This window comes from Dicentrarchus labrax, unplaced genomic scaffold (assembly GCF_905237075.1).
Source record: "Dicentrarchus labrax unplaced genomic scaffold, dlabrax2021, whole genome shotgun sequence".
NCBI classification, from domain to species: domain Eukaryota; kingdom Metazoa; phylum Chordata; class Actinopteri; family Moronidae; genus Dicentrarchus; species Dicentrarchus labrax.
The window spans coordinates 31,472,026-31,760,383 of NW_026136704.1; the positions used below are offsets into that span (position 1 = coordinate 31,472,026).

General features: G+C 40.7%; 2 protein-coding genes across 4 annotated transcripts in view; one reads left to right on the forward strand and one right to left on the reverse strand.

The window, feature by feature from the left end:
- Positions 1–6,057: 6,057 nt before the first annotated feature.
- Positions 6,058–126,674, reverse strand: LOC127362060 (uncharacterized). Its single transcript, XM_051397329.1, has 3 exons — positions 126,616–126,674; positions 6,998–7,423; positions 6,058–6,590 (listed from the first exon to the last, which is right to left on the reverse strand). Exons 1-3 carry the CDS (start codon positions 126,672–126,674, stop codon positions 6,332–6,334), a joined length of 744 nt encoding a protein of 247 aa, XP_051253289.1. The 3' UTR covers positions 6,058–6,331.
- A 114,193-nt stretch (positions 126,675–240,867) lies between these two features.
- si:cabz01090165.1 (uncharacterized protein LOC100333421 homolog) overlaps positions 240,868–288,358 on the forward strand; it is a 357,316-nt gene continuing 309,825 nt past the window's right edge. For all 3 annotated transcript variants that reach the window (XM_051399643.1, XM_051399645.1, XM_051399646.1), the window contains exon 1: positions 240,868–242,343. The gene's annotated coding sequence lies outside the window, so the exon portion shown is untranslated. The remainder of the gene's footprint in view (positions 242,344–288,358) is intronic.

The following is a 288,358-nucleotide window of genomic DNA, read 5'->3' on the forward strand; positions in this document are numbered from 1 at the left end:
GTGGAAGTCCGACATGCGGCTATACATGTCATCACTGGTCACATTGGGCATGGGTCCAGAGAAAACTACGGAGTCCCACATAGTTTTAGCATAGTTACACACCGACTCCACATTAATTTTGGTGACCTCCGATTGGTGTAAACGGGTGTCATTACCGCCGACGTGGATAACAATCTTATTATATTTAAGTTTATCTTTAGCCAGCAGTTTTAAATAGGAGTCAATGTCGCCCGCTCTGGCCCCAGGGATACATTTAACTATGGCCGCTGGCTTCGCTAACTTCACGTTTCTGACTATGGAGCTGCCAATAACCAGAGTTGGTTCCTCAGCGGGTGTGTCGCTGAGTGGGGAAAATGTATTAGAAACGTGAATGGGTTGGTGGTGAGCTGTGGGCTTCGGCGTTTTATTCTTCCTCCGAACATTCACCCACTGTCCCTGTTTTCCCGGCTGCTCGGGAACTACCGGAGGAACTACCGGGGGATCTACAGATCTAACAGAAGCTACCTTCGGTCGGACCGCACCGGCTACTGGGGGCTGGCTAACTATAGCGGCTAAAGATATCTCTGTGGTGCGGTACCGTTCCTCTAACTCACTAAGCCTCGCCTCCAGCGCAGTAAATAAGCTACATTGTACTAATACATGTACTATTATCATTAAAGGAGGCAGAGGAATAACTGAACATCTGACACACTGAGCAGGACAGAGGAGAGGGAGAGGGAGAAGCCATAGCTAACTGCTAATGTTAAGGAAGCTAGCATGTATGAAAAACTTTTGAAAAGTAAAAAGGTTTTTTTTTTTTTTTAAAAAATTAATTTTTTTATTTTTTATAGGGAAAAAAAAAACTTTTTATTAAAAAAAAAAAATTTTTTTTTTTTTTTTATTGGAAAAAACTACACCACAAAAAAATATAAAAAAAAGAGGAAAAAAAAAACGGAAATGGTTTAATACCTTACCGTAGCCAGCCAGTCAGTATCTTGCAACAAGATCCTACAAGCTGGACATATACATACATCCAGCTTGGCAAGAACTCCCTTGAGGTGATGGATCTGGGGTCCCGGGAAGCTCTCGACCTGGACTGATGGGTATCTGTGGTCAGGGATCCTGGATAAATTAGAATGCCCCAGGACGACCACCGGATCAGTGACCTCGAATGACCAAATCCGTTGGTCTTCTAAGCGGTCCCTGTGGAGCAGGTTCTGGGGTGGGAGGAGACTCTGGTTCGGCACGGCTAGTGAGAGTAGTCTCCCTTCCAGGAGGATCCTCCCCCCCGCCTATAGTTCTTCCTGAGAGCCCCTCCTCAATCCCACAAGATGCAAGTACCGCCACATTAGACAGCATATTCATATTAGCAGTAACCATCTCCATCTCCAGAAATCGATCAGTATCATCCAGTGTACCCAAATCAAATGTCGGACATGAAAAGGGATCCTCCATATCCTCGACCCTAAATATGGGCTCCAATTGGTCCTGGTCCCCGTACCGGGGAAGAGGGTCACCCCTAGGGGACGATGATGAACTCAAATCCCTCCCCACCTCCTCCCCCCCAAGTCCCCAGCACACCCCACATGAACCTCAGGCAGGCTGAGGCACCCCCACCACAACCCCAGCCCCAGCCTGCGGGGAGGTGGCCAGATCCGGGGGGGCGGCGGAATTATGGTGATAGTCAGGAGCAGAGGCAAGATCAGGGAGACGGTTAGGGATAGGGGAGGATGGTGGGGGACAGTCACCTGAGAGGGACAGGATGGGTTCAGGCACCAGAAAGTGGGGGTGGTTAGGGTTAGGCGTAGCGGAGGAGGAGTGGTTAAGGTCAGGGACCATAGTCTGGGCAGGGCCTCGACTCAATCTAGTGCATGGAAAACGCTGTGAGAGTCCCAATTGTAAGCCACTAGAGGTGAGACAGGACCGCACATCCCCAGGTGGATATGTTGGGTTTCCCAAGTTTGGCCAATCCTTTAAACCACTCTCAGACTCCAAAATGGGTGGCCTTTGTGTCTCTGTGTGAGGAGTTTTGTGTCAGTGAGGTCAGTGTTTTGATGGATGATTGAGTCAATTTTTGTCTATATCTTATTCTCCCATAAGCGATGGCTTTTTGCAATGCTTGTGGCTCGTAAGGAGGCAGAGTTTGAAGGATTTTGGCAATCACACAATCATAATACTCTTCCAATATTTTCATGTTCATTTGCATCCACTGAGTGTTTTGCTTCACTTTTTCCACATGTCTCCTCACTCGGAGAAGAGGGTTTGATGAACACTGTCAATTTTGTGATATGTCGTGACATACCGATGGGGAAGTCAACAGTTCGTTGTGTTTGTTCAACAATTTCCGAGTGATGCACGGCCTGTAATAGCTAAATCGATTTTTTCCAATTTATTGGTGTTCATGTTTTGATCAGGAGCAGGTGCTCGGTTTTCATAGAGAGCCATCCTGTTTCCTTTATATGTCCTTCTCTTTTTAGGAGTCATATTTTATAAGTTACAAAATCAAAATATAGATGAGACAAGTTAAAGATAGATAAAAAGCAAAGTTTCACAAGTTGTGTGCACAAAGTCAAAAGAGCAAATTGTTGGAGATACTGATACATTTTTATATTTTCTGATTAATCCCACCCGTATTTTCTAATTGGGGAAGTGGTTTTAAAAAAAACCTTTTTCCAAATTGACTTTAAAAAAAATTGTCAAGAAAGATGTATATAAAGTTCCCCAAGTAAAACACCTTATACTCGATAAACAATTTTCAGGTCGGGACCAAAGATAGCTGTTTAGTTCCTACAAGAAGAGCACAGATTACTCCAAAAAGGAGACAAAATACTTCAAACTCCACTCTTGAGTTGCATGCAAAAACCCACTACAAAGCAAAGGGAAAATGAAGGCACACAGTAAGTTTTGAAGCAACGTTTCACCAAATTTTTGGCTTCTTCAGAGGAGAATAGTCAGTAGTAAGTGCACACATCTCACCTAATATAGAAAAAAATACCCGCCCCAAATCTATGTCATCCAATCAAAAGAAGGGTACCCGTCTCCACAGCACCTGATCCCGATCTGCAATCAGCATCCTACTTGGCTGTTCAGAATTGTCAATCATTTGCAGCTGGTATAAAAGCCCTTTGCTGAATGTGTTTTTGTTGTTTGTTCAACAATTTCAGAGTGATGCACGGCCTGTAATTTTTTCGTTGTGTTTGTTCAACAGGTTGGGTTTAGGGTTCAGTTTAGGGTTCAGGATTGGGGTCATGTAAGGGAATGGGATTAGGGGTAGGAAATTAATTATTTTTCTTGTTCAATCCAAATGGTTCCATGGTCCCCAGTGTAAAAATCCAAAACCATTCCCTCTTTTTTCATTCCCCTTCCATCCAATCAACATTTATTTCTAATCCCGCCATCTTCATTGAAACAAAGCCATGTAATAAAAAATGTTTATCCAAAAGCATGCCCAATTCTTTTTTGTTTGTCACATTGTATCTGTGTGGTGACATATGCGCGGACAGAGTATTCCTCGTCTCACCAACATATTGAATTCCACATTTTGCACAATAAATCACATAGACACAATTAACTGATCTGGGGCTAAATCCCTGTTGAATCCTAATAACACTTTTGTTTTTTGTGTTTTTTTTATAAATTTTAATCTAGAAAACTGAACTTCCAACATAAGTGGCCTTTCCCGGGTTAGGGTTAGGGCTGGGGGGGGGGGTTAGTGTTAGAGTCTAGGTGGCAACACAAAATGTGTATGCTTTAGAAAATGTGTAGAATAAAATAGGTCTGTGCTGTTAATCACATCAGCTTTCAGTGTATTAGGCACAGGGCCACATCACCCAGCCTGCACCTCCACAGGCTGACCTGCTGGACCTGCCCGGTCACATTCGCTGCCCGTTGGCCTGTTGGTGCATGGGTGTGAGGAAATGGCTAATAAAGGTACTGGGAGCTTGTGCAGGAGGGGTTATATTTCAGTGACCCCACACAGCTGCTCTGTCAGCTCCTGAAGTAACAGCCTGGTCGCTCACTCTCTGGGTTGGTTGTGAAGGTGGATGCTGTTTAATGCAGCAATGCCAGTCTGAGTCTGGGTCCAGCTTATATTGTTTTGAGGTGCACACTGTAGAACTGTATGAGCTGGTTGGACAGATCTACACCTGTGTGACTCCTTCTGTCATTACTATTCACTAACATTTACTCGTTCCGAATGTGATATTTTAATATAATGTTAACTGAAATTTATATTGTATTTTTATTTTTATTTTTATGTGTGGAGCCAATATATTTTATTTGCATCTGTATGGGATGTTTTGTTCACTGTAATATTTTATATTTTGTAATGTGGCCTATTATATTGTGTATAGTCATGTTTTTGAATGGTGTATCTGCTTGTTGATGATCAGTACAGTGAATGTAAAATTAGAAACCACCTCTCTTCTTTATCTTCAAGGCTGGTAGTGACAAAGGGCTTACTGTATCATAAAGTTTAAAATATTATAGATATATAATAAGGTTATATTAAATTAATAGTTGTTAAATGATAATTGTTGGCCGATTAAGACAATACGGGAATTTTAAGAGTTGGAATAAAAAGGTTCTTTTTAAAAGGTTCTATATAAAACTATTTTGTTTAGCAGCAAAGAACGCTAAGGGTTCTTTTAAATGAACCCTCTGAAATGTTTCTATATAGGAACTTTTGAAGGTGCCAAATATGTCCCAAACTATAGAACCTTTTTAAAGGTTTTATATACAACCACTTATTTGTTATGTGTATATCATTTTTGTATAACCTTTTTTATATTTGAGTTTTTATGAGTCAAAACCCTGCATTGCAAAATTATAATTACACAACCTTGTATCCTTGTACTGAACAAGCCTTAACCTTTATTAAGGACAGTGATATATAATATCTTGCGAGACACAACAATTACCATAGAATACACACACACAAACCTACCCAGCCACAGACATGTTCACATATTCAGAGCAAACACTGGTTCTTTGATGTTGCAATGTGATAAACTGCTAGACCTGAGGCAAGCGCTTGAAGAACACTTCACAGCAGACAGGCTGCACACACACAGTTGTACTCTATTTATGAGGACCCTCATTGACATAATGCACTCCCCAACCACAACCCCTACATTCCTAATCTCAACCCCATAACATGATCTTAAACTAAACCCCATTTTATCCTTATACCAAGTCTTAAACCTCAAAGAAAGAAGTGATAAAATGCACACTGGCCCTCACAGAGATAGAAGTACAAGAACACATACGCACAGAAAGAGGTACAGCTGGCAATGTCTAAGTGCTGACTTTGGAAGCTATTGTTAAACCTCTGCAGGTTCCACAAAATGAAAAAAATATGGCATTTTTTGTAATCTTCTGTCCCTGGACTGGTTGTTCTCATAACTACCATCTATTGTTATATGCCACAAATAAAAAATGAAGTTTTGTCAGGGGCCACATAAATACAGCATCCATGGTTCGTTTCTGACAAGGATGCTTTTTGTTCCATTTCACACCCCCTCTCTCTGCATGTCCCCTGTCTCTCTCTATGCTGATGGTATGAATATGATTTTTAGTGTAAATGTCTAATTAATCAAAATTCCATCTTTTTCTACACATTTGGAACAACCAGTTCCCTCTGGACTGCAGGCAGGCGTGTTCTCCGTCTAAGATGACCACCAATCAGTATCGGCAAAATATGTGACCAGCCACGAGAAAACCAGCAACAAGTCTCCCGAGAGGCATTTTGAGTTATTTACAGATTCTGAAAGTGTAGTTTCTAAGCTTTCCAATGATGTCTAACACATGGAGATGTGATAATGTTTGAAGAAGTTGTGGCCATTTGAATGTATGCACATCTCAAAACCCTTTAGGGAGAAAACAGCCTGAGAACATTTGCAATTCTTACCCCCTCCCTAGTCAACACAATGGTGCTCATTTGCATCTCATTAAGATAAGCCCTACCCCCTGCACTCAGTGACATCTGGTATCTGTTAGCCAACAATGGTTATCAAAAGCAGTTATCACGTAGTTAATGTTGATGTAGTGTTATTTTCCTTAAGCACTTTAGTGGACTGATCAGAATTAGAAGGTACTTTATTGAAATGGAAATGCTTTTATTACAAAAAGCCCCTGAATATCATTCATTAACACACAGGATAAGATGTTACAATCCCTTGTGCCATAATCCAAGGTATAAACCACATCTACACATCTACAACCAACACTCTGTAAAGCGTCATGAGACATGTGTATTGTTTTGGTGCTCTATAAGTGAAATTAAATTGATATTGAAATCTAGAAGTGCAGTGTAGATGGATCAGTCTGTTGCTGAATGAGCTCCTGTGGCTGATCAGCACATTGTGGAGAGGGTGTGAAGGAGAGTCAAATTATTTAGTGATATCACATCCACATCCTCTTCTGTATCCTCTTCCGCATCCTCTTCCGCATCCTCTTCTGCATCCTCTTCTGTGGACTCTTCTGCATCCTCTTCTGTGGACTCTTCTGCATCCTCTTCTGTGGACTCTTCTGCGGACTCTTCTGCGGACTCTTCTGCTGTGACCCTTGGCGCTGGGCATGTGATGTCTCTTGCCTCGTCAGCACAGAAAGGCCTGATTTTTTCATAAAGATAGATCTGCCTGTCAATGTTCAGTCCAGGTGGGGCCAGGACAGGAAGACTGTCACCATGTCACCTGACTCTGGGTGTATACATCCAAACTGTTCCTCAAGTAGGCTAGTTGCTAAAGCATTAGCATCACAGTCAATTCAAGCAATTCAAGCATTATTCAAATTAACAGCAGATGCTCACATTACTAGCCAAAACCTCCCATTACAGCTTAGTTTCGATGTGCATATCATTTTAAAACAGCCTACATTGTTATTAGCTAGCTCAGTACTAAGGTATAAACATGAAAACAGAAAACATGAGATAACAGTTTGTAATCCCTGCGACTTTGACTGCGACTTTGAATGAACACATACAGCAAAGTAGATAACTTGGATGTTAATGGAAACTCACCCCATAAGAAACTGAAAAGTATTCCTGCAGACTTCATTGCCTCCGATGGAATAAGTGGTCCGGGGGCGCTTTCTCTTCGTCTGGCTGTACATAAGCTCTGGAGAAAGTTTGTCGCTGCACGAATGTGTTCCAATGAGAGAGTTCTCCTCTCTTCTTCCGTAGCATCTGCAGTCAAAGTTACAGATTTTCTCCATTTCGCTGTCTTTATCCCCTTCACATGTTACCGTAGATATAGCGTCTGATATCTTACGCTCCAGCTCCTCTGGTGCGAGGCCAAGAGATTCTTCCTCGTCTTCATCTTCGGCTAAGGTCAGCTGTAGAGTAGGGATGTTCTCCAGTGTAATACAGTCGCTTTCATCGTCAGTGCACTCATCAGAATCAGAAGTGAAATCGGCGTCGGAATAACCAGAAGTATCCGGCGTCTCGCTAAAGTACAGCCACGATTTAGTAGCAGAATTTATGCGGGGGGCTGCATAAGTAGCCAATGCGGTTCGCTACTAACGTGCCCCTGATTGGCCGAAAAAAATAACAAAAGCACGTGAATGGTCACAGGTAGCCAGTATGGAAATTACCTGTATCGCCAGACACGCCCAACGAAGCGCCAGCCTTTCCTGAAACTATACCCGATTTCAAACACAAAATGTATACTTTTAATGCAACCAATACTGTTATCTGAAACATGGAGTGGCTTCTTCATGATCTCAACTTGCACATTCTGTAAAAAAAAAACGAAAATCACTGATTGTGAAAAAAACGATAGTTTCTTTGTTTATGTGAATTCTTCCCAGCCGACTTGTTGCTGGTTTTTCCGTGGCACGTCACATATGTTAATGCAGATCTCGGTGTACCCAGAATGCACTGCAATCAGAACGTGATTGGATCATACAGACCACATCTGGAGGAGGTCTGGCTCACATTGTGATCATATCCCAGCAAGGTGTAAATGACATCTGTGCTGTCTGGTCACGTTGAAAGGTCATCTCAGGCCAGATGCTGCAGGTGGGAGCTGTGTCTCAAATCCATACGACACCCTGATCCTGGGCAGGCTTTTAGTTTGCTCTGTTTTAGTTTTGTATGTAGTGTGTGTGTGTGTGTGTGTGTGTGTGTGTGTGTGTGTGTGTGTGTGTGTGTGTGTGTGTGTGTGTTCATTAACATATTTATAATATACCATCAATATGCAGAGAGGCTTTTTTAGGGTTCTGTTGATACAGGAAATAAAAAAGCTGCTCACAGCTGCAAAAACTAAAGGTAATTAAGGATTGGAGGCAGTGTCTGAAATTAACTTCTTGACTCACCGGCCAAGGTGATAAATTAAAAAATCCACCGGCCAAAATAATAAATTGCTTTTCACATATCCGTTTCAGTACATTTCATAGAGATGAGGTAATGTGGTCAATCCAAATTTAAAGAGGCCTAAGCAAAGTTTTAAGCAAATTTTTAAATTTATTCATCAAGGGTTAATTAATTAAAGCCTGAATACAATCTCAAAATTCTACTTAACTCTACTCTTCATGCGTATTCATTTTAACTAACTTAAACCTACTCATCAGTCTTTACCAAGTCTGGCCACCTGGTCCTGACAGAGTCCTGGTGCCACAGCATCACAGCTTTCGTGGCACCCAAACATAAATGCATACATAACGAACATTACTGAATTAGTGGAGTAGTTTAGCTTTTGTCCTCTATGCTAAACAGAAGCACAAAAGGAGCACTTTTGCAGCACTGCCTAGACACGTGTAAAATTTTCAGCATAGTTTTGATTTGGTACATTTACCTGCCAGTGTAGCCTTCCAAGGTTTACTTGCCAAACAGAAAATCTATCCATTTGGCGCTTGTCGGGTTTTAATTTCGGACCCTGATTGTAAGTAAAAAAGCATTCTGCTGTTTCTTTGCCAAGTTTTTTTTTTGGCAGTGGCATTTTAAAGTTGCAGTTTATGTAGACCAGGCCAACCATTTGGAGATGTAAATTGGAGGTAGCTGCACCTCCAACACCATCCTCTCAAGTCAAACAGGGATGTGATATCAGTAAGTGGACCACTAGGGCCTGTGTTTGCGCACTTGATTAAATGTGTAGCTACCACTGACAGCATATTGACAGTTTCTGGGTCTGCATTAAAACCTGCATTCTTTCTAATGATCAGCAGGGGGCAGCTCCACAGGTTGCAAAGATAGAACTGAGTCTTATGGAGAAATGACCCAACTACTGACTTGATTTATGAGCTAAGTAAACAGTTAGGGTTAGGGTTAGTGAGTTTATGGTCTCACTTTCTAGTTTCAGACTTCTTCCATACAGCATGATGTTCATTTAGTAAATGATGGTCCCATTTAAAGTAAAATAGACCATACCACCGGTATACTCTAGGGCGGGCTACCTTGTGATTGACAGGTCATTCTCAGTGAGTCCGTCCAGCTCAACACACCAAACTCAGATCAAACTGTCAAACTAGGCAGTGCTGATCAGATATGGATCCAGATTCTGTTGACTATTTCTCTTCTCATATCTGTTCACAAACATATTTTACTGTTTATCTGGAATATGAGATTGTTTGTGACCAGGCAAGCCGCCATTGTTTCCTGCTATGGACGAGTCAAAACTGCTGCTGCTGGCTGCAAAAGAACAACATGCCAATGGCCATAATGTGAAACTCAAAGATTCAAAACGGTATTTCCAAAAACCAATGGATTGCAGCATGATAGCTACACATTGAAGCCCCTCTATTTAGCATTTTCATGTGATTATGGCATCTTTCAAAGTATTCTGATGACATTAATGTTTAGTTTGTTGAAATATAAAATAAACCTGGCAAAAATCCGGGCCCTTGTGTACAGCTTTGATGCTCTGTATTCCAGTGATTTTACTGGTGGAATAAAGGCAGAATGACCAAATTAAGTACTTTTAACTCCTACACTTCAGAGCTTTAAATAACCAACACTTGTCCACGGTGTGTATTTCAGTGTGGGTAGTTGTGCACCAAATGACCCCTTATTGGTAAGCATGTGTTATCATGTCTCTGTGTAATAGCATGGGTTTGCAGCGACATGTTAACTGTCTGACCAGAGGTTTCTTTATTGCGTGTTCACTCTCCCATTAGCCTGATGATGCTGTTAATGTAGCCTCTGCTGCTTCACGTTGAATTACACACACATTCCCATTAGTTCTGGATGAAGTGGTGCAGAAACTGATGGTAATTCCATCAACACACTCCATTATTCTATCATTGTCTTCACTAAATTCTCTTCCCATCTGTATTTAACATCACATCCCCAGATTCAGTTCTCTCACTCATAAATAAACATCCCCCTCTCTTTTTAATTCTTGCTACGTTGGATATCCCTCACATTTGATTTTGATTGCAATCATTAAGTAATAGAAGAGTACCATTTTTGCATAAGTTTAGTTTTAAAAACAAAAGAAATGGCATCAAGATAAAGGCGTTATGAGGTGAAGGTTTACAGAAAAAAGACATAAGAAGGGAGACAGATGTCACACTACAGCACAGCATCCTCGGCCAATACAAACCAGAATATTTGCATTTCCTGAAGAAAATGCATGTTATTGTTGCATCTGCTGCTCTCGCCTGGTTGCTGCCCCAGCTTCTGAAAGAAGTCTTCATGATTCACATCTGAAGATACCAGCCAAAAATACTGCGTTCAAGAGATATGTTGGAATTTTACTAATGGCCACAAGGTGGAGCTATTGTTGGTAGAATCGTATAAAATGCTACACACTACGATGTGGCTTTGTGCACAACATTCCTAAATTTGTTTGCAATACAGTTCAGCATTGTAGAGTTATGGCACTTTAAGTGCATTGTGTACTGATTTTGGTTAAGATTTGTAAAAATGTTCCAAAAGAAGCAAGAAAAGTCTTCCAAAATGGCAGAATGTTTTTAAGGCGCAAATGGGCGTGGATGACTGGACTGCAAGCAGCAATCACACAATGAGCAAGTGCTACAGCCCACCAGACTCCATTAACAAAAACACTCATTTTACATTGCAGATCGTGAAACAAACAAACCCAACAGAAACAAAATAAAACTCACTAAAACAGTCTTTGGTAGAGTTCCGTTATCCCAACAATAATCACCTAGTCTGGTTTGGTCTAAATTAACCCTTTATTCACCGAGGTGACATGATAAAAACAGCGTTTCAATCGCTCTTCTCAAAGACAACAAACTCACAAGCACTGACATGCAGCCGGACCAGAGACGTAAACAATGCTCACAAATCATCATGGGGAAGGGGGAGTGTTACATCAGGACGCTGTCACTTCACTATATATTTACATAGAAAATTGTTGTTTGCTGCTATATTTATGTTGTAAATCTTATAATTAACTACATTAAAATTCTATAGCCATGCTACAGACAATTATTGGTTATCAAGTAACAACAACGCAGACGAGCGACAAACAAACAATAAAACAAACTGTGAATTTAGCAATTTCCTTCCAGAGTCATTTAGGTCTGAAAAGTGCTGCCCTCTCTGGTTTGAAGTTTCAAGTCTGTTTGTCATTCAGTTAGAACAGTAACTTTGTTTTCTTCTGTCTTCGTGCTCTGAAAAGCAGAAACCTCTGTGCATGTTGTTGCGTCAACTTGCATTTATTCATCAAGTGTTAACAGCCTCTCTGACTCTGTCTCTCTGCTGCTGCAGGCATCCCAGAAAATCACACTGCCTATAAATATGAAAATATCACACCTGTGTTAGCCCAGTGGTTGGGTATTTCACCTCCAGAGAGTTTTAATGTTCATTTTAATGACCTGCTTTCTGCTTTACATTTTAATGCATCACTCTCTTCTATTCCCAGCTCTGTGTTTTCCACTGGATTTCTGTGTGTTTTCAGTTGTGGTTTTGGGACACACATGACCCAGTAATTCTGTTGTGTGTGCTGTATGTGCTGTATGTTCGTTTTGCATTTTTTACAGAGATTTTGGACCATTTCTTTCTCTGCTGGGCTAATTATTCCAAAAATCAAATTCATGTTTTGCATTGTTCTTGTATGTTCTTTGAAAGTTACAGACAGCTTAACCTTCATCACACCTCAGTGTCATGAAGCTTACTCAGCATCTGAATGGACATTTGTTGCGTTAAACTGAAATCAATAAAAGTGCTGTTTTACTTGCCAGTTGTGCTGATTGATTTCAGTACTTTCTGTTTTACATAACAAAGCATCTGCTCGTTCTGACATTAATTTATGTAAATTTTAAGAAGCCTTAATTGGTTTTTGTTTTGTTTTTTGGTCACTTGGGAGCAGAAAAACAAGCTTCAAACACAACACTGCTTCCTAACACGTTGACCAGAATAACTTCATATGGTGATAATGGCAGTTGCTAAAGAGCCAGATACTACTCTAACTGTTTCTGCCTGCTGTTTGGTGCTGAGCAGGTAGAGTACAGTGGTATAGTGCACTAAAAGCATGTTGTATTTCTAAAAATAATGTTTTGGCTAAAAAAAGTGTTGTAGCAACTTCTAATGAAATTATGTTCACATGTACTACATTGAGTTAGGAGAATTATATTTTCCTCTACGATTAAATGTGTTTTAAATTACCGATTACTTAATAATGGGTAGCATAAACACACATTCTTGAGATGATTAGGTTACTCATAAAAAGTCAACACAACTCATTAAAATAATGTTTGCAACTTAAAAGGGTTTTTTGCTTTAAATTCATTTAATTTCTTCCAACTCAACTATCTTATTATAAGGCAGTTTTATTTATTTATTTGGTCTTGAGACCCCAGGTTAACAACTACTGTTTAAAGACATTAAATCTGGTTGAGATGACCTGCCTTGCTCCCCTACTATTACTAATTTAAACATTTATTACTTTCATTTCAGATTTTTACTCTCACTTTCATTGCACCATGGGAACATTTTCAGTTTCATGGTGACAAGACTCAATCCCATGATATCAAAGGTCCATGTAAATTAAAAGCTCAACTACAGCTGGTAATGGAATTAATCTGTCCTCCGGCATTATCTGCTCCAATATCTGCTCACCCCTCCAATCTGTGTTTTTTTTCTGGCAGGAAAATGATTTTAAATGCATTCTGGGAACATGCAGTATATGGAATGTGTATACGTGTGCATGTATATTTCATTTTCAGCCTGTATTTCATCTCCAGCGTGTTGATGTGTTTATTTTGGGTCTAATGACATGTTCTCTCCTGTGTCCTCATTAGTAGTTATCACAGCGTTGTCATGTCAAGCAGCGACAGCTTCCAACCTAGAAAACTCCCACCGGCTCTGCAAGCACATGCATACAGACAGACAGACACACACACAGACACACACACAGAATTATATCCATATACCTGTGCACACAAAGATCTCCTGGCTTTGTTTCTTTGTCCTCCATATGCAGATACATCAAATATACACATACACACACATACTGTATCTAATCCATCAACTTTCTACTTTTATACGACACAGTGGTGTTTGTGACGGTTGATTTGAACCAGTATGAAAACAAGAATTCAACCCTCCACTTTTAACAGCACAACACAGACTTACAGATCACATTTAGCCCTAATTAATCCTTCAGACAGACATCAAGAGGATCAAGAGATGCGGTTATGCAGTTTGTAGTTTGTAGTTATCGCTCGAGATATTTCTTTCCAGTAGTCCCTAATCGGAAATAAACGATTTCTGTTGCAAAAAGGATATCAACAGCTCAATTGTTTACAGTGACTAACAAACATTAACAGATTGTAAAAGATTTAAAATCTTAACTCTGTATGTGTTTAAAGGTCCACTGTGTAAGATCTAGGAGAAATTATTGAATTATAATATTCATTAGTGTATAGTTAACCTGAAAAAATAATCATTGTGTTTTCATTTCTTTGAGCTGTTTTATTTATTGAACTGCCATGTTTCTACAGCAGCCCAGAGCAGACCACTATCTATCCTCTAGATAGGGCCTTTTAGTGTGTAATTTAACCCTTTGGTTTGTCTCTGAACAATGAACCCTGTTCAATATCTCAGTTCTTTTGACTTTCCAACCTGTGGCACTCACCTCCAAGCTTATCGGTTCTGACAGAAGATGTTAATCTTTGGAATTTTTCTGACCCAGCACAGAGTGCACAGTAGTGATGGCCAGAAACAGACATTTTTAATTCAATATGACACTGATACTGAGAAAATACATCATTATACACTTAAAGGCAAATCACATGACACATACCGGCCATTAATAACACATTTATTACAAAAACAATTAGCCCTGCAATTAAATAAAAAAAGCACAAAGAGGTGGAAACTGAACCACGTCTGTCTGCTGCATAAAGAAATGAGAAAATGAGTTAAAGTAATGTTTTAAATGTAAATAATTTAAAATTTAACTAAACCCTCTAAACCACAAGATCCATTTAAATCAGCTTAAAAAAGATGAAAACGTTTGATGTGGTTAAAGCAGGATTGTTAGGGAATCAATCTGCATTTATCTCTAATTAATGAATACAAGTGATTCTTACAGTATCTGTTGCCCACAGCTCCTTCATACTTTATGCAAAGTTTCTCCTTCGTCCACTGTGTTTACCTTGTAAAAACACATGCAGTGACACCGGCTGCTACAAATGAACCACAGAGCACTACACACAAAAGACTATATAACTAATTCTGCCCATTTATGTGGGAGATTACTGGAGCTTTATTTAATTCATCCCACACTTCATAACCTCCTTTCCAACTTCAGTTTTATTCCTGAAATGCATTACGGTGCAAGTGCTGCTGTACTTTAAGAAGTTTTCCAATGGGAAATAGAGTAGATTGTGATGGAGGGACTGATGTGATCATTCAAATGGCATTTTTTTTTAATCATAATTTATTTCTATCTAATTAACTGTTAAAAACAACAGACCATCTGCCTCTGGCTGCAGATTTGTGGTGCTGTGTGGTCACACTGTGCCGCTCTGCAACATCCAGACAACAACATGATTTCCTGGAGAAGCCGTTTCTTTATTTGTTGAGCTGTTGTTGTCATGGATTACTGTGATTGGCTCAGTTGTTTTAGGGCGATTACAGCTGTGATGTGATTAGCTTACAGTGTATTTGTTAATCCCCACACCCTCTGATCCAATTCCACTCCGCCCAGCCTTTTTGCACTTTGCGCTGCACCTACATGAACCGGAGTAGCAGGTGAGCATGGACATGCCCGCACAATGTGTGCGCCCAAGACCTTCCACTTTACACTGGTCATAATGCTTGTGTTATTAAAATAGGGCCTATAGTGTTAGTAATTAAAACAGCTGATAAATGTTTCTTTAACAGAAGGAAATGTGCAGTTGTTGGACTATTTTCAGTAGTGGATTAATCCACACTTGCTGCTCTAGTGCGTATATAGACATTTTATGTGGGATTCAATTAAAATACAGTGTAGATCATTTGTGTGTTTAATAGTTTTTGGACAGCAATGGATTTCTATATGACAGAGAGGAGGAAGATATAACGCTTTGGACACACACAAAGACACATAAGTCATTCTTGGTCTGTAACAAGATTTACTGACAGTAAGAAAAATATAGAATATCCGCAGACATCCTTCAGTGTTGAGTACTGTGAGTACTGTGCATCAGGCCTTTATCTAATCGCACATTCAGTCTGTTACAAGAAGCACACATGTAGGTTATAATGCTGTAAAACATTTGACATTGTTGAACAAAAGGTCAAAGTGAATGTTACAGGAGTCAAATCTAAATGATGTAAAAATACAGGCTCAGTCATCTGCATATGACACAAAAAAAACATGCCCTTTTATTGTATGAGGCACATGATCTGCACATGGTGTCACACTATGTGATTGCCTGTATGTGCACATGCTTGTTCAACATGTATAGCTGTCAGTCTGCTTGCAGATACTATACATCATCTGTATTTTTTTTATACACATGCATCATCTGCTGCTAGAATCAACCTACAGTAATGTCAGCTCACTTATGTATTCAAGACAAGGCAAGGCAGCTTTATTCATAGACCTTAACAAAGACACTCAATGTATGGATAAAAAACATCAAGCATATGCAACACAGTGTTTTACAATAAAAATAGTTTTGTAGGTCACAACATACTGATTTAAAGGCCTGAGGAACAGCAAGGTTTTGAGCTTAACTTTAAATGTAGATACATAGATAGTAACAGTCCACAGTAACTGAAAGCACCTTTACCATCTCCTGATCTTATTCTGCGTACAACCTGAAAGACCTGCTAACAAGCAGCTGTCAAAGCAGCAGTCAATAGCAGCAAAGCCCACAGACTCATTTTAGAGTCAGGTAAAATGTCTGCCATGTTAGTTGACATGCAGTTTGTGGTGGGTTGCAATGCCTGTTTAATGGCATGTTGGATGATCGAATGGATTTCTGGCGGGTCACGGATTTTGGTTGGCTGTTTGAACAGTTCCACGGTCCGATTTCCCACATGAGATGTAACATGTTAATTAGGGAGCTTTAGAGGGGTTGGTTGGTTGATTTTGTTACCTTTGGACGGAGCCAGGCTAGCAGTTTCCTCCTATTTCCAGTCTTTGCTGGCCAACTAGACAATAAACATTTCTGTCACAACTCGGATTCCAAACCTATTTAACAGACTGCATCGTGAATACATGTCTATAGAACTATTTACATAAGGCATACAGAATATGACAGCTGCTCAGAAGCCAGCCGTAGAAACCAGTGGTTGTGCTGGCAGGTCATCCACAATCATACATGTGTGATACTGAATGAATATGAAGCAGGGCAGTTCTGAAAAAGAGCATCAAGCTCAGCAAAAAAACCCTCATTAATTTAGGCTGACAGTGAGCTGATCCCGCCACGAGCAACACACGACACATGCATATATAAAACTGCAAACATGCCACCAAGGTATAGTGTATACGTCCTTACAGTGAAGACGGCAGAAAAGCATGGCAGCTGAGAGCGTTTATCCTCAAATACAGTTGATTGTATGTGACATGTATGTCTGGTTCCTGTATACGCCTGAGGCCCAGCCTTGGGACACTCAGCATGTGTAGCTTTAGTAGTGCTGTCCCATGATATCCCTGCATGAACCGCTGTGACTTCACATGCTACACGCTAGAGGCGCATACAGTATAACCGAGCTTCAGTGGTCAAATATGTTATTCCTGTTCTGCATGAGAGTTCAGTTTGAGTAGATTTAGTGTTCATTCCCCCGTGGCTACACAATTTGTGTCGTCATCTTACCTTATGATGTAACACATGGAGATATTCTGCTCTTCAGAGGGAGAAATGATTGTACGTCTCCCTGTGGAGATGATTCCATTTAAAAATGTTTTAGCATTTTTACATTATTTACTGTGTTAGTTCAGTAGTTAGACAGTTTATCTGTGTTTTATTAAGCTAGGCACCGACTTTAAGACAAATGAAACCTACACAGTCTAGACACTTCATGCATTACTTATTTCCACCAAAATACACGGATCATTTATAATCTTGACAGTCAGCAGGGAGCAAACATTGATTCACTGAGGACAAACACGATTACAAACATGTCAACCCTTAAAACCCCAGGAAAATGTAGGACCTCTCATGAATTTGCTCATGTCACTGCACCAGTAAGAACAAACAAACAAAATACTTGCTAATATATGACTGTACCCTCTACAGAGAGCTGGAGGTGAGTGAAACCTCAATGAACTGATACAAACTACACAAATAATCTCTGTGGCAAACCTAATTTCTAGGAGACAGAGTTGTGTTACGGCTTGCCATAAACCCCCCCTCTCCCCTCGTTTTCTGTCACCTCTACTGTCAACCTTTGAATAAAGTCCAAAATGCCCCCAAAATACCCCATTCCACTCTTCCACTCTGGACTGTTTTCAGAGGCTGCGTTTTAAATCCAACCCTAAGCTAACATGTTGGGGAGGGGGCTGAATAATAATAAGGGATCCCTTGACTTCTGATCTCAAGATATCTGAATGAAAATTGGTTCTATGGGTACCCACGAGTATCCCCTTAGCAGAAATGCCTACTTTATGCCTATCCCATGCAGTTTCAGGCAAAAACCATCACGTGTTATAAATGTGTATTTGAATGTTTCTGCGTACTGAGCTCCATAAACAGTGTTGCAATTGCATAAATTGGGAATGACTGACTTATGAAGCGGTGGCATCAAGTATGTGACTCAGCTTTCCAGTGCTCTACTTGTGCCTCCCCAGCCAAAAAAGTCTAGACACACGCCCCTGGTTATATGATTTAGAACAATGTTTTTCCTGCCAATGGAACTTCATTATTACAGTAACTAAATCCATCACTATATCCATATTACATTCTTACTGGATACATTATATACAAATCTTTATAGTGTACTGTTAGTATACAAGGAATCAACATACACTACAGTACTGTTATATACTAACAAAACTATATAAATTATGATATAATTATATAATACCAATGTGATACACACTGTGACTTACATCACTGCCAATTCAACTTAAAGATTTTTCCAAACCTGTTTCTCCTCTACTCAATAGCTTTAATGTTTTGTAGCTATGAGTAGTTCCTCCATTACCTTTGTTAATTTCATTGTGGGAAACCAAAAACGCGCTCAAAGGTCAAGAGTCTTTTAGTCTGCGTACTGGTCGCTTTCAGTATACTTGTCAATTTCCCAATGTGAACACACATTATATTATATTCAAAACAGGCTTACAAACAGGGGGTAGTATGGAACTTGGACACAGCTAGAGAAAGAAGAAAGTGTGAGAGTCATCAAAACAAGGCGGAGTTAACACAGGAAGGAAAGACCGAGGGAGAAGGGAGAAGATGGCTGTCAACTCCGCTTGGCCCAAAACACAATCTGACGCGTGTGCATGAGAGAGAGCGAGAAAGAGCATACGAGGCGCAGATAGAAAGCAAAAAGACATTTAGATAAAGTGACAGAAAGGGCGAGCGTGAGGATACCTGTCCACTGTGGTCGATGCACCTTCATGTGGAGAGTGTGTAAAAGAAAGTGTGTGTGTGAACAAGAGAGAGAGACAGAGAGACAAATACGTCTCCTGGTGTTAGCAATACTTACATTTAACACATACGTTGTTGTGTTTGAAACAAAACCCGTTCACTGTTTGTGACACTCAGGTCTGTTCTGGTTGGATTTGGATATTTTGGTGTGTGTGTGTGTGTGTGTGTGTGTGTGTGTGTGTGTGTGTGTGTGTGTGTGTGTGTGTGTGTGTGTGTGTGTGTGTGTGTGTGTGTGTGTGTGTGTGTGTGTGTGTGTGTGTGTGTGTCAGAGTGCGAGTTAAAAAGGGTAGCTGTCCACAGGAGTTGGCAGTGCTGTCGCCTGATGTCTGTGTGTGAGAGAGTGAGTGTGCAGAGAAAGTGAGTAGGAGTTTAAAAGGGCTACCTGTCCACTGTAGTTAGAGGTGCTTTTACCTGATGTGAATGTGAGAGCAAAACAAACTGTGTGTGTGTGTGTGTGTGTGTGTGTGTGTGTGTGTGTGCGCGTGCGTGTGTGCATGCGTGTTTGTGTGTGCGCGCGCATGTGTGTAGGAGTACTTGTCAGCAATAGTTGAGGACACACACGTCTAATGTCCCCTCTTTCCTTTCAGCTTCCGGTTATCAGCTGCTACACTGTCACACAACAAGATAATCACACACACACTCACACTCTCAAAATAATATCGTGATTAAATGGCGTTCTTTCACGATTTAGCAATTCTGTTGGGTCAACTTAATTTACTAGAGTAACTAAATCTAAATTAACCTTATTAAATTACGTTGACTCAGACCAAGTAAATGAAGTTGACCAAACAGAATTGCTTAATCGTGAAAGGAAGCCATTTAATCACATGAAAATACTTTCTATGATTCAGAAAGTTCATTCAAAGAATAACGTATATATATATATATATATATATATATATATATATATATATATATATATATATATATATATATATATATATATATATAACGTATATATATATATATAGTTTATATATTTACTTCATGTCAGCATGATAACCAAAGAAGCAGTAGAAGCAGTTTAATATATTAGGGTTAATAAAGTAATAAAGGCCACATAATTGGACTAATGCCTCACTCTGATTACTGTCCATAATGGGATTATTATGTGCACGTAAATGTAGGCAGTGAGTTAAGGTAGCAAAGCATATATTCAATTATATAAACATTTCATGGATGATTACTTGAAGTAATAGGTGGTATGTCTGTGTTTGTGAGTCACAGGTCTATCGTATCTGCAGAGAAAAGTGTGTGTGATATTCTCTATTCCTGTCTTCTTAGGTGTTAAAACCCTCTCGTCAACAGGGGACAGTTGTTTCCCAGATGTAGCTGTGGATAAAGTCCTTACTGTAATTGAAGTCTAATAATTGCAAGACTTTGAAAACTTTGTGTCCCTTTGAGGTTCCTCGCAAGTGTGAATGGACCATAATGAAGGGCGACCCTTTCTCCAGGAGGCTTATCTGTGCTTCTGACAAGTGTTTAAGATTTAGGTTTAATACATTAGGAGTGAGTAGAGATGGACTGTTATTGCTTTATGAAGTTCAGTCAGAGGAGAAAGTTTTTATTACCCACTAAATCTCTCTGATAGTTTATTATACATGAAGAGGACAAGGGATTAGGTTTGTCGTCTTTATAAATGCAGTCGTTTGTACCAATTTCCAGAACTGTCCCTTCTTGTATTGCTGGTCCTGTGGATCATATTTGGTTCTGTGAAGTAACATTTCTAGTAAAGACAAGAAGTGATAAACCTGTGAGCCAAAATCATCATAGGGTATTTTACTGCAGCAAACTAAGATTTGCTGAGACGGTTTTATGTTTGCTTGGGAGTAATAAACTTCCAGCAAGTCCTCATACTTTAACAAAGAAACTGGTCATTTCTCTGTGCCTTCCAAAAAATCCAATATTAGAATACTGCTCACCAGATGGCTTTATCAGCAAGACATAGACACACCAAAGTGCTTGCTTAAAGTTTGGGAAAGATCACGGTCATGGCAAACACATCAAGGTCTGGTTAGCAACTTAGTACTTTGTTAAGGTTTGTAAAAGATGGGATGCTTTTTAAAAGAAACCGCCGCTGACACTTGGCAGGAGACACAAACCACAGTGGCTGAGGGTGAAGTTACCTCCCTAATGACAACCACCAGGGGTTTGGCTATCATCCATCAGAGGCTGCTTTTAGGTAACGGTATTTTCATCTTTCTGCATGAGAGGACAGTCTTTATTCCCAAGGCCACAATTCCTAAGTCCCACCCCCTTTTGCTCTGTCAAAGCGTCAGCAAGCCTGTTAAGAACCGGAACTCCCTTCCACTGCCAGGCTAGTGTTGGAAAGACAATCACATTTGAGATGGTAAAAGATGGAAGTGACAAATATAGCAATATAGTCACATCTTAAGTTAGCTAGCTAATATTAACAAAATGCTTGCTATCTAGCAAGCTAATTCACTTCAATTGATGGCTAGTTAGTTAGCTAGCTAGCTGTTAACAAAAGTTAGTTTTTAGTAAGGTTCCAATTGAGGCTCATCAACTGTTATTGGAGGACAGAAAAAAAACCCCAAAACCCCCAAAAACAGGTTTTAAGAAGGGTCAGTTGTTTAGATTAGATACGTTTATTCCCCCAGCTTGTTGTAGTGGGTTAGGGCCCCATCAAAATACCAAAACCACTCAGTTCGTGGGAGTGGAAATAAACTACAACATGTGTTCACGGTAATGAAGGAACATGTCACAGAGTGCAGTTTTGGACAACAATGGAGCTCTATGGCACAGAGGAAGAAGATATGTCCGGTTACTGTAGGATACCTTCATTGGGTGGCAATAATCAGATCAAAGAGTGCCCATAATGGAATAATGACAGTGTTGGTGATTTGTTTAAACGAAGCCCACTGATGGACAAACTGTTTGCCGCAGTGGAGCTGGGCCTCAGCCAAACTGGTGATTAAATAGTAAAGCGTTACCCTCAGGTCAGGCTTGAGTTCATTTCTGTAAAGATTGAAATCCTCCAACACAATGGAAACTAAAAAACCCTCAGTATTCACACAGCACTTAACTTTGAAATACAGCTGTTTAAATGTTGTTTGAAGTGTAGGAGGGTTAGAATGAGAGGTTCTGAAGCATCCAGTGGGTGGTTTACATTGGACAAGCACTGTCAATATCAGTATTATTCATGTTTTAACATTGTCTTTTCAGTTCTTGTAAACTTAATATTGCCATATTTTATTGGAAAGCGAAACTAACAAACCTGTGCATGTAGGAGTAGGACACAACACAGACTCTCTTCCTTAAACCAACCTCCGTTATGCAGGCTTTCTCTCTTCCACTGGCCAGACAGAATATTGAGCGCATATATATTTTTGTGTTGGCTCCACATTGAACTGCCTGAAGGTACACGTGGAACAATGATGTGCAGATGGCTGACCTACAGTAGGAGACACATGTTTAAATGTCCAGAGGGTACACTTCTCTTTACTGCAGACTCTAAAATCTGTTTTAGACAAAGAGAAAAGAGAAAAAATAACCAAAGAAAATAGATGAGAAGATAGATATTGGACTGTGATGAATTTGGCTTCAGGTGTTAATCTCAACAAGCGACAACAGTGTCTTTGTGTTCAGATACTGGAACTGAGAGGTGAATGTAAGGTAGTGGTGCCTTTGGCTTTTGATGAAATGGCCTGTTGGTAATTACTGGAATAAACAGTTTCTTGCTTTAGATGGCACAACTGAGATATTTTCATGCGAAATGACTGCAGGGAAATGACTGTGTTTCATTATCTTACGCTTTATGTGTGCTGTGCTGAGAAGAATATGCTTTTCTTTATGTTTGTTGGCGTACAGAGAGACGACTGGAGGGTAATCACTGGATTGAAGAGTCTCTTAAGACGGTTGAGATGAGAGTACAAGTTGTGTTTTGATATGTTTGGCATCCGATGCTGCCTCCAGAAGGCCCATATTGGATTGTGATGACTTTGGCCCTGGATGGTGCAGCTGGGAGGTAGATTCTGGATGGAGATGTCACACTGCAGCAGCCTGTGGTCTGTGGCTATGTCATCCAAAGCCAAGACACTTCACCATCTTTGCACACGGGATTAGCTTAGTCATGCATAGACACACACACACCCATACATGCACACACTGGATGGCCTCCAAACCCATGTGTCTGTCATTCTGTCTTCTCCTCTAAGCTCTATTATACTGGGCTGGCTTCCACCTCTCGGGCTGCATCCTTACACTGATCCATTACCAGACACCCCTGATGTGAAAACTGCTCTCCTCCTCAGAGCTGGAAGGCACAACTGATTAAATTGGTTTATTCTAAGGGTAACATTTTTTTCAACTGTTTCAACACATATTTAAATGTTCTGAGCTACTTAAGAAAAATATATGTCCACCATGCAGGATTACAGCTTTGTTCATTTAAAAGGTTCTAGATCAGTACTTAATTTGGATTTTTATGGCTTGTTTTGTAGTAAACCTATTTGGATTATAAACCCTCATGTAGTGTAGTAAAAGAATATCCAGACTAAAGAAAACTTAAGAAAGACCACCAACCTAAAAGACATGGATGTTGGTGGTGAACATTAATGCTGTATTAGATTAAAAGATAAAGATGCAACCTTGCTCTAAATATTACTACAAAAACCAATAAAAAAAAGATCAAAACTGACAATAATGGTATCTGGCTAATGAGTATTGTCTGGCTACAGCCACAGAAACAGAACTCTAGTCTTGCAACTATTAAAAACACACAAAACACAGTATGTTACATAGTCCTTCATCATGATGAACATGCCCAGCAGAGTTTAATTCTCCCAGCTTGTCTAACTAACAAAAAATTGTAAAAGGGCACTGCATCCCCAGAGCACACTCATTGATGTCAAGTTGACATAAAAGTGTAGTCGTGGCCAGAGCATGTGAGCGGAGTGGAGCAGTGAGTTTCAGCTCCTCGCTCACAAAGTATTCGTTCCCTCGGCTCCCCGATACAAAGCGGCCCGGAGTCGCTCTGCTCAATATTGCTCTGTACTCAACTCAGATTTCACCCCACTCCTCTAAAATGACTCACCGCTCGCTACAAATAAATATAGCTTAAAGGGACAGTGTCAAAGATGTAGTGGCATCTATTGGTGTAGTTGCAGATTGCAACTCACTTGCTTCCAAGCGCGAGTGAGAAACGTGAAATGTGCAAAAAAAATCCCTATCTAGAGTCACTGTTTGGTTTGTCCATTCTGGGCTACTGTAGAAAAGTTGCGGTTCAACATGGTGGCCTTGTGAAATATAATACCTACTTAAATGCATTAATTGCATTTGATTCTGAGATGAGACCCAAAAAGTGAGACCATGATCAGTCTTGAGTAATACAACACTGCCTGTTGACACATCAGTGGAAAATGACAGTGGGCAAACAGTCTACTGCCTGATATAATGCGGATAAGAACAGAGTGCCTGACTTATCTGTATTCAGTTCTGATCGATAAGGAACTGGCACAAATTTAAGGCTGGTCCTCAGTACCCATCTCTACAGACTCTTTCTAAGTAACTCTGGAAAGGTTATTCTGTTATGCCTTACAACTGAAAGTGTAAAAGATCCCTCTTATAGCCTGAACTTTATGCATTAAACTCTTTTAAACTGCTATTCACTGAGGACATGACCCAGATTGAGGGCAACCTTTTAGCAACTGTCCAAACTCAGTAAGGACAGTAAGAACAAAGGTTGTTTGTGAATGGCCAACTGGGATCTCACACTGACAATGAGGAGAGACAGGATGAAGAAGAAGAGAACGGATGCTACACAACAACCTTTGATTGCAGCGTGGCAAAGCACTACAAGAGAAAATGAACAGAGAACAAATTGCTAAATAGTTGTAAGTGGGAAATCCTTCAAATAATTTTACTTGAAGAATGAGAAGAATTCAGTGATGAAGTTAGAGGAGAGAGGCTGTGTTGTACCTTAACACAATTAGTGATGATGAATTATAAAGACGTAAGATTGGTGGATGGTTTTAAATTCTGTATAGTGTGTCTCGAAACTGTCAAGACACAAATAAGAGTTAGAGTGCTGAGGACAAAAAGAGGTCAAAGACAAACAGGAGCAGAGGGAACAGGATGATGAAAGAGTGCTGAGAGACGGGTCACATATTGTCTCCACAGGGACCAGGAACTGTCTGTGTATATTTAGACAGTCTGAAGAAAACAGAAATTTAGAGGCAGAAGTTGAGGTTGGGAGAGAGGAAGAGGAGGAGGTTGTGTCAGGGGAACTTGGAGTAAAGGGGGTAGAGGTAACCTCGGTGGAGTTGGGACTGTTGTTGGTGTGTGTGAGCTGATAATGACCCAACTGTGGGGGTGAATGGAGGAGACAGAAAAGAGCGGTGTGTCAGTAGAAACAGCAGTGACCAGCTCTGTCCCCAGAGCCTCTAAAACAACTTTACACTACCTGCTGTCTGTCCGAGTCCATTTACACTGGAACATCACACCCTTTACAGAGTGCCATTAAGTACCACTGAAACCACCACAAGTCTGTCAAGGCTGCTGGCACTTAGGTCCCAGTCAGTGTTGGAGACTAACACGTTACAATAATGTTTTGATATAGAGTGCTGCCGGACATTACAATTTGACATTCAGTATTTAATTAACAGTTACAAATCCCAACAATGCCTAATTACTAGAGGCTACAATAAGATTCAGGGACGATGCATTTTAATACGCAACAATTCTGTGTGATTCGATTTGATGAGATACGTTGCAATCTGATACAGTTCTTAACAAATGTTTAATTTTATTTTCCATCCTAAATTTACATAAGCCAATTCTATAAAAGTTACATTGCTTACCTTCTAATACATTTTATACAATACAAGGGAATCCAGGGAATTCTTTCTTAATGGGAAAAAACTGGAAGACAAATCAATTCAGAATTGACATGTCATCGTGTTTATTGCTTTTCCAATAGACCGAGACTAAAAAGACAGGTGAGTGTTAAGATTTGTTGAGCAATCGCTGTCCAATACAAATGTCTTCCAAATATTACGTTTAAGATTTGATGGCACACTGTAAATTGCGTCGGCGTTGTTGGACCTGTTTGTTTAAGTACCGACCTCGGGAACCAAGCTGTGCCAATGTTACTCTTGTCGCTCTTGTTGTGAGACACCAGTGTTGACCTTTTATCTTTCACAAGAGTGAAGACGCTGTTCGCAGCAAAGCTTCAGTCAACCAATTCATAACTTTGGAACAGGACCATCGACCGGTTGATGGTCGATTTTGATCGGTCCAGGGGTCTGTGTACCGATGCAGTTGCATCTATAATGTTAAAAACGTTTTCCAACTCATATCGGTAAATACCTCTACTAATTACATTTTAGGAGAGGTAATTCTGGCGGTCGCTTTGTTTTAAGTTGTAAAATCACACTCCAGTGATGGGTAGTATCGCATTACAAGTAACGAGTACACTAAACTGTACTACTCTTACTTGAGTACATTTTTGAGTCCGTCTACCATCCAAGAGGCAGCATCCAGCGTCAATCACTGTCCACATCTGGCCACTTTTTACACCAAAATCTAAGAAAGACAACAGTTACATGATGAAGCACTTGCTATTCCTTCTGAGATCTCAACCTTTAAAAAACTTACTCTCTTACAAGCACATTGAAGGACATGAGCTACACATATGTACTGTAGGTGAAAATGTAGTTAGCTGGCAAACATGAGCTAATTAATTCATTTTTCATGTGTAATGTTAATTTTATATATAATTAATTTGTTATGATAATGACAAACTTATCTAGGTCTGCTGGGCATTTAAATTGGTGTGCTCCAGACTGCAGTCAACCAATTGTAATGAGAAGAAGAGCGGAGTAAAGAGGAAAAGATGTAGAAAGAGCGGGAGATTGTTAACCCTAAATTAAAGTACTTTTCTCAAATGGTAACTTTCACTTTTACCTTAATCATTTTTAATGGGTGTATGTGTACTTTTACTTTAGTAGATTTCAGTAATCCACAGCAAATTGCTCCAGTGTTTAGTTGCTGCTCTTAAAGCCACAATGCTTTTTTTTCTTTTTCTACACAGCCTGGATATAGAAGATGCAATAAGTACATAAAATCAAGTAAGTACAATTTTGTATATATAGTATAATATTATTATAAAACGGGCCATTCTGCATAATAATGTTGTTACTTTAAGCATATTTTACTGCTAAGACTTTAACGCTGCTTATGTTTAACACATGGTTAACCAGTTTTGTAGTTTATTATCATATTTGATATTGGAGAGGAGGTACTGTGAGCAAATCATGAACCTGAACGACTGTGAATCTCAGGCTCCAGGGTTTAAATTTGGGCTAGAGAGGGAGAGCAGAGGTGCCAGAGGGAGAGTGAGATGAGGATCAGCTACAGTTGAAAACAGATGCAACGACATTATCCAACACCCTTAGGGAGGGGGTGGAGTTCATTATAAGTTCAGGGTCATGCGGCGGTCAGAGCTCAGGCTGAGATTCAACATTTTACAGTAATGGTTGTGCATGAAGGAGGAGTAGCGCACATTTCACATCCCTGTGGCCATGAATTCCTCTGGAAACACTAAATAAATGATCACAAATGTATGGTTGTTTGCCTATGAATTTATTCTTTTTAGCCTGCTAGCAAAAGTGCCTGAGGATGCTAATGTAGTTCTTCAATGACTACTTGAAACATTGCATTGTTATATTCACAGAACACTTTGAATGATTCGGTGACTCCCTGACCTTTTTGTATGGCGTCACCATCAGGTCAAATTACCCACAGAGCCTTTTTAAAATCAAAGTGATGTAATCCAATTGTTTGCATACTTTGGGTGTCTCATTTTGGAACTTTGCTGCTCTTTAAATGTTAAAATTTAAATTCACACGCCTGGCTTGCGGCACACGCTTTCTCTTTGCAGATGCATGCTGGAACGCATCTTGCATTTCATTTCCTGTAGCACTTTTCAGCTCTTTTCAGCAGCATCCTGCTTCACATTAACACGGCCAAACATTCACACCTGCTGCCCAGCATTGTTGGCCGCTGGAAGCTGCCCCAGTATAACCAGACCACTGTTGGCTCCTAAACAGGCCTGTAATGACAACTGGGGTTCATTGTTTTGGTTCAGGGCAGGATTAAATTGGGCGGAATTGATTTCCAAATCTAAGTTTAAAAGATACCAAAAGAAGCCACACAAATAAAGAACAATGTTAATGAAATTGGAAGCATAACTGTGCTAATACCCACACTGGAAAATAAGCAGAAAATTACCTTGTTCATTTTTGACCTGGGGGACAGAATGTCTGACAAAGTGATCTCAACTCAAAAGTCCACTTTTCAAGTTGTTCATTAGTGAAGGAAACTGCCTCAGGTGTCACCCTGTGAGTGGGGTCTAAAAGTAGTGGGTAAATTGTTGGCTGTAGCGGGTAAAATTGTCAGGCCATCCAACACTTTCTCAGTCCCAACCCACTTGGTCAGTAGCCCTTCACTTCAAAACATGACACTATAGGTATCCCACTAGTGTAATTCTTGGATGCACGGGGCTCTGCGGTCAAGTAATTGATCATAAATATGCAACATCTGGTTACACTTTGAAAATAAAACTTTTAACCACAAAAGCTCAAGTTACCTCAGGTTTGACCCAACCCTCTCGTGATAAAGTCCTGTGTTTCTTATAGCCATCCATCCACTCAAACACCTTCATACCTCCATATGCACACATTCTCGCTCTTTATCCGCACCGGACTTTGTGGTGGGTGCGTCCAAAAATTACACTAGAGGGATACTGACAGTGTCATATTTTAAAGAGGAGGGCCATTGACCAAGCTGCAGTATTTAACGACTTGAGAATGAATCTGTGTTAGGCCATCTGCCACTTTGGTGGACAGGGAAAACACACAGAAAGACACACTTAGTAAGGATAGAGCTACACATCTGAAAGTCACTTGCAACTCTTATATAAAAGCAATGCTATTGGCTTGAGAACCATATTCAATTTGACTGACAGTCGAAGTTCACCGAATTCTATCCAATAACCATTTGTAATAAGACATTCACATGTGGCGGCGTGGAGGCTCTCAATGTGAATCTTAGGTTGCTCGACAATGCCACCTTGGGAATTGCACTCAAGGAATTATTATATATTATTTTACATTGATCAAAAACACAGGTTCGTTCCACTTGACGCACAGAGCAGCAAGGAATAAGTGGTTGCCGGAGACAAAGCAGGGGACAACGTCGTATATAGCAGCAGAGACAAACTGTGCGATTAGCAGCAGAGACAAAGCAGCAGACAAAGCAGCAGCGGCCCCAATCAGCTGGCGGTGGAGTCACGTGAATCGCCACCTGTAGATTTCGGCCAGCTGTTGAGCGTTCCCTGTCAATCAACATAAAATTAGCATGGCTAAGCTACTTTTATCAAGGCTTTTGGGAGCTGGATTTGAGGTAGCATACCTGTTTTCAAAGTCAAACCTGCACAGGGAGAGGGAGGGAGAGAGAGACCCACACGGCAGCGGACATCTACCTGTGACCACACTAGCATTAGCTACAGGATAGCATTTGGTGTAACACAGAGAGAGAGGACACTTACCACCGGAGCACGGGGCACGCAGTCGCTGCTCTGCAGTGAAAACACACCGGCTTTAAGCATGAGGACACACTGATAAATGAAACGAAGCAGTAGCCGCAGCAGGGGCGCGGAGCATTACCTGCACGGGCAAACACCTGACCCGGAAATGATGCATCAGTGAGAGCGCCAGAAGGAGGGCCGTACCAGAGAATGTCTAATAAGGGCAGAACTTCCACTCTCGGTAAACTTCCGGCTTCTGAACTGTTGCAGTTCCACTCTGGCTCCATATGAGGGCGCTCACAGGATGAGTGCAGAATGAATGGAGCTCTATGGAGCTATACCCTCAAAATCCACTTTTCTCAGGATATAATTTTTTGTCTAGTAATTTGAATGTTGCATTCGAAAGGGGATGCAAAGAAATGACACATTGCTGGGTGTTAGATTTTTTAGAGTCACTTATTTGCTTTAAAAAGTCTTTTAAAATGTCAGTGACGTCACACACATCGTACGGCCAGAGATACCGCTTTACGGCAAGCCTCGAGTCACTTTGTGCTTCCGTGCTCTGCACTTCCTTTTCTCTCGAGGCATCGACAACAATCAGTAATCAGTCCTTCACTGACCAATCAGCGTTCATTAGCAGAATGCTAGCGTGTTATGGGCAACAACAACTCAACCTGTAAGAAATGGAAAGGACATAAGAACTCGTTCATTCAACTTTCGACCTATAACCCATGTTGAACTTCAAAACTACAATCAAATCTGAGATTTCTCAACCACAATCAGGTGAAAGAGACAAATTTAGCCGTCTAGCTCAATAGACTCGCATTCATTTTGCACTCATGGGCGATTGCCCCCAGTGGAACTCTGGTGGAACTGCAACCAAAATTCGGTACAATGGGACTTAATAGAGAGTAGCCAGGCTCTCTGTAGACGGGCTCTGGCCGTACTGATGTTCTGCCACCCTAGTGATCAGCTGGCGCAATTAACTGCAGCAAGACAACCCTATTTCTATGCTGCTACACACACACACACACACACACACACACACACACACACACACACACACACACACACACACAGCCTTTTTTTAGTGTATCCACTTCACTTGCTGCCTCACGTCAATGTCGTCTGACAGCTTGATTGATTAGCTGACTGTCCAGTTGAGCTCTCGGCCCATCAAGGACTTTGACCCAACTTCAGCCATTGAACTGTGGGACCTGGACAATGTATGGTCACTCAGACCATGCTTCACGGTCAGGGCGAAAGGAAGCAGGACTGAGGACTATTCTGACTGATTTCTGTCTCTCTGAGACGGAAGTCAAAAGCATATATGATTTCAAGTGTGTTGTGTAATTCACAGCACAAATGAATAATGTCCCATTTTACTATGAAGGTAAAACCAGTTTATAATTAGTTTATGTGTCTTGCATTTGGATTAAGATCAAGACACTGTAATAACAAATGGTAAGGAAGGAGGGAATAAACTAAAGAAAAAGCAAGTTACACAAGAGATCTGACAGATTTTTCCGTCTGAAGGTTTCCGCCTGAGGACTGTCACACACAGGCTCATACAGAATTAAAACATTCTTCAGCTCATGTCTTCTCTTCTGTTAATGTCAACCCCCCCAACCAAGGCTATCTGTTCCTGTAACACATCCTTATCTGGTTCTGTTCCCATCCGGCACTGTGGCAATTTACTACCGTCATATGAACTATCAGCTTCGGCCTTCCCGGCTGTTACCAGGTAGCAACCCTCTGCCAGTAGACTATTCCCACACGTCCACATCCCCACAGGACCACTTCTCTCAGAGGCGCCTTTATTTCTAGCTTTAGCCCAAACAGACCATTTGTCATGTACATCCTATGAACCCTTCTGTTATCTTGGAGACTATAGTTCCCTCGGGTAAAGGTTACATAGTACAAGATTCGGAGTGATCAAACATAGTAGAAATTAAATGTGATTACATTTGCAACAGAGATATTCAAACACGACTCTACAGGCAGTACGTGTCCCAAACAGAACCTCTAAGATGCTTTGATGAAGGGAGGTAAAAAGAGCACTACAGTGGTCAGGTGAGAACCCTGATGACCTTCTCCATAGTTATATTAAACTAACAGAAGAATCCAGGAAAGATGATTGATCACTGGGTCCTTGATCAGTACAGCTGAAAATACAAAAACACTGATTTTATCTGAAAAAGAGTTCACGCCTGCCCTGGTAAACAGGCTGCATTACATAATAGTCCACATCAGGGCAGAAGCAGGGCTAATAGCATGTGTAATGAGGGCAACTGTGCATTAACTCAGACAGTGAAAATGTCTTTGCAGCACAGCATGTTTCTCCAACTTAAAAGAAGATATTTCCCCCAGTTCACAAACGCGTAGATTGAAGCCTGGAGAGATGGATTCTCATGTGATCTTGTGATTTTGTGATCCAGCTGCTTCACAAGGTTATTTCAACCCTATTCCAGTCAAATACAATGTTGTTTTATATCCCTGTTTCTGTATCAAAATGAAAAAGAATATTAACAGTTCAAGAGCTAATAGCCATAGTAATATTAACTTTACTATATGCACAAATCTATGCTGATCAAACTGTCAGAGCTGTCTCTAATTTTCATTGAATCATCTTTTTTCTGAGCAACTTTGTCCCACTTTACGTTCAGCTTAGGTGAGTCGACACAGACAGTCCCATGGTAGGTAGCATAACAACCCTCTGAACTCTTTCTGTCTCTGTTAGTTATGACGTTCAGCCCTGCTTTGTGTCTTCTCTGAGCAGGAAAAATGTGCCTGTGATCTTTAGTCTTGAGCTGTTGCTGGTTCGGTCTCTGAATGGTCTGCCCATCAAAGGAGCATTCATTAAGATATTTTAACAGTTGCATCATGCCCTCTGTGGCTCTGGAGGAGTTTTCTTAAGTCTGATGAAATAAACCTGGAATGTATGTTTCCAATGTGCGTGTTTGTTTATTTGCTTTTGGCCTCTAAATAGTATCAAAGATGATTGTAGGCATACTTTAAAATGTTGATGGATAGTCAAATAAAAAATGCTTACTATGGCCAAAAAATAACACAAGTTGCAAGTAAAGTGTCCCTTGAGTTTAAATATAATTAGAACAAAATCTCTATTACTTCCCTCTTCCTTTTATTTTGACCATTGCTAATGATGTGGGAGTATCACAGATTCAAATGAAACATTTACAAACATGCTCTGATTATTTGTGCATTGGCAGGCTATAAACTAACCCTTAGCTATAAAAGAACAAATGCATACATGTCATGGCAATCAGAAACTTATAATACTAAACAAGATCTTGATCATTAGAAAATAAGCTTACAAGCTCAGAGTTAATTAAGTAGCTCCAGTATTCCACTGGGCTCAGCTTTATGATGTTACGTCTGCGATGAAGTTCGGCTCAGTGATCCACGCGTTTTTAAATCCCACTGAGAGTGTCTTCAGAGCGCGTTGCCTGCCCGACATTGTTTACTTGTGTGTTTTGTGTGTTTCTCCACTTCAGATCTCCTCTGACTGATTGACTTCTGGCCTGGTGTCACAATGTTGATGTAGCCTTAGAGTTAGAAATTTGATCCGTTGCCGTTTCTGTGTCTTCCTGCCAATGCGATCTGCTCTGTATTGTCTGTAACGGGCGTAATCAGCACCGGTGGCTGCGACACAGCCTGAACACATCTCGGCCTTATTCGGTGGAATTTGGGGGTTAGTAAGTTAGCTAAACTGTAATAATACCAAATGTTAGTCTGTTACTAACCTCAATCACATAGGCATAAGAAGCTCCAGTCTGTTATAAATTCAGCAATACATAATAATACAATAAATAATTGAATTAACATACAGATCTCACAATATCTCCAGTGCCTGTGGAGGGGAGAGATGGAATTGTCTGCCATCCCACCAACTGATGTACACCGCCTCACTCTTTATACACAGATGCTGAATTGGCTCTGTTACTACCTGCACTGCTGCTGCCCATTCTGTCTTTGTACCATAGATTACTATTATAGTTATTATTATAGATGGTAATAGAGAACAATGATTTCCTACAGTTCGAGAAAAGTTTTGGCTCTTTAGCTGTAGGCTCTACACTTTTTTTCTTAACAATTCTGGGGACTTGTTCTTAAATTCCCTCTGCATTTGGATGGAAAAATCTCCAACCCTGGAAGTTGTACTTTCTAGTGACACTGTTGTATTTTCTAGACATTCAAATCTTGAAGATTCTTAGACTGTTTGAGCCAGGGGCCCAAACACAGCCAGCATACTAACTCTGCTGTTATTGAGCGGACTCACCAGAGACAGGCCACTCCGTTACAGTAGCGGTGTCGGGCTTAGGCGGCGGGTTCATCCCGGGCGAGGCTTGTGGCTGCAAGGAAGAGAAAAGTTGAAGAGCCACAAACAGTTTTTTTTTCATAAATATCCTTCACAGCGCTCTGAGGCCGTGAGCCGGTTGGGAGTTGGGACAAAGAAAGAAAAGAACATTAACTGTAACAGCCTGAGAGTGAGTTCATATAAGGCTGCATTATACTGTATATCTGCAGATATTTATAGCCTGAGGGCGGCATATGGCTTCATCTAAACAATGTGGAGCCAGCAGGGTTAGCTGATTGTTGCTGCCTTCAAATTGTTTGTCTATCAATAAACATATGCATCCTTAGATAGAAAGATATACTGCTTAAATTATATTGTACCTCAAATATACTTCACTACATTGTGACATATACACATAGATATGTAAAATGTATTCTTTTGAAAAAATATCTGTTATGTAAAATCAAAGAAAAGTTAGTCAAGCTTTGTCAGCATTTAGCCTGAAGGCAAAAGTCTGCTTCAACACAAAGAAAGGAGACTAAATTAGCTCAGCTTTCTATTTCCATGAAAAAAATCCATTGGAAGTTTTTTAAAGAGAAATGTAAGCCAACAAACGCCCGTTAGGAAAGGAAACTTAAAAAATGAAGTTACCAAGTCACAATTCTGATGTGATTACAGATAGGCATAATCACTTTTAAAGTCATAATTATGGAATATTTAGTCTAAATTATGTTTTTTATTGCAGAAAAACAACATGTCACACTTTTGATAAATGCTTCATTATGATTAAGTCAACATTTTCATAATTATCACTTATCATAGTTTTTCCTTATAAAAATAGTTACATTTAATAAACTGAAAACTAACAATAAAGAACTTGTATTTAGTGTATTTAGTGTTAGTGTTTAGTGATTTTCACTTACAGTGAGTTTTTGTGACTGAATTTGACTTCTACTTCTACACAACACAGCTTTTTCATGCTGTGCATTATTCCTTATTCAGTAAGTGTATTCATGCTGCAGTAGGTAACTTGCCATTATTTTCCATTATTATTGAAATTTCCACTGTGTTGTGGCAGTAGTACATGAGACAGATATAGACTGTGAAACAATCAGCTTCCTCTGGCTCTAGCGATCCGAATGACATTTAAAAGAATCCACCGGGCCTGTTTTGTTTTGTTTTTCTTCCAGGCCCAGCAAGAATCCACCGGGAAAACGAACAATCAGGGCCAAGAAACATAGAAAGTTGGAAGTGTAAAGATGGTTGATTGCTGAGTCTCATTCCGAGGGTCCCAAAGCATCTATATCTGACGACCTGGGAATGAGATTCAACAATCAACTATCTTTCTCGGCTCTGATTGGTTGTTTTCGTTCTGGCACGGTGGGTTCTTGCAAATGCCATTAGGAGCACTAGAACAAGCGAGAGGAAACTGATTTTTTCACAGATTATCTGTCTCATGTACTGCTGTCAGGATATAGTGGAAGGTTCAGCAAATATGACAAAAAAAATTGTCTTAAATATTAGGGGAGAGTGGGGTAAGATGAGCCATTTTTCATATTTAGGATCACTACATCAAGGCAATCATAGTTTTGTCGCTAACTAATATATATATATATCTGCATATATTTCAGGATGTTGTGCATCCCTTCAAACAAACAGAATGAGTGTAAACATAACTGTTTCCATAATATAGCATGTCCAAAAAATGGTCTCGTGGCTCAACTTACCCCGTGTGTGGGGTAAGTTGAGGATAGGAGTGGGGTAAGTTGAGCCACGAGACCATTTTTCGGACATGCTATATTATGGAAACAGTTATGTTTACACTCATTCTGTTTGTTGGCTCAACTTACCCCAGAGCTACCATTTTCACTTTATTAGTCCCCACAGCTAAAATGGTGCACTTTTATGCTAGGTTTATGAGCTCATGTTGTAGCTCATAGATACCACAACTGATGTATAAAACAAATTTAAAATGATTTATTTTGGTCTAAACACAATTCTCATGAAACTTATGATAGACTAAAATCACTTTCAAGAGTGAAATAAATATCTAACCTCTTTACCCATGTGGTTCTTACATTCACAGACTCCATGAAGTGATGCCTTCCTCCTAAATATTTGGTCACATGATCAATGTTTTTTACCATTTACTAGCAACAAGGGGTGGCTCAACTTACCCTTTGGCTCAACTTACCCCACTCTCCCCTACCTACTACAGTTTAAAATCCTTTTCTTTCTGCCCCACAGTACAAAAGTGAGTTTCTACTGAAAGGATCAAAATATTATATATTTCATATATAAAGCCAAAAACAAATGAAACCCATGCATTTAGTCCAATATTAATGCATTAGTCTGATGTGACATAGGATAAGATATACTTTATTGATCCCACACTGTGGAACTTCAGTTATTACAACAGCAACAGATAGAACATTGCAGATAAGAAAAAAAGAAATACACATTAAATACCAAAGTAAAACAGAAAAATACAAGTTATCAAGAAAAAAATGTAATTCGGGTTGTGTGTACACTGTCACTTAAATCACTTCTGTATAAAATACTGTATAAAGTAGAATATTGCACAGGTTACAGATGGAAGAAGTGGCATGTTGAAAAATTAAATAATTGCACCAGACAAATATAAAGAATATAGGCTAGACAGGGCTATGACTATACAGTACAGGTGTAAAGACTAATGTGCATGTAAGAAATATGTACCACCTCTTCATATAAGACATGCAGCTGGGTCTCAGGCCTAAAAAGCCCCAGATATACCAGAAAACATGACAAACTGACTTCACAAGGAGTCTCTCGACTGTGCAGACTGGGATAACGTCGTTTAATAAAGCCTTATATTTTGTATTTTGCATAATGACGGCTTTATTTGTCTCCTCTGGGCTGGTTGCGTTACTTCTTCTGGTCGCGTCTTAAGTGTAATGTGGCAGCTCACATTAAGACTTGCCATACATGTCAGTTAACACGTAAACCAAATCAGTTGATCAAGCCTGCCCCACTTTGTCTAATCCCTGCAGTGAACAACCCGTTTGAACATCTGATCATCGTCTGTGTTGGTCATTTGTGTTGGTGCTTTAGAACGATTTCACCAAACTCTAAAGCCTTTGTTTTGAGCATATTGCACAGGAATGCACAGAGGCATGCCAATATTCAGTTCATAGTTATAGCGCCCCCCTACTGGCAACAGGAAGTAAGTCTTCTGATTTACTTGTAATTTTCAGTGTGGTCTACACTTTACATGTTGGTGCATGAGGTAACCGCAGCACACCCCGACACGCACAGACTGCGAGCGCCGGATCATCGCTGCTTGCAGCTTTAATTCCTTTTAATGCTGGCTGAGCGCTTTCTTAATTATTCCCAATGTAAAAAGTGTGTTTTTTTTGAATAATTAACTTAATGAAAGAGCTGTAAAAGAAACCACGTATTGGTTTTAAATATTTAACTCACTATAAGTGTGATACAATCCGGATGAAGCATTCCCTCAATGTGCAGCTCGCACATTCAAACACACAGAAAAGTTTCAGGAGAAGGAACGAGAGAATAATAATAGCTAAGCCGAACAGAGGAAGTGATTCATATTCTAATGTCAGACTGGAATTTATTTCAGTGAAGAGAGGAAGATATGGGAGAGGAGTGTGTGAGATCTCTCCTTTTTCTCTTTGTCCTTTCTTTCTCTCATTGCCTCTCTCTCTCTGTCACTATCTGCCTTCCTCTACCACCTCTTTCATCACTACTTCCCCACTCTTCCTCTAATGTTGGTTTTATTTCACACCCTCGGGTGCAGCCCCCCCCCATCTCTGGTGGTCCGTTGGATCATAATCACAGGATCATACAGAAGACAGATGACTGCAATATGCTGTGTGGATTTATGCATGCACTCACACACACTTCCTAATATATCTCTACACGGTCGGGTGACATTCACACATACATATAAAGAGAGAGCAGCCTTCATTGGATCAATTTATGATGGAGAAAAAAAGTCAAGAAAGAAGTGAAGGAAAGTCAGGAGAGAAATACTTTCACTGTAAAACCAGATCAGTTCATGTAACTCAAAAATTGGTGAAACATGATATAAAAAATGTAAGGAGCACAAACTAAACTTTATTGGTTACAGATCACATGCAATAATATTAATCATAGTAAATATAAATTAAATAGACACTTTATAGTTACTCATTTAATTTGAGTTGAGAGAAAACAAAATAATTAATTAAAACGTAAACAAAAAAAAAAATAAGTTGATGTGAACATTTTTTAAAATAGTACTAACACAAATGAATTACAATGTACATATCCATGATATATAATTGAGTATAATCACCTTCATTATACATTAATTGATAAGAAGTTATTCAGTGCAGTTAATGACACATGACTGACACAAGCTCCCCTACTGCATGTGCTCGGAGGAGGGACGGTAAAGAGCCGACAACCACACTCACCACGCCACTGCAAGTGCAACTTAAGTCCCGCCAACAACAAGCCAGTAAAAGTAATTAATGAATAAGAGATGCACAAAAAATGCGGAGAGGATGGATATAAACAGATGACTCAGGTAAAGGCTGCACTGAAGCACCAAACAGATTACAGAGGGTTTGTTTTTTTATTCTTATTGTAGAAAGAAAAGCATTTTGTTTCCTAATGCAATACAGATTAGGATTGTTGAACATATACACTGGATCCATTTTACTAACTTTAATGTACTTGAAGTGTGCACTGGGCACTGTATTACCTAAAAAAAACTACAAGTATCAGATCGATACTCAGCATTAAATGACTCGGATCGGGGGCTAAAAGAACTGGATCGGGACGTCCATAGTTGAAATTAATTGTAAAAACAGACAAATGGACAAAGAGACTTTACGCTATTCAACTGGCGGTGATGTATCATGGCAAGCTAGCTGGCTAGTGTTTGGCTTAGGGATTTAATTCAAAATGCCAAAAAGTTAAAACAAAGCTCTCTGGCTACATTTCCTTGCATTGAAAAAGAGGAACAGCCATATATGTAAATCTCTGGCGCTGCCACCGGGGATGCTCTGCCACCTGCCAGCTCCTCTAGCCAAAAGATGAGCTCTGCAGGAACGGCCCCAGGACACTCACACACTGCTGTAACTGTTACTGATCACATAATGATTATTATTTCAATGTTAAAGACCAAACCCTGACGTAGCCTGCTATTGATACAATGTATACAACTACAGTCAAATACTAGTCTGAATAATGTTCCAATGATATTTCTGGCTACAGCTTCAATAAAACCATACGATTGTACAGTTTAAGGAACAGTTTCCTTACATTAGTCAACAGCTACATTTGTAAGATGAGCAACATGGTAGAAGATCACGTCATCACCATCACACTTTCTTTAAATGTATTGTGTAGCTAGATAACCTGCTGCAGGCAAGATGCTTTCATATTTGACAGGAAGTGGGCTTCAATTTAAAAACTGCATAATTCGATTACGTTGGATTTACTCAATAGCCTCTGTCTTTGTAATTAAATAAACATAATGCTTATGTTTTATCTAACTAGAATCAGTGAATTTTATTCCAAACATTTTTATTTGATTTTTACTTAAATAATTGCCACAAAACCAAAAACTCATTATATTGACTAGACTTGACCTAATTCAGTATTTAAAATCTACATGACCAAAGAATGATTTAATACAGTGTATAGAGAAGGTCTAGACCACTGTATTATACCAGTGCAGAGTAACTGGAGCTGTTTCCAGCAGGAATAATACAACAAATAGATATCAGAGTCTGAGATCTTTGGCTGTTCGGGGTTAATTGTCCATGTTTCTGTAATGGAGCAATAATACTCAAAATCACATCCAAGACACAGTGCAGGAAGAACAATTAACTGTCCAGACCCTCAACTGTTTGCAGGAACTGTTCATTATCTTTGTATCAGAGGTCTTCACCCACACAAACCCAACGCAGAGAGCAGCGTCAAAACAGATCCAAACAGAGAGCGTTTCACATCTCAGTCCATCTTTTAAGCATTGTGTTGATTTGTGGGATAAAAAGCTTAACAAGGTGTTTAGTGTAAAGACAGAATGAGGTAGAGGAGGAGGTAAGAGTGTGTTGGAGCAGGAGAGAAGACTGCAGGGCAGAGTGGAGGGTGAGCGAGGGGAGATGGCTCTGCTAGGGCGAGATAACCACACATACACACACACATACACACACACATATACACACACACACACACACACACACACACACACACACACACACACACACACACACCCTTCAAACACAACACATACTCACTTTATCTGGAAGATGAAGGAAAAATCTGACTTCTCTCTCTCTCTTTCCCTCTCTCTCTCTCTCTCTCTCACGCACGCACGCACGCACGCACGCACACACACACACACACACACACACACACACACACACACACACACACACACACACACACTTGCACGCTGTTAAAGAAATGACATAACTGGCCTTTGACCCAGTGCTTTGGTGGCAGCACAACAACCAGTTTGAGCATTGCTGCACACTTTTGTATTCTCTTGACCTTGAATTTTTCTTTTAGTTTGTGAGGTTTTTGGGGGCCCAGCGCGCGGCGTGCAGGTGAGGGGAAAGACACAAACAGGTAGGAGGTTCGTTCAAATGAGGCAGTGCAAAGAGAGCTGTGTGTGTTTGGTGGAAACTGGGTCTCAGATGTTGCACTGAGAAAAGACTTCTGAGAACCACGTCTGTTTCTACACAACTCTGCTGCCACTTTGGGGTTTTATCAACAAGAGCAAAGTAAATACTTAACAGAATAATTCTAAAACTGTCAATTAATGTCAAATAAATGTGTCTGAATCGACATGAAAAGCTTTTATTGTTAGTCTTAATATCTGTTGTCCACAGCTGCTTTATTCCGTACACAGAGCTTCTCCTGCAGCTCATTAAATCCCTGCAGCCATCCGCAGGCAGAAAGACACACGTGCTGATAAATGTGCAGCCTCTGACTTGAGATGTGCCGCACCACACATCACGCACGGCCAACCGTCATTAAATCGGCAGGCTGCGACAGAATAACCACACACATCTGTACACACATCAGGCGGGTGGCTCTAACTCAAACATGAGATTACAGGAGCTCATTAATCCCACACCTCCTTTCCAATTTAACAAACAAACAAAAGTTAATATTTTCTTGAAAAGGCATTGCGCTGCATATGCAGCTGTGTCACATGGTGAGATATGAAATAGACTAGACTTGCAACTGAATCATTTTTCCTGTCTAATTAATTTTAAACAAAACCCCAACATTCTGCCTCTGGCTGCAGGTTTGTGGTCCTATGTGTTCGGTAAGACCAGCAATGTGATTAGCTGAGAGCATACTTATGGATCACCACACCACCCAGCCCTTTTGCACTTTGTACTGCTGCACCTACATGAACCAAAATAGCAGGTTGACCACACAGTCCAGGGTTAGAGTCCAGGGTTGGATGTGAAAATATTCTGGCTCTACGTGCCGTCACTGCCTCTCTGATTCCCGACCTCCCCTGCTCTTTTACTGCTTCATGCCTCTCCTGTCCCAGCCTGTCCCTCTCCTGACCCCCCACGCACAAACCCGTACCAGCCAACCTCCAGTGATGGATTTAATTCTTGACACTCTTCTGGTCAGATAAAGAGGAATTTCTCACATTACAGCGAGCCATCTTGCTAGAAGTCGAGTGTTCACACAGAGAGGTAACATTCATTGAAAGAGGAGCATGCATTACCTCCATTATGCAAACTCTCAGCTATAATTTCAGTTGAACTTCTCTCTGGCACTGTAATCATCAGTACGACTTGTTGAGAATCTTAAGGTGCTATTAGTGTTCTGACAAAAGAGCCATCTTCATTTATATTCGCTTCTGTTAAACCTCAAACACCTCATCACCAAGCACATAACACTGTCCTCAGGTCTGCCATAAACAAGCTTGTTAGGTCTCTTTATAATCTGCAGCTTGTTCCTGCTGGAGGTCTATAATATAATACAATAATATCAAAGGGTTTCTGTCAGGCATAATGTCAAGGAAGCACAAAGGATCTGGTTTCAGTGGTGGTTCTAGAGAAATAGTCATGGGGTTGCAAGAAGGTAGCATTGAGACTTTAAGGGGTGGCAGAAATATGTGCTGATTTCAATGCAAATATTCACATATCAATATTTGCTTGGCAAATATTTGAACTCAAAAACATTACTGTGGCACATTTGTAAAACACTGAATAGAAATATGTAAAGGTGACATTAAAAGGCAATCAATAGTTTTATTATATTATATTGCTTATACTAAGTCTAAAATGTGACCATAATAGATCATTAAATTATATCTGTTAAATTCCATTTTTAATATTTTATTTTTTTTTTTAAAAGATAATGTGTTAAATTTGCCCGCATTTGACACAGAACTGGGGTGGCCAGGCATTTTTTAGGGGTGGCACCCCTCTAGACATCAGATGAAAAGTTCAAAAAGTGCCTAAAAAGGTTAGAAATCTCACATATATGTAATTGTTAAAGATCCCCTCCATGGATGACATGTATTACCACATAGTCTGACTAGAACAATACTGTGTGTCACTTCCACATTACAATCCTTAAAAACTCATTAAAAATTCCACAATCAGTGAATTTGCAAATTAATTACTTAAGTGGTCCTTCTGGACACAAGGTGTCTCCTGCTACATTGTAGAGTCCACTCTCAGTGTCTGTGCACTGGAGGATCACATTGTATAAGTGGCATACTGTTTCATCCTTCTAGTGTTAAACTGTGCACATACATCATTCAAACATCCCTCTGTAGGAACAAGAAGGAACACAGATTTTTGAGTGTTTGTTTGGTTTGTACATTTGGTTTTTGTCACTGATAACTTTTACTGCCATCCTACAAGAACAGGTTGCACTGAGCGACATCTCGTACTTCAAAAAGCAGATGGCTGTCATTTAAACTAACTACATGTTGTCAAATATACAGTCAATGTTCTTACCTTCAGTAGATTTTTTTATTCTTTCCAATGGACTTTCACATTTCATGTATTGCTGGCCATATCATATTAGAAACTCTCTTATTGAATAAATAGTAGCATGGTTATATTTAGACTTAATGTCATTTTTAAGTAGAGTTTCCAGTAATGTCGTTAACAACATTTCTGGGAAACGCTCCCAGAAAAGTCTATCTACTTTATTGAGTATCTGTGTAGCTTGGCACAGACTCTGCTGTTTACAATCCATCTGCAGATTAATGAATTAGTGAATCCTGTTCTCTGTGCAGTGGTACTAACCAGCTCATTTGGCAAATAAAAGCATTCTCTTCCTGTTTTTAGGTGTATTATCTACAAAACACCTTCCACCTAGTTTCTTATTCTTTTTTCTTGTTAATTTATTCATTCATTTGATCTGGCTTTCATTCTTCCCTCCACAACACTGTTGCCATCGCAACACGATCACCAAGAGGCATCGTCAACAGTCATCAGTCAGCGGACTCTTTAATCTGCGTTCAGATGGAGGCTCCCACTTGCAATGAATAACACAATTAACAGAATTGTCCAGAGTGTAGCTAACAGCGGAGATATTCTGTCCACGTAAACCTCGCGGTACTCGATGGGCAGAGCACTTGAGTGAATTTGGTGAATGAAGCTAATAAACAGAAAATTAATAATTTCCAATTAATCTTCAGACACAAGCCGTGGATTCTCACTACACATCAGTCACAAGTACATGGCCTGTTGTCTACTGTACTCTACTGTGTATAATATACTGTATACTACATATTTCTGTTAACATAAAATGTTCATCATACTGTCATTCATAAAACGTGTTTTAACATAACCTGCAAATTCATTCATTACTTTACTATTCTACAGCAGAAGCACAGTAATTACTGTACTTGTTACATTACTCTGTTTCTCAGTGCAACTCAGTCAAATGTTCGATTTCCACAGCCACAACAGATCACATCTTCTGTATTTAACATCTGCAGCCATGAAAAAATGAGATGCTGTGGATTAACAAGCAGCTATCTTGCTGAACAAAATGTATAAAAAAATGTATCATACACCTTAGTTCTCCACAGAGCTTATTTACTGGAACAATCCAAACTCCAATGGAAAAATCCCATTGCTTTTTGTTGGGTGAGCCACGGCGATGCTAACTTCCAGGTTGTCTCGGATTAGTAACTGTATGGTGAATATATAAATTTAAGTTGGAAGTCTTTACTCGTTACTGAAAATAGTATCACATTCTTTTCAACATTAAACTGGAATATACGTAAATGTCTGTATGGCTAGAAAGGAAGGGTGTAAATTTAAGGTAACTCCCAAATCTTTGTACGTACGTTTTGCTATAAGCTGCTCGTAGAGGCCTGCTCCAGGTTAGCAATGTGTTTCTAACACATTCACCAAACATTATATAACAAATTCAAAATGGGCCCAACCATATATTTGTTACCGATAATAGTAGTGTACTGCAGTTTTATACCAAATGATAAATATTGGCAAAAACCATGATACTAAGAGTTTCGATTTTCAGAATCTGTGCAAAGTCAAAGATTTATTTTCTTATTTACCGACTTACCATTCACTTTTTAGAGATTTGATCACCGGGTTGATGTCACAAGTCATATTATCTTGTTTAAAGTACAGTGCAACTTAATTTGGCACCTCTCCTGTATCACTGCCCCGTTAGAGAACAGACGAAGGCAGTTATAACGAGCCAGCGAGCCGAGATCTCATTAAATAAACTGATAATTAATTATGTTCATGCGTCATTGCCACAAATATATCATGGGACTTTACACAATCTGCCCTCGCTTCTTCTTCTCTTTCTGCACTCTTTTGTCTCTTCATTATCATACTCTTCCTTTTTCTTTTGTCCCTTGTTCCCTTCCTCCACAAGCTGGAGTCTGCAGGGTTTATGGCTTAAGAGGTTTATTAAGACACCACAGTGTTTACATCGACTCAGGTGCGCGGGCGGTTTTTGCTGGACCCTCTGTCCTTCAACACCTCAGGGAAATCACAGAATACAGTGAGTCTCCAGGGATTTGAAAAGGTAAAATAAGTGCTAAAGGTACACTGTGTTTACAAGACAGCATACAACTCCCTCTTCTCTCTATTTTAGGTACAAGGACTCTACATAATCTTTCTTATTCATGAACAACTGAAACCGCTTTTAGCAGCACTTGTACTGTACAGCCTCAGTTAGTGCAGCCTCTCAGGGAAGGAGGAGATATGCAGACTACAGTGATAATCTTCTTACTATTGACTGATTATTGATTTTGAGTGAACCACCATTTGACACTCTGAGCGGTCTAGAATAGGGTACTATTCAAGAAGAGAAAAGGGAAGGAAGGAAGGAAGCTCCTGTCTGTATCATTCTTTCAGTCACTCCGAGCTCATGACCCAGGGTTTGACGTAGATCAGAGGGTTTTCCTACTGTGAGGCACGCCTCCCCACGGGGTTGTGGCAGAGTTGCATGGGGGGAGACATGAGGCATAGATACTGCGTGAGATGAAAGAGACAGGTGTATGCCAGTGTCCTAAAAATAACAGTAAAGTTAGTTATTGTTCCCCTGCCCGCTGCTCTGGCCCACTTACCAACAGAAAACAGTTGCATCAGCGACTGTGACACCCAGATTACAGGCAATTAAAGTATTTAATTTGGTGCCCGATTGCAGAAATTTGCTTGAAAAACTCTTACATTAAGTCATTTCTAAGTCAAATCTTAATGCATGGACATGGTGCACGTATTGTATTTAGAGTCAGAGTGTCAATAAATCCACTTAGAAATAATTTTTAAAAAATTGGCTGAGAATCAACATGTTTTTAAGTTATCTTCATTATCAAAGTCATCCAGTGATAGTTGTCTGTGCATTCAAGTCATGTCAATTTCATTTGCATAGCCCAATAGGGTGCTTTACAATCTGTACAGCATAGGACACCCTCTTTTCTTAGACCCTTTGTTCGAAGTAGGTCCTCTTCTTTGAGTCTGGCATGTTGAACCGCCATGTTTCTATTGTAGCTCAGGAAATGAAAAATAAAACTAGAGCTTTTATAGGGCCTGGAAAATCAGGCCAGACCCGAAAATATTCTGTTCGAGCCCGAACCATGGAAGCTGTTTTGGACCCCAGCCTGACCTAAACCGTTCCGCTAAAAATAAATAAATAGTTTATTATTACAAGCAAAAAATTTAAGTCTAATTCTGTCTGAGCCCGACTCGAGCCACAGCAGCAGTTTGGGGCCCAAACCTGGCAGAGAATATCTAAAGCTCTAAACCAAACATTGGCTCTGTTTTGGGCCTTTCACTATTTCTAGAGTGTCTTGCCACATTTTCTCCTACATGCTTGGAAGGGGAGAGTGAGGCAAGGGATATCTAGTTGGTTACAATCTGCAACCGAACTGCTAGATGCTGGACAAACGTCTGACATGACTCTTGTTTTGTGTTTTTGATGTTTTCTGAATCCTACAAGGTATTAATATATGTTGTATTGGTCCCATGTAGAAAACAAATAGTGGCTAAAAAATGAAAAAAGTAGTTGTAGCCCACAGCATAACTCACTGACTCCATAACGGATGTGCCAGACTTTGAAAACCCCTGACATAGATCATCTTGTAATTTGAGAGCCTTGTCTCCAGGCTAAGCTTCTAAAAATGCATCCTTGTGGCAAAAATCAAGGGTGAAATTCTGCAGATTCTTGCATGACAGAGGACTGGACACTGCTATCTTAGAAGGTCAATAATATGAAATGTGTCTGGAATAAATCAAGTATACACTGTATTCAGTTTATGCTAGATTTAATGGGGTCATACATATTCAGAGAGCCGAGGTCTACAACTGACCTCTGACCGTTCTATGGACAGTGGCTATTAAATAAATATGCCTACAGGTATCAATCAGTGTCGGTATCATAGTATTAAAAGCTATTCGTTTTTGTCTTGTTTCCGATGTAGATTCTGTCTTCCAACGATGAGGGGCCCTCTAGCTAATCACGGATGTCACTGTCACTGACTTAATTTTGTTCAGTAACCAGTGCTGTTTAAAATTCCTCCGTGACCCAGATCTCATCTGTTCATTGCTGGTGAAACATAAGAAGAGATGAGTCACATCGGGTTGAGAATCAGATGCTCTGTTGCTGCATTAATTTTGGCAAAGAGAGAGAACAAAAAAATTACAGCAATAAAGAAATGTTTTAATCCTGCCTCTGATCTGATTGTTTGGGGTTATAAATGTAAGTTTTACTGCCACTTGCTATATCTGCTTTTACATTGCAAAATACATACCACACTTTGTACTACTTAATTGGGACTAAAGCTCAGTTTCATTTTTGGTATTGTTTACTCACTGGAGTGTTTGAATGTATAATTGACTACAGTCTATGTGGGGAGATAATTGAGAGTTAAGATTGACATCTATAATTACTGTTAGTCCTTGCATGAATTCTCTATAAAAATGAACTAAATTGAGATTGAACAATTTGTGGCTTTGTTAGGGGACCCTGGGATACAAATTTCAACAATCCCTGGGTGTCCATGCTCCCCTTTCTCACTGGTCTGCTTTTACACTACAGACAGACAAAGAAATCAAACATGAGATAAAACTAAGATCAAGTATAAGTACTTAAATAGTAAATACATAATACACTCAATTCAAGGCAGCCTTAGGCAAATAATAAATAGCAGCAAGCATCAGTGACATTTGATCTTACCTCAGATATTTCTCCTGTCGGCAGCTTTTGACAGTGCTGCTGCCTGGCTTTAAACAAACTCTCTTACAGAGACCAGAAGAAAGTGAATTACGGACACCAAGCCTCACTAGCCAAGTATAAGCCAAGGCCTTTTTTTCAGATCTTAAACTATTTATCATATTTATGTAATTTCATTATGTCTAAAGAAGCATTACGTAAGTGGAAGACAATTATGGGCCCATGATTGAACCTTGAGGATCCCACAAGAGCGAGGGGCACAAGATGAAGAAGATACCGTCTGTAACTATATAAAAACGGATCCAGATGCACTTAATGATGCTAGATGGTTGTCGGAAAATCCATGAGAGGTTCAGACACTTTTTTTTTCTTACACAATACTCTGTATATCTCTGTTGCTCAAATGCAGACTTGTGTATGTTGATTGCAAGCAACAAAATGTAAACAGCTAACCTTTCTAAGTGTGGTAAGCTTCCTGTGGACATTTGGACTTTTTTGTGCATGAAACTGAGTTGCCATTAAAAACTTGTATAACTTTTACATATTGTCATCACTCACTATAACTATTTGTCCTCTGTAGATTTCAACCGGTAAACCTTTTCTGACAAACATCCTTTGGGCCACCATCTAAATCTATTAGCAGGGTACTCCCTGTCTCGTTCTGGCAAACTCCTGATTTAATTTGGTTCAGCACCCAGCTCTGTTTAAAATTCCTGTGTGACCTAATTCTCAACAATTCACTGCAGCTTCAGGATGAAAAGAGACATAATATCTGAATCACATATAGTTTGCACATCAGATGTTCCTTCCTTTGGTCAGAATGGGGGGTTGGTGTTTGGGGTTAAGCTCACAGCCTATTGATCCCAGTTTAAAGCCCCATACCAGTATCACGGCTCTGATAAGTAACATTAGCCATATCTGAGCTCATTTAAATGCAGTAGCAGCGTTAATGCTAATCAGACAATGTGCTCTGCTAATATGTTCTCGTCCACAAAGACACTAACAGTGTAAATTGGGCGTCTTTTTCAGGTTGGGACAGCATACTGAAAGCCTCCAAGTTAACCAAACACACCACTTTGTGCTCTAAGGAAAATGTGACTGGACAGCTAAAAGATCTCTTAATTCTCCCTCATCATTTTGAGTTTTAAAATTCAACTGTTCTTTTCTGCAGGCTCTGTGTAACAAAATAATTTAAACCAACAAAATATTGAGTTTTTTTGAAGATTTCTGCAAATTTTATTAACCTAAATGAAGGTTTAAATACTGCTCTCTCCACGCTTTCAGGAAAAAACAAAAACTTAAAATATGTTTATTGGACTAAAAGTAGTGGAATAGAAATATAATGTGTCTAAAATAACGCATACATCCGACTGTAGGATACAATATCTGACCTTGTAGGTTTATTTTTGTGGAATTGGAAATCTTTGCTAAACCCCCCCAAATTCCCTGAAAAATACAAAAAGCATGACCTCAGTGTCCTCAATGGTGGTAACGTCTGTGAATTGGACCAAGTTCAAAACGAGGAACTGCAAATGCAGTGACGTCTTTGGGATCGAATATGGATAAAACAAGCAAACCTAACACCACTGGAGAACGCTAAAGTAAAAGATTAAGTAAGAGTCAAATCACACATAAGAATCACAAACACAAAACATAATTAATTAAAATCTTCATTAGCAACTGAACCACGAATAATAACTAGGGCTAAATATGATGCCTGGGAATAATCTATTGTACATTATCAGTGTAAGTCCAGTAAATGCACATATTGCAATGATGATCAAAAATGCTAATTGAAAAGGGAAAGCTGTCTTCAGTATGAGCCTGTTTTAAGTAAAGACCCAGTTCTCTGTGCAGCTAATAAAGACCCACACCATAATGTAAGAAGTTAAGGTATATTTATATTATGCAGTCTCATGGTCTTAATTTTGTTAATCAGCAGCATCCACAGTGTCACCGGAATGAGATGCTGCAGGTGTTACCAGTCACATTTGTCACAGCTAATTTGACAATGACTTACTGTTGCATAAAGCTGTTACACAGAGCACCTTTAACCAGCCACAGTCGAAAAACATTTTATCTGTTCCATTTGTATATTTCTGTAGTGTTGGATTCATTTATCTTCCATCTATTTGCTGGTGTTAATGTCACGCTGTCATGGTGGCTAAATGAATGTTTATTATCTGTCATTTGTTGTTTTTTTATGCTTTGATAATAAGTACTATTGTGTTTTTAAGCTAATGAATCACATTATAAATGAAAATTGAGACAGTGAGAACAGCGAGCGAGATTAGAAATTATTTGTGAGTGTGTGTCTGTGTGTGTCTGTGAGCCTACAGGACAGGCAGTCCTATTAGTGCTGATCCAGTGTCACCCAGTGGGCCATGCAGACTGTGATTATTCAGATGAGAGTGTTTGTTAAGGCAGCTCACTGATCAGATGTGTCAGTTGCTGTGACTGCAACACTGATAATAGACTGTGTGTGTGTGTGTGTGTGTGTGTGTGTGTGTGTGTGTGTTACATTTGCAGTTAACTTGCTGTGGAAACCAAATCTGGCTGCAAACCGCAATGCACGGTTCTTCGCAGTTGGTCTATGCTATGATTTTCCAGTTGCTACCTCTGTTTACATCTTTATACACACAGCTGCTCTTCAGGACTGACGTGGACAGCAGATGAGCACGAGGCACGACGGTTGCTGGTTTTATGCCATCGAGAGTGTTATGGTGAAGGAAAACCGACGCAGCGTCTTGGATACATAAACATTAATGTGCCTTCTCTACATGGTTACACAACTTCTACAGCATGTTCTACAGATCACTCTTCATGCCCAGCTGCAAACATGACAGAATATGGCAAGCTATGATTGATCGAGGTCCAACTTGTAGCCTGCGATGTAAGAATTTATGACTGTGATATCTCACACAATTACCATCTTCAAAACAAATATATCATGCAGTCTGATCTTGACACAAGCAGCACTGACAAACACGCTACTTTAACATTTAAATATGAAGACACAGATTTTATGCACCCATGCATCCAAAGTTTGTTCAATTTCCTGCTCTATGAAATCACAGGTTACAGTAGGCAGTATCCTACTGAATGGAAATATTATAGATAGATGCAACCCTGCCTTCTAGAAATTAGGTTTGAATATTATTAAATTGTTTTCATAATTACATTGTGGCGACAATGTAATATCTGCCTGGATTATTATCAGAGACATGTTGGAGTGGTTGGGGTGCAAGGTGTGCGTACAAACAGCAGCACTGTCACACCACAGTCCAGGGTTTGTGTCCAGATTCCTGCAACAAAAGCACTTTGGTTAAGGTTAGGTAGAGATTGTGGTTTTAGTCCCAGGCCACTGCTGACTTTTGAATAAAGTGAGTGATTAATGTCTTGCATATTGCTTATTGTACCTGGTGCATTACGTTTTTCTCACAACATATTTGCTGTTGGAAATAAGTTATATATAAAATTAATTTCTAGGAGACCAGTCTGATTAGGCTTTGTCTTTCTTGCTTCTGATCCTACCACCTGGCGGCCTGTTAAGATCTGGAGAGACTCAAGTTTTTTGATCCTCCAGGATTTCCTCTAGTTTACTGACAAGTTTGTCTTGGACGAGCCCCCAATATGTTATGACCCTGGCTCAAGGGAGGCAACATAGAGGAGTCAAAAAAACCTATGATCTGCAAAACATGGTTTATTGCAAACTAAATTCAACAAAAGACAAATTAAAATGGTGGTTGCCAGCAATGCTGCAGATTCTGGCTGCACTGTGAGAGAGAGTGGGTGGAGCTAGACAGGGGTTTTTAAAGGCCTGTCAAGAGGTGCCAGAAACTGGGGAAATGATGGGGAGGAGTTTCCAGGGAACCTGCAAAACTCACACAGAGTAGCTTTGGACATAACAATGACAAATGCTAAACAACGCTAATGAGCTTTTTCACCTTGAACCTATTAGTCGTCCAAGTTATTAAAATATGTCCCCCCCCTTATTTTAATCTTGATTTTGTTGTCCAGATTTAACATTTTATATTTAAAGATAAAAGCAAATAAAATCCCCAAATAATAATCCTGAATTCAATATAAACCTGTAAAATGCAGTGTGCCAAACACACCAGCACACAGTTAATAAACTACCTATAACACAAGATTTGATATACATATTTAGTACAAACAGGTACTTTTACACAATCACTCAAAACACACACACAGATAATAGCTGATTTGTTGTAACTTAACAAGGGTCACAGTAAGAGGCTTATTTCTCCTTCGTTCAGTCTGCAGCAGGTGGGCTGCAGAAGAGGCTGATTCTAACAAGAAACATACGACTGCTGTCAACTCCATTCACATCATCGGCCGAGAACACACACACACACACACACACACACACACACACACACACACACACACACACACACAATGTGATGATGCAGGTATAGTATTTACACACAAAAGAATCTTTCATACAGACACAAATATTCAGGCAGATAAAGGGGTGAAAAATATGAGGGTCCATGAGGGAAATTGTTCAGAATTACATGTTCTTTTCCTTTCACATACACATATGAAACTAAACTGCTATGCTATAAAACCACAAACACATAAAAAGTGAAATCCTTTTACACACACAACTGAATCACACAAAAAGCTCTCATGAAAACTACTGAAAAACGTTCACACATACCAGTAAAATGTGCTCATATGCAGCTGAAAATACCAAACCAAGCTCGTTCACATATTATACTGAAAACCTTGCGCATACAAGTGAATTCCCTTTACATACACAACTGAAAAGCTTTCATAAATTAGTGAAAGCACTAACACTTTACTAGCATGTGGGATGCTTTTTCGTAGTTTTCATGAGAGCTTGTCAGTGCTGTGTGTGTGTGTGTGTGTGTGTGTGTGTGTGTGTGTGTGTGTGTGTGTGTGTGTGTGTGTGTGTGTGTGTGTGTGTGTGTGTGTGTGTGTGTGTGTTACATTTGCAGTTAACTTGCTGTGGAAACCAAATCTGGCTGCAAACCGCAATGCACGGTTCTTCGCAGTTGGTCTATGCTATGATTTTCCAGTTGCTACCTCTGTTTACATCTTTATACACACAGCTGCTCTTCAGGACTGACGTGGACAGCAGATGAGCACGAGGCACGACGGTTGCTGGTTTTATGCCATCGAGAGTGTTATGGTGAAGGAAAACCGACGCAGCGTCTTGGATACATAAACATTAATGTGCCTTCTCTACATGGTTACACAACTTCTACAGCATGTTCTACAGATCACTCTTCATGCCCAGCTGCAAACATGACAGAATATGGCAAGCTATGATTGATCGAGGTCCAACTTGTAGCCTGCGATGTAAGAATTTATGACTGTGATATCTCACACAATTACCATCTTCAAAACAAATATATCATGCAGTCTGATCTTGACACAAGCAGCACTGACAAACACGCTACTTTAACATTTAAATATGAAGACACAGATTTTATGCACCCATGCATCCAAAGTTTGTTCAATTTCCTGCTCTATGAAATCACAGGTTACAGTAGGCAGTATCCTACTGAATGGAAATATTATAGATAGATGCAACCCTGCCTTCTAGAAATTAGGTTTGAATATTATTAAATTGTTTTCATAATTACATTGTGGCGACAATGTAATATCTGCCTGGATTATTATCAGAGACATGTTGGAGTGGTTGGGGTGCAAGGTGTGCGTACAAACAGCAGCACTGTCACACCACAGTCCAGGGTTTGTGTCCAGATTCCTGCAACAAAAGCACTTTGGTTAAGGTTAGGTAGAGATTGTGGTTTTAGTCCCAGGCCACTGCTGACTTTTGAATAAAGTGAGTGATTAATGTCTTGCATATTGCTTATTGTACCTGGTGCATTACGTTTTCTCACAACATATTTGCTGTTGGAAATAAGTTATATATAAAATTAATTTCTAGGAGACCAGTCTGATTAGGCTTTGTCTTTCTTGCTTCTGATCCTACCACCTGGCGGCCTGTTAAGATCTGGAGAGACTCAAGTTTTTTGATCCTCCAGGATTTCCTCTAGTTTACTGACAAGTTTGTCTTGGACGAGCCCCCCAATATGTTATGACCCTGGCTCAAGGGAGGCAACATAGAGGAGTCAAAAAAACCTATGATCTGCAAAACATGGTTTATTGCAAACTAAATTCAACAAAAGACAAATTAAAATGGTGGTTGCCAGCAATGCTGCAGATTCTGGCTGCACTGTGAGAGAGAGTGGGTGGAGCTAGACAGGGGTTTTTAAAGGCCTGTCAAGAGGTGCCAGAAACTGGGGAAATGATGGGGAGGAGTTTCCAGGGAACCTGCAAAACTCACACAGAGTAGCTTTGGACATAACAATGACAAATGCTAAACAACGCTAATGAGCTTTTTCACCTTGAACCTATTAGTCGTCCAAGTTATTAAAATATGTCCCCCCCTTATTTTAATCTTGATTTTGTTGTCCAGATTTAACATTTTATATTTAAAGATAAAAGCAAATAAAATCCCCAAATAATAATCCTGAATTCAATATAAACCTGTAAAATGCAGTGTGCCAAACACACCAGCACACAGTTAATAAACTACCTATAACACAAGATTTGATATACATATTTAGTACAAACAGGTACTTTTACACAATCACTCAAAACACACACACAGATAATAGCTGATTTGTTGTAACTTAACAAGGGTCACAGTAAGAGGCTTATTTCTCCTTCGTTCAGTCTGCAGCAGGTGGGCTGCAGAAGAGGCTGATTCTAACAAGAAACATACGACTGCTGTCAACTCCATTCACATCATCGGCCGAGAACACACACACACACACACACACACACACACACACACACACACACACACACACACACACACACAATGTGATGATGCAGGTATAGTATTTACACACGAAAGAATCTTTCATACAGACACAAATATTCAGGCAGATAAAGGGGTGAAAAATATGAGGGTCCATGAGGGAAATTGTTCAGAATTACATGTTCTTTTCCTTTCACATACACATATGAAACTAAACTGCTATGCTATAAAACCACAAACACATAAAAAGTGAAATCCTTTTACACACACAACTGAATCACACAAAAAGCTCTCATGAAAACTACTGAAAAACGTTCACACATACCAGTAAAATGTGCTCATATGCAGCTGAAAATACCAAACCAAGCTCGTTCACATATTATACTGAAAACCTTGCACATACAAGTGAATTCCCTTTACATACACAACTGAAAAGCTTTCATAAATTAGTGAAAGCACTAACACTTTACTAGCATGTGGGATGCTTTTTCGTAGTTTTCATGAGAGCTTGTCAGTGCTGTGTGTGTGTGTGTGTGTGTATGATTTTTCAGTAGCGTATGTAAAAACATTCACTTGTATGTGTGTGTGGTTTTCAGTATCGTATGTGAATGAATTTGGTTTCATACATGTACAGTATGTGAGAGGAAAGGTTTGTGTATAACCATTGTGTTTTTCCGGACAGCAGTGGTATATTAGGTAAATGGAGCAGGTACAGAAACACTATAAGCCCATCTGATCTTGATGCCTCGCAGGTTTTTGGGAATTTTCATACCCTGATGTCTTTTTCCTGTGACATTAATACTGAATCCGACAAAAGTTTTTTGTTACTCATTTTAAATCACACCACCTCTACTTTCACTACCAAACATGTCACAATAATTGTAGATTCAGATGTGCCTGTCAGCCACACACCTGTGCCCTCCTGCCAGGCTGTCTAGTTCTCTTGGAGATTTCCCTGGTCAGGGCCGTGGGCCACAGCAGAGCAGCGAATACTACGACTGTTTACCAGCTTCCTCCTCAGCTCCCCCTGGTGGATCTCCATGTCTCCAGCTCCTAGGCCAGCGTGGCAATATAATGCTTCTACCCTTTTATTATTATATGACTTGTGTGACTCAAGTCCACGCTGATATTATGTATCTGTAATCCCAGCCTTATTGTGTTTCGTCAAAATATTTTTCTAATGCAAAATATTTGCAAAGGAACACAGAGGAACACAGAGAGGTAGATGGTCAAGTTGCAAACTGGCCACTTGACGAGTTTATTTCCCTGCTGCTTAAATGTTGAGATAGACTGCAGTCTTATAAGCAAGACGAATAGCTGCAGAAATGGACGGATGGAGGATAGGAGAGTGTTGACAACCCAATGGATAGAGAACCTTCGTCCAAAATTCACTGTAGGCCAAAAACAGGGCTTTTAGTGCCAGGGTTTCTGGTATTTATTACCGCTGTATTACCCATCTGCAGACACACTGTGCTCATTTTGAATGCTGAAGCAGCATTAATCTAAATTATTGCCCATTTGAAAATATGAAATATGAATAGGAATGTATGTATTTTATGATTGGGCAAACAGGACAGTCATTCAAAACACACAGGATATTACAGATGTTCTGTTTATTGAATGCTTTTATCCACGTGTAGATGTTAGAGTGTGTGTCCTCCTTCCAACATGGATGAGCTTCAGACAGATGTGGATGACCTAGAAATGTGATTATTGTGCTGACTAGACGCTTTAATAAGCCAAGATATTAACATTTTTCATTATTACATTGTTATGGGAACTCCCTTAGACTCTTTTTGCCCCAGGAGTGTCACAGAGCTGTATTTTGGGAACCACTGGTGTTGATAATTTGGGAAACAGCAAGATCAGCTTCCCATTATAAACTCCACCTGGGTGCTGAAACCACTAAATAAGCATCCCTGTAATAACAAATCCAGGACAGCGGTCCCATACTACTTATTATGTAATACTGGCCTGGTTTTGTCTGCTGTTCGATAGAGGAGAATGAGCTGTTGAACAGCTAAATGCAGAGTGTAGGAGCATGAAAAATAGCACATCAAAGCATCCAGAAACTTTTCCTGAAGGACACCGTGAAAGACAAATTAGCCTGCAGAGGAAGGTCAGGGAACGCCTCTTCCCATTAGAGCCTTAATTTATTCTTTGAATGTGCAGGAACAAAATAAGATACATGTGCCCGTCATGCGCAAGTGAGTTGTCACTCAACTAATCAAGTCACAAGCTCTGGTCTGTTCCAGTCTGCTCGGCTTCTTTTCTATCATCACAGACTGGAGCAAAAATGGTTTGTCCGTCCTGTTTGAGGGACAGTCTGACTCAGTCTGTCTTTTTGTCTGTCTGTTCAGTGTATTATACTTATTGAAGTGGTGTTAATGAGTACAGAATAAGGCCTCAAAAGGACATTAACACATGGTATGTGCATTATAGTTTTAACAATCATTGCTGACACACAATATCCAACGTTTAACCTGCTGCATCTGACTGGTCAGGACCACTCCAACAGTTTTTGTCGGGCGACACAAAACATCGGTATGTAGAAGAAAAAATATTGAATTTATCTAGTTTTTGTGATTTGTTTTGTCCTGATCGGGCTTCTGTGACCTGACATCTGGCAGAACAGCCTGTTCTCATTCCCAGGGTGTCAAATACAGACGTTTTGTCACAGCCTTTGGTATCTCATATAGATGCACATGGTACTCTTTGACATCTGTGTTAGACGCACCAGGCTTTCATCTTACTCCAGTATACCCCATCTGCATCAGGCGACAAAGTGTAAAGAGCGATAAAATCTGCGTAAGGATGAGATTGATGTGGATGGATGGGTCGAGGAAACAAGAATTTCATCCAGGAGAATGGGGTTCGGGTCCTATGTGACACACAAAAGTAAATGTAGTTTTATTTTAAAGTTTTAAGATCATGTAACTTGCGTAACCCTAACCGCTAACTCTAAGTACTTGTTTGATTCCAAATCATATTTTCCTAAACCTAACCAAGTACTTTTGTTGCCTAAACCAAACTAAACTGCAACAGTTCAACATTGACAACAAAAATTGACTTTTCAGTGAAGTAGGATACATCTTGTGTCTGTAGTTAAACTTTTGAAATGAACAATATTTGCATATTCATAGACTTAATATACTATTTTCAATGAGAGAGAAGAATTTTTTTTTTTTTAAAGTTCCTGGCACAAATTATCAATAAATACTTGTTTTTATTGATAATTTGTGCCAGAAACTTTTTTTTGGTGTCATGTTATATGTATAACATGACACATATAAGGCTTCAGTGGTTTGATTTATTCAAAGTGTCAGGTATCTTAGCATTTGCCTGTAAAGGTTCCTTCTTAGTGTTTTGTTCCATTAGGATGTATACCCCCACCCACTGAAAAATGTACATATGGCACATGATAGTGTTGTATTAAAAAATAGATGGAAAAAAGGTAAACATACCCTTTAAATATACCCTTGACTAAAGCCAAATGTTCCACAGTACCACAGGAGTGACACACCTACAGCCATTAAGAGTGAACTAAGTGGAATGACCTATGCATATTTTATTTGAAACAAATGTCCTGCACACCTGGTCCTTCACGGCACACAATTGGATAACAATGAGCCGGGCAACAAGGCGTGTTAGTTATTCAAGTTTAAACTTGATAGGAATGACTTTTCATTGACGAATCACTTACCATCTGGCTGTAGCAGAACCTTTGATCCAGGCTATTTGCAGTAATGATTTGTGGGCTTCCCCGCAGCCAGTGGGTGCATTGTTTAACAAGTGGCATTTGGCATCCAGAATGACTGGTACATTGATGGAGTGGTGTTGTTTTCGGTTGAACAAATAAAAATGGATCTGGGGGAGGAAACCTTGATATGTAATCTGCTCCTCCGCTGACATTTGGAAAGCAGCAACAGCAGGAAGACGTTAATTTGCATCAGATTTCCTCTACAGTAGAAAGAAAGTAAAGGCCATGAGTTGGTTTACAGAAGCATTTATAGAGAACTCATAGAGGCAGTATAAGGGGTATAAACGTGTCTTTGACCCGTCAACCATTCATTCATTCAGCATCCTATCCTGGCATAGCTTTTTATTTTCAAGATGCGTTATCAACAGGCGAAAACCAAAATGCATCTGGATGCAATTGCATAGAACTACAACCAATCAGAGAAGTTAAACGTAGCGCTGAAGGACACATAAATTGAGGTGGTGCTTGGTCCTTTTTCACGTACTACTTCAAATTACAGATAAAATGCTGCATGAAAGTGTTTCTCTTCACCTTACAGAGTTACAAAGATTGTCGAACTGCCACCTCCCAATTCCAACATCGGACAAACAGTGTGTTTGAAGCACGTTGTGGACTTTTGAAGGAGGTTGTTTATTTGCACATTTCTGCTTCAAGAGTGGTAGTGCTAACTTAGGGAGACCATATTTACCCATTAGTATACTGCGCGCTCATGCACGCGCACATGTATGCGCATATTCATGCAGCATAGCATTTTCTTGAAGGACAATTATTTCAGCGCTTAGCACGCCTACTGAGCGCACCTTCCAACACCATGGAGGCCATGAATGCCTCATTTTTGTTGACAGGTAAAATATATAAAAGAGTAAGTCTCATGGAGCTCTTTAGAAAAGACTGACTTTCTCTGCGGCATAACGGCTAACAGTTCTGTCAGAAAGAAAGAGCAATATACCTATGATACTTTATGGCTTATAAGCTAGCAACAGCTTTGAGAACACTGATTAAATGACATGCATACAGACAAATTAAATTCAGACACATGGTGCATTGTTTATGGTGCTATATTTGGCTGGGAGTGGAACAGAATATGATAAACGTCTACGTAAGCACTAAAACAAGTATAATATTATAATTATTATTTTAATTGTGGTTTCAATTTGGTAGTGAATGTTGAAAACTTGGACATTTTCGTGTTTTACAGACTCCGGACAACTAGCTTGAACCCAAAACAAATCCCAGAAACTGGGACACGATACAGTTTGGCTTCATGATTTAATATAAATATTTCTGAGAACTTAAGTGCATAAACTGTACTTGAGAGTTACTTTGCATTTTACAGACCAATAAAATGATTTGCAATTGATGAGCTTCACAGACATTTTCAGCCCAAATCTACTGTGTGCCTCATGTCTATTCAATTTAACTGTACACTGGGAGGATGTTGGAGGTCTTTCTTCCTCTCTTTTACGTAGTGTAGAAATAAAATGATAAGTTCGATGATCTTTGAGGTTTATAAAATTTTACATTTATACAGGGAGAGAAAAGGTGGGATTGATGCAACACTAATTAATTTTAGTCTCTGAACCAGGTTTCTCCACTGTGGGAGAAAGTCCAGGGAGGTCACACATGGCTTTCAGTACAGTGTCAGCAGCTTCAGCACTACAGGCTCACATAAACAGGAAGTGACTATGCAGAAGGATATCTAGGATGTCAGATTAAAAGGTGGGTGGGTCGTGGGATGTAAAGTTGAATTAAGCCCTCATCACCTCCAGAGGGCTCAACTGAAAGTTCTGGCATCAGAACCGCCCACCTCCACATCCGCTCTCATTAGAATGAGAGAAAACGGAGTGGGCACCTTTTGGATGTATTGTGTTAATCTCCGTCAGGACCCCTCTCATCACTGACACACTGATTTAATGCCCTCTTGGAGACAAGGATGTGTTTGTTCTGTGGCCAGCAGGTCTGCAGAGTTTTTCTCTGCTTCTCTTTTAAATAACACTAATCACTCATTTTATCATGGATATGTTTGTCTGTTCCTGTCTTCTGTACAAACAGCTTATTATTATTATTATTATTATTATTATTATTATTATTATTATCTCATCAGGTATAAAATTACTGAAAACTTTCTGTATCAAGAATTAAAATATAATGGATGGAATAATGGATGTAAGTTAGTAGTGAAAGTAGTGATGGAAGATTAGGACTTGAACCTTGAATCCTTAATTATGAACATGTTAGCATTATGATGTTAGCAAAGCACCATTGTGCTAATGAACAAACTGACAGAACTGCTAGCATGGCTGCAGACTCACATAGAGGCTCAGTCTGAGAATTAGCTTTGTTTTTCTGTGTATTTTGTGTCAGCCAATCCTGTACGTTAGAATCAAACCAATAAAGTGATTTGCACAGAATGAAAGAAGAATGTTTTGAGACAGAAAACAATCCCATAAATATTTAAAGCTCAGATGGAAACAGACATGAAGGAACGGTCGAGAGTTAAGAGTTAAGTAATCAATGAGCTTTGCATTGTACCTCAGTCGGGATGGAGACCATGAGCTGCATACTGAAATGTAAAATATGAACAGGCATTTACATGTATACCCACACACACAAACACACTGCTGCTGGCTCCTATGGGGTCTGTCAGCTCTTCAGGAAATGATGCTCCTCATAAATAAGAAAATCATGAGCTCCTATAAATCTGCACATAAAGTGGGTTTTATAGAAGGGCGGACCTCTGCAGGGGGACTGCAGTCACACACAAGCACGCATGGGGACTCATTAACCTGCACTCAAATGCACAGATTTAAACATATGCACACACATGCGCGCGCACACACACAACACACACACACACACACACATTGAAGGTCTCTGTCTATTTCCATTTGTTTGGATTCATTATGTTTGTACCCTATAGCATTTATTTACTTTGCACTGAAAGAAATTTATCATTTATTGTTATTTATTTTAAAAGGAAATTCTCTGCAGTCCTCTAAGTCAGCAGAGATTTTCCCCTTGTGAAATATGTATGTATGTTCCTTACTGTGCAGACCTTTAAGGGGATGGAGACAACTGGAAGGTTCGAATTGTAGGAACCTATCATCTTTGCTGCGTCGCATCATCAATCTTAATGTAACCCTGAGCAGAAGTCTGCAGACAGTTGGGCAACAAGATTTAATACAAATACGTTCTCTTCATAAATTAAACGAGTTAACTTGCCAGCCATTAGTAGTCGTTTCCATGCTTACTACACTAGTTACTACGCTTTACTTTGACACTTCCTATTGTGACTGGATACTCCAAGCTCTAATCCTTAAGATTTCAGGCCTGGTTGATTTGGTGACACTTGTGGTAACTGGTGGTATCGACCTTTTGTGTTTTACTGCTATTGTTTGAAATCACACCTTTGACAGAACATGCCCGTTTGGATATTTTGAACCTGGATTTTCATATAACCACACTTTAACATATCCAAACTAATGCTTTAACAAGAAAGTCAATAATTCATTACATTTCCTGTTGCTGCTTCATAATAAACGTGATCTGGTTGTTTGCCAGTTGAATGCTTTAATGTGAAGCAGCAGCAGCAGATGGAAATGCTCATTTTGCATTAGCAGCAGCTTAATACAGCTCTGATACAAATGTAGTGAGCATTAAGTTAACAGAGAGGCTTCAAGCAATGCGATAAAATCACAACTGTAACATTAAAGGAAGAGGTGGAATATTAGATCATGAACACTGTTGCAGGAACTGGTCAATGAAGCGTACCTGCTCACCTCTTTGTTTGGCCCATTTTCTGAACTTCATTTATCTCCGGAGGGTTTTTGCTGAGTGTGCAACTCTGGTTCAGCAGCACCGCTCTGCTTCACCTTCACACAGCTCCACACATTCACACCTGCTGCACAACACAGCCACGATATAGGGTAACAGAGGAGGGTGATGATGAATGCAAGTGCCTTGCAAAAGTGTATCCTGGTGGTAGGGAACACAAAATGGTATTAACATCCTGGGATGCAAGCAGCTCTGTGAGGCTGTATTGATCACTGTAAAGAAAACCAAACTGTTAAATAGATAAAGATTTGATCAAACAGGAATTTTGACCAGATGGCAACTGTTGCTGATGGTTTGTTGCACAGAACTCTTTGGGAAGCTGTTATTTGAAACTGGAAAAGGGCAGGCACTTACTTAAAATACTCTGCAGGTGATTGGATGAAGTCTATCACAGTCCATCGCTGGCAAACTTCAACCGGATCAACGGACCATTTAACGTAGTCAAACACCATTGCCAGCGGGGAAAAGAGCATAAACATCTTTTCCATTGAGAAAAGCCATCAGTGCCATTCTTTGCGCTCTTCCAATCAAGAAATCTCCTGTCTGTTATAACTAGCAGCTTCTATGCTAACGTCTTTAGCAGTCGTCATTGTTGCTGTTGTTGTTGCTGGTCCTGTATGATTGTATCATGGACCACAACAACAATCCATCCAACACACCGAACCACAAATGTCAACCTGCTGCTGGTGCTACAAAGGGGGAGGGATCACCAATGTTATTAGAACATTACCATCACATTTAACTGGACAATCAAATGTAAGGCGGATTATTCTTTACAGGATGAGAAAAGAGAGGAATTTTGGCTATTATATACACTCAGTTCACATATTTAAACTTATGTAAATACTCAAAAATGAGTTATTATACATATATTTGACATATACCAAGCAATAACAGGACAACCATTGCAGAGACGAAGAGCAAAAAAGATTAATTAAGAGCTTTCTATATGGAAAAATAGTGAGCCTCTGGGGCTTCACAGTCTGTAAAACATTCAACACCCTCTGTCCTAAGACCCTCAATTCTGGTATGGAAAAACTCACATTCTTTTTAACAGGGACCTCAGGAAGAGAGAGAGGATGGATCCCTCTCCCAGGGCAGACATGCAATAAATGAGTATGCAGAACAAAGTAATGGCAACATTTCTGGTTTCTGGATTTTATGTTAAGAATGTGGATCTACAGGATTTGTCCTCAACCTCAACCCTGGAGACCTGTAAAAGGACATCCACAAAAAATCACAATATATACACATTTAAATAAATATACAGATACATATAGATTGTAAAACACAAGTGAAGAGCATGGACACTGAGCAGGAGGACACACAGGTAGAACCTCAGCTGCACAACCTCAAAACAATTAATCTCCAAAACATAATACTTTTTATTAAGAAAAACAGACCTGGATTCAATGTCCAGATTAACCCTTTGGTCCCAGGCTACTGATCACCCACCACCCCACACAGAAGGCCCTCTGATCATTGTGTATGCACACAGCTCACAGCTAACTACCCATGGCAGTTGTCCAGAGACCAACCCATACCCCAGTGCTGTAATAATACCAGCTGGCAGCAGAGGCCCATTTCACCAAATTTGCAACATGCAAGCTGCGATTTGCAAAATGAGATAATTTCTTATCCTGTAAATCTTGACACTTTTCATTAGTCAAAACAAACACCATATCTCCATTATATGAGCGTTTGCAAGTCCCTGTCGGATTCACAAATTAGTATCTATTGTTCTCATGTGGTGAATATTTCAGAATGTCTGCCGTCACACTTTTGATATTATTTGTGGACCACGAAGTTGTGGATTGACAATGCAACTGCATTTAAACTTGTGTTCAATGTAGTCACATTGATGTTTCCTGGCGACCTCCAGAGGTGGTTTTGGACGATCGGATCACAATCCGTCCTCAGTGCATCTTGGGAAAATTTACATTTGTATTTTCATGTGGTCAAGCACTATACCTACTGTACAATCCGATCACCCAAAATGCATTTCAATGCAAGGTGTAAAGGGGATCTTACAGACAAATGTGTTCAAGAGACAGAATCATTGTTTTTAAACTGCATAAAATGATTATATATAATTCATTAGGCCTACATTTTCTCCTCTGGACTCATTAAATCTCTCCTAGTTAGCTAAGTAGCTGTGCTGCTGTTTCTGCAAGTCATTGGGCTTAAGAGCCTCATTTCCTCTGTGTGAGACAATCTTTTTAGGTCAATGCTCTCCATCTCACTAGCAAAACAAAGCTCTTCATATCGCTGCATGGCGTCTTTTCTTCACATACAGCCATGCAAATGCATTCAGAAGCACATGCACTCATTTAGCAGCATGCACAGAGAGCATGAGCTGCAACACACATAATACATGGAAATACACACACATAAACGCACACAAATACACATAGAGCACATTCTGTTCTGTTCTCCATCCTCTCAGTCAGCCGAGCAGCTGCAGACACAAAACACTCTCTTTCCCTCCTACTCTCTCTCTCTCTCTCTCTTTTCCTCACTCTTCCCCACTCTCTCTTTCTTGTACGCCATCTCATCGCCTCTTCTTCTGTCTCCCTCTGTCCTCCTCCTCTCCTTCCTTTCTTCATCTCTCCTGCCTGTCAGTTGAGCAGTAGCGTGAAGCAGCGATCAACGCCCACGCTCTCGGTCCTTTTTTATTGCTTCGTAGAGTGGAGGTAGAGAGCGGCGCAGATAATAAAGGGAGAGCGAGAGAGGATGAGAGGGAAGAAGAGCACAAATATCGCCAGCAGGCACTAATTACATAGACGAGGTTTGACAGCAGACACAAACCATACAACATCCACATATGGAAGATAGATAGATGCATAGATAGATATCTGAATAGACTATACGCCCAAAACTATATTCCTGTTCACATATGTTCCAATTAAAGTCTGTCTCAACATGTTACTCATATACCATATAAACCTTATCAGAGCACTAGCAGTCATATTCATTAGAAGATAATATTTTTTTTTAAAACTAATTTATCACTGATTTTGTCTCTAAAATGTCAGAAGATAATGGTCATCAAAATCCAAGTGACCATGGTGACACAATAAGAACATGTTCACTTTACAATCATATAAAAATACTCAAATTTAAGAATCCAGTATCATCAGATTTTTGTCATTTTTGCTTGAAAGTCTATAAAGTTTTATAAATGTATTATTGAAATGAGATGCAGAAGGATTTTCTGTTAATCAAGGAATTGTTTCAACTCTGATTTATCCCGTCTTTTTGCACCGACCGTGAAGCACTCCTTCTGTCAGGTGTCTCCTGTTAGAAATAAAGTCCGCATTGTGTGTACAAATGCATTCTAATGTTTAGAAGAAGCTAATGAGACTTCAGCAGTTACACAAATTGAGTGGGTATCTTCCAAAGTGACAGTGTTTTCACGTGAAAATTCCCCCTGTGTGTTTCAGACAGCGACTCCTTGCTGAGCTGCGGTGGAGGGATATGTGGGTTTGTTGCCAGGACACAACACAGAAATAAATCTACATCGATTTGGCTAACTCAGTGGGAGAACTTGGCTTGACTGCACAGTGCCCTGACTTCAACCCCATCCAAAACTTTTGGAATGAAATGTAACACCAACTGTGAGCCGCACCGTATCTCCCAACAACTCACTGCAGCCAGGTTCCTCAACCTGGTGGAAATAAGCCTCAAACAGAAGAGAGGAGGCTGGTAAAGCAGCCGATTTATGCCCATGGTTTAGGAATGTCTGCAATCTCATATGTATGTGTACATGTGTTTTGTACATGTATATAGGCATACAGTGTATACAGTGGCCTTCTGCTTCATAATATGACGCTGCAGGAATCCCTCACGCATAATTTCTGGACACAGAAACATACATGGTTAATTTATCATGAATAAATATGCAGCGTCCTGTTAGACTTTCAAAATAAAGCTTGTGTGGTTAACGTTGTGAAACGGTCGCAGGTTATGGCAAACCAACTACTTGGTTACATTTAGAAAACATTTGTAAGTTACATTACGTACCTGACGTAGTTTAAGTACATTAATAAAATGGAACTTGCGTAACATACCTGATGGAACTTATGAACCTCCTGGGTTAAAGTCCTGTGTTTGTTTGAGCCGTCCATTCACCCCACCACCTCCATATGCAGACATTTTCGCTCTTTATACTACGTCACCTGACTTGGACGGAGGGTGAATCCAGAATTGGTGCTAGAGGGGAACCTACAGTGTATTATTTTGAAGCAGGGGGCCACTGACCAAGCAGCAGTATTTGATTACTTGGGACTGAGAGTGGGTTGATACAGGCGGATAAAATCATGGAAAATCATTTTTAACACTGAAGGCTGGTTTGGGTGAAAGTGTGAAACACAATATTGTATAATTGCATATTGATTTCACATACATCTATCGAGGCGAACACAACATGCTTACTTTCAAAGCAGAATTAACTGATTTTTTTGGCCACTTAGTGCCCTGGAAAAAGACTGTAAACACAACACTGACACATGTTAGCAACAGCTGCCTATCTTCATATCCAGTAAACAAGTACCAACTGTCTGGATTCATTTGGAAATGTATGTAATGTAAAGTCCTCTGTTTTTGTCCACATCAACTCCTGATGGAAATATTTAGCTCTTTAGCTAATAGATGAAGAATAGATGCTCCAGCTATTTGCTAATTTTATCTGTCTGCTATTAAGTGTTGGGCAGGTAGTCAGGGCTTTTTCACTGAAAACAGAATTTTGGGGGGTGTTGCTAAGGGAGTGTATTCTGATGATGGTTTCTTTTAAGCCTATATATGTGCTTTTTAATAATAAATAAACTATCAATACATTTGTCTCAAAACTCCACATTGGGTTGCAGTCAGTTTGAGAAACACTGGTGTAGCTGCTTTGGGAGGAGAGGACAAGTGTCCTTTACTGTAACATATGTGACATTGAGAGGAAGCAAAATGTCTACAAGCATAAAATATGTACAGATATACAGCACTCACCACACTCTAGGCTGCAAAACAGGTCAAGTGTCTTTTGTTAACTTGTTAAAAGACACAGAGATCCAGAGGGAATGCTAAGATCCTCTGCGTGGTTTCACAGTAGTGAAGTCTTTGGATAAAAGCTGATGTAATATGAGTCAGAGAGAGATGTATGTGCTGAAGACCACGCGGAGGGCGGCAAATGATGAGAGAGACACAGACAGAAGGACTGACCTGACTCTGACCTTCCCGCTGGGACGTAGAACCAGGGACAGCATCACCCATCTGGATCCAACAGTACTAAAAGGTTGACAGGCTTTTAGTGTGTAAAAAAAACAGGACACTGTTGAAGCTGGCCGTTCCAATATATAGGGCCTACGATGCACAGCCACAGATACAGTGAATGGAAAATTCTACAAGCAAACAAATGGCGGATGATGTTGATTTGTTTACTGCACATATATATATCTTTAAAGTGTCTATAAATTAGATTAAATTTAAAATGTAATAATGTAATTTAGGAGATCTGGTTGAATCAGTGAATGCAACAAAGGAAATTTGAGAAATTATTCAATATATAGGGTGAGCATAAGAACACCAACTGAACATACCCCCTTAAAAAAGACACTTAAAGGACCAGTGTGCAGCATTTCCTTGAAGTACTTGGATAAAAAGACAAAAATATGAAAACTTCCATAGAACTGTTCATGGAAGTGAAAAGTGCCAATATCCAAGTTTAGACAATGACATTTCTCTGCAAGGCTTCAAGAGAACAGTCCTCTTCAAGGATGTAGTGGAAGGAAAGTGTGAATTTAAGACGAGGCTGACAAGAGCATTTACATTTCAGACATTTCCAGAATGAAGCGAGGTTTGTCAGAATGTACCACTGGTTAACTCTTCTGTGATCTGATCCCCGTATCCTCTGGCAGATTACGGGCTTCAGTGGTCCATGCCAACCATTGAGGTTGAGTGGTAGAGTCTCGCTCTGGCTACGTTCTCATCACTTGACAGGTCAAGTCCAAGCAAAGGATAATCTCTGCTTTCACTAATACTCATACAGAGTGATTCCAGCTTCACCAAGAGGTTAAACATCAGCATTTTCCTCAAGGACTCTCTGAACGGACACGCTGATCGTCGATATTTGGAAAAATAAATTAGACATGGAAAGGTTTTTGTGCCTCTTTTCTGTGGCTGTAGGATGAATTGTGATGTGTTACTACAAGGCAGCATTTGCTTTAAAATGTTATCTGTCTTTTTTCAGTTTTCAGTTAACCGTGAAAGGGCAGCTAATGGCATGAAATAATAAGAAATTGTCTTCTACTGATACTTCTAAATTGTTGGTGCAGGGGTGCATCTTATAGTCATGGTAGATGTTCTTCCCACAGACAGCATTTTAACCTTCTCATGCACAGAAAAGGCTTGAAAAAGTGAGGGATAATTACCATTATTTAGCTATGCTTTTAATTCATTTGAGATAATATATGGAAATGTTATATTGATGATGAGCTGTGTGTCAGTAAAAGATTTACAGACACTCTGGATGTTACGTAGCTGCACACTGTGGCTGTAATGACGAAACTATGAATATATTGAACATGCAACACAAGAAAACTGTGGTTTATTACAACTTTATCGTTGTAGCTCCTGCTATCATTTTTCATAAACTAAAGCAAAAGCTGACATTTTGGAACATTAACAGCACTAATAGTAGGTTGTAGAGACGCGAGAACATGAGCAGTACAGTATCATATAGGTGGTGAACAAGCCAACCTTTTTGCCAGATCAGCTACCACTTTAGTTATTATCATATTGGATAGAACAGATGGCTGGAACTACGAAAATAAATCACACTGTAGTTTCCCTTTCAGTTGCATTTGAGTTAAGTTTGACATTGACTCCAGTCTACTTGCATATTTAGTATTATTGTTAACTTGACCACAGAAACTAAAGAAAGAAATGTGGGAAAATATGGGGGAAAGGATGAACGGCATTAGTTAAAGAAAGTCCCTTGTCAGTGATTTTCTTATGCTTACACTGTGTTATGCATTATGACAGACACACTGCTCGTCTGATTCCCATCTCCTATGAGCCCATAGCCAGACTTTGCACTACACGGTCCCTCTCTTTGTCCTTTTCTCTCACCTCTGTGCTATTAGTCAAATGTATGAATTTGCCAACTACTCATCTGGACATTAGCACTAATTGGTTTTAATGATCTTAATAACTCTCCTTTTTGTAATTCACTAATGGACATCGGTTTCTTTGTGGAGAGAGCAGCTCTCATTATTCCATAAAGGAGGTCAGTTCATTTGGATTGCAGGTGATTTTTATCCATGAGTCTCTCTCTCTCCCCCTATAATGTGTAATTGTCACCCTACCAGGCACTAATGAACAGGGAGTATGTTTTAAGTGTATGCCAGAGAGTGTTAATGTGTTCATGTGAGACAGATCACAAGTTCTATATGTGTGTTTGTGTGTGCGCAGTCAAAAGGAAAAATGAGCAAACGAGGCCGCAGCGATTTTCTCTTTAACAGTGTCATGTCAGTGCAGACGCAGCTCAGGACTGCAACTGCAGGATTAGCACTCATTAATTGGATAACAGAAGCTAATTAAGCTATTAATCATTAGCTTATGTAGACACGCTGCTCACCTCCTCCAGCTCCCTTCCTCTGTTGGCTCTGGCTTTTCTTCGCTGCTCTGTGTCAAGAGCCATGTCTTCTTCTACTTTGTACATCTACAAAGGTTCACAGTCAAAGATCTCCACCTTTCCCTCACTTCCTCTCTCATCCGGCTCTCATGCCTTTGCAGATCTCTCCTTCCTGTCACAGCCCCGTCTCTCTCCTTATTCCCCGTCTGCGTCTTTACTATCAGCTGAACAATAAAGTCAAAAATGCCCCAAAAAAGAAAGAAAGACATGATAAGACATGACAAAATCATCAGATCTTCTCATTTTCAGCTCCTAACGTTACCAGTTTAAATTTGACAGGGTGGTTGACAGCGATTGCATCACTATCTTACCGCTGCCCTGATACTGTGTGGAGAGGCAGAGAAGGGAAATCTGTCACATACAGACATTTTGGTGAGTGGTTTTAGTTGTTTAAGGTGTTGCTGCATGTTTAGTGTGGTTATGTGCTGTTTTGTACTCAGATATAGCAATAAAACTGCCACCCTGCATGTCTGATTTAGCCACTTGTTGGACTGCCTGCATGGATTTGTTTTAAAGAGTTTGCACTGTATTTTTTATTTTTATTTATTCTGATTCTGTCAGTTTGTTGTTTTACTTCACCTTTCTCCCAGCGACTGAACAGCCATGATTACACAGCAGTCTGACTACATATATAATGTGTATATATATATATATATATATATATATATATATATATATATATATAATGTGTATGTGTGTGTAAACAAGTGAAGTGAGAAATGTACTTGTTGGGTTGGAGGGGAAAGCCTTCAGGTGAGCTCTGTGCTGCAGTCTCCTTTTCCTGTTTACAGGGTGTGAAATTACCACCAGCCCATTCTGATAAAGTCTGACCACAGAGAAGAAGTCTGACTGTTGTAACATAAAGTCAGCAATGGTTTACATCAGCAACACGTCAACAACATCCAAGAACCAGTGTTTGGTTTCGGTTTGTCCGTTCTGTAGAAACATGGCTCAACGGAAGGCGACCCGCAGCGTCTGCAGATAAAAACAGGCCATTCTAAGGTCAAAAAATTTCATTAATGATTATACACTAATGAAAACGTACCTATCTATGAATATTGTATTCCATGTCTGCCAATAGATCCTCCTAAATGTTAAAAACTGAACCTTTAAATCACAAGATGTCTGTTTCAGTTGAGATGTAACATGTGGAATGCCCCATTGTTCAATACTGGGACCAATCTTATTAGCCACACTAGCAGTGTGACTGTAAGGATAGCAAAGTGGTTGGGCAGTCAGTCGGTGAAATATCTCAACAACTATTGGATAGACTGCCATGAGATAAGCTTATGAAATTCATGTTTCCCAGTAAGATGAATTGTAATACTTTGGTGATCCCTTAACTTATATTTTTGTGCTGTAGTTTCCTATTTTGTAGCGTGATGATTAAATTGGACCTCGTCTACTTTTTCAAATCCTGGTATTCAGTTTCTGTAATTATTTTGGTACGTCTAATTACGTCTCCATTACTGCATCATTTACTTCTATCAGTGCACACAGCAGGGACATAAAAGATGAGTGACATAAAGGAGTTGTATTGATCATGATCATCATGTTTCTGTGGCTGGCATTGCAAGGCCACTTGGCTTATTATCTACTCTCTTCCGCTGATGACATGAGTTCCTATGTTTTTCTCTGTTCCTCTATCCTATCCTGCAGACGAGTACATAAAGACTAAACTGCGAGTCCTGCTGAGCAGTTCAGAGGACTTTAACCACAGCTGTGCATCAGGTTTTCTGAGGCGCGCTGAGGTTCTTTATTCTTCATTACCTCTTCAATCAAGTGGAAAAAATACCTCTTCCCTTCTGAGAGCAAAGGTGGGAGGGATTGGTCTGAGATGGTGAAACTTTGCAACACCTTCTTTGTCACACTCCTCTGTCCACAGTAAACAATGATGAAAGAAATGCAGCGCTTTAAGGGACAGTTCCCAGTGGACACACAGCCTGACTTATCTTGGCCAGTTCTCCTTTGAAAAGAGCTTCTTAATCTCAGTGGAGCCCACTGGCTAAATAAGTAAATAAATGTCATTTCTCTTATCTGTCCTCTTTTCTTCTCCCCAGTCCTTTGAATCACAAAGTATGTGTACTCTATTTTCACTTTTCTTCAACTCCATTGTTACCTCTCATACCTTATCCTATTTCCTTTCTTCTTAATGAGAATTCATGTGCTGTCAGAGTAAACTTATACAATTATTTCCCAATGTGGAGTAACATTTGGGGTTTCCCCATAGGGCACAGGAGTCAGCCAAAAACAGATTTTAGAAGAAGAAGAAAAAGGCCAAAGACAACCAGTCTGACTCAGGTGACAGTAATGGGAAAGTAAAGCCGGTTTCACTTTTGGTCTAATGATCATGATGGATAGGTAGATACAGCAGCAGAATTTATTGTGCTTTGTTGAAAACATCGGTGTGCGGTGTATGTGTAAAGGTTAGATGTGTGTGTGAGAGAGACAATTATATAAAAACTGTAGCCACTGTGTTGGTGCAGGACTGAGAAGCACCATTTTAGGAGGTCCAGGACTGAGCTGGACCAGAGCATGAACCTTTTTTTTCTGTCTGGCTTGTTTTACAGATGTCTTTGAGACTGGTGATCTGAGTGAAATCACTTTCAATTTTCAATTTTTCGTTGCAGTACTGAAAAACTATAAACTTTTTTTGCAAATGCATTGTGACCGAAACATAATCCATGTCCATTAGCACCGTGTTTTCCAGTCTAGAATGACCCAGAAAGGGCAGGGAGGTTGGAGTGAATGGTGGGCTAATTAGCACGCTAACACGCTAAACTAAGTTGGTGAACATGGTAAACATGGTTGACATTAGCATGTTATCATTGTCAGTTTAAGCATGTTAGCATGCTGATGTTAGCTCAGAAGCACTGATGTGCCTGTGCAGCCTCACATAGTTGCTTGCATGGTTGTAGACTCAGTCTTGCTGCTGTGAGGAGTTTTTAAATGGGATTTCTAGGAGATAGGGGGACTCTGGCACACCACAGGGCTATGGAAAGTAAACCCAAGCTGTTTCTTAGCAACAAAGGTTGAATAGAATTCTCTCTAGAGATAAAAAAAAAAAGTGACATATTAAAGTTCAGTGTCCTTACTGTTCAGACTAGCCATTATTCATCGCTTTCATGTCTCTATGACCATGCTGACCAAGGAATGAAAAGCACAGAACAGCTTTGTGTAAGTCTTATAAACAATGACATCAAATTGAATGACACTACTAGTATATATCTGCACGCCATAGTCAATAAACTACACATCATACTTTACAATACTAGAATGCAACTTTTTTCCAAGGCATACTGCAGTGTTTTTTATGTGTTTTTCCAACCGTTTTTTAAGTGGTATCACTGATTGACAATTATATGTTGTTATGTTATGTATGTTGTTGTTATATGTTGCGTATTGTAAACTTGAGTTTCAAGTCTACAATCCATGCCTTGAAAGTAGGAAACACATTCAAAAGCAGTAATGCATGTGCTGGAAAAGATTATGTCAGTATTGACATCTGATTTGAAAATGCTGTCAGATATTTATAAGTGTCCAGAGTCTCCACTGCCTGTCCATTGTTGATGGAGCTTTGGGGGACAGGTGGAATATGCCTGAAATCACTGCACATGTTCTTTGTTTATGACGTGTTTAGCTGTAGGAACGCCTTGTCACATCAGTTAGTGTCACCCACAACAGGACCTTGACAAATTCCATTTTCGTCTCAATGACTGACAGTGAATGCCACCTCACTCTACACACAACACTCCTACTCTGAATTTCACCCCACAGAACTTTGGTTCTAAAACATGGTTTTGAAAAGAAGCCATTGCTTTTTGATCTTAACTGAGGGCTGAATTAATTGTATGCTTCATTGCTGCTGCACTGGAACTGTCAATGTCCTCATTCAGCAGTTAAGCACACCTGACACAAATGGCCATTTGTCAAGTGTGAAATGACCCATGGCAATGTGGTGTCTTCCTCCCAACCCGTTCTTATCCCAGACTGTCAAATACCGATGCTTTGTCACACACTCTTGGTGTCTCATACAGATGCACAACCCTTTACCCTTTAGCATATGCCAGAAAGCCTTTTGAACAAGTGGTTAACATTCTGAAATGGTCAAAGTTAGGTTAGGTTTAGGCACCAAAACTACGTGGTTAGGTTTAGGAAAAGATCGTAGTTTGAGATGTTGGTGTGTGATGCATGTAACGTAACTTATGTAGCCTTACTTAACGGGCTGATTTATCATGAACAAGGCAGGAAGAAGTAAGTAGCATGATGTTCCTGCACCACTTCAACTACTCTTAGAGAAGACGAAAGGCTAAATGGTTGAGTACACAAACTGAGTGACTTTGCTATGGAACTACCTGAAATGACAAGAACACATACCTATTAAATTCTATTCAATTCAATTCAATTCAATTCAATTTTATTTTATTTGTATAGCGCCAATTCATAACAGAAGTTTTCTCAGGACACTTTTCACATAGAGCAGGTCTAGACCGAACTCCTTATAACATTTACAGAGACCCAACAGTTCCCACCACGAGCAAGCACTTGGCGACGGGGGCAAGGAAAAACTTCCTTAAGAGGCAGACAAAAAAAAGAACAGAACACGTTTTTCATTAGTCCCTTTCATAAACATACCATAGAGGCATTGCTGATCAGGGCAACTCAAACTTCTTTAAGATTTTAACCCTAAGTTGGAGCTACCAAGTAATTTCAGACTTATCAGACAGTACAATTACCAATCACATTATGTCTTTATCAGGTTATATTTAACATGGGACCAAAAATGTACATGTATAGACTCTATAGACCAATTCAACCAAGATGTGGATCCCCAGCTCTGTCTCTTTGAAATTACATTTGAAAATGATTTAATTTCCTTCTTAATTGCGTAATCGCTGCCTGGCTTGTGTTCAGAGACAAAAAAACCCACTACATTTATGTACCATAATGGAGTCGCAAGTAAGTGGATGGGGAAGATGGCGGCATACAAAGTGCAGGACTGTCACACCACAGCCCAGGGTTCATATCCATACTCCTGCAACAAAAGCACTTTGGTTAAGGTTTGGGAAAGATCTTGATTTCAGTTAAATGTTAATATAAAATCTGGTGTCTCAAGTCACTGCTGACTTTTTCTGTATTAAAACACACCACAATCTTTCCCTGAAAATAACCATAAAAAAAAGTGAACATGCTCTAATCAATTGCCTATATTTACTGATACGTACATCATTATATATTATTACGTTATGTATATATTATATTATTTTCATGACTTGTCAGTTACGTAAATTAACATTTCTGTATGTTAATAGAAAATGTAATTTGGAGTTGGATTTAAATACAATTTGTAGGAGACAAGGCAGGATTTCCAGGTTGAGCCCATCAGTTATATCAATATGTACTCATCATTTAAAGCATTCACAACACAAAACACAGAGATATCAGTTCCATATCTATCATTGGGGTGAAATGTTTAACTTCTTTAAAGAAATAAATAGGGATGTAGCTATATAATTAAGGCTACATCTTACAATTTACAACTTCTGAACATATGGTACAATCGGGATAGACCTTTACCAGACCATGAGCTGTATAGGAAGAATTCTGGCATCAGGTGAATAGCTCCTACATTTTGACTTATTTTGAATATTAAAGTTCTGTTCTGAGTTTTGATTGAAATCTTGATTCCACACTTTCATTTAAATTGCTGTGCAGTTCTCAGTCCTCACAGTACAGTACAAGAACTTCAGAGTTCTCTAACCTTTTTTCAGTCTCTCTATCTTAGTTCTGTCAAGCTGTAAAAAGAGATCTGATAGCTGTTAAAAGTTAATGTATAAATGTAAGCGTTCCCAAATCAAAAGGTTCAGACTTCCATCCCGTCTCATTCGGGGAAGGATTCAGTCTTTGTAGGTTTTGGGCAGGCTGATTGTGCTCCATTCATTACCCTTCCAATAAGTCAGTGAGACAGGCCTAGTGGAGCGTCTGTACACGAATCAGCCACGAGTCAACTTCTATTCACTTGAGGCATTGAAAGTGAACTCCCTGACTGTGTGTGTGCCCTTGTGTACTTCTATCTCTGTGAGGACTCAGACTTTCAGACTTTAGGAGTGTGGACATTTTTGAATAGTGAGGAGATTTTGGTGAGTTCTTACTTCTTTCAAGGGGCGTGTGAGGTGGGAGGTTTTGAGCTGGTCTGTTTTTGGAAAGGGAGTTTTGGCAAATCTTTTCTTTTTGAAAGCCACTACATGTCATCAGTGGTAAAACGGCTCTGCGTTGCTTGTGCCACTGTTTGCCAATGGGCAGAAAGGTGACATCCAGCTAGATGGAGGCACTACCATTGCCAGGGCACATTGCTCAAAATTGCCACAGAGCACTGCACTCAGAGTTGTTGATGTTACTTTTACCTCTGTTGCCGCTGACCTTTCAAAGCCCAGCCAATGAGATAACAGCTGTATGTGACGTAGCATAACAGCGACACATGCAAGCAGGGGAGGTGGAGAGCAGAAAAAGATGGAAGATATTTAACACTTCCCGAACTCAGCATTGTAACTCAACAGTAAAAACATAAGACAATCTCACCAGGAAAACTAAAGCACGGTGAAATCATCAGTTAGCAGTCAGGTGGGGCAACTTGCGCTCAAGAAAACTACACAGTAAAATATACACAGTAGGCCTATATTGCAGCATTTAGTTCACCTCTGTGAAGAAATGTTAATGTAAAGTAAATTGTTTAATAGAACAATGTCCAAGCACCAGGGACAAGAAAACACTACATCTGTCAAAAAAAGAAGCCTATTAAGTGTCATTGTGTTTGTTAAAAATGATTAAAAGTTCACTATTTGGCTTCATTGTACAGTTTTGAATATAATATAAAATATCCATAAAATATATCACTTTGTTATGGGTCATCAGTTGATAGATTATAGAAAAGGGATCCCTTACGGAAAAAGGTTGGGAAAAGGTTGGCTTAGCATTAGTAAATGTATTCTATTAGGCTGTGACGTGGACGTTCAGATTTTCTTTTTGTAGTACAGTGCACTGTGCTCTCGCATCTGAAGGCACTATGCTGTGTGAGTGTGTGCAAAGAGCAAATCTCTTATTGTATAAAGGCAGTATAAGAGGATGTCTTAATCAGTCACAGCTTCCATAAAGGACATTTAGTCCAGCCCCCACTTCTGCAACGGATTTATGTAGGATGTATTGGTCAATTCTCATTTTCTTGGGGAAAGCAAGACAAAGTCCCCTCCTGCCTCAGCTGATCCACACCTGGTCAGTACTTTATAGGGAATGCTTTATGTCAATGTAGGTCCTCACAAGTATGGGGATACATATGGATTTGTGTTCACAAGAGAGGAAGTGTGTGTGTGTTTGCAATGCTAACTTTGGTAGGGTTAGAGGTTTCCCATATTAAAACACATATATAGCATGGTATTGCTGCACTGTGTGGCACTTTTAGATAAAAGCATCTCTGAAATGGTAGGTGGTATTTCAGAGAGGGATGGGATTGTGTGTATTTGGGTGCATGGGTGGTGATTTAAGGTTGTGTGTATTTTCAGGAAATCTTGAAAGGGCTCACTATGCCTTGCAAATAACAATCATTAAATCACAAACACGCACACAGGATGACCTTCCAGCCATGCATGATCTCCAGACTTATTCATATTTATATGTCTCTATTGGCATTGTTTAATGAGTTTATAATACTTCTATGACTTTTAACAATATTTATTCTTTGCAAAGGTCAGTCATGGGGTATGTTTTTCCTCAGGTGTGTTGATGTTATGCGTTGTGTGTGACATTCCGTGGAAGGGGTTCAAAAATACTTCTATACAGCAGCTATTTACCCCCAAAAGGACAAACAAACCACAAATCCAAACAGAGGAGGAACCGGCAGCAGCCCCGAATGGAAATATCACCAAAGATTCATGAGATATATCTCTCTCCTGGGGTAAATGCCTCCCAAATTTAGAAAACCTGGGAGTTGGAGCTCTAATCTGTGATGTTGCCAAGATGTATAGCCTGAAGGTGCTGCAGTGATGATAAATAACTTGAGACTTTCATTGTGAGTGTGCAGAGTGTGTTTTTATTTACACAGTCAACCAGACTGCTATAGGCTCTGAAGCAGAAATTGAGCCTTTATTGTAAGGGAATCATGTTGGATGCTCGCCCCATCTCCTATTTTCAGTCCTATAAACCAATTTAGATGAACTTATCCTCTATAAATAATGCAGAGATGGTTTGACTTATGAATCAGAGATACTTTATAAAGGGTTCATAAGTCGGAACTAGTTAAAAGACCATGTAATAAGGCTTTAGGACATTACTAAGAACTTTTAATAAGAATTTGGGTTGCCAGAATCTATGAGACGCCATATCATTTAGTCAAATCGTGGCTCTGCCCCCATCCTGTAATTCTTGGAATCATCATCCCCAAATGAAGACATTGGGAACAATTTCATACACTTTATCTTCTATCTATCTATCTATCTATCTATCTATCTATCTATCTATCTATCTATAAATAAATGTATACGCAAATGTCTGTCCGTGACTTACTGAGTGCGAGACGAAGTTACACTATTGGTCGAGTGTTGGAGTTTCCCCAGTGGCTGTTGCTCCTTTCAAAACAAACAGGCACTAACAAATTAACTGAATTAGGTCCTCAGGTGTTATATGTTGCAGCATTCTCCTAAACACCAGGGGGCGTACAAACAAAACTTTATGAAAAGAAGCAAGAAGCCTAAAGGCTCTTATACAGTCGTTGTTCCCGACCTGTAGCGCGACAATGTGACGTCACAGGAGCGCCGTAACTATTTATACTTGCGCGTGGTGGAGAGTGTTACTCAAGCCCCCAGGAGGAGAAGCCAGGCTTTAAAGCCAATTTGACATAGTGGTCAAATGGTGTAATTACAGCAATGGCATCAGTCACGTGATGCACACAGCTCAAAAGACTTTCCCATTAGCTAACATTGTGAAAGAAGCGGCTGTAGAACAGTCAACGCATTTTTTTGAGCCTCTCAACCTCGGAGTTTGATCCATTTGGAAAGACTAACTGAGCTGCACAATTAAATCATTTTATCTCTGTTCAAGTTAGTGGAGGACTCAGCCAGCAGAGGGCTCTAGTGCGCTTGCTCTAAGGGCCTCACAATATGGAAGATCTGGTCATTTTCTACCGCAACTTTTCAAACTTTTTTGGCTTTATGCTACATGCAGCTTCCATAAAAATGAAATCTGTGAAACATTTCCATTTATTTATCTTAATGAAAGCTTCTCTCATTACTTACAACATTATATTAAATAAGAAGTTATGATATTTGTTAATGCATCTTTAGTGTCATTCATACATACTGATGTATTTCCATCTATTCTAATAAGACCTTTGACCTTTACTATCTTATTTCTGATGTTCCTTTCTAGCAGCTTTCTGGGAGAATCTATCATAATATTAACCGAGGCTGACAGTGGCTTTTATTCAGCCCTGAATAGTGTCTGCAGGTATTCCTTCCAGGCTACTTCCAGCACCATTAAATTTTATCAATAGGATATGACAGCACTGCTGGGTGCTAACCCTTTGAGGCATAACTGAAGGGGACTCAGATGAACATATTAATATTTTTATCAACCCCTCTCTTCTCTCATGAAGATTGTGGCAGTACAGTAAAAAAGAAAATGTTCAGAGAGATGTTGGTGTAAAAACTAGTACTTCCTGAATGACAAATGGCAATAGTTCGTTAGTTAGTTAGTTAGTCAGTTAGTTTTATTAATTTGAGTCAACATATCTTCTTAGTTCTAGTTAAAATAAATTCAAATGTATCTATTTGAATGTATTCACAGAAGTTAAGTATGTATTAATGAAAAGTCATAATGCATTTGAAGTTTTTATAGAGGCCTCCTGGTGGCTCAGTTTTAATGAATCAACTTAATTATAATGACTAAATACACTTCTTTAATTTACATCAAAACTATTTTTTATATATATTTTTCATTAGACATATCCACTCAATACCCAGTGGTAATTATGGAAATCTAAATAAAATGCTAAAATAATGTTCTCTCAACGGGCCGTCACTGCCTGTCCAAGTCCCAAAAAAGTGTCTCACTAACAGTCCGCCTCATGTTGGAAAGATTTAACGGTGTTGATCTTTTGAAAACATCTTCTTGAAGGCAGTATCTTAATGAGGGTACAGCTTTTATGCACCGGGTATAAAGGAAAGCAAGAAATCCAATGTCACAGTCCAATCTTTAGCAGCATTACATTGACTATAAATGACCTGCAGCGGCGGTTTCCTTCAAAGCTGCCATCGAATTTGACTTTCTTTCCTACAATCTGCTGCTTTGCAAACGATTGCTTTAGCATGGAGATAAGATCACACCTTAATCGCTGTGCATCATTACCGCGTCCCTTAGCCAAGGCCGAGGAATGTAATCTCTTATCTCCCTGAGAGCAGGCGAGAATCAATAAAAGCACACGGTTTATCAAAAGAAGACATGACAAAGTTTATATAGAAGCCTCCTGTGGGAATGTGGTGGATCTGTAAAAACACAGACACAAGCAGCTGTTGTCTGACTTCATCTTTTTATTAAAAGAAGCCACAATCTTTTTTTGCCTGGGAGTTTTATTGTGAAATCACATATTAAGGAGAAGCCACTGCACGTCCAGGGTCAGTTCACCCAAAAAAAAAACAAAGAAAAAAGAAAATGGGTGACAAATTAAAGGAAAAACCTCAATAAATGAGAGATGCATGTCAAATGCAGATACACACAGGTCCACTGCATGGTACAGTTAAGAAATTAAATCAATCCATTGTTTAACAATAATTTGTTACAATCACTTACATCAGTACTTCTTATAAATATTTATTTTCTCTTGTTTCTATTTGCATTTAGTGTTTAAGTAATTTAGAAGTAACAGAAAGTGAAGTGACATATAATATTGTATAATTAACCCCACTTAAAGGTCCAGTGTGTAACATTCAGGAGGATCTATTGGCAGAAATGGAATATAATATCCATAGGTATGTCTTCATTAGTGTATAATCCTTGTGTTTTTGTTACCTCATAATGAGCTGTTATTTCCTACAGACTCCGCAGGGTGCCTTCCATGCAGTCCACCATGTTGAACTGCCGTGTTTCGACAGTAGCCCAGAACGGACAAACCCAAACATAGATAGTGGACTTTTATGTGAGTTTTGCGGCCACCATAGTTTTTCCTCCTCTCATTCCCAGGTCGTCCAACACAGACACAACATAGCACTAAATCCTACACACTGGTCCTTTAATTTATTGCCTATTTGATATGTTGCTGCATACTTCTGACCAGGAACGAGAGGATGAAAGTACTCATGTTCATTCAGGCGCATTTGTTTATTATTCTAATGACGGTGGAACCATTTAGTCAACCTATTACTCAGCAGCTAGTCTTTTAAAGGCACCTTTTATCTTGCAAATCACTTTGTTGGTCGTCATGGATTTCTAACTCATGTTAGACTACTCTTAATTTATTTTTTTCTTGTTTCTTTACCTTTCTCCTCTCAGCTCCCTCCCTCTGACTTCAAAGTCTCAGCATAACAGGGTCCCTGACCTTGAGCAGTGCCAGTACCAACCCTTTGAAACTGAAACTGCAAAGATCACACATTCCCGGTGTCGCTCTCTCTCGCCCAGCGCCTCTCTCTCTCGCTTCACACCCCCTACTGCTGCACCGACACTCAACTCTCATCCGCTCTGCTGTCAATCAGCAGCGTGCAGAGGCTGCTGCCTTCAGCTTCACTGGGTTACAGAGCCGCCGTTCAGACACACACACTGAGTGTCTCAAGTTTCCTGACGGTGGACAGAGTTGCTGTCACCTTCTTATTGAGACAATGACCTTGTGAGGTTTGGCCACAGCTCAGAGCTTTGTGTTTGGGTTTTGTGTGCAAAAATGCACCGTAAAGCAAGATTCATCAGGTAAGACAGTCTAGGCTAACCTCGAAATGCCACAGGACACGGCTTTATAACATCACGTCTGCAACCTGGTTTGGCTCTATAATCCACGTGTCTTCAAATCCCACCAACAGTGTTTCAGAAGTGGAGCGTCTTCTGAACGTTTTGCCTGTTGATGACAAAACGGTGTTATTCTCCACTTCATCTCCTCTGACCTGCCTCTGACTGATGGGATGCTTCTGCGATGTGCCGCAGTGCTTCTGGTGGAATCTGATGGTACGATCAGTCCCAGCGGCCGCAGTGCAGTTTGAACGCGTTGCGACTGTGCTGAGTGGAATTTGGTGTAAGCAAGCTACATTCAACCAGTATTGTTCTACATGGTCAGATTTGTGTGGAGAGAATGCCACCCTGGGGAAAGAAGAGAACTAGAATTTTGCCCACAAAGCTGATTAAACTGATAATGTCTGAGTATGTTGGCCAATTCTCTCATTTTGGGTTACTTTCATTTTTTTTAATCTATAAATGATTTGAAAAAACACTTCAGGATAAACTACAGATCCCTTAGAACATGTTAGTCAGGGTTGTTTTGGGTTCGAGCAGAGCTGTACAACTACAACTCTCAGACCATTTCTGATTGGGGGGAACTCTAGAGTAAGACTGGAGAAGTGTAGCTGACTACGCTTACATAAGACCAACATGAAGGCAGAAAAGGCAAAGAGAACTTTTGGGTATTCCATCTGTGCAGTTTGTTTCTGAGCATTAATGTCGGCAGGCAGCATCAAAGACACTGTTGTGGGTTCGCAGCACTTCCTCGAGGCTCGACCAACTTTGACTCCCTCTAGCTAGAGCAGCTAAACTTTGAGAAGATGAGTCAGCATACTCTCCAATTTCAAGCCATCACACATTAATTCACTGCAGCAGCCATCTAAATCGGTCAAGGTATTTTGCGTTTTGCTACGTCGTGCTGTAACCCGCTTCAGGAAACACCACCTGTGTAACTCTGAGACCTGCTGTTCTGCTCTGCTCTTTTGACATTTTCATTTTTAGTTGGTTTTACCTCATCAGACATGTGTCGCATTGATGTCCTGAACTTTCCCTGCAGCTGCTTATTAGCATTGATATTCCTTTTTTCATAGAAACAACTTTAGTTATGATGTGCATGTTTGACAAAGTTAACAATGCAACACTTGAATGCATACAGGAGAGCCATATACATTGTTACTGATTCTACGACAGCTACAGTGTTGCCAACCTTTTTATTTGACAATCAGTTCCTAGTTTTACCTTCTTCTCTTATTAAACTTTCATTAGTGTAAGACAGACTTACGTGCATGCCACAACGTTTCCATCACTGGGTTTACTACAGAGGTCTTCACAAGATATTGGTTCCATTCAGTCTAATCCAGTCTCTGGTCTGTTCATAAAGTCTAAAACCCAACTTGATCTAAGTGGACTCTATCAGCTGTCATCATCTTGTGTGTCATTATTGCAGGAGAGCATGTGAACTGTAAATTGCAGGAACATTGATATGTGTTGCTGCTCATTAATTGGTGGAGCATCATGCTGCCATCAGTGCTGGTGTTCTCACTCTATTTAGGTCTGTTCTGGTCCACTGCATTTTAGAGCAGGTCTAATTACCCTCTGGTCCAACTGTCTGAGGGACCCTCTCTCTGTCTTCTTTTAAATCTACTTTTAGAATAAAGTATGCCACTCAGGTTTGGGTAAGTTTCCCATGGGTCTGCAATGGATTGCGTCCAAAATTGTGGACTAGTGAAAACCTATAATCTGTAAAAAATGTGCAGCAAGAATGCTTTAGTTAAAGGACTTAGGATTTAGTGACATCCAGCAGGGAAGTTGCAGATTGCAAACAACTGAATACACCGCAAAAAACCTGCCAGTGTTTGTCCGTTCGGGGCTACTAGAAACTTGGCAGTTTAACATGGTGGAGTCTGTAGAAGACGACCTGCTTCCTCTGAAGATAAAAACAGCTCATTCTAAAGTAATGAAACCCAACAATTGTCATTTTCAGGTGACTGCACACTAGAAACTACTGTATGCCTCCATGGAAGGTGACCTGCGGCATCTGTAATACTATAATTTACCTCAGCCATGACTTGATGCAACATCACATTTTGGTCTGATGAGTTTGTGGTAGAGAAACCAGTCTGATTGTTGAGTGTATGAATAATAAAGAAGATAAAAATGTAACCTCAGTGGAAATTAATTTGTGACAATAGAAGGATAAACAAGGATTTAACCAAGTGTTGTCCAGAAGTGTGTTGTTATTGGTCCCCATCAACATGTGCAGAGAGAGCTGTTGTAGCCATTACTGAGCGCAGTGCAGATCAGCAGGAGTTTTGCTGATATCAGCTGTCTTGCAGCTTGTTTTAGCCTAACGAGAGCTGCAGCCACTGTGACTTCAAACCTGCCTTTTACCCTGGTGATACGGAGCCTCTTTACAGCTGTAAGCCTTAAGAGGCAGAACCAGTGCCAGCAACCATATCATTATAGAAGCTCTAAGACGTGCTGATTTAGCTGTCACACAGCTCCCTCTTTCATGTTGCATGGACTTTAAGGTTTCAGTGCATAATAAGTAACAATAATACAACATGAGCTGTTTAACAGACACCAACCACCCCCCTGTCGCATATACAGTACAGCATGTGTGGTCCATTAAACCTACCAAGTGCTCACTGCTTGGTTTTGGCAAGTCAACATGAGTTAAGCAGAGAGGGGGGTACTCGCCTTCTGTGTAGTTTCTGTAGGTGTCGCTATCTGTCGGTTGTTGGCTGTCTCTGCTTATAGAAACTAGCCAGTCCTTCCTATGTTAAGAATATTGTCACTGCTTTACCTCGCTGTCTGACCCTTTCCTTTGGCACTAACCGGAGAACTTCTGTATTCTTACGCATAAGCCCAACTGCACTGTGCACTGTATTAGGCTGCAGATCAGCTGTGATTACATGTGATTTACTGTATATGATATTCATAAACAACACTACAATCTACAAATGACTCACTACAGTATACAGTGAATCTGAGTTTAGTATTGTGCTAGACTTGGCGAGGATAGACACAATGGTCAGTTTGGGGACTGAATCTGTCACATTGTATCCTTGAGCAAGATACTGAACCCCAAATTGCTCCTGATGCCATGCATCGGTGAGTGCGTATGAATGTTAGTTTCTGTTCGATGGACTTTGCCATCACTGAGTGAATGTGTGTGAAAGGGTGAATGTGGCGAGTAGTGTAAAAGCGCTTTGAGTGGTCAGAAGACTAGAAAGGCACTATACAAGTACAGGTCCATTTACCATTTACCATTTCCTTGTGGTTGCAGAAGCTGCACTCTGCCCTGAAACCTACAGTGGACAGGCTTACTTTGCTTACTTTCCAGCTGAAGGGTCAGACAAGATCTTATGGGCATAAGAGCACAGGGTAGAAGAAACTGAAAAAATACAATTGCACGCTATCACAGGGACATATACACCGATCAGCCATAACATTATGACCACCTGGGCACTCTGGTGTTCATAATGTTCTGCAGCCCACGCTCAACAAACTGCGATGCACTGTGTGTTCTGACCCCTTTCTATCAAAAACCCACCTTAGCTCGTCTGTTGGATCGGACCACATGCATCAATGAGCCTTGGCCACCCATGGCCCTGTCTCCGGTTCACCGCTTTTCCTTCCTTGGAGCACTTTTCGATAGGTACTGACCACTGCAGACCAGGAACACGCCACAAGAGCTGCATGTTTGTAGATGCTCTGACCGTCGTCCATCACAATGTGGCCCTTGTCAGAGTTGCTCACACTGCCCATTTTTCCTGCTTCTGACACATCAACTTTAAGGACAACATGTTCACTTGTTACCTGATATAACCAGATAAGTGTTATTCACTTCACCTGTCAGTGGTCATAATGTTATGGCTGTTCTGTGTATATTCTCAACTCTCACAGTGAAGAACAAATTTGCATTTCTGAGGATCCACCAATACATTGGACAGTTGATTTTCTGGGTTGATATCGGCTATAACGTTTAGGGTCATACTTTAAAGGGGTCCTTATCAACTGTGCGTTTATGTAATGGTTCATGTGTACTCAGCTACAGTTCACATCAGGTGGGACAACAACTGTACTAAATGTCGTGTAGTTGACATCGCAAGTGTACTCAGCTACGGAACAACATTAGTAAAGTGAAAGCTTCAGGTACACCCCTCTCTGAGCTGTATTTGCTGTGTAAAGATTCAGAGAACCCAACAGTTCCTGCAGAAGAAGAGGTGCTGCAGGGGACAGGTGTTACGAGCTATTTGTGTGAACCAGTCAACGTCCAGTCCTCGTTAAGGCTTTCACTATGCCACCTTGTCATATAGAAAACCACTAATGCTATGCCCCTATCGCCGCCTCAGTGGCCGAGTGGAAAAGCAGCATTTAAACTGTCTTTTTTGTCTGCATGTGTGTATTTTGTTCTTGATCATTGCAGTTTTATTAGCCCCTTATCTTCGGGCCTATGTCTCCTAACTGCCAAGATAAATAAAGCAAACTAGCCTGAACACACTGCAGAGTATTCATCCAGAGCTGCAGAAGTTGTGACCTTTTCAGTAGAGTCTCTCCACGCAGTGCTGGGGCCCTGGCTCTTTAAGCTGGCTAATGATCCATAGAGAAGCCCTGTGGCTCAACCTCTGTAATTATACTCTTTCTCTCTCTGTTTCTCGAGCTTGCCCTATCACTCTCTGTCAGCCTTTTCTTTCTGTCACACATACTCACTTGTGCTGCTTTTTTTTTGCTTTCAGTTATGCTTCCCCTCCCTTCTCCTTTTTTCTGTTCCTCTCTCTGATCCACTACTTGCTTTTATCCCTCTGTTTGTCTTTGTTTCCCTCTTTTCCACTCTATCTTCTTCTCTCATCCTCCTTCCCTCCGTCACTCTCTCCATTTCCCTCCCTCCCTCATCCCTCTGTCTCCTGCAGATTAATTACACTCTAATATATGCGCAACTCTCCTCCCAGGGAACCCTCCTCCACATCTACCACCCCTACTCTTGGGCTGAATAATGGAGCTGCTTCATTCTCAGCACGGGGCAGCCCACATGGGTGGAGAAGCAGCCTCAAAGGAAGCAAACCAGAATAGATGACAATACGTCTGTCAAGTTGGGGCTTTGGACAGAGAAATTTGATATATACACGTTTTTTTTTTCTCCACTTAGATGAACAAAACTGCCTCCCCAAGAAAAACAACAGCATTTTTTTTGCTATGCCTGAAAAGACCTATGTTTGAGTTAACCTGACGAGGGCCTGTAGTGGACATATAAATTATTATTGTGTATGTCTGGAAGAAAGGTCAGCAGGTGCAGCAGCCCTTGGCATCAATAACCACAGCAGAGAGTGTCTAACAGATGCATTTATTTTATTCTTCAGGCATCATGATGAGCAACAGGACCAGCATCACTTCTGGGGAGAAAAAAATGCTGCTTATTAAGCCTTTAGGACAAAGTTGTAAACAAATCCCCTAAATTTGACATCTGTTACATTTATACACTTACACACACCTTTAATGACTTATTAAACAACACAAAAATGCAAAAACACAGACAAACATGGATAAATACAACAAATACAACAGTAATTTTAAACATGTGGGTTAATTTGTAATATTTGTCTCTATTATACATAAAACCAAATTTTACATACATTGCTCCACTTTAACAAATTTAAGACATAACCACAGCAAAAGTATGCTAACTTGATTGTGTCATGGAGGTTTCACAAGGCGAGAGAAGATCTGGTGAGGGAACTTTCCTGTTGAGCTATTCAGGTTCCTGGGCTCAGAGCTACAAAACCCCACACCTATGTGTGCTAGTGGTCATGCATTGATGAATTCATAGCATGACGTTGCTATAGCATCACAAAAGAGTTTAATTGCAGGAAATTAGATAACATTCAGTATCAGCACCTAAATGACCTAATTAGCATGTAAATAGAAAATAGTAGTGGCTTAAGGATGAAGCCTTGAGGCACCTCATGAGTCATTACTGACCTGGATAATATTGCTACAGCCTTGTCCCTCAGGTAATGGAAGGTCTTGGTTTACTTTAGTCTTCTGCTCAATCTTCACTATGGGCTAGTCACTGACTTCTGACCAACATGTTAAGTGTTTGATTTGTGCCTGTTTTTTCAGCAAAAACTCAGACTCATTGTGTCTGCGAAGATAATGATTACATCCTGTCACTACTATTGTATCCTCCTCTTCACCTGTCTTAGGAACACATTCCTGGACTGCTCACAAGTGGTCTGAAATGTTGCTGCTAAACTACCAAAGATGACCTTATTTCCTAAATGCATGTTAAGGCTAAGATTACCAAAGTTCTATTGTAGTTCTCTGGGCTAAGAACATCTTAGCCTTAAGGTGCTTTTGGAAAAAGCCTTGTGAGACTCTAAGATTTTGATTTCTTTCCACCAACTCTCCGACAAATTCAGAATTGAATTCAAGGTTCTTGTGATCACTTTTAGAGCTCTGCATGGTCAGACACCTGTTTATATTTGAGAAAAACTGCAGCCCCACATTACCAGGAGGTCTCTGATCAGGGTTTGTTGTTGTTCCTCGCTTCAGGGTTAAAACTAATAAAGACTTTTGAGGTTGTGGCTCTTAAACTGTGGAACTCCTCTCAGTCCTTTGGACCTGAGATCTGATGACACCTTTTAAAAAGCAGCTCACTTGTTTAGACTTGCCTTTGTGTAATTTGTACTGTATTCTATTCTATGTTGCTTTCTTCTTTTCTAAAGTCTATATTTCGTCTTTTGTCTCAATTTCTTTGTATTTCTTTCATTTTAAAGCGCTTTGTGGCATCCTGCTCTTGAAAGGTGCAATATCAGTACTCACTTACTTTGCCAATATTATAAGTGCTATTTGGCAGACAGGAGTAAGAGTTTTGCCTCATGCAACACCACTGCCATCTTGGCTCCTTACGGTATGTAGCTGGCTGTCATGCAGTCACCCCCCATGGCCTTTTCCACTACTATTTGCATACAAGCTCACATACATACTGTACAAGCCCTATCACCCTCATACCTGCCACATATCAACCTGTTCACACTAATGGAGAAAACAAATCTTAAATTAACAAACACTGAATACAACCACTGCTGTAACAGTAGAATCACTTGTATCCCCCTTTGTTTTCTTCACAGTATCAGTACTTTTGATAAACTTGGTTAAAATTGCATTGTTTGTGTGTTACCTTTGAGCACATTGAGAACAACATCAGACAGACAGAAGCTTCAAAGTTGGGAATGCAAATAAGACATTATTATTCACCTGTCTGGAATTTTTCACTCGCCTCTGTTCTGTTTGGAGTTCGTGGCTCAAACTGAACTGCGTGTGAACACCTGCCCCCACTTCCCTCAGCATCTATAGTATCTGCATCGGCACCGAGAGGTGCCACACAGCAAACTTCAGGTGCCCCTTTGTGCCAAACATCATCCGTCACAAAGGCCAAGCAGGGGGCCTGTTTGTTGATGTCGTTTCATGCTGTTTTATACACATTTTATTTAAAGAAGTAGAATGGTTTAAACTGATTATAAATTGAGTTTTTATTTCCACAAATCAAAGTTGTGATGTTTTTTTATGGATGAGGTTTGCTCAGGTTGCTTTTACTGTTGCTTTTTACAGGACAGTGCAATGGAGCTACCTTTTACATTTTCTTATCTTTTTATTTCTCTCTTCACTTATCTGAGTGAACTCCCCTTGCCACCACAGGACCCTGTTAAATATAGTATATTTGCACTCTAAATGGTATTCCAATAATCCAACTTTCATTTGGATCTTGACATACTTGAGTAATACAGGTGATTAGAAAGGTGAGTTGACCTAAGCCGGCACCAGAGAAGGCATTTATGGTCAATGGTTGACCTTGTATTTTGCACAGTGTCACTTACATCCACTGTAGCTCTTAGGGATGTAAAGAGTTACTGATATGAGTCGGAAATCGGTTTTAACATTATATTTGCATCTACATTAGTACGCGGACCCCTGGATCTACATGTACCATGAACCGGTCAATGGTCTGATTCTAGAGTTATGAATTGGTTGATGGAAGCTATACATGTCTATGGCTAACAGCATCTCTACTCCTGTGAAAGGTAAAAGGTCAACACGAGGGCCTTGAGATGGCATGGTGATGAGGAGTCTGTGGATGCTAATACACAAGCAAGAACACACAAGACAGAAATATTAAACACTTTTAAGCCACAACTTAGCTACAACTCTGCGCAGTCTAAGGTAATAATGATAGAAAGTATTTTTTTCTGTGTCTATTGGAAAAGCAATAAACACACTGACATACTGTATATCTAGATACGTATCAGACAGTCTTAGAAGCACACCCCTAGTAGTTATTTATAAGATTCTCACTTTGTCCACAAATGGTTATACAATAAAGATCAAAACTACAGTTAGCAGCAGGCAGCTGTGAATGACCAGGCTCTAATGATGGAGTCTATTTAAAAATTAGTGGACAGAGTTTCTAGGTCTGTGAAATGAGGCAAATGCAGACCTGCATTATTTCTAATTGCCACCAGGGGGCAGCTCCATTAGTAGCAAAGAAGTTTACCCAACTTCTCACTTGATTTATTAGCTCAGTAAACAGTTTATAGTCTCAATCGCCTTCTTGCATAGAGCATGATGTTCATTTCGTAAATTATGATCCCATATAGAGTGAAATAGACGAATAAAGCAGAGTATCCCAACTGCAGTACGTCATCGCTGCAAGCTGCAAAAAAACAACATGGCGATGGCCATAATGCCAGTAATAGGTTCACACTTGGGTCTGACTCAGGCAGCATAAAATCAGGGAGTGTATTGAGTTGTACATTTTTAGCCAATGCAGTGCTGTGACATTACTCATGTCCGTAGCAGCCATGTTTGTTCAATTGAGTTTTAAATTCCAAAGATATACTCACCCATTTTTTTTCTGGAACTACCTACTTATTCATTTCCTCCTTACATCTTTCGATTCGCATTCCTTCCAGTGTTCTGTTTCTCATTTTCCCTGTCCTCTTTTGTTCTTGTCCAGCAGTGAGATTTCCTTCCTTGACTTTTTCTTCTCATTCTTTAATTGGGAAATCTTGAGCTTCCTCTTACTCTCTCCGGGGGATTTTTTTTTTTTATTTTTTTTTTTTTTTTTATTTTTTTTTTTTTTTTTTTTTTTTTTTTTTTTTTTTTTTATTAATAAATGTTTTTTTTTTTTTTTTTGAAAGAAAATTTTTTTGGGGGTTTTGAGGGGGGGTGTTTTTTCAAAAAGAGTTTTTTAAAGGGGGGGGGTTGTTTTTGCCCCCTCCCCCTCTCCATCCCTCTTCCCCTCTCTCCATACTCCTCCTCCTATGAGACAAGAAAGAAAGCATGCACGTTTTCATCTGAACATGCAGTCTTTTTTTTTTTTTTTTTTAGCTATTTCTTATTCTTCTCTGTGTTAATAAGAAAGAACCAGACTTGAATACTGATGAATCTACCACTCTAATAATCCCATTACACTGCAAAAGATGGCAGGGCTGACATGGCTCTAGCAATTTGTCAGCAGTATAAAAACCATCTGCTCAGAATATCAGCCGCAATGAGAGAGTTGTAGTTCAGATGATGGTTTTATCTGCAAGACTGCAGAAAAGTAATGGGTGGCCGGAAGGGTACTTTGTAGTGCTGTCAGTTAAACGCGTTATTAACGGCGTTAACGCAAACCCATTTTAACGGCGTCAATGTTTTTATCGCGAGATTAACATTCTTTTTGGCCTAGCACACTTTGTAGTTTTTTTCACATGCTGTTGCAACAACTAGTAACATTAGAAAAACTACAACACCACACCGGATCTAGCTAGACCGGAAACAAAACAACAGGCACGCCGCACACACTTGTAGTAGTAGACGTTACGTTTTGAGTGGATGGCGAGCGCGAGACGCTGAAATGGATGCCAATAATATTCTGAATGGAAAGTTTACTTTTAAAAAGTTGCCAAATGGTTCCATTGGCAAGACCAAAGTGATCTGTGTGTTTTGTCGTTGTGAACTGAGCTATCATTGAAATCAAATCAAATCAAATTCTCCGCCCCCTCGTCAAAGCCAGGCGACAATGGATGACTTCAGACAGAAGCACATGGATGCCAATGTTATTTTCAATAAAAAAAACATTTGCACAAAGCAAGCCGATCCACTTTTCCATGTTGATAAGAGCATTAAAATGAGAAAAAATAATGGGACAAAAAGAAATCAAGGGACATTTAGAACAGATAAAAATGTGCGATTAAATGTGATTAATTGTGAGTTAACTATGACATTAATGCGATTAATCGCGATTAAATATTTTAATCATTTGACAGCACTAGTACTTTGTATTCAACTTTATTCAGGGATGGTCTTAATTTGCTGAAGCAAGCAGTAGGATATGTTCTAAAGCTCGTGAAAAGCTAGTAAATTAATCTTATATTATATAAAATATTTTATCACATGTATGTGTGCCCAAGTCTAGAATGAATCCCTGTGTTCATGTTTTCCTTTGGGCCTCATGGGATAACATTGTTGTGTTCCCATCCTGAACCTCTTGTTTACCTACTACTCCAATGGACCCAAACTTTTCCTTTTTATGTCATCACCATCAATCAAATGGATGTATAAGCTGCTAAAAAGTGTAATAGCTCCAGCGAGTGCCCCAAAATCCTCCCTTGTGTAAATATCTGTGATGGCAATCTATTTCATTTCCATGATAATAAGCTTACAGGTCTATAATTTGCTAAGCCTTTCATTTTTTGCAGCGTATTAACAGGCTGCACCGCTGCTGCTGCTGCTGCTGCTGCTGCTGCTGCCATGGAAATGAGCTGAAGGCAAAGACAAACAACCGACAGTGCCAAGTTACTGTTTTGTTCGGCTGTTTTGCTGATGAAGTTGGATAAGTGCTGATTTATGCTCAGCTGAGAATTCATGGTGTCTACTTGTGCCTGGAGCACTCAGGGGAGGGGCTGTGTGATATATCCAATCCTCCATAACTCAGCGCTGTGGGGGGAAAAGTTATGGAGGGAGGGAAATTTGGTGATCACCCCTCTTATTTATTTTACTTTTCAACTTGCACATTGAACCCACCTTTCATGATTCAGTATCATATTGAATATGGCTTCTTACAGTACCTGTTTGAATGTCCAGAGAATGACCAATGGACAAAACTACTTAGATACTGACGCAAATTTAAAAACACAATGATTCACAATGCTTGCATATGTTTTATTCGCTGTATCGAATGACTAAGAGACTACAGCCATGCTAGCTGCTCTGTGAAGCTCTAATAATTCTGTCAAGAAAAACCTAAATGATACCCCTAAATTCTCCCGGGACACGACTTTATGGCATCGCATATGGAATGCAGTTTGGCCTGAATCACGCCAGAGGGAAATTCAGAGGCTCGCCAAAATCATTAGGATTCATTCTGTGCTGTAAAATGAATGTCTGTACAAAAGCCACCCATCCAAATAGTTAGATTATAACAGAAAAAGTGCACCAATTTGTAAGGTTCACTTTTTGGTACATATAAATATGTGTGTGTGTGTGTGAGTGTGTGTGTAATGTGTGTCGGCAGTACAAGATGTGTGAGCCATTATTGTGTTACTTGCTGGAATTTCTGCGTACCAAAGTCAACAAGATGAATTCCTGAACATGTACTGAACTAGTCAAATAGTTATTCTGAATAATGAAAAAAAAAATCCTGACAAGGTTTTATTATGTGTGTGTTTTATTACCCATCAGACACACACAATCATATTATGATGTACAGTAAATGTGTATGCAGTATTGAGTGCGAGATGTGAGAAATCACACACACACACACACACACACACACACACATATCAGTTTATATTGCTGTGTATGTTGTGTGACTGTTAGGAGGCAGAAGCCCGACAGTACACCCACACACACACACCCTAACCTAGTTATGAAGAATAGCCTGCTGCAGTGTGTGTGTATGATTATTGAGCCGAGGCAGATAGACAGTGCACACTTTCTAACACACATTAAACTGTAGGTAATTGAGCTACAACAAAACACACACACACACACACACACTCAGTGTAACCTGGTTATGGAGGTGAGCGTGACTGTTGAGGTGGGAGACGTTGCTGGCCGGCTCCTCTCAAACTTTATTACACTGCCTCACTCATTCACACTCTATTAGAGAGAGAGAAAAAGAGAGAGGAAAGAAAGAAAGAGACACTTACAGAGAGAGAGAGAGCGAGAGCAGAGGAAGAGGAGGGGGCATTAAATTGAATTGAAAAAGGCGCAGAGAGAACAGGGATTTGGGGAATGTAGAGGGGCAGGAGAGAGAGATTAATGGTGTAGACAAAAGAGGAGAAAGTGGAGAGATGAACACAGAGATGTAGAATAGGAGATTATAGAGAAAAGAGAAGCAGTTAGATAAATATATGAATACTCCGATAATGGCAGAATGTCATTAGGAACCCCAGTATGTTCAGCACTCACAACCGACTCATTAAAGGCATACTATGCAGTTTTCCGGTTTTGTCAAACAGCTCCCCCTAGAGTCGCTGCGGAGTACTTGTATTTAACGTTAACTGTCGTAAATACCACTCACCAGAGCGTCTCTATATACGGCTCTGCGTCTCTGCACTCACAGCCTGACCCCCTCCCCCCTGTATACCGGTACATGTTCAGTAGGATGGAAGCGTCGGACATCGAACAGGCAAAGATAGACTCCGAAGATGTCTACTGACCAGGTAACGTCTGAGTGAATGCCTGCTAGTGTCTTCCATTGAGGCTGCTTCTTATGTCGCTGATGTTTGTGACGTCACGCCACAAAGCAATTTGTGATTCTCGCGAGATTTGCAAAGGCGCCACCTTTCAGACTTGCATTGCTGGTTCTGCCAGTGGCGTCCCTCTCCTGCTTTGCTATCGGGATGATTCGCTATACTACGAGTTCGTTTACCATCGAAATGACTTCGAAGCTGTTATATTAAGGTTAAAATCTTGCATAGTGAGCCTTTAAAAGAAGGCAAAAGTTGGACAACTGTGGCTATGTAGTCACAATTTGCCTCAAGGGGCTTTACAATATAGCTCTCCCTAAACCAGTGATTCCCAGCCTTCTTCCTTAAGTTTCGTATTGTATTCAAAATGGTACAATGACCACAAACAGTGAACTGCAAGGAATACATTTTAACATACATACATAATAGGCTCCTTTTTTGACAGGTTCAGCGTTTTCTTGTCCCTCATGCTTGTTGTTGTTCTATATGAAAATTTTATTTATTTTACATTTACTTTTCTTCACAGAAGTGAACCAAATGCTGAGATATAGGACGACTGTGTATATTTTTAAGATTTCTTCAAGTCAAGAAGGCCACGCAATCCCTGTGAAGCTTTGGCAACCCCTAGTGGTGACCCCAATCCCCAGGTAGGGAACCACTGATTTATACATAAATGTGCTCTTCTCACTGTGAATCGGGTCGTCATGCTTTGTCATTTCTAAAAAGTGGGTCCCCAGAAAGAAAGTTTGGGAAACACTGATCCAACACTGGCAGATACGGTATCTCAAATGGTTCCAGGTCATCTGGTGTCGATACAATCGGCTCCTGCTCTGTCCTCAACATGTGATTAACACGTGGGTTAACTCCGCTCAGATGGTAATATGATAGAACAGGTTGAAGCTCTGACTGGTGACCTTTACATCCAAACCCATTGTGGGATCTTAATTTGATTTATTTAATTAATCTCAGAGCGCTCGACAAGATACGCACATCATTAGCTGGAGACTTTGACTAATGATAGCACGCTCCGTCTCTCTCTCCCTACTCGTCTTTGTGTCTCACCATCTGTTTTATCTCTCCTCCATCATATTCTAATCCTCATTTTCCTTTTTGTGTTTGTCTTTCTTGTCTTCCACCTCTCTTATCTTCCCGTCCGTCACCTCATTTCTTGTGTCAATATTTTATCTCATATTCCCACTTTGCCTCAAACACATGCACATTATTGAAATACAGCAGATATGTGTGTGTGTGTGTGTGTGTGTGTGTGTGTGTGTGTGTGTGTGTGTATTCACTTCTGTAAAAGCCAGCATTAGGCTCATTCATTCCACTGACCTCCTCTTGTGCCAGTGTGTAGTGATCACTGGTTCAAGGACATCACCAGGAGTAAGTCCATCAAACCCCTCAGTGTGTTAGTGTGTTCATTAGCTTTAGTTGCATTGTCCCCATTGATTTCCTCTGTGGTGTCTGGAGGATGTAAGACATTTATAGACGTGCACCATAAAGATGAGAAATATGAATAGTCTTTGGTGATTAGAACCCTTTAAACTCAATAGAAATGTTCCGCCAGTGCCTCCACTGCTATTTTTGTTTATTGTCTTGAAATGATTCATATCCCAAAAATCGGTACAGCCTAAGCTAAAAGGTTATATTAGTCCATAAACCATAATAACTGAATATATTATACTGAAATGGAGTCCTAAATAAAAAGAAATACAAAAATTGAAATTCTAAAAGTTGATACATGAACAAAAGATTTCTGGACAAACGTTATTTGAACTATGTACATTTTTTGTTTTTGAGACATGTTCATTGTTCACTACGTTTTGCACCTAACGTAACCTGAAGTTGTCACCAGAGTGGAGGTCCGTTTTTACAGGGTTAGACCCCAATGTGATGGATGTGAAGAGGTGCGAGCTCCTGGTGAGTTACGGCCTGGACACTGGAAGTAAATGGGGTGGAAGAGGCCCCCAGATTGATACACATCAGGCCGCTGACTCATATTTGATAAGATGTAGTCTCAGTGAGAGTTTAAAACCACTGTTCTTGGAGCCTGGACAGCAAAAACCTCGTGACCGAGTCTTGAACTTTAAGTGAGCCACAACCAGGGGCCCTTGTTCTGATGACTTGAGAGGCTTAGTGGACCTGTGAGGGGTCTGATATATGGTGGAGCCAAATTGTGTAGTACCTTAAAAGTAATTAGAAAGATTTAAAATTAAAATCAAATAAGTGTGGATGGAGCCAGCGCCAGGGTAATATGGGAAGAGCAGTGCAGTATCATGCAGCAAAATGTAGAACTATATCTAGAGCGGCTTAAACACTGGAGGCGTAGTTATGAAGTTAATAAGTTATTTTAATTTCATGTTACTGCTCTAATTAATTCATGAGAATATAGAAAGAAAATTCCTTAAATGTTTATCTGACATTGTAGAGGAGCAGAGTTTGTATCTATAAACATAATTCTCATGCACACACCTACTGTGTTCAGGTTCAAGTCAGAAACTCCAGTTGTTGAGATTAAAATCAACCTTTTAAACATTTCAGTTAATTAAAATTATTATTATCCATTTCTGCTAGAATTTTCAGAAAAGCACTAAAACCAAATTACAAAATTTAAATTCTTGCGCTTCTGAGGTAAAAGCTGAACCTGACCTCTGTTGGTAATATTCTGCACAAACAGGGCTTTTAGCTCTTTAACCGGTTTTATAGCCAGAGGGGCAGAGAGGGTACACCAATACAGGGTGTAAATTGGATACCTTGACCTGTAACCAACTAAATTAATTTTTAAGTGCAACCCAGATTTAAGGGCATGCCCAGAAGACACGGATCAGAGAGCTGAGACTGTCCCTACGTGATTTACAGAAGACATAATCTACTCAGCTCAAGGCTCATGTATATGCATGGAGATGCACTGTACATGTGTTTATAAAAGGAAAAATCCCCAAATTCTGTTCCATTTATGAAATCTCTGATTTGATCAAACGGACTGTTAATTACAAACGTTAAGAACATACTTCATCCTGTGACAAACCACAATGTCCTATTTTTTGCCATGAAAGTGACTCAGATCCTGGTGGATATAGCTAAATATACATATACATGCATGTTCATAATATATTCAGGAGCAAATGACAGCTTTCATGGTAGCCATTATATAAAGTGTACATGACTAATGCATCAGATCTCCTTCATTTTGCTCCTTCTATTCTGTCTTTTTCATCCTGGAAGTGATCCAACTGGTGAACATTTATTTCTTTTTGCATGCATTCATTCCCAAACAGCTCTTCTGCTTGTAACTGTGCATATGTTTGTTTCTGTCTGTTTTTACGTATGCCCCAAATCAGATTGCCTTCATGGATTAATAAAGTTGAACTGAATTGGATTTGGCTCTGTTTGTATCGGTGCTGCTGTCTGTCATCCTCCTCATTCTTATTCTCAGTTTGTCTCTCTCTCTCTCTCTCTCTCTCTCTCTCTCTCTCTCTCGGGTTCCCTGCTTTTCTGTCCCCTCTTCTCTTTCATTTTACCTCAGCACTCTCTCCCTCTCTCTCCATCTCTCCTCACTCGCCTTCATCTTTCCCCGCCACTCTCAGCTTCCCTGATGACTCCTTCTCTCTCTCTGTCTCTCTATCCGTCCATCCAACACCTGTTCGCTGTGCCCATACCTCCCTCCCCTAGGTCTAATATTTCCATCTTTTTTCCTCCCTCCAGCCTGTAATTTTCTCAGGCACTTGTTTACTTTTGCTCTTTCTGTTCCTTGCTTTCTCTCCTTTCCCAGCGAGGCTTGTGGAATCACTGACATCTTTTAAATCACCTTTTCCAAACAAAAAAAAGCTTAATTGTTCATTAATTAAGCTTATTAATGCTTGCATGCTGTTTTATTTCCAACATGTCTTATCTGTTTTATTATTGTTTATCTTAAATTCCATCTTCCATCTTCTTATCTTTGTATTATTTTTAATCGTCTAATTTGTTTGCCTCATCCTGAAATGTGTAATCCTGGTTCAACCATGTAAAGCACCTTGTAACTACACAAAAAGTGCCGTATAAATTAAGTATATTCTTATTGTTATCAATCTGTTTCAGTATTAATACCTCATTCCCTCCATCCCTCCCTCTCAGACACTTTCCAGTGTATTGTTAATGCAAAGTGCCACATCCACCACTATCTCTGTTTATCTGCGGCAGCTTTTCACTACATTTACATTCGGTATTAAAATGTTATCTGCTATCGTGTTTGGATAAGGTCTAAAGGCTCACAGTGTCCACAGAGATGAAATTGGGATCAAATCTGTCAGGTAAAACCCCGGAGAGGAAGCGGATTTCTGCCAGGTTGAAATGCAATTCATGCAGTGTGCATAAGTGGGGAAGTTTGCACCCAAGTGGAAGAAACATCCATCATCACCACCAAGCCATAGCCAGAAACACATTGTGGGGCAGATGGGTGGTCCGAAAACACCGGCAAAACCTGCTGACAGGCCATAACTAAAACTATGGTTTTCAATTTGATGCCATCATGTCTTCAATTTTAAGATAATCATTACATATAGCTGAACCACACTATATAAAGCCAGTGGCTGGCAGACTGGTCTGTAGAGTTAGGCTAGTTGCTTTTAGATTGCTTAGACCAGTCTAGTTAAAGGCCCAGTGTGTAACATAGGTATGTTTTCATTAGTGTATTAACTTCTGAAAATAAGAAATGTTGTATTTTTGTTACCTTAGAATGAGAAGTCTTCTTCTACAGAGGCCGTCATGTTGAACCACCATGTTTCTACAGAAGCCCAACCGAAGACATATCAAGATGGATGACATGACAGCTCTCCAAAAGTGAAGCCAAAACATCTCGATCGACCCCTGGTGGCTGACTGCAGTATATCTCATAAAGTTTGGTTTTAATTGGTTATTTAAAGCTATTAAAAGGGGTTTGATCTTATCATTGACAGCTGAGCTTGCAATTAAGTCGGTATATTTTGGCTTCATTTTTGTACAGTCGGAGGAAATGGACATGCAATGTCCATCTTTTATGTGTCGATGCCCAGAACGGACAAACCAAACACTGTCTTCAGTTAGGGCCCTTTGGGGTTTTTGTGAATTTTGTGGCCACCGCTTTTTCCTTCATGCTTGAAAGGGGATCAGCAACTACACCACTAGATGCCACCTAATCCTACATACTGCCCCTTTAAATCAAACATCAAGAGGTATAGTAAGTGTCTATTACCCCATTATTACCCTGTTATTACCGAGCTGTAATGTAAGTTCTACCTCATGTTCTGTAAATGTATGTGTGCAAGGAAGAAACATTGGTCTGACCAGGCACAACCAAAATACAACAATCACAAATAGAATCAGTGCAATAAGAAATGAAAATATTTTATTTTATTACACATATTTGTATAGTGTTACATCATTGTACAAAAAGCACAAGTTCACTTTAAAATGTGCTACTTTTTACAGTGTAGCAGCGCAGGCCGTTTGCCAGAAAATATCTTAATCTGTGGCACTCAAACCTTGTGTTGATCTAACTCATTAGCATCATTATTACCCAGCCTGGGGCAGAGAGTTGGCACTTCTCCTCTTCTCTTCTTCTCCACCTCTACTCATCCTCCATTATCTCTGGTATCCTGTCTTCCTCCCTCTCTTCACCAGCGTCCCTCTTGGACACTTGGCAGCATCATCCTTCTTTTTCCCTCTTTCATTTGCACTTTGGCAACACGCATCCTCTCTCTTCTCATCCACTCCCTCGTTCCCGAGTTTCCAGGGAGGGGTGGAGACCGAGAAGAAGAGAGAGACTGAATGAGAGACACACAGAGAGAAAAAGAGGGAAAGAGATGAAGCAGATGTCTCTGTTCCATTAAGAGAGTAATGAGCAGAGCTAGAGGTAGCCTCGCCACACACACACACAGTGGGGATGTGCTGGAGGGTCCAGTTCTACAGAGCGAGGAGACAGCAACACCTGGCTACCTTTCTGTACAACATCATAAATGATCACTCCCTCTCCTCTCCTTTCATGTCTTCTCTGCTCTTTTATTCCTCCCTCCTTCCTGCTTCTCTTCTGTAATTCTCTCACTTCTCTTTTAACTTTTCTTTTCTCCTTCTTGCTTCACTTTTTGATCTCCAGTATTCTCACCTTCCTCCTCGTGAGTAGAAATAATATTTTGTGCAGTTCACATACAATGCACAGGCTGTTGGGTAGTAAATGTTACAAAATGGTGGTGCTACGGGGAGCTGCGTGTTTGACTATTTCTTGGAAAACAACAGAGCTTACCTGCCAACACTCCCCTTTTTCCAGGTTTTCTCCCATATTCAAGGTCATCTCCAAACATTTGTATGTGGGTCCCTTGTGGGTATTAGATGGGCTGAAAAATGGGCCCTATATGGGACTGTCCACTGGTTTCATCATGGCCCCATGTCAATTGCCCAAGTGGGATTCATGCAGGATTGCACTGGATGTTAGTTGGGGGCCAACTGGGCCATTTCCTATTAATGACCCAACTAGGACCCACATAGGGAGCCCACATGGCTTCGCCCATTAGTCGACCCATATACCCGCAAACATTAGAGACTCAGGAAGCTTTGCAGTGTTTAAAACCAGCATTAAGCTCTTACTGAAGTCAGCACAAAAACGTCACCACCAATGCTTTCCTGGTATTTACTGTCTTTATCATCATATTGATTGTATTTATTATCTCACACTTATGTGAGTTAATGTGACTTTTACATATATTTAATGTAATGTGTTTACGGTTCTGCGGTCATTTGTTGTCTGCCTGCCCAGGGACAAGAAATGAGAGAGCTGAGACAGGTCAGTTCACACCGCTGCAACTGTAGCGATTGGTTTTCAAGTTCTGGACCAAATCCAGATATACGTCTCAATGTGTCCAAACACCTCCTCCTTCAGTAGAGGAATGTGAAAACACCTCTCTAGGGACACAATTTGCACAGATAGTCAGTTCCACGGTGCAAACCTAAAAAGTATGACAGCGTGGTTCGATACAAAGGGCTGCTGAGTTTTGTTAATGTGTTTATGTGTTTGTGTGTTAGAGAGAGAGAGTGAGAAAGTGAATTAGTAGAGAAAGGAAAAGGACTGTGTGTGGTAATGTGTGTAAGAGAAAAACAGAGGGCCATTTTGTGTCTCATGCACCTACAAGACAGTGTGAATTAATGTGTGCTTCTCTTTCTCTCTCGCTGTGTGTGTGTGTGTGTGTGTGTGTGTGTGTGTGTGTGTGTGTGTGTGTGTGGTGTGTTTGTCTCTGTGAAATGTGATTGTGCAATCCCAGGTGATTCACCCTCTTTACAATTTATGTATTTCAACCGCAGTCTCGGTTAGGATCCTCCCAGATGACAGACGCTATCCTATCCAGCCAAATAATCCCATTACACACACACACACACACACACACACACACACACACACACACACACACACACACACGCACACATGCTCATATCAGACACAACAGGATGCCGTAGGGGGCATCTAAATCCTTCAGAAATGGACTGAGCTGCAAAATAGATTCCCCTTAGCCAGGAAATAATACACATTAAAATGCACAAAGATGCACACACACACTTTTATGCACACTATGTCACCATGTAAACACACATACAGTCCCTCACACCCACTTCCTCTTTCATGTCACACACTCAAACACATTTCTACCTGTGCACCCATCATTCTTCCCCCTGCCTCCTTCTCTCCATCCATCAAAGAAACACCAGTCACAGTGTCGCTGACGCTGTGTCCATTGTCAGGGTCGTCTCCTGTGAAGGTGACAGTGCGGGTAAAATGGAAGCACATGCTATCCACATAGGAAGGACCCTCATATTCCATGGGTTTTTGTAATTATCAGTGTATGGAAGTACACAGGGTCCAGTGTTTCAAACTCACAGGTTGCTAATATGAGTACTGCTCAGGCACACATAATTAGCAGTCCAGTATCGTTGTTTTCAACGCCAATGCCAACATTGTAATGCAGTGCCACTGAGAGGTACAGTACAGTACAGGTTTTCACCACCGTCCCAAAACTCAAAAGGGGAGCGCTAGCATCGTTCCACAGCCGCTATATATCTATATGTAAAATTAATATTTGCTTTTAAAAATGTATTGACATCTTTAAAGATTAAAAACAAACCATATCTGTGGAACTCAAATATTTTGTTGCGGCTGCGTCCATCATTTTTTGCATGAGGTGCAACTTTTTCAATGTTTGATTTTAAAGTGATCCAAAAGTATTCACATTATATTACAGTAGATAACTTTTTAATCCAATGGATTGCATAGTTTACAAAAATTGCCATGTAACTGAAATGTTATAGTAATCTGACCCAACACTCTGTGGTATAGCTGTTGCTGTCTCAGTCCATGTGCTCTTTCGGTCTCGTAGATAAACTTACACCAGCCGTTAATGCATCTTTCTCTGTCACTCCTTGCACAGAATGCTGCACAGAAATATTTTATGGACAAATGTATTTGCAGAGGGGGTACTTTGTTGTTGAATACCCATTCTTCTTTGGACTGTAAATAAGTTAATGTAATTGCAAAAGAAACCCTGAAACATTGGCTAATACAGTCTCAGGGACCCTTTAAATTCACACAACTGGGGGCCCATTAAAGTGTCTGCACCCACTGAGATATTAAAGTTAATTCCTGGATGTGTATGTATGTAATATTTCTTTTCCAGGATTAAACACAGCACTGAAACTACTCTCTTCATCAGCACAACACACGCTTAAATCTTCCTTAATTATTACAGAGGACATTGCCTCAGCTCAGTTTCCTTCATATTTATCTTCAGAGCAAACCACTGGAGCTTATCCTAGGGACAAATGATCATAAATGTGTCACTGTATGTTGTTTTTGTGGTCAGTTTTTTTAATGAACACTTTTAGATATGGTGGGGATCTACAGCGCCTTACAGCTGTACACCTTACATCATGTCTCAAATGGCTTTTTATGGTATTGATTTATTTGTGTACTGTAAATTCTATGTCTTTGTTGTTTTGTATCTGGATGTAACTTTAACTTCCAGCACTGGTCAATTCATTTTCGTTCACATCCAGAAGACAAATGATGCTCCTACCCTGATTTAGTTCTGCAGCTGTGACTCCTATGGTTTCATGCACAGCACAATTCAAGGCAAAACTAGTAACCAAGTTTGGAAGGTATCTCATTTGTCAGCAACATAGGATGTGATCATGTTGTTTTTAATATCTGGCTGATTTTCTCTCTGTAAAGTTAGTTTGTGGATGATAAACGGAAGTAATTTTCTGCTGCAGGTTTAATTTTAAAGTTTCTTTGAAGACTGCAAAGACAAAGTGGGGTCCTTGGTCTGAGAGGATGTAATCTGGGACTCACCCACCTGGATGAAGGCAGGGCGATGCTTTCCTCAAAATGTAAAGCTCAACCCAACTGATGTAGTAGTCCACAAAGATTACCTTTGGAACTCCATGAGAAAAGGCCAATGAAATCCACTCCAAGCATCTCACAGGGTCTCGTTGCACTAGTTGGCATGTAGTTCCTTACATCTAGTGTTGCTTTTGTCAACGAAAATTATGACTAAATATCGTCGTCAACAAACCTTTATCAAGTGACGGAAACGAGACGCAACGTAAATGGTGGTCATGTGACGAAAACTATAATCAAATATATAATGCAATATTGTTGACGAATAAAAACGGGACTAAATGTGGTTTGAAAAATAAAAACTCTGCTAAAATATCTCTTCATTATCGTTGACAAAAACGAGATGAGACGGAATGTTATAACGTTATTTCATCTCGCTATTATTATTATTATGCAAAACTTCTGTTTCCTGAGTCTCGGGGCTGCATCAGCGCACTGCGCAGACGCAGGCGGCGTCACTTCCTCAATCCCCACTCGCGGCATTATTTAGAAGATGCAGCTGCGGTGGGTTAACGTTAGTCACCGACTGTTTGGTAGGTAAAATAAATTTGTTGTAAATTCAAATCAGTGCGTCTTCCGTGTCTGGAATTGAATGTATTCTTGAGTCTATAAGGTAACAATAATATAATTATAAGATAACCTTGTTTGACTTGTGAAATGTGACTTAAAGAAAATTTTGGTTTTGTCTATACTATACTAGGTACTTGTACTATATTAACTTGGTTAAATAGAATTGCATTACTAAAAAGAGACTAAAATACAATTTTCATTGACTAAAACTAGACTAAAATGGCATCAGTTTTCGTCGACTAAAACTAGACAAAAATAGTCAAGGATAATTCTGACTAAAATAGGACTAAAATGCTCAGACTTTTAGTCGACTGAAACTTGACTAGACTAAAAAGAGTATAAATAAACGTGACTAAAACTAATAAAAACTATAATGACAGACAACACTACTTACATCCAAGCTAAATCACAACCAAGATACCAATGCATCTTACGTATCTTGTGTTTGTATCTTCCAAAAATGGCCTTGTATGGAGTCCTCATGAAATATCGTCAGGAGCTCCCAGGGACATTTTGGTAGCTAGACTTTATAGATTGTTTTATGTGGAAGCTGCTAGTTATCCCACTGGGATTAATAAAGATGTCTAATCTACTGTTGTGTAATGAGATCACATTGCACAACATGTACTGTCCCTAACATTTACTGTTTTCTGCCCAGTTTGTCTGTTGCCCACTACCATTCTCATTAATCTTTGTTCAAATAAAGCTGTTATTTTAGACTTTTAAGTTGCAAATGTGTGTGAAATGTGAACCTGAAACACCAGTAAACATTCTGAGGATCAATTAACATAAACATATTAAAGCATGGAGCTTAAAATGTAAATTAATTTGTGAAATCTCAAGGATTCAGCCGTGATCACAGAAAGTTGCCAACAAGGAAAACCAACACTAGCAGACTGTTGTTATCAGAGAAAATGAATCCCCAAAGTAAAATGTTTCCAAAGATATAAATCAGAGAAAAACAGCCTGAAGACAAAACAAGATTAGATTTAAGTTACTGATCATGATTAGATGAGGTGGACAGTTGCTGGAGGTGGACAACAGTCTAATGAGATTTCAGAAGTCCAGTCTGTGTCCATTTGTTCAGACTTATAGAAGACACACATTGTGTTTACTCACATACACATTTAGTGAGTGAGCAGTTTTTAAATTGCTGTGCTAGCCATGATCACAACAAAAATGTACCACGGTTGAAAAACTAAAGTTTGTAGGCTACTTGTTGTCCCAACTTTTACAACCATCATGGACAAAAATGCCACTCATGGATCGGTTGAATCCCTTCATCAAACAACATCCTAACCAACTGACACATCCAGCAGTTTACAGAGAAACATTATCATTTATCTGGATGTTTCTGTCCACATGATGACTGTAACTCCAATATCCACTCCCTTCCATCTTTATTTTTGATCTTCATTAACTCTTGAGGGAAATATCTGGATCTTTAGCTACTAAATGCTCCACTGTGTTTACCATACTGTTTGATGCAGGGGTGTAGGGCTATACTTACAAACCTCTATTTACTATCTATTTTTAATATGAACATATATCACACTTGTTCATGTGTAAATATGTACGCCTAACTTATGACTTGCCTTGCATTCACTCATTCACTTATATTCTACAAGACACTCCAAGGACTTCACCTTATTGTCGGACCTCCCTTAATCACTATTCACTGAAATACAGAAGACTATCTCTTTGGAACACTACAATCAATATCTACATTATCTTTATTCAAAAAACATCTCAAACTGTCTCTAATTAGCAAAGAATCAGAACACTTCATTGATCTCAATATAATGCATTTTTCTGGTAAACATTATTATGGTATAATAATTAAATAAATAAAAGGGGAGGTATCTTCATAAGCTATTTTTGGCTTCAAACTTCTGCACATTGTTAATTGCTCAATTTTGTTTAAATTATATCATCTTCCAACTTCATTTAATCTTGTTAACTGTGTAACAAAACATAGCCTGTTGTAGGGAAGGAACTACATTTACATATTTAAGCACATACTTGACTTAACTCCTAAAAGTGCTTCTGAGTATGTAGTAGTTACTGTAGTATGATCGGTACAATTCTGCAGTTTGACCCTTTTTTTATAGAAATGTATCTCAAAATTGCAGGATGTCACTAGTATTGCAGGGATTGATTGGCTTTGTGTCAATTCCTGTGGCTAAGAACTGCTGGAGGATCTGATCAATGGAGCTTCAACAATTCTTTTTTTATTCATCCTTTACATCTAATGTTGCCTCAATGTGGCATTGTGTGTGTGTGTGTGTGTGTGTGTAGTGTGTGTGACAGTCCAGACGGTGTTATTGCGCCTCCAGCACTCCTCTGTGACCCCCCCATGACTTATTTAATAGGTTCCATACTGAACCAGGTGGACACACGCTAACACGCATCGCTTCATACACACACACATTCAGGTGCATGGTTTAATTTGGTTATTGTTGACAGCAGTGAGCAGGCTTCAGTCCATCTGTCTACTCACAGCGAAAGACTATATTTATATCCAAGTGTATGTGTGTGTACGTTGTTTTTGGTATTTGATAGATGTTTTTGTTGTGTGTGTGTGTGTGTCTGTGTCTGTGTGTGACGTAGGTGGTGTGTGTGGGCGGCTAGACTGCTGTGCCTTCTGCACCCTGCGGACAGCTGAGATGAGCTACAGTGCTCTACCTGCCTACACACACACACACACACACACACACACACACACACACACACACAAAAAAGTGCAGAAATCCATTTGTGTAACATATACAATACATCCAAGCATATATAATACTTGACACACACACACACACACACAACACACACACACCACACACACACGTACACACTCATCACTACACACACTTTCACAAACCCATGTGCTTTTACAGACCGTCCTTATCATACAAATACAAACACTTGTACACTCAACATATTTACATATCTTCTCTCTTCTCTCTCCTACATCTTTCTTAAAACAGACGTTCTTTATCAGAGCTCATCTCTCTCTCTCACACACCCACACACACACACACACACACACACACACACACACACACCACAAAGAGCTGCATCACAAATGATACTGCTTCTGTTCATTGCACGGGTGATTTTTCTGCTCCTGCAGGGGCGTTCTTATTTCTCCCACACACCCCCTCCACCTTATTATATCAGAGGTCAAAGTCAACAGTCATGGACACTCAGCAGTCTAGAGCTGCATCTCAATTCATAGGCCAGATCCAGCGACACATACGGCCAACAAAGTGGATCCTGACAGTATGGAGACCTGAAGGCTGAACCTGAAGCAAAACTAGTTCCTCTGCAACTCATAAAGTCAAATATATCCAAGTTTGTCACCTATAGGCTGCCTTCAAATTGTCCTTCCAGATGTCTGAGCTCCTCACGTTATTTTTAAGAAACATGAGCTCCCCAGAAAGCCTAATTTGAGATATTTAAGGGCAGCTGTTTATACTGTATCAGAATCTTTGGTTCCACTGTCTTTCTGTTTAAATGTATTTTTTCCTGTATAGTTAGGTACCTGAAATAAAAGCTCTTGCCAAAAATGCTTCTTGCATAACAATTTCAGATAATTTGTTTCTAATAAACACAATGCTATTCATTCCTGCTGTGGCTGTTTATACAGGGGGTGAACACAACGCACCTGTCTGTCTTATGGTTTGTAGGTGGAGAACGATTTAAAAAATCATTGCAATTGTGAATACTTCTTCTGTTTCTTTGCTGTCCGAGGCTAAATATTCTCTGTATTTCTGAACTGAAATGTACTGATAGTATATTTTTGCACATAAGCGGACGCATTCACGTATTGGTATGCTTGTTTACAGTACCCTCCCAACCCTCACAAACAGGGTTATATTCAGGCGGATACACTGGTCTCTATTGATTGGTTAGGGAAAATTGAATCCCCTTTCCCCAGGGAAATCGGTGGAGGCAATGTCAGACTGATGATAGTTATTGAGTGTAACAAGTTGACAAGTTGACACAAGTTGATATCGGGCAATAACATTAACACATAACGGATCATATTTGTTGTCAGGAAATCGGATCTTTTCATCTTCTCTTGGGTTTGAGAGGCTCAAAATAGGACTGCCATTTCATGGGGAAACTGACTTGATAATTGGCATAAGCATGATGTCATTGTCTACGTAATGATAATGTCTTAATGTTTTTTGTTAATGATGTATATTGATTTATATTTAAGCTTCTTACAGTAAATATAGCAAAGTATTTTCTCATAATGTCTTAGAGATGGTATTTAATGACTCAGTATTGATATGAAATAATCCCACAGTTAAAACTCCTGTCAGAAGGCAAAATCCCTTAAAATTTGACTGGCAACCACAGTATGATTATAAAGTAACAATGATGACAGAGAGGCTAATTATTTCTAACTTTTCCAACTGTCCTGAGATGTCAAAACTCATCACAGCTCAGACAGCTTGGACCTGAAAGCTTTAGAAAAAGCAATTTGTCTGGTCTCTTCTTCCCCCACTCGTCTCTGTCTGTGTCTCTCTCAAAAACGTATTAAATACACAAGATAAATGTAGCATTTCAGGTGAGGTTTTCCAGATCAAACTCCATTACAGCACTTTTTAAAATTCCACTGAGTTTAATGTTAATCCTGTATCTCATTCAACTCATCGTTTTGTGACTAAGGCCTCTCAGAGCTACATTTACAAGATTGTCAGTATTATGTATAGCATTTACTGCAAACATCCATCTGAACGAGCTGAAGTTGTGGTATTCTTTGAAATCTTTGGATCTCTTATATGGTTTTTGTACTTACAGATTACATTTTCTCTTATTATTTTATCTAAAACAGCAGTGTCTAAACTTTCTCCCTTAGAGGGCCAAAACTGAAACTTTGTGGTGTAAAACCAATTACCTGTTCTATTGTACTGCTAGGATCCAAAGTTCCTTTAATTGACTGACTTCCTGCGCAAGGTGTCACTCTGCCTTCTGTGTTCAGATTATGTATTAAGTAATAATAATAATAATAATAATAATAATAATAATAATAATAATAATAATTAGGGATACTACATATTTCAATATATATATAGCATAATAGCATGATTATGTGATTTGAATGTTTTTAATTAATTTTAATTTGATCTATATATTCTATCTTTTTTCCGCTGTTGTTTGCACTCTCGCTTGAGCCCCTCTCAATCACACTCATCAGCATGTTTTCAAAGCCTGTTAGGTAGAGCACAAGGTACATTTATATACAGATGATTCACTGCTTTATGTATCTAACTCAATTGTAAGTATCCAGGTTATTGTAAACATAGTGGTTACAAACCTTACATAGAGGACAGTGTATCTTAGTCAACGATTCAATATTGTGTTTGAAACAACAGGAAGTGTTTTAAATTCATATGATACATTATAAAATAAGTGTCAATAAGACTTTGTGATCTTGCAAGCTTTTTCACTGCAAAACTGGTGCCAATACAATGCCAGGGTTTTAGTACTGAAGAATTTCTTCAGATAACATGCCCAGCTTCTCAGTGCATCACAGAAAATAGACTTTAGACTTAGGGCCCTATCTTGCCGATCTGAAACGCAAGTATCAAACGCAAAACGCAAGTAGCTTTGTGACCGGATCTCAGGCGCTGTTGCTATTATGCTGGCGGGATAATAGCAACAGCTATTATAAAATGGGTTGGTCTGAAGTAGCTACATTAGTCATAGGTGTGGTTTGGGCGTAACGTGCAATAAACCAATCAGAGCGTCATTTCACATTCCCTTTAAAAGCAGGCGCGCTTGTTCCATGGTGGATTGCTCTTATAACGGCGGATTGGCCAGGCGCACGCCAGGAGCGGTTCACAGTTGAGGAGACCGACGTTCTCGTCAGGGCCGTAAAATACAGAGAAGTGACATTATTGACATGAAATAAATGTAATAAATCAAAACAATGTAACGCAAGACCCTGGCCTCAGGAGCAGTGCGCACGGGCCGAGCAGTGTGCAAGGGCCAGCTGAGGAGGGAGCGGCGCACAAGGACACCAAGGAGCAGAGGATCCAGACCCACTACACGCCGGAGGACCACCCGATCCTGCAGCAAACCGGGTTTGACATGCTGGAGCGGGAGCTGTCCGGGATGCGGTAAAGTATTAATGCCCGTCCTGACCGGGTGGCGATGTTGCTGCTGCCTCTCAGGCACATTTCCTCAAGTCTACGCCCTTAAAATAGCATCTGAGTAAGCGTTTTAAGTGTTAAGTGAATAAGTGTTTTCTGAAACAGCAAAATAGCACCAGGGAACGTTTACGCCTCCTCTTTTCGCTGAACCGCCCCCCGAGCGCAAATTCATTCCCTAATTTGAGGACGTGCGTCGGTGGAGGGAAAATTCTAATGTGCGTCTAGTGCAAAATAGGAATTATACAAGTGCCAGTGTACAAAGTCAATTGCGCTGAGTGCAAGATAGAGCCCTTAGTGTTAAATTCAGATCAAGAACAATTTGAAAAAATATGTAAAACAAGACTGAATATGACCAAGTGATGCCAACATTTTATACTGTTATACTATTAACATTAACATTTGTATAATTCTATTCTTGTACTTTATTTATCGGTGATACTGTGCTTGTTGTTGGTTGTTTTTCATGTGTTTCCCTGTGTTCTCCCTCTCCCTCGTGTTTCCCCTCATTGCCTGTCTGTTTGATCATCCTTTATCCTTTATTCTCACAGCTCTTACTCTGTAATGTCATGTACAGGGATCTACACATAATATAAAAGAATACAGATACATGGTGAGATATAATGTTCCGTCACATTGTGTGTGATAAATAAGAATTTACAGGATCATTTCTTATGCAGCTATGTGCTGTATTATTGTGCAGATCACAATAATATGAGTGAATGATAATAAGTAAATAGGGAGTAATCATAACACTGATTCATGCATAAATTAGAAGATGTAAAGGGACATGAAATGATTAAAGTAAAAAAGGAACAGTAAGTCAGTTAGACAGTTATGTTAAATAATTTACATGACTAAATGAATACTGTAAGGTTTGGAAATTGTTCTGTCAGTCAGTTTGACAGAGATACAGCTGTGCAATATGTCATAAGTAAGGACGCTGTGGAAGCAAGGATTTCTCGCTTCGCAGTTTCAGCTCCTCCGTTCTCCCATCTCTTCCTCGTATCTCTCTCGCCTCCTTGTTGGGAGGAGGTAGGACACGAGGAAAGGAAGTGAGTGAGGGAAACGAGGGGACAGCCAGGGAGAAAAATGACAGAGAAATCAATATCCATAAGTATTATAACAGTCAGAAGTTACAGAACGACTGAATATTCTCTGAAGTTTTCACACTGTACGACATGTTTGGATCCTCACAGCGACACCTGGAAGTGAAACCCACTCTGTCAGCACGAGGACATTGAGAGGCTGTAAAACACTAGTTAGCATTCTGAGGAGGAGTAAAACAAGTGTCCCTGTATAAGCAGTAATCTTCTACAGAAGACTCTCACACCCATCCGTCCTCCTCTTCTGTTCTCATCCTCACTACTTTTCCTTCTTTCCTTTTTCTCATCTTCTGCTCCTCATCCTCTTCTCACTCCTTTTCCCCTTTCTTCCCTTTTACTTCCTCCTCATCTGTTTCCTTTCCCCTTGTTTTTTACCTTCCTTCCACCTTTCCTTTCTTCCTTCTGTTCCCCTGCCCTACCTGTCGTCTTCTGTTCTCTTCACCTCTCTTCACCTCTCCACTTTCGCTCCTCTTCAGAACTCCGTTTATTCACTTTTACATCCACCTTTTCTCCTCTTTTGCGTTCTTTGCTTATTTCCTTCTCTCTTTTTCCCTCTCGTCCCTTTTGTCTTTTCTTCCTTCTCTCCTCTCTCCTCCATTCTTTCCTTTTTTCTTTCTCTTATCATCCCCTGCCTCTTCCTCTTCTGCTCTCTTATCCCCCCCTTTCTCTTCACTTTCCCCCTCCTCTTCCTTTGATCCTCTCCTCTTCTCCACTCTTTGCTTCTTCTCTTTTTCTCCTAACTTCTACCCCTCCTCCTTGATCTCTCGTCTTTGCCATCAATTCCCCCTTTCTTTCTCTTCTCCTCCTGTTCCTCTCAGTTCTTTAATATGGCCCATTGTCATACTCCTCCCCTTTTTTATCTTCTCCTGTCCCCTTAAGCATGCTCCCTTTCTTCTCCTGTTCTCTCCTCTGCATCCGTCTGTCTCACCACTTCATCCTCTCCTTGCTGTTCTTGGAGGCTATGCATATATCTGTGTGTGTGTGTGTGTGTGTGTGTGTGAGAGAGAGAGAGAGAGGGGGGGGGGCAGATAGCAGCATCAGTATTCACCACAGTACTTATGTCTTTGATAGCCCACCCCCCTTCTGCCTACTGAAGTACAACTGTGTGTGTGTGTGTGTGTGTGTGTGTGTGTGTGTGTGTGTGTGAGTCTACATAGTGGGACATTAGTAGTCATCTGCCATCTTCCCTTCCTGTCCCTCCATCCTCGCTGCTCTCCCTGTCTCTCTCTCTCTCTCTCTCTCTCTGTCTTTTCATTTTTTTCTCACTTTCTCATTTCCCTCTGCAGCATGCAACACACCTCATTTTCTCTCTCTCTCTCTCTCTCTCTCTCTCTCTCTCACAAGTTTCCCTCACTTTGAGTTTCTGTTCAAGATGTGTTGTGCTGTTTCTCAGACGAAACACACAGTATTAAAGAAATGAAAAGGTTAATTGTGTCTGTTTGTTTTTGTCTACTTTTTTAAATAAAGAGATTATGGGAATACGTGTGTAGCCCAACGATTGAGGAGAGGGGATCAATCGAGAGAGAGTGTCCACCACCACCTTCAGAAATGCCTTTCTACATTTTGTTTCAGGGTTTCTGTCCATATTCTAAATTATTATGTACGTCTGTACTGGACAGCTATATCTGACCTCATCAAAGATAAAATGACAATAATTTTTTTGGCCTTATGGGAGCTGTAGTTTTTCCACGTTCACGTAGAGAAATCGAAGCATGATATAAGGTTGTCACAGATTATAATTGCTGAAGGTTTTCTCTTTTTTTAACTTAATTTTAGCTTAATCTTTTATTCCTGATCTTCAGTCTCTGATGCTGTTAGCTGCAGGCCCTGAAACATGGTTCACAACAGGGAAAACCCTGTAACACTTGTACCATGTGGGAAGCGTTCCTCTTTCAAGACTTTTCATTTGATTCTTCATGGAAAAGTCTGGTGCTGCCCAAAGGTAACAAGATTCTCCCACTGAAATCTTGCTGGCAAAGGGCTTTAGGTTGAGCTCAGACACAGCCCTGAAGCAAGGACCCATTTGTTTAATCTCTAAACTGTAAAAAGGACAAATTACCATTTTACTTCTTTGTGCTGTTCGATATCAAATATAGATTGATGTTTACAGCAGCCGATAGCACTGAGTGTCGCCCCTACCACCATGCACGGTAGCGGCCCCATTGATTGAATAACAGTCCTGTTAGCTGACTCCTACCTCACTGGGAGCTTCTAGTGAACCCGGACCGGGGCTGAACACAGGTCAGTTTCTGGGTTTGGCTGTGTGTAAACTAACTTAGCTGCCCGGCTAACCCAGCTAACGGTGTGGTGGATGTGCTCACTCTGCCACAGTTACATTTCTATCCTAAAACTCTGTAAATGACCTCAGGTGTCACGCCTCCTCCTCCGTGACTCCTGTCTTGTGGTGACTGAGTGGTTTTGGTTATTTTCAACCTTTTAGTGTGAGTAAGGTGTACTTTTGGGGTTTTGGTTTTTGTCTGTCGACTTGCTTCTCTCTCTCTCCTCTCTGCTCACCTGCTGATCCACAATCAAGCACACCTGCCTCCAGTCAAGACTTCACCTCACCACTATAAGAAGCCTGTGTGGACATCCTGTCCATGCTGATTCGTGGCAACATACATAGTATGTTATATACCTCACTTCAGCCCTCTTTACCCCGGCCAGGCTTCCCACTGCCAGCCTTCATCCCTGGATTCAAACCCCGCCTCAGCCAAAATGTCAGCCAGCCTCCGGATCACCCTTTACCCACCACATTCTAAGGAAATGAAGACTTTTTCACCACGACCAGTCTTAAGTCTGCTTCTGGGTTCAGCCTTTGAGTCGTGATATCAGGACTGTGTTCCCTGTCGGTTCGCTGCTGAGTCCCGTTCTGCTGATTAGCAACTTTAGCACTTAAAACTGTCCACTAAGAAACAGTACTTTCTATTTCTTTGTTTGTTTTTGTTTTCCAGGACATGACAAACTCAAATACTGCAAAGAGTACCTGAAAATGCCAACACAATTACTTTTTTGTCCTCATTGGTCCAGATATTGGCGTATACAGTTGGTGATGTACGGCTCTAAAAAACACTAAATACTTCTGACATTTAGGGAATTTGCTCCCCCTGCTGCTACAGCTCCAGATTTAGATTTACTGATAGTGATATTAACAGGCTCTTTTCTTTATCAGGTGCCGGGGTCAGAGGTCAGGCTAAATCATACCAAACAGCTGTGTATCGTGTCAGAGTTTCCTCTAGTAAGACCCTAAAGCCATGCCTGCTTCACTCTGGATGAGAGCTTCAGCTGAAATGTAAATCTGCGTTTGTTTCCCTCCTCTCTCATTTCCTTCTCAGAACCGTTCAGTGCTGGGGAAAAAAAACAAAAGAGATGAAACAGCATTTTCTGATGGAAATCACAGTGTTAGGGGAGATTTATGCTCACCTCTATCACTCCCACGCTGCCGTACAACCACCTACGCTGCTGATATGTTCACTCAGTGTGTTTATGTGTAATTTAAAGTCATGTTGCCTCCTGCTGCTCATAAGATAACTCATAAGTGTGAAATCCCACCAAATTGAGATTAATGGTGGTGTGTATTGATCCTTATAGCAACAAGAGACACAAATGTAATAACAGCAGAGAGTTATTAAAGGTAGAATAAAGTCACGATGCCAACACAGGGTGGAGATTGGGTCAAAAAAGGAGATCTTACAGTAATCTTAAGGTATATTGTTATACTGACTGAGTTACAGGTTGACAGATGTTTTCAGTATAAGCAATCAGTGAAGAGACTGTTTGTATTGACTAGAACAACTAATGCAAAGCCCCAACCATCAATCCTTTTAATCTATCTCAATACTACAGAGGTGGTGAGACCAGCATCCTCCATCTGTCCTATACACGTAACCATTATAGTGATTCTTTAGCTACAGAACCATTGGCTCTGTTAGATAGATGAAGTGCTGACTTTCAACTTAATTATAGGCTGTTCCATCCATATTGGGTTAACAGTATATCTATGGCCCTTTTTTTAATACACTTTCTTGGACCTTAACATTAGACTGATTTCCACTTTCACATTAGCAGACTCAGCTCATCAGTCTCAGTACATATACACCTGTGCCTGGTTGCATAACTACCTTAAGTTTCAGGCTTAAAGGTCCAGTGTGTGACATTTAGGAGTATCTACTGGCAGCAGTGGAATATAATATTCACAGCTATGTTTTCATTGTCAACTGAATAAAGGGCAGAGGCCCTTTCCGCTCGGGTCCCGGTTACCTTCCTACCTGTCTGATCCCTGTTTGGTTTATTTTCGTGTTCCCTGACTGATCACTGACCTCTGCTCTGAAAAACGACCAAGTAAAAGTCTTTAACTTTATCTGATCTACACAAGTCCTGCTTTTGAGTCTGAGACATTACAGGTGGGGCCCTTCAGTGACTGTGGCATCAAAAGTTTTTTCAGCACAGTGAGTGTGCACAAAAAGCAGTTTAAATACACGTAAAGTATTACCTCCTTTTTGACAGCTAAACTCACAGGTTTTTAACATTTTAAGAAAATACTTTTTACAACTTTCTCTCAGTTAAACACAAAACGTCCTTCACTCATCAGATATGCACTCACTCAGCTAGATGGGAAATCCCCCTAATCACACAGCAGCCTTCACAGATTTTAGGGTCCTAAATATAGAAAAGGCAACCAAAGATCTACCACACCCTGCCAGCACTTTAAACGAATAGTCACCATCTCAAATCCAATGTGCTGCAGTACAGAGACACACAGTTTAAATGCATTTAATCTCACAGCCTTAGAGCATACAAATGCAGCAATAATTCTCAGTAACATGTCCAAGTAAGTGCCTCCATAATTGCAAGTTCAGCTCCGTTTAAGCTCAGCATTCATTTGTGAACTTTTCCTGGTCAATGTTGTGACAGAAGGAGCAGTCCTGTCGTCCTTTACTCTAGCTATTCCAGGGGGATCTCCATACGCTCCCAGAACAGATGGGAGATGATTTCCACCTAGCCTGTCCTGGATTGGCACCACGGGGGGTCTCCTCCCTGTAGGGTCTAGACCAGGACATCTCCAAAGGGAGGCCAGCCAGGTGCTCAAATCACCTCAGCTGGCTTCTGCACCATTCAGCTCCTCCCTGTGCCTCACAGGGGAAGCTTGCTTAGGGTAATAAACATGCTAAGTTCGACCAATGTCATAAGTATGTCCAGAGGAGGGGCCTGGGGTGGCCACCCCTGAAATCTGATTGGCCACCAATTGTGACTATCACGCCATTATCCTTACCTAGGAGTAGGTAGTACTGGGGTTTGTTTTAGAGCTAGAGTAAAGATACACATCCATTGGTATTCTATCTGGCTCGCTTGGCAGGAAGGGTGAATAAACACAAAATAACGCTCCAAAGTTAAGCCAAATGTTGGTTGGAAAAACTGGCATGGTCATTTTTAAAGGGATCACTTGACCTCTGACCTCAAGATATCTGAACGAGAATGGGTTTTATGGGTATCCCCAAGCCTCCCCTTTGACACGTGCACTTTATACTAATCCCATGCAGTTCTGGGCAAAAACCATGCTTGTTTTTTTTCTTTTTCATATGCATTAATATTTCTGCATACTGGGGTCCATGAACAGTGTTGGAATTGCAATACATTAGGACTGACTAGAAAGCTGAGACACATACTTCATGCCACCCGTGCAAAAGTCAGTGCCGTACATGTACAGACCTGTCATTTAAAGTCAGATAAAAACAGTTTCCCCCTCTTCTCTCGAGAGAAACCATAAATATTGTGCATTTTAAACCTTCACTGACCGATAGAAGGTCATTTCTGCTTTAAGCTCATCGTATTTGGACCTAAAATGATTGAAATGTTTATCATTCTCCAGTTGTGCGTAACTCCTTGCTGGACCCACTTGCTGGATTTGTTTATATCTTGATGTAATCGGCTGACATTTTAGACAGTTTTTGATTTTTGATCACTCCAGAGCTTTGATGCAATATCTGCGAGGAGATGACAGCTAAATGTGAGACTGAAATGCATTTGGAGGATGCGTGAATTGTTTGCTTACTTTAAAAGATAGGAGGATTGTTTTATTGATCCTGCTGTGAAATAAGGTCACTGCAGCAACAAGGGCAGCAAGTCAACAGGGGAAAAAAGAGAAACACAGAGCACAGATAACAATTATTCTCCATAAGAAATCAAACATATTGTGTGTTTGTGTTTGTGTGTGTGTGTGTGTGTGTGTGTGTGTGTGTGTGTGTCCACTGTGTAAAGTTAAGGAAGGAAATCAAAAATTGAAAGGAAACAGATTTAAAGATGGCAATAAGAAACAGAGTAAAGTAATAAATGTCAAGGTTTATTTAGACTAGTATTTTTATGGATTGGGGTTTTAACCTCAGAGCTGTAGGATGTTTCACAATTTATATTCCCCACTTTCACATGTACCATGGACAAACTTCAGCACACACACAGTCACACAATAACCAGCAACATGCTGTAATGAATAGATTTATTGAAGCATATGAAGCACACAGAAGCCTGCACAAATAAACAAACACTCTAATTGAGGAATCTGGTTTGAACAGATAGCATAGAGTCATACAGATACAAACAACAGGTAGACAACACACACACACACACACACACACACACACACACACACACACACGGTCATAAAGGTTAGTGGAGGTCTTATTTTTGCACGACTGTTGCTGTGAACATGTTGTTATACAAGCTGTCGGGTCAAAGAGGTTGAAGCAACATAAACTGTCCCTGGAGAAGAATAGACTTTATGAAGTTGAGACAGAACACACAAAAACCACAGATGCAGATTTATCATGTCTATATGCATTACAAACATGTTCATGTTCATGCTGTATAATTATAGTTATACACACTTATTAAATTCCCTTTTTAAGAAATAAACAAAAACATGACAAAGGAATTGCTGTGTCAAAAATACGTGTGACAGTTAAAGTGATTTAAGCACCTGGAGAGAACAGGGAAAAAGAAGGAAGGAAACAAACACAATGGGCCCTGCTTGGCATGTAACAGCACTCCTATTCATGATGCACGTGAGAATGATCATACCACATTATAAAGCAGTTTATAATCACTTACAAGGTCAAGTAAAGTCATTTATAATTGTAGATAATTTGCTGCTTCTGCCAGGATCACAGTGATATGTGTCTCATAGTTGAACTACATTATAATAATTTTATAATGCATTATAATCCCAGTTATATTGCATTATAGTGTGATTATATGTTACTGTAAGTGGTCAGTTGGTCCTTTAAGTAATGAAAACCTGAGGTATATAATATATTACATATCATTAAATCTATACATGAAGAACCCGATTTGAAAGAACTTTTATATGATGAACAACGGAATAATGAACACTAATGTTTCCCATGAAACACTAAACTGACACAAAGTATAATCTAAGTATAGTATAATTACTACGTGAAACTATTTCTACTATAGCTGTCTATTTTACTTTTATGTAAATGTTCAATCCACAAAAGTGACTCCTTTAAAAGAAGGTGCAGACCATGCACTGGTGTTAACACGTGGTAAGTCTCACCCTTTAAAGTGAAATATCGCCAGTAAAGGTTGAGGCTTACCATGTATTAACACCAGTGCATGGTTCGCACAGGGGGCCAGATCAATAAACCATGAGTACACACGAAAAGTGTACTAACGCCACTTTCCACGTAGGTTTCCAAATATATACAAATCCACGTGCGGTGACAATGTTAACACCATGCGTGTGATGTTGCAAAAAAGGGAGAAGTGTGAATTTGGGAGGCACTTTATGCAATCTGCAATCAAATACATGATCTTTAAAGATAAACATTATTATCCTGTATTATTGAGGAATAAGAATAACCTTCAGGTGTGAGGTCATTATAACGCCACTATATAAAGGCTCTAGCTGTTTGTAATGGGAGTGCCAAATGCACAAATACAGCGGCTGCTTTGGCGCTGCTGGAAGGCGAGAACGAGTATTCACAGCCTCCGTTACGTTCTGTTGTTCACCTTCATTCTTTTGTTTAATGCCAGAGCTCAGAGGTCCACTGTTACCTCCAGTTCACATTCCGTAAAACTGCCCTTCTTCTTCTTCATTCGCTACGTCGATGTTTCTGCCATTTCAGCTCAGAACTTTTCTAAATGCTGAGCCTTTATATGTAAGTAAGAGAATTGGGGTTGTGTTTCATTTATAGTCAATTGTTGGAATGGTCAAACGTTTATAACAATAATTATACAGGGCTACGAGCAGAGTGAGAGCAGATAACTGAGAAAACTCTTTCAAGGCAACTAATATTTGGGTTTTAAGTCAAACTTTAAAATTTTGAATTAAATAATTAAAAGATAATTAATGATGATTTCCTTCTTTAGAATTTAGTATTTCAAATGTTGTTCAATGATTCACAGCTCAATAATGTTTGAAAGCCAGAATGTTTTGTTTCCAAAACTCAAAAAGTAAATTACCTCAACAACAGATAAGTTTGAATTTAAAGTTTTCCCAACTTTTCTTTTCCACAGTGTGTCAAAGAAAATGTAAGCAGAACTTTTTTATTTTGTTTTGTTAGCTTATACTTGCCCTGAAGTCCATTCTATGTCCATGTGTAAAAAATACATATTCACATACAGATTCAACAATCCGTCTTCTGTGGCTGCTTGAGCTTTGACTGAAACATAAATCACAGTACTCTCTCTATCACTGAAATGTGTCTTTTAATTGTTGGAGTTGATAAACATCTGTTACTGTCACATGTGATAACCGCCTCACTGCTGTAGAATTATTAATGGACCTGTTTGCAGCTCATAATCTTCAGCATGAGACTCATCATCGCTGTCACTGCTCACATCCAGCTGATGGAGAATATTCAGGTATCCCTTTAAGCTAGTGTGTGTGTGTCTGTGTGTGTGTGTGTGGGGGGGAAGAACAGGTGTCAGCTCTCGTTGACGTGGACACTCCTCATCATTTCCTCTCGGGAGTCTAAGCGAGCGGTAATTTTCCCCTCTAACCCTCTCTCTCTCTGTCTTTCTCTGCCAGTCATTTGCTATGTCTCTCGCTCTTTGCGGCTCTCTCTCCTGTTATATATTTTTGTCCCTCATCCTTTCACCCTCTTCACTGACTGTCTTGACTTTCGCCTACGGTCCCTCTGCAGTCAATCTGTCTTTATTCTCCGCTCTGATTGACTCTTATCAAGACCTATTAGGGTGCTTGGGGCAACACACACACACACAAGCTGATGTTTCCCAGCCAATCATAGAGCGCCTGGGGGTATACGGGATACTCAGTATACGGGAGTGAATCAACAGCAATTTGTGTGTGTGTGTGTGTGTGTGTGGGGGGGGGGTAATTGCTGATATGATCAGGGACTCCCATTGTGACTGGCAGCCTGTTGGTGAGAAAAGTGAAGTTGGATTCAACCCAGAAAGTCTTTCCTTGTGGTCAGGTCGAGTGCTGAGGGGCTGTAACATTTTATCCAAGTGTCTCACCCACAGTCTGCGGCTGTCATATAACAACACAACACCATATTAGCAATCCAATAATAACTCATGCTTTCATCGGGCTTCGAGAGGAACAGTTTTTTTAATTCATTGTTTGCTTTTCTACACACTTGCTTTGGCAGTATTACATCATACCAATAAAGCCATCTGAATTGACAGGGTTATGTAAACAAAATACAGAAAAAAATACAGAAAAAATATATATACATATTACAGTTATATTTTGTAAAAATGGGGATTATTTTAAAATACATACGTTTCTTTCTTTAAAAAACACTGAGCAGAAGGCACATCTTTGATGCTAAAATTTTGGTTTCCATGTTCATTTATAAGATTATATTGTTCTGTTGTCTTATTGAATATACTAACAGCATATTCAATACGTTTTTGAAAGGGAATACGTAATTGTATCAGATTGGCTTTTTAAAGTAACCCTCCCAACCCTGGCTTCATTAAGTGTGTCTGAATATGTTCAGAGCAATGGAAATACAAGAGTAAGAAGCTGAAAGAATCACATCCAACTCTTTTACTATAAAAAACACTAAGTATTAATGCAGTTGGGGGTTTGGCAGCCGCATTATAAATAACAAAGAGAGTAAACATAAAGGCGTGAAGGAAGAAGAAATATTGTAAAGACCTGGTTTTGCCAAAAGCATACTGAATGCATGTTTAAAGTTTATGTCGGATTGATGTACTTGACTAGTTTGAATAACTGTTTGCTAAACTCTTATCTTACCTTTATTTTGTATCTGTACAGAAAAGTGTATCTTAGCAGGACGGAAACGGTAGCGTTCCTTCCTCTGCCTCAGGCTTCAATGGAGAAGTGACAACAAATAAAAACTAACTCTGCTGTATGAACATATGTAAAAACAACAAAATACAGCCGCAAGCAATAAGTTCTGCCATTTTCCCCTCCTTCATCGATAAAAAAAATGGCATTTTAAAAAGTATATTTTCATATATAATATAGATATCTATTATTTTGGCAAAGATAATCGGGACAGGAAATGTTCATATCGTCCCATGCCTGCAGGAGGAGTACCTCCAGTACAACCCAGACCTGAATTAAACAGGATCATTATTATTCTCAGTGGGGTTTCAAAAGGAATTTTGGGAAATGTAGTACAGCATTAACTGATTGATATGCAGGCAGAAAGCGGGTAAATTAAACCACCATGCTGTGTTTGATCAAGGGCACCTTGTCTGGCTGCTGAGGGAGCACAGAGCGTTACTCATTGGCTTTTATTGAATTAGCATCCTCACCATCTCAATTTGTCTTCTTTAACCCTCTAACGTTGCCTTCAGAGACAAACTGGCACACAGCAAAGTTGCGGGATTACAGGAAAGCATGTCCTCGCTTGTAAACAGACACATTTATGGAGGTTGGAGCTTTTGGCCCACTGCGTTGTGTCCTGCTGTGTCCTCTTTGGCTAAAACTCTGTGAAAAACACAAGTTCTGAACTGCTCTTCATCCCAAATATAATGTTCCTGCTGTGCGCTCAGAGTCTTATGCCACTTACCCAGAAAACGGATTATTCCTTCTGAGAAGAAGAAAAAGAAGAAGAAAAGGTGAGAGAGAGGGACTCCGCCAGATGGGAGGGAAGGCAGAGCAACATTGACAAAAGAAAAGAATAAAAAAATAAATGAAAAACAAAGGGCAAAAAGACAAGATTTCTAAAAAGAGGTGAAAGAAGTGAGGAGAATGAAGGAGAACAAAAAAAGAGGGGAGATTAGGAGAGAAGAGGGGGAAGACGATGTGAGACAAAGAGGAAGGGAGGAGGTGAAGATGAGAGGAAGCCAGGAGAGGAGGTGAGATGAGGAGTCAGCAGAGGACAGAGGGAAGGGAGGCATTAGTGTCGTGTTGGGAGGATCAGTCTGGTGCTCCTTTGATGTCTGCAGCAAGAACACACACCTATACACACTAACACACACCTATACTGTACAGGGTAACACACACAGTTACACACTGTAAGACGTCCTGCAGAGGGAATGCAACCTGTGGATTCAAAACCAGCAGGCTGAGAAAACTACAGAGACACAAACAGGAAGTCACCCATCAGAGAGCTCAACCCCACAGAGCGAGAGAGAGAGAGAGAGAGAGAGAGAGAGAGAGCAGCACCTGTCACACACACACATTGTTGTTTTTAGCTGCAGTGGATCAGACATGAATCTACCTGCCTCCTGTTCTCTGCTATTAGCTTAAAGCCCTAACAACTGTGGTTGTATACTAATTAGCCATAAAAAATATGCACTGAACATCTCATACTGCACAGCATCTTCCAAGTGTGCTCTGAGACGAGGTGTTTTTCTCTGGAGTTCACTTTGCTCACTATACAAGTCGCGCAAGATGCTGCAAATTACACAACCCCCCTCATGTGAAAGCGGGCGTCAGTGTGTACACTGCAATGAGAGGATGAAGCAGAACTATCCTTCTGGTTACGAAAAGAGAGAAAAAAGGTAAACGTGTGTTCTCTTCTCTCCAAGTTTGATGTCAGTAATAACTGAGGTTAAGCTGATGTGCAGCTTGCAGTGCGTCTCTTTACTCTGTCTGTCTTACTAACAGCTGCACATCAGCAGCAACGTCTCTGTGGACCAAACAATATATGGCACTCCTCATAGCCACACAGTACCAAAAAAAGCTGGCAATAAGGATGCACAGCTTTCAGTATTGAGCCTAGCCATAGTATACATAAAACATTTGTGTAATATTGTATATTAAAAGGACTAAATACCAGGCAGCAGAGCCAAAGCCCAGAGTTCTATTTTATTATTTTCTACATTTCTTTATTTGTTTATGTGAATGTTAATATTCACTTATGTTAAGATTCTATACCAAAAGATTCAATAAATATTGTTTGTACCCTATTCTGTTCTGTAGAGGTGTTTTAAATAGAGGAAAGATTGTAGCACTGGGCTGTCAGGTGTGACTGCCTTACATGGCTCATGGATCAGGTAGGACCGGTCAGGGGGGGTCAGGGCCCGCTGAAGTAAAAGGAGAGTGAATTTTGGAGACAAGTGGAACTGATGATGTTGCTAAGTGTTAATGTGTAAGCTAACATTTTGATAATAATGAGACTTTAATTGTGTGTGTAATGTTCATGAATCAATGAGAGAAGACCGCCGTGCTACATGTTCCTCAAATCATCCTCGGTTTGAGTCCCACTATAACCTCCTCCGCTGCTTCTGATGAAAGAAAGCCTGACTGAAGGAGGGACGGACTGCCAGCTCGAGAACAGAGGACACGCAGACCTCTGATCCTCTTCAGCCTCTGTAGAGACTGACAAACCTTCCAGACAAAATGAGAATATTTCAATCCACAGAAAACCCCCACAAAAGAAACCCTTCCCATCCATGCGCCAGCGCTGCTGTTCCACGTTTCACACACACACACGTTGAACACAGGATCCCCTTTGTTAAGAACCTACATGCTTATCTGCTCTTCCACAAGTCACTGACACCTTCTGGACAGTCGGTCGATATGCTCTTGTCTGACCAAATTCTCACCGGCCCATGGTTCTTCCGTTTATTCCATGTCTCTGTACGACCATGAAGTGAAACCATTCAGCTTCAAGTTGAGCACAAATCTTACCTGACAACTCTTACCTGTCAGACACTTCTTGAACCCGAATCTTCCAGCCTCTTTGACTCTGTGCTGTATGTGTGAACAGTCTTCAGCCTGAAGCACTTTGAGACACCCATTGTGGCTCACTGGCTCATTGTTAGCTCATTGATCAGTTATTGAATAGTTACTAACCTTGGTGATCAGTGGACCAGTGTCTCCATCTTTGTTTCTGAGGGAAAAGCAAGCTTATAAAATCCAAATTAACATTAATATATTAATGACTTTAAGGATTAATAATAGCATCATAAACATATTTATGTATAAGACATTTATAAGCATTTATAAGAAACTTGTTAACAGTTTATAGGCTGCTTAAGAACGTTAATAAAAGTCTTATGACCTTCTTATAAATGTTTATATGTCAATCAATACAAAAACATTTATTGATTTAGACGTACCCAATAATCTCATTGTTAAAGCTTTACTAAGCTGTTTTGTTGCTTTATTTAGATTTCTTCATTCTTTATCATGCATTTATTATCAGATAATTATTGACTTATTAACAGTTAACTATGCACTAACTACAACCTTAACTGTGCTTCTGGGGGGTAATGGATCTAAAGAGGGAACAATGCTAATTAAAGTTGCATACGTAATTGTGCACTTTCACACAAGTGGTGAGGCACAAGGAGGACTTCTGGGTAGTGATGACGCCATGTGACGGTAACGGGTTGGGGTTGTATGACTGCTGTCCTGTGTTTCGTTTTCTAACCCATCAGCTTCATGGACGGGATTAAAGTATTGAATCTGAACAGAAAAGTTTTACCAATGTTACCAATTAAGGGCCTAACTAACTAACTGTCAGGGTTATTGGTTCAATTCCCCATGTAGTTCAATGGATTAGCTGCTATTTAGATTAAGGAGATGTGTGCTTCCTTTGAAGTAAAGTGTCCTCCATCTGATACATGTATGTTATGGCACATCATATAAGTTGTTTTCTGCACAGAGAATATATGTGATAAAGTTTGCACAAAGGGCTCGTGTGTGTGTCCTGAAATCGTAAGGACCCTCCTGAAAAGGTGAAGCTTTAAAGTGAGTAAGGAAATAACCAAAAGCACAGAAGGTATTAGGAGTGCAGATGACAGCATGACAGCAGTGCAGTCACCCTTCTCTGTCTCTAAGCAATAATCTTCTTTCTTCCAGAAAAACATTTTCATCTTCCCGCCTGAGCTCTTAAGTCATCAGTCAGACTCTACTGAAAGAAAGAAGCTTCTGCAGTCTTCTTCACAGTGGTGGACGTCCTACCAGGACCTCATCATCCTATTTAAACAACTGCTGTGCTTTAAAACTGCCACTGATTCTGTTTGACTCACATTCATTCTGCACAGTATCATTTTCTTTTTAAGGTCTAAGGATAGATGGTAGGATGCTGTACGGACTGTAAAGCCCCCTGAGGCACACTGATTTGTTATTTTGGGCTATATAAAAACTCTTTATGATCCAGTTTTACACCAGCAAATAAATACATTATTAATGCAAATATATACATTCAGTGGGAGTCCTGGTGGCATATTATCTTATATAATCTCACTTAGAACCCATTGTAGTCTAATAGCATGCCTCGCAGTAAATGCATATTTAGTTGTGATAGTTCTCCTTGTGATGTCGTCCTGCTGCTCAGCCTCAACTCACAACAGCTGCCATTAGCAAGTTTTCTTAGTTAGCAGCTAGCATGCAGCTAGCTGTCCCATTAGCTGACTCAAAGGGACATCAGAAGGAAATCAGTGAATAAAGTAACAAAGTTGTGTTTTTGTTTTCTAACCAGTGAGATTAGCATTTTTTCAACCTAATTTTTGTCTCATTTGTGTAGCATATTGCTTTTTTCCAAGATACTATTAGTCAGTTAGCGGTGCTCACGAGCACTGGTTGCTGCCATAGACTGTATAATTAATGTTGACGTGTCTCTGTGAAGTCACCCAGAGGTTTCTGAGGAGCCGTTGTGACGCTCAGTGTCGTCGGTTCTGGACGTCGCCATTTTGGCAATCCTGACTCGGATAATCCAAAAATGGGTAAAGAAGAAGAGAGTGTGGGTGGAACTGAGGAGGGCTGAATGAAATACTGTCACAGCACCCAACTGTCACTCAAAGCAGCCATGCCCTTAATTATGCATAACTTTAAGCCTTAATACATTTACAGTTTTTTTCAATTGTTTACACGCAATTTTGTCAAAATATAATCACAATTATCCAAACACCACACTCAATTTGCATAATTCCTAGATTGTTTGCAAAATGACACACTTCAGTCAAAACATACACATATTTGTGAAAATGCTATTAGTTTTCATTTAACCAACACAGTCCTCAATGATCAGACACTATTGCAGCCAGTTTCACACTGCTGCGATAAATAAAAAACACATTTTAGGAAATAGCATGTACTAGATTTTTGGCCAGACATTGTTATGTAAGGGATAATTTAGATGTCATAAAAAATAGTGACAAACCCACAACATTCTTCATGATTAGTTTGAGATATAGGGAGAATGTACACAAATAGGCCTACTATAAACTTACCAAGCACTGCACAACACTGATGCTGCAGACTGAATATTTCAAGTATTCATTTCAATACTTACAGTATTTCTTACCATAATCAGTTACAGTAATCAACCAACAATGAAATCAATGAAACAAATAAAATCTGTAGACAAATAAAAATTACTGCATGAAGTACACACACTTTGACTCTGAAGAAAAACTAATTGAGCATGGCGTTAGTTCAGGCAGGGCACGAAGTCAGGCTTAGCTTTCAGTTACAGCTATATCATACGAGCACAGCTAGTCATAAACATACATCAGCTGATTCCTCTAAGCTTCCCATTGGATACCATACACAGTCAGCTGACAGCTCACCTGATTTCCTCAAGCATCCAATTGGCAAACATCATGCATGGCGCCTTATTTAAGCTGCTTTAGCCTGCCTGCCTATCTCTGCTGCTCCCTCTACAAGCCTTTTGCACCCACCTCCACCCCAGCTCCTCCTTTTTATGTTGTTTCTAATTAATCAATGTCATTTTCTGATTGCCATTGATGCTTGCTCTGTTCTGTACCTTGGGGTGTGCTCTCCCTGCCTTAAGGTTTTCCACGTAGGCACGCGGAAGGACAAGGAGGTCCCAGAACAGAGCCATACCGCCAAATGTAACATTCTGCTTGGAATATAAGATATTTTGACAAAAGTGGTCCTGACTGAACTGTAAAAGCAGGTCTGGCTGAGTGCTGCGTTTTCAAATTAGCACATGTGTGCTTCCACACCTGGTGGATGTGATTATCCAATTTGTTCATTAGTGTGGTCATTGGCAGTCCGGGGCTTTGTAATGAAAGGAAGTAACCTCACAATCCTTATCTGTGTCTAAGGTGTGAAAATGTGTGTAGAGTTTTACAAATCACTGTGTGTAATGTTTAGCAAAAAGGGTGAAGCAGACATTGTGTGTAATGTTGTGCAAATCTGCGGAGGTGTTTTGCTCCTTGGAGTAGAATTTCGCAAATTATGTGGACATTTTTATTTTAGTGTGTAAACAACAACAAAAACTGTAAACAAACATTTTCTGCTGTAAAGTTGGGCATTTTAATATAGGGTCTTATGGAGATTGACTCACTGCTGGAACCCTTCCCCTGTGCAGGCCTCCAGTGGGCTTTTGGGGGGGGTTAAAGAGACAGGAGCAAAAAACGGCTTGTTTCAGACAGGGGATGAACTGAGGGCTCCATAACGGGCCAGAGTACAAGATACATTAGAACAAATACTGTGAATCATGCAAAGCTACTCTAGTATAGTCCAAAAGTAAAAATATAAAGCTAGAAGCGAGCATAATATGTCCCCTTTAAGTTAAAGGAAGACAAGTGTGTAAGGCTTAATTGCCCCGTCTGTCCTTGATTGCACTTTGCTGCTTTAATTGCCTTTTTGTGGACTTATTCCCTGAGCTGCTTTAAGTGCCCTTTGTCACTTTAAATGTCCTGTGCTGCCTTAAGTGCTCGGTGGAATAAAAAGGGCTTTTGTTAATCTCTGAGTAATATTGAATAATAGCAGGAATAGCTGTGTGTGTGTGTGTGTGTGTGTGTGTGTGTGTGTGTGTGTGGTGGTGGCAGGTTTTAGGCATCTTGCAGATTAGAACAGAGCTTGCAGGGCTGAAACAGTTTGAAGTTTGGATCCTCTGACTGCAGTTTGAAGATCAGTCCAAGGATGACTTCTTAAAGGCCCACGGCCAGTGTGCCCTTGAGCCAAGAATTAGTTCTGAAATTCTCCTTCAGAGATACTTACTTGAACCTTTCTTCCACTCTAAAGTCATGCACTTGATCTGGGGGGGGTCATTTCAGGTCATCAGAGCAGATCTTTGGGTAAAACATTCAGCACAAGAGGGAGAAACAAAAGGGAAAGAAGTCAGCCTCCCATTTAAAAAAAACCCTTTAACAATCATTCTCTGAATTTGCTAAGTGACCTATTTTCACTTTCTGGGGTGTGGTGCTCTCAACACTGAAGGAAGAATTCTCCAGTTTTTATCAGAAATATAATATGCATAACTGTGTTTTCATTAGTGTATAATGACCTGAGCCTTTTTTATCTACAGCTGGGTCGCCTTCCATGGAGTCCGCCATGTTGAACCGCCATGTTTCTGCTCCCAGAAGGGGCGGACCAAACACTGGCTGTAGATTGGAAGGAGAGGGTGAAGTGAAAGAGTTGCAATCACCTCCACATGGAAACATTGAGTGGGAAGTTCTTTTTAAGATCTTCACTTGATCTGTGTTACTGCTGACGCCTCAGTTGTGTCTTTGCACAGAATGTGAACTGATTTAGTCGACAGCAGAAGAAAATATTGATTCATTAATTTCCAAACACCACAAACCTCATCATCTGAAAGTCTCCTTCATAATTCAGACATTCTTTGACTAAGAACTTAATTTACTCCAATTTACAAAGCGCCATATGTTGTCACTAGGGATTTCTGTAAGAGCAGGTGTGTTTGTTTTTTTCCAAACATTTAAAATCTCACTTTTAGCCCAAACACTTATATTCCTCTGTGATTTGAACCCGTAGAGCAGCATTAGTTCAGGAAGCCTGCAGTAAAACGTACTGCGTCCACATCTGTGCCGCCCATTGAACAGCTTGCATCGGGCTTTTTAGACAAACACATTGCTTTCAATTCAATTCAATTCAATTTTATTTGTATAGCGCCAATTCATAACAGAAGTTATCTCAGGACACTTTTCAAATAGAGCAGGTCTAGACCGAACTCTTTAACATTAATTACAGAGACCCAACAGTACCACCATGAGCAAGCACTTGGCGACAAGGGCAAGGAAAAACTGCCTGTTAAAAAGGCAGAAACCTAGGACAGATCCTCCGGCTCTAGGTGGGTGGTCGTCTGTCTCGACCAGTTGGGGTGAGAGAGAGAGAGAGAGAGAGAGAGAGAGAGAGAGAGCGACAGACAGACAGACAGGTGCACAGCAATGTTGACTTCCCCCAGCACTGCTAACAAGCAGAGCCTGCTGTCAGTTCTCTCAACATCCAAAACAGCTGGCATGAAAAGTTTCTGTTTTGGATGTCCTGTAAAATGGAGTGGCACCATGAGCTGAGCCTCTTAAAATGAAAGAAAGAACAGAGTGGACTAAAAACAAAAGGAGAAGAACCAAGTTTGGCAGCTTCAGAGGGGTCAAGCAGAGTTTGGAGTTGTCAGTATTCAGACTGTGGGAATAATGCAGAGTAAAAAAAAAAAACGCCTGTCACAGGAAGAACACAGAAAGAGTGTGAGTGGAATTCACTTTCAAATCGTCAAATATTATTGCTTCAAATATGACACTGAAGATAACCTGCTAGTATCATGTCTGGATGACACGTCTGCGACATGGTTTGGCTTCGTCATCGCCATCTTCAGATCCCACGGAAAGTTAGAAGCGGAAGTAGTAGTCTCCTAATGGTGCTGGCCAGGGAACAGGGACCCTCTCATGTTAGCCATTCTTTGTTTGCTCTGTTTTTGTCTCAACACTGTCTCCCCATGTGTCCATCCACTTGACAAAAAGCACACAGCTGAAATCCACTTTGGAGATTCGTTGCACCCCAACTTGTCCCTCCCTGTATGTGCCATAAGCACCAAATCCCAGCTGAAAGAAGCGTCTGAAGAGGACAGGACTTGTGGAAAAGTTGTCACTATATATTGTGTATCCAGAGGCCAGGATGTCCTTGTTGACAAGAGATGTGACAGAATCAAGAGAGAGGACATTCACAGTTGCAAACTTGCTTGGCTCGATGTGTAGAGTCTGAAGTCACATGTTTTCTGTGTGATTCCCCACTTTATTGCCTTGGTCTTAGTGTACTTGTGGGGACCATCCTCTCATCACAAAGATGTTGTGTCTGCGGTGGTAGGTGGACAGGCTTTAGTGTCTTATTCTGCTCACGTCCTCAACCACCTACTAAACCCACTGCAAAAAGGAATCTCAACAAAGATTGAAAAAAAAGGACAAAATAATTCTGTCAAGCATGATTGACATTGGATTATTTTAGTTCTTTAGAAAATATATCTAACTTTGTCTTAATAAGATATTACAGCTAATACTGAACTTGATTTGACAAGTAACGGTTTGCATAATATCCCAGCAGAGGAGAAAGATTATTTACTTGTTCTCAGGCCAGCTGACAGTCTTGCCTGGGCCCAGGACGAGATAATCTTAGATGGGGCCCCCCACGCCCAGATCTTTCCTTTTCCTCTGCTCTTCCTCTCCTCTGCTCTTCCTCTCCTTCCAATAACAATGTTTGTGTGCACGGTTTCTTTCATGTTCTGGAAATCTCTCATAAAGCTTTCAGTAAATTTCTGGAATTTAGTGCACTAGTTGACTTTTTCTCTACTTCAAAGGAGAACAGCAAGCATGGTAGGCAAAATAAGGCCTTTTTTGAGCTGCTATACTATCCAGTCCCTATCGATTTTTTCCCTTCCATTGTGGGATGTGGAATATGTCAGATAGTTTGGGAATTCCCTGCCCTCTGCATCTGCTGGCAATTCCTTTGCCCTCTCTGAGAAAGGCGCCATCACACGTACGAGGTTCACTCTATCAGAGTCGGTCATTCTAGTTTGTCATAATGCAGGATCGCTGAAATTAAGTGTGTGATCTCTGATCCATTCTGCTCAGACTCTCCGACGGGGCAGCGGGCCCCTCCCACTCCACAGTGACTGTCTCACTCTCTCTGTCTCTCTGTCACCTGCCTGCAGCTGGATCTCTCTCCTCTCTGTCTCATCCTCTCTGACGGAGCTACCAAACTCATCTGTTTCTGTCGGAGATAACGTGTTCTTGACCACTGTTTCAAGGACAATTAGGAAGAACACAAATAAAAAGATGTAATGGAACTCAAATATTACACTTTTTTTTCACAAATAGGCCTATTTTAAAAAATTTAAAAAAAGTATTCCATAATTTAATGAGGGCCCAGTTCCTTTCTTTCCACACAATGCCACCAGAAATGTCCTGCCAACTGAAAACAAAAAGACCAACCACTGATGACTCCATCAAACTAAATGTGAAACCCTGCGTCCCCCGCTGCTAACTAGTGTCCTGCAGCTAAAATGCTAACGACAATCTGCCCCTCGACAGTATCTGTTTGCCTCTCTGTCTGTGTGCATCATTCTACTCATCTTCCCCTCCCTCCATCCTCCCATCCCTGCTTTCTTTCCCTCTTCCCTACCTTTCTTCTCTCCTTCATCTAATTCATTCCCATGCCCATCTGTCTTCTCTCCTTTCCCTCCTCTATTCACTTTCAGGCTCAACACTTCATCCTGCCATCTGCCCCTCCTTTACTCCTGCTATATATCTGTCACTTTAATCCTACCTGCTCTGAAGAGGCCTGTCAGTCACAAGTGACACATCACTCTCTTTTTCCCAAACACACGCGGTTTTCCTACAAATTGCTGAATTTAACACACATTGTCTCAGCCACTTCTTTCTTTAAATTTTTCCCCCCCTTTTTCTCCAATTGTTTAATTCTCCTTTTCAGTAAGTCTTCCTGTTTCTCATTCTCCTTCTTTCTTTCCTTCTTTAGGCCCCCTTCTTTCTTTCTTGGACAGAAGTCACCTTTCCTGTCAGGAGGCAGTGTGTTAGTGTGTGTGTGAACGTAATAAGCACACTTCCTCACCCTAACATTGTTATCAGTCTAGTGACAGCTCTAATTCTTTCTTCTCTCTCTCTCTCTCTCTCTCTCTCTCTCACACTCACACACACACTCACACTCACACACACACACAGGCACACACACATACAAATAGGACACACCTACTAACCATAGTGAGAGTTGAGAACAATCCATTGCTGTCTCTTTCTATCAAGTCCTCTATCTGTGACTGGGTGGGAGTGTGTGTGTATATATATATAGATGTATAATATATGTGTGTGTATACGTGTGTGTAGGTGTGTGTGTGTGTGTGTGTGTGTATGTGTGTGTGTGTTCTCTGGTGCAAAGCTGTTAAATTGCTATCTTAAAAGGTGACCTCCCCTGCAGACAGGAGATATAACACTCAACTCTAAACTACAAACTGGACACCAGAGGATAAGTGTGTGTGTGTGTGTGTGTGTGTGTGTGTGTGTGTGTGTGTCTGTGTCTGAGTGTGTGAGAGAAAGAGAGAGAGTGTGTGTGAGAGTGAATATATATATGTACTGTATGTGAAAGGAGAATGTATGTGTGTGAGAGGGCCAGAATGAATTATGTCTTGTACGGCCCCTAATAGCTGTCGCTGCAGCAGAAGCTGATGACTGGTTGATTATATACATGGACTGTTATGGATTTGGACCTTTTATATTCACGTCTACACAAAAAAGTTACAGTAAATGAATATATGCAATTGTGTTTAGGTTAATTAAATTAGTCGATTATGTCTGTTGGATATGATTCAAAGAAAATTCTGATGAAACCAACCCATGTCGGTCTAACAAGAAGTATTTTCCTGTGATTAAATGGCTTTTTTTTCCAGGTTTAAGCAATTCTGTTGGACCAACTTAGTTTACTTAGGTTGGATCAACTTTATCTACTAATATAATTTTACAGCTGTCAAATTAGTTAAATCAACCCTATTCAATTAAGTTGACCCAACCCAATTAAGCTGGACCAACATAATTGCTTAATGCTGAAATAAAGCCATTTAAACCTGTGTAAAAAGTTTCCATGGTTTAATTAAGTTCATTCAAAGAGTTGGGCAAAAATGACATTTCTGCAGCATCAGTTGAAACTACTCTGTCACAGTGTACAGTGACTATTGAAGAGACATCCTAACCATACCATACTTAAAAAACCTTAACAACTACATATAATGTTCATTTCATGGTACTCATTCACTCCATGTTATGTCTTGGTTTTCTTTGGCCAGAAATATAACAGTTTTGGCACTGCCTGTGATTCGGCAGGGCAATGTTTATATAAAATCGGTGCCACACAGATAATATGATACACATGCTTGCTTCAATTCTGCCCCTCCTGTTCTCTCCGTCATCTCAAAGGTCAGTACTGTCAAGACAATTTGCAACTGGTCAGCGGTGCAAATTTGTGCATCACTGTGAACTCTACAATTCATTTAAATTCAATCAGAATCACTGCATTTGTCAGCAATCAGCAACTGCAGTTGCTTAGTTGAACTGACACAAAACAGGATAGAAACTTTAAAGATACGTAGAAAACAAACATGGGTTTAGCAGGATGAGCAGAGGGTCAGAGATGGATAAGCGTTGGGGAGCTGGACAGCCTTTTGGACAAAGGTTGCCCTTCTCTGTGTCCCGCAGCGTCCTGGGCATCGAAGCTGGCATCCTGATGGGAGCCACTCAAATGTAGGAAACAGGACATGTGAGGGATCCTGCAAGATCCTGTGAGCTGACCTTATGCTCTGACTGGGAGTCCAATCATTTTAGAGCAGACTGCTCTGATGGCTGATGGAGAGAAACCAGCAGGTGAAGGAGAATGTCAAGATGCTCTCACTAAAGGAGTAGTAAAATGTGGTGAGGATGTCCTTGTTGACCCCAAAGGAGTTGTGCTTCCTCAGGAAGTGCTGCCACTGCTGGCATTTAATGAGGATCTCCTCTGTGTTGGAGGCAAATTTCAACAGGCTTTTAAAGATTATGGGACTCCTCAACAATCTCTACGTGAGATGATTGAGGTGGTGGTTTGAGTTCCAGACAGGAGTTGTCACACCACACCATAAACTCACAAAGGGCTGTGATCTGGTGCTGTGTCCACTAGGGTCAAAACACAACGAAGTGCCTTCTATGGTGCTAATCCTAACCCTGACTAAGCTGTTTCAATATAGATACATCACAACTTTCTACGCACTGGTTCCCTTTTTATCTTTTCCACACCTGCCACTCAAACGGCTTGAGTCTGCCACTGATACAGTGCAAATACTGCACATAGTTAGGTAGAAAAGCAGCATACAAGCAGAAAGCACAAAACAACAACAACAAATACCATGACAGCCACGACAAGCAGACCTGCAAGAGAGCAACAAAACTGACTGCAGCATAAGCAAAAAAACCCACAAACAACCCAGTATCCTTAGAAATGATGTCCATATTGGACCATTCTTCATGTTGTGACTTAAGTCCAGTGCCATTATTCAGTGCCAGTACAAGAAGTATTGTGTGCTGAGGCAGGAAGTAAAGGTGTGGTGGTAGCGGTGGATGGGTTTGTAGTGTATCCAACGTTGATGCTGAAGACTGGCGTTCCTATTCTGTCAGAGACTTGCAATCAACATACACCGTTTAATCAACCACAATCTTTCACTAACCTTAACTTTACCATAATTGCAATGTGCAGATATCTCTGAAAGCAAGGATTTTAAAATAGAGGGCGAATAGAGGCAGTACACCACTCTGATGCATCTCTTCACGGCAAAATGCTTCAGGCCTCATGAGGGCTGTTTAATTCTAATTAGTAATCCATTGCAAAAGTGGTGCTGCTCTGCACAGATGGATGGGTTACTGGCCCCATGGTGCTGCCCCAGGGTCATGCTTCATGCTTGATATTGATCTAAACAGTATGGTACTTTGGAGGCCATCACACAGGCTCATTTTGGCCACAGCCTCAATGTCTGTCTGGTGAACCAGTCTGGAGCCTTAAGGTGAGGGTATGCTCAAAAGTTCATATGATGTGTCATTTGTCTGAATGGACAAGTGTTTATATCTATACCAAGTAATTCCCATGATAATACAGGGTTTTAGACTTTATATTCTTTTGTTTTGCTACAGAAGTTTCTTTCACCATTTCCACTCTCTGTCCATCTCTCTCAGTACTGTGGCTAACAGGCTTTGTCCTAATTGTCTTTGTGAGTACGTCAGTGTTTGTTACAGTGGTGACCTGTATGTCGAACCTGCAGGGCAATGAAATAACTCAGATGCTAGGTGATGTGTCAAAGGAAGATCTCTTTAAAGAGTGTCATTAAGGGCCCATGAGATCTGACCAAACGAGGAAATTGTTTTTCAAAAAGTCTTCCATTTATGTTGAGACCACTCAGGTCTACCTAGGTGCAGATGCAGCTAGCTTGGAACAGTTCTTTCAGAACATACCCACAAGTAGACACTGAAGTGTCTTCTCAGTCAGCAAGTAGTGGAAGACCACAGACAGACAAAAATGAAGCAGATTTCAGACTCTAAGACAATGTTTTGACACATGTGATGGATGAAAAACCATCAAAGACAATGCTTTGTTAAAGCCCCCTCGTCTTTTTCAATAGTTCTGTACCAGGATTCATTTGAGGTTGCCAATCCTCTTGGATCTGGTAAAAAAAAGCAGCATAAAATACTCCACCCCGTTGCATTAGGGACTGCATTAATCTGAGTAAGTCATTAATGATTTTAGCAGCACACTTGATTTGTCTTCCTGAACTCGTTTGACTTTTGCAGACTTTGCTCCATTGGGTAACCTCCAGTAGCATATCAAGTAGTGTTTCTGCAATTGCTACCATATATAGCAGAATCAACAGTTATAATGGCGACAGCAAGATGAAAGAAATAGCACTGACAGAATAATAGACTGAACAAAGACTCGGAGCGAGTCGCTGGAGAAAACTGGAGACAGAAATAATTAATCTGCTGAAACAGTTTAATCAGTTAGAGGAGTCAAACTCCTCCTCTGATCATGTCAGACAATCCAGTTTTAGATTTTGCAATTAGTTTCACAATTCCATTAAATACATCCCGTTTCACTGGCATTAGCCACTGATCTACTGGACTGCAAATTAAATTAAACTCATTATCCTGAAATGTGAAAAATGGAATACATTTTAAAGTGCTGCATCCTCCTTCTGACCTTTTCTGTTCCCACCAACAAAATAAAATCTATTTATATTTATGTGCCATTGTAAAACTTTACTTAAAATAAAAAGGTACTGCTATTAAAACTGTTTACACTGTATTAAACTTATTTTTAATACCGTAATTTCCGGACTATTAAGCGCACATGAATATAAGCCGCACCCACTGAATTTTTAAAAAATAATTATTTTGTCCTAAGAAAGGTAAAGATTTGGATGAGTGCAAGAATTACTGTCCTATTTCATTAATGCAAATAGATGTTAAGATAATTTTGAAAATTTTAGCAAACCGATTAGACAGTGTGATTACATCATTGATCCATACTGATCAAGTGGGATTCATTCGTGGTCGTAGCTCCTCAGATAATATTAGACGCCTTGTTGATGTTATGTGGTCGGTGTCTGACGCCCAGTTGACAGTTGCAGCAATCTCTCTCGACGCCGAAAAGGCGTTCGACATGGTGGAATGGGGGTATCTATTCAAAATTTTAGAGGAGTTTGGATTTGGTATTACCTTTATAAAATGGATTCATGTACTATATAGGGACCCAGAAGCAGCAGTGCAGACTAATGGGCTGGTCTTGGAGTATTTTATGTTGGGTAGAGGAACCAGGCAGGGTTCGCCCCTGTCTCCTTTGCTCTTCTGTTTAGCAATTGAGCCTCTTGCAGCAGCTATACGTGGGGCGACTGACTTCCCGGGTGTCACTGTAGGTGGGATGGCACATAAATTGATGCTTTACGCTGATGACATTTTATTACTGGTGTCCGACCCCAGCAGATCTATACCATGTCTTCTTAGAATCATAAACTCATTTTCCAAAGTCTCTGGCTACAGGGTGAACTGGTCTAAGTCCGAGGCACTCCCTTTAACAGCTTATTGCCCCTCCACTGCCTTCCACCCAGGTGTATTTCAGTGGCCTCAGCAAGGTATCATGTATCTGGGTATCCGGTTTCCTAGACAGCTGAAAGATCTGATCAAAGTTAATTTTGATCCATTATTACAAAAAATTTCTTGTGATGTTGAGAGATGGGCAACTCTTAATTTGTCTATGGCAGGTAAAGTTAATGTCTTGAAAATGAACTGTGTTCCCAAACTTAATTATCTTATCCAGTCCCTCCCCTTAGAAATTCCCCATTATTATTTTAAAAGGTTTGACAGGATATCCAAGATATTTATTTGGAATGGTAAATGCCCTCGTTTGAACCACAGCAAGTTACAGAGACCAACTGATAGAGGAGGCTTAGGGCTGCCAAAGATGTTGTTTTATTACTATGCTTTTAATTTAAGGCACCTGGCCCATTGGTCTCTCCCTCCCGAAAGGGCCCCCCCGTGGTACTGTATGGAGCAAGTTGTAATGGCCCCGCTATCACCCATGCAAGTCTTGTCTACTAAATTAAATACAAAAGCTAGAACACATCCAATAATCTCTCATCTTAAAACAATTTGGACTAAGATTGCTAGAATATTTAAATTTGATCCCTATCTAAATGCCTCTTCAAGTATCTGGTTAAATCCCAAACTACGAATTGGTAAATACCCCATTTATTGGAAGATATGGCGGGAGAATGGTGTGGTCACATTGGGGGATCTGTATTGTGATGGTTCTTTAAAATCTTTTGGGGATTTGGTGCGGCAGTTCAATATTCCTACGTCTCACTTTTTTTGGTACTTGCAACTTCGACATATGTTGGTGGGGATTTTTGGGTCTGCTACATCGGTTCCCCAGAATGCAGAACTCCTAGATAAAATTATTCAGAGTTATGGAAAAGGCTCTTGGCAACGGGCACATTTCAGCTCTGCAGAAGACATGGGAAAGGGATCTGAACCTGACATTTAATGATGAAGATTGGAACAGAATTTGTAAAAATGTTAAAGTAGTTTCAAGGGATGCAAGAGTACGTCTTATTCAATTCAAAATTATACATCGTTTTTATTGGACTCCCTCCAGATTATTTCGATTAGGATTATTGTCCACATCAAACTGTTGGCGATGCAAATCTGAGGAAGGTAATCTAGTTAATGTCTAGTTATGGTCATGTGCTAAAGTCCAACAATACTGGACCAATATTTATGATAATTTGTGTGAGATTACAGAGATACGAATGCCATTTAGCCTCTTCAAGAGTGGGCTGTGGAGACGGCACGACGTGCAGCATTCGGAAAAATGTCATATAAAAAACTGGGTAGACTGGATCTATATGAAGCAAAGTGGGGCAAATACTTACAATTTTTAAAGGGCTCCTGAAAGAGTTCACATGGTGGAGAGATGCAAAGTTTTCAGTTATGATGGATAAATACAGAACAGTGCTTCTTATTTCTTTTTGTATTCTAATTAGCTATGTGTGTATGTATGTATGTATATATATGTGTATATATATGTATGTATGTATGTGTATATATATGTATATATATATATTTTTTTAAATCTGTTAACCAATTAGCTCTTTAATGCAGCGTTTACTTTATTTGATGTAATGACCTTGTTTGGAGTAATTTTCTGTTTTTTTTAATTATGGTTATTTTATGTTTTGTTTACATTGATGGAGTAATAGCTATATAAGACGGAGCACAATGCTTGATGTTGGTAACCAGAAAGGGATCAGCATGGATGGTGGTGGCGTGGGGGGGGGTTACTGTTGTTTTACTGTATTGTTGAAATAATAAATTAAAAAATGTTAATCATGAAAAAAAAATATATATATATATATTTTGAACATAAATAAGTCTATAAGCCACAGGTGCCTACCGGTACATTGAAACAAATGAACTTTACACAGGCTTTAACGAAACAGGGCTTGTAACAAAAATAAAATATTAGCGGTAAACAGTAGCCTACCAAGAAAGTCATTGGTCACTTTCTTCCTCCTCCTGCACTGAAACCACTGAGGTCATCTCCTTCGTTGAATAGCCTCAGAATTGCTTCATTCTATGTTGGATCATTTTCATTGTTGCTCTCGTCACTTTCATCCAGAGGCAAATTCCCCGCTGAGCTCATGCTGCCCACGCAGCAGTCCAGCCTTTTGAAACCCGTTGATGATAGTGGATTTTTTGACAATGCTCCACGCTGTCAGGACCCACTGGCAGACTTGACCATAAGTTGCTGTGAAAGAATCCTCCCGGTCGCTTGCCGTAACACTCCGTATGCCATTCATGCATTAGGTTTCCCGTCATCCATCCTTTCTTGTTGACTTTCACAACAATTTCTCTCGGGAATTTTCTTTTGGCATTGTCATGCGTTTAAAAATCACCATCGGTGGAAGCTTTTCTCCCAATGCCATGCAGCTCAGAACACAGGTGAAGTGCATTTTTTCATGCCCAGTTGTTTTCAGCGTGACGGATGATTCGCCTTTCCTGTTGACAGTCCGAGTGAGAGGCAGGTCAAACGTCAGAGGAACCTCATCCATATTTAATGGAATGCTCTGCTATCTTTGCATCAGTGAATTTGCGGAAGTTTGAAACTTTTTCCTCGTAGTCGGAAGGGAGCTGCTGACACAGACTCGTACGTACACTGATGGACAGGCCTTTAGGTCTCATAAATCTGAGACACCACGATGGTCCACCTCTAAAATCCTCAAACTTCATTGCGGTGGCGATTGTTTTGGCTTTCAGTCGGATCTGCACAGTTGAAACATCTCGGCCGTCTGCTCTCTGTGTGTTGACCCAGTCTTCGAGCTCATTTTCTAGTTCGGGCCATCTGCTTTTCTTCCCTCTGAAAGCTTTTGTTGTCTTTTTGCACTGAGTCAGTTCCTCATGCTGCTGTTTCCAACGTCTTATCATCGACTCATTAAGGCCAAGCTCCCGTGCAGCAGCTCTATTTCCTTCTCCAACAACCAGATCGATCGCCTTCAACTTGAAAGCTGCATCATATGCATTTCTTTGTGTCTTTGCCATGATGAGGGTGACGAAATGACAACGGTAATCAGAATGATGGGAAGTTTGAGCGCGCTTGATTTAATCTAAACAGTAAACTAAACAGTTACATTGTTTCACCTTAACCTGTTCGGCAATTTCATTGGTCTAATGAAAGCTTCATGCCGCCAAAAAACTGAGCACCGTCACATAATGTGTTTTTTGCTCAGTTTTTTGGCAGCATGAAGCTTGTGAAAGCGGGAAAAATCCATAAATTTGCTGCGCCATTGTTTAAGCCGAAGCGTGGGAAAAAAGTAGCGGCTTATAGTCTGGAAATTACAGTAGTTTATTTATGTAATTATGCAAATGTAATGTACTAAAAGTTTGTTAATTGAAAAATAATTACACATTTGAGAAGATTTTCAAATGCATGTATGTGAATTCATGTTCTCAAATGCACATTGTCTCACCAATACAGTGACTCAGATTTGCATATTTGTCAGCCTAATAGTCTAGCTCCACATGTGCAGTCACCAATTAAAATTAAGTTTGCTGTAGCCTAGCGGAGCAAGATAGTTACCCGCTGAATGACTTTTTAATATTGGCAAGTGGAGGTGGAGTAGGAGCCACATGAACCATGGTGAGTGCAAGATAAGAAGTGTTGAAATCAGTGTCTATGTGCCAATTACACAGAGTAATTTCTCCACAATCTTTACAGTAAAGTGCTTTCACTGACTAGAATGTGCAATTATCACACATCCCATCATACCTCATTGTACCTTATAAACGTTTTGGTCCAGGCCTGCTGGCGCAGAGAACAGTCTACAATGTAAAATGTTCATGCAGCTCTTCACAGAAAAACTCTTCAGGCCTCATGAGCGATTCATTCTGATCAGTAATCCATCTCAAAAGTGATGCTGTTCTGCACAGATGGACGGGTTACTGATGGCATGGTGCTGCCCCAGGGTCATGTTTCATGCTCGATATTGATCCAAACAATATGGTACTTTAGAGGCCAGCACATAAACTCATTTTTGCCACAGCCTCAACGTCTGTCTGGTGAACTACAGAGCCTGGAGCCGTGAGGTGAGGGTATGTACAAAAGTTCATATAATGTGTCGTTTATCTGAAGGCCCAACCGGTGTCAAGGCTTTTTAAGCTTGACACTGGGCGGTATCTTTCAACAAAAATGATCACGGTTAATATTCGATTGATTGTGCAGCCCAACGTGTGACGTGTACATTTCCTGATTAAAAGTTTACTTTTATCAGTCTAACTGTAGCTCCTTTATCTCAGCCTACCTACACAGACACAAGCTGAATGATTCATTTGAGTTTACGGTGTGGGACAGAGTTCAATAGTGACACTACCACAGGCGTTAGATATGGGCAAGGACGAAATTTTGATTTCAGAGGTGGGGGGGACACAAGTATTTTTAATAAAACTCTAACTCTTTCAGTTCACTGTGTTTTCTAGTAGTTCTTCTAGTTTTCTATTGCTACTTTTAAGTTTACTGTTCCCTTTATTGGTTTGACTGGTTGTAAAGCATGTAGCAAAACATTATCATCCAATTCTGTGTTTCACCTTGTTAGTCAACTTCACTCCAACTCAGTACCACCAATTTTTTTTTAAATATATGTTTTTGTGGCTTTTTTATTGCCTTTATTACAGTGACAGCTGAAGATAGACAGGAAAGGGGGGGCAGAGAGAGTGGATGACATGCAGCAAAGGGCCGCAGGTTGGATTGGAACCCTCGGCCGCTGCAGCAAGGACTCAGCCTCAGTACATGGGTCGCCAGCTCTACCCACTGAGCTATCCAAGCGCCCCCAGTACCCAGGCAGAACAAACGCCCAATTTACAGTGGCAGATTAATAAGGACTCCTGGGCAACTAGCAGACTGGTGTGCAAGCAAGATGGAGTGACAGCGGGGACGGCCAATCACACAAGAAACAGCAGAGCCAATCAAGGAGCTTGTGGGCGGTCTAAACTAAGGGAAACAGGCTTCAGCTTGAGCGGCCGTTTTTCGCTTGGTCCTAGTGCCTTTTGAAAAAGTGCAGGGGACATGTCCCCTATGCCCCCCCAAAATTACTTCCGTGGATATGGGCCATCATAATCTCATTTGCTTTAGGTAATTACACCAAGGTATCACAATGAATAAAAAGATAAAGTATTAATTGATGTTTGAATGTGACACACAGAAGCCTTCAATCAAAGGTTCACAGTGGATTCTTGTTATCTCCCCAACAAAAAGACCAGTCCTAACAAAGGCAAACATAGACAACAAGTCACAGGGAGCTAAGTGACAAACTGTTTGTGTGTGTGTGTGTGTGTGTGTGTGTGTGTGTGTGTGTGTGTTGTTGTTGTCAGGTGTATTGTGCGAAGGCGAAGTGATTCCTCTTCTCTCTTATCTCGTTGTTCTCTTGTCTCTGTCAGCCAGCTGTCTGCTGCAGAGCTGCTCCAACACACACACAAACACAGGACACACATATAATGTAGGCAGATCCTTTCATTCTCCCACACACACTCACTGTGATCTACTCACCTACACACACACACACACACACACACACACACACACATAAAGCACTGCAGGAAGTAGTGCTAGCACTGGGAAGTAGTAGCCGTGGAACACAATGTGTCTGTGTGTTTTTTGTGGAGGTGGATCTTCAGTTTCTTACTGTATTCTCAGAAATATCATCCTAACTGTGCTGCGTTCCTGCTGTCAGGTCTAGATTCAGGGTCTAGCTTTCAACATTACTAAGTAACTAAAGTTATAAATACCGTAAGATAAAATGATGATCTGTAATCTGCTTTTGTTGGCCAAGATGGCAGTTTTGAGTTACAGCCTAATTAATGTTCACAACCTGTAGCTGAAACCTGAAGGTGGGAAGAAAAACTTATTAAAAATGCACACGACACACCGGAAAAACAGCAGGAGCCACTGAACTTTTGCACCTTATTTCTCACTTGCTTGAAATATTCTATGCTGATTCTATTCTGACAAACAAGCTAGCTGTTAATACGAATAAAATTAAATAAAGCATCACATTGTCATCACAAAGAAAGCCTTATTCATTTACATTTATTAATCAGAGCATTTCAAATCAGCAAGGGGACCCGCTGTTTGAGGTTTACAGCTCCCTATCTCTGTCTATGTCCTTTCACTCCCCCGTCTCCCTTCTGTCTGCAGACAGCTACAATGAGGGAAGGCTGGAATTACGGCCTAAAGTAATACAACCACAAAAGCTAAGCAGCACGCAAAATGCAAAAAAAAAAGACGCCTCTCACTGTAAAAAGTGCATCCTATCAGATCGGGCCTTAGAAACTGATCTAAGTGACGGGTTCTGTCTGTCTGTCCATCTCCTCCACTCTGTTTCAGTTCTGTGGACAGCGTTGCACCTACACACGATCCTTCATTCAGCCACAGGTTACTCATTCCACAACACAAATGCACACTTCCTTAGCTGTCGGGCTTACAGTAATCACTCACCTTTACAGATTTTCATAGTGACAAAGGAAGAGCACGATCCAATCAAATGGGTGGACAGATACAGCCATGCATGTAAATCACACTCTTCACAAACGTGATTTATTTGTTCATCAACACAGCAGCTTTTCAGCGTCAGCCAAGCGTAAAAACTTTTCTGCAACATTTAGAATTTCCAGTGTTTTTCAGATTTTTATATAAAAACTGCTGGATGAAAACACGTTTCTTTGTGTGTGTGTGTGTCTTTTCCTGGGGAGGTCTTTTACTGGAGTGAGTTACATACACACACACACAGTGAGATCGATACACACTCACACACACACGCAGGGAGGAGCTGTCAGGGCTGCAGAGTGCTGATGCTGGCAGACAGCTCAGTGTGAGACAGCAGCAGTCTTTGATATTGAGATATGAGGTCACTGAAGGCGCACACACGCAAACAAAGACGTGAACACTTACCTGCACACCAGAACACACTACATCCACACAAAGAGAAATGTGAAACTTTATTTACATGCTTACACACACACACACACACACACAAGTGAGTGAGTTGGACAGGCTCCTGACAGACAGCTGACACTCTCTTCTCCACACGGATGTGATGGTTGAAATGGGCTGAGAGTTTCTGTATTTACAGACAACACCATTCTTATGAAACTCACTGTTAGCTGCAGGAGCTGCAACTGTTGCTGTGCACTGATTTCAAACCAGTGCACGGCTGAAAGTTGAAGGTTAACATGTACTTTATCTTAAACTTAAACAGAGCTGGAAGTGGAAACTGGACCCGTTAGTACCAGCAGGACAGCTGAGCCGAGGTCACACTGAACTTGTCAAATCTCACTGGTCTGTTTTAATATTAATATTATCCATCACAGTGCAAAATATGGCATCTTGAATCAGAATCAGGTTTACTGCCAAGCAGGTTTTCACATACAAGCATTTTGCCTTGAGTTGGTGTATAACAATTAAACACAGAAAAATATAAATATAAAAATAAAAACAGACCCAATAAAAGCAGACTATGTACAATATGGTCAAATACTTAAATAAGGGGAAAAGTGAGGGGGGGGGGAGGGGGGTTATTTTGAGCATAGCGTTAGTTCAGGCAGGCCACGAAGTCAGGCTCAGCTCTCAGTTACAGAGATATCATATGATCACAACTAGTCATAATCATAGTCATAGTGTTTTGCTGCTTTTATGATTTATATAAGTGTCTGAGTATTCAGGAAGCGCTTCAAATTAAATGTATTATTTATAAACATACATCAGCTGATTCCTCCTAAGCTTCCTATTGGAAACCATACACAGTCAGCTGACAGCTCAGCTGATTCCCTCAAGCATCCAATTGGCAAATATCATTCATGGCGCCTTATTTAAGCTGCTTAGCCTGCCTATCTTTGCTGCTTCCTCTACAAGCCTTTTTTTTGCAACCCACCTCCACCCCAGCTCCTCCTTTATGTTGTATCTAATTAATCAATGTCATTTTCTGATTGCCATTGATGCTTTCGGCTCTGTCTGTACCCTGGGGGTCTCTGCTGCCGCTCTCCTTGTCTTAAACCTTTCCATGTATGCACATGGAACAGGGCAAGAGGTGTGCTCTCCCTGCCTTAAGGTTTTCCACGTAGGCACGTGGAAGGACAGGGAGGTCCCAGAACAGAGCCATACCGCCAAATGTAATATTCTGCTTTTGGAATAAAAAATATATATTTTGACAAAGTGGTCCTGACTGAAATAATGATATTTGCAATGTGCAAATATAAAATGTGAGGAAATGCATTACTGTAACACTTCAGGGTGGGTGCACGTAAGAGTGAGTATCATCATCTCACTAATCAGTACTGAAGCAGTCAAGTTAACTCTGGAAAGGTTCATTTCTAGTTTTCGCCATTGGAACTAATCACAGCTCATCCAACAGCTCTGAATAACCCACTGTACACTGCAGCACTCTGCCCCATTCAGCAGTGAATAATGGACTTGCATTGATCAGTTGGATATAAACACAAGTGGGTGAAAATCTTTTAATGTAGCATTAAAGAGATGGTCTACTATAACCATTTCAAATGTTTTAAAAGTAAAACATTCTGTTAGTCGAGTGTGAGCATAAATATCTGAAAAGTGAAATCCAAAATCAGGAGCATGTGGTGAAGTATCAAAGCTGACACTCAGATGGATGATGGATCTGTGTGTGAGGTAACTTCCTTGAACAAGTGCGAGTTGTTTGTTCTGTGACAGTTCTCCGTCTGCAGCAGCTGTTTGACTCCAAAGTGAAGTTGATCCGCCGTAGAAGCAGAACCTGCTGTCGCATGCGAGCGCCGACAACCATCTGCCTTCCGCCACCAACACAAGTCACGTGACTCCCGGCGATATTTCTCTGGATGCTGCTGCATTTCGTACTCAACACTTCCTGCGCTGATGTTTCACATTAAAAGTCTTTCAGAAGCTCAAAGGGCATAAAACACCCGGTTCCTGGTAGGCTTTTCATTTTAAACCGTGTCTCCTCCTCTGAACCCCACAGCCCCTACACCGCATCCCATCCGCTACTCAACTCTTCAGTTTCCATCCGCTACTTCAGGTTGTGCCCGGCAGTACACGTCCTATCATTCATGAACCTTGATATTGATCAAGGCTCGTAGTGACATTAGTTCTCTGGCTCATAGCTGAGCCAAAGCGCTCTAGGGAACCAGAAATATCTCCCATTGTTAAGTCATAAATATGGTTTGTCCTATTTACCGGAGCAGTGAACAATGTTTCCATTGCATTAGAACCTTATAGGATGGTAATGATTCTTCCAGATATTAGGAAGGGTCTCAGGTGTTCAGTCAGGACCACTTTTATCAAAATATCTTTTATCCCAAAGCAGAATATTACATTTGGCGATATGGCTCTGTTCTGGGACCTCCTTGTCCTTCCACGTGCTTATGTGGAAAACCTTAAGGCAGGGAGAGCACACCTCCCTGCCCTTCCATGTGCATACATGGAAAGGTTTAAGACAGGGAGAGCGGCAGCAGAGCTGTAACTGAAAGCTGAGCCTGACTTCGTGGCCTGCCTGAACTAACACTATGCTCAATTTATGGCTGGTGAATTTTGATTTCAAAATCCCTTAAAATATAAAATAATGACCATATATATATTTATTTGTTTGGCAAGTGACCATGGTATGAGCTGTCTGTAATCAGGCATTAATGGAGGAAGCATGTAGGACAGTTCTGGCCTCCATGTAGTTCACCTCTAAGGGCATATGCCTTACACTGTGTGTTTTCTTTTCTTTTATCTTCTATCTTTTATTAGTCTTTTAATTAATTCATTGTTCTCTTATAATATCTTTTGTTATTTTAATATCTGTCTAATAACAGAACAGACAACAAACAAACAAATAAACAAACAAACAGTTGAAGTGTTACAAATAGTTTTACCCATGCTGTGTTGATGTCACTGTCTTTGTACATGACTGCTGTGCTGGTCTTTCAACAACACACACACACACACACACACACACACACACACACACACTAGAACAGCAAATGCTCAAAGAGCTGCTCATAGACCTCAAAGGCTGTTGCAGAACACAGCCAGCGCAGTGTTGAGACGAAACGTATCTTTCAGCCAGAAAATCACTGGAAACCGGTGCAAAACACTTTCACACTGAACGCACCCCGGCTGAACCATTACATGACTACTGGTGAAGGAAGGAAGGGGGGATTGATTGACAACCATGACTTCCCAAATGAGACACTAAAGATTTTTTTAAACACACACACACACACACTTACAGCCTGGTACCCGTCAGTGTGTGTGTTCGACCTGTATGTCTATAGGCACTACAGCTGCTTCAGTGAGAGCCTGCCTCTGGCTAATGTAGAGGGAGTCCTTTACACACACACACACACACACACACACACACACACACGTTGTACCTGCGACAGGTACATCAGGCTGCTGTAGATTTTATTGAGAATTATACAGTAGAGCTGGTGGGCGGAGACATGGAATAGTATGTTGACAACATGTTATTACTGTCGTGTTATGCTGCTGTGCTAAAAATATGTTCAGAGGTACAGTAATACACTTTATTCCCTCCAACATATAGAGGGGAAGTGACTTGAAGAAAATACGCCATGGACTACACTTACATTATTACGTATAGCGCCTTTCCAGTCTTCTGACTCGTAGCACTTTACACTGTATGTATATATTCACGCACATCCATACACAGAATGCACAGCATCAGGAGTGATTTGTGGTTCGGCATCTTGCTCAAGGACACTTTGACACACAGCAGGAGGAGCCGGTGATGGAACCACCAACCCTCTGATTAGTAGACACCTCCTCCTGAGCCACAGACTACTTATATGTGTAACTTTGTTTGTGTAGTACTGTGTATCTCCTGCCCTTAAATGTCATAAAATAAATTTGTCACCAAATATCCCCCAGAGTATTTTTTCTCATTCATTTTCCTGGTTTTAAGTTTTTAGTACAAGTTCAAACAGGAACCAACTTAATTATTGTGTTTTCTTCAGTGGGTGCAGTCTATTCTATTTGTGACACCCTGTGGAGTTTTTGCCCACTAATGACATTACTAAAGAATCTTCTTGTAAGTCCCCATGTTGTTTGTGCCTTGTGCACATGCAGATCTGCAGGGCTTCGGTTCCTGTGGGCAGACAGCTGGATTAATACAGAAATATCTTTGTTGTTGCTCATACTGTTAAAAGCTAAAGATCACTGATGCAGCGTCCCAGTTCACACGTTGAACAGCATCTTCGATTGATGAAACGGATAATTTAGAAATCGGACAGCTGTTTCCCGTGCAGGTCTTTAACAAACATCAACTCTTCATCTAACCCACAGCTTCCAGTGAATTACATCCTCCTCTCCAAACGCGGCCCTGCGATGATGTTTGATCCTTTCGGGGCCAGGAGTTAATGGAAATCTCAACCTTTTAATGCGATGAATGAACAAAGTTTCAAAGGCAATGAGGAAAGAGCGCATCGCCTTCAGAAGGATGGAGAGAAAATCGATGTGGAAAGAGATGCTGGCAGCGAGGAGCACAGCAGTGATGGCAGAATAATGTCGGTCATAATTGCTAGATGGAAGCACTTTGCAGAACAGCGGTGAAGGTGTTTGCTAAAGGGTGAACTGTGGCTTTAACTGCAGCACTTTGAGCTGCGAAGCAGACTAAAAATATAACTCAGCAGTGTGTAACAGCATGACTGCCTGTCATTGCTTTTTGTCATATCAGTGAGAGTAACGATACGAACGAATGGAAAAACACAAAAAGCTTGTGTGTGTGTGTGTGTGTGTGTGTGTGTGTGTGTGTGTGTGTGAGCCCTCTCAGCGCACAGGCACCTCTCACCTAAGATGACAGCTCCACAAAACGGGGGATAACGAGCAATTAGTCGTTTCTGTTCGTCCAATCAGATCCAAATTAGCATGAAACACGATTACCAGCTAAAAACTGCAGATAAGGCCCCGATGACTCAAATGAGAAATGATTCACTGGCATACCATGGTTCATATAAATGAATTTTAAAGGCGGAAAACAGCAGTCAGAGCAGCTCTGTGAGGCTTCCGGCAAGACGTTTATTCGCAGGGATGATTTACGCAGCTGGATTCAGGGCGAAAATGCTAAACGTGAAGCAGTGAGGGAGTGGGGGCTGTTTGGTTTATTCATCTGCTCAGCAGTGAGATTACATTATGTTCAGAGTTTTTGTCCTTTTCTATGGAAGAACTGCCGCAGATAACCATAGGAGGTATTAAAACTGGAGACTCAAAAAAATTTACAAATTTGGGCCGTTTTTCAAATAAATGACGGCAGCTTCGCAGTCAATGGAGACCAGTGTGGTAACATAGTAAAAAGAAAAACCACAGAAGGAGAAGACTTCCAGAATAAAAGCATCCTGAAAGGACTATGAAAGGGCAATATATTCCCCCCAAAACACTACAACACTATTGTTCATAAGCCACCCACTTGAATTAGAAAATGTATTTTGTGGGAACCATAATGCAGAATATTTTCACACCACAACATATCGGCTCAAAGTAGATTTGATTTGTGCATATGTGTTTGTGCATGGCAACTTGAGTAGCAATAATGTCTTAATGGTAAAAGCACTTGGTTATGGTTTGGGGAAGATCATTTTTAACTTTAACTTTGATGTTATGTTGATTCAGGCAGCCACTGTGGATGAAAGCAGTTTGTCCCTCCTCGTTTCATTGATTTCAGGAGGTATCAGACATTGAGAGTAGTTATTAGTAGAAATAGTCAATCGCCTTGTTTGTTTATGAAGGTCAGTTAGACACTGAGCATGTTTCATAACCAGGTAAAAACTCCAATCAACAGTGTCATGAAACACGAGATGCGAGGCATTCACTTCAATATTTGATGACAGCATTTCTCTAAACTTGACCACATTTAAGTCTGGCTGGCTGCAATGTCATGTCATTTACTGTCTCACTACCTGAGACTAACTCTGTTTTTCAGTCAGAAGCAAAAAACTAAAAACTATGTGTTTTATGTATTATTTGCTTATTTGAGGTTTCAAGGACTGAAGAATTTATAAATTCATATTCAAATTCCAGAGAGTGATTTTATTTGTAACTTAAGGCGGCCTTGAACTGTTTGTGCTTTTAACATTCAGTTCAAAAACTCCATCTGGCAAAGGCCACCTGTCAATCACCCAACATTTCACTTCTTATGCATCCTAATCACACATCTCTTTTGTTAATAAATCCATTCTTTTGTCACTCAAAATCAAACCGCACCGTGCTGCTCATGTATTTTTCACACTCCAAACATTAGCAAAGAGCAGCTTCCATTCATCACTGACATTCTTTGTATAAAGTCTATTTAATGATTTTTATATTCAAAAGTGAAGACCCCGTTACCAAAGAGCATCCTCCAGTCAGCGGCAATATGTTTTATTCTTAGTTTGACGCAAAGACCTTGGTGAGGTGCAATTGGAGCACATTAAGTGAAAATATTTCCAATAATAAAACAGTTTTTGTTTCTTCATGGAGCCAAAAAATACTACAGGTGGGAGAGAACAGATGGACTGCACTTGTGACTGGAGAGAAGGTTTAAATGGGAGTCTGAACACAGAAAGGAAAGGAATAATGTTCACTCTCCTAAGGTCACTGTGCAGCATGTGCTGTCGTAGATAAACCCAGCAGGGTTTGGATACAGTACGCATCTCATCTGTGTCTATTAAGCCTCGGTGTCCTGTTCCCTTTTCTAGCAAACAGATTGAAGTCATTTCCAACTCCCCCTGATTCACATCCCTTCCTTCCCTCCCTACCGTTCTGAAGCCTCGTTGTGGTCATCACCATGTAAAACAGTAAATATGTTTGTGAACAGATTTGAGGAGAGAAATAGTCAACAACAGAATCTGGATCCATATCTGATCAGCACTGTTTGACAGTTTGATCTGAGTTTGGTGCTGAGAATGAGCTGTCAATCACAAGGTAGCCCCGCCCTAAAGCATACCCTGCTTTATGGTCTGTTTTACTCTAAATGGGACCATCAGTTACTAAATGAACATCATGCTGTATGGAAGAAGACTGAAACTAGAGACTGAGGCCAGAAACTCATCAGGAAACTGTTTACTTAGCTCATACACCAGCTGAGAAGTTTATTTTCACAATGTGTTGGTACGGATGCAAAACCTTTTTAAATCCCAAAAGCAAAACTGTTCTGTTCTAAATAGTGTCATTTTCAGTGACATCTATCCAGCATTGTGATCTACTCAATGTTATGTCATTGTACTAAATGTGGTTAGTCAGATCTACTTAAATTCTTTACATAAGCTGCATTTACTCAATTCATTGTTAATAATTTACTCATAGGTTTACCAGAAAAGTCTTTTCATGCATTTGTACTCCCTCTAAAGTTAGCTTTGCATCGTATCAGAACACGTCTTTACCCTCCAGTCCAAGATACCACATGTGTGTGTCATTTCACGCCTCTGGCACACACAGGACACGCTGCGGCTCAACACATCAAGCAGGTGATGTTCAGAATATAAAGTGAAGCGCTGCCCTGGATTCAGGATCCCTTTGTGTTTCATTTCACTTCATTCCACCCCTGAAGAGTCCCCAGTCGGTGTCGTTTCTAATATTATCTGTATGAAGCAGGACTGTGGGTTGCTGAGGTCCGGATATTGTTAGACCTCCACAATGCATTTTCCTTTAGCCATTGTGACAGTGACAAGACTGCAGAGAAAAGAGAATACTTTAGTTCAAGACGTGACATGAACACACAAAACCTGTCAAATTGAAATGTTCCTGCTTTAAAGTGCTTGTTCAGAAGTTTGATGATGATACATATGTGCAGATTGTGTGATTTATGTATGAATGCTGAGTTTTGTCGAGTACAATCACAGACATGCTGTCATCTGACAGCAGAAGAATCGAGGTACGATGCTGGGATGGGTCAATGGAGGGAGTGAGTCTGACTGAAATGCTGCTATCCTGAGTGTATTGTGTCACAATGCTGGTGTGTGGGTTTACATAGAAAGTAAAGAGCAGCACACACTGAAGGAATAGCTGCGTGAAAACACCCACAGCCATTGTTTTCTGTGAAAGCCCACACACCGGCTATGTCTTCACGCAGGTTAACTCCCCAGAAATGCAGCAATTGTATCACATTTTCTCCTTAGATTGGCAAATAGGAGCCACAGTACCCCGACTGTGTCTTCTGTTTGTGTGTGTGACACGATGGTGTGTGTCTAATGAAGCAACGCTCTGCGAAGAGGTCGGTCTGTGCTGCACTGAACTTATCCCCAAAGGCATTTTATCTTTGATACTAATGTAGTAATGTTATGTTGTGCAACATTCTGAACATAGCATTATAAATTACTCTAGAATATGTGGATATAACCTTTTATTTAAAGGGGAGGCTTCAGGTTAACACTTAAATGGCTGTTTCTTTAAGTCCTAAAGTTAAAGTCCAGGTGAAATGAAAAATGGACAGTTTGACGACAGCGGTACTGAGGCGATTAATGTAGTTTCCAGATGGTCTTGATGCTAAAAGAAGCTAACTATCTCAATAGCACTAGTAGATGCCATTAGCTCATGCAGCTAACGTTGCGCTTACTCCCTGTTGCTGCATTCAGTCGCAGTCTGGACGCGCTGTCCACCGAGAGCTTCCAGTCGCAGTCAGCTAATGGGTCCGCTATAGCTGCTGAACTGTAGGGACGTAACACACGGCGCTATCGGGTACCGCTGAAGAGTCGACCTTCTGTGGACGTGTTCTGGCTCTATTGTAATAAGTAAAGTTTATGTATTCATATTCGACTATTTCTGATGAGCACTTTTACTTATTTTCATGCATAAATCTGCTAGTTAGAAAGGATTGTCGCGGCAGCTGTGTGACATGCTTGCTGTGTAGCTTGCTGTGCTAAAAGGAGAACATGATGGCTGACACAGAGCGTCTGGTGACTCTGTTCATGGTGATACATAAGCATTTTGCATATTTCTGCAAACCGAGGGAGGTTGTGCTGTTGCCATGTTTGTGCCTTGCATAAAAGGACTAAAAGACAGCACCAGGAGTTGGACACACTAGACTATGGTAGACAAAAATAATACAAAAATAAAGAATACATTGCATTTTTCATGTGCAACACAGAACAGAACAGCACAGACGGGACACGTTGATGATTGGGTAAGAATAAGAAAATAGCAGGCATTATATCCATCCCCAACCCTCACTACAGCGAAAGTATGCAAACAAACAAGGTTACAGGAAAACTTGTATGCAGAAGAAAGCTGACGGAGACAGGCTAGGCCGGTTTAAGAAACCCTTGGCATAAGGAAGAAGACAGCGTAGGTCCAATATGTTCTAAGTAAGGTTCCCAAACTTAATAGAAAGCATCGGCTGATGATGCTTCTATTGGGATTACAGTCCACTATGAGATTGTGCCACAGCTTTTTGCAGTAACATCCTTCATCCAAAAGAGCAGAATGTTCTCACTAGCAGAAAAAGTCGGTGTGTTTAATATTTATGATATGACTATCTGGAAGTCGAAGCAAGAGGCACAAACGCTGTTAAACAGCTGACTGTATATTTACAGTGAATTACTGGCTACCAGTTGCAATATTGTCCCAGCAAGTTACTGTACGTACACACAGTAAATTACTATTAACTAGGCAGTGTACTTTCACAGTAAGTTACTGTGTTTACAGTAAATCACTGTAAAATGACAGCAGTATACTGTGACTTCACCGTACTTATGCCATATTACTGTAATTGAGCGTTAAGCTGTTGGAGAAATGCAGTATTAACACTGTAAAAGTAATGGAACTGTAAATGTATGATTTTCACCATCATTATTTTCTGTTAAACAACCAATAACCTGTAATAATTCAATTTATCGGAGTATGATTTATGATTTATTTTAGGATGTGACTGCAGGATTTTACTTGCTTACTTAGTCTATTAATCTCGTAATTGTCAGCTACTCAATTTATCAACTATTTTAATTGATAATAATTCGGAGTCATGCTTTAAATGTTAACATGTTCTGCTTTCTTTAGTCCTCTACTAAAGTAGAATGAATATATTGGGTTGTGGACTCATCTGAGGACATCATCTTGGGCTTTGGGAAACAGTTCACCATTTGCTAATATTTTATAGACCAAACAACTGATCTATAAATCGAGAAAACAAGTGTCACCTACAACTTACAGTAAAGTAAGAGACACCTTGAATTCAGCAGTTCAACTTTTGAAATGAACACCTGTATTCATAGATTCTGTTTGTTTTTGTTGAATGGGTGAGAAAGAATAATAAGAAAGAATAAATTGTATGTTTAATTTTTTTTTGTTGACACAAGACATATTTCCTAATCAACACTGTTTTTCAATGTCTTCAAACATGACTGGGGGGATCTTTAAGACATTCAGACACCTCCAGGTGAACATTATGCTCGTTTATAAAACTGAAAAGTGAAATATTAAAAACACACCCATGTCACCTTTAACACTACAACAAGCTGTTTGCATGTCTTGCCCGTCACATAATATCTACACATCCACTCACAGTCCATGAGATCCTGACGAGTGGTCACACTTTCTGGTTGATGTGCCCATGTGCCTCTTTGTGCCCGTCTCTGGATTAACACCCAAGACACACCTAAAAACAAAAAGGCCAAGAGAAAAGCTGTGTAGCTTTGTACCTTCACACTGAATTTAATGCCAAAGTCAGAGTTACACTCACAGCAGCCGCTTTAGCATCTGTTTGTTCAAGTTCAAGTGTGTGATGTCAAATAGATTTTTTATTACTAAATGGGAATAAAGACAGCACAAATATTTTGGCCTTGAGCATTCTTCAGTGTGCTGTTATTGATATTCATACCAACAATCAGGGGAGAAGTTGATAATAATAAAAGATAAAATAAGGCCAACTATAAGATTTTGTAAAATGGCATTATTACCTGAGCTAGTTCCTGTTGAAATAAGATGTTGGGAATCAATCTTAAACCAAATGGCTGAGATTGATTTGATTGAACAGGAAAAGAGGTAGGACTGCTCAAACAGTGTCCACAGTCCTGGAAAAGCTGTACATTTAGAAAGTTTTCCACTCATGGAAACACATGGAAATTGATTAAAATGACCAAATATCCTGGAAACAATCTAAATTGTCCTGGAAAACTTCGGATCTATGCCTGAGATTGCAGACGCATTTAGTTTGAAACTCGGCTGTTGGTAAAACACCCTGCTTGGTAAAACACTTCACAGCGGAAATGGAACCAGCTTGTAGCATCTAGCCTATTAGCAGTAAATTATATGACCCTTTGTGAGCAAGTGATGCCCTGTATTGTCAGGAAAACACCTGGAAAAGGTCTTGGAAAGATCCTGGAAAAAGATTCCCTTTAAAAAAAAAGAGTGGGAACTTTGCCTGACCACACACACGAATCAGCATTGTATTTACACACACTGTTCTCCTGTGCAGAGCTCCATACGCAAAGGGAGGTGTTTCCCTCCAACACAAAGTTAGCAGCACTCACTTTCAGAGAGAGGTGGAGAGCAGGTGGACGGGGCCAGAGAGAGAGACAAAAAGTAAGGGGGGAGAGAGGAAGGGGCTGCGAGGGAGAGATAAGAAGGATGGACGGAGAGGAAGTGAAAGAGACATGCATGAAGGGAGGTGGAAAAGAAGGAGAGAAAGAGGAGAGAGACTTGTCTTGTTAAGCACATCATGCTGTTTTCTCAGAGTTTGACAACTGTTCCACCATCTGCACACTTGATTCCCTCTCTCTGTTCCCCTATCTTCTTCTTTTTATCCGCCATCGCTCCACCTTGCCTGCCTCTCCCCACCTCCCCTCTGCCTCCTCTTGTTGTTTTTGTCTCTCCTCTCACCTAATTCCCTCTCTAGTCCTCTCTCAAATCCCATTTGGGTTGTATTTGTGGGCGTGCATAATTTAAACTTCTTTAAGGTGTGTACTTGTAATCTTCTTTTCCATTGTTTCACATGACCCATTTCCTTTTTTCTATCTCCTGCCTCATTATTCAAAGGTTCTATATATACAATTCTGAATCATTTTACGTATTACTGTTTTGTATTAATCACTTTTTATTGGCAATGTGTGTGTACAGGTTGTTACGTAACTTAAAAAAACTTTATCACTAGCAAAACACTATCTGAGTGGATATGTTATTGTACAAGTTAACATGATTCATGATACAAATGTATGTATTATAGCAAATGGTGATGATTTGAGCCAACAATAAATTATGTAATGACACAAATCTAACTATTGCTTTTTAGGATTGATGCAAGGCCAACTAGCCAACTGGGGTTGGTTGTTTCAGAGTGTTGGCTGATCAGGTGATTTTTAACTGTAAACTAGTTAATAGCATGGAGTTAATTGTCCAATTAAAATATATGAACATTGCAGTTAATAATGTTATTCTAAATATGATTAATTATTCCCACGTTCACAGTGTTTAAAGGCAAACTAGCAGTTTCTGGTTTGTCAAACAGCTCCCCCTAATCGAGTACTTGTATTTAACGTTAACTGTCGTAAATACCACTCACCAGAGCGTCTCTATATACTGGCTCTTCTTCCCTGCACTCATGGCCTGACCCCCTCCCCCCTGTATACAGGTAGGTAGGTAGGTAGGTAGGTAGGTAGGTAGGTAACTTTATTAATCCCACAATGGGGAAATTCACTTGTCACAGCAACATTTGAGTGAAATAAATACAGATATAAAAAACAGGAACATTTGCATACAGCAGGTCCAAGGTCTTATTGTCTCTGATGGTGCATGTGACAAACTGGTGGAAGGTTGGGAGTGTGGACGAGAGAGAAACGTGGTTGAAGGCCCCTGTGATGATGATGAAGGCCTCCAGGTGTTTGTTTGTAGTCCTGCAGTCACAGTGTGGATGACGTTGCACGCACGCATTTATTTTCCAGTGTTCATTCTAGTGTTTGTTAACAACGATTTTCTGAAAGTTACAAATTCCATTTTTCAATGGCAGAGAGGATTACATAGAAAGATGGATAAGGCCACCTGTTTGTGTGTGTGTGAGTCAGTCACTGCGTAGATAAACAGAATACACCCCTGAGAGGACACACACTGTTGTACAGGCTGCTGTTTCACTCACATGCCAGTTTCACTTATCTTCAGCAGTCTGGATCTCAGTATTTATAGCGGGGACATTTGGTATTCACACAGAAGTGCAGGTTATTAAACTTTTCTCAGCCCAGGAGCCCCAACTGTATGCATTTATCCTCATCTTCCTCTGGGATGTAAGCTCATTTAAACACTCTTCTTTGGCCAGGAACAGAAATGAGGAAGGGACCGAGACCCATTTTGGCCCTCGACCCTGGAGAGCAGAGGACGTTTTTGGTAATTAGCATAACAGTAAACTAATTAATAGCAAACATTAACAGCAAGTGAATAGTAATCATGCTTGAACGACGTTATGTTTTTGGAAGACCTGAGTGCTTTATTGATCTGCCAAAACCACGGCTGGCACATGGGGTCACTTATAATACTCAGATGTTCCCCACAGCTTTACAGAGCATTTCACTTTGCTGTAGGACATTTAAAAGGACCAGTGCGTACGATTCAGTGGCAACCAGCAGTAAAGTTGCAGATTTGCAACAATTTGAATACAGAATAAACTGTGGTGGTCGCTTAAGTCACCCCAGCTGGTGCTAGTGTTTGGTTTGTCCGTTCTTAGTTTCAGGTGCTTTTACACTATTGAAAACATACCTATGAATTTTATATTTGTGTCAATAGATCCCGCTAAATGTGACACACTGAACCTTTTTAATGGGTAAAAAGACAGATTTATTCCCCTCAGGAGTCACTGGAGTCAGAAAAAGAACTAAAAGTCAGATCACCAGAAAGGTAACTCAACAAAAACTGTTTGCCAATACATTAACCATAACCAGCTTTTTCTACAACCTCAAGGTGGAAAATATAATATAAATATATAAATATAAAACTAACCTGACTGGTTTGATACACAGAACCATCTGGGAAGTTGTCCTTGGAAGCTGTTTTGGAAAGGGCAGACATTTTTAAAAATTAGTTGGCAGGTGATTGGATGAACCATCTTTTTATCACTGACTTTCAGTGTTTAACATCTGTTTTCAGTTCTGTTTTTTTTCTTTTTGCTCTTGCTTTTTCAACGAAGAAGAAGAATCTCCAGTTCTGATATAACTGATGCTAGCAGCATGTCCGCTAACCTCTATAGCAGCTGCCATTGTTGTTTTTGAGCATGCATCGTCACAAACACCTAGCGTTAAACCAGCTTATGCCATAGCTGCCAGTTGTTCCTCACAGGACGCTGATTGGTCCCAACCACTGTGGTTGGGCACAAGCTTGAAGCCTGGCGAGACGTGATTTTGTGAGTCCTGCTGCCTAACAAAGTAAAAAAGAAACCAAAGTTGGCTGTCTTTGGGTCTCCAACCCCAACCGGTTGAGGTTAGAGAAGTTTGCACTGTAAATATTACAGCTCTGTAATATTATTTGAATTAATTATTTTTGAAAAGTGTCCTGAGATAACTTTTGTTATGAATTGAAGCTATACAAATAAAATTTAATTGAACTGTTGGTAGAAAATGGGATGTACCTTTTGTCACATACTGTGCAAACCAATATTCCGTCTCAACATCCATCCTAAGACTTTTTGCTAAAACATCACATTTCTACCTTGGCAACTGGAAAGAAGTAATTTCTAGGATTTTTTTCACATGACTGTGAGAAGACGTGTCTAGAAAATGGAAATATAGTGACGTTTCAACAAGCAGAGCTTTATATAACAATATTCACAACACATTTACAGAAGCACAAGCCTAAAGCCTCAAACATAAACACCATCCTGGTTGAAGCCTGGGCTGTAAAATGAATAAAAACATAGTTCCACTCCACTACAACAATATAATTCAAAACCTCCTTGCCTTACTGCTATAATAATTTTATATATTCTCCTTATGAACACATGCTACTGTGGATCCCTGCACAAGGTGTGTGTGTGTGTTTTGGTCTCTTTTGACATGGCGTCTCTTCAAAGCCAGAGAAAAGGTCCCTGCAGGGGGATCAGCAGATCAAAGTCCGTCCTGTCCGGTGGCTGCAGGCAGGAGGGGAGGACGGACACTCGTGTCCTGCCATCTACTCTCACCAGGACGACACAGCAGGACATCCCGGCTCAGAGGAAGCTGCACATTCTCCATTCATGCAGCTGTGGGTGGTCCCTGTATTCAGCATCACTGGTTCGATCCCACAGCCTGCTGCTGCGTTACAATGTGAGCACTAAATGTTATAAATTATATATGTTGTTGTTGAGAGGCATTCTGGCCGAGTGTGTACAAGAAGTAAGTGCACTTTGACTTCTACAGGAAACGACAAAAGGCCTTTTTCTGATTAAACTGTATGTAAATGTACAGCATTTTTTTAAATTGTGGGTCTCTCACCAGTTGCATTATTTCCGTTTAAAATTTTTTTCTATAGTTCATTGAAAACACAATTTTAACAATTTTAAACTGCCAGAGTGGCATTTTGTCATTTTATGTACTACAAACTAATAACACAGATTGAGCATTTAATGTTCAAAGGCACAGAGGTAGAAAACGGGTCATTTAAAAAAAGTGCTCACTCTGTGAAAGTGAAATGCGACAGAATTCTGAGAAATGCTACTGGTTTAACATGAAAGTCAAAATAACTTTATAGTCTTTATGGAAGTGCATGTCATCCTGTGCCTGCTGCCGGCCACTGATGAGGCCAGCTCCCTCTCTCACATGCAGATACACACTTACACAGGGATCATGCTCTTTGAGGAACACTCAATAGTCTGGTTACACTTCGTTAGAGTCGAAACATGAAGAATCTCTCCAAACATGTAGCTAAAGTACGTTTAAGTATTAAAAGTTACATTAGCCAGCTGACTGTTAAAGTATAAATATGGCTGCAGTCACAAATTCAATCTGTAAAGGTCAGAACATTTAAAGGGTCGTTCAATCAGTTTCAGTGTGCTGAGAGGTCCCGTCAGATTGTTAGCTTACTTTACAGGCTGTCAATAGCATTTAGGCAGTGTAGCTGTCTGTGTCTTATCAGGAGAGCATAACTGCAGATTTGAAAAGTGCCAGATGGTTTGTTATACAGAACCATATGGGAAGTCATTGCTGGAAACTGCTTGGATAATGGTAAGTACCACTGACCGTATATATATAATATAATACATATAATATATTTATAATATAAATTATAATTTCTCTTCGGGGATAAATAAACTATATATATATATATATATATATATTTATCGATAATGTCCAAAGCTTCCAGGTCTGTGAAGTGAGGTCAACACAGAAGTGTTTTAAAGCTGCATTCTATGTGTATGGCCAGCAGGGGGCAGCTGGTTGTAATGAAGCACAGACACCATGCAGTCTTGTGAGATTTATTAGCTCAGTAAACAGTTTCCTAATGGGTTTATGGTCTCAATCTCTAATTTCAAGTCTGGTGACAACCATAATACTAAACTCTGGAACACAACTACTGATAGCTTTAGCTTTTTTCTACATTTAAACAAGTAATACATTTTTATTATTTGCCAGTGTTGGAACGTGCAGCGACAATACTTTGACAAAAAAACTGATTGGGACCTTATTACAAGTACTAGATGCTCTGGCTTTGGGGCCAACTCAGCCTTTGGGCCCCTGGGCCTATGCCTAGTCAGCAAATCTGGTGATCCATTTAGGATTTTAGGTTTATTGTCCTACCCTAAAATTAGGGTACGTTCAATCACTATGGATATAAACAGACGTTGGAGTACATAGAGTTATTTGGTTCATTGCCTTTAGATGTGAAATCGCAGTATAAATATCAGAATGGGTGCATATAACGTAGACTACTATATTTCTGTGAGGTATGAACAGTTCAACAGTCAGTGCCGTCGACTGAGTGGAGCTCTGTGGGAGTCAGCCATGCCAATTTGTTACTTTCCTCCCTTAAACACACACAAACACACACGGACAGACTGACTTACACACACACATAGGGCTACATACAAACTCCTCGGACACACACACACACACACACACACACACACACACACACCTACACACTCCCTACAGCTTCAATTTGTTCTTATTTGTGTTCGGAGATGAGAAGGCGGGCAGAGCGATACGGATGGATGGACGGCGGCACGGACAGAGAGCGAAGGGAAGAAAGAAGGGAGGGAAGAAACGGGCTGACGGTTAAGTGTATACATTATTCATGTGGGAATAAATGCTTCGTTCGTAACCGCAGTGACATCACCATCCATCAGCCCGCCCGCCCTCCTCTTCCTCTGTGTGTGTGTGTGTGTGTGTGTGTGTGTGTGTGTGTGTGTGTGTGGAGAGCATCTGCATTTGTTATAATTTGGCTCCATCAATTTTTTTTTTTTTTTCAGTTTTGGACCACTTTTCTTCTTCTACCTTTCAGTCACTGTCTTCCTCTTCCCTCCATCCTGGCATCCATTTGTCCTCCCTGTTATGTGATGACCCAGAAGTCCGTGACACCGCCTTCATCAATTTGTCCATCCATCCATCCCTCTATCCATCCATCCCTTTTTCAATACTGGGGGTTCTTTTTTGGACAACTTTCCTTTTTTGTATTTGGATATCACTTTGTTCCTTTCTTCACCAAATTGTCTATGACGCTCCCTGTATCCATCCGTCTTTCTGTCCATCCCTGACTCACTTTTTTTCTTTTTGGCAATCACTCTACTTTCCTTTTACAATCTCCATCGAGGGGAACCATTGTTGTTTGAGTCATTATATTGTGACAAAGTCATCCATGACATCCCCTTAATTTATCCATCTGTATATCACTAATATACCAGTCCATCCCTTTTTCATTTCTTTTCTTTTGGACCTCGTTCCTTGGTTGTCCTAATTGTTCATGACACCCCCTTTATCTGTCATCACTCCGCTCTGGATTTTTGTGTAGTTTTCTTCCTCTTTTGGATCATTCTGGACTGCTAACCAATCAGTGCTTTGTTGCTCATTAAACAGTGACCAAGTCGTCCATAACACCCGCTTTATCCCTTTGTTTTTTTCTTTCTTTGGACTGCTTTACTTTTTCCATCCATCAACCAATATGTTGCTTTCTGCAAGATTGTTCTGGTTCAACAATGACCGCATCAACCACAACACCACTTTCATCTCTATTTTCAGTTCTTCTTACTACTTCTTCAATCTGTCAATCACTTTCTTCCTTTCTCCTCTACATAGAGGTATTCAGGTGTTGTTATCATATAATGACCAGTTTGCCAGAAACACACCCTTCATCAATCCATCAATCCATCCCTTTTTCATTTTCACATCACACATTTTTTGATTGCTATACTTTCTCTTCATGCCAACCACTATTTTTCCCTTCTCATCTCCACGGTAACCATTTATTGTTACACTTATTATACGGTGACCAAATTTCCTTCATCACTCCAACAGTTCATCCACTTTTTTCTCCATCATGGTAACTGATCACACTTCTTGTTTTATATGGTTACCACATCATCTGTAACACCCTCTCCATCACTTTTTTTTGGTTTATTTTTGGACCCGCTCGCCTTTTCCATCTGCCATTCTTCTCTCCCTTACGGTAAGCTGCTGTCACAGTTATTATACGGTACTCAAATCGTCCATGACACCCGCTCCATCTTTTTGTCATCCCTCAACAGTCTAGTGCTTTTGAAGGGTGGAGGTTTGTTTTGTTTTTTGGACCACCTTATTTTTTTGCTACTCCTCTCCATCATCCAACATCATTCTAGTTCATTATACGGTGAAGTCATCTGTACCACTCGTCCATCCCTGCATCCCTCCATCCACTCCTCCTCATACTGTCCATTTGTTAAAGCTACTCCATCTCGGAACACATCATTCGCACAGCTTCCTTCCTTCCATATGGCTCTCTCTCCATCCATTGTTCGTTCTCTCAATTCCTCCATCCTCCCTGTCATCCATCCATCACTCCACTTCATCCGTACAACTCTGATTATCTAGATTTTCCTGTGTAAATCGACTCCACTGCTCTCCTCGTTGTAGAATTGATCAGCACTCACCGTCTCCTTACTTCCTTCCATCTCTCTGTCCTTCCATCTTTCCTCCCTCACTCACATCCCCCCGATATTGCTCCATATAGGATGAATGGCCCAAGCAACGACCCAGCGTCCGCACCCTCTCGCTGTGAAAGGACTGGCCTTTAATGAATGTTTCATTGCCGTGACATCGGCCAGCTCCGCTTTATGGGTCTATTTTTTTCCTCTTCAGGCTATTTCACAGTATAATGTTGCCCCGACGTCGTATTGGCAGCAATATTTTCTCTGTATAGATCTTGCAGTTGGTGGTGCGGTATGTTTGAGGCATTGATTTTCCTTCCCGAACCTTCCTACACGTCTCTTTGTGGAGGATGTAGTGTTGCCTCGGGTTGCGTGGTCGGCAATGGATCAGCTGTAAGAAGCACCTGGCTCTATTTCCCTAAATATCTGTTCTCCTAGTGGATTATCCGTACCTCGCCCAGTAAGTAGTACAGTTTGTAATGTGCTGGAAGAATAAATGTTCCCCAGTCAACAGGAAAACATTGATTACAGGGGAAAAGAACACCTATTTCTCTGTATAATATGACCTCCTCTTTCTGTCAGCTGCTCTGTGTCTGCAGTGTATTTACTGGTTTTCATACCATTTCAGGCCAGTTGGAGGAGTTAAAGCTGTGACTTATTTATTCAGACCAGTTCAGTGTATTCACAGCATATGCATTAAGTTCACTCTGAGATATTGTATCTGTCACTCACTGCTGAAACTACAGAACACAATGAAAAACAAGTATTTTACTACATAATAGTGCAATAAAAACTGAGCTTTATAGTGAAAGAGCAGCTTTATGGTTCATGACTGAAGGCTCTATATTGCAGAAAATGGCACGTTCAGCTGTGAATGAATGAAATCTTCCTGCCATACCTCCCCTTATGCCTGTCACTAATCCTGCACCCCCACTTTAACTATAACTAGGCGCCCATGTAAAGCACTACACTGTTTGTACATGGATATTAAAGACATCTTCTTTCTCAGAACTCAATATCTGAAGACTAACTGATTACAGCTGTCACACCATTTCCTGGTGACCCGCATTTTATTTTCCTCATCTATAATCTGAGCGATCAGAGCTCGTTTAACTGTTGAGTAACTACAAATATAATATAAAGCTTTAGTGTGAACACACAACATAAACAAAACCTGTAGTCTCGTGTCCTCTTACTACATGTTTCCCAGCTGAAAGACTGATTTAAGAGCACATTCGAATTGTTTAAGAGTTGTGAATGGATGAACAGTGGCTGCAGCTTAGTCCTTAAAAGTGTGTGTGTGTGTGTGTGTGTGTGTGTGTGTGTGTGTGTGTGTGTGTGTGTGTGTGTGTGTGTGTGTGTGTGTGTGGGTGGGTGGGTGTGTGTGTGTGTGTGGGTGTGTAAGTTACCAGAGAGCATTAAGGTGATCTTCCATGTCTGCTTTCTACAAACAGTAATGCAAATAAATGTTCACAGGAATTATGTCATCGGAAAAACAAACTTGAAACAAAGTGAGACGGAGACACCGTGGTGTGAGCTCAGCTCACTGACTATAAACACCGAGTCATCAGTCACAGACCCTGGACTGCTGCGGGCCCCTGTGCAACTGCATACCTTTCATATACAATAGTCACACCACTACTGGCTGGGCTTGCTGCTCGGTAAGACCCACTGATGTACACTGATATCAGGGTATCTGCAGGTCCTGAAAAGTCTAGTCACATTATGTTTATATATCATACACACGTGTAGAATGACAACAGACAGCAATAATTTTATAGAGCACATCTATTATAAAGGAGCACATTGTGCAATATGTCTCAATCATCCCTCGCCCCCACTAGCCCCATCTGCAAGTTGGAATTCCAGATATAAAACACTGTTTAATCCCTGCAGTAATACGGGAAGTTACTGGAAGGCGGATTTGTATTCAGATAAAAAATATATAAATAAAAGAACTGGGTTTATGAACTGGTTAAACATTTTATCTTCCTCATCTATAATCTCAGGGATCAGAGCTCGTTTTACTGTTGAGTAACTACAAATATAATAAAACGCTTCCATACTTTATTCTTTAAGTCCTCAAAAAGAAATCCTACCTCCAAAAGTAGGCTATATACAACAGAAAGAAGGAGTATGCACGCACATCCAAACCAAAAGAGGCTGAGCCGACAGTAAGCAAACACAGAAATAGACAAACAGCTCACACACTGCAGGGCTCCAATGTCCACTTAAAGAGTGCAATAAATAACTGCACATTAGAGTCCTGCAGTGTGTAAGCTGTTTATTTGTTTATTTACATCCAAATGAAAACAATGCACATTCCAAAATACTTATCAAACAGTTGGTTGGAACTAAGGTCCTGCCTCTCACAGGGCAGATAGCCAGGCTCATACTTTAGGATAATGGGGTGGCCAATCAGACTTCAGAGTGCCACCAAAGCCCCCCCAGATAATAAGAACTGATAAGTGAACTCAGCAAATGTTATCAACTGATTAAAACTGGTTTCTCATCTTTTCTTTACATTGTGCAGTATATAATACACACTGATCTTCATACCATCTTTGCACTATAATGCAACTTCCTGTCCTGCTCAAGGAGGAACACTAACGTAAGATGCACACTGACTTATTTGACAATAATTAATTATCTGACTTTTTCAGTGTGAACCCACATCATAAACAAAACCTGTAGAGTCTCGTGTCCTCTTACTCCATGTTTCCCAGCTGAAAGACTGATTTAAGAGCACATTCGACCCTGCAGTAATAAGGGAAGTTACTGGAAGGCGGATTTGTATTCAGAAAAGAATGAAAGGAAAAATGAATGAACAAGTAAGTAAAAGAAGTGGGTTTATGAACTGGTAAACGTAAACAGACAGTATTACTAACAGAAAGCAACAGAAAGACACTAAGAGAGTGAGGGAATAAGTCTTTAGTTTGACTGAAGATTCTTAAAGTATTTCAGGAAACTTGAACAGTGCATATTAATGTTCATGAGTGGTGAATGATGAGATAAAGTGGTCGTGTTCCTCCAACCACAGATAGGAAGCTGCTGATGAAGGTTGATATAGAGGTTTTGAGGCGAGTGCTGTCAGTGGTTGCACAACCTCAGAGCAGAATGGCTGCAGTCGCAGAGCTCTCCTTCCTGCTGTTTACTCTCATCAACAACATTCATGCAGAAGAACATATCACCATCCAATATGAAGGGGACTCTTACACCTTCAACCCCCCCAAGGAGGACAACTTCTGCCTGATCTCCAGATTTGTTGGTGAAGAGAAGCTCCTCCTGTGGAATACCTCTGCCCTCTGGTCCGAGAACTCCACGGTACCTGAAGACTTGAAGCAACGACTATCAGTTGGCAGCGTTAATAATATTTCTTCTTACACGATCCAGAACCTGACCCATTCCGACTCCAGCCAGTACCAAGAGGAGTGTTGGACCGAAGGCAAAGTGACATCTGAGAAAGACATCAGTATCACTGTTTGTAAGACAGAGGATGAATACAAATATTTTCTAGTGAGACTTGGAGAAACAGTGGACCTGCCATGTGAGGGAGCGGCTGACAATCTGGATATCCAGTGGCTCAAGCGTGATGTTAGATATGAGGAAGAAATATGAACAAAAGTATTTGAGGACAGTACAACATCAGTGATGGACAATGTTAAAGTGGTGAAAACCACATCAGCACTTCGTCTCTACAACTTCACATTAACAACGTTTCGATGGTACATCTGTCTGGTGATGAACCAGCAGCAGTGTGTTAGCAGTCACCCTGTAGAGTTAGTCTGCAAGAAGAGTTCATCTACCACTCAGTGGAAGAGACGGCTGTGCTGCAGTGCAATGTTCCTGATTTCAGTGACAAACAGCCCCCAGTTTGGAAGAAGTGGAATAGGAAAAGATCCTCCGACACTGACCCAGGACAACAAAACCAGACTGTGTCTAATGTGGATGAACAGGTGGATCAAAACTACTCACTGGTGTTTTCATCTCTGATGTTAAATCACTCAGGTGTGTACTACTGTGAAACGTTTGTCCCTATACAAACATATTATCTGGTGGTTTGCCCTAAATTTGCCCCCCCCTGCTGTAGAGCTCTTCTCAGAGGGAGATAATGTCACTCTCAGATGCAAAAATTGGGAAAAGGGTATGATATACTATTGGTTCATGAAGTCAAATCAAACAGAGGGCAGAATCTTTAATACTTATAATATAAGATCTGATCTGAGAAGAATGAACATATTCTACCATAATGGTTCCTTGGTTATATCTATGTCTCACTGGAAGACACAGGAGAGTATTCGTGTGCAGTTACTGACCCAGGTCTGCAGTGTGTGTCAACAACCAAAACTCTTGTAAAGTACAGAGAGCCCTTTGGGATTCACTTCACGTTGTACACAGTGAGGAACTCACTGCTCAGTGGTCTGCTGGTGATTCTCTGTGTTGTTGTAGTCACTGTGATCCAGAGGAGCAGGAGAGGAGAGCAGCGTTCAGCTGAGACAGAGAGTTAATATGCATATGTTCATACTCACTCATCAGTAGCTTTATCACCTTCTTTCACTGTAGGTCCTCATTTCTCTTCAACACACAATGTTACACACAATGTTAAAGGCACAGTTCACTCCAAAATATAGATTTCTGCTGTTTATCCATCTGGATTGTCTTTGTGTGAGTTTGAGAAATCAAATGGAAGAAACAGAGAGATATCTCACATCAAAACAAAGAAAATAACATTAACTCAGTGTATATTATTATTATGATTATAATGAGTATTATGCTTAGTGAAATAATGTAAAAGAGGTGATTAAAGAAAAATTAATGTAATAATAATGTAATATTGATCATATTTTTGTATTTCCTTTGTTGTGGCTTAATGTGAATATATGATCACTGCTCTGTGCAGCACCCTGACCCATAAGAGAGGGATAATTATTTTACATTGTTTAACATTTCAGTATGAACTTTCGAACATTACATTAAGATGTTTTTAATCATTTTCTAAAATCTTGTTTTATATTACTGGTGTTTTGTTTGTAATCTAGTGATTATGTGATTTGTCTTTCATTTACATGTGAAGGAATGTGAGTGTGCTTTTATGCATATATAATTGTTGTATCATCCAGTGTTGTTAGTGTTATATAACTGTTATTATACTTTGGTCTATATCAGTCAATGAGCAGTCGTCTCTACAATAAAGGTTAAAAATAAACCATAGAACTTGGTACTTGGATATTATTGAGTAACAGTTTGTCTGGTTAAGTGATGTTATCTGATATATATTTGGTACACACACTTTACTCTTTTGATTGTGATTTTCATATTAATATTTTTGTAAAGTATAATTTGTGTAATCTTAAGATTGAAAAATGAAATAAAAATGGCTGTATTTTACTGCATTAATTCCTCTGTCACTCCGTGCTGCTTTTTATAAAACAGGGCACATACGTATAAGAAATGTAGTTTTCTAATTGCACTAAATAAAAGTCACAGAAAGGCGTGTAAAACATTACAAAATCACAGTAATACCATAAACATTACAGTTATATGTAATGTTATATATATATATATAATACAGTAATATGTGTCTGATATGTTTTTCTACTAAAAAGGTTTTCACATTAAAACTCATCTACTCCTCATTAAAGACGACAGAATCTCTGAATATGCAAATGTTGTTCATGTGTAAAGTTTTCCTGCTGTACACAAGATGTCTCCTACTTCACTGTAAAGTCCATTCTCAGTCTATGTGCACTGGAGGCTTCATATTTCTGCTGCACACGATACAAGTTGCACCAGGTTTGAAACTTTCCACTTTCAGCAGATAAATATGAAAACATCCTCCTAGTGTCAAACTGTGCACATACATCATTCTGCACAGTGAAGCTCAAACATCCAGCAACAATGTAAAGATTACAGTGATCCATCAACCAGCACTTATTTTGGTGAGAAATCTTAACTTTTGGAACAGTCAGCCTCTCATTCCCACTGTCCTCTCCACCACTGAAATAATGCAGCTGATCAAACAGAGGCTGGTAGGGAGCTGAGACGACAAAATCCAAGTTTGTACACAAATACAGTTTATCTTCATGGATCATATTGATGCTGGATTGACAAGAAGACCGTAGAAACATGACACCATTTAAAGTGTGTTTCTAGAGTTATGTGCTTTTCTTCAGAAGTTGGAGGGAACACGTAGGTACTGAAAACTCAACCACACCTTCAGCCACCCCAACAAAGTGATAAACAGCCGGTCTGTGCACTTACTATTGGGTGGTTAGCAAAAACAAAGATTAATAAATTAATTTATAAATGTATTTTACAGAACAGAGGCCTTGCTGATACTCCAGAATCTTTCAACCCGAGAGATTTCATAAACACTGAACAATCATCATTATGTGGATTCTGTAATGAGGAAGAGGAAGAGAGTCAAAGTTCTATTGAGCCACATATCCCCATAAACTTAAGTAGCAATGACTTCATGGGCTTAATAAAATAATTAATTAATAATAGAATTATTACTATTAGAGAGAAAATTAATCACCAAATGCCCTCAACAGTTATCAGTGGCTCTCCAAGTTCAGGAACTTTAACTAATGTAAACTCAGATATATATTTAGACTGTTTTTCTGCTATCGATCTTCATCAGTTAACTTCAATAATTTCTTCCTCGAAGCCATCAACCTGTCTATTAGACCCGATCCCAACTAGGCTGCTTAAAGAAGTTGTACCCTTAATTGGCACTTCTTTACTGGATATGATTAATCTTTCTTTATTGTCAGGATATGTACCACAGTCCTTTAAAGTAGCTGTAATTAAACCCCTTCTTAAAAAGCCCACTCTTGACCCAGGGGTTTTAAACAACTATAGACCGATCTCTAACCTCCCCTTCCTCTCTAAGATTCTGGAAAAAGTAGTCGCCAAACAGTTGTGTCTTTTTACATAACAATAGTTTATTTGAGGATTTTCAGTCAGGATTTAGAGTTCATCACAGCACGGAGACAGCTCTGGTTAAAGTTAATAATGACCTTCTGATTGCTTCTGACAATGGACTTGTCTCTGTACTTGTATTATTAGATCTTAAGTCACACTTATCAGATCGTTCGCAGTTTGTACATGTTAACGGGTTAACGATGAATCTTCAATAAATACTACAGTTAGTCATGGAGTTCCACAAGGTTCTGTACTTGGACCAATACTATTTACTTTATATATGCTCCCTTTAGGCAACATTATAAGAAATCACTCCATTAACTTTCACTGTTATGCAGATGATACGCAGTTATATCTATCAATCAAGCCCGATGAAATTAATCAATTATCTAAATTACAAACATGTCTTAAGGACATAAAATCCTGGATGAGTGGCAATTTTCTGATGTTAAACTCAGAAAAAAAATGAAATTCTTGTGCTTTATCTTTGATCAGGATTTGTCATTTAATTCCCACATGAAGCAGACCTCTAGGACTGCCTTCTTTCATTTACGTAATATTACAAAAATTAGACACATCCTGTCACAGACGGATGCAGAAAAACTAATCCATGCATTTGTCACCTCTATGCTAGATTACTGCAACTCTTTATTATCAGGTTGCCCCAATAAGTTCATTAAGACGCTCCAATTAATTCAGAACGCTGCAGCACGAGTACTGACAGGAACTAGAAAAAGAGATCACATCTCTCCTGTACTAGCTTCTCTGCATTGGCTCCCTGTAAAATGTAGAATAGAATTTAAAATCCTCCTCCTCAACTATAAAGCTCTTCATGGTCAGGCCCCTTTGTATCTTAAAGAGCTCATAGTACCCCATTACCCCTCTAGAACACTACGTTCTCTGAATGCAGGGCTACTTGTGGTTCCTATAGTCTCTAAAAGTAGAACAGGAGCCAGAGCCTTCAGTTACCAAGCTCCTCTCCTGTGGAACCAGCTTCCAGTTGTGGTTCGGGAGGCAGACACCCTCACCACATTCAAGAGTAGGCTTAAGACATTCCTCTTTGATAAAGCTTATAGTTAGGGCTGGATCAGGTGAGTCCTGAACCATCCCTTAGTTATGCTGCTATAGGCCTAGACTATCGGGGGATTTCCCATGGTGCACTGAGCTCCTCCCTTCCTCTCTCTTTCTGCACTCATTCATGTCCCATTAATGCATGTTACTAACTTCACTCCTTCCCCGGAGTTCTTGTGCTTTCTCATCTCGCAGGTTCTCATGGATCCTGGTGGAGCCTCCTGCCATGGTCCTGCTAGATTGCCATTGCTAATATCACTGATATTAATGTTATTATTATAAGTATTATTATAGCTATGGTTACTGTTGTTGTCACTGCTCATTGTCCCCCATCATCAGCCATTAGTCTGTTTGTCTCTCACCCTCACCCACCCCAACTGGTCAAGACAGACGACCACCCACCTAGAGCCGAAGGGTCTGTCCTAGGTTTCTGCCTTTTAACAGGCAGTTTTTCCTTGTCCCTGTCGCCAAGTGCTTGCTCATGGTGGTACTGTTGGGTCTCTGTAAATAATGTTATAAGGAGTTCGGTCTAGACCTGCTCTATTTGAAAAGTGTCCTGAGACAACTTCTGTTATGAATTGGCGCTATACAAATAAAATTGAATTGAAGACCAGCTGCTTGTGTGTTACCTCGGGGTGTCAGGCAAAGTAAGATTTTCATTGTACGTACTAACCTTGTATTTATACTGTACTGATAATAAACCTCTTGAATTTTATCTTGGGGATTCCAGATGTTCTCAGTTAAGTAATGAAATGTTTTTGTAGGTCAAATATTCAAGTTCCATTTAAAAAAAAAAAAAAAAGATTGCCATGAACCATTACAAATTAATACAACATAATATAAAATGGGAAAAAATAGTTTTAGTGAACGGTGGGACTACATATAGTTTGAAATGCACCTCACTTGGCATCTATTATATTTTAGTTCCCCTCATTTTGTTTGTTTTTGTCTTCACATACCAGCCCACCTTGTTGCTGCGAGGGCAACAGAGCTAAACACTAAGAAACACTTAAAAGGATGAGTGTGTAGGATTTGGTGGTGTAGTTGTTGATTTCAACTCCACTGCTTCCACCTCCCTTTTTCGGCTTGAGGTCCTCCAAAATGTCTGTGTGTTGTGGGGCCCAAACCTCTTTCCCAGGGCCCATTTAAAGTCAGTGAAATTATCTAAATTAAAAAGCCGACAACGCCACCTAGGATGGTGAGGACACAGATTATTTTAAAATCAGGTTTGAGCAGAGTTAAAAAACCATCAGGAGAATAAAAGTCATTTAAAAAGGGTTTATTATAATAAAAAGATGGTGCCACCTAAACAATACTTCGTCCGGGATCACTCTTAATTGAGGTCCCAGTGCAAGTTATTTGTTGGCAGAGCGTTACCATTGATTGATTGATTGTTTGACAATTTGTAAGGGAGTGCAGCTGGCTAATTGGGCACCATGGCTGAGCGATTTGATTTGGAGTACTTTGTAGCGAATCCTACCGTGAATCAAATAGCTAGTTGTCGGAAGGATGAGTTAGGCCAAATTGCAATACACTTTGGAATCACTTTCGCTAAACACCTGTTAAAAAAGGAGCTCAAAGCTCTAGTAATTGATAAGTTGGTGGAACAAGGAGTGATTGTAGGACCTGAGCAAATTGAGTCTGCTGCCATTGCTGTTGGCATCCCAGCTCCGGCTGAGGAGGGCCAAAGCCTAGAGGCACAAACAGCCGCCAGGGTGGAAGGCAAGGAAGGTGGGCGGGTGAAAACACTGTTCACGCTTCCCCGCTATGATCCATCCCTTTCGATCAGTACTGGCTCCAGAGACGAGGCTCGACTGAAGGTCCGCCTTGCCCGTCTCCAATTGGAAGCCCAGGATCGTGAATGGCAGGCACAGTTCCATCTTCAGCTGGAAGTAAAAAAGCTGGAGATTGAGGCTGACAAGGCTGTGAGGCTGCGGAAGCTCGAGCTTGAGACTCAGACAGCAGGGCAAGTGCGAGATGCAGCTGCTGGTTCAGGTATGACCCCTTCTTCCACCATCTCCACTAATGTTGGTCAAACAGCATTTGATGTTAGTAAGCATATTGCTTTAGTGCCTATGTTTCGTGAGACTGAAGTGGACTCCTATTTTGGTGTGTTTGAACGTATTGCGGCTGCATTGCAGTGGCCGGCTGAGGTATGGTCACTCTTACTTCAGTGCAAAATTCATGGAAAAGCCCAAGATGCCATTGCTGCCCTCTCCTTAGAAGAAAGTTTGAGTTATGATGCTGTGAAGACTGCAATTCTGCGTGCTTACGAGTTAGTCCCCGAAGCATATAGGCAGAAATTTAGAGATCACAGGAAAGCTCAGAGTCAAACTTATGTCGAGTTTGCTAGAGAGAAGGGAGTTCTTTTTGATAAATGGACCTCTACTTGTAAAGTTAATGACTTTAACTCATTGAGGGAGTTAATTCTGGTAGAGGACTTTAAGAAATGCTTGCCCGAGCGCATTGTAGTGTATCTCAATGAACAGAAAGTAAGTGCCTTGTCCGCGGCAGCAGTCTTAGCAGATGAGTATGTGTTAACGCACAAGGCTACCTTCTCCTCAGGTCCTGTGGAGGGTTCACACCGTAACCCTGTTTCTGCTCCTTCACCTCCTAGTCCGTCCAGATTGCAGAGGGCAGAGCGGAAGTGCTTCTACTGTCACCAGACTGGTCATATAATCGCTGACTGTTTGGTCCTTAAACGCAAGGAGCAAACTGCTCGTGTTTCTCAGCCTAAAGGGGTAGGGTTGATTAAAGCAGTGTCTTGTGTAATCCCTGAATGTGACAAGCAGGAAGATATTGACGTTTGTTTTAAGCCGTTTGTTTTCGACGCACTTATTTCTCTCACAGGTGAGCCTGCTGACCAACGCTCTGTGCGCGTCCTGAGAGACACAGCTTCCTCTCAGTCCGTTATTCTGGCCACAGCGCTTCCATTTTCTCAGCAATCAGCCTGTGGTTATGGCTCAGTATTACGCGGCATTGAGATGGGATATGTCCCTCGAGCAGTACATAGTGTCCACATCCAGTCTAACTTAGTTACTGGACTTCTTCCTGTCGCTGTCTGTTCCGAGTTGCCAATCCATGGTATTGTTCTATTGATGGGTAATGACATTGCTGGAGGTAAAGTCACCTCTGCACTGGAAGTGTTAGATTCACCAGTGGGTGATGAATCGTCGCCAGTACCTCGGCTACCATCCACTGTGTTTCCCACCTGTGCCATTACGTGTGCTTGTGCGAGTAAGAATGAAAATGATGTCTCTGATTTCCTGTTAGCTGAGGGTGTGTTTATGTCAGCTGTTTCAGATGAGGCTGAGGTGGAGAAAGAGGTGATGAAGTCTGCTACATCTCAGGATGAGGTTGCTGTGTTGGGATGCCTTCCCAGCCCAGGCTCAACGTCATCCAGTGATGGGGCACTCCCAGTTACCCGAGAGCGCCTGATCGCTGCGCAGAGGGCTGACCCAACATTGCAGAAATGCTTCTCAAGTGTGGTGAGTAACGGGTAAAGCAAGCGGTGAAAAAGTAACCTTTCTGTTAGATAAGGATGTTCTAGTTCGTAAGTGGTCCCCTTTAACTTCTACTGATTCTGATTGGGATTCTGTCTATCAGGTAGTTGTACCTTGGGAAAATAGACAGCATGTTTTGACAGTAGCACATGAAAGCCAATGGTCTGGACATTTGGGAGTGACAAAAACTCAGATAATTCTCAAACATTTCTTTTGGCCCGGATTGAAATCAGATGTAGCTAAATTCTGCCATGGCTGTCATGTGTGCCAACGGACAGGTAAACCAAATCGGCCTATTCCTCCCGCACCATTGCATCGAATACCTGTGATAGGGAAACCTTTCAAACGTATATCAGACTGTGTCGGATCCTTGCCCAGAACTAAAAGCAGAAATCAATATTTACTTACAGTAATGTGTGCTGCCACTCGCTTTCCCGAAAAAAAAAAAAGAAACCCTTGCTTTGCTGTTGGCCTTGCAACACTTGGAGGTATATGTTGGTTCCAGTTCTGCCAGTTGTAAATTACAATGACCATAACCCACTTGTGTTTCTTTCCCGCATGTATAACAACAACCAGCGACTCATGCGTGGGCCTTGGTCGTGCAAGATTACAACCTGGATGTATGTCATAAGAAAGGATCTGAAAATGTGTAAGCTGATGCTCTATCAAGAGTATAAAAAAATAGTCTTAGTTGTAAGGTGGTGGTTTTGTTACAAACTATGGTTTGCATCTTAAGGGGAGGGGTGTTACGGCCACCTCCGTTATCTGGGTATGTGTATCTATGTTGTGCAGCTGGGTCATGTTAAACAGGATGTGTGACCCCTTGCCGAGGATTGGCTGGGGCGAGACCTGCCTACTTCCTGGTTCCAGCCGATGATCTGATTGGTGCGGCGTCTGGCAGTCCCTCCAATCATCTACCGCCTTCTTCTATTTAAATAGCTGCCTACCTGTTGAACGGGAGTTGTGATTGTGCCCTTGATCAACTCGCCTGTGTGTATTGTGCTCTACTATTGTAAATGTGTTAACTTCTGTAAGAGCCTTAGTTTAAGTATAAGATTCTAGTGTCTCCTGTGTTGCCTTAATCTGAACTGTGGTAAGGAAATTGGGCAAAGATCTAGGTGGGGGTAACTGATACACACCGGATACCTGTAGATTGATTTTATGTTAGACACACTAGGTTTTAGAGGGTGCTGCTTACTTTGTACTTTTGATGATTGATGACGGGTCAGAGTTTTGTTTAATTTGATTTTGAAGTAGTCAGTGGCTATCTCTCATTTTGGAGAGACCTCTTTAAGTTATATTTGTTTCTTTGAGTTAAGCAGCATCCAACAGCCCTTTTCCTGGTTTTCTTGTGAACCCTGCAAATAAATACTTGCAATTTTACCAAAAACACTCTGGTTCATGTTGCTTCCCTCTCCCCCACGAGCCGGGTCGTAACATATGGGTCCACAGTCCACAGTCGCCAGCAACCTTTGGTCCGCCTGCTCTGCACCAGCGTCTGGGCCTCCGCCGTCGGTCCTCTTGGCGTGCTATGGTGTCCCTTCCGGCTGCGCCTCCCTGACGTTCCCTGGCATTTTCTCTCTGGGGAGCCCTGGTTCACTGCCGCTCGTCGTCCGGGGGCTGCGCTGCTGTCCCCGGAGGTGTCGACCCGTTCCGTTCACCCGTTCTGTCCATCTCTCTTTAAGATCTCCAGTCTCTGGATAGCCTCACTATCGGACGAGGCCGAAGTGGCAGACCCAACTCTCGGAATGGTGGACGAGGCCCTCAGTCACTCCAGGGCACACAGGTTCCCTTCATCCAGTGGCTCAGTCCTCTCCGCTGTCATTGAACTCCCCTCCGATCTCCTCCCAGACCGTAGCTGTAGAAGGAGCAGGAAGCCAGAACCTGCCCGAACTCTGGAGGAACCCAGGTCACTCTCCACACTGGTCAGCTGTGCACCTTCCCGGCGCGGCGCTGACCTCCAGGCACCTCCGTGGCGAACTCCCATGTTCTCTAGCGTTCTCTGGCGGTCTAGCTGGTCTGCCTTCCTGGCCAGGCCAGCGTGCCCTCCAGGCATGGCCTGACAGTTCCTGGTAGCTCCCCCCGTTCACTGCCACTTCCTGCTATATACAGGGGTACCTCCTGCTTGCCACCACCTGTGGCCCGTTGCGCTAATTAATCCGAGTGCTGCTGGTGAGTCTGTATAGTTCAAGGTCAGTTACGTAAAAAGGAAACACTACATGCAATTAAAATGAAATCACAGCAACAAAGTAAAACATGCAACACAAAAACTGACCCTGTCACATGTGCACCAGTTGTCCTGGGTGCGTTTCCCACTCTAACCCTTCATCTGACCGTTCACCTGTCTACACACCTGCTCCTCATCAGCCATCAGCCCCAGTACACATACACTCCCCAGGCAGCTTTCACCCATTTGCTTAACTTTCTCTGTTGCATCAGCTTTCTGCTCTGCCTGCTAGCGTCTGACCCCTGGCCTTTTATTTGAGACCTGCATGTTGTGGTTGTTTTCTTTCTGTTTTATTTTAAGAAAATGTGTACTTTTGCTCACCTCTGCCTCATGTCCTCAACCTTAGCCAGTCACCCAAAGCCTCACCCTCTAGTCTCAGCCTTTGATTGAGGACTGAAAAGACAAAAAAATGCAAAGGAACCTTGTGGTTCAGCCCTACACTTGTACACCTCCAGAACATGGTCCGTTCCTTCACTCTCTGGTTAAATTTCACATCCCTGCTAAGCTGTCTGTCCTCCAATCTGACCTTCATCCAAAAGCAGATTATTTTCTCTCAGCTCTTATGAGGTAAAATGACCTTTCCATCGGGGTAAGCTTGCAGCTACACCTCATCTTCCATCAGAGACTGAAAACGAATCTACTGAAGCAGGACCTTCACCCTGCTCAACCACATTACATCTCCCCTTTACTTCTCTAATTGCTCTCACCTCAGAAGAACCACTTCGGTCTTTCCTTAGCTGTATTTTCTCTTCCTGACACTTTTCTCTTATATAATCACTCTATAATCGCAGGGACGTCGTTAAGCCATTGTGGCTCTGACATTTTTACTGCTGACAATGACTTACTGTACGCTCTGACTTCTGCAAAGCCTACATGCATACCTAATTTCCATCCCACTCGCCTATTGAATAAGTAGATTACGATGAATGCGCTGCAGGGACTTAAATCTCCTTGCAATGTAAAGGTATTTGTGCTGAAAATCTCCCATCACACATCTGTCTTATATGTGCTACACGATGAGCAATTCTTATCAAATTTAATTTAAAATGTAATTCTCTTTTCAGCTGCAGTGGCATCGTCTGTTAACACAGCAGCCCCCCCGACTGTTGAGCTGAGGAGGAAGGACTGCTGCTTAATCATATGTCATGTTTCCTGTTGAATGAAACGGCCTCCTATTAAAAAAAAAAAAGGAACACTTACACATTCATCATGACAGGTGCTGTAGCTCATGTCACATTTTATAGTGTATAAAATAATACTAATACATATAAAATGTAAAAATGTTTTGTCTTGCAAATTGCTATAATAATCTTTCTATACACATCACTTTAAAATCCGTTTATATAAGTGATTACAATACCTGCACTACAAGCATTTGTGCCTACCTGTATCATATTTCCTTAACTGCCACAATCGGCGAAGTACTGCAGAATTTGGAGGTTTTTCAGAGCGCTATGGGAAACATTTGGTTCACAAGGCAACACAAATAACATGTTTCAATCAAGCTGAGACACTTTGTTGCTTTTATTCAATTTCCACATAATGAACAAAAGTGGGAGCGACAATACAGCATTACAGATAAAGTCAGATGACAGTAAAATGCACATTCAGGAGCTGAACAGAGTCATACGATTACAATAAAGCCGAGTTATATAAACATCAACTCAATCATTATGGGGACTTGGAGCCAAAGGGGCTTTCTGTATGATTTTAACAGAGAGCCAAAATTTTTTTTTTTATCAAACTTGAATCAGCTGCTGCTGTCGTGTGTGTGTGTGTGTGTGTGTGTGTGTGTGTGTGTATGTGTCTTTTTGGCACAAACATTTTCCCAACAGACTAATGCAGAATTAAATTAAATTAAATTAAATTAAGTCCATTATAATTAAAATAAGGCACACAATTACACTGCTGTCAACACTGAAAAAGAGAATATCTTCATCTTAATGTGATACTCAGCAACTTTCATCAAGGCATTTAAAATTCTAGGCTACAAGGAACAAATCCTGTAAATTAACCTTTTTTACCCTTTTTTTGCATGCCCTTATCATTTATCGATGTGTCCTGGGACTCTTGTGTTCATCTGACACATTTAAAGACTATAAAAGTCCTCATAAGAAAGTTGCCAAAGAAAATTGGTACTGAACAAACCTCAACTTTTACTGTTACGCCTTTCACATTTCTTTTATTTACAACCTGTGGCTCATCATTCCAGTTGTGTCCTTTTGGCACAGAAAAGATCTCAGTGCAAGCTTTCATTTGATATATAACACTCATATTTGCCCACCATGGCACTCACACCCCTCCGGCTCCAAACCCTCGAATAAAAGAAAATATGACATGACATTTAATACTTACTTTGACAATGTCAGACCTGCAATATCATGCTCATTCTTATAATATATAAATTAAAGTGTTATTATCTGTTCAACCAACTAAATCTTCTATTTTCGTATCAAAGTGGGTGTTGCTTAAATCCCAAACGGGCGGGGCTACTCTGAAGTTGACCACTTAAACCTGAAATTGATACAGGTTGATCAGAAGTTGCTATATTTATAAGAAAAATACATTTTGTTTATAAAAATTGCTACAACAGTATTCACAAGTACGGATATTGGCACTTTTTATTTTTTACTTTAGTACTTTTAAATGGTCTGATAATAATAAATCTTCAAAATAAGTCACAAAACAATACTTCAGTTCAGTTTGAGAATAACACAAAATGCCATATAATCATTATGGTTATGGTTATACTTATACTGATATTAAAACTGAGTTTTTATATATATATATATATATATATATATATATATATATATATTAGTGCTGTCAGTTAAACGTGTTATTAACGGCGTTAACGCAAACCCATTTTAATGGCGTCAATTTATTTATTGCAAGATCGCGGAAACAAAACAACAGGCACCCCACACACACTTGTTTAAGAGTAGTAGACGTTACGTTTTGAGTGGATGGCGAGAGCAAGACGCCGAAATGGATGCCAATAATATTCTGAATGGAAAGTTTACTTTTAAAAAGTTGCCAAATGGTTCCATTGACAAGACCAAAGTGATCTGTGTGTTCTGTCGTTGTGAACTGAGCTATCATCGCAGCACGTCCAGTCTGAAATACCACTTGATGGCCAAACACGCAGCTGATGGGAATTCTCCGCCCCCTCGTCAAAGCCAGGCGACGATGGATCACTTCAGGCAGAAGCACATAGACTTACATTTTATTTTGTATCACCCTGTTTTGATCCCTTAGAAATGGCTGTTGAAGGGGCTGTTTGTGTGACAAAGTATTTTTTTCACCCTTTTATTGATGGACAGTGTTACATTGTGTGAGAGATTATTTGCTCCAAGTGAGAATGTTAGTGTGAAATTGAAGACTACAGTATATGCCAATGTTTCCACAAAGGAAGCCGATCCACTTTTCCATGTTGATAAGAGCATTAAAATGAAAAAAAAATAATGGGACAAAAAGAAATCAAGGGACATTTAGAATAGATAAAAATGTGCGATTAAATATTTTAATCGTTTGACAGCACTTTATATATATATATATATATATATATATATATGTGTGTATGTATGTATGTGCATTAGAGTAATCTTGAGAACTCATATGCTGCAAGCCTTCTGTTCATGTCAGCAAACATTACAGTCGGGTCTCATATGTTCCCATCATACTGGAAGCAGACATTACACTAAATGTAATATAATATATAATATATAATATATCTTCGCACAGAGAAGAAGAGTATCATTTATTCATCCAGAGGAGGCTCGTTGTGAACGAGCTGTGGCTCATTCTTACTGTACAGAAGAGTGTGTGTGTGTGTGTGTGTGTGTGTGTGTGTGTGTGTGTGTGTGTGTGTGGGTGAGGGGGATGAAGGGCAGCCCTGTGGGACACTTCTTGCTGTTCGGTTTAACAAGGTGGCACTGGAGCTGAAAAATCTCATGCATCCTAAAAAGCATTTTCCCCACAGACGGTCATTAGAGAGAGCAGTCCTCTGAAACTGTTCAGAAAGTACCTGCAACATCAGACAGGTCCAAAAATACCTTCAGACCATTTGTTTGTAATTCATTTCTTCAAGTTCCTTTTGAATTCTTTGAATAAATGTTTTACAATAACTTACCCTCTATGTTATTTCTACTTTCATTTCCAGTACGCAAGAGCAGAGCATTGATTTATGAGATACCATGTGGTGAACTTGCCTAGTGTGTAGCCCCTTCCAATATAACGTTACTTAAGGTCACATCATGTAACAGAACAAGGTCCCATCCAACAACTAATGTCACGTAATGTAATGTGAAGGTTTTTAATTCTGTTGTGGGGAATATAGGTTTTACAACAAACAAGTGGAGTTCCGTTTTAAAGCCTCAAATTTGGCGTTTTGGCCGGAACCATGACGGTTAGACGGAGGCAGTGCGAGCCAGCAGACGTGATGTACTCCGAGTCGATCTATGCTCATTGGCTGTGCAGTTTTGACTCGTCTGTAGCAGGAAACAACGGCGGCTCGCCTGGTCACACACAATCTCGTATGACAGTTAAACAGTACACTAAAAATATATTTCTGAAATGATTCTAGGAGATAAATAGGCAACACAGAATCTGGATCCATATCTGATCAGCACTGCCTAGTTTGACAGTTTGATCTGAGTTTGGTGCGTTGAGCTGGCCGGACTCACTGACAATGAGCTATCAATCACACGGTAGCCCCGCCCTAAAGCATTCCCTGCTTTCCTAATGGGACCATAATTTACTAAAAGAACACCACAATGTATGAAAGATGTGAAACTAGAGGTTGAGACCATAAACTCATCAGGAAACTGTTTACTGAGCTCATAAAGGAAGTAACAAGTCAGCTCATTCTCCATTAGAGTAAATGGGATCGGTGTGTTACTGCAGCCAACAGAGCTCCCCCTGCTGGCCTTTATGTAGAATGCATGTTTTAAGATAAGTTGGCTTCACTTTTCAGACCTGGAAGCTCTGTCCATTATTATACTGTCAGTGGTCACAAAGCAAGAAGTGCAGTTGAGTAGTACACTTCAGAACAAATACAATTTATTGTACTATATGAAACGTGGTGGAACAAGCTGTATACGGGTATAGTCCTGTCAGATCATCACCACCAATCATGTGTGTTCATTTGAATTTATTTTAAATTGGATATGAAAGTGGATATTATTACAATATATGTTTTCATACCATTGAACTGCCGGTGGTACTAACTGCATTTTTCTTTTTTACTAACTTTGGGCAATCTACTTACTTTCATGGCTGTATTAAAAAGAACTGATTACAGTATTTGAGGCGGTGCTCCATTCATTCCTATGAAAGCTGCTCAGTGGCACATGAAGCCAAAAAATCCACTTTGCACAAAGAAAGAAATTCTCTGGATGATAGACACATCCTCTGGGAGCATCCTCTATGGGCCACAGTGGGTCATAGAGGATGCACCCTGGAGACTTTCACTGGCTGAGCCGGCTAACTTCCGGTTTGGCCCTCCAGTTAACTTGAATGGGGATAAATGTTGTGAATCTTCTAGTCTTTAAAAATGTTATGAGGCTGAATGATGATCCATTGAGTCGTTTCGTGGGGGTTGGGACACTCAAAAGTGTGTAACTTTATGAGAAAAAGTCTTTTTAGGCCAGTGTGGATCACGCAATGGACACCATTGCTGTAATGACACGGTTCGGCCACTATGTCAGATTGGCTCCGGTGCTCTTCCTGGGGGCTTGGTTACTTTCAGCTATTTCAATCATTCATCATTAAAATAACTTTTTTTTCCCTCCAGCTTATCTGTTACTTGTAGCTATTTTGACCATTTATCCATTACTTATTTAACTATTTAGACTTCTCTCACTCGCAATTGTAACCGCAGCTTACTCAGTATGTTGATACGTTTTGATTAGATTGCTGTTATAAACAGCAACAACAGGTTGGGAAGGCAGAAATGTTCATGATCATGAGACTAAAACAGATTTAGTTCAAGGTCTGAACCACTGAAGAAGTGTAATTTCTATGAGAATTTAAAAGTGTCCATGAAAACTGCTCAAATGTCTTGTAAAACATATAAATCCTGGATAACGCCCTGCAATGAAAATATCCCATTAAGTTCTGATTATGACTTGTGTTCCATGTTTAATGTCCGCTATATAAAATCACATATAAAACTCCAGTTATGACATCACTTTTATGGGATTTTACATTATTTAAATGATTATATCATCATTTGTTTAAACAGGCTGGGCAGAGAGGAAGAGAGCTGATTGATGTGAGCTAAAGGAGGTTATAGGGAGAATCCAAACTGGAGAAGAATGGCAAAGAATAAGGAGGAAGGTACACAGGAAAACTGTCAAGAATAGGTTAGAAGGAGAAGAGAGGCCTACATGGAGAGAAAGGGGGGAGGAGGAGGAGGAGGAGAAGAGAGCTAGACAGTGATCAAAGAAGTAGGTTGGGACAGAGGAGAGGAGAGGGAGGCTGTTCTCTCATGCATTACATCTTTTTTTCATTAGTTTCAAAAAGGTGTAGTGAGGTAGAGTGTATGAAGTGTGTGTGTGTGTGTGTGTGTGTGTGTGTGTGTGTGTGTGTGTGTGTGTGTATTGTTTTGAGTAGGATGGCTATTGCAAGGAGAGGTAATGAGGGATGAGAGCAGATGAAGAGGATGTGTGTTTGCGTGTGTTTGCGTTTTGAGAAATATGAGAGGGTGTGGAGTGTAAGGAGAGGTACGGAGGGTGTGTGTGTGTGTGTGTGTGTGTGTGTGTGTGTGTGTGTGTGTGTTCTGAGCGAAAGATGAACACGAGAATAAACGTGATGTGTTCTGTGATGTTTGGCGGTGGTGGGCGATACGCCAAAACTTTGAAGGAAAGAGTTTGTTGTTGTATGTATGGAAATGTGAGTGTGTTATGTGTGTGTAGGTTTGTAGGTGACTCATGTTGAAGTACCATAACAGCAATTTACAGGTTTTACCTCTTTAAAGTCCCCATTAAAGTTAAAATGTATGCTTTTATCAAGTCTTGTGTTATACTCAATTATCAAGTGAAAAAGCAGCACTTGCCCCTCCCTCATTACCACCACTGAGGTGCCCTTGAGCAGTGGGGATGTAAAAAGAAAGTTACTTTGATACTAAATAAAACTTAAACCTTATAATCCTCTGGACTCGTTACATAAAGATCCATACACAGGCTCAGAAATGGTCAATGGTCAGAGTCAATTATATAGCAGGAACATGTGTCACACATTAGTCATCTGTGTAGTTCTAACTAAGCCTCCAGAGACAATGTGTGGAACGTTTATTGAGACTTTGTTTACTTCTACATTCACATTCAGGGCCCCTGTAAGTGATGTCTCCTTTGCTATTGTACTCCATGAGAGAATTAAGTGAATTCAGTTTTAGACACCAATAATTTAAGTTTACTTGCTATCTTAAATGTATTGTGAAGCATGCTAACATAATCCTGTGTCCTTTCATTTGTGTAGCTCAAGTTCCAGGATGACAACTGACCGGAGGATTCTCCACGCTAGTCCCGATGGGGATAATGACAATGGTGGCAACTGTAACTCACAATGACTCTAAAATGATGTGTATCATGTCTTTGAATGTTCAGATTTGACTGCGTGTGATTTTTGATGGAAAAAGTCACCGCTGAAACTCCAACTGTGCTGATAAGCAACCGAATCAGCAGAACAGACGACAATACCTGACTTCCTGCTGTCGTACCTGTCGCTTTTACCTCACGCAGTACCCTTGCCTCACATCTCTCCCTTCCCTCCCGTGGCAATGTGCCCCGCTGTTTGCAAGCCTCTGATATACATGATGTGTAGGAAATGTGCTAAAGGATGCAAAATCACTGCAATGATCCCTTGAAGGTTGCCCTGGCCTTTCATGGCGAGTGTATACAGAATATTCTTCTCACCTCTTTTGCTCTCTCCTTTTCTGAGCATCTTCTTTTCCTTATTATTCCCGCTGTCTCTCCCGCTCTCTCTGACACTACCGAGCCATATTTGCTTACTTTGGCTGTTTTTCTTGTCAAGCTCTCAGCAAAATTGTAGTTTGAAGAAACGCTGTTTCAACAAAGTTTATTATGTTTAAAGTTTATTATTGGGTTAAATCAAAGCGCTTTGCTACAGCTTAGTCATTGTTACAAAAAAGTGTATTACTTTTTAAACTACTGACTGTATGTCACTGCAGCTTAGAAATCTAATTTCTGCACTTTATTCTACTTTGAGAGTTCATTTGTCTCCCGCTCTGGTGACTTGCATTTTAAAAACTCACAAACATTTGAGGTGGTGCAGCTGCATGTGAGTGCTTTTAAATTCTTGGCACATATGCTTGGTTTCTGTTGTAGAGTGTAATTTGCTAGAACTATTATTACAGTAGGGATGGCAGCACACAGTTTTTTTGGTTTTTTTTTTCACCCTGAGTGCTGAAGTGCCTTTTAATTAAACCTTTTTAATTAGAATATAGACCACCTGAACAGTCCAGTAATAGTTAGTAAGTTAAGGGTGCAGCGTGTAAGATTTAGTGGCATCTAGTGGTGTAGTTGCAGATTGCAGCTCCCTCGCATATATTTGACTGTCTATAGCATTTCAACCTGGCCTCTGAGAATTCTAGTCTCTAACATTTCATTTTTTTTTTATTTTCCAGGATGCGTGGGAACCCTGTGAGTCAGTCACACAATACAAGGTGAAACTGTTTCAGCAGTAGCCCTATAATCTGTTCAAACAGATTTTCTCTCAGGGTGGCTTTCAGGCGTGTACTTAGAGTGCTGAGAAACTCGGATATGAGTTAGCATTGTTCTGCTCTGGTTCTCTTGCCTTAAAGTCAATGGGTCTTTGGAATGGGTTTTTGGTTACATGCCTGAAATAAGGTCTGTAGTTTCATAAAATACACCAGCTATGAATTTTGAAGCTTTTATGTGTCTTAAAAAAGGTGGTTGCTAACAACTGGCTAAATGAGACTACAGAGGTTGTCGGTTGTTGGAGACTTGTCTACTCACTAGTCCACCTTTACAGCTTCGATGACTTTAAAATGGGCAACATTGAAGTCACGCAACCGTGGTGTAGTTCGTTTAGCTGAATGTTTTTACTTCTGACAATCGCATCAAACATCATAAAAGTGGTCTTCAACAGTGATGAAGTATCATAAACCTTTGTTCCCCACAGAGCTTGTTTTCTACAATAATCCAAAATCCAATTGAACAATCTCATTGTCTTTTTGTTGTAGATGACAACGTCTGGGTTTGCTTTCAAACATATGTCAAACCATTCCCAAAAATAACTTTTTCATTTTGTCATTTCAGAGTCCTCATATCAGCTCTGACTCAAGTAAATATTTCAGTTAAATTCATTCTGCTTAACCAGCAGGCAGCAGAGGAACACAAGTTCATACACTGCTGCTGCTTTAGAGCAGTGCACGACGCAACCAATCAGCAGCCTGTTTGATGAAGAGACATCTCTCCGGTTTAGTCCCAGCAGGGACAAAGTTCTGAGGACGGAAAAAAGCTGTGACATTCAAATGTCTCAGAAAGTGACCGGCCAGTGTGTTGGTGACATTATTGATTTATCCACCAAAGACCCATTTCACAGAGGCAGAAAGAGGGCCAGAGTAAAAGAATGATAACAGAGAGATAGATGGAGGGAGATTGTTTTTCATTTGTGTTATTGATGAACTAATCAGGCTGCCTGGCCTAATCAGAGCATCATTTCAAAGCCTGTTTGTTCTTGCCAGTTGGAAATCAATAGCTCGCGCTCTGATCTTGTGTCTCTCTCGTCTGTAAAAGTCATAATCTTATAATTACTGAGGGTCACACGGCAAGTTATCATCTGTGATAAATTATCCTTCTCTTTTGTTCTGTATATGTATTTTTCCAGTTGCAGGTATTTGGGTATTTGTCTCTTCCCAGTGCCTCTGTTATTTTTACTCTGCTGCAGATTCGTTCTTCAGTGGCTGTAAGGATGGCAGCACCGTCCACCACTTCAGTCCAGACTTATATATCTCAACAGCTATTGGTTGAATCAGAATGAAATTTTGTATAGACATTCACTGTCCCCAGATGACAAATCCTAATGACTTTGGTGATCAGGTCACCACCAAGGACATTAACTAAAGAGTCCAGGTTGGTCCACTGATCAGAGTGAGGTTTAGAGTTTATGAAAAATGATTCCAGGTCAGGAGAACAGTGCTGCAGGATCACTGTCACAACAATACACCAGCCACTGTTAGTATAAAAATAGATACCTTTGCCTCCTATTTGGCTGGAAAGTTCTGTGTTGCAGTCCGGTATTGATCCCCACAGCCACTTAGCTGTGAAGTCTGTTTCTACCCACTAGTAGCTGAAGTTTGTCCAGCTCCGTGAACGCACGTTGAAAAGAACTATTCCCAGAAGCGGTGTGTGAAGTCTGCATTCAGAGATGGAGGAGCACAAAGGTGACTACAACTTTGACCAGAAAGTCCAATAATTCCATGGATGACACAATAAAAGTGTTTCCGTGATGTTCATGGTGGTCACTGGTGAAAGAGCTCATGGATTAACTTTAACTTAACTTAACTTAACTTTCGTCTTCTATGTGGACTACTATTTATTACCAGTCTACCTGCCTGCCTCTCTGTATCTGCACCTACTTGTAAATTACAATAAATCACCATAGTCATCCTGCCAGTTGTGCTTTCGTGCATATGGGTCCAATCCTGACTCTACCCTTAGTTTAGAGCCTTGCACAGGCCAAAAAGTCCAGCCCTAGCCTGACAAAGCCTGCGCTCTTTTAGCCTGACCCAGCCCTAGACCAACCCCGTGTGTCGGGGCCCATTGGTCCTCTGCTGGCCTTTTTTAGAGGGACCATGTGCCAAAATCTAGTTGTAATAGCTTAAATATTTCAGTTTGTATTTTGCTCGCATGCTACATTTTCCTTAATAAAGTTGTGCTGTTTCTTCAAATCAGCACAAACTTTGTAAACTTTTCTGATAGGCTGAAAATATATTCCCCTTATTAGCATCAGCCAATCAATAGTCTGACTACATCATCCTGAGCCAATCGTCTTGCACTATTGATGAACATACCATTAATCACACACATAGTGCTAGTTTGTTTTAATGAGACTTTCTTTATTAAATCAAATAGTTCAATAAACACTAAAGGGTGTTGTTTGCTCTCGGAGAGGGAAGGCAAAAAAGAGAGGAAGGTGCTGCCTTAAAAACAGAGCCCCATTCATCATTACGGGAGAGCCGCCTTAAAATTGCGAAGCATCCATCAGCCTATCAGCAACCGTCTAATGAGCATCAGGCCACTTCATCAGCTTCAACACAATCTGCCCTCTCATTCATCTCGGTGCTGGAGGCCTGTCTGTTAACGTCAGCTCTGATAACCACCACACACCTAAACACGCACATACACTCGTAAACACACACACACACAAACACAGATGAATGTTGGTGGTATCTGCACACACAAATGCATGTGCGCTAACCCAAACTGACACACAAGTAGGGTTCAACATGAACACACATGTCACATCATCACTGGTGTCACTGCTTAAGCTTGGCTCAAATTAAAGTGCACCACAAATACATGTATATTCCAATACACACCCCGAAGATGTGTCAGAAAATCAGATATAACTAGAAGATAGTTAACTAAATTACTCGCTTTTATTTTGGTACAGGTACTTATGGCTTATATATATGTATATATATATATATATATATACATGGTCTTAATCTTAAATGTCTAGTAGTCACAGGATATATTATTGATATCTGGTGCCAAGCCCTCAAGACCGACCTCGTCTAACATGGAGGAGACAGATGAGGAGATACACAGGTAGAGGAGAGGCATGAGAGAGAGGACCCGTAGGCCTGCCTCCAGCAGCCCTGCAGAAAACCCCAAAAAAGAGGAAGGGAAGACCGACCATTCTGTGCTAAACATCCTTACAATTCTGAGAAGGCTTGATGCTCAAAACTCAGCCAAAACTAATTAGAAGTATGTTTACTGTATTTGCAATAGCCTGTTCCTTCCACCGATTTAAATGTTTTTTTGATTTTCTTTCTTTTTTTTTTTTTTTTTTACACTATGTCGTTTCTGAGCTAATTTCTGAGCTTAATTTAAAAAACAAGATCATAGTGTTTACTCCTAGAATGGTTCATGTCCTGGCTCATTTTAAACCCTGATACTGCCTGTGTCTGTGCCTGTATACTTAATATCCGTCTTGTCACAGGGGAGGTCAGATGGGAGACGAGAAGTTGTTCAAACGAGATTAATCCTCCTCCTGTCCTCCCTTCATTTCTCAACCCTTTTCTGTCTCTGCTTCAGTGTCTCAGTTTCCCTCTTTCTCAGTCTCATACCATTCTCTTGTTTTGCCTCTCCCTCTCTCTCTCTCACACTCTTCCAATTATCCATTAGCTGCCTCTGAGGATCGTACAGATGCTACAGATGAAGAATTACCCTTGTTGCCAAGTTTCCTGCTAAATGTTACCTGGCATCTATTCTGCACGGTTGTCCGTTACACACACACGTGCACAAACACATGCACACACCCTCAAAGGAACCGTTCTGAACAGGACCATCATGCCACTATGGCAACTCTGGGATTTTATGGTGTTTGGTGCAGAATCATGAATATGGTGCTGGAGGTAAAGTAGAAAAAAGGATTAATTGGTCTTTTCTACAGAGCCCTGGAGTGGCCATAGAGAGAAAACATATATCAAGGCCACGTTTTGCTGCATTAAGCCTTCAAAATTCTATCTAGATACAGTTCCTTTCCATGTTTTGATTAATTTGTGGGCAAGTTACAATTGTTCATCCTTGTACATTTGTGCTTCAGGGCAATCATTCAGGTAAAACAATGTGCAAAGTGTTAGCTCCATTTACTATGCCGTAACTCAGTGGTTCCTAACCTTTTTCCTAACGGGACCACATTTCTATCATTGAGTAAACCGATGACCCGTCTAAGTGAATATTTTATGGACATTTCTGATTTCCGATTGTGAGAACTGACAAATGGTGAGCACAATAACTGCAGGAAGTCTGTGTAAACGAGCAATTTGGATGAATTTTTAGCTTACTTACTTGAGCTGTTTATCAGAAAGGGAAGTCTCTGAATACAGCTTCTGTTCAGTATAGTGTATATATAGAGTTTTGATCTTAAATAATAATCTAATCTTTAAAACTATTTCTTTCACTTGTCTTCAAATAAATGCTGAGACATAGGTCTACTGTATATTTTTCACCCATTGAAGTCAAAAAGGCCTCCCGACCCCCCCATGAAGCTTTGGCAAGCCCTAGATTGGGAACCGCTGATTTACCCTGGCCCCAGTAATATGTATGTGTAGTATGTGGCATTGTGATGGGGATTGCAATGTAAATGATACAGTAAATACTGGGAAATGGTGGATACAGGACAAATCAACTTCACATAAATTCTTCTTCAAAATGAACCAAATGCACCATGCACAGATCTGACAACTCGCCATACAACCATAGCTTAAACCATCCTTCTGCCATTAGTAAGTTAAAAAAACACAAATATTAGAGTAAAGGTCCAAAGTATATACATGAACATGATTAACCCACAAAGTAACAGAGCATACCCATAGACAATGGCTAAGAGTCACAGAATCTAGCTAGAGGTCGGTGCAGTAAAATGTGGCTTCGATTTGTGTTTTTTTTTCTCTCTATCAACACTCCCATACATACATATCATCCTAACTGATGGTTTTATATTGTTGTTGCTCAGTTTAGCAAATTATAAAGTATACACTACTCACAAAAAGTCAGGGATATTCGGCTTCCGGAGGAAATTTCAGAATGTACATAAAATGCACTATAACCTTTCCACGTGATCTTAATTTGACCTTTGCTAAACTTTTGAATGCATATGTCCAACTGTTCAATGTCTCAGTACTTATTGCATAACATGCTGTTCTTCTGGTTCAATGACAGTTTGTATTTAAACAGTCCTCTTCATCATGCTGTTCACATTTTGACATCATGAGACCAAGACGACGCCTAACAATGGATCAACAGTCCCTGGCCAGTGCGAGGCTTCAAACGGGATGTACTCAGAGGGAGGTTTCCACTGAGCTTAGAGTGTCACAGAGTGTCATCAGCAAGTTGCAAGTCCACTTGTGAACAGCATGAGACGTCTTGTTGAGCTGTAATTGATGCTCAAGGACAAAAGACATTTTACTGACAGTGAAATTTCTTGTTGTGGTATAGCCACCACTGTTGTTAGCTTTTTGTTTCAATAAATTGTTTGAGATGAAGAAATTACCATTGCATGCTTCTACTTAAATGCAATACTTTCATGATATAATATCACTGTAGCATCAACTTTTTCCATTTTCCATAAATTTCACCCAAAAGTCGAATATCCCTAACTTTTTGGGAGTAGTGTATTTAAAATATTGTGCCTTCCACTTTGTTAATGCGGTAAGCCTACTCAGAGGTATACATAGCATTTCTATTTTGTTATATTACCAAAGTACCTAGTACTTTATAATAATGTGGTATTTACTACAAAGACCTCTTTGCTTTACTGTCTTGTCTTTGGCTGATGTTTTAGATGGTCTAGATAGATATATAACCTGGAAAATAAGTCCCCAAGAAGTCCTTATTATCCAGGTCTTTGTCTTTTGACTTGTGTCTCCAGATTCTTTTTGAAAAAGTTCAAAAGCTCAGCTTGTCCACCACATCTCTGCCTGAGCAAAAAGAACAGCAGACAGCTCCACCACAGATGCTTTCTGACAGAGATAAATGAATAGAGCTGACTTTCCTCCCATTCGGTAAAATAACATTGTCAGATGGGGCCAACAGTCGGCCTGCAGCCCCAAATACAGTCTGTCTGATCTGCAGCCACTTGTGTTTAATTTTCCCAGCGTTCCCCAGGAACGCATCCTGATGCAATCAAGCCCAAGTGAGAAAGAATGATGATGGGTTTCATGGCTGTGGGTTTTTCAAGTGTTCCTACATTTTAGAACTGAGGGAGACCCAGAAGAGCCACTGAAGGACGTTTGGTAAGTGCAGCTCTCAGGAAGGATCAGACTCCTGACTTACAGGAATCCAGTGTTTTATGTAACCATCATTGTAGAGAGTTGATCATTTTATTCAATGCTGTCCTGCCTATCAGGCAACGTTAACAGAAACATTTTAGTAGTTGGTTTATTGGAAAGTCCAAAGTTAACAAACTGATAAGCAGGAACTTCCTGGCCCGTGAGGTTAACGGCATTTGGTCGTGATGAAACAGTGCCATGATGATGTCACATTTAATTCTGGATATTGAAGTTTTATTCAATATATATTCAAACTTTTGTTCCTTATGTTCAAGTTTATTTCCTTTCCTTTCACATCTGCTGGTTTTTGTACTTTATTGTTTTACATGAGACACAAACGTGTATTGAAAGATTCAGTGACTTGTTTTAAATGTTGCTTTGACAACCTCACAGCCCTATTCTACTGTGACTGGAGTAATAAGTCATTTTTAGAAAATCAAACACTTTAATCATCCAAGTAAATTGAGGTACTTTTTGTTTTGTTATGCCCTACAATCATCTGAAATATATATATATATATAAAAAAACAGAACCCAATTTTGTCTGTTTAAAGCATGGTGTTATGAGGCTGCTGCTTTCTTCGTGTTCGTGTTATGACTAATGTTGTTCTGCCTTCAAACGACCAATTAATGTGAGAAGAAGAGAAGGTGATAACAGGGGAGAGGGAGGGAGCGTGAGGGGATGAGAGACTCGTGGTGTTACCGCTACTAATGAGCTATGACACACTGCAGTTACATGAGACAGTGTGTGTGTGTGTGTGTGTGTGTGTGTGTGTGTGTGTGTGTTGCAGCAGTTGACCTATTCCATTTAAAGCCAAAGCAAAGGGACTCCAGATTTCCAGAGAGGACTGCAGACCACACACACAAACAAACACACAGTGTGGCAGGTTGGCAGCAGTACACAGAGGGTTGAGGATCAGTGTTTGATCCACACTGACCTTTAGTTTGGCTCCAAGTTGCCTGTCCTCTCCTGCTAATCCCCCCGTATCCCTCTCCTCTTCTCTATGAATAATATCCTCCAGCATCCTGCCTCTATCTCTGACATTTCAATTATTGTTATTATTATGAAAACAGTCACATATCAGGGTTCAACTGTTTGTGTGTTTTTCATTTTTGAGCCAGTTCTGTCGCCATCTTGGCAGCCCTGACTCTGCTAGCTCTCAGCTAATCCAAAAATGAGAAAAATTCATGGAGCTGAGGCGGGCTGAATGAAGCCTGGTTACTATGACGGCATTCACCTGTCACTCAAAGCGACCACGCCCATACTATAATTTCAATTGTTGAGTTATATATGAATTCACCCCCATGCAGTTGTCATCAACCGTTTTTTGTACCAGGCTGTAAACATGTTCATTTCTGCTGTAAAGTTGGGTTTTTGTTCCTCCCGTGTTAGCTTCATTTGCAGCCGTGGAGGTTGCCGCTTGGTCCGGATTGCAATTCCAACTGTGATAATATGCCAACAGCCTCTGTCCCTGACACCTGTGTTCACAAAATTAAAATGTAAAGATACAAAACACTTATACGGACTGGTCCTATTTGGGAGACTTTCCTTGATTTGTCCAAGAATAAGACAGTCCTCAGGGCTTTCTCCAATGCTGCACCCTAACTGAGGAACTCCCTTCCTCCACATCTGCATACTGAAATCCATTACAGACAAAACAACATCACTTTAACTGTATTGATTGCATCTTATTTTATAAAATTGATGTTTAACTTAGGGCAACAATTAAGTTAAAAGATCAGCAATGTTGTTTATGGTATGATTTATTGATTATAATGATGTTGTACTACTCTGTTGTTGACTGTATTGCTGTTTTATATGATTTAAGGTGACCTTGAGTGGCATGAAAGGTGCCCATTGTATGCAATGAATGAATGTATGTCTCCCATTCTTGGCAGTGTTCTGCTTAAGATAGTAACGCAATAGTAGTGCAGTTACGATATCACACCATTTGGCTAATTGTTGATTAGGTCCTTGGTCTGTTTCTTCAGTACAGATCTCAGGAGACGCTTTCAACACATTTTCACCTGTCGAGAAGTTATTTCCCCCTCGGCAGCAACACGTTACACAAGCTGTCAGACACTCTCATAGGCTAAACTGGGTGTCCTAGACACTTTTAGTGCTGACTCACTGTTGACTCGGAATAGAATAGAATAAACTTTCCTGAGTGGAAATTACTGCTACAATCTGTTTCTTCACAAAAAAACAACAGAAAATCAAAAAACTCTGACAAAATCAACATGAAACATCTTAAAAAACATGAAGGAGACATTGGACTACAAACAGATATCAAGAAACTCACTAGCTTAGCAGCATTAGGGCTACAAACAACCCATAATGCAACACTCCCTTAATGTAGCAGGCCCACACTGACATACAAGCTATGTATTCTTTTTCTGGGGTGAACATGTAAATGTCGACTCCTCAAATATAATCCAACATAATATCTAAGAAAGGTCTCATACCTGGGCCAAATGTTTATCTTGAGTTAAACCTGTGCTAAGTGTTGTTTTAACAACATAAAAGTAATTTATGAATGAAAGGAAATCTTTGTTAGTGTCACAGAGGAGTCTCTCATCACCACAGTCTGAGACACACTGTTTGCCATCTACATGTTTCTGTGTGTGCACATCTCTCAGGGGGGGTTGGTCTAAACCCAGGGATCAGCCATCAGCCCTGTCTGTCACGCTGCCCCCGGCTCCATCTAATCACAGGAACTCTACTGAGTCATCGTAACCCCCAGGCAACACTACGTTAGACTGCACTGTCGCTGACTGAAGAGGGCTGACTGTGTGTGTGTGTGTGTGTGAGAGAGAGAGAGAAAGAGAGGGGTGTCACACCTGCTCTGTGTATGGTTTAAAATGTCTGCATGGGTGTTTGTGGAATGTGTGTGAGTGTGTACTACAGTATAGTGTGTGTATGTCGAAGGTTTTCATAATGAGCGCTGTTGTTTTTGAGTGAAATTCATGTGGGAGAGTGTGTGTGTGCTGTTTTGTTTGTGTGTGTGTGTGTGTGTGTGTGTGTGTGTGTGTGTGTAAAGCTAATGTTAATCTGAGCGTAGGTGAATAGATGAGGCAGTTATTGATTTAGATATTGAATCATCACAGGCTTCATGTAGTGTGCTAATAAATGCATGTTTTCTCTCTTCCTCAGCCACGCAGGAGCAGCAGGAAGGGGAGGAAGGGAAAAAAGGCACTAATGTTGGACCAAAACTCCTCATCTGTCTCTCAGTCCGATTCAATACCATTAATTTTAATTCCAGTAATGTTTCGTGGTCAAAAATGGTAGCAATCCAATATTGCTAATGCATCCTAACACTTAAGATACACCTACATCAAAGCGATTCTCTGGCTGAAGTGTTTCTGGACAATTTGGATTTGAATATGGGGGAGGGGGTTGTGTATTTTATAACCTCAATCTGGAGCTGCAACCATGCGTCATCCCTTCTGAAACTGAAAGCAGCAGATTGAGTGTGACAGCACTCAGCACTGTGGGATCATGGTGGAAATAAGTGTTTTCACTTTAAAATGTTGAGCTGCTGGTTCCAGAAGTGTTTTCCCCCCACTGTAAATTCCTGTTTCAGAGTTTTTTTAACTGATGTCCTCAATGTTCCTCAACAATCCTGAAAAACACTTCAGTCTCCAGAATGTTATGGACAATATTTTCTACTTTGATTTTTGAGAAATCACCATAAACCAAATTTCCTCCAAGACTTTTGCTTTTTGGATTTGTCCATAAGTAATCTAGCTAGGCAGACTCAAGACTGATGTCGAGGCATTATATAGAGGAAAAGGTGCCAGGTCAGGACATAATGTATGAAGACAAAACCTTTTTTATTTCACTTGTAATGGCTACACATTTTTACACCTGGAGAATGTAAGAATCTTTTAAGGCCTACCACCCCTGATCTATACAGTTGTATGCGACAATTTGGCAACCCCGTAAACAAAAACCTATTTTTGTTTGTTTTTATTTAAAAGACCCACACACCCCCGACAGATATCACAGCTTGCAAATGCTTTTTGTAGCCAGAATTCTTTCAAATCTTTTATTTGGGATTTTTTCCCATTCTTCCTTCCAAAAGGCTTCTAGTTCTCTACGCACAGACTTTCAATTATACTGAAGTCAGGGGATTTAACACTTTCAGCTTGCATCTCTTGAGGTAGTCCATGGTGGATTTTGAGGTACGTTTAGGATCAATATCCTGTTGGGGCGATGTTCTTTTCATGAAATGCTGCTCCTTTTGTTTGTCAAGGGGAGGCCAAACGTGTGCAGATTGCTCTAAATACCTCAATACCCATGAGACTCGACTGCCGTTGCTATCAAGAAGAAGCTAGATATAAATCAGAGCAGTAGGAAGAATGCTCTGTGGTTGCAGTCGGGAACAAACAAGGTGCAGTGTCATTAATTGTCTTAAAAGTGTCCTCTGCGTCCGCTTATCATACTTTATTTTCTTAGTTTGCATATTTTCTTCTTTTATATTCTTATTTTGAACATTTTATCCCTTTATTTGATGCAACAGTGGGGAGATGATCAGAAACTGATCGGAAATGAAAGATGCAGACATGAACCACAGACACAGCAGTTCATGGTCAGTGCCTCAACCCCTCAGTTAACTTTTGTTATGTACCTTGTACAAAGCATGTAAGGCTTGTACTTTTACTTTCAATCAAATAATCACATTTGTCCTGACACAGTCAGTGGACGCAACTCCATTAATGTGATGGAAATTTATATTGGACTGAATTTGTCAAGATAACCAAATTAGAACTGGAGCAGATCAGAAAGCAGGAAGGCTTCTTTGTAAATTAATATAACATTTAATACACGATAATTCTAAATAAAGGCCTGTTTCTAAAAACATTTGAACTAAAGGCCTCTCACCGTGGGAGAGTATGATAAACACTCCAATCGACAAGTGCATTTTTTCTTTAATGTGATCGTTGCACACATATTTCCTCTTCGTCTCTTGAACTCAGGCAGGAGCCAATCAGAGTCATCCACATCCATAACAGGAACGGTCAACAACTAAGTCATTAACCAGTCATTAACCTGACTTGTCAACATTATTAGCAGGAGGTGGAGGAGAATAATGAGTCACAGCGCAGGTATAGTTCTTCAAACCAGAGCAGAATTTGAAAAATACCCTTCATACATACTTACACTTTATATTTATACTCTACACAGTCTTTGACCTGATACATTTCAAAGTAATTCCTTGATTGCATTTTCTAGTCACCTAGCTGCATTTTGGCTTCTGACCACTGATCCCCTGCTCCATTTGCTGAGGACCCTAAGGGGCTTGCAGACCTGTGCTGAACACCCCAGCCACAGAGAGAAAGATTAAAGAGAGTGCGGGTGAAGGGAGGAATAGATGGTACAGAGTAGAAAAGAAAAACAAATAGACTTGAAGAGAGGTTGACCCCACCACCAACACCAGCTAACCCCTTTTAGCTCAGCCTCGAGGAGGCCAGAGCAGCATGCACATACGCCTGGCCTTTGTCTCTGCCTCTCTTTCACTTTCTCCACAAGATGCACAAACGCACTCTCACACACCCGCACACACACACATTAAGAAACACACACCTCCATTAGTTCTTGGAGCCTCTGCTCTCTCCGTCTGCTCTGTCAAGGTGATAGTTCCATTTCGGGCTGATCACTGTCTGAAGCAGATGGATACTGAGCAGCCAGAGGCCCTCCGACACTAGAGTCAGTCTTTATTTTGAAAAAGCACAGAGGAGGTGAAGCCCCATAAAGACTGTTTAGTCTAGTAGTTACTTTTATAAAGGAAATCATCAACCATGATAGTTTATATGAGACAGGCTGATAAATGTAATATTTTTTCTTACATGTTGAACATGTGTAAGGAAAGTCTCCAGATTGTCTTAATTACTATTCTAAAAAATGTTAAGACAATAGCTGTTTAGTTCATGTCTGATCAGTTTCATTTTCTTATTTGTATCTTAACTTTCTCTTCTTCAGCAAACACTCCTAACTTCAGAATTCTTTGTAAATCACCTGCGTAAAAAATATGAAAAATTATGAATACCTGTGCATAAATGGAGTGTGCGTTAAAGAGAACTGAAGATTTGCCAAACTAACACCCCATTCATACCATATAAGCCTACACGGCCTGCTCCATGTGTGAGGAAGTTCATTCAAGAAAATGGTACGGAAGAGTACAAAGAACTACATGCTCAGAGATTGAGGTCCTGCTGCTGGAGATCAACAAAAGAAAGTCTATCCTTTTTAAAAGTGTCAGCAGGCGAAGTAAAGGACGTGCTGAAGCCAAGGAGCGGGGAAAGTGCTGTTCATGCTGTATCACCTGAGGGTCGTGCTGTACATGAAATCAAGATGTGGTTTGATTTGAAAAGCAATGATCGATAAGAGCAAAGGGATGAGGTCAAGGAGAGGTCTCCATCACGTAGATTGAGGAAAGAATATGTGCCATACTGGGTGAGGTTGCATTGTCAGGCTTTGCAACAGAGGATGTTCCCTTGGACAGCGAACTGCATACACCTTAATGTGAGGACAACCCTAATGCAAGCTGTCGACAACAATAAGGCAAGGGCTATGTTATGATGACTAACAGAGTTTTCTATTGTTGACATGTTGGTCCTTGGCTTGAGAAATGGCTTACATGACAACACAGAGAAAGACTTGAGACCTTAAGTAAATTGTTAACTCTCACCGGAAAAGTCATTATGTATTCCAGCAGAGAGGTACATGTGGTTTAGGAGAGAGAGAGAGAGAGAGAGAGAGAGAGAGAGAGAGAGAGAGAGAGAGAGAGAGAATTGTGATATTGAATAGGTGTGGCATATGACTTGTTATGTTTTTAAATGTGATGGTGACCAAGGTGAGAATCAAGAGTTATGAATCAATTAAGGACAGAAGTCTCAAGGGCAGTAACAGTAGAAAAGAGAACAAATCGATATAAAGGAGAGATGGCGAGCAGAAGGGCTTTCCATCTCGCTGCCTCGCTCTGTCTCACTTCAACCCTTCAACAGTTCCAGTCTGAGGTCGCTGCTTTCTGGATATGGCAGAAAGCCTTCTATACACTTATTGATTGGTCTCTTTTCAACTACAGAAATAATATGAAGTATTGTAGAGAAGTGTCGAACACCTGAGATTCTTACAAAGGCCAATGTTGTGATAGAAATGAGTGTTTGGCCCATCCATGGTCAAAGGGCATCCTAGTACACACACGGAAGTGCACAACATTACACTATACAGCAAATGCCTTTGGGTGGATTATCATTATTAACCTAAGCCAACCATCATTCCAATACACCGAGACTTCAAGGACAGCATATGCAGAAGAATGAGATCTGATAAGCCAGTGAATTAGTTAATTGAGGTTATAAAACACAATGATGTTACCACAGCCTCGGGCAGCTCGTTCAATACTGAGCGTGAATCATTTTCTCTTAATAGTTGACTGACATAAAAACATGCACATATCATATTACATGTGAGGTTGTGATTTATTTGATATATAAAACTAGATATATATCAGTTCATACAGTGCAACAAATACATATTCAGTGAAATGTCAGGGATAACTATACCCTAAACAAGCCACAAAGCATACATGTCTTTACTGTAAGCTTTAATTTCTAATGGAAAAGTAACATTAATAATCAAAGACAAAGACACATGGGAAAAGGAGATATTGTTGATATTGATCTGTCCTGTAGGGGTTGCTAGTGAAGTGACAAAGACATAAACCCTCATTTTGTCAGCAGACATTCACAGCTGAAAAATTTAGTAATTTTAAAAAGTTTAATGTCAAAAACAATATTTCTTAATGTGGGCCATGTTTGACTGGCCACATCACTGAGGTGCAAGAAAAAAAGTGACTGAGCCTCACAAGGTAAATTTCAAACAGAAGTCAGTGTTGTATTTCAACTGTCTGCATGTAGGGTCATGGCAGTCAATGTGCAACAAGACCAGATGGACCACTGCCAGGAACCGAACCCCAGGTGTATCCAAGATGCATCTTAAATGCACACTAAATGAACAACATTACCATCAACATGCAGTAGTTGGGGACACCTGAGGACGCCTCAGAGACAAAGAAGGTTAAAGAGACACATTGAAAGAGAGAGGTTAGATTGAATTAAATTTGAATCAGTGTTGAGAGAAAGTTGTAAATAGTGAACATCTATAATACAGAGTAGCCTGTGGCAAAGGCAGATAGATACAGAGAGACAGAAAGTGCAAGTGAGAGGAAGAATAACCTCTGCCTCTTCTGTCTCATCCACTTTACCCTCCTACATTAATCAGGCCTGGTTGCAGGGGTTTAGGGTTCACTCTAAGCCAGGGGCGGGGGTTAGAAAAGTCAGCTTGTGATTGGAAGGTCAACAGTTCAAAGCCCCACTATGGCAGGGGAAATCAGCCAAAGCTGCTCTGTCTCAGTAAATAGTTTTGAGGTGCCCCTGAGCAAGGTGCTTAACCCCTGTCTGAGCGAGTGGAGCTTCCGGTGAGGAGCTGGAAACTGGGGTTGGATGTTACCTTTACCCTCCTCCCCCAACTGTTACATTACACCTGTCAGGCATTTAACAGCCACTCTTATCCAGGGTGACTTACACTACCCCTGGTAGAAAACACCCACATTCATAAAAGACCAGCCAACAGGTTTCTCTTACTCACCATTCTGTTGACAGACATATCTAGACAAGCCAGTTCAATTTAATAATTATACATTTTTCATAATTTCTTCCACTAAAACAGAACAAGCAATCTTACCATTATCTCAAGTCTTTAGAGCCTCTGATACATTTACACCCCCTTTAATTAATACATTTGTTTAATAGTTATTAAGCTGCATTAGAGTTACCAAAAATGCCATGCCTCTCAACATCCAGATAACATGCCCACAACCAATCATCTGGGAAGGAGAGAAATGGAGGGCTAACCAGCCTGCAGACTCATGCCCACTGAACACAGCCGGGGACTGGGAAATGCGCGTTGACCTAGGTCAGAGATGTACCATCCCACCAGAAATTGCAACCACCAACCTGCGACCAGATCTGGTAAAGTTGAGTCAAGTTTTATTCATATAGCACAAAATAACAAATCTCAATTTGCCTCAGGTGGCTTTACAATCTGTGCAACATTTAACACCTGCTGTCTTTAGACCCTCCATTCAGGTAAAGATAAACTCCCCATAAAATCCTTTTTAATGGGGAGATAATTGGAAGAAACCTCAGGATGAGCCACAGAGGAGGGATCCCTCTCCCAGGACGTACAGAGATGCAATAGATGTAGAGTATCCAACACAAAGTAACAAAATCACATTATATACAAATGTTGATGACACAATTTCTGATATGTAAAGCTTAGCTTGGTAAAATATACGTGAAGAATGTCGATTCAGTAAGACGTTGAAACAACTTCAGATCTCACCGAGTGAGACATACAACCTCCTCTCCACCATGGGCTGTCACGTGTCGCTGAGTGGGACCTGAGCCATATAACCCACTCTCCACCATGGGGATCTCCACTGGTCCAACTCCTGCCAGCGTGTCTTCATCACTGAGCTGACAGTCCCCTGGGAGGATGGGCACGAGGCATATGAATGGAAAAGGCTGCAATACTCTAACCTTGCAGCTGAAGCTGAGTAGCAAGGCTGGAATGTAAAAGTGAGGTTGGTTGCAGGGGCTTTGTAGCCAGTTCTACTGCAAGGCTCCTGAGGGAAGTAGGAGTCAGAGGGCAGGGCCATAGGAAGGCGATCAAAGCGCCTACCAATGCTGCCGAAAGCCTGCCTAGTGACCACCTAGAGGCTAACCATATGCTTGGCTGAGGGTGTCTTCATATAAATTGCTGAAACACCCAGAGACGTCGGGGTACACCACTGAAGATGTGTCATTATGGTAGCAACATCATCTTGTGGTTTTCTCCAACAACAACCACACTCAAATCAATGGTAGTGCACAAAACTTAAAGGATTATAACATCCAGTCATACTATTAAATCTGAAGCAATGTTATTTTAATATATTCCTGAATCTGAGACCTGGATTGAAAAAACATACTCACTCAACAAAGGATTCACAGTAAACACTGTGTGCCTGTACTTCAGTACAACTGTTTGTCATTTTATCTCACTGATATCAGCCTCATTGTTTACTGTTCACTCTGCACCTGTATCAGAGCTGTATTAACTGAAGAAAACAAACATTTCCTGCTTCTGCTGCTTTATATTAAAAGCCTTCAACTGCTTTATTATGATCAGGAGCAGGAATTGAAATATATTTGTCACTGACTGCCACTGATAACTAAAAATGCATGTACAAAACCTGACAGTCTTCATTGTTGCTGTTCTTTGTCAAATCAGAATCTGTTAAATATTGCAGGAGGTAATGGAACAAGCAGAAACAACCACAGCGAGCTGTTAGATTAAGAACTGCAGGCAGCAGTTTGTAATGACCCGAACACTTCCAACTCGTCTTGAACAACTCCTTTTACTGTGACATACTGTTGGGTAGAAAATTACTTGGGCCATGTGCACAGCATTAGATCAGATCACAGTGTGATAGAAAAAGGCACTATTGACATTATTATTTTTAAATCAACTTGAAGCAACTAATCCTCTCAGCCCATGGTACCGTTGGCTAAACTGTAAGAATATATTGCAATTGCATTTCTGGTCTGTTTCAAGGAATGTTTGCTACCCTTGGTGGTCAATATATGTGATTTTAAACTAAACCCTGGGATATATAGTAGTAAACACCCTTGCCATTGCCACCAGCAAACAAAAGTGCCACCAAATCAACCAGGACTGAACTCTTTAAATGTAAATGTGCAGAAGGAAACCAATAGGACTCATACTTGGGGGCAAAGTCAGCTAAGTTTTTTCAGTCCCCTAGGCTTAAAAAGAAACAATAAATAAAAGCTCATAAAGAATTCAGGTCACTTCTTCATGTTATCTTCATAGAAACAGCTTACAAAGATATTAGGACTGGGTTGAGTCATAATTTCATCATCCTTGTTTAAAATTCAAAGAGCTTTGGGAATTGAGAAGAATACTGTCTTGTATATTGTTTTATTTTCACTGTCTGTATGACAGCATCATGCTCTATTGAATTGGTTAAGCTTTGTGTCCAATAGAAGTTCACAGCTCTGGCTGCCTTTTCATATTATCTTGAAAGGAAATGCTGGAATGTCATCTTTGGCCCATTGGGAAAATAACAACATCTAAAGACAAATCTGACTGAGAAGCACAAGAACAGATAAAGTGAGCACTTCTAAAACACATTTTATGTATAACTCTTATTTTACTTTTATTTTTAGAGGAAAGTAGGCAGCTGAATGTGCCTCTGATGGACATATTTCCAGAGTCAGAATTAATTGTTCGCTGAGGTCACACCAGAGCAGCAACCAGAAAAAGACTTCGAGGACACTTTGGCTGACCAGAGAGCACTCTGGGAAGGAACAGGGGATTTTAAATTGTGTCTATCTGCTGAGAGTTGTTAAGATTAAAAGAGAGATACAGCTGTGTGTCATCAACTTAAGAGATACCAAAGTAAAGGGCCTTTGCTTACAATCCTTTATCCAACTACACTAAGATACCAGTTTATCAGGAAGGGGAGGGGCTTATGGTGAATTAAGCAGTAGCTATACCTGACCTATGGTACACTGGGTAAACATAGGTTACAGAGGCCATGTTGAGCCCTTCCAAAATCTCAACCACATTTTGTGCAGCCCTGTATGTCAAATACACCAACTTGTAGAATATGTTAACATTTTTAGTCCACAAAAGTGAAAACAACCCCTTGAATGACCAAGGTAGTGTTATCGAGCAACATTGATCACAGTACTCACAATACAAGTATGACAACAACAGCCAAAATTTCCATTAAAAGAATGAAGTTGTTAAAGCTAGCTGTGGTCCACTCTAAGTGTGCAATAATGTTTAGCAAAGCATGACCAAAAAATGTTGAATATGACCCAGTGGCCCAAAAATAATGGTTCTTTTTGCAGTTTTAAAAACAGTAGTAGTACTGTAGGACGCTGTTGCTCAGTTGATTAGTTGGTTGGTCAATAATTTGTTTTCACAGCTTTCCTTCCTGCTTCCTGTCCTTTACTAAAAGTCTACAAAAATGGAAAACTTCCATTAACACACACACCACACTTCACCACCTTATTCATTACCCAACACACTTACTTATTCACCTGTTATATCCACACATCCATCACAGACACGGTGTAAACACACACACACACTCCTGGCCCATCTATTCCAGCCACACCTACACCCACCCCTCCACTTGCCTCACCTAATGTTCTCACCACCCCCTCCCCCGCTGATAGCATCTCTGTCTCCTGCAGAGGAAAATGTCTCCCTCCACTGCTTCCTTATCACAGGAACAATGCGGCGGAGTGCAGTGACACGGCCGCCTTATCAGCAGCGCTATACACAAAAGCCGACACAATGCCACACATCGGCGCACAAACTCGTAATACGCCTCATTCAGCTCCGCTGAATCAAACTGCTCGCACAATGCTGCCTCACAGGGATGTATTGATGATTGTATCCAACATGGGGTTTTTATGTGTGTCTACTGCCTGTAGATGCATCTGCCAGAGAATGAAGCACTTAACCCTCAGCAGTAAACTACAAAATCAACAGAACCTTCACACAAGAGACATTGGATTCTGCATTCAGTCCAATGTAATGCTTATTTCAATTGATGTGTTGAATGGAGGCACTGATTCTCCAGAGACCAAAGTGCTTTACTGAGCAGCATGTTGACAAAGTGAAGAAACACCAAAGAGCAAAGTCGTTTTTTGAAAGCCTTCAGTGTGAAGCAATGTTCAAGAGCTGTAAAGGCAGAAATCCATCGTACAACACCCAAGATCAGTAGATAACAGTGTGTACACAAACAGGAGTAGAATATAGATCAATCAGAGTGAAACACCACTAGAAAGGGGTGGCTGTGACTCAGGAAGTAGCGCGCGTCGTCTACTAATCAGAAGGTCGCCTGTTCATTCCGCGGCACCTCCTGCTGCATGTTGAAGTGAAGAGCAAGATACAGAGCCACAAATTGCTCCTGATGCCTATTGAATCTGTATGAATGTTAGTTTCCCTTTGTGATGGGTCATCCTTCACTGTATGAATGGGTGAAGTGTAGTGTAGTATAAAAGTGCTTTGAGTGGTTGGGAGACTAGAAAGGTCCTATACAAGTATGTTTATTACAGCAGGTGTAAACATCCTACCACAGGACACTATACATAGTTCATAGCTGTTTACCAGTGCCCAACGTACATTATGGTGTATCTTTATGCACTACTCAGTGCAAATGACCATCAATTGTGTTCCACACATTATTGACAACAGATAATCGGGACATGTGCAAGTGTTTTTGTTGTTCTGTCTGTCTATGCATAACTATTGTGTGTTGATGTGGAGTCAGTTCAGCAGCCTTAAAGCTGAGTTTATCTGTCCTTCAGCATACTGCCCTTCATGATCACACACACCTTTGTGAAGCAGGTTTTTCCTTTACTGTATGTCAGCCACAAAAACAAGATTTTGAAATACAATCGATGTAGACACCCTCCCATAGTGTTTTTTTTCACACAATGGCAAGTCCTTCAAACAAGTTATGAGTGTATGTATTTTTTCTACTAGTGTTTTTCTCTTTCTTTCCTCCTCCCCTCCGTAGCTGTCCAGGCTTCTGACAAGACTGTCATGATAGATGTATCACCTCCCAAAATGAAAGACCATAGAAAAAGCTTATTTTTTCTCAAATAGAAGGACAGACACTTGTGTAAAAAGAAGACATACAGATTCAACTTCTTAACTCAAGTAAAAGGCTATGTAAAGTATAAAAGTAAAAAGTACTTCTCCGAAGGACATTTATACTGGCTGTTAACTTCTAACTGCTAACTAGTAGAGTCTTCCTCTTGTCTCTTGGTTGTTGCGTCTTTTACATCCCCTTGCATCTGTCATGTGCGATATGCGTCAGTCTTGATGTTGGGAGGGCGATAATTCCCCTCAAATGGATAAAAGCTTTCTAATCTACTCATTTTCACAACACGCTCATTCCTTTAGAGAGTTTTGTGTAAAAAGATAGAGGGCAAAAAGTTGTCGGAAAGGTTTATATTGAATTAAAGTACAGATACCTGAAAAAACTACTTAAGTAGAGTAATACGTATTTACACTATACCCATTATAGTGGGCCCGTGCAGCACTGAGAATTATTGGGTCCACAAACTGCCTTTATTAGGGACAGGCGTCTGTTTGGGACAGGCCTTTAATTCCTTTAACACAAAACCTTCTCAGCAAAGATGGGAAACACGATCCAATTGTGCTGCTTCCCTTGAGTTTTGTTAAGCAGGTTTGACAGCACCTTTATTTTCAGGTTGTACTTTTTTCTCTGTGCCATGTACATGCCTCTCTCCGCCATGACACTGAATGTGATCGTTGTTTCACAGCAGCCGTAGACTCACAGCAAGCAATGGACCTGACTTGACATTACAATATTATAACTCAGATTAATATCAATGAAACCCTTTGATTCTTGTGATCGGTGGACCCTTACAGACTAAACGAACAGAAATAATGGAGAATGGACACTGTACGGTATTGGTTTTCCAATTTGGGTATTTTCATACACACTTACCTACCTCTGTCTCTACTGCACATCGCTGCACACATACAGGACCTCAGGATATTCACTGCTTATTAAAACCGAGGTTTAAAAAAGGTATTCAGGACAGTGGACTCTCCACTTTAAACTTTAATTTATCAGTTTTTGTCTGCTTTTTAATTCAGACTCAGTTGCTGTGTGAGAGAACCACTTGGCTTTCCTGTTGATACCAAGATTAATCAGCTTGGTCAGCTCTGCCTTACACCTGATACACGTCTGGAATCTCTCCATTTCTGTAGAACAGGTGTGTGTGTGTGTGTGTGTGTGTGTGTGTGTGTGTGTGTGGAATGTCTTGGGAGGAAACTCACTAAAAGATCAATTTCCCCTATTCTGTGAGGGGCGTATGGGGTGAGTCTTGCTCCTCCCGGTGTTCGCTGATCTTGGTTTCCCCAGAGGAAGCAGTTAGAGATGAGTTGCTGAAATCCCAGTCGATACCATACGCCGTAAACAGCGCTTGAAACTTCAGGGAGAAGATGAGACACTGAATTCAGGCTTGAGGTGCTTTAAACACTGTAAACCAAGACACACAGAAACACACCATACACAGAATAATGCAGGAGAAATGTAGCAGTGCAAGCAACAGCTCCAATTGTCTGTGACCACACACACACACACACACACACACACACACACACACACACACACCTAAACACACTCACACAAACACACATATCCTGTGGGAGGCTGCAGTCCATTTATGAAGTAATAAAAACAAGGCTGCCCAGCGGTCAATTTATGCAGACAGAACTGTATCGACAGAAATAAACACAAGCCAATGAAACTGCTGAGCGCTGGCCAAACACTTCAAATATGTGTGTGTGAATGTACGTATATATGTGTGTGTGTGTGTGTGTGTGTGTGTGTGTGTGTGTGTGTGTGCGTGTGTGTGTGTGTGTGTTTTAACCCCGGCCTGCTGCTGCAGCAGTTTCAGTGTGCAATTACCTGCTGTTGTGGCCTGTGCTGGAAACAGTGATGGTGAAACTCTCTCCCACCACCATGAAGGTGCAGCCCATCATGTGTGTGTGTGTGTGTGTGTGTGTGTGTGTGTGTGTGTGTGTGTGTGTGTGTGTGTGTAGGTGTGTCTGTTTGTGGGCAGACAAAATTCATGTTTCTCAAGGGAATAGCAATTTCTCTCTTCTCCGCCGAGTTGGGAGAAGGCCAGCTGTGATTGGTTTTTCCTCCACATCCCTTCATCATAATAACAACTTGATTCTGGCGTCTCAAACACACACATCTCCTCTTCCTCCGCCCCACGCTGCATTACACAGTGTTATCACTCTTTGAATATACACACACCGGCCCGCCGCTGCAGCATTTATCTTGGTCCCTCTTTTTGCTTTTTTCCTTAACTCTTCTTCTCTTTATATGTTCACTCAGGTTTTACTTCCACAGCTCATCCTTTCATCCTTCACTCCTTTCACCCACATTATTGCTCTGTTTAGCTTCTTCTCTTCATTTATCCACATCTCCCCTACTCTCTTCTCGTTTTATTCACTCCCTTTCTCTCCTCTCCTGAATGCCTGTTTCCCTTTCTTTTCTCTTTTCCTCCTCTCTTCATTGTTTCTCCTTTCCTCTCCTCACTTTGTCTCCTTCTCATTTGTCCATAGCTCCCCTCCTCTCCTCTCATTGTTTTCTATCTTTTTCTCTCTTTCTTGCCTGCCCTCTCCCCTTCTAGTTTCCTCTTCTCATCTCCTCTCATATTCTTCTTTCCTCTTTACCTCCCTTCCTCTGCTTCCTATAATTCCTCTCCTTCCTGTCCTCATTTCCTCCCCTCATTTCCTCACCTCTCCTCATTCTTCCTATTTTCCTTTCTATTCACACCTCATCTTCTCATTTCCTGTCCTCATTTGCTCCTCTCTCCTTGTTTAATCTCCTCTCCCCTCCCACCTGAGGCCTTCTACCTCCCGCTGATTCATTAAATAAAAATGCAACTTATTAACATATTGGTTCATAGGAGGTTTTAGGGTTGTTTCTGCTTACTAAAAACATTTGTTTAATGACTCTCCTTTTCCTTTTCATCTCATTGCTGTGCTGCTTCTCTCCGTCTCTATTTGAATTAATTTCCCCTTCCCTTTAACCTCCTTTTTGTCTTAATCTTTCCACCCCCCTTTTCCATTTACCCATTTAACCCGTCACGCTTTTCGCTCCCTCCTTTTCCCTCCTTGATTTCAACATTACTCTTTGGCCCCTTTCTTTTTCTTTTTTGTAGTCATTTAATTTCCCTTCCTTACCATTCCCTCAGCTTTGAAATCCTCCTCTAAGCTCTTCACTTTTCCTCCTTCAGTCTTTCTTTGTTTCATCTCCTCTGCCTTGCCTTATACGCATCGCTACCTGCGAGTCCGAGCCCCCTGCTGGATCTCAAAGCGTTGATTCATAGCATTCATTGCAAGTTATTTATTAAAGAGCTGATTGTGGTATTAAAGATTGATTGTACTATTAAAGTGTTGTTTACAGGCCAGGCAGCCCCTGAGAGCGTTCTCCTCTGTCTGGCAATTTATTTATCCATCAGGAACCGCAGCACATCTCAGAGACAAATAGTTTTTTTTCTCCTCTTTTTTGCTTTGGTCATCAGCTTCACCGATCAAAGCTCCTGCCACGTGCTCGGCAGGGTGGTGTTAACTAATGCTTTTGTCCATGAATATGCAATTAGTAAGTAATTATGGTTTTACTGCCTCGCTTCAAGGACAGTCTGACAGGATACATAATGGCCGGTTCGTGCTGATGAAGAAGAAATGTGTAAGAAACGTAGATGATAATTACAGTGCAGTCCATAAGTATTTAGACAGTGATGCAGTCTTCTGCTGTGATGGCTCTTCGACAAAAAAAACAACAGAAAATGCTGCACTGTAGCATAATCCACATCCAGGGGCATATCCAGACTTTTTGGACTTGGGTGACACAAGTGAGGCACTGACTTACACAAGGGTGGCATGAAGTGTCTCAGCTTTCCAGTCATTCCCAATTTATGCAATTCCAATACTGCTTATGAACCATGTAACACAATTAAACACAGGTTATAAACACGTTCCAACCCATAACTGTGGGCTTTATCTTTGCATAGTGACCAAACTGTAATCACAGATACCAGCAGCCAAAATGAGTGTCCTTCTCAGGGTAGCTTCGCTCATCCTTAAACAGGGTGAGGAGCTCAAACATCAGGAGGGAGTTAAATGCTGATCCTTTATGTTAAAAGGAACCAGCTGAGATGGTTCAGTAGGAATTGTGGAGGGATTGCATATCCCATCTGGCCAGGAAACTCCTTGGGATCCCTCAAATGGAGCTGGAGGGTGTGGCTGGCAAGAGAGACATTAGAGCTACCTATAGGCTGTTGCTGCCATGACCCCAATCCAGATAAGCGTCAAAACAGATGGATGGATGGTGCTTTATTTGCGAATAATGACAGAAATCAGATGAAAGGTCTGTACACTGTACAGACATATCCAGATAAATGTACTATGCAAGTTCAGAGTCAGGCTTGGTCAAGTAAACATCCCACAGCAGAGAAGGCAATATACTATATACACAAACACATTCATTACTTAGGTGGCTGTTTGAATAATTAAAAAGCAATCTACTCCCAGACCAATGCAGTTAGAACAGTGCTGGACAGCAATGTCTGAAAAAGAACCCTACAATATAAAAAAAACCACAATGATACTGCAGTATCACAAAATATCAAATTCAAAGCCATGCATTATCCAAAATGCAAGCTTTTATCAGGTAAGGCACATCATAGAAACAAAAAAATACAGTAAACACAAAATGGAAGATATAATATGTTTGGCCAAAAACAATAAAAAAGTCAAACAAAACAAATAATAAAAAGAAAACTTAAAAACAATATGTTACTTTAATATATTGGAGGACAGGTTGAAAAAAGTTTTAGAGAAAACTGTAAAAAAAGTGTTCACCTGGCATGAGTCACTGGTCTGGGAGGGAAGGTAGCAGCCTGCTATGAGGCTGGGTTGGTTTCATTAGTTGATTTTACCTCAGGCTTAACGTGGCTTATCCTGCTGCAGGAAGTTTGGGATTCAAGGTTTAGCCTTGAAGTTAACGCTGTGTTAACACTGTTAACCAAGGATCAACTCTTACTATTGTGGGATAAAACAATAATGAAATTCAAGATATGCTGAAGAACTGAATCAAATAAGGAAATCCACCCATCTGCTCTGTCTAAAATACTTTTTTTTCTTACCCTGGATACAACGCTGACTAAAGACAAATATGACTTTCATTAGTGACTCAAAGTGGTAAATGAGGGTTACAAGCCTTTCTGTGATGGAGAATGCCTTCTGGAGCACAGCTGAGCAGTAATCTGTGTGGCAGATGCACCAGAGAAGCACACAAGTCATAAAAACAAGGCATCTGCCAGAGGCCTTGTACTGAATCACTGCACTAAACGAGAAATTTATTAATAAATGAGAATTTGCTTGCTAGTGCAATCTGTGCGGATGAACTCAAATGAGATAAATGAGTGGCATCTAGTACTTCCTTCAATGTGCCCTTGCAGTATTATTACTTGGGGATTTAGCTGATGATGTCCTCATCCTGAGTGACTTGTAATGAATGAACAAGTAGGTGTTGAGTGTCTCGCTCAAGGACACTGACAGGCAACACTTTCCTCGACAGGATTCCGTCATTTGTTCAAAATTGCATTTTTTGGACAAAACCAAACTACAAATTCATCATGTTGGTGCCCAAACAACCCATTTAACTGTTCCAAATATGACTCATATGCTTCCTCAACATTTAATTAATAACTGTACAGCTGTCTGTTGCCATAGTACCCTACCAGCCAATCACTAGAGCAACCATATCATCGAAACACAGTTAATCATTTGAATGCTGATGATGGTGCTGATGATTGGGACCCCTTCCATTATTCTAAAACAAGGTAATGTAATTTATGATAATTTAATCCAAGGTTGACAAATCAAGTTAGCTGCAGTGGTGTAATTTTTCTGGGTAGAACTCTTCACTCTGACGGCAGTCTGAGATGGTTGCTAATCGAGAAAAATTTGTATTTGATTCTGATTCAACTTTATTGTCATTGCAAGTACAGGTACAAAACAACGAAATGCTGTTAGCATCAACCAGAAGTGCAAAGTAGTAAAGTGCAGAGTAATTTCCAAATGTACAGAAATATGTAAAGAAAAAGTAAAAATAACATTATAGATATATGAATGAATATACTGGCAAGATATTTACATTATGAACAGTATTAACAGAATAGATATATGCGGCAATAAGTTAAGATATTTACAGTATGAGATTGAGACAGTTCAGTGGGCGTTCAGGGGGGTGGGGGGTCTAGTTCGGGAACGGAGAGAGCTGTAGCACCTCCCAGAGGGGAGGAGGGCAAACAAAAAAGTAGATAATTAACATTATTTATTAGACTGCAATTATATGACACAGTCCCACACAGGTCCAGTTTTGTAAAACGGAACTGACCTGTTACCTGCAATTACCTTTCGAGACAAATCCAAGTCCTGCGACTCGACTCGTGCTAAACACACAGTTGTACTTGTTCTTCCGTAATTTGACTTATTTAGTATTTTAGTTAGTGTAACATGTAGAAAAATGAATTCATTCACAATGAACCATTTGGCTGAATCGTTCACCAACTGTTGCTACTCACTATACTGCTGCTGCATCCACACAACAAGCTGGGCACCGATGTCAAACCACTGATGTTAGTTCTCTCCACAGTTTAAAACAATCAGATTTCCCTGCCTACAGACTTTACAGCCTACTGGGTTATCCTTGTCTTCCTGTTATGGTGGTTATTGGAAAGGTTTAAGTAACTAATGCAGCACCTGTTACAAAACATCTGGTGCAGGACTCTAATGTGACACAAGCCTTGGTTTAGTTCTTTAAAGCCGGCTCAAAGTTTCAACCCTAATTTGTCTGTGTGTCAATCAGTGTGTTGTTGTCAAGGCTGCCGCTAGCCTCTGAGTCATCACAGGCTCTTTCTGACCTCAGTTTTCCATTAAGCACCAACCCCTTGAACATTTGACACCTTCCAAATTCAAAGATCTGATTGATTCACAGCCCTGAATGACAGACGAGCTGGAGCTGTTTTTTTAAAACACTTGTAAACACTTGGGTGTGTGAAAAATGTAAAGTGAAAATGCAAGATCACTTAACTTATTCCTAATCCTACAGAGAAATAAATATACAGTGAAGTTGGTGCTGGTGGAGGCCGATAATCCATTGTTGCCTCCCGGAGAATCTTGGAGAAATGCAGCAACCTCTTAAGGTGTTTTAAAGAATCTCTTCTGTTAGTCAGGTAGGATGATTGTCAGTGTTACAAGATGGAGAAGACTGAATAGAGGGTTTTTGGTCGTTCTTTACTTGGTTTATTCCTTTTTAAGTTTCATCCGCGTCCCACTGAGATTGGGGAAAAACAGCACAGTCTTTTTATTGTACAGGATGGGGCCCTTTTTCTCTTTGGACAGATCTGCTGTGATGCATAGACTTTTATCCAGAACCTGATACTTCAGCAGGACGGGTCCCAGTCACTGGTCAGCTGGCAGGACGCTGGGGACCGTAATGCTCGCTCAGTTATCAGTGACTCAGCGGGGTGCTCTTACCCAAAAAAAAGTGGGAATTCAGTCTGCGAAGAAACGTAATCCCTTCACACCCTTCTTTCAAATTGACAATGAAATATTATTACACCTAGCTGGTCAACTTTATCCATCGAGTTTGTTGTTTGTTTGTTCAACTTGAGAACAAATGAATCCAGCTATGCTAGCTTCCACCGAAATACATTCTAGCTGACTGTAGCTGTCTGAGAATCGGGTTAGGCTGTTCAATACGAAGATTAGACTATTTGCTGCCCTCCATTAACTATCACTCTTCTCCACTTCCATCACAGTTAGTTTGAAGACCTGCGGTCAGTTTGACCTCGCATGCTGTCGCTCTGTGTACAATGACACAGCTAAAAAATGCGAGTCAACTCAGGGTCTTCTTGACTGATGATTCAAATAATCAACTTTTCGGGTGTGGCCCTAATACATTCCTCTACCTCTGTGATGCTTGAGCTCACCCCATCTATCATTGTTTTCTGTCCTGAAATCAAGTTGACATTGACACATTTTATCTCCTGTAATATGAGCAAGCTTTTTTGCTTTCTCCAGATGAAGTTTGTTCAGTAGTTGAGTTGGGTTACTCATTCTGGTTCTCTTATTGCAACTTTTTGATACACTTGAGAGTAGATTGGATGTTCTTATTCATTTTAAGTTGAGTGTTCTTGAGGAGCTCCAGGACAAGCATCAACCTAGCTCTGTGTGACCCCAGTGTATTTTGTTCTTGAGACTCGAGCTGATGCTTTCATCTCCAGAACTTTATGATGAGTGCATCAGCAGCAGACAGTACTAGCATCAAGGTCTGCACTGCTGTGAGGAAAGTAAATTCTCCCCTGAAATCCAATTATTTCTGGATTGTTTCATGTTCCTGCTTCATGCTACCTGTGGCAGACTCACTGATTACTGATGCTGCTTTCAGAGGCAGCGGGGCAGAATCTTTAGGAATAATTCATTTGTTTATGTCATCAGTAAAATACACTGTACAAAGCCACAGTTCACTGTCTGGGTTGATTGTTCTGTCAGAAAGAAAATAGGCCACCTCTTAGAAATGATTAGACCGCAGCTGCTGCAGAGTTGTGTTGTGTTGTGTGTACCTGTGCAAGTTTCTGGAAGACATCTACGCCATCTACACTTTTCTTAGTACTCTAAACAATGTGTAAACAAGCTGTTTTCAGTCTCTGCTTTGTACATGATTTGTGAGAAGACATGCAAAAAAAGCAAATTCCAGGCTGACAGCCAGCAAACACTTCACCTGATAGAGAAAATATAACTTGTGACACTCTAGGAAAGTCTGCTGATCCATTCGCTAGTCCATCTGATGGAACATTTTTACTCCTGAGTGAAAATCTCAACAGCTACATGGATATTGGTAATACATTCACATGTAATACCAATATCCATTTTTCTTACATCATGAATCCTGATGATTTCTGTGATCCCCTCAGGGAATGGTAGAGCAGAGAGGAAGCGCATTCAAAGGAGAAAAGCCCAGGAGGACAGTGCCGTTAAATGCTGTAAAATTACAAATATCTTCACGAGCAAGTGGGGTGGTATTTAAAACTGAAAATAATAATAATAATAATACTGCGGCCCTCAGCACGTCATTTCACAAAAAATGTGATCAGGCTATGCAGGGAAGCAGGACATGTGTATGCATGTAAATACCAGCTCGGTCAGAAATGCAAAACAAATACTCCAAACGTGCACAAAAAGGATGGCTTAATTATGGAAGTGCAACTGACTAACTCTTGAAACTGAAGACACTTTGCTGCCTGATATTAACGTGGGTAATTATCTTAATATTTTGAATTTACTACTGCATCCTATCACAGTGAACAATGAATAGCATTCAGGTGTTGAACTCATCGGAAGCATTGCAGAAATATTGAATTGTCAGTGATGGCAAATCTTTATTTTGACAAAGTGCTAGTATACTAGTACTGGCCAGTGAGCACACTTGCTGAGGTGAAAATGAAATAATCAGTTCATATTTTGGCTTGTAAAGGTGAAGGTTTGGTGTGCAGGATTTAGTGGCATCTAGCTGTGTAGCCGCAGGTCGCAAATCCCTCGCTTTACTCTCCTCTTCCAAGCGTGAAAGAGAAACTATGGTGGCCACAAAATGCACGACAAACATGAATGCCCCTGTCTTGAGCCAGTGTTTAGTTTGAAATATGGCAGTTCAACACGGTGGACTCTATGGAAGGCGTCTGTAGATATTAAAGGCTCATTCTCAGGTAATAAAAACATAATGATTCTTATTTTTCATATGATGATACACTAATAAAAACCCAGTGGTGCATATTATACTCAATTTCTCCTCCTAAATGTGACACACTGGACCTTTAAAACACACAAAGAACAAGCTGCCTATGTGCTGTAGTGTCTACCTGCAGGATGTCCTGCTTACCGTCGCTGCTGTACCAACGTATTATTGTTCATGTTCTTCGACACAAGACCAGAGGTGTTGTTTCACACCATCTGGCTCTCAGTCAGGAAGCAAACTGGCTGATTAAAGGACACAATTAACAAAGAACAGGTTTGGTTGAGTCCCCCAGCGGGGATTAAAGGATGCACCTGGTCAATTTTACACACTCGCGCCAGGGAGCTGCCTCGTACAGTCTGACAGGAGAGAAACAAGTGACAGGTGAAAGATTTAATTTCCTGTAAGCTGGAGGACTGACGGAGCACAGACGCATTTCTCACCACTGCAGAAACTGTTCAGCAGCTTCTTCTGGAGTTAGTGTAAAAGGATGCACACACAATATCCAGGAACAGTAAATTAAAACATCACAGTTGCATCAAAACTGATGAAGTGTGCAGCCAATTAACTCTACCTAAAAAAAGAGATATAATTTGCAGCCAATCACATTGTGTAAGCAGAAAGGAGGCGTACATTATGTCAGCACAGAGCAACTAAACACCTAATGCTATCAGATTCAAATGTAAAGACTTCCTGCTGACAACACCGAAAACCGAAAATGATTGCAAGTGATGAATACATATTTTTAATGGTGTTTTATTATCCCTTTAAATGTACTAATGAAATAGCCTTATAAATGAAGGGCACATAATGAAACTTCCTGTAAGACAAGGGATCTTTTCACACCTGAAAGTCCCAATGAAGGTTTGCATTCTTGTTACACTGATCCGGTTAGTCTTGGTTTCATATTGCAATTATGCATCCAGAGATAAACTACTTCAAGACCTACACATGACACACCTACAGTTGTAGTAGGTGTGTAACTCTAAGTTTGGGCACCCCTTGACAATTAACATACTCTGGTGATTTCTTAATTTACACAAGGATATGGAACATAAAATATAATACTTTTAAGCAAACATTCATTCATAAATTGAACGAAGTTCTACTGAGTCTTCCATGAAGGTTGTGTGTGATTTGATTTTCTGACCAGAACATGAGCAGTTCTTTTCTTTGTCTTCCAGATCTCCTCTTAAACTCCACAGTTTCCCCCAAAGTGCCATCTCTTAATTACATTTCCCACTGTGGAAACTGCAAGCCTTCTGGTAGACTTCTCTCGCACTGTGGGCATCAGTAACTTTCTTTTCCAGAGTCTTACACAGCTGCTTAGAGGAGCCCATGGCTGCTGAGTGTTCACGCAAGGTTTGAAGAGTCAGAGTATTTGTAAAGCTTTGAAACTGGCACCAGCTGACGCCTCCTATTCACAGTTGTTGACATGCCTTAGGCCTAAAGAGCTGATGAAGGTCTGAGACCTTGTCAAAAGAATCTGAGACTGCACAACTCTAAGGTTGCCCAAACTTTTGCACATAACATAGTGATTATTTATTTTTTTTCAATTTATAAAAGAAAATGTAACTATGCATGAATGTTTGGTGAAAATATTGTGTTCTATCTTCCATACCCGAGTTAGGCTCTGTTCTTTTCAATGAAATAAATCACCAGAATGGCTGATGGCTAGATAGCTCCAGCCATTACTCACCCTTTATATCTCCACTGCAGCCACTCATTGGACAGAGTGTTTGCCTTTAAAAATGCACAGACTGCTCTCAGCCTTTAATTAAAACACCATCACCGAAACATGGTCCATCATGTGGACTCGTCATCCTCTCAGGACAGATTCAGTCAGACAGATTGGTTGTTAGTGAACTGATCACTGACAGTCAAATTGACTTCCTGTCTGTCTGGTTTCCTTATCCAATCAACTGTTTGTCCGCCTTACCCACATCTCCAACCGGTTTCACTTTGCTTGTATGAAAAACAGAAAAACTCTTTGCTGATCTCTCTTTCTCTCTTTCTTTCTTTGTCTGTCTCTTTCTGTGTCTCTGTGCTTGTCTACAACATTACAACATCATACTTGATGCTAAATTGCTCCCATAATTACCATTTTCACCATCTGTCTTGTTGGTGAGAGAATTCTGGAGAGGAAGGCACAGAGGGTACACTGTAGGGGTGTGTGTGTGTGTGTGTGTGTGTGTGTGTGTGTGTGTGTGTGTGTGTGTGTGTCTATGTCTATATGTGTGTGTGTGTGTGTGTGTGTGTGTCTGTGTGTGTCTGTGTCTGTGTGTGTCTATGTGTGTGTGTGTGTGTGTGTGTGTGTGTGTGTGTGTGTGTGTGTGTGTGTGTGTGTGTGTGTGTGTGTGTGTGTGTGTCTGTGTGTGTGCGTGTGTAGTGTGTTGTGTGTGTGTGTCTGTGTGTGTGTGTGTGTGTGTGTGTGTGTGTGTGCTATGTGTGTGCGTGCGTGCGTGCGTGTGTGTGTGTGTGTGTGTGTGTGGTTTGAAAGCAGGCATGGAAGGTCTTTGCTAGAGGAAACCATGACAACACAGTTGTTACCTCCCCATTCATCACACTCAGCTGCTGCTGTGTGTGTGTTTGGTTTATAACTTTGTCCTCTCCTGTTTGTGTGTGTGTGTGTGTGTGTGTGTGTGTGTGTGTGTGTGTTTGTGTGTGTGTGTGTGCTCTGATAAACTAAACAAAGCCCGTCTCTGTCTTTGTCCTTAGCCCTTTCACCTCTCTGTCTCTCTGAGGGCCAGAGAGACCTGTGCCACTGTGATACCAAGACTCACACAAGCTGTCTCTCTCTCTCTCTCTCTCTCTCTGTCTCTCTCTGTGTGTGTTTGTGTGTGTCCTATTCTGCTTCCTGAAACACACTTAGTGAGATACACATCCTCTTTCCCATTCTGGGTTTCTCGGGGACACATTAGAATTGAAAATGACACCAACTGTTCATGTTCCCATAAATGCTGAAATGTTGTTCCATTATTGAATTTGGTTAATCGTGTAAGAGGCAGTAAGAATTCATTTGGTTATGGCAGGTCAAAAGAAGTTGAACACAAGAGCCAGCAGTGACATATAAAAACAAGGTAAGAATGTGCTCCTCACATCTTCAGACATTGTTATCTGATTATCAGATTCCAGGCTTAATGTTTGTACAGTGTGAGCAGGAACTGCAGCATCAGGAGCCAAAGCAGCAGGACACAATGCAGGCAAATGTTCTATAGGCTAGAAACATGAATGTGTAGATGATCTGGACGTTTCCAGACATTCAGCTTCAGTTTATCCCCAATAACTTTTCAACCCAACTCGAACCATAAAAACAAGTGAGTACTTCACCAGCACTGTTGTTGTGGGGCTTTAGAAATACAGAGGTTTAAAAACCTTTGGGTTCGAGTTATTGGGGCCATGCTCACCAGAGCGGTACCCAGTGAGAAGAAAGGGTACTTTCATTGTGTCAGGCACTGGTTTTCACCAGATTTATTGGACTTTGAATTGAATTAAGGATTTATTTATGGATTGTTGGAATGGCAGGAAAACTAATAAAGACTGTTTTGGTGAGTTTCATTTTGTTTCTGTAAAATTATCACTTTGGTCTCTGGAGTCTGGTGCAGAGTGATAGTGATATTACAGCTGTTTGTGGTTTAACTAAAGGTCTATCTCTGTAGGGATCCTTTCCCCAATATGTTTGCATCTAACTCTGAATTAAGGGTCTATTTTGACTGAACCAGTGTGGGTGATTGTTAACAGAGACAGTTTTGGGTGGGTCTCATTGTCTTTGTCTGAGATGCTGGTGCTCTGATTCAACATGCAACTGAATTTCATATACTTTAAGTTTGGATGGTATTGTTTCCATCTGTTCACAGTTCAAACATTCATGAGCATCCACCTCTTCACTCCCACTCTCTCCTCTGTCTTTCTCCTCTTCAATTTCATTCATTATCCATCCACTCCTCAGTCTGCCTCTCTCTCTCTCTGTCTAATTTTGATTCCAATTGAACAGCACTGTGCTTTAACAAACAAATGTCCCCGAGCTTCAGTGTGTGGCCTTGCTCTGTAGGCCCACTGCCAGCATGGTGTGTTTGTGTGTATGGAACCTCTTTGGGAACATAAATATAATAACTTCATTTTATACAGTTCACTCTTTCTCCCATGTCAGTGATTTAATTTCAATGAGCTGTCAGCTCTCAGGGTTAATTCTCTCGCTGTGTTGTGTTGAGTGTGTATGTGTGAGTGAGCAGTAGCACGTATGATTGTTTGTGCATCAGTGAACAATTATTGCATTTGACCTATACTGTATGTTGGCAATGAACCGAGTGCTTCCTCTATAGGTTCACATTCATGTTCATACATTCAGCTGAACAATATCTGTGAGCACCGCGTCGCTCTGTGACAGGAAAAATATCAGGTTCACCTTGGGAACTAAAGTGGGCGCGTCCTATTCTACAGGTTGTTGTGCATAGTGCAGCACCCTCTGTTGATGACGCATCTGATTACAATGGTTCCACTCAAGAATGGTGGAAACGCAGGCTGGTTCGCTAAATAGCACCAAGGTTTCCAAGAACCGTTTCAAGAACCACAACTATTTTTTTATATAATATTTTTCATTGTTGAAAAACATAAGCAAACAATAATCATGATGCTGGCCTTACAGGTCACCTTTTTTCATTTAGTATTTTCCCCACCAACCCTTCCACCCCACCCAACCCCAGTACAAGAAGAACACATTACAGGAAAAGAAAGGGAAGTTTTATAAATAATAAAAAAGATGAAAAGGGGAAGATGAAATGAGAGCCAATACAATAATGCAAACAACAGGGTGAGTCAGGAAATGGTTGTGTGTGTGTTTTCTTCCTGCATTACTTCATCTCACCTTCCCGTGTTTCTAGTGTTAGGTGCTAACAGCATGATTGGCTTCCACCGGTGCAGTCTGGTCCTGTTGCTCATTGGTTCCCTCGCACTCGAAGCTGGCCAATCATCATTTCGGGCACTCAAAAAAAGCTCTTATTCTGGTCTTCTGTTAGTTTATTTGTTGGTGCCTCCTCTGTACTCTTTTTTTTTTAATTAAGCAAGTTGAGTCTTACATTTTTTGTTTTTTTGCAAAAAAAGTAGGGATCATTCAGGCCTAGTCTTGTTTTTCTGTTTGGTAGGTAAAACCACCCAGTCTCATCCTCACCCACATTGGAAGAACCTTTGTTGTTTGCGAGCATCAATAAACTGCAAATCAGTCCCGCAAATTCTCGGTAGTTGTGTTATCTGTTTTCCTTACTTTCTGTCTTTCAGCTTTTATTACATGATGCCAACGACTGAAAACCAGCCTGAGATTTGGTCTCCTCCCCCTTCCTTCTTTTTCTCTGCTGAGCATGAACATTGCCCGCTCGCTTACTAGCTAACAGCAGCTACATTTAGCAGCAGTTTATACTAATGTCCATTAGGAAACTGAGTTTAGACGGAGCAGCCAGAAGACATCAGAAAGAAAACCACAACCCACAACCAAAAGTTATCGTGCGAGAACTGGCGTACGGGGTGCAGAGTGGTAGAAAAGTTACATAAGGTGGCTTTAAACCATTTTAAAGTCAGATTTATTTATTTATTTTTTTATTTGACATTTGGAGAAGTTAATACATTCTGTTCCAGTGAGTGCCACTATAATAGATGCAATCTTCCATGGCTAATACTGCGCTACAAGCTATAAGCCTCTATACTCCCCTATCTTGTCTCTCCATCTGGTGCCGTCTGGCTGGAGATCTAGCTTGTGCTTTCATATCTGAGCCTGGTATTCACACACTGCTTCCATATTTGAAGCTGGTGTTTACCTCCCACATGATGAGGATAGGAGTGGAGTTGTGAAGTCTCCCACACGTGGGAGAGATGTCCCAGCCTGTCTATGGGAAGCTCTTTTGCATTTAAGGACACCCTGTTGGCTCTCTGTTCACTCTTTGTTTCCTGTGGAATACATTTAGACTGTGGGAACACATTGTTCCTCTGAGATAACTGCAGCAACCTTCACTGATAAGACATTGTCACTGAAGTGTGTTCTGCTATTGGTTTACAAAGAGCCAAACACCAGGAAGATCAATTAAATAATTTACAGATAATCCTAATGTATAATTACTTGCATAAAAGCATGGAAAATTGTCTTCAAATATGTTTTAAGGTGTCTTAAGACCAGACTGCCAGTCTTAAAGTAATAAAGTGTTTATGACAGCAAAATAAATGAACCAATAAGTAAATAAATATTCCAATAAATGCAACATTAAACAAATTTAGGCATTAATGAACTTATACAATGTGACAGAAATTGGAACCTGTTTTAAATTGCTTCTGTATTTATTTACCTTTGTCCTCTATTTATCCCCACACACCGGTGGCCACTGAGGCACAGTCATACAGAGATGATGTAATGTTACACCGGCTTCAACCAGTGTGGAATGGATCCCATTTTACACTGACCATCTAAAACTGCCATCAGCAAGTTAGCAGCTTTTAATAGCGGTTACTTTAGCAAAGATTACGCTATCTGACCATCAAACACAAACCTCAACTCTGTAAATGAAAGTTGATGTTTGGAAGCGTGTGGTTGGAGACATCCTGAGAAGATACAATTTGGAGAAAAATTAAATGTTCAAAAATTCACATATTGTCAAGAAGTTGTTGTGAAGGTTTTATTCCATTTAAAAAAGTCCAGATTCATAAAACTTGAAAGCAAGTTTTGACTTTTTTGGGGAAAATATTTCAACAATTGGGCAAAATTGCAAGCTATAAAACAGATATTGGCTGAATGTGTGATTGCATTCCCAGAAAGAATGAATATTGAGGAAAAACTGACTGGCATTACATTGTAGAATGACATTTATGCAGTGAAGCCCTTTAATAAGAACATATTGGTGGTATGTGCTGTTCTGTGAGTGAGTCTTCAGGTAATTGATGTTCAAAAAAGGTGATAATAAATAAACAAACCACAGAAGAACAGAATAAGTGGTACTTGAGTATTATCTCTCACTTTACGCCCTATAGGTGGGTTGGATGTCCTAAACTTTTTGAGATGATCATTTGCATGTAAGGACACTTTTTTTTTTGGTGGAATACATTAGCCCTGTGGGAACAGAGCGTTCCCACTGAGATTACTGCAGCATCGCTCACAGCTTGAACTTAAACAGGAGTTCTGCAGCCAGAATGAGGGGCCAGTAGATTGTATCTGTTCTCTCCTCATCTGTACCATTACATACTATTTAAATCTAGTACTTAGCAGGGGGTAAACAGTACAGTAACTGAGTAAATGAACTACATACTATGCTGAAGTACATTTTTAATTCAGTTGTACCAGAGTATTTCCTTTTTTTTTACCCTATACTTCCAGAGGTTTGTGAAGAGCTGTTGTGAAGCTCAGTGTAGTCGCCATCTTGGCAGTCCACCAGGTCCCAACAAATCCAAAAATGGGCAAAGACGAGCAAAGTGGGTGGAGCTGAGGCCGGCTGAATAAAGCCTGGTTACTGAAAACAGCTGTCTGTGACGCCACCCACCTGTCACTCAAAGCGGCCCCCGCATTTATTTATGCATAACCTTAATCCTTAATATAATTTAAACAGATGAGTTGTATAAAAGTTCACCCGGCATACAGTTGACATGAACGGGTAATTTAGCTAAACAGACTTAAACCATTTTTTTGGACCCCTACGAAACAAGTTCATTTTAGTAAAGTTGAGCCTTTTAATATAAGGCCTTATGAAGATTGACTCACTTCAAGCCTCAAGTGGCCGCTCGAGCAACCACGCTTTTTGTTACTTCTGTGATGGCTTCATTCGCCGCCACGGCGGTTGCAGCTTGGTGGAAACAAGGCTATCGTCTGCGTTAACCCTGTTTCCTGCCTGAGGACACACTCTGTTTGATTGTGCTGCTGATGATTTCCAGCCGTTCCTCATACTGCTTGTTACTGTGCTAATGGGGATGACTGAAGTAAAAAACCCCCACGTGTTGTGTCTCACATGTTAATCTTGAGTTATTTGTATACATTTAATTTCTAGTAGAGGATGGAGAGTCTGTTTATCTCCTTGTATTTGAGTTGTGAGTAAGATCCAGTGAATTGGGAACAATATGTACTGACCTTCTGCTTGTTGTCGTTCTGTGCTCACCAGTTGAAGGATGACATTTTCACTTGACTCGAATGGCAGTCGCTCTTCGTCTTCTGTTTGTTAGTGAAACACTCGTCTTTTTGAGATGTAGCTCACTTCACCTCTTCCCACTCAAACATTTTAACCCTTCCATTTATTTAAGGAACCGACACTTTCGTAGTCACAGAGAGAAGAAGAAGTAGTGGGAAAAGAAATGTCTTCTACAACCAAAGCTGATGTATCTGAAACTCCAACTGCCTCTCTGTTTCAAATCTAAGTCTTAATTTCACTGTCCAATTAAATGTAACTAAATTTAACTATAATATCAAAGTTTAAGAGATGCACAAACTTCTTTTCCAAAATGATTATGTGAAATGTGTTTTTTGACATTTTTACTATCCACGTTATTTTCAAATATTTCCCTTGAGAAGTCTAACATGTCACAAGTGAAAACTATGGAGCCTGGGAGGTGACATGTTTTTTTTAAATAGAGTGCTTAGCTCAGAATAAATGAACTCTGCAACCTTTTTAAAGCTGGAGTGTGGGACAGTTAGATGGAGTATTTGTGTTTGCTTCCTGGGATCCCAAAGAGGAGTTTTTGGTTGAGATAAGGACTAATTCATTGTCTGAACTTTGGGTTTTGTAAGGAGCACTGGCTGTATAATACACAGTTGTGGACTTCAGATTCTTGTGTGTTTGAGTAATTACTCTCACTACCAGCGGGAGGACAAAAGCACACTGCAGTGGCAGGAATTCAGACACAGACAAGGCAGAGAGAACACGGTCAGTTTTCAAAATAAAATATCCAATGCAGACTCTGGAAACATCAACATTGTTGCACCGGACCAGAAGTCAGTCCATCAGAGGAGATGAAACAAAATCCACAAGTAAACGACGTATGGCATGCAACTCGCTCTGAAGATTCTCCACTTCTGAAGTGAAAGCTTTGCTTTAATGGTAAAAATCTGATTATTTATACATTTATTTTTGACTTGGCAATATGGATCATAAAAATGTATCTGCAAAATCCCACATAGGTCAGACTAATCTGTAACAGAAAACCTTTTCCTAGTGGATCCAGACATTATGTGTTTCCATTACAAACATCCCTGAAAGGTGGCTTTTATTCCAAACGGCACGAACCAGAGCAGAAGTGTAGAAAATCAGGTCTCTTTATGAGCAGAGCAGCTAGTGGAGCAGCTGAGTGTTGGACAGCAGAGGTCTGTGGTTGGCTGGTTGGACTGTGGCAGCTCTGAGTGTGAATGTGTGGAGCTGTGTGAATACAAAGCGGGAGGCTGCCGGGAGAGAGCTTGCACGCTCAGTCAGACCTCCACAGATAAATAATGAAAACACAGAGCTGGGATAGCAGCTCCATGTATTTTGGTTGTGTGTACCAGCAGAATGACCAGAGTGGAAATGTGGGTTTGGAGTCTGGGGAGAGAACCCACAATTTACTACAGTCAGCATTTCAACTGCTGCAGCTCCTCTACATTCTCTCTCTCGCTCTCTCTCTCTCTCCTCTCACACACACACACACACACACACACACACACACACACACACACACACACACACACACATCTCTGCATACACACATTGCATCCAGGCTCACACACAAAAGTAAAAATATTAACACATACACTTTCTTTTCTCTCTCTCACACACAAACACATGCACAGGTTTTTATCCATAAATATAACTGTAACCTTCATCTAAACCTCATTTTAATTTTAAGCTTTAACTCTCAAAAAGCTCTCTGACCAAACATTCAATTTATAAGCATGTTTTTTTTTTTTTTTTGAAACATGACAAACTATCCTCACTAAACCTAAACCATGATCCAAACCTAACCCTCTAACAGCCAAGATGTCCTCACTTTCTAAAAATGTCCTCAACCAGCGCCACACACACACACACACACACACACACACACACCAGTTCCTCAAGCTCTGAAGTCTCGTGTTAGATTTCACTTAGGAACCGAGTGAGTGTTCATTCACACAGAAACATGTCATTTCACTGGCCAGCCACCCCCTGTCATTATGATAGAGACTGTCGCCTGAGAGAAAGGGGGGTCCCAGGAGCACCACATCCCCTCTGATCCATCAGCAGAGTGATGAAACAGCAGAATAACTGGACTTGAAGGCCTGATGGATGCAGGAGGCAGCGACACTGACTGCACTTAGGCACAGCGGTGCTCTGAGCCAAATGCTAACGTCAGCATGCTAACATGCTAACAGGCTGGTGTTCAGCAGGTATCATGTTTACCAATTCACCATCTTAGTTTAGTGTGTTTTCACTTGATAATTCAGCTGAGGATGATGCCATTAGTTTTGTAGGTATGTAGTCATAAACTGAAGTATTGTACAAGTTTAAAAATGAACCTGATAAAAGAAGAAGAAGAAAAGTCAGAGGATCATTAAAGTTAATAAGAACAGGTGGCTTTTTGCCTTTATTCGACAGTTCAAGATATACAGGAAAGGGGCAGAGAGAGAGAGAGAGAGAGAGAGAGAGAGGAGAGGATGACACGCAGCAAAGGGCCACAGGTCGGACTCAAACCCACAGACGCTTCAGCAAGGACTCAACCTCGGTACATGGGGCGCATTAACCATTCTAATTCCTTCTGAGGAGAACAGGAACCACTCTTCATGACGATCCATCCACTAGCTGTTGAGATATTTCTGGACCTTAAGAGATGAAATATGGAACTTTCTCTGGATCCGAGGACAGAAACATCGAGGCTTTTAATCTTTTTTTAGCCTCTTTAACATTATTACTCCACTGCCATTTTATTATGTACACTGCTGCACTATTTTCCTATTACTATATTTTTTACTTATTATTACTATTATGTGTCATTTTTATATAATTTAATCCTTAATTTAACCATTTTGAGGCCAAAGAGACCAGGGAAAAAACATACAAATTTGCAGACAATACAATACTGTAAAAAGTCCACAAACAATGCTTAGGGGCCAAATTAGAGTTGTATGTTGAAGTTTGGGCAACCCTTGACAAATAACATATTCTGGTAAAATGTTTTATCTTAAATTGTTATCTTAAAAACCTTAAAGTTTTATCAGTTCACCAGTGACCACACACACACACACACACACACACACACACACACACACACACACACACACACACCCAAATAAAAATCAATAGTGCCCACAGTCCAAAAAATTGAATTAAACGCACACAGTCAATCCTTTTTCAATCACTGCACATATCACATCCTACAGCCCCTGAGAGAGAGAGAGAGAGAGAGAGACAGACAGACAGAGACAGACAGATAGACAGAGAGAGAGAGAGAGAGAGAGAGAGAGAGAGAGAGAGAGAAAGACAGAGAGAGAAAGCAAGATTTGTGAAAAATAAAGAGGGGACAATGCAGATAATGAGAAACTCTGGAACTGAAGTCAGTGAAACCGAGACAGAGAGAATAAGAGATGAAGAGGGAGGTTGAAGCCAGATTAGCGAAGCATATCTTCAGACCAGCATAATTACCCATCATCCTCCTCTGTAATACTTCTCTTATCGCCGGGCTCTTTGGAGAGGAGAGGAAACTTCGGAAAACTGATCCGCGCTTCTCATTTCTCTCTTCTCTGCTCCCCGGCTCTCGTTGCAGCAGGTCAGCAGACAGAGAGAGGATGAAAGCAAAGAAGAGAACACTGAAGGAGGAAAAGACAAGGAGAGTGAGGGTGAGGGAGGGATTAGAGCGGGAGAGATGAAGACATAGGAAGAAGGAGATGAAGGTGGAGGAGCCAAGAATGAGTTTAAAAGCTTTAAGATTCATACTGAGATGAAGTGGCCCAGGCCAACGGAGCAGGATGCACCTGAGTTCGGCCATATTTTCTGTCAGTAATTAGGGAAGGTGGTCCCACAAAAACTTCACAAAATCACAACAGCCTCATTGATCCCAGATTTGCTCATCTGTTTCCTTTTCATCATAGCATCTCCAACTAGTAGACACATCGACAGTAAAATGTAAAGACAAAGCAGTTTTATCATAATCAACGAAAATGCCAGAAAGTAAAGGGGTAAAAATGAGTTTGTGATTGTAATGAGGACATCCCATTTCAATGATTTCACCTCATTCACAGCATGAAGGGGCACTGGATGTGTTGTATCTGCCATCACTAATTTGAGAACAATACTGTTCTGCAAAATAGGTTCAATTACAGTATCTTTTTGTACAGTATGATTAAGGTTAGGGAAACATTAATGGTTAAATAAAAAAATCAAATAATTGACTTAGTGAAAACATGGAAAATCACCAGGAGTGTTGGAGTTGGTCAAAAGTTAGCATGGCGTTAGCCAACAGCGCTGATTTGAACAGCGTCTGAGACGGATGGAGGCCAGTTTGACCACAGTACTGCATCCAATAGTTAGTTAGTTCAAGCTAATGTACACGGCACGTTTTGTTTTACAGGAAGGAAATATGATTGCATTTTGATATAAGAATACAAATGTTATATATTTATTTTGTTTTTGACATACACTGACATACAATACATGTACAATATGCCCGGGATGTGATCTAAAAGGGTTAAAAAGGCATTTGAAAAGCAGCTGTGCACCAATCTTTTCTCTGTCCTCTCATTCAAAACACAGGGTTACCACGGGCGACAGCTGCAAGCATCACCGCCCTTTGTCTGGCATAATATGGTCTGGCAAAAGCAGCACCTAAAGCATTTCAAACTGCACTAGGACACCTGTTGCTGCAGTGCTGTGCTAGAACAAAACAGAAGTGGTTTGACGAGAAGCAATAATGTATGAGGGCTCGTATTAATGTTTATTAATGTTCATGTCTGTTTGCAGTTCAACACAGTGGAGCCATTAGTTAGAATAACTTCAGTGCATAGTTAGCAAGAAGCAACTTCTCCTTTTTTGCACAGTGATCAATGTATTCCTGCAGCAGGGACACAACTTTTGGGTTTATTGAACATAAATTAGATGTGCAAATCAATTTAACCCTTTCTGCTCCTTCTATTTATTCATTTATCTGTTTTATTGTGGGGTAAAAAGATGAGCCTCAGTTGCTTCAGAACATCCAGAAATGTGCATCTTAACTCACCCTCTGCCTCAGGTTGTAATTGGAGACTACAGAATGAACATCAGTGAATCATAATGGGAACTCAGTGCTTTTAAAGGGGATAATGGAGCCCATGTGATTGGCCTTGATCATGTATATTTGTATGGAGTGCTTCAGTGCTTCTGTATTGGTGTATCTTAAACTCAAGAAACAGAAAACAGAGGAGACAGCAAAACAAATCTGTGGACAGACAAAATGAGGAGACAAGATGGAGACAAAGAGGAGATGAAGAGATGAAAGAGTGATGGAAACAGGATGGATGGAAAAGGAGGGCTGGCCAGAGTAGAGTGAGGGAGGAAGGGCAGGAGAGAATGTTGAATGGAGGGAACAATGAAACAAAAGGGAAGGGAAAGAGAGGGTAAAATAGAGCAGAAGGAGAGAGATAAACAACAGATGAGATTGAGGGAATAGAATATTTCTTTGATAGATGAAGAGAGCTAGAAGAGATGGAAAGAAGAATAGATTTGTGATATGGAGAGGGAACAGGATGAGAGCGGAGGGAGAGAAAGGGTTAAGAATGGATGGAGGAGAGAGGAACAAGAGGATATGAATTAAAGCATGCAAGGGACCAGTAAAGTGAAAATAAATAAAAGAGAGGGATGGAGGGATACATGCGATACAAAATGGATGAGGTTACAGTGTTACAGCTGTAGCAGTTAGTGTTCTCCATTATTCATGAGGTGGTTGAGTTAGATTGAGGTTTTCATGAGCACTGATTCTAGTCAAGTGGGTTTAAAATTGTTTCCCTGGGCGCCCACATCTCCAAAAGTGAAGAATTTTACTCCCAAATACTGTACATCCATCTTTTTTTTACAGGCTGAGAGATGTTTTATTACATCGAATACAGATGCTCCAAAACAACATCCTCTATCCTCTACGCAAACGAGTGGAGAGTATATTTACTGAGTTTTCCTTTTCACACCAGAGATCATTTGAATTTGTCAGAGTAGGTGGAGATACCAAATTATGCAGATTAAAATTCCAGTGGTTTCTCTCCTCGTCCATTATTTATGTCAGCAGCTGTTCTCTTATGCAAGCCAAACTAACAGGGAGACCAGAGGAACCACATGTTGATCTTACCATCATTTTACTGCTCCTTCTCTCCTTTTTATTGCTTTGTTCCATTATATGATGCAGAAAAGCATTTTAGCCTTAGCGCTGAGGAGACAAAGACCTTATCGTTCAACATAGAAGACCACACTACATTTACAGTCCTCTGAACAGAAATATTTCCAGTTAGACCCAGAGGTCACTGACACAAATCCTGGAGCCCCTCACATCAACACATAGCCATACTACAAAACTGGACTGCTAGCGTTTGTTGTGATGCCTTCAGGTTTGGATGGAAATGATCATAGTAAGTAGAGTTGCTGTCTTTCTCTGGGTTGGGCAGTGCTAGCCCCCCTTTCACATTACAAACATTGTGTCATATCATTCAGTTTTAATATGAAAAATATCACTTAATGGAGCTTTAATGTACATAAGGAATTATAATGCAGTGTTCGACCATGCTTACAAGAACAAATAATGCTCACTGAAGCATTATATCAGCACTCATGAAACATTAAACTTAAACTGAATTATAAGTACAAGCATCTCATGAATGTTAATGGTTTGTTATCTATTAGAGATTCTACATTAGAGTCAGTGCTAACTAACGTGAAATGGATCATTAATAAACAAAGTGTCATTAAAGTCACGTTGTGTCTTTATGTTGGATGATGTGCTGGGGATGTGTGCAAAATAAACCATGTTTCAATCTGATTTAGATGAATTGCTGTTTTGAGTGATTAGTTTTACATAATGCAACTGATTTTTTTTAACATGTAATATATTTCATAATTGTTATTCAAAACAACAATCATTTCATACAGTCTAAGACTAAATTAATTGTGTCCGCCCCAACCCATGATGTTTTATTGATTTTAATTTAATGCACCAGCAACTGATTTGCATTTTCAGACCCAACGATTATATGTGCATGCCAGTTCTTCCAATAAGAAAACTGTAATGCTGTCCTGCTTTTTTTAAAGAGTGCTCCACTGATGTAGCGTTACACTCCCATAATACTGTCGGACTTACAATGGACAGTTTAAGAAAAAAACAAACAAAACAAACATCAAAATCCATGCAGCAAATATACTACAGATATAGTGCATGCATTCTTCTTCATTATCCAAACCTCGCGCTTACACAACCTACGATGAAACTTGACCACCAACAGTTTAGTCAGAGATTTGGATTACGCTAGCAGCAGCCTCATGCAGAGATGAGGAGCAGTTATAGAGTTTAGAGTTTCACTTTAATTAATCATATTTATTTTAATTCAACTTCAATCAGCTCCCTCTGGTTTAAGTTTCACAAGGTTTTACACAACAAGAACATGGAAACAGATTTTTCCCAAACATGATGTAACTATTCCACCTTAAATGAACAGCTACAGAATCATTTTGATGCTACACTGACTTAGGATGAACGTCTGTTGTTGCACTGTGTAACTTTGTTGTTCAAGTCGGGCAAGTGCTCTTCACGGAACTAAGTCACACCATCAGCTGTTGGACTAGTCAGTCATATGAGCTGTCTTGCTATGTCTTGTGTTGTTGCACTTGCTTGATGTTTGGCTGTGTTAGCAAAGTTGTGTCCTTTCGATTTGTTTGACTATAAGTAATACTAGCATACCAAATATAACTTGTTGAAGTGATTGGTTGAAGTTCGCCTGTGATAAACAGATGGTTCATCCAATCAGCTGCCAAGCATAATTTGAAACAGCCTGACCTTTTCTACAGTTTCCAGTGACGGCTTTCCATGTGGCGCAGACAGGTAAGAGGCCAGATGTGGACCCAGGACACTGGTGATTTTGTAAAGGAGAAACTGTCACTCATTTACACTTATCACTTACAGGGATTCAAACTAGTGGCCTTACAGTCACAAACCCACTCCTGTAACATCTGGGCCACCGTCTCTCCACTGTCAGTTCCTGCTGGGAATTGGTGAGATGACAACAGCATATCGTAGCTGGTGGCTTCATACAAAATTAGAATTCTCCTGTCAGAAATCATCAGATGTTGTTCCACAGTAATTTAGGCAGCCATTTAGATTTTCTGGCTGTCTTTAAGGCATTTCTGCTTCATTAGATAGTTTACTGAAGAGCACTACAGGAAGACAAGTAAACAGAAAGGATATGACAGGCTACAGAGGTCATGAGTCCAGTGAGACAAGGTATGCTCGGTGCTTACCATCCTGAAACCTTGATTGCATTACAAGGATATTGTTGTTTGAAACTCTACAATAAGATATTTTTTAGGTGGAGTCCCGTATGCAAACTTTTATTTCCCATTTGTCCTTCCAGTCTGCTTGTATGATAGTCTGAATGCATGTTGATTATATTTCCATTCAGCTTGCACTCTATCCTCCCTAACCACAACACTGGTCTGTGTTCTTCCAGTACACGCATAATAGTTTGTTTTTTCCATAATTCATGAGTTGCTTGAATTGTATTGAGGTTTTCATGATCTCAGATAGTAGAATGAAGCAGCTGTTAAATTTTTAAGCCCAGGGCTCAAACTGAATAAAATGATTCTCGCTCTGTCAGCCAGATTCAATAGAATATTGTTCTGCTGTCGTGTAAGAACTCAACAAAAAAACTGAGTCCTAGTGCATTTTGGGGGGGACTGGCCCATTGTTTAGGAAACTCTGCGTTGGCATAAATGTTCTTTAACTTTGACAACCCCCCCCCCAGAAACACTCCTCTCCAGTAGCTAGCCATGTTGTCGCTCGCTAGATAAGAAATGAATCTTCACTAGATTTCACTAAAAGTTGATGATTGATTGAAGGGTGAATGTCTCATTATTCTTTGAAATAGTTAGTTCATGCTTACTTCAGCACTAATCATATCACTTTTGATATAAAAAGACAAAGAAATTGAATAGTTGCTACATGAAATTGCTCACAACAAGGTCTGTGGATTAACTGATTTCTGTTTCAAGCGCCATCTGGTTCCATTATATTCGACATAGGGCAGACATCTCTAACAACGATATCGCTGTAACTTAAACTTCTAGATGGAAAACAATCTGGATGGATGAGTAGCACTACAAGTAAAAGTAAAAATATGTATTTTGAAATTTGGAGTGTCCCTCTGATCATAAAGCTGGCAGATCAGATAACATTCATTTCAAGTTCAAGCTACTTTATTTGCCATTTGCACAGGTACACACTGCACACTGAAACCTTGCATCATTCTGTTTGTCATTCAAAGAAGACCAGCACATTTTTTCTCGTGTTGAAGCAACCGTCTGAAAGGAGGCCAGCAGGAGGTTTTTAATAAAGAAGGCCGAGAAACATTGTTTAAATTCAGATGGCATCTGTTTGAGATGATTTCTCAGAGGATGACTGATGAGATGGAAGTTACTTTATCACTTGTTAGCCAAATTAAACATTTGGTGAAGTGCAGAACTTTTTTATTAAATACTTTCCCAATAGCAAATGATTGGAACTTAGTTTGTTAGAAAAGTGGAGGAAAAAAGGAAAAATAATTAGATTACTGTTAATCAATTATGTTTTCATTGCCCTGTGAATATGTGTGTGTGTTTGGTCCTTAGTCCAGCTTGATATTCAGTTGATATATTTTATGGTAATGATGATTAAACTATTGTTTCGTATAATGGCTTCTGTGATTATAGATGAGAATAGTTGCTGAGTGTCTTTTTCCTGAAGGGGAAAAAGCAATTAAAATGTGTGGGGGTTTTTTTGTAATATTGTGAGATAACTGTTCACTTCTGGTTCAAGTTTTGACAGTTGACCATTTAAAGTCATACCCTGATCTTTTAATTGTCACCCACATGTCAAGCTTTTCTGAATGGTTGTTTGGTTGGAGAAATGATAGACAATCAGAGCCATTGTGAGAGCAGGTTAAGTTTTAATAACCAGCTACAGTTAGTCACAATCCTGCATCAAACCGCCCAGTTTTATTTCATATTGCTGTGATTAATCTCTCAGTAAATGTCTGATCTTTGTGAGAATTAAACAAAAACTAATTGCAATAGAAAATGTGTTTTGAAAAAAATATAATGCTGCATGGATTATAGTTTTTATCAACATAATAAGGAAACATTTTTAATAGAGGTGTCTACAAAAGAGAGGGTGGCCCTGGGCGGGAACAAACAGCAACTAATAAGTCAAACTGACAGCTTGAAAATGTGAGCTAGCCAGCCTCAAGCCCCCAGAAAGAGTGCCAGGCTATAAAGCATGTTTGAAATAGTGGTTAAATCAGGTAATTACAACAATGGCAACCAATTTTTATGAGCATTATAACCCTCACAAAATGACTCATTTCACCATTATAATTTGAACCATTCGGTCCAATATCATTTGGAGACTCTAGAAGAGTTGCATGATTAAATCCTTGTATTCCCATTCAAGTCAGTGGAGGGCTACACATGCCAGGATGGTACCTACAGTATGTGACCATACAGTAAGACCCATTTTATTTAGGTGATCACAAAAAAGGCTCAACATTTCGGCCAAATGTTTTTCTGCTGTGTTTTTATCACAAGCACGCCTCAATAGTGATATTGTACAGTCTGACACGTGTGGCGACCTCCTGCCTTAACGGGGCCTGTTGTGTGTTTTCTCTTCGCTGTTGTCTGTCTGTCTTTGTCTTGGAGGTCTGTGGGTGTGGTTAATCAGTGCACTGAGAGCATCTGGCTATCTCAGTCACTCGCTCTTTCTTCATTCCTCCGGCACTGTCTTCCTGTTCGATTGGCTTCGGCCTGGTTAACACTCTCACCCATCACTTTTCCAGTCGTTTATTGGCTGACACACCCGTTTTCTGTATGTTATTTGCATTATATTTTGAAAAATAAACTTGTGCACTTTTGAGTTGAAACCATTTACCTCCTGTTTTTTTGTCATGGCTCACAAGCCGGGTCATGACAAATCGGGGGCTCATCAGGGAACAAAAGGTTTTATTAGACACATCTTGCACAGTGTGCAGTGATCATTGATCTTACAGATATATAGCATGTCACAGAGTACAGAGGCCGTAAATTAAGGTGTGAAGATTCTGATCTTTGCGGGTGGCTCATCTTTTTTGTTTATGACTGCAGCAGATTGTATTCTGATAAATATGTTGCAATTGAAAACCAATCATCTTTGCCACTGATGCAACTCTGGATTTGATATATTTGCAAAGCCCTTTTTTTCTGATTAGGCTGTGTGGAGCACGTAGGGTATATCTTTCCAAAATTTGACTAAGCAACTAAATTAGATCATTTAATGGCAATAACCAGCTGAATTTATTTTATTTGGCTCTGGTACCAGCAGCGCTGTCACCCCTATTATCTCCCCCACAAACAGCAGACCAATGGTTTTCAATTCGGTATTATTCTGCATTATGCCTGAAGATTATAGAGGCTTTCATTTCAACATCACCACAGCGGGTCATTTCCCTGTTCAGTTGTTCATTTTATCGGTGAAATCAGCCGCTGCAGTGTTTTTATGAAATGAAAATTCTCTATTCTCCGGGGTGTTTATGGCACATTATTCGAGAAGGTTTAATACAGTTCAATACCAAATCATCAGCAACAAAAATCTTCCCATATGGGGATTAAACCTGATCAAACCATCTGTGTGTGTGTGTGTGTGTGTGTGTGTGTGTGTGTGTGTGTGTGTGTGTGTGTGTGTGTGTGTGTGGTTTGGAGGTATCTGTGGGTGGGTCTTGACATCCACCAGCCTTCCCTCATATTTTCAATCCACCGGACCAATCCATCTTGTCTAATCTATGCATTTGTTGTAACATGTGTGCATGTAGGTCAGAGATTATACTGTGTGTGTGTGTGTGTGTGTGTGTGTGTGTGTGTGTGTGTGTGTGTGTGTGTGTGTGTGTGTGTGAAAGGGAGAATTCATTACCTAAACATAATGAATGTTCTCTGGCTGTTGAGGATGTAATATTGTCTATAAATTCATATGTGAACATATGCATGTATATATGTGTGTTTGTGTGTGTGTGTTTGAGCATGTGTGGAAAGAGGACCATTGCTTTTTTACACCATTTCTTGTCTTTATTACCCAGTGTGTGCAGTGTGTGTCCTTTAGCACGTGTGTGTCACGGCAGAGGGCTCTCCATATATCCCACCCTATGCGTTTATTACCAAGTCACAACTCATCCATCACGGCTATTCATGTGTCTTCCACCACCGCGGCTGCTCTCGCTCCCTCAGGTTAACAGTATTGGCGTTTAACTGAGGGATGCGAGGCACGTTTCCACTTACACAGCGTTACAACATTCAACATTCAGTCCACGTGTAACGCTCCCCCGACGCTGCTAATTCTAATTCACAGTCTCACTGGCAGCAGCAGCCACCCCTCATGCCACTGAAACCCTTTCCTCCCTCACCCTCTGACATAAGGAAGTAAAGATGGAAAAGGTGTGAAGTCAGTGTAAACATGAACTGCAACAGATGTAAAAACTCACTTTTTCCTGTTGATGTTGGCCCAGTTCTTCCTGAATTTTAAATAGAAAATGGCATAATTGTCCTGTCCAGTTATTTAAAAGATAAATCCTTTTTTCGAAACTTAAAAATGATGAGTGCGTTAACTGTGATGTACAGTGCAAAAGTATTAAAAGCTTAAAGCCCCCCTCCTCTGAAAAAATCTGTTTTTATTCTTGTTCCTATAGTTGTATGTTTGATCTTCATTGTGTAGATCTGGATCAATACAAATACAATAATAACAATACAACGCCAAAATCACAGTGTTCAAATCTCAGTATTTCAGAATAAAATAATAATCACTTTATATTCAATTTAAACTCTTTAAGCTATTAGAATTAACATAAAAAATAGGCTATTAAAATAACCAATTCTATGTACAGTGCTTATTCTATATCATTCTATCATGTACAATTATTGGCATTACCAATATAAAACAATTATGTTTTCTGCCTGTGCATTAAGTCACACGACAATAACACGTTATGAGCACGGTATAATCCCTCATTATTCCTCTTTGATTGCCGATGGCAAAAAATTAATTAATATTTAATAATGAGCCAAATGCAGAGTTTGACACTAGAAGGATGTTTTCATATTCATCTGCTGAAAGTGGAATGTCTATCTGTGCTTTAAGGGCTTGCAGGTCAGTCCTGGTCCAGTGTGCAACTTGTACAGTGTGATGTAGAAACAGTAACACACTGAGAATGGACTTTACAGTGAAGTAGGAGACATCCTGTGTCCAGCAGGAAAACTTTGTGGAATTTTTAATGAGGTAGAAGGAGTAGATGCCTTTTGTGAGGATTCTATTGTGTAAAAAACCCATATCAGAAACACAATATTGTTCCAAAGAGATGATTTGTATATGAGTCTTAATACATGTCTGGAGGGGACCTTTACATATTTGAAACTAAGGCAGTCTGTTTAAAAAGAATGGTGTTTTTTTTTTTACCCCTGAAATCTGACTCTAAAACAAAAAAATATGTTTATTTTCACTGTATGTTGCCCAAAGCAAACATTAATTAACTTTTACCAATAGGGTAAAATAGGGTTTATTGTCTGAGATTGCCAACACCAGCCCACTGGAGAACTCTCTGGCAGATGGAAGACTTTACAACATTTTAAATTGTTCACACAATATCCGCTTTAGATATGCAAAGGGCTTGAGCAATTGTCATCAGCATCCTCAATCATCAGTTGCTGATGTGATCATCAGCAGCTCAGCTTTGGAAGGCAAACACGTATCCACCTTTTCACCAAAGAACTGCAAAACATGAATGTTTCCATTGAAAGTAAATCACTACTGCAACATGGCTGCAGTTGTATGTAATCAGAAGACTGAGTTGTTTTATGATAATAATAATAATAATATACTTTATTGTCCTTCATAGGAAATTTGTTACCGCAGTCTGCACATACATACATACATACACACATACATACATACATAGATACAAAAAAAGAAAAACACATATGGACACTGCGACATAACAACAAGAATAAACACTTAATAGAGCACATTTAGCACATTAACCCCTCCCTGTCCTGTGCAAAGCACTCACTCACGGCTGTTACCGGGATGCCTTGTTTAAAGACGCTATGGCAGAAGGTACGAAACTCCTGCCATAGCAAGCACGTTTACAGGCCACGGTCCTGTATCTGCGTCGGGATGGCAGCAGTACGAATAATGAGTTGAGGGGGTGGCTGGGGTCGTGTGCTATACTGTGTGCTCTGTGTGTAATGGCTGTATTGTTGAGGTCAGAGAGGTTGGGGGTGGGGAGACCAATGATTTTGGAGGTGTGGTGTGTAATGCGTGTCAGTATGTTCCTATTTGAGGCAGTTAACATGTTGTAGAAGCAGGTTGAACAGTAGAGGATGACAGGTTGGACTATGCTTTTATAGAGTAATAACAGAAGTTGGGGGGCAACAGAAAGTGCATTGAGTTTGCGGATGGCAGAGAGTCTTTGTTGGCAGCGTTTGTGGATGTCACTGGTGTGATGATCGAAGTTCAGTTTATTGTCCAGGGTTAGTCCGAGGTATTTGATGGACTCCACAATCTCCACGGATTCACTGTTGATCATTGTGGGGTTATGGATGAGGTTCTGTGCTGAGCTGTGGATGCTGGAGGTGTTGATGATCAGTTCTTAACATTGAGTTCTAGATGACTGTTTGTGCACCATTGTGCGAAGTGGGAAATGGAGTCCTGGTAGCTTAAAACAGAGTTATTGTCGTTGAGGAGTGCAAGTATGGCAGTGTCATCAGAGTATTTAATATATGTGGTGACAGGTGAGGGGCTGGTGCAGTCATTGGTGTACAGGGTGAACAGAAACGGGCTCAGGACACAACCTTGTGGGGCTCCTGTGTTGGTGATGATGCTGGAGGATGTAGTAGTGCCCACTCTGACTGTCTGTGGTCTGTCGCCGAGGAAACTGTGGACCCAATGAATGAGGAGTGGATATGTGTGTAAAACCTGATGAGTTAGTTCAACTCAAACTGTTTGAGGAAAAAGATCGCAGTTTAAATGTATTAACTAAGGTACGGTACATTAAGTTAATTGTACTTCACTTGGATGCAGCATACAATATGCATGAGTATGTTTCCCTAATGTTTAATAATAATCACCACAAATAAAAATCTTTGAGTTTTTGTTTTGTTAGAACTGGAAGGCGAGCAGTATTCAGTTGTTTGCACACTGGTCCTTTAATGGTTTGGGGGCCAGTTATTGTGCAACAATTGTAATAACTTCTTTTGGTTATAAATGCAGTATGTTGTATCTGAACTACCGGTTGTTTCTTGATGTGTCTCACAGGGCGTAACATTTTAATAATAAAGTATGAATGAATAAAATCTAATTAACATGCAACCTCTCAGTACTGGACACTATGAAATCTGTTCAATATATCCTCCTTTATTTCCTGTTTCTATTTATTTACATTTTAAATGTGTTATTGTCATGTGTGGGGTAACACATGACAAAATGAAGTGTATGGGCAGCCACTATCTCACAGACTATCCCTATAAATGTGAATTCAAATGTCAGTATAATCCTCAAAACAACGTTCTAAATGTGCCAAATTTGGGGAATGCACTTTAAAAATAGGATGTTTCTCATTTGGACTCGCCATTTTTAGATTTATTCTCAAAGTACTGCCTGACTGACTCCACATAGACCACACTGGGTTTGGAAACATACACATAAAGTCAGTGCATTTGCAGTGACATCAGGTTGCTGACTTGTCAGAAAATGTGACACCTTTCCTGTCTCAACACTTTTGTGCTGCACTGAGAAGAGACTCCATCACTCCTCACATTGGGCTCAGGCACAGCGGCACTCTTTTAAACTTACCTCTCAGTATTTTCTTTTCTCATCACAAAGCCCTTTATGTACAACCTTTCTTTCACACACACTGAGCACACATTTATTTTCCTAATAAAGCAAACTCTGTGAAAAAAATAAAATATTTTATCTATTGGTAACACTTTCTAGTAAGCTTCATAAAACAGTTTGTAAGTTGTAACCCATGCCTTTATTAATGGCTGATAAACCATGTACTAATGCTTTATAGATAGGTTGCAACCCGTGGATGCCCCCCCTGGGGTAAGGAAGTCAGGGAGGGGGCTAAATAACGCTCCAACGTTAGGCCACTTTGAGTCTCTCCTCTGCAGACACTTTATGCTGAGGTCCATAAACAGGATCAGGATAGCACACATTGTGGCTGACTGAGCTGAGACTCTTCAGGCCAACCTCTGCAGTCTCAAATGCCCCTGGGGGAGTGGTTCTGACATTCCCGGGTTTCCACAAACTGGGATTGGACATTTGGTGAAGGTGATAATAATAATAATAATATAACATATATAATAATAAAGCATGTTTATGTTTTATATGCTAAAAGGGGGGATGTGGGAGGGTTATGCTGTGTAAAATGTCATCCAATCCCAGACAGACAGACAGATAGACAGACAGACAGCAGACAGACAGACAGACAGACGGGTTGGATATATGGGTGTGTCTTTTTCTTCGAACCCCTCGCGCAGCCTCTCGTGCACACTGCACAGTCTCCCTCCCACTTCAGTCAGTCAGCCACGTGCGCCCACAGCCGCCTCCAACCGGCGGGAAGCACGCGCTGGAATCTGCGGCTGACACTGAAACTTTCTCAGTCTGTCAGGAAGCACCGACCCGGTCCCAGCAGCGGTGGGGGGGTCGCAGGAGGAAGCAACCGGACACAGGAGGGACCCTGGCCGTCGGTGTGACGTTGCGGAGCCTCGACGAGGATTACCGGGCTCTAAAGGCGGGCTGCTTTCTCCCGCTCTAAAAATAGGCGTCTGTCTGTCGGTGCGCCGCCCGCTGCAGGTCCGCGCGCCTCCACTCACACACGGAGAGGTTGGATTGTTGAAAGCTTCAGTCGGTGTCACCGGATTCCTCGTTCCCCTCAAAACTGCATTTTTCCTCTAACAAAGAGAGAGAAGCGTTCCCGGAGCTGCTCGGTGGATTAACGGTCGGTTGTCGGTTGTGTGATTTATTGTTGATCACGGAGGACGGAGCCGGACCCCGCCCGGACCCGCTGTAACGCTACCGGACCGGGATTTCATCTGCTTTTCCTGGGTTCAGCTTTGCGCACTGGCGGATGGAACCGCGCACATTTTACCGGAATATTCTGGGAGTGAGATTGTTTTCCCCGTTAACTAGGCCCTACCGGGAGGAGTAGCTACCTGCTTTTTGGGAGCAGACCGGTTCCAGCCCCGAACGGAAGCCCGGAGAAGTGAAAGGTTATCTGCACTCAAGGACACCCTCGGTTAGGGGGGGTGTAGTTTTCTTTGGACGCTCCAACCGGAGCTGCGCACGGATCTCTACCGGGACTGCAGATGGACGGTAACGGAATTAAAGGTGTTTAGACTTTTTCTCTGCTGCAGCCGGTTTTGGATTTGTCTCTGAGGGACTGCGCTCGAGCCACACAGCTAATGCACACGGATGGCACGAGCTCTGGCGTCCCGGTTACTACTTTAAATACGTTACCGGAGTGATCGGAGGCTAATGGGAGTTTTTTCGGTAACCGTGTGACTCCCTGCGTCCACCCACCCGTCTCGTTGGAGGATTTATGTGTACGTGAGTGCTCGTCGTGGGTTTGCACGGTGAGACCACCGGCACCTGGATTCCCGGTTCGCCCCCTTTTTTCTTCTGCTTGACTGCGCGCACGTCTGTTCCGGTAATCCCACTTGTGCCGCTGCTGCTGTCCGGTCCCCCCCCCTTCCACACACACACACACACACACACACATCCCGTTTATTCAGCCCCAGAAAACTACCGAGATAGCCTCTCTCTGTCTCTCTCTCTCTCTCTCTCTCTCTCTCTCCCCCTGTGTGGATGGGAGAGGAGTCGCGCAGGAGAGGAGACCGGGAGTTCGGAGCCTGATCGCCTTCTCGGGTCTGGTTGTGATTTAACTCCCCCATTATCGGACGGGTCGGGAGAGGAAGAGGAAGAGGAAGAAGGGATTCTGGGGGGAAAAGCAAGAGGAGGAGAGGTGGAGATCGATGAAGGTAAGGCTGATTGATAATGCAGGGTGTGTGAGATGGCGGAGGACCGACCCCCCCCCCAGTACTTTTATTCTCAGTGGGCAGGAATGAATGCTCGCAGTAACGTGATGAGGCTGTGCCGTTAACTCGCTCTAACGGCTCTCTCTCCGTGCGCCGGTGTTGGCACTGTTACCGGACACTCTCTCTCTGTATGTAGAGCTCTCCAAAGCGCGCGCGCACGCCGCTCACGGTGTTTCTCTCCGGTGGCTCTGACGGTGAGAGGCTAATTGTTATTTTGGCGTCTCACTTGTGCGCGGGTGCACCGGCCAGGGCTGGCAGCCCCGCCGCGCCTGTATGGGAATGTGCGCGTGCATGTCTGAGTGGGTGCGTGCGTGAACGCTGGGCTTGTGCGCGCGAGTGGATGGATGCACCCGTTCTTGCGCGCCCGCCTGCGTGTGTGTGTGTGTGTGTGTGTGTGTGTGTGGGAGCGCAGTAATAAAACCCATTTTTGGGTTTTCTCTCTCTCTCTCTCTCTCTCTCTCTCTCTCTCTCTCTCCCCTCTCTCTGTTTCTAAGCTGCCTCATCATGCCGCTCCAGTTGACTGGCGTTACAGCCACATCTATTATGCAGGAGGCTAGGAGATGAGAACACAAGAGGGGAGGTGAGGAGAGGAGAGGGGGGGAGGAAAAGGAGACGTGGCAGAAGGAAAAGGAGGAGGAAAGGTAAGGGATGATAGAGGGAGGGGAGGGTGAGGTGAACAAAGATGGTAGAAGTGAGTGGAGGGAGCAGTAGAGGAGGGTGAGGGAGAGAGGAGGGGAGGGAAGTGTTAAAGAAGGGATGCAAAAAAGACAAGGGCAGAAGGGGGGAGACGGCAATGGGGGTGAGGAGAACAGAAAGGAGAGGGTGAGATGAGGAAAGATGGGAGCAGGGACCAGGGGAGGAAGGGGAGGATGGGGAGGATGGGGAGGATGGGGGAGGCAGTAGAGAGGCAGTAGGGCTGGACGATGTTGGAAACTAACATTAGGCTCTTCTTTGGTGAGATAAGACCAGCAACACACAGCCCTCACTGTTTGACCCGAAGACAGCGCAGAGACAACACAGCAGAGACAACACCGCAGAGGACACAACGGGGCAGAGACGGGCTTTTGTATCGGGAGCGTACAGGGAGCGCAGGGACCAGTGACAGCTCCACACTGAGAGAGCTTCTGTTTCAAAGAAAGATCTGAGAGAGCGGCCTATAAATATCTCCACAGACATCAGAACGAGCTGCTCGCAGTTCAGGGACTGATTCAAACCGGTTGACTGGGATTCAGGACCACGGAGAGCTCTTCGGAGGCAGCCTGGGTTTCAGGACCGCGGAGAGCTCCTCGGAGGCAGCCTGGGTTTCACTTTAGATGTACAGTCAGCACCATGGACAACTCCAACACAGTTCAATGTACACTAAATGGCCAAAAGTCAGTGGACATCTGACCACAGCCTATATGAGCTTGTTGGGCATCCCATTCTAACAACCATGGGCAGTAATATGCAGCCACAACTCTTCTGGGAAGGCTTTTGAGCTGTGTGTCTGCCAGCAGAAGATTTGTGAGGTCAGGCGCTGATGTTGGCTGGCAGTCGGCATTCTGATTCCTCCCAGAGGTGTTCAGTGGGTTTGAGGTTAGGGCTCTATGCAGGCAAATCGAGTTCCACCCCAACATTTGTCTAACCATGTCTAAATGGACCTCGCTTTGTGCACAGGGCCACAGTCACGCTGCAACAGAAAAAAAGAGGCTTCCCCAAACTGTTGCCACACAGTTGTAAACACCCATTTGGATAAAATGTTTTCTTATCCTGTAGCATTAAGCTTCACTGGAACTAAGGGCCCTAGTCCAAACCTGAAAATAGCCATTACACCTCGTCTACCAAACTCTACAGTGCGCACTGTTCATTCAGGTAGTGTTGTCCTGGCTTCTGCCACACTGAATCCAAAGAACACATTTGACTGCTTCATGTGAGGCTAGCATGCAGCTGCTCAGCCATAGAAACTCATTTCATGAAGCTCTCAATACGCTTGTGTGCTGATGTTGCTTACGAAGGCAGTTTGTAACTCTTTAGTGAGCGATGCTGTGTGAGTTTACGTGGTCTTCTATTTCGTGGCTGAGCTGTTGTTGCACCTACGTCCTTCCACTTCACAGTAATAGCACTTACAGTTGACCATGGCAGATGTAGTGGGGCAGAATTGTCACAGACTCACTTGTGGCAATGGTGGCATCCTGACAGTGCCACATTGAAAGTCCCTGAGCTCCTTACAAACCTAAATTCTAAATGTCTGTCTGTGGAGATTTCATGGCCTTATATGGAGATTCCAGTCAAAGTATCCATTGTTCAATGAATTTATTTTAGACTGTGCAGAAGATATACATATACCACAGTAGGACACTGTGTGCGTGTGCGGTCTACGGACATAACAATTATTGTTGAATTAACGTACCTTCAAAGCAATAAAGGTAAATATAACTTTAGCAAACTCAGCAGAAACATAGAAGTAAGCATACTGTATTTAAGGATAGCACAACCATCTGGTAACCTCCATCAGAAATGGGTAGTTAACAGCAAATTAGGGCAAAACTGTGAAACTACTTAAAACATCCCTGGCATGCTACATGTCAAAGAAACATGGAAACAACTTAGATTTGCTCATGTACACACACCAACAAACTTATTCTCGTACATGTGCTAATTAACCTACTCGTTAAGACTAGGCAGTAGGCAGGCTCCACAGAGGTAGTTTGATTCCCACAGACGTCGGGCATCGGGAATGTTTTATCCCATTGTACTCCTCCCCTTGTGATCCGTGATCGTTGACACATTTTCAGGGCACTGTAGGGCGCCACTGTGGGTTCAGACATTGGAGAGCTCTAGCAGCCTTATAGTGAGATCGAGATGATGCTTTCAGGACCACGGAGAGCTCTAGTACCGTTTCACTGCCACAGTGTGAGCTCCTACATGATTTCAGCACTACGGACAGTTCCACAGATACGTTCAAACCAGCTGGAATTCAGGACCGAGGACAGCTCCCCTGGCATTCTCAGGGTCATTGTGGGAGAACCCGATGGGGACCAGGAAGCGCTCCAGCAGATTTACTCCCACAGGCAATCTGTATGAAGGGTATACACCAAGCTTCCTTCACAAATCTGTGACAGTTTTATGCAGCACTGTACAGGTACGCTGTGTTTGAAAGACATAATCAACCTAGCCTCGGGGGCATCAGTGTCAAGGTGCACAGAAGCCAGATGATGCAGACCAGGCAGGAGCTCACAGTTCCATCAGATAGGGTCAGCGGTTGCGTTTGCCTTTGACTACCACGGGAACTGAAATGAGCGTGCAGGGCAGCAGGTTGATGTGGGGAGTGCAGAGAGGGTTCTGCAGGTGTAAACCTGCATGTTAGCAAACATCCTGCCTGCCGAGGCGGGACATTGAATATCTATCACTGTTTCGCAGCTGACCCTGATCTCCGACCCCCCTGTGCAGGACAATATCTGTGGTAGAATCAATAAGATATGTAACTATTATTATTGTGGTTTCAGTCCACGGATACTTGCCTGTTAACTCTAATCTATTTTTAGAATGAAGCATTGGCACTTATAGGTTGCAGCCCCTATAGGAATACAGGCCCATACTGCTGAGTGTCGATATCATATCAGTCAGCTTATTTCTGCTTCTTCAGGATCATTATTACACATATTTCTACTTATGGATAATTCATTTGATATCATTATGCTTTCCATGATGATACTCAGTGCTCAGTCTCATTAGAGAGAATGAAGACTGGTACGTATAGCACAGACGCCCTGAGATGATTTCAGCACCCAAGAGACCGCATTTGAAGTTGCAGTTGGTTAAAGGGAGCCTCACAAGTTGAGAAAGATTCAGGGAAAAGTCGATAGAAAACACAGACAGTTTAGACTTTTGGATTTTGGGGAGGATGCAAGTTGTCTAGCTCTCCCTTGGATTTTTTGTTGTCAATATCATGTCGAGACAGCTTTGATTATTTCTGCAACCCGCTTGAATTCACTGTAAAAGCATGTTAGAGGTGGATGGAATGTCGTGTACATGTTATTATGGTAAAACGTTGCAGAGGCTTGCTGGGCACATAGACAGGCAGACAGACAGACAGACAGGCCAGCAGATAGGCAGACAGACAGGCCAGCAGACAGGCAGCCAGGCAGACACACTCTTACTCATACAGTAAACAAAAGACAGACTGGCTTATAAAAGCGACAGGCAGCCAGGTAGACAGGGAGACGGATACAAAGCCAGACAGGCAAAAGAACAGTCAGCCAGGTGGCAAGCCATCCAGTGTCGTGCTCGAGTGTGATAATAGAGCGTAATGTGTTAATGTGACTGGAGTGATGCGTTGTTTTGTGGCGACTGTTATCATATGGAGAGCATTACAATGTGCTTCACATCCCATTAGCAGAGAGACGGAGAGAGAGGGAGAGAGCACATCCCCACCTCCACACTTACTCTCAGCAGGTTACTCCCCTGTGTTTTCCACCTTCCTCTCCCTATGACACACTGTTGGCGGCTATATTTTCCCTTCTACAGCGCAGAATAGACCCAAACTGTAATTTATGAAAGATCCTCAACACAGACGTCTCAGGTCAAACTCCAACATGTGATTTATAACAAAGGCTCTGGATGCGACAAACTCCCATCACACGTTACCAGAACACAAAGCGATGTTTTGCAATATTTTGAAAGGGGGGGGGTTGACCCCTTATCTACCATTCAGTAAGCTGATTAAGTGACATATTTTATGGATATTTCCTATTATAGTCAATGCATAACAATAACAGTATGCATTGAATATGTGAACAACTGATAAACTGTACAATCCCAAACCCCATAAACCCAAACAGTGAGCCGTGACTGCGGGAAGTTTGTGTAAAATGAGCGATTTGGATGAATTGTGAGCAGATTATTTCCTGTGAATATTGTCAGAGATGAGTTTTCCTGATATTTTAGAAACATTTTATACAATTCTCTGTTTATATTACACATTTTTAACAATCACACATACTAAATAATTTTTTTTGTTAACAAATGAGGTGTTTTCTTCCCCCTGTTGCTTGGTCATTGTTCTGTTAGCTCTAATGCAGGATGAGAGAGTGAACGCTCTGTGAGTTTTGTTTGTGTTCAGGTCTTCAAAGTTTAGATCTTAAATATTTTATTTAGTTTTCTTCACAGAAATGAACAACATTCTGAGATATAGGCCCACTGTGTATATCGGAAAAATATTCAAAAAAGGGTTTAATGCATCTGGTGGTGTGTTCTTTATGACAGATTTCCTAAAATTAGGTTTAAAAGCCATACCCCATTACAGTAACACAGTATTTTCAATCATTCTTTGTGTATTTCAGACCATGAAGTTATTACAGACTTTGAAGCTGCCAATGGAATATAAAGTCCAGTGGCCGCTGTCCAGCACGTCTCTCTCTGTTCTTAAACCTGGTTGCCAGCTAAAAACAAAACAGGCTGAAGAGCTTCTTTCTCATTTATTTTAAGCTTTGCTCTGTCGGGGAAAAAAAGAAGTTATTTTCCTGCTCCGCGAATTAGGTTAGATCTTTGCAAGCTGTCATGCAGAACGTTTCTTTTCATTTCCGTACAACTTTAAATGTAATGCAGGCTGTTAATTCCCACAAGCGGTACTTGTTACCCGCAAAGGATTGTTATGTAACAACACCCCCACTCCAGTGGCAGATAAGCAGGTAAGAGGCCATCAGAAATATCCAGATCAGAATGTATGATTTACCTTCCAGTGCAAATTCTGCATCCTGTCTGGTTAAAGAATTAATCTGTGGCTTAATCCCTCAGCCTAGAGCTATACCCCCAATCCCTCCATCTATTCACCCATCTGTTTCTTCATCCATCTGTCCATCCAACCAGTCAGCTCGCTTGCCTCGCCTGCATTTGTAGATTCCTTTCCTTTTATTTCTTTCTTTCTTTCTTTCCAGAGATTCTGGGATTGTTTCAGGTGTTTTCTACTCCAGACATTAAATGAAATGCTACGACAACTATCTGTACTTCATTCCTTGGCCCCCAGGAGGTCCTTCTTATCTGCAAATTTAATTTCCTTCCCACTGTCTCTTGCTTTGCTTTGGATCACATGAGGTGTTTTATCCAGTCAGCAGTGGTGTTCCAACAAAGCAAGAATGCTTACACCACCACCACCACCACTACTACTGCTGCAGGAAATGGGAACTTCAGATTACTGTAATTTAGTTAAATTCCCCCCTAAAGCACAGAGAATGGTGGTGTATATTTATCTCAATTCCCTCCCATTTTAGAATAGATCTTTTTAACATAGAGAGGTGTAGCTTGGTACTTAGGTTTAGACACCATGTTATGATTAAATGTCATTGTAATAGCCGGATTCAAAACCGGTGGAAGGTTCTGCTATTGGTTTCCTGTCTGATCTGATAATTAGTTTTTACCCAGGGTTGTATTATCCACAAATTCGCACACACAGGCTCTAAGTGTGCCATGAATACCCTGATAAAGTGTTAATCTATTTCTTCTCCTCCTTATCGTCACCTCTCCTCCTCGTGTTTTGTCTCCTGTTTATTTTTGTAAATTCTTTTGTGATAAAGGCTTTTTTTCTAAATACACCACAGAAGTGTGACCTACATTTCTGCCCAAATAAGGGACTGCAGCTCCTTTGCTTTGTCAGGCTGGTGGAGAAATTAACAGAGGTGTAAAATAATCACCTCCCGACTGTGCCCAGAACCTACACACGTTTTAGAAATGTGTCTGGGTTTTATATGGACTTTATTTGTTGAGCTGTTCAAGGACCATTTTTGAAGAAAAGGCTAGCCTTGATATTTAGTATTTAATGCTGATGTATGTGATTGTTGTAGCCTAGACAGATGACTCAGCACCTGTTTCTTAGCAGCTGTGATACTGAAATGATTCTTTAATTAGTCAAGTCATTGATGATAATTAACAACAATTTAGATAAACAATGAAATATTTAAGCCATTTATAAAGCAAAAATACCTCTGTATATGGGTAGTTAGTAGTATTGGTGAGTGATTCACGATTAAAGAATTAATATCTAATATATTGATTGTGCAGTAAATATGCATATTGTGGTCAAACCCCGGCTATTGCAATTGAAATCCACCATTGGCTGATCTGGACGCAGGTGACTTATGTGGTGACAGCTTTTGTCACCAAGCAACCCCCCTCCCCGCCCCTTCCTATCAAACCAACGTCTCAACTCTGCAGACTGTGGCCGTAGCGTGACACTCCCACACAGAAACCGGCGTGTAAGCTTCTCCTAGCCGCTAGCTCAGCTAACGTTAAAACACAGGCTGTGAATGTGCTTCTAGTGACTAAACGGTTCCATCAGACTCTCTGTGTTTCCAGCTCAGACACAGAGAGTCTGACAGGCTCATGGCTGGTTAGCTCTGTTAGCTCTCCTACCGGCGGCTGTATTCCTGCTACACTATGCTGTCACTCTGGTTGCCGTTACCTACGGCATCATACACTCCGTAGCCACACTGTGGGGGAGATGGCTAGCAGGATTTTGGTGTTTAGTTATACTTTACTGCCTCCCACAGGTGATATTTGGTAGGATTCCCATGCATAAGATGAAACGAGGTGGTGGAAACACTACTAATGCAAGTTCTCTGTAGGAGCTTTAAACAATGAAGGAATTAATTAAATCTTCCCCAATAGATCAATCTCTTCACCACCCACTGTCCTGCCTGCAGGATGCTAGCACTATATACGTGTTCAAAGTCAGTGAAGTCATTGTGGGTTCAATCACAAATAATGAATTTCTTTAGGTTGTTAAAGGGTTATTTGATAAGGAAACAACACTATGATGAGGCACATAATGTATTTAAAGAAGAAATTAACTGGGAACCAGGAATCCACAGTTTGACATCCAATAAGTGAAAAACTAAACCAGATATGATCAGGGACCCCCCGAAACATGAACACTTACAGTTTCACAAATAAGTCTCTCTTGTGAGTCCTCTGCGCTTTAGTGACTTTCTTTGTGTGAAACGACAAACCGGATTCCCTCACAGGACAGTAAAAAGCCACTCTGAATTGAATTAAAAGCTCAGAGCAGATAACACTGAGGAGTAAAGGAGGTAGTTTCTTTCCCTCCGTCCTGCCGCCGGAGTGAGTTCTCACATGCGCTCCGGCAGCCGAGGGATTAATGAGAAAATGGTAAAAACATGTCAAGTTTAAATTGAATATGAGCCGGTGTGATGCAGACCCCCCGAGAACTGGCAGTGTGAGGACACATGACAAGCACAACCCTAGTGTAAATTCAATATGGATGTCAGCATGCTAATCTCAGCAGGACGGCCATCTAATGCTCATCACATCTCGCTCCGTCTTTCTGTTTCCATACCACTGTCGATCAATCTCACTTTCTTTATCTCTCGCTCTATCCTTTCCACTCTCTACCCTTCTCACTCCTTTTTCTCTTTGACTTATTCCTCTGTCTGCCTCTCTCTGTCCCTCTCTCTTTTTCAAGTTGAAGGTCAAATGTGACAGCTCGCTGATGGATGGTGCAGTATGATTTAAGAGAACTGAACACAATAACACTGTGTGTGTGTGTGTGTGTGTGTGTGTGTGTGTGTGTGTGTGTGTGTGTGTGTGTGTGTGTGTTGTGCACATAGCCAGAGTCAGAAATGGTATAATGATGAGAAACAAAATGATTCTATGTGTTTAGGTCTGACTTAGGCAACCTTCAGGGACACATTTCAGACCATTTAACTGGGGACAGCTTGTCCAACTGGGGACAAAAGCTGTGTCCCCAATTTGCTGATTTTTGGGTCAGTGGTTGGGTTAGGGCAAGTCTCCAGGAAAGGAATGCAAGTCTATGTAACGTGTGTGTGTGTGTTAATTTAAAAATGTCAAACATTCTCAGCTTCCAGCCTCTGGAATGTGAGGATTTCCTGTTGTATAAAACTGTAAGATGAATATTTTTGGTTCTTTGGACCATCGGTCAGACAGCTGACACAGTCACCTTGCACTAGGAGCTTATGACGGTGACTGTTCACCATTTTACAGACTAGAAATTTAATTTAAGCCCCCCTTCAGTCAAAAACATGTTCCTACAGTTGGATGTTGGAACTCTGTTGTGCAGAATTATGTATGCAAAGTTTGACACAGGAAGAAAGTGTATGGTGTCCCTAATGATGTCGAGGACTGTCAGTGCGTTTTATTTACCTCCTCATGCAGCCCTGCCTGTCTGTCGTGCGGTGTTAAGGCTCTGCTGCTGCTGGCCTGCTTCTTCTCCTGAATCATTTGAGTGTCCCAAAGGCCACAATATGTGTGTGTGTTTGGGTGTGTGTGTGTGTGTGTGTGTGTGTGTGTGTGTGTCAGTCCCCTTGAGTTTAAAAGACGTGGGATTTTACAGGCAGAAATACACGAGCACTGCAGCGCTGTGTGTGTGTGTGTGAGCCAGATGGAGGTGGCTGTAAGGTGAAGCCTCTGTAGATTTACCCTCCATTTCACTGTCCATCAAACACAGTGTGAGTGCACACACTCACACACATAGAGTAGTAAATCATCGCTCCATGTTGCTGTGAAACCTGATTGCTCGGAGATGTTCGTGAGTCACCAAAGTCCAAATCAGTCTCAAGTCTCTGGAATATTTTCTTCTCCTACGGTTCCTGACAGGAGCTTGTTTAGCAGAGGTGGTAAGCCATCCAGCTCTCATCTGTTCATACATTCAGTCACATTAGCATTGAAATAAACCCACGCTCTTAGTGGTTAATGTTTTCTTTCTTAATGATTGTCTATGACGTCAGTGAGGTATGATGGAGGCTGCTCCTTTAAGACATCATCTTTTTGTATGGAGTCAGCGTGGTCACATGGTGTCTCTCTCCCTCTGCCTGTGTTGTATCGCAGCCTCTCTGTGGTTTGTCTCCACAGCCGGTCTGCTCCGACTGAAACTGCTGTTTTTATCATCTACGTCTGTAAAGTAAGGATTTATTGCCACCAAACCAGAGTTGGTGATTGTTGGAGATGGTTTTGGTGAGTTTTATTTTATCTGTCCACTTTGAATGAAGTTACAATGCTGAGAGGTAAAATTAGCGTTTTTGTCTATGGAGTCTGGTGGAGAGTGGTATTACGGCTGTTTCCAGGTAAACTAAAGGTGCAGATGAAGATGAAGTGGCAGAAACAACTACTGTTAGTGGACGGACTTTGGAGATAATGACAATCTAAACTTTAGTTCTCCAGATGTCAGTCTTTGAGTTCTAGTTGTTAAATATGTATTCATTTGAAACATTGGGTGCCTAACATTGATTAAAACTTGCTAATGCTATTGAACCCCAACCCCACGTCTCCCTTCTCCTCTCCCCTCCTCTCCCCTCCTCTCCTCTCTAACAGAAACCAGCAGGTGTTAAATAACACACCTAATAGCAACCTAAAAATACCCCCAGAGACATTTTCCCTCTGTCTCTGTCTCTCTTTCTTCGAAGCACCCCATCTCCCCTTCCTCCTTCCTCTCTTCTCCTCCAACACCCACTCTTCCTTTCGATTCCCTTTCTCTCTTCCTCCCCCTTGCACGTTCTCTCTCTCTTTAGCCTCGGTGTAAACACAACCCGTACCATTCTATGCGCTCTGCTGCGGTTCGGCCCTCCTGCTGGGACAGAAAATGGGAGCTGGGTCTTAGCTCTGAAAGTGTAGGATGGAGGGATATCAAAGGGAGAGGCAGGGAGAGAGAGAGAACAACAGAATTAAAGACAGAGCGAGACGGCGAAAGGCAGAGAAAGGAGATAGATGGCAGCCAATTACGTGGCTCAGCTTAGTGTGAACAGTGGGACAGGGTGCTGTCAGCAGAGAGATAAAAATAGACACTATCTGTTGGGATGTATGTCTGTGTGTGTGTGTGTGTGTGTGTGTGTGTGTGTGTGTGTGTGTGTGTGTGTGTGTGTGTGTGGTTCCTCTGTCTGTACTCATGTCTGTTTGTGGGTTTTGAATCTGAATGTGTGTGATGATTTATATATTACCATTATTTACTGCTAATTAATTGATTAATTGTGCATTGGGCCTGTGGGTGTATCTATACACTATGGCTTTGTGTGTGTGTGTGTGTGTGTGTGTGTGTGTGTGTGTGTGTGTGTGTGTGTGTGTGACAGGGAGTGTGTGTGTGTGTGTGTGTGTGTGTGTGTGTGACAACGAGAAACATTTGCTCAGATCTACCCATGACCAATTACAAAATTACCTCTGATGTGGAAAGAGAATTTGAAGATGGACCTGTGTGTGTGTGTGTGTGTGTGTGTGTGTTTGAGTCTCACAAGCACTCCCTGTCACACACGCACACACACACACACACACACACACACACTGCGAGCTGAATGTCATGTTTGATGTAATGAGTTTCATGGGTGAGTGTTTCCATGTAAGGCTGGGTCATTAAATGGTAATGGTGAGATGAGAGCTAATCTGTCACACACACTGACAGCGGGCTGATAGATAGATGGGAGGAGAGGAGAGAACGAGGGAGAGGAGGAAGAGGGAGAAAGAGGAGGGAGGGGAAGGGGAGGGGAGGAGATGAAAGAAAGAAGGTTAGGGAAGGGAGAGTGAGAGGGAGGAGGGAGAGATGAAAGAGAGGAGAGGCAGAGAGGAAAGGTAGAAAAGACAGAGAGATTATTTTCACTCTTCTGCTCAAAATGTAAACACATCAGAAGTTTATTTCCCAGGATCGGCTGACAGAATATTCCCATTCATACGTTTGTGTTTGGGAGAATGTAAAGCTAGCTAGAGCGTATGAAGCTGGGAACATGCATGCTGGTATCAAAAAGACACGATCCCTTTCAAAGTAACATTTCTCTCATCTACAAACAATCTTTGGCCGAGGGACCAGATTCTGGTTGGCACTGAACGAGTTAACAGACAATAAATCCAGTGTGTAGTTTGGCTAACTTGTAAGATAGATGTTACTACGGCTTATGCACGGATCGGACGAGCCGCACGGTCTGACACAGGACAACAGGACTTAAATGTGTCAATACAAGGCCTACTGGCAAACTATAGAACAAGTGCTGTCCTGCATTAAAGAGTGAGAACTCTGATACAATCTAAAATTAAAAACATGAACAGAATTGATCCTGTCCTTATAGGGGACACTTCAGTCGTATGTTTTAAGTAGGGTAGGTATTGCACATATTGAATTGCTTCGATCTTATCAAGGACTGAAAAACGTCATTCCATACCAAATTTCAGTACCTCAGCAGCCTCAGTACGCCAGTAAGAACACCACAGGCTGTCTAATGGAAAGACCCAGTGTTAACACACAGAGACGGGGGTCACTGTTTCTCTTGTAGTGAACCTTGTGCTGCTTGTTAACGCAGCTAACCTGTATCTGCTCGTCAGTGCGTCCGTACACAACATCGTCCACCGGGATGGAAGGCCAGGGCGCATCCTCCCTTCACACCAGGGACAGCAAACATGGTGTAGCATACCGACGGTAAATGGAGAAAAAGGGTTAGAGTTAAGGGTGAAGTTGTCAGAGAAAGTACAGTAAGAGGTCTCACTCTGCCACTATTTCCCAGGACTACAAACATCACCAGGCCACACAATGATTCCCTTCTCCATCTTCATTAGATAGCCAGAATAGCCGTTACAATGGAGCACTGCCTTTACGGATGTTATTAATGCTATTATTCATATTTTCTTTATAATCCAATACTGTACAGATATTCCACCAGTTTCTTCATTTCCCAAGTCGTTGGACTTTCTCCTTTAAAATGAGCAATTGAACTGTCATTTGTGATGTAATTCTCTTTTGTTAAAATGAATTTGATGAAATTGGTATCGCTCAGGATCCTGTATTGAATTTAAGGTACCAGTAATAAAATATTTGAAACAATACGCAGCCCTGGCCTACCCAACCCCCTTTAAGAGGGTCATTGTCATTGGTTTTCAATTGTATAATAATAATTGAAGGTTGCAGGCTGCTTATTTACAGACTGGGAAACAAGTAAACATGCTGTTTTTGATTTGAAAAGCTTTTTGCTAATCTAAAGACACTCATTTAGCGATCCTAACAAACCCCAAACCTCTGTAAGTATACAGTAGAGGACCGCCGGCGTTAACTTCCCACTGAAAAGACTTCATCAGCCTGCAGATTGAAAGAGCAGATATCCAAAAGTCAGAAAATTATGGCAACTGAACGTGTTCAAAGTTCATTCCCTAGTAAATCACAGCGCTTTGAAAGATTTCTTTCATGCCTTTCCAGTGTGGTTAAAGAACATTTTTTCATTTAGATCTCTTTACTGCAGGGCCCTGATGGAAGCCTATTCAACCACTGTGTGAGTCCTGATGGCAGATGGTATGGTGGATTTTGCTCAGTGCAGCGTCGCTCTCGTCTCCCTGGTGACTGACGTGACCTCCTCTGCACCGGAGCTCACAGGCACATTAACTACAGCTACGTTAATCTGTTTCAGGGACCGGCCTCGCAGTGAAATTTCCATCACTTCGCTCGTGAATCTTGATGCTTGTCAAAGATTTGTGTCGTGTTCTCGCGAGTGAGTCAAGTATTCAGAATACTTCCGTATTAATCCTTTCCTTTAATAAGGTTGTTTATAAATTGTCAGAAAGTTGATGTTCAGATTGCTTCGTTTAGTCTAACCAAAGGTTTTTAAGGGCTGTCATTATCAATTAATCCTTTTGGTTATGTTTTAGATTTATTGATTAATTGATTGTTTAAAGTACATGCATCCCACGTTCACAGAGCTCCACTTTCTGTCTGATCAATTGTCCAGAACCTAAATCTTTTCAGTTTATAATGATATGAAGAGAGAAATCAGCAAATCCTCACATTTGACAAGCTGGAAACAGACAGTCTGGCTTTTTAACTTCATAAATGGTTTAACCAATGAATCGCTTAATTGACTAATTATGTAAGTACTTGTGTTAAGGAAGAAACCTTTGTGTTTTTCATTAAAATTATATTTTGGTTGCTTTATTTTGTAGGTGAATGCTTCAGTACAGCATGCTACCTGTATTTACATGTTCGAGGATTCAATTAATAAAATAACTTTTTAGTTTTCCATCACAAAAGTACCGAAACCTGTCAACGGTCATGAGAAATACATATAATAATATTATTCATGTTATAGACTTTATATAGTTATATATAGTTTTGGATATTGGTAATACATGACCAGGTTTTGTTAAATTTATCCTTTACATTCATTTAATAGTTGAGAATATTCTCGAAAAACATTGAATTGTCTAAACAATGCATCGACGTGAAGGTTAAAACAAGGCTGTGCTTACTTCACGAAGAGCGGACATTATAGAGAGACATGGGTTTCATTGGGCAGCAGTGAATATTTATTGTGCGGATGAAATTGAAGCCTTTGTTCTCTGCGTGCTGGAGCTCAGTGGGTAGCAGATTACACCACCACTGGCTCAATTTTCCCCAGAGGCCGTCGTAAAATGTATTCACTCAAGGAACTGCAAGGTGTTCCAGATGAAAGCGTCCATTAAACAATACATGAACACCCATCTATATTATGTGCCATTACGCTGTTTCAAAGGAGAGTTTGGAGCATTTAACTGGTGTTTTAGACTTATTTAGTCACTCACAGTTGACCAAATGACACATCTAGTCATCTGTAACTGCAGCTCAATGGCCGATGTCCATATTTTCACTGCTGTGGGAAAATGAAAGGCTATATTTGCACGATAGTGTGTCTTTATAGCTCTGCTGAGAATGAGGGTAGAGAGGTTTAATGGCACTCATCATAATGCCGTCTTTAATCATTCATGATTCACCTTTCTATACACATTACTGAATATTTTAGAACCCACTTTTATAGTTTAAATCATCTGTCAAGAGGCTTGGCTGCAGGTAGAAGCTTCTAGTTGTGTGTGTGTGTGTGTGTGTGTGTGTGGTGTGTGTGTGTGTGTGTGTGTGTGTGTGTGAGCGACTGTTGGAAAGTGTTTTGGAGCCAAGCTGTTGTGTTTCAAGGCACGGTGAACTGAGTTTACATAGTACTGAATATCTGAAGGAAGCTCTCAGTCATGATGAAGCCATGTTTCATCAACAGAATGCAAAGTGTCCTTCTGGTGATGGGAGCTGAGTATTCAGGAATACAGCCATCTCTTCTGTTTATGGATTTTTATTTAAAATGTGTATTCCTATTACAAATATGATAGCTGAGTTTCAGTACAAATACCAGACTGTTTCAGTGTCTTACTTTTACAGAATTCATATTTGAGAACCATGGTCAACTTTCTCCTTCCCTGTATGCTCATCTTTTTGGGGGGCAAAGTCATGACCCGCCCTCCTCTGCCTCTGATTGGCTAATACTTGGCCATCCAGGGAAAAAAAATATTGCTTCCTGTACTTAGATATGATATATGCTAGACTAGTCTATGTTGAAAAGACAACCAAGATGGCTGAAGATGGTTAAAAGATAAAAGCGACGTTGTCTCATCTTCATTTCGCCTAACGTTAGCAAAACACTAGCTAAGTAATTTAAACTACGAACTTTGTAACTTTATCAGTCGTTAGCTAGCTTTACATCAATCATTACTTAGCCAGTTAGTTTTGCTAACATCAGTTACCTGAAGATGTGACTATGTATATGTCACTTTATCTTGTAACCATCTTCAAAATATGGTCGTATTTTCCACATAGATTAGCCTAGCACATAGCATATTTAGGTACAAGAAAGGAGAAAGTTGACCGAGCTTCTGACCAATGTTTGCTCAACTGTTATTGGAGCACGGAGCAAAAAGGGGCGGGACTAAGGAAGGGTCAATTGGTAACCTTGCTAGGCAGCTGGACTCAAGAGATCACGATTTTACGAGAACGTGTGAGAATCCATCTTGCCAGTCTTCAAACTATGTGTGTTGTGTCCAAACAGAGTGTTTATGGACCAATCAGCGACTGATGGTTCATCCTATCACCTGCCACGTAAAGTAAAGTAAAGAGTCTTTTGCCCCACTTTTATCTGTCTGCTGGAAAAACAAGGAAAAGAAAGTTCTACATACTATATTAAGTGTCAACTATATTAATGTTTGCTCATTACCTTTTTAATGTTCTGGATGAGTGGGCTGTTTTGCTGTGCGCTGCAACCCTGCCCGTCCATTAGAAACAAGAGCTGTGGGATTAGAAGTAACATGTATTGATCAAGGAATCATTTCCCATCTTCCTCAGCTCCTCCTCCGTCTTTCCACTCAAGGTCAGAAGGATTCCCCAGACAGTTTGGAAAGAGTTAGGCAGAGCTGTTGGCAACATGATGGATTTGGTATGAGAGTGAAAATACTGCGTAATTGGCTTTCTCCCCTATCAGTCTCAGTGGTTGGTGTAATCATCAGGGACACGTTTTACCAGATTTAACCAATCACTCTGTATTTTTTCTGTGACATAATTACTCACTCTACCCTTAGGGATCAATAAATAAAGTTTGTTTTCATCTAATCTTAACTTGATTTCTTTGTAAATGAATGGCTGATTTCCTGCCAAAGTGTCTGTTAGAGCAAACGAGATGATCAACCACCCACAAAATTTACCTGGAGGTAATTTCCCATCCACATTACAACGCTAGTGAAGAGCAAACAGCTTTCAGATAAGCGTTTATTGGCATTTCTGCTTCATTAGAGTCTGCAGACAACAAAGATTGAAGAGAAAGAGTCTTCATGATCTGACACACTATTTGCTCTAGACTTATTGTAGTGTTTACTGGATGGAGACACTTTAGGTTGTAAGATGCAGGGTCTGGGTACATTAGTTTTTGGGGCAATTTTCAAACCCACAAATCTGACAATACATAGTATTCCCACAGTATACCTACCAAACAATAAACCTCAGAAGCTAGACGAAGGCTTTAGCTGGCTTTACAGCAAAACAGTGACCAAAATTAAAAATGTATGAACTGGAAATTAAAGTCAGTTGGTGCAACTTTTATCAGCAATTAATGTGGCAGTCTCTCTCTTTATACATTCAGTTTCAGACAGAGCAGATTCATTTTATTGTCTTAAACAAATTCCTCCATTTAAAGCGTCCTGTGCCAGCCTCATAGTAGAAAACAAATTACAAATGTAACTTTTATTTTGATAATCATACTCCTCTTAATCTGATTATTGATGTCAGGAATGCTGTGGCACAATCTGGAGGACGTATCTATCATCTAGCAGTGTGCTAAAGCAGGCAGTACTTTGACTTCCTGTCATAAAATGAAAAGTTAGTTAGTGAAGTGGTCCCTGCAGTGCTGTGTCAGTATGCACTGTGGCATAAAGCTGTGGTCAGCTTGGACATTCATTGCTGTACTATAGGTTTATTTCTGACTTTAGTTTTTCTGAAATGGTCCAGTGTTAAAGGTAGTGTCGGTAGTGTAATCCCTGGTTCTTCCTGTCCACATGGCAACAGCTTATTGCATGTGTCCCTTATTGTGCCTGATTGAACCTCTCCAAAAGACTGCAGGGGCGTGTATAAACTGTGATTGTGGATTTGTTGCACCTGTTCAGGACACCGGATAAGATTGCATCACGTCATTTGATGCCTGTAGCACACACTGGACATCCTGCACAGACAGAAGTCAGAGTCAGAGTCCAGTAGCTGAGATTATGGAAGTGAATGTGAAAGAAAAATAAAGCTAACCCTAACCCTCCCACATTCAACCTGAACGGAAATCTAATCAGACAGAATAACTGAAAACACTTCTCCTGGAACTCTGTCTGATGGTTTCATCCTTTATGTGCTTGCTGGACTTACTGGAGTTACTGCATCCTGAGATCTCAGCAAAGACAATTGGTGAGTAAAATGTTATCAGAGATGATACAAATAACAGACATTACTACAGAAAGGATTCTTGGTTTGAGGGTGGGGCCACAGGAACCCTTGTTCTTAGTGGATGCTGGGGACCACTGTGCTTCAGTCAGTTTCAAGTGTGAACCTCTCCATAAAGCATACCCTGCTTTATGGTCTATTTTACTCTAAATGGGACCATCATTTACTAAATGAACATCATGCTGTATGGAAGAAGACTGAAACTGTTCACTGAGCTAAGACATTGGGTCATTTTTCCATTAGGTTGGATACAATTAGGTTGAATTGGTTGCAATCCATGGAGCTGCCCCCTGCTGGCCATTATAAAGAACTCAGGTTTAAGGTACTTTCGCATTGGCCTTACTTCTCAAACCTGGAAGCTCTGACTAATCATATGCCGTCAGTAATTGGTTTTCATTGGTCACCAGATTCAAACCCACACACCCAAAAGTTATTTTAAGACTGAAGTGAAGGCAGGACCCACAGCCAGCAGCTAATCCTCCAGCATCTGTTCACTCCAGCCAGCTTTACGGCAGAGGGCCTGGCAGCTAGCAGGTTAAAATAAATCAGAGCTCCAGGGTCAGTGTGCCAAGCCAGGTTGGACCAGTCCACGCCAGACCAAACCAGACAATTACCTTTCCAGCTTAGCTCCTGATCCAACTTTAATGAAGCATACTGGCCTGTTTATCCCCCATCTATCCCTCCATCTTGTCCTCTATTAGTGCTCCACCTCTCAACATCTCCTCATCCTCCTATTCCTTTATTTGTAATTCGTATGTCTGTATCTATCCTTCTTTCCTGTCGTTCATTTTAAAATCTGTCCCTGATTTCATGCCATCTCTCTTCTTGACATTTCCTTTCTTCTCTGTATCTTGCTGTCTCCTTTACTTCCTCTGTCCATTCTTCCATGAATATTCCATATTCCCTTTCAACATGGTCTCACCTATTCACCTCTTTCAACTCCAACTTTCCCTGTCCATCCTGTCCTCCACCTCTGCCTCACCAGCTCCATCTTTCCCACTGCTATTTCCCATCAGCCTTCCAACCTTCCTCCCTCCATCCCATCAGTCCTTCATCTCCGCTGCCCTCCCGTCCATCTAACCTTTTGCCTCCTCGCCACGTTCTCCCTCCTCATCTGTTCTCCTCCATCCCCTCCCTCATTGATTCCAGCCTTCATCCCTCCCTCTCATCCTTCACGGTCCCTCGCAGTTGTCCTCCACCTCACATTTACCCCTTTAACATCTCCCCTCTCCTTCCCCATCTCACCCTGACCCCTCCATCACCTCCTCCCGGCCCTCATCTCCTCATCTTTTCCTTTCCTCCTGCTCTCATCCTGACCTCTCCAGTGCTAGCCATAAGTATCATTGCTGTGCCATCCCTCTTTCCTCTCCTCCTCTCCTCTCTACTTCACTGCCATCATGATTGTCATTACGGGAGAGGTTAAAGATCCTATCATTGCTCAAGCGCATACACACACACGCATAGTGAAACATAAATGTGCTCCTCTCACAGTTCCGATGTGATGCTAGTTTCTGCAGGCAGAATTACTGGGAGTCATGTTTGTGTTCATAATGATTCTGTTTGTGGGTTTGTGTTTGTATAAGTCCATGGTGTGTGTTCCTGTGTGTTTGTTGATCCTGATGTAGTCCCAATAGTAATCCCTTACGCGTTGTGCACGATGGCGTGGGCAGAAATAGCCAGGCTGTTTGGACTGATAGAGTCCATGCCTGCTGTCTAGAAATAATTCTCAGACTGTGGAATGAGGCCAGAGCCAGCTGACCCCATTAGAACAACCTTACAACTCATTGTGAAGGGGGCCCGACGCTGATCGACAAGACGCGCTCACATCTTTGTGACTAATGGCTCAGGACTGGCAGCCTGTCTGCGGTCCGGGCCAGATGAGCCTAAAGACAAGAGACATGGCTGTACAGGGGCCCGATATTGAGGCATTGTCTACAAACAAATTCATTCTGTGCTAATACGAAAATGCCACAGTCACATCTGTGCTGCTGTGTCTGTTTTTGTGCTGCAATGTTTATTTTGGCTGGAATTTCAATTTTGATATGAGTATGCAGCCTGGCAGGTGTCAGGGGTAATAATTGTAATCTGTGTCCACAAATTTATAATTTGTGCTCTTGAATTAGTGTCAAGTTATTATGTGAAGTTGCATAGTTTAGTGGCTGCAGTTGGGGAAGAAGTGTTGGTGACACACTGTTAGCTGGGGTTTGGAGTTGAAGTTCCTACAAATATTGAATTAATTCCTTCATGCAGTAACTTATGTATGCTCTAATTTACAAAAAAGACTAGAGATTTATGAAAAATAATTCAGTTTAAAATGTATCAAACTAACAGTCAGAATTTTTACTGCATATCTTACAGAAAATGTTTCAGTGGTAGATTGTTATAGATGTTGTGATTTCAGTGTAACAACCTCTGTAGCATCAGTACTACCTCAAAAAACTGAAGGTTTTCATACGCCCTACAAGAGCACCAAAGTTTTCTAAGCACATATGATAGTGGATGTTGCATGTGTTGGTTATCCTTTTGTTAGGTATATAATATCAGTGTAAGGCAAAAAAGAGTCACAGCAGGGCAAGGCATGACTTCGCCATCCTGGGGAGAAAAAATGGAAAACTGGACACTGCATGGAAGTAGCAGGGTCCTGTTTCGGAGATGATAAATTACGTGGGATCGGTGCACAGACCTGTGTGCTCGCTGATGCTGAATACCACGTTAGGTGTCAAAACAAGTCAAGTTTTATTCACCACACTCTTATGTTTGTACTAACCGCTAACAAGTTACTTTGACTAGAACTGACCTGCAAATAATGAACTCTGAGTCTCACCCAGAAGAATGATGGGATGATGGGAATGCAGTTGAATATTAATGTTTAATCGTTGATGGTCAGGTGAACAAAGTGTGTGACTTTTAAACTGGAGGCCGTCATTTGTGTCCTATCTCCTCTCATCCTCGGGTTCCTTTAAGTCAAAGTTTATATGCCAGATGACTTTTTTCTGAAAACACTCACAAACTACCTGTTGTGTTTTCAGCTATGGGGACATTTGGTTTCTTGCCAAAGTGGTTTGTAGTATTGACCAATGGGATTGAGTCAAAACCAGAATTTGCCCACATGAATGGAGTAGCTGGTCTTAATTTCACATTCTGTTTACAACTCATCTGGGGCGTGTAACTGCTCAACCGCTCGCCTCTAACTAATGACTCCCTGAGTAGTGCAGGCATCAACTGCAGCTTAATCAAGAAAGGAACATGTGTAATGAGACAATGCAGGAAAAATGCAATCGGACACAATTGATTCTAATTTGTTTCCAATGTATTTGAAGTTTTATTCTTGAATCGCGTGACATGATGAAGAAGTAATATCACAAAATCCTTTCTTGAAAGTGAGACTTTGTTGTAAACTGTTGTAAAAGTAATGTATCTGTCAGAATGTAAAGTATTAAACAACCATTTATCCAACAGCCTGTATTAGGAAGAGAAATCCATCCATCTACCGCCCTGCATGCACTAAACATACTGTTTGTCTGAACACATGCAGTGAAGAAAAAGTGACTTAAACATTTGTCTGAGGCTTTCCAGGAAACTGCTCGCCTCAGAATTTTCACCTTTTCTGAATACATCTCGCGGTTTAAGTCATTTTACTAAATTAAATCACAAGATTAACATACAGACTGGAAGATGTTTATCCGAAGCTTGATTGAGCATAAGTGGTCTTTTGGAGTAACGCCTTGCTTTGCATTCACGCAGATCCACGCATTAACACCAGGGTAGTACATAAAAACATAACTCTTTGAAGTGAGCACATGCATATTAAAACAATTTGAAAAAGACAAGGTTTGACATTTAACTGTAGTAAAGACAGCCAGCATAGCATGAGGTACATAATCATGTACAGCATTCAGGCCTCTGCCTTGCGGCCTTGTGATTTGATCTGCTGTTTCATGCGTTTATTAAGTTGTCTCATCCAAGTTGCTATTTTAGCAGTTCTGCCTTTGTGTTGTGCACACATGCATCCTTTTAGCCCTGCTCTGGTTTCCATTCTGTAATCCGAGTCATCCTAAGGTCACATGGTGCCAAGAGCTGATCCTGGAAGGGAAAATAACAGGACGGCAGTCTATAGCTGCCTCAGATTAGTGCCCTGGTTAACTTCAGCCATTTTAAGGTTAAGGGTTAGTTAAAGTACATACTGAAAGAGAAGAAGAGCATAAAGCAAAACTAATAATTAGAAACTAATGCCAGATTATGTCAGTTTTGTACATTTAAGATTTTGGGTCACATCATTTCTTACCGTCTTATATTTACAGCTCCGATGAGTCTCTTATGGGGTGTTAGTGGTCTAATGTCTAAATCACTTAAAAGTTTGTCATTTATTCACTAAAAAAGTGTTTGGTGACACTTCTGACACTAAACCAACACTGTTCAATTTCAATGTCACATCATCTTTTCATTTTGACCTTGAATCAGAGGCATAAATATAGACAGGGCAGGCAGTGCGGTTTGCTGGGGTGGTGTGAAAGGGGAGAGCGATTCAGATTTCCACCTTGGAAGTACTCTTGCATTCGAGGAAGAACTTCCAAAATGGTGTAAGAAAAAGGCAGGAAAAAAGGTAGAAAAGGAAGACCCACGACCTAAAATGTCTAACGAATCATAACTCAAGGTCCAGCTTGGCTGTTTTATCAAAATAATGTTTCTGAGGTCAAGAACCAACTGTCACTTCACATTTTGAAGCTAATATTGATAACAGATTTTACTGATGAGACATTATATTAAAAAAATGTATTGAAAATAACACTCCTTCCCACCCTCCAGCTGAACCCCTGACTGTTTCCTGACACTGATCACTGGGCTGTTTGTACTCTGTGCTAACTGCTGGCTGAATCTGAATCTATCACAGAGTGTTGAAGAGAGACAGGGGCACTCAATTTATTTCCCCCATGTTGGAATACAAAGCATATACATCAATTGGTTATATTTCCATCCAGGGAGAGTGTTATTGTAGCCCGATGCCTTAACGAGAGTAATATAAGCTGACATCAGAAATCATGATGACATTTGTGTACCGTAGCTGCGCCATAAAAATGCTAATGCCGTTCCTCTGACAGTGGAGGAGGTGGCTGGAGGATTAGACGGAGTGCTGCTGATCTTATTAGATAAAACACTGTCATTACCTATTTTGTACAGGCTTTGCTCATAAAAACACCAATAGAGTGGGTTTGGTGTAGAGGTGACGGGATTACGATGACTCCTGGCCAAAGCCGATGGGATCGTATAAGACGTTTAAAGGCATTATCGTAGACATTACCATTCAGAGGCCATTTCTATAGTAAAGGATGTAACATTGAGATACTGACTGGGATAGTGAGTTTTAGGTAATGATGTTCTTTCAGTGTTCTTGTGTACAGAAGAGAAGTAAATCACATCTCAAAGGCTGCAGGGCTGAAAGAGGTTTTTATAAAGCTTCACGGTTGTTTGTGGATTAGAAATGCTTTGTTAATCTTATTAGATTAACAATTCGACCAGGGTTCAATTCACTTTCTATTCAATCCAGTCAATAAGTGAATAAGGATTTCACTTAATGCAAAACTAGAAACTGCCTTTTCAGGAAGTTCTGTTTCCTCATAAATTACTGACTGTGAAAAAAAAAACCCAAACCAAAACCCAAACCCCTCCCCTAACTACAACATACCCTAACACTATTTTTTTTTTTTTTTTTCCAGCACTAATGATAATTCAGGTTTGTTCAGTGTAGTGGTACAGAACCCTTCCAGTGAGCCAACATGCACAACAGCAGCACCCTGACTCTGTTTGACCTGAATAATAACACCTGTTTACCCTACTATTTCATGTCAGAATGGCTGCTGTGAAAAAGGTCTGTTAGAGTTGTAGTACAGTATCATTGTAAACGTAATAGTTTGGGGGTTTTAGACTTAATTAGAAAAATTTAAACAAGGAGATCATAAAAAATGAAAGTGTACAATGAAAGTATAAAGAATCATTAAAACAAGATCAGCTATGAGACACTAGCCGTGTGCTTATATATCCACCTCAACGTTTTTATTTGTGATTAAAGAAACCAAAGTGCTTAAAATCTAAATAAAGCTGCTCGTTTATTCCTGTCCATAGACCGGTGGAGTGACAGATGAACAGTTGAGTAACAGACGAGAAGCGGAAACGGCTCAACAACGCCCCCCAGCCATGGTCCACTTATTACGGAGGTTGTAGCGGAAGAGATTATCTCGGCATTACCATGGTGAACTTCAGCATCACAAACAAAACAGTGCTTTACAACGAAGGCTGCGTTTTCACATTAATGTCACGAATGTCACAGTGACCGGTGAGAGAGAAGGTAACCCCGGTGTTGACACTGCTGAGCAAGATATGCATACACGCCCCGCATTCAGCTTTCTAACACTTGACCCTCACAGGAAGGACGCATAGACCACCTACACAGGATCAGAGACTTAAAGTACATACATTGTACGCTGAAGTAAACATACTGTACATGAAGATGTTCACCGCACACCCACACACTTGATCTCCTCTTCACCCCTCCTCTGCCTCCTCCTCTTCCTCCTCTTTCGCTGTCTGATTCCGTCGCTCTGTCCCTCCGTCTGTTTCCCTCTCCCCTCTCGGACAGTGAGGATACTTAGTGAAGCGAGAGGAAGAGAAGGCCGTAATAAGACCCTTCCCCCGACTCTCCACTCGGCATACACAAACAGGAGATGGCAGGCGACAACTGCCCCGCACGCTTACAGACTTCCATGTCTGTCCTTCCATCCTCTCTCTGTCTTCCACTCCATGTACACAAAGTCTGGCATCATGTGTGCTTCAGACCTCCTCCAGGCCAGTTTGTTATTATCTGATGCAAAGATGGTGTGTGTGTGTGTGTGTGTGTGTGTGTGTGTTTTATAGCAGCATACCGACCTTGTTATCCAGTGCAGGTGATTGATAAGGCTTTATGTGTTTATGTAATGGCATTTTAACCAGGTGCTTATGCCTGCTCTCCCTCATCCCATTTACACACAATACCACTCATCATCTTCTTTTTCTTAAAGGGAGGACGGTCGATCCGTCTTCTGTGCTAGCAATAACTGCAAAAAGAAAGGGATGGAGAAAGAGAGAGGCTACTACCTCTTAACTGTTTCTGACCAATTTCTCCATACAGAGAGATGAAACAATTTAATTAAATCCAAGTCCAAAACTCATGAATCTGAGTGGCTCTCAAAAAGAGAGGTATTAAGGGTGGTGTGCTAATAATTAGTCTTTAATTGGTCGTTCTGTGAAAGTCATGTAAAATTAAATATAAAAGCTGAGGTCTCCCACTTTTTAAAATGAAAAACAGCAACCAACTGAGGTTAACCTTTTCCGAGTTAATTGTGATATTTTGGCCTGCCCTGAATCAAAAAAATTAAATACGTGCTGGGAGGTTTGTATTTTTATCCGGAGCAAATCATTTCATTGGATTGCAGCGGTGCCCTTTCTCTGCTCCGGGCATCTGAACACTTTCCAGCATTCCAAATGTATTTGCTTTTAAATGTTTGTCTGCTCCACAGGAGCCTTAAATCTCATAACTCCACTCCAAAATAAACCCCACTGGTACCAGCCGCACCACCTACACTGCACAAAATGACAAGCTCTGAAAAAGATCTGCTCTTCACTTTATTCAAGACATCTGAAATAAAGTCTCACTGCAGATACAAATTTAACACGACGGACAGATTCAGTGGATTTAAGATCATACTGGGTCCTTTTGATGCTGAAGAAGAGACCTTTAAATTTAATTTCTTTGTAATACAACTGTTAATATAACTAATTTAAATGAAATGACTTGCCCTCAAGCACTGCATTAAAATTTCAGATTAAATGCCATGCCCATATTTGAGTTTTTTTTTTATTTCCATTTTTTTTGTTGCTCATCATGAAATTAATTTTACTGCTGTGACAAACTTGTGTATTTACAATGTGACAAATGTGTCAAACTTAAAAATGCATCACTTAGGTGTCTGATTTTTTTTGCAGTGTAATGATCTCGAAGCATGAAGGAAACCCCTGGGACACATTTGGAATACTTAAAAAAAAAAAAAAAAAAAAACCTGAGTAGCGTGTGATTTATCTTATAATGCCCGGGTCTCCAGAGCCCCCTCATTACATGGTAATTATTCTGTGAAGCCAGAGGCAAAGTGCTTCACTGATTTACTTAAAGAAGTGGAGGAATTAGAAAACACCAAAACAGGTTGTGTTTTTTTTTTTGGCTTTCATGTCAGGTTTAGCATCATCTCTGATGCTTAGTTTAGATGTTCTCCCCTCAGGTGATTAACCTCGTCTTAGATGTTTACAAGAGTCAATGTGATGTGTCCATCCTTCTCCACACGAATCCTAGAAATTACATTTAAATAGTACTAATTTGGTTTTCTAATAACCTTGTGCTGTGAAATGTAAATTCTGCTTGGATTATGTTTCATGCCAATATTTTTTTTGTATAGTTTAAGAAGTGTATTTATGTACCAGATGTGGTTAGGTTTAGGCAACAGGAACACTGTGGTCGCAGGCTTCAAGTCGCTGTTTGCATTTAACCAAAATCATGATCTTTACCTAACCTTAATCAACCTTAACGACATTCTGTGAATGCTAAACATAATTATGAAAAACCTTTAATCTTGTTTTAGCTGCTATGAGCCGATATATATATATATATATATATATATATATATATATATATCACAGCAAGCGTGGATATTGTAGGAAAACGCATGTTGACACGAATTATTTTGTCATGAACATTTTGCAGATATGAAAAATGTCCATACAGCTGTTAATGCCTTTATTGAGCTGTTGTGCAACTAACGATTATTTTGATTATAGATGAATATTCCGATCATTTTCTCAGTTTAGCGATAAGCTATTTGGTTCATAAAATGTCACAAAATTGTGAGAAATGATATTCAGTTTACTGTCACAAAAAGACTAAAGCAACCAGAAAATATTCACATTTGAGTGGCTGAAATCAGAATTCTTTCCAAAGAAAGGACTAAAAACCGACTGTCGCAGCTCTATTCTGAAGACAGGACAGTGATGTCAATACTAAGAAAAATGTACGTGGGACGGGATGATATTGTAACAAACACAAGCCACTGCTGTTCTTTAATTTTTAATAACTTTCCCTCAGGTCAGCTCAGGTCAGTTTAGTTGTGTTTAAATCAGTTTGGAGAGTTGATTCTTGCCCATTAAAGGCATTACATGTTTTTCCTCCCAACTCTTAAGTGATGAGTAAGTGCAGAGAACGTCAATACTATCCCATTAATAAGACAAGCTCTGCAACCATTAGTCACCATAGTCTCAACCGTACATAACATTAACATAATTGAGTTGTTAAAAGGTGTATCCTGGCTTTAGTGTTGAAAAATGCTGATGATTTGATGTGGTTCTTAAATACATGATGAGGCTGTGAGGACCTAGTACCATCAACCAACTACCACATTGAAATTATTTTTTCCTTCATAAAATGTTTCCTCTGAGATAGAAACAGTAATAAGAAGACAGGAGGTTGGCATCAGAAGAGTGGAGATAGGCCAATGGAGGTTCTAGAGGACAGGGATGATGTGCAGTGTTGAGCAGGAGTGAGTGAGCAGGCAATCTCTGGATGTTCTGGAGTTTATCTAGGACTTTGGAAGATGTGGATCAAAGTTTTGGCAGCAGAAAATAAGAGTGATAGGTAGACACAAGTTATGTTTTTTTTAGGTGTAATGAGACAGTTCTGGTGAGTTGAGTGACGTGTTTGAAAGAGACTTTGCTGTCAAAAATGACTGATGTTGCGGATGGAGAAGGTGAAGTTGTTGATGGTGGAGCAGATGTTGTGAGTGGTTTTGGTGAGGGATTTGGAACCAATGATGATCATATCTGATCTATCTCAGTTTATTTTGAGGAGGTTGGCTTGCATTCATGATTTAATTTCAGCAAGGCAGTTATGAGGCAGAGTGGAGTTGCAATAGTGATGGATTCAGTGGAGATGTAGAGATAGACATCATCGGCGTAGCAGTGGAGGTGGAGATGATGCCGGTGTATGATATGATATCTGACAGAAGTCAGCGGTCAGTAGCTGCCCGGAGCAACACCCTCAGAGGTAGTGAGTTTAAAGACACTGACAGTTTTGTTTCAAATTGTTCACTGAATTCATACCCTGGTCTTTTCTGGCAGACTGGCAGATTGTCTTTCCTCTGTAATTTAACAAGCAGCAAGGGTCAAATCAGAAAACCCAACCAACAGTGAGACAAACACTTCTAGTTGGCTGAAATTGGTGGGTGAATTTTAGGGATTTCCTGGTGATTGTACACAATTCATTGCGTCTGAAGGAAGTTAATGTAGAATCATTTTCTGTAAAATTAGGAGACCACTTATTAATTCCTATAACAATTTCATACCTCATTTAGGAGCAATTAGTGTTTATAGCATCGTAAACCTTTGCAAGCTACACATGGTTTGTCATACATCAATGAAAACTGGCGTATGAAAGGATGTTAAATCTCTTTAATTGGAAAAAACTGACGTTTTTTTTAATGGAGCCCAAATTAATGGTCCATGTCCATACCTTTTTATTGCCCAGTAAGCAGATGAAATTGGTTCCTAACTTAAATTTTCAAATGCTGGTTAGATTCTCTCAGAAACCATGTTATCAGTGTTTAGGAGGCATATTTTTGGCTGATGAATAACATGGGCTTTACTTCCCTGCTGTTTAACCCAGGAGGCAGGATGTTGGTGAAAAGATCTGATGAAATACTATTTATCTTAGACTGACATCCTTTACAAAGGCCGAGTTTGCCGGGTTTGCCATGCTCTTCTCTCTTGGCTAGTGGTCGTGTTCATCTATTTTTATACAAATATCGGGGGATAAACTACACCTGAGTGTGTTTCCACATTAGCCTGAATCTATACTCTGATCTGTTAATGTTTTTGAGATTGAGGCGTGGGGGCTAATAAAGCGCTCTCACGTTCAATCAGTCTTTAACGGATAAGCAAAGAGCTCCCGCCCACTCCATCTCCTGAGTCTTTAGGCATTCAGCAGTTGGCTGTTGTCCAGTGGTCATTTAGTACATGTAGCTCCCAATATTCAGCTAAACATGCCCTTGAAAACAATAAAAAAAAAAGTGATTCCTACTTGCAGCCTCTGAGATCCAGGCACAAACATGCACAATGGTGGAATATTAATTGTTTTTATTTGACCTTTTTAAAAGCGCAGGGTGGACCCTTGAGATCAAAATCACTTCGGAAAGAAATTGTAGCAAAAGCAGAGTTTGATAGAGGGGGTAGGCTATAGCATGCTGCATACAGACAGCATGTTCTTCCAACTTTGTGGTAAAAATTGTGTTTGGTCCACAAAGCCAGTGTCATATAGAATTGGTTTTCCCAGCTTGGTCTGAAAGAACTTGACTTGCCTGGACAGAGCCCTAAACCCACACCTGTGGGAGGATCTGGGATATCTACCAGCCAGACCTTATTGCCTGGCCTGAGTTAATGCTATTCTTGTTGAATGGGTGCAAATCTCTGCAGCCAGGTGTGTGCAGATTTTATAGAAGCATATTGTTAACCATAGTTTTGGCATATCCTATTAAAATAGAGATATTTGATTGACTCCTGCACGCTCAGCCTTCTAGAAGACTGTACTTGTACTTTCTCTCTGCCCTTCTCCCATGGGTGTAATCAGTGCTTCAGAAGAGAGGATTAATTGATTTTGGGTGTGTTCTGGATGAAGAGATATGGACGATAGGATGGTGGGAGAGGGCAAGACATTTCTTTGTTCTGTACCCTTACTCTTTCCATTGCCTTTGTTTCAATTCTTCTTGTGTTTTTTTATTCATGTCTCTGTCTCCTCTTTCTTTCTGTATTTTTACAGAAGCTGTCTGTAGAAGTTCAGCTCAGGATAGAAAGACTGTCAGGGCTGGAAGCAGCCGAACACCTCCAGATTTATTCTCCCTAAAGCTCCTCTGTCTGCCTCTGCTGCAGTATTCAGATTTGAGTCAAAGGATCAATCCATGATCCAAATGTGAACAAAAAGGTTGCCCCTTCAACAAAATTCAAAACAGGTTTGATGCTCAGTACGAATTGACTGACAAGATGTCTACACAATGTCTGACAGAAGGCAACAGCTGAAACTATTGTAATGGAACTTTAATGCAGACTTTCTACGTATTTCCAATACTAATCAATTAAATTGCATTAAATAAACTATGAATGCAGTTTTTATAGTAATTAGCTACTGATTGGCCCCATAAAAGATGAAGCTATATTTTAGTTATTTTAATTCATTCATTGTCTACTTTCTGACTTTGTGTTTGTGGCTCTCAGCTGCTAGCCGATTGGTTCCTACTGAAGACGTGGATCTTTAAAAAACAGCTCACTCATATTCAGATCAGAAATGTCCTAAAACAGCAGCCACTGTGGCAAACACTACTCAAACAGCAGGATATTTGTTGGGGACTATTTTCAGTGGCACATTAATCCACAGTTGGTGCTCTAGTGTGGTCTAGGAACAGCGGTTGCTGGTTTTGGTATTTTCTTTATTTGATGCCAATAAAAAAAGTGTAATCTTGCCGGCCTTATCATTTTAAAGACAGAATTAATGTAATTAATGATCACCAGTTATAAACAAGTAAACTAGAGCTGCAAAGATTAGTCGATAAGTTGTCAACTTTTAATTAAATTGCAAGCTATGTTTAAAAATAACATCCTTTTTGAGTAATTTTTTAAAGGAAAAAAATGTCCAAAGTCTCTGATTTCAGCTTCTCAAATGTGGATATGTTTTGGGTTTTGTACAAAATTTGAGGATGTCACTTTGGGCTTAGTAAGTAATCAACATTTTTTGACATTTTATGGCTCAAAAAGGAATTGATCGCTGCAGCCCTAAAGTATACCTTGATCTTAGCATTCAATATGGCTGATAACCACTTGTATCTTATTACATAATCATCATAGATCACTTTATATTTAGTTCTGTCTTGCATATGGCAGGCAAATCACCACCCCCATCAACAACTCACATATGCAGCCACCTCTTATCCATGAACTCTCCTTGTGTTATAGTGTGGTGACCAATCTTTAGCGCTCCAGCCAGACAGAGCAAGAAAGTGCTGAAAACTCAATTTGTTTAATCAATGTGCAGCTTATTTCTGGTCAATACCTGCATCACTTTCCAATGAATCCAGGGCAAAAAAACAGCCATTGACTCCCAGTAAAGCCTTCACACTCCACTGACCCAGACGCCGTTAAAATTGACTGCTGTGACTCAGTGAAGTGGGTGGGAGTGCGCAGACACTTCTCCCACTCGCACAGCCATGTCTCTAATTACCCACAATCCCATATCATGTAATTTGACTCTGCACAGGTGTCAGGTCCCCTCAACCAGTCAGCCTATTAGTCAGCTTTTGCAGTGTTTCGACTTTCAAAGCATCCACCATTAGCATAAAAAACATTTGAACATTAAAAATAATAACAGGAAAACCAAGTAAACAGATTCCTATGAAGAAACAAATAAGAAAAGCAAAATTAGATACAGCTTCACTGAAAGGACACTGGACAGGCTCTAGTCCTCACTGTCCTTGAAAGAAGACAAAAAAATAAATGGAATGAATCAAAAAATTAGTGTAGATAAAAGTTAATGCTGTGTACTGGGCAGGAGTCAGGCAGCTTTATTGGCTGCAGTCATATCCCGCTCCATTGTCTTTTACCATGAGGCACTAAAACTAAGACAAGAAGAACCTCCTTTGGTTAACTAATTATTGATTTAAATCTCTGCTATAAAAACTGACACCTTGTACAAAACATAACAAATGCCAAAACACTAACCTTTGTTGGCAGGTCATTGTGGTCATTACATTTCAGTGCTGGCTGTGGGGTGATTTTGGCCAAAGACGACTTATGGCCCTAACTTTATGGATGAAGAATCAGTCCAAATGACGAGTTGTGTGTGCAGCTTGTCAGCCGGAGAAAGACACTAATAATTATGTGTAATCAGTGCATGAGAGGGCATGGTCATTTCTTTTGGAGAAATAAATGTGCTGCCATATTTGGATTTATCTTCCATTGTTTCATACATGATTTGAACAGTCAATGAAACTTCTCAGCCAAACCGATTGTTGTAGCAGCAGTTCCAATAGGTTAGTGGTTTGAATGTTTCTAATTCAAAGCGCCTAACGATAAAAGAGAACTGGTGGTTTCCTCCCCCAGAGAAATGGCCATCCGAGAATGCATAGGAATGATAATTTCATCAGCTGAAGTTGGGCAGAGAGGGAGGAAGAGGAGGGATAGGGGAGAAGAGGGCGACAAATGGAGCGAGCGAATGAAGGAGGAGAAAATTGGACGTCGGGTTGAAGTTGATAAATGGAGAGCGCAGAGGAACATGGGATTAAGAAAGTGGAAAGGATAAAAAGGATAAAAATAGATGGAAGGAAAAAGGGAGACAGACGCATGGATGGTCAAGGAAACAGGGAGGGATGAGAATAAAGGGGGGGCAGATGTAGGAATGTAGGATTGGACTCTGGGGTCCATCCCTGTGGCTGGGCTGTTTTCGTGTTCAACCTGAACCCCCCCCCCGTTAGATTCTGCTTTGTCCAGGGATTGGTACAGTCCATGATCAATGACAGCCAGGGCTCAGTCGCAGCACTTTACAACGATGACAAACGACCAGCAGCCTCCACCACAATGCGGCTGCAGTCTACTCGCCATGTTTTTAGGTTGGTCTGCTGTGTTGCTGTGACTCGCCATAACACTAGTAATGGTAAATGGTAAATGGACCTGTACTTGGATGGCGCCTTTCTAGTCTCCCAACCACTCAAAGCGCTTTTACACTACGTGCCACATTCACCCTTTCACACATTCACTCAGTGATGGCAAAGCCCATCGAACAGAAACTAACATTCATACACATTCACACACCGATGCATGGCATCGGGAGCAATTTGGGGTTCAGTATCTTGCTCAAGGATACTTCGACATGTGGCCCACAACCTTCCGATTAAGGAACGACCCGCTCTGCCTCTGAGCCACAGCCACCCAACTAGGACTAGTCAGTTCTAGTTAACTGGACTAATACAGAGAAGTGGCTTTTAGGCTCTTTAGAGTGCTCTGATTTGGGTTTAGGGGCTGATCACCGACCACTGGAAGCAGCATCGGCTGATACTATACCAGGTTGTATAATATTGTATTTACCAAGTAAATTAAGTGTGTATAAAAGACTGTATATAACTTTAATATAGCTATAACTACAACTTGTATATAACTTTCCCGTGGAATAAAATAGCTGATCACCGATCAAACTAAATAGAGTGAATATTGGTCAATCAATCAGAGCAGCATTACGTTCTTCTGAATAAAAGGGACTATTTCTTTGAGCTTTAAACTTGCTTCGTACTGCACCGCTCTGGAGCAAAGTCACAAAAATGTATTTTAAAAAATCACAATATTAGACAGAGTCCATATTGAACAGACAACCTAATAATCAATTTCACATGATAGCAGAGGGACCCTGCTGGGCGGTTCTGTCCTTCCTCGTCCGTCAGTCTCTACAGGGAAGTCCCACGGTGACAGTCGATCCACGGCTCTGAACTGCTCTCGTCACTCGCCGCTAAAACACATGGGGCTTTCATGTTCTCTCTCCAATTCTGCAATTACACCAATGTAGTGGACGCAGAGCTGAGTCTGCTGGATTATTGCACAATGTGTGTGGGGAGGTGTTATTTAGTGAATGTCCTATGTGTTTGTCAGCTTCTGTGTGTGTGTGTGTGTGTGTGTGTGTGTGTGTGTGTGTGTGTGTGTGGGTAAGTAAGAAGCAAATGGAAAATTTGGAGAATGCAGTGTTCCCCTCTTGCCTGTACGAGAGAGGAGAGAGGAGGGAGAGACATTTTATCTCACTCACACCCCCCCCCCTTTCTCTGTGTTCTCTCTATCTCCAACTTGACAAAGCCTTTAATTTTCATCGCTCCTCTCCTCTCCTCTCCTCTCCTCTCCTTTGATTGGTGCGTCTGGCAGCCCTCTCTCACCTCCCCACATCTTCTGCTTTCTTCCTCCTTTATCACGTCTGTCACCTTCCTTTCTCTATCTCCTCCTTCTCCTCTCCCGTGGTCTCTTTCACAGTTTTCTTTTCCATTATTGCCAGGATCTGTCTCTCTCTCCTCCTTCACCCTCTTAGACTTTACAGTATGGTAAGGGCTAAATCTGAAAACTAAATCAGATTGTTTTTGTAAAGATCTGCAAGCTTAAACTCCTAAACAACAGAAAAATGGCTGCATGTTTTCTTAGTCTTCTAATTTTAGTCTGCAAACTGTTGATCGCAGCCAACATCTGCTCAGAGGTGGAACAGACAGTCCGTTTCCTCTTTCTCCCTCTCAGGTCTAAGAACCTTTTAATTTAGTCTCTTCCTGTAGTCTTATTCAGCACAGTGATTGGAAAGGCAGGAAGTCTTCTCATCTAATCATTATTGTGCTCTCTCTCCCTCTCTCTCTCTCTCTCTGTCCGTCTGTCTGTGTCTCTGTATCTCTCTCTCTCTTGAAGCCTCCCTCCATCTTTTCAATCAGATCTTCTCTCTGATTATTATCATTACTGTACACATTATCACTCTTTTCTTGGCAAAAGGAATCCTCCATTTAAAATGTCCACTGGTGTGCACACCTACACACACACACACACACACACACACACACACACACACACACACACACACACTCTAAATGAGTCTCTCTGGGCTAATTACAGCCAAGGACTTTAAAAGGCCAGAGAATGGCGCAGCGGTGAAATATGTCCACCGTAATTAGCAAGCACTGTCCTTTTATTTTAATGGCAGAATCACCCACACACACACACACACACACACACACACACACAGCAAAGAAAACACACACGCAGAATTGTCTGATTTTGTGTGATTACGCAAATCACAATATTGAAGTAATGCAACTTGATTGCTTTCCATTACTTTTGAATTACTTCAACACATAATATGTATAATGTCTAGATAAAAACAAGAGAGCAGAAATGCCAATAAGAAGTATTGATGCAAGTGTAAGACAAAATAACAATGTAACCTCAGAAAAGAACATGGAAACAGACACAACTAAATACAATTCTCTGCTCAGTGTATTTTTAAAGAAAAACTGATATATTTTAAAATTGTAATCCTGCTAAATATTTTTTTTTACTAAACCTAACTGTTATCTGATTACTTTTTTCTGTAAGTGTTATGAATTACAGTTACCTTTTTGTTCTGTATCCTGATTACGTTACATGTAATCCGTTTCTCCCCAAGCCTACTTATGTATTCCTGTTTTAGTGTGACTTTATACTTATACACCAGGTCTATATTACAGCCATCTAAACCAGCAGCAACGGCAAGCACTGAAAGCACTGAAAATGACACTGCAAAAAGACTCAGCAGCGTCATTCTCAATTGTTAACCTCAACAAAACTCTCCATACACACGCAGAAATATTCACTGTGTGTGTATGTGCATGCGTGAAATAAATTATTTAGGCCAGTTTTTCTATTAGAGGAGCAGCTGACTAATCCCTGTTTTAGAGGGAGAAGAGAATAATCTGCCTTTGTCTGTTTTTGTCCCTGTGTGCGGGAGGGTGTTCTCCTGTGTGTGTGTTTGTGTGTGTGTGTGTGTGTGTGTGTTTGTCTTTGTGAATCTGTTTGCTCTGTGTGTGTGTGTGTGTGTGTGTGTGTATGTGTGTGTGGCAGCACAATTTGTTACCACACAGGGAAATACAATGAAAATTGCCCCATTGTCTTGGTCCAATTCATCCAAAACACAAAACAACACAAAGCAACAAAAAGGATTAGAGCCGGTGGTTGGGAACAATGCTTTCATCATCCTACAATTTAAAAGACCATATGGAAACAAATATTTAACCAAACGGTAATAAATCAGAACCCAAATATTAACCAAATCTAATTTCTTCTTTTTCTTTTTCTTTTTCTTGACATATTAAGTCTTCATAAGCATAGAGGTGTATGACAGGAAATAAAACATGCTGAAGTCAAACCAGCAAGGCATGCGCTGTAACCAATCGACTACCAAGGTGCTCCGTAGATTCACATGCGGTACCAACATGCGGTACCAACGTGCTACCAGTGGCATTGCATTCATGTTGGCTTGGGATACATTTCCCCCTAAATGCTGATGAAACAAATCATTACTTTAAAATCCCCTAAGTTGATTTGCATGTTATTAGTCGAATTGCTGCAGAAGAGACTCTTGATGGTGCATTATGATTGTATAACTAACTATGACGATGAAGCTCCCTTTGTTGTTATTTGACTGAGTGGAAAGGTGACGTTTTTCATCACATGATGATGGTGATGATGGAAGAAACTAGAACTTGAGCCTAAAATGAGATCTGACATGAAGGCTGATGTAGTAGTTTAGTGTGGGACGGCTGCTCTGCAGGTGAGCTGAGATGACAAGTTAAGGTTTGCCATTGCACAAAGGGGGTCCAAACTCCAGGGATGGCAACCAAGAAGGGATGCAGTCATGCATAATAAGGACTTTCATGCAGGGAGTTAAAATGTAAGAAAAAAAATACAATAAAACAGAATGTAAAAGAACTGTATCAGATCAATAATCAGGATCTACAGATATGCCAAAGTTGAATCGGTGCATCATTACAACAGTCTTAAAGTGGAATGTGTCAGCTGTTTTATGTGTGGATGCCAGGAGGTGCAGTGATGGCTTTGAGCCACCTGCTGTTTTTTTTTTTTTTAAGGGAATCAATTTGGCAACCTTCAAAACACAATGAGACCGAGTGCAGAGAGCACTTCACCCTGCTGAGCCTGAAGTTTGTTTCTTCGGCTTGAGATTCTGAATCAAAGAAAGAAACAAACTTACTTTTGATGATGATGTACTGTCAGCGGTAACTTCCACTGACACACCATCTGCACACCAGTCTTCACCACTGATCACCCTGTCGAGGGACTTCCTCTCACTGATAAAACAGCCAATAATCGAGGCAAACAACTTTTGTGTCGCAGCCCACACAGGTCTTAGTCATGGCAGCCTAATCTGCAAGTCAGAGTGCCTCCATGTCCTTCTGTTGAAAATACTGTCATGAATATACAACTTCATTTAAACCTCAAGGGGAAATTAGTTATGGACAGTCCCTCTCCACATCTACACACAAATCCTCATAGACAAACAATTCAGCACACATGCCTGATTTACTTTCACAGTAGCCTTAAAAGTCAAAACTTTAAAACATTACAATTTTAATAACTGTAAACAAATCTGAGATTCATTTGTATTTTCAGTCAAACCTGTTACCGGAAGCCTTCTGTTTTACATTTACAGTGACCTCCAACATTGCTGCTGTAGGGGCTATTTAAATGCTAAGTGAATGAAACTAAAATATTGTCTATGAAAATATTATAGCTAGGTCCTTTACCTTAGTCCTGCACAGCCAGACATCCACGCTTTGTTTTAGCATTGTGCCAGTGCTGAATGAAGGTCTGGTTGAACCCATTATCATTCTGATACAGGCAGTAAATCACACACAATCACAATCGTCTTTGGTGGCGCTAAGCCCAGGATGCAGCAACGGTACTCTTTAAGACCATGTCGGGGGCAACTTGTTCTGGTGGAACACTTGCATGTGGGGATGCAAGTCCTGGCATGAGCATACCTTTATCCCCGCAAAAGAAAAGGTTGCAGTTGTGAGCTTAGCTCCAACCAAGTTAGGGTAATAGTCAGCCAATGGCGGGCTTATACCGACAGCCTACTTCCTGTGAGTTCCAACACATTTCGGCTTATGGTAAAGCCGCAACAGGCCACAAGCCAAAAGGCATAGGTCTATTATTATATACAATATTAAAGTTGTTCTATATACTACAAATGTTGCTGCAGTTTTGATCTATGTTAGTATCTACAACCCATATAAGTGCTACAAACACAAGCTAAAACAACTGGAGTTGACTGGTACAGTATGAGACAATCTATGGTCTCTGCTATATCTAAAATAATTATTTTTTTTCCTGTGCATTTATAATTGCTGTGACCTGTGCAATGTTCCTGTACAATCAGTCACATCTGTATATAAAAAACTGTATATAGTGTACATATAATTCATTCTATTTTTATTAAATCTTTTTCTATTCTATGTTTTATTGTGTATGTGTATTTTCTTATCTACTGTGTTGTATCTGGAGCTGCTGTAGTGAGTAAATGTCCTAAGTGTGGGATCAGTAAAGTCTATTTTATCTTATCAAAGTCAGATAAAATATTCTTATCCTGTTAGAACATCACACCTCTTCCAGATTTTGAAGTTGTAAACACAGTTCCTATTTTTTTATTGTCTGAACAGGTGACATTTGCTGACATTTTTCTCGAGAGGCGACGAATACTTTGCTAATACCTTGAGAGTGTCGAACAGTGTCGATATTCTGTACTGATGGAACATTGTCCTCACAGGCATGATCACACATCATAAAGAAAACAAATACAATCACAAATAAACAAAACTGCAGTCTATAAACATAATGCACTCTCCTCTACAACACACACATGCTAATACACACTGAGAGCAGTCAATAGAAGGTGTCAATAGCAGTGTGGCGGCTCAGCACTGCTGACTGAGGCTTCTTTATTTCCCATCAATCAGTGGGCTGAATTAAAGACATCGATTAGCCCCGGCAGCTGTGAGCTACACTTGATACTGACTTTAAGTAGAATCCAGCGTGAGACACGGCAGAGGTCAGCGGGTCAGCCAGTGACCTCTGTGTGGCGATAAAGACCCACGTCAGCAGGTATCCAACCTGCCTTAGGCCCTCAGTTGACCCTGAATCCTAACTGCCTGTGACCTCTGACCTCACTGCAAAGCTCAGCAGCAAAAAGAAAACTTCCCTACAGTTTAATATGTAATCACAAAGTTATGATTATCTTGATCAGCCGATCCCACACGGCTGTTCTTTCATGCAGCGACAGTTGGGGGTGATTCATTATTAAGAGATAAAACGATTAGAGGGAAAGATTCAAAGAAGACAAACTGTGCATCAAATTACTTTCGTAAAGGCTAAAAATAAGACAACAGCATTAAGACGATATATTAAATTATTAACACTATTATAGCTACGATCTTAACACCAAGACTCAGAGATCTGAGGGGAACGGTCTCTGTTGGGTGAACACCAAAAGCATAAAGCAACAGGACACATTTTAGAATTTAGCTTTTTATGTGGATGTTGGTGCATGACGCAGAAATATTTATATTAAATGTAACTGAAAACTGTTCGCTAGCAACATATTTTTTTTTTTTTTCCCTTTTTTTTTTTCCCTGGCAAGTTTTTTTTTGCTTGTGTAAAGAATAAAAGTTGTCTTGATTCAAATTTAATTGTAAGGCTCTGTGGTTGGTCTAAGTTATATTTGTTAATTACTAAAAATGTATTACATTTTTAGTTAGTTAATTTTACTTATTTACACATAATATTACATGTTTACATATTTAACCCAACTGGAGCAGACCTGAATGGACTTTTGGAAGCAGTCTTTGAATCTAGTGGAAGTTGGTATGAATAAAATTTTTTTTTTTTTTTTTTTTTTTTTTTTTTTTTTTTTTGGGGACACCCCCCCAAAGAAGGGAGTCTTGCTACAGTCTTTGAATCTAGTGGAAGTTGGTATGAATGAAAGTCCTTTTTCAAGTAGTTTTAGGTGGGCTGGGGAAAGGGTAAAAGATGTAGACAAATTAGTGACCGTGCTGGCCTTTGCTGTGTCCGGTGTTGATGGGGTTTGCACGGGGCCTCCTACTCTAAAAGAGACATCCAGTGCAGCCAAATTGCTCTACCAGTTCTTTGCGTCCAATGAATCCAATCTTTCCCTGTGTAAAAGAATCGCTGTGGAAGACGAGGGATGTGCTGATCTGTATTTCTGATTATCCGGTTGAAAACTTTTATGTTTGATTCCATTGAGGGACGGGGACAACCCATGCAGTTAATGAGAGGTATGAAGCTTTCTGCAAATTGAAAAGTCACTTGGGCTGTTTCCAGGAGTCGGCTGAGCCTTTTCTCCAAACGAGTGATGTTCCCCTCTTGTCTGTCATTCAAGCCAAATGACAGAATCACTGTCCCGGCATCCGATGAGGTAGGTGTTTTGTAGAATGTGTATGGCGTTTGAGAGATTGGCTCTTGGGTAACAATCCACTTGTATCCTTTTGTCCCTGATCAGAGGGATTTTGGCAATGTTGGAACCCCCCCTATGATCTGCCTCCAAGGATCGAGTGACTAATTAAGTGTCTTATTGCCATCATGGTCGTGTCGTGTGTAGAGATGTGGGTCAGGCGTGTCCTGTAGAAATGGTAAAAAGTCTTCCATGTACCTATTAGGGTCTGATGGTCCTGGGCACTCTTGTTGAATTGTCCCAACTGGCTCTATCCCAATCAACCCGAGTCTGCGAGTACTGTTCCAATCCTGGGGTCTTAATCCAGAACTATGCACCTGCGGCTGCTCCCTGTCCTCTGATTGGATTTCCCCAATACCCTCCGGTCCATTTTGAGTTGGTGCAAGGGTAGTGCTCCTACCCTCCTCTGGGAATGTATTCTCTATATCAATCTGGGGCGTTCTTCCAAGGCCCAAGGCCCTCCACCCTGGTCTCCCCCATTTGGAACTAATCCAACCCCCTCTCATAGTGATGGTTGCTGGTTGGTTGTATTCTTCCCCCTCCCTGGTCAAAACTTCTACTTTGTTTGTTGTGATGATTAAGTTATTCTCCAGGTTTGGGTTGGGGTTAATATACCTGGGGGGCCTGCTTAAGTAAAGTCTATGAGAGGAACTCTGCGCAGGGTATTTCTGCCTAAACCCAACCAATCCTTAACCATAACTGTGGCAATCACAAATCTGTTTCTGCAACAGTGATAAAGACAGTGAAAGATCCAGACCAGAAAACACTTAAGTGTTCCGCAGGATGGATACAAACATTGCATATTGTCATCCACTTTGGAAGAATTGATGTAAATCTTACAAAAGAATGCAAATCTCCGTCTTTGTGCCAACAGAGATTTATTCATGAACCTACAGTTTTATTCATCTTGATTGTTGTTGTTGTTGTTGTTGTTGTTGGCATTAAACATTATCCAGGCAGAAATTCTGTGGCTACAAAATGCATTTGTCAAAGCAAATGAGTACAATATAAACATACACTTTGTGGGAGACATTGTTGCTTTAAGAGTCTTAATTGCATCGCAGTGAATGTACCAGAGTGTGTATGTGTTTGCGTGTGAAGCTAAGCGTGACCGAACAAGAGCATCTGTACTCGACCCTGAATAATTAAAGCTTATTTATATATAGTGAAGAGCCGATGCACACATCCTGGGCTTTTGTTTTTCTTTCCACAGTTGAGCTGTGTTACATGCGGTTGACCGGGCTGTGAATCACACACTTCCTGCTGCGTTTGTACACGTGAACAAACATCTCATGTTGTTATTATTAACTGCTTGACTTTGTGATTCAGTTGATAACCCAGATCAGGGTCAGAGACTCACACTCATTCAGGCACAGTAACTTGTTTCGAGATGAAGTTTGGGCAGCCTTGTGTGCGGGAAAGACGGAGAATGCAGAACAGAAAGATAGAGATGTATACAATATAAATAAGGCTGAGCCTGGAGGAGTGACGTGGGTCTTGGAGGACGCTGTCATATCCCGGCTTCATACAGTATACATAACACACACACACACACAGAAGCAGTCTCCCTCTCACATGCACAGGTGGCTCATTGTTTGTGATGAGTTATCTGTCTGAGATTAGTGGAAATCTTTGTTACTGCTGACAGGAGGCTGAAGTGCAAACACAACAGATTTTGAGAGGACAACATGTAACCTGATGTAATATCTTACCTCAGATTTTGCTTAAAAAGTGGACAAAGCTGTTCTATTTTTTTGGACACTACCGGCAGTATCATATGTAATCATTATCTAATTTCTGACATTTTTAATTTGTTTGTGTGTGTAAAGTACTTAGATGTATTTAGTTAGAAGTGATCTAAGAATGAGCACGATCTGAGGTTTAATAGAAGCAAACAGACACACTTCCTGCATTAGTTTCAAATACTATTAAAACCCATTGATTGTTGCTGTAGACTGGTTTTCCCCTGCTGTTTCACTAATAATAGCTGTATGTAACTTTTATTTATATGAAATATATAGATAGGAGCCTATTGCATGTGTGTTCTAAAAATAATAGTAATCCCTCTATTTTTATTGTATATTCTAGGACATTTTCAGAAAAACGGTCTCTTGTGCCCAAAGACTAAATATAAGAAATTGTCTATATCTCAGAAACTACGAGGACAAACACGGATTTGATATCTATGAACTCATAAGTTATATGTCAAAGATGTGCACACATACAGTATGCAGTGGGGAAAAAAACATTAAATAAACACAATTTTAGCATTTTTCCTCCTTTGGTATCATGAGACAACCCTAGCTCACTCCTAAGTATTATTACATTAGTAAGTTAAGTTTTATTCTTGTGTACAATGTGTTGAAGTGCATATATTGCCTTCATTTATTTCAAGGGGAATCTGACTTATAGTACTTTTAAGTTATGTCAAGTAGCCTACATATCGTAATTTAAGATCTTTTCCTAACCTGGGTAGTTTTTATGCCTAATTGAACAAAACTTTGATCATTTAACACGAAACAAGCTTTATTTTGAATATCGTAGTTTCTTCTACATGCTTGAAAGGCAAGCGGTATTCAGTTCTGCAACTTCACCACTAGATGCCACTAAATCCTGCACACTGCTCCTTTTAAGCAGATTTGACACATCAGCCTTCTTGAATAAAACAGCGTTTTACCATAAAAACCATAAAACATGATCATCCCCATCCATTATTTTGAAAGTCTACCAGAGGTTGCATATTTATTGTCTCGAACTTGACTGCAGAGCATCCAGAAATGATGCAATAGAGCGTCATATCTGCAAGCGGCGGGCCACTGACCATGTTTGACAAGTTGGGAGTGAGAATGTGTTGTGTATAACATACAGTATTTCTTATTCACACAGAAAAATATCAAAGATATTCTTTAGTAATAGTGGTGTTGGTACCAGCAGCAGCATATTAATGCCAGCATTACTACAGTAGACACAACTGTTGCTACATCTCTCTCAAACACACATGCTTAGCCAACACTCAGCCATCTGTATGCACTTCGGTTTGCATTTACACACACACACACACACACACACACACACACACACACACACACACACACACACACACAGCACTCACCCACAACACTCACCCACACACTCTCAAACAGACAGAGATGCTTTGATGTGAATGTGACCCAGTAAAATGAAGTGAAAGAGGCCTTTGGAAGGGAAGCATAGAGACGAGCAGCGTATCCTCCACTGTCACCATTTTGTCGATTCGCCACACTCTGCCGCTACAGCATCTCCTTTTCTCTCTCATTGCTTTTCTTTCCTGCTCCACCCTCTCTTTCTCTTTTTCTCTCTTTCTCTCCGGTCTGCCATTAAAATTGATTCTGGCCTTGCTGTGATATGATGCACTGTTGGTTTCTACGGCAGCAGCTTGTCGGAAACTCCCCTTCAGCCAGTCAGAGGACAGCGGCGACCCACGCTCGCCAAGTTATTTTTGGTCTTTCTATGGAGCTGGTCCTCTTTGTTTCATTTCCTTTTCCTGGAAGCATTCAGGTGGCTGAACACATGCCTGACAAACAAATATAGTTAGCCATTGCTGCTTGTTTTTGTTTTATTCCCCAGGTCATGCATTTTATCATATTTATTCTGGATTTTTCCATTTTGAATTGTTTTTGCAGTCTCATTGGTAACAGGGTCCAGAGCTGCAATGCTTAATCGATCAGTTGTCAGCTATTAAATTATTCGCCAACTATTTTGATATTTGAAGAAAAAATGTCTTCTCTGATTCCAGCTTCTCAGATGTGAATATTTTCTGGTTTCTTTAGTCCTATATGATAGTAAACTGAATATCTTTGGGTTGTGGATAAGACATTTGAAGTCGTCATGTTTGGCAGTGATTGTCAGAAAATGGAGACATTTTATTTTCAATTTAAAAAACTACGGGTGGAAAATAGCAATTTCCTATAACCTGGTGCAATGCATCTCTCCTTGTTATATACAGGGTTAATGTTTTATTGTGCACTGTCCCTGTTCAAATAAAAGAAATAATAAAAATAATAACTGAGTAAATGATGGACAGATTAATTGATAATGAAAATAATCAATTAATTAAAGATGGACACTGAACCTTGACCAAAGACAAGTATTGTAGTAATACAGTGTATACATGAGTGTGCATTGGCCAGGTATATTAGCACAGCACCTCAAACCACAGAAGTAGTATTGTCTGCAGGTACTATAGGCGCATTGTGTACCTCAAGTGAGGAGATGGACAAGTGTTCTCTTGACTCACAACTCAACAGGTTTGTTGTAGATGGAATTGATTTTGTAGTGGCGACAGATGTTTGGAAGAAGTCACATTGAATGAGTCACCACTCACTGGGCTGTCATTGCTCTTCCCTCGCTGTTTACGTCATGTTATATCTAAAACCACATATTTAAATAGCTGGGACTGTACCCCACTTAGAATTTTGTCAGTTAAATTGGATTTGGCTGTTCAATATGAAGAAGTGAAGGATGAATTAGGCTTTTTCTTTTAGTTGAGCGCCATACTAACTCCTATCTCAGCAGTGCTTGTGGTGGAAATGCGGCTAAATCAGTTTCATGTTTTAGCCTTTCTCACCTGTAATGCCTTTCTTCATTATCTTGATGTGAGAACAGTTTTTTCCTAAGTCAGAAAAAGTGTGCAAACTTGAGCATAGTTCAGTTATAAAATCCCAACTCAGTTTGTAAAGTTTACAGCCTGCCATGCTGTCGCTCCAGCAGTGCTCGGTGTACAGTGATGCAGCAGAAAAAGTGCAGAAATTCGACTTTCAAAAGCCGACTCGGGCTCTTTTTGACTAATGATCATCGACTTTTCAGGTGCAACCGGACAAATAGGCTGGTTGCTCGTCACTATTTCTGTTGAGCTTAAAGATTCTGTGAGGTTCTGTAGTGGTAGATCAAGAGCGGTCTGAGCTGCAAAAAGAGAATGTTTAAATATAAAGGTAAGTTCAAGAGGAAGTCGGTAACATTGACATTAAAAACTCTCCAACACTGTACAGATCTCCGGCTCCCTACAAGACTCAAAGTTGAATCTTTGAGGTTCCGCCATGAGACGCACGGAGCTGAGCTCTTTAGACTTCGGCTGGGTGTGCGAGAGAAGAATCTTTGAAAACTGAAAATAGCAATCGCTAATTTTAGTCCTTACATGCTTTCTTTATGATTTCTGATCATTCTTTTTGACAAGCATGATACTACAGTGGCTTTGTAGAACATTCTTTTGGAGTTACAAAGTAGATTTTACATTTTAAGGTTTTTGATCTGGACGTGTGTAAAATAAGACAAAACAGTATCTTATAATTATTTCTCTACAGATCTAAGAATAGTTATTTTCTCTTATGTTTTCTTTCTTTTTTAATAATTTGTATTTAGGCTCCATTTCTGAACTTTCATCTGCCCCACCCCTCCCCTGCTGACTCACTTCCTCACCTCTGGCTGACCACCCACTCGCATCTCTCCATCTCCTCCATCCTCCCCCTCTCCCCGCTCCGCTCATTTGCAGACGAGCCGTACCGTTATTTGAACAAGAAAATTACTTAATGACTTAATGGCGTGCGGCGCGAAGGCTGAGTGCTGTTTAGTGAGCAAGAGTTGATGCAAACACTCACATTTTCTGCCTCGCAAATCAATTGCGAGCGTTCACGTGGGTGAGTCACCAATCTGCTCTTTAGCGAAAATGTCTGCTGATTCTGGTTGAGGGCCAGTCGATTTCAGCCTCTTTACCTGCTCTCTCTCTCTTTACTCTCATTTTCTCTTTAACCCCACTCACCCATCATTTACCCCCCACACACACAATCCTCTCTTCTGTCATCCCGTCTTCCACCTCCAGTCGTCGTCGTCCTCCTCGCAGTTCCATGAGAGGAGCGCCTGAGGTTTCTGTATCTCAGCGTAAAGCCACATTCTGTTGTTTTCCTCCTCTCGTCTCTTTGCGCCTCTCATCCTGTCTCGTTTTCACTGTTCCTGCCATAACCGTCAACCTTCCCTCCCTCCCTTCGCCTCTCACCCTCCACCACCTCCCTCTCGTACTTTCCTTCATTCTCTCTGCTCTC

Bases quoted from the DNA above. Each gene is read 5' to 3' on its own strand.
- LOC127362060 (XM_051397329.1), bottom strand. From the start codon at position 126,674: ATGGCGACGTCCAGAACCGACGACACTGAGCGTCACAACGGCTCCTCA. The intron at 7,424-126,615 runs GTGACTTCACAG...GCTGTACTTTAG, and splicing joins GGCTCCTCAGAAACCTCTGG to CGAGACGCCGGATACTTCTG. The intron at 6,591-6,997 runs GTGAGTTTCCAT...TGAAAAAATCAG, and splicing joins ACTTTTCAGTTTCTTATGGG to GCCTTTCTGTGCTGACGAGG.